This window comes from Rhodnius prolixus, unplaced genomic scaffold (genome assembly GCF_049639745.1).
Source record: "Rhodnius prolixus isolate KJV_2025 unplaced genomic scaffold, Rpr scaffold_1, whole genome shotgun sequence".
Lineage (NCBI taxonomy): Eukaryota > Metazoa > Arthropoda > Insecta > Hemiptera > Reduviidae > Rhodnius > Rhodnius prolixus.
Window position 1 is genome coordinate 40,086,662 of NW_027411581.1, and position 288,358 is coordinate 40,375,019.

A 288,358-nucleotide genomic window follows, 5' to 3' on the forward strand; every position below is an offset into this window, starting at 1 on the left:
AAATTATGAAAATGTAAAATCGAACCATTCAATTATAGGTTTTCTTCGCTGCTAGGCCCTCCTCTACCGCTGGCAATTGCTTTTGATTTCTTTTTTTAATGAAGTCACTTCACGTCATCTGAGGTTATTGGCGCTCAGACAAATTCAGTGTTCTTGATGACCTTTGGAAAGAAAGTGACGATTCAATAAAAAATCAGAATTTTGGTCTTGTCAGAAAATTAAGCTAAAACGGAAGTTACAGATGCTCACTAAGGAAATAGTAAAACAAGTTTGAAAAACTATCGTCAGAGCTGTTTTCGGAAAAGTTCGGAAAAACTGAAAAAATTGATTTAGTAAAGTGGTGCTTTGGTGAAACCAATTTTGAGTAAAGCCTAATTTTGGAATCCTCTTCTTAAATGCTCACTTACAGTCGTGTCTTTCATTCTGCGATGTTCCCGCAACCTACGAGTTTGGAGAATACTTTTTTTTTACCCTAATGCATACATTTCAAAGAGACTTGCTCATTTTTAAATCATTAGTTCAGAAATTTCAACTTGATCGGAATATTTGCGCTTAGCGTCAAGAGAAAAAAGCTCTGGCTCACTGAAGCAGTTTCAAGAGTGAAGTGTGCTTCTGAATGTTATGAACAGGTCAGCTACAAGTTAGCAGTTGGAAAACTCGACAGATCTAAAACAACAGATATAATTGAAGAGATTAGTAATTATTATCAGAGAACCATTTTATTACTTAGAAACACTGAAGTTTTTTATAAAGTACGAGTTTTTTATTGTCAGTCTGCGATGTATGTGTGTAGTCGCATACACTAAACTGACAACGTCAGTACAACATTGAGTGTTATCACACGACCAAAGTGGACAACATTGAAGGCGATATAGTTTTACCATTCTTGTAGATCAGGGGTCCCCAAACTTTTTACACAGGGGGCCAGTTCACTGTCTCTCAGACCGTTGGAGGGCCGGACTATAAAACAAACTATTTTAAAGTAAAAAAAAAAAAAAAAAAAAACGGGAACAAATAGAATATTTCAAATAAAGAACAAGTAAATTTAAATCAACAAACTGCCCAGTATTTCTGTGGGAATTATGGGCCTGCTTTTGGTTAATGAGATGGTCAATGTCCGGTTTAGTTATAGTGCTTTGTCTTTCTTCTGCTGTTATTTTACACTTTTTTCGGAGCCGTGACGCTTGCATACTGCGTCATCTGAAGTAGTATGTACATGAGCGACGCAGCGCTTTACGGCACCGCCACATATAGTGCTCCTCTCACTGACCACCAATGAAAGAGATGCCCCTTCCGGAAGTGCGGCGGGGGCTGGATAAATGTTCTTAGGGGGCCGCATGTGGCCCGCGGGATCCCTGTTGTAGATAGTGCTACTCACTAACGCTAGTTGTGTACACATTCTCTCCAGCAGCGAAACCTTCTCGCACTATAACTATATAACACAGGGATTATTAGGTAGTACAAGAAGCATGAATGTGTTCAACTCAAAAAGACCACATGCTCAAACACGAAATTATAATTTTATGACTGGTATAATGCATGCTTATCTAAGCATATACACCTTTTATACAAAACACGACACCTTTAACTGTTCTCTCACCTATAGTGTACGAGTGGAATTAAATATACATAGGTTAGGATATCATTTAAATCTTAACACAATATAAGTTTTATTTATGTGACAAATTATTTTTATAGTTAATAATTACCACAAGTTATTAGATTTCAGAACCACTATATAACTTGTTGATTCTTTATACCTGATTTTCTATATTAACTATGTTATCTATAAATCTTGTATTAATTATTTTTTATCTGGACAGTATACTGGGACTTGCGATCTACTATACCCTATACAAGCTCTTACTGCAATTAACAATACTTATTAATTCCTTATATTAATATTTATTGAGAAGGAAGAGTACTTTTCACACACTAGTTCAATTAATGCCTAGAGCGCAAAATTATAAGTTTTGCTGCATAAAAATCTGGTCTGCAATTTATGTTAATAAGTTAATTACAACTTATCTACCGTGATGTAGGTGCTACGGTAGCCAAACGGTTAGAGACGAAGCCCTCAAATTTAAGAAGTATCATGGTAGGTATCCTAATTTGTAGTTGGACGTAAAGCCCGCCTGAAAAACTACTAACTTTACTCTAATATGATGTGATCTTTGTAGGAAATTATATGCCTATTTACTTGGCTATTGATATGTCAAAAACTTACTTATCAAGTGTTCGGGTACACATTGTCTTCAGTAGCAGATCTCCAACAGTCACATTGTCGATATGGTTAATACCTTAGAATAAATCGCAGATTTCTTTGTAGCTCTGACTGGTTCCGGACTTTCGACATCATCGTACGTTTTACTGGTCAGTTTGGAGAAGAGAATTCGACTTCAACTATATTTCTGTCTCACACTGCAATTGCTGACTAAACAGTTAATATAATATCATGCAACAACAAACAATTCTGCCTGATTTTATTTAAAATAGTGTTAAGCTGGGTAAGAGTAGCTGTTCTTTTTAGCAAACTGTGATAGCAATATTGAACAGTGAAGATTAGAAAAATAAACTATCACATTAAGGCAAGAGTCAGTTCTTTTTTTAGTTACTTTTGCCGAAAGTTATATTCTGAAAAGGGTAAAGCACAACTCACGTCTAGGCTGCAAAGAAATATTAGTTATGGAAAGGAACTAGTGAAGAGATCGTGCGCGGACCGTCCCAGAGACCAGTTTTTGTAAGGAATGGCGTCTCCAATGGCTTATTAGTTTGGCTCGGGTATAATTACCATTAATATAACAAGTGGACTTGGGTTTCTCTTTTTAGCTAGCTGTACTCCTTAACTTCCCAGTATTTACTTAGTGAAATATATCGTCGCCGGTGGTATCACGTGAAGTAACTAGAAGATAAAAGGTTATAAGGCAGTGCAATATTTATCTTTCATATTAAGCCGTCAGATTGTAAAGGTAATGGATAAGCATTGGGCAATAAGAAGAAGGGATATGCATTTGTTTGACTTATGGAGGTATCTTGCACAAATAATACCATTCAAAGATGATACATTGCATACAGGCTCACATTAAATAGGAGAGAACTCCAGGGATTTAAATATCTTCTTTTACAAATAAAGATAGAGAGGGAGCTAACACAGTCATTCTGCACAAGCTGGATGGTTTAGTAAATAATCAACGATATTTTGTTTCGATTACTGATAACAGAAAGTAAATCATTCATTTAAGTTTGGCGCAGAACGGTCGACTCTACGCTATTGATCGTGGCAAGTTGGCCGATAAAGTTTATTTTATTTCATTTTTTTTACTCTATTTCCAGCACAATGTGAAAATATCCAACGGTCATTTTTACCTTGTCTCAGTAAACAACACAAAATACTGCCATCCCCAACATATCTACCATAGAGATGAAAAGAGGTAGATGATGTCTATCCTTGGTCCGAATCTGTTCACTTAATGCGCATCACAACTTCCACCAAGAACACACACCAAAGTTTGACTACGCAGACTGAATAGCCGTTCTCTTTACATTCTGACGCAGTATAATTATCTCATACCTTACAGCAACATTTCTGATCAAGATCATTCAAGATCTTTGAAGAACTGAGCTCCATTTAGAAGTTGTATCATACTGTGTAAAGCTTATAATGTGCTGGCACAAATTTAGTTTGTAAATTAAAACTGTCCGGTAGGACAGTTATATAAGGGTTGATCGTCAAAAACTGCACGAAAAAACGTAACATTGAAAAACACCCAAATTTGACAATTATTTTTCTCTTATTCTGTAAAATATAAAATTCCCAAATTTTCTTTATAATATAGGGTCAATCCTCCTTTATGACAGTAATTTTTTGCAACAACCCAGATAATAAATAAAACTTGACTATATTAATTATTTAGAATTTTTATAATAAAATTTTAACATTATTTCCCTTAAAATTATATTAATTAAACCTAAGTCATCTCTGATTTATATAAAACAAAATATCCTAATATCTGCATTAAGAGTAGGGTAAAGTCGGGTGAGATGGCCAATCGGGAGAGATGGCCAACAGCCGAAATTTAACCGAAATGTCGTCCGACGGCGCTGCGTGACCTCTCCAGTGATGAACATTCATGTCTCACTACAGTGAGTTCATTTTGGTTTGCGTCAAAGCGTTATTAATTAACTAAGAGAATAAAAACATTATCGTCTCAACAAAAAATTTTATGATAGTTGCATATTGCGTGCTGCAGCGAATGTATGTCGAAATTTTAGGTTGTTTTTTACATATTAGGAAAGTACAGCATACATTAATGAATCCTAACTTCTAAAACTGTCAAAAAGTACGCGTTGAGTTATGTTTATCATGTTGGCCATCTCTCTCTAGCATTCGGGACAGATGGCCATCAAAGAGTAGGGATAGATGGCCAATTATTTTTGCTTTTTTTCTGCTATAGTTTGGCTCAGTTTCCAATTCACTGCAGAAAAATGCCAACTCAGCATAAAAGACAGAACACTAACCGCGGAAATTATACTGAAGAAAATTTGAGATCGTATTAACCCTACACCCAAACTGTCGTCTCTGCAAGAAAACGAGCCAAGTCTGTTGTCACTTTATTAACTTCTCTCGAGCACATTGCTGTTGTGAAAAACAGAGTTGCAAAGAAATCCAAACCAACAAGAAATACCATCCCCAAAGAGACAATTCTGAAAGAAAGGATTGTCCGAAAAAGAAAATGCTCACCTTCCCCAAGTTCCGATGAAGAGGACGAAACAGGAATCGAATTTGAAGAGGAAAGTGATGCCATTTTAAAAATCGATGAAACTGAATATACAGGATATGGGGAAAGCTACAACAAGACCAGAAAAAAAAAAAGATTGGTTGGAATGCATAATATGCCGGAAGTCGTTCCACGAAAAATTGCTCTTCTTTTGCATACGCATGCCAAAATTGTAGTAAAAGCGCATTTAAAAAGAAGAATAATAAGTAAATATTAAGTAACCATTCATTTTTTTCTGTTATTTTTACGTTTTACTAATGCAATTTCATTTACCATAATATGTGACCATCTCTCCCAAGCTGCATTGGCCAACTCACCCAACCCAGAGGGGATAGATGGCCAATTGCTATTTTTCTTTTTGTAAGAATAAAAAAATGTTTCCCTTAGCATTTTTTCTGAAATTTTTACCTTATCTTATGTTTGTGAGCGTATGAGGTTTCCAAAAATAATAATAAAGTAAGCCTAGCCCTTACCAAAAATTTGCAGGCACCCTCCAAATAAAATGGTGGCCATCTCACCCTATAGCAATTTTAAAATGAAAGAAGTTAAGAGCGCATTTCTTGTTGTTTTAAAAATAAGTGATAATAAAATTAAAAATTTTGTGGACTTAATGCAGGCCATTCAGCAATTATGTATTTATCAAATTTAATTTTTTTAATAAATAAAAGAGAAGATCGTCGTTTTGTGCAAACCAACCCCAACTGCTGCCTCTATTAAGTCTTAGATAGGAGAATAAAGAAAAAAATTAAGGTGTATTAGACGTATGTCTCGAATAATAAGCAGTTCCGGCCTTTTGTATTCATTTTACACCCCTTAGGAAGATAGATGTTCATTCATCAGGTTAAACAAGCAGGGAATCTTTGTATTCAATGGTTAACCAAGAGCCCTTAAAATTGTCGGTTTTACACATCTTATTGCTCCACTTTCATTCTGCTGTTAGTGAAGTGTGATTATAATGCAAATTTTCCATTTTAAGAATTCACTGGAAATAACCGTCTTGAGGAATATTGAATAACGGAAAAGTGGTTTTTACAAATGTGAGTGTGAGTGTCCACAATAACTTAAGAACGAATAATCTCAGAAAGTGCCAAATTTGATGTTCTGTTTGGGGAAAAACAGAGAATGCCACCATTTGTTGAGGTTATGGTCCAAATCAGTCAACTCCGAAGTTCAATTTATAAAAGCATTTTTCAGTATTTTGAAAATCCCTCAAAGGCTCAGAAGGCCTTTTTTAATTGGTACACTAACTATAAGATTTATTGGTTACATTTTCCTATACAAATTTGTATATAAGCACTTCTGGGAGGGGGGAAGGGCTAGGTTTCCATTAAAGTGCCATTTTCGTAAATGTTACAGAATTATAATAAGAAGAATCAAATAAGGATCTAAATTTGAAGAAAATCGGCTGACCGAAAATGTCTCTTATTTAATCGATTTTCAGTATTTTGAGATTTTCTCGAAAACATTTATCTAAGATCTCTAACTTAATTTTCTAATTGTATGTACAAAGTCGTGTGATGGTTTAAGGGAACTGTCACTAATAAATGGGTTGTTACGACAATAAGCAGGCTGAGAGCGAACCACGCGGTGTGCGGATAGTATCTTCACAGAATCAACAAAAGGTCCTCTCCTCTTTGCGTAGATTGCAATGAGGTGGAGGATTTCAAACATGTAATAATGATATGTCCACGTTATGTAGTAGGAAACGAATGTTTGACGACTTATGCAGGTATTTAGATGCACCATTTCGCAATGAAGACATAATATTCTCCACCAACATCTATGTGCTTAAATCTGTAGCAGAACTAGCTAAGAAATATGAGTGTATTTAAAAGTTATAGCCGATTATAATGAATGGAAGAAAATGATTAGAGTAGGATTAGGTGATTTTAATTTCGATTAAGCTATACGGATGGTAGGAATATAGAGTACTGATCCATCCATTAGTTGCGTTTATGTAAATATTTGTATTATAGTAGAGGGATGAATGTATGAAGCGATGTATTTATAAGTAAGAATGGGGAGTGAGTGATATTCTAGTGATAAGCACCTAGACGATGTTGGCTGTATGGCGAAAGCCATTGCCAAAAAAAGGTCGTGAGAGTGTTCGATGATTCCATCGAATAACACGACAAAGTCAGATTTATTTAAAAAACATTTTTATTCATTTAACTAGCTTGGAAACGATAAGCCTTGATAGAAAAGCTAGATAAAGTAGCTTATAATAATAATTGTTCCCTGTTATCGTGAACACCAATTTATTGAATGTTTCAAGTTCTTAATAAAGGTGAGGTGAAGAAACTGAACATTTGGTTGGTTTTACTAGCTCATAGAATTCGTTGTTCGTGACATTTCATTAGTAGAATACAATCCGACTGTTTTATTTTTAGCTTTAATCACCTTAACATGAAATGAAATCCAAAGGTCCTCTGAACCTAAACAAGAAGGCTACTAAATATACTACTACACACTCCTTACCATTTAGTATTGTAAACTCGTGATGATAAATAGTTGTTAGTAAGATTATCTATTCTACCTGGATGATCTAATTAAGTTTAAAGTCAAGATAAACAGTGGAGTTAATATATATATTCAAGAAGTAAATAATTAAGTTAGGCAGGCCTTGTGTTGGTTTTACTGGAGAGCTAGTAATGGGTAAGGAGCAGGTGTTCACGTTCGGTGGAGAAGTGAAGAGTCCTAGAGCCGAACGCCACAGTTTGGCGGCAGCTGGAGCTACCAATATGCTCTCCAAGACACTATTAGGCATTTATAAGAACATACTTTGTTGGTTTACCTAATCTCTAGTTCTGATTGTTATAGCCATCGGCCATACTTGTATAAATCAAATTTATAGTGGTTACTTGAAAGAAAGAGGTATACCAGTCCCGCAATAAGTGTGGCTCAGACTTCTTCATGTATGTGTTGTGTGCAGTACACACCGCTGAAAATACATAATAATTTCCTCGTGCCTTTGTTCCTCCCAAGGGGAGCGGTGACACGTTGCTCCCTCAGGCAGTCCACACAGAACAAAGGAGAATGAATGTTAGATAGAAAACCTGGATATAACAATTGTTATAAATAATCTGATTAGGCTTTTAGTATACAATTTTGAGCATATTGTTATTTCTGCGAGAAGTTATTGGTTGAAATTTTCTTGCAAACAACTGGGGTAACCAATAAGAATAAAGGACTTACTTCGATCAATTACAAAACTATAAAAGATAAAAGTTTTATTTAGACAAACATAAATTAAAAAAAATAAATAAACAGCAGAGCACAGATTATGGAAGAACAAGGAGATGTTACTCTTCTTTTATAGAAACAGTCAACTGGCTGCTTAATAAAGCTATTAACGAACAAAAATATAACTTTCATTATTCAACAAAGTGGTACCTTGACTCCTGATTTTTGATTTCGTTAAAAAATAAAAACGTACTTGCGATATGAAAACATGAAGCAAACTATTTGTTATCAAATGTAGAAACACTCATCGCTGAGCTACCAGTGGCAGCGTCTACCTAGACACGACTAAGACAAATTAACAAAAAATCGGATGTCGTTGACAAGAATTATTTATTTGTGAACCTGCTCATTCAAAAATTCGAGCGTATGATGAATATTAAAACTGATTTTAGGTGCTAGGTAAATAGGTCTCCACACCAGTATTTATCCCTCTTGTCAAATACATAGGTTGCCAAGAGAAATTATTTAGAGAAAGGATTCTTCCTACACTCAGTGGCAGCGTGTCATTGAAGGACTACAAGGATACGGTCGTATTAATACTGTCCGGTAGGACAATTGTATAAGGGTTGATCGTCGAAAACTGCACGAAAAAGCGTAATGTTGAAAAACACCCAACTTTGACAATTTTTTTCTCTTTTTCTATAAAAGATAAAATTCCCAAATTTTCTTTATAATTAAAGGAAAATCTTCCTTTAAGACAGTAATTTTACTGTCATAAACATAGTTTAAATAGATTTCGAGAACATACGTTGCTGAAAATGAGCAAAAACGGCATTTTCAAAAATTGTTCATGCTCTTCTTGTGCTTATCTTTATTGTAAACAACGTATAGCACAAACGCGCACCGATTTTCATGAATGAGGTGTCATTCGATACAGAATTTTATGTAGATGTGCTTTTTGGGGGTCACGGTGGTGTACATGAAATGAGTGAGGAGTTAGCCCCATGTATGTGGGGCTCCTTAAAAATTAGGATGTATTAGTAGTAGTATTAGTATTATATAATATTAGTATTACTAATATTTCTATAATGTTTAGTCCGACTTTGATAAAATTTAGAACGAAGAAATGATAAAGCTTCCAAAAGTGGCTCCAAAGTGCCATAATGCTCTTACACAACTTCTCTTACTAAAGAGAAGTATTGCAATCGTGGTATTTGAAGTTTCTCATTGCCTTTTAGCGAGAAGTACTGTAATAGCAGTTTGATTTCGCTATTAATGTACAAATACTTTTGCAACTTATTCAACAGGTTTCTGAAGAAATTTTTTTTTGAGGATCCTTTGGGGACCGCAACAAAAAGCATTCTCTGGTTAAAATTAAACAACATAGATTAAATACAGAAATACGTTGCTGAAAATGAGTAAAAACGGCATTTTCAAAAATTGTTAATACTCTTCATGTGCTTATCTTTATTGTAAACAACGCAGAGCACAAACGCGCACCGATTTTCATGAATGAGGTTAAAAGCTCTCTCTAGTTAAAAGTATGAGGCTAATCAACACATACACATAATTTATTTAAATGCTATAAATTTAAATGTTTTTTATTTTTAATTGGTAATTAATTGGCCTACAGGGGCGAAAATGTAGTTTTACGCTTAATGCTGTTTTAGAGTGACAACTCTAAAACAAGAATCTACAGTATTAGATTAGATTTCTTTACTTAACCCTCAGAGCATCAAAAACTTAACCTTTCTTTACAACCAAATTTCGCTTTTCCTCTGGATTAATTTCACGACCTTCTAGGTATTTGTTTCCAAACACATGTTGTTTATAAAAATGAGAAGCATGATACAGTGCCTTTACACAAAAAAAGTAAAAATCTCACTTTGCAATTCATTGAAAATATTTTTTTATTTATTTATTATAATTTTTTTTTTTAAATAGATATACTTGAAATCCAAGCCTAGGCGCCAAATCCTACAATTTTTTGTGTCCGTAGTATAATCATAAAACCTGAATAGCTAAACATTCTGTACTTTAGATCTAAAATACTAATTAAGAATAACAAACCGTGATTTCCAGTTGTAGAATATTTTGTTTAGGAATTAAGTCGTAAGTTAACCGTACATCGCGCAAGAATAAAACGAGCGATGCAAGTGCTGAATGCAAATGCCGCAAACGGAAAGGTACTCCTGTACGGCCACTGATGCATAAGAGAAGATCCAAAAATTAAATTTAAAAAAGAAAGTTCATCCCCGCCGCGAATACTAAGATAATCTTCAGTTTGCTGAAAGCAAGAGTATGCCAATCTCTCGAAGGAACGAATTTGGATTTAAATAATGAAGCAAATTTATACGAGTAAGATACAAATTTATATTGTTGCTACATTGTAATTACAACCATTTTTACACAGTAAAGACACGTACTTAATTTGTGTATTCGCCCCGTCGTTGATGACTTAACTTTTCTATGACATTATCTAAATGTAGATTTTCGAGAATACCGCGTATCTTTGATTTTTTTTTTTTTTTTTTTTTTTTTTTTTTTTTTTTTTTTTCTGGCGCATCGACGTCTGTGGCCATTAGCGCCTGCTACACATTTTCTTTTCTTATTCAAAGGCCACTAGAGCTGGGAAGGTACCCTATTGTCCTATCAGGCTGCCACACACATATCTTGCTCAGCAAGGCAGGGTGGAGCCTAGGCAAACGGAAGCAGACCGCGCTCCCCTCTTACATCATCGGTCTAGCCGACGAGGGGGAATGCGGTTTAGCCGATGGTACCATCCCTTATGTTCACAAGTTGACATTTTCTAAAATTCATGCATTTAAAAGTACTTTGGGTTTTGCTTTAACAATTATAAACATGTGTGTAAGACTTATATAGTAGTATATGACATATGTAACAACGACTTAATCTAGTTCATGTATATAGTCTATCCTAAGGAGGCTATTTCGTAGAATCTAACTCAAGTGTGCAGTACTTTTAACAAATGTTCCTGCACACTCGAAAAGTGACCTAATCCTAAATGAATTTAAACCTAAGGGGGTTGAAATACTTTTATAAATTTCTTTCAACCCCGGATTAAAAGCCTAAATCTAACAGTCATACCAACATTCTCGCAATAAATACACGTACACTGATAAAATCATTCATGCTAATAAATACGTTCACGCTAATAAATACATTCACGCCTATAAATACATTTACATCAATAGCAATCTCGCAAATAAATACTTTCACGCCAATAAATACACTCACGCTATTAAAAACAATATACTACTCATTCACACAAGGGGAAAGTACTCGATATTCCTTTCCCCTTTAAAAGAACTAAACTATAAACTAACCTAATCTATATCTAAATTTTATCATAATAATTTATACTTTTTAAGAAATCAAATAGCCTCCTTACATAAGGAGAACCCTCTTGGAGAATTGCGCGCTGGTCATGTGGCAGGCCTGCTCTTTCTCTTTGGCTACGCAGTGCCTGACACCCTTCCAACACGTGCGACACTGTCAGCCTTTCTCGGCATCGTGGGCACCTCGGCCTTCTTTCGGCAATAAGGAGGTACCCATGTGTCACACGTGTATGCCCAATCCTTAGCCTCGTTAAAATTACTGATTCATGCCGCGGGTAGTTCTCGACTTTAGCATTTCGCACACATGGTTTAAATTCTTTAAGTTTTTCATCAATATTATCCCACTGACTTTGCCACTTTCTATTTATAATATTTTTCATATATATTTGTAAGTCAGTGGGCCGAACAAGGATGGTATGGTTAGTTTGTGTAGAGGCTGCTCGTTTTGCAGCCTCGTCCGCCCTTTCGTTTCCGGACACGCCAATGTGGCCCGGCACCCAGGCGAACACCACACTTCGACCATGTGTGCTTAGCTCGGACAATAAATAGTGAATTTTCATGACCATTGGGTCTGTCGAGAATCTATCCCGGAGAGCCATTATTGCACTTAAGGAGTCGGTAAGTATTAATGCTTTTGTGCAATAATTTCTTTTAATGAACTCTATGGCCTGGCAAATAGCATAAATCTCAGCCGTGTACACGGTCGCGTAATGCGGGAGTGTCCAACTGAGGGTGACTCCCTCCGTGTACAAGGCACTTCCAACTCCGTCGTTTACCTTCGAGCCGTCTGTAAAGATCGGTCGGAAGTCATAATAAAAGTTTAAAAGTTCTAGAAGTCTTTGTCTGTGAACGACGGGTGGTGTTTCTTCTTTTTTAAATATTGCCAGGTCCATGCGGACGCATGCGGAAGGTAATGTCCATGGTGGGGAAGGCGAGAAGCCCCAATCCATCACCGAACACAATTGCACTCCTTCCGTGTCTAAGAGCTCTTTGGCCCGAACCCCGAGTGGGCGCGTCCGCGAGCGTTGTCTTCTAAATTCATCTTCATGTGGGCTCTCAAATATGGTAGGAAACAAAGTATGAAAACGTTTTCCCCATATTCCGGCAATGTAGGTCAGGGTGAGCTGTTCTCTCCTCAGCTGAGGAGGATGCATCCCTGACTCCACATAGAGGCTTTGCAAAGGACTAGTCCGGAAGGCGCCTGTGAATAATCTAATTCCTTCGTTGTAAATTCTATCTAATAGTTTCAGGCGAGACTTGCGCGCAGAACTATACACTGGGGCTCCATATTCTAACTTGGAACGGGTTAAGGAAATAAAAATACTCTTCAAGATTTCCCGCTCCGTCCCCCATTTGTATCTTCCAAGGAACTTCAATAAATCGAGGGTTCTCCTTGCTTTAGTGCTAATGTAATCAATGTGATCCTGCCAGGTCAACCTACTATCAAATACGAGGCCCAGGAAACGGACACTTTCTTTACAGCGGATCGGTGTGCCATCTAGTACCAGTGTTGGAGGATTGCAGTTCCGTCTTAGGCGACAAAAATGAAGGCACACGGTCTTAGTTTTAGAAAATTTAAATCCGTTCCTAGATGCCTCTTCAGCCACTCTCTCTACAGCCTGCTGTAGGGTTTCCCCGACCTCATCGATATCACTACCTGATAAATAAATAGCGAGGTCGTCAACATATAAGGATACTTGTAATGGGTCACCTACAACTTCAGCAAGGCTGTTTACCGCTATCGTGAACAACGTAACGCTCAATACCGACCCCTGAGGTATGCCATTTTGTAGTTCGTGTGGGTCCGAAAGGACCGACCCCAGTCGCACTCGGAACCTTCGCAGTTCTAAGAAGCTACGAAGGAACCTCGGCAATCTCCCTCTCAGTCCCCACTCGTGACACTTCCGCAGAATCGCGTATCTCCACGTCGTATCATAGGCCTTCTCGAGATCGAAGAACACGGCCAGCACGTGTTCTCTACGCATAAAAGCGTTTTGCACATAGATCTCGAGGCGGCTCATCTGATCCAACGTGGAACGATATCTGCGAAATCCCGCCTGAAACTGGCTGTAAAGTCCTCTCGTTTCTAACAGATACACTAGTCTATAATTAATTATAGACTCAAGGACCTTACTTAAGCAGGTGGTCAACGAAATAGGTCTGTAACTGGAGGGGTTACTAGGGTCTTTTCCTTCCTTTGGGATCGGTATAATAATAGCGTCCCGCCAACCATCAGGGTATTGGCCGGTATCCCATATGCTGTTATACAATTGGAGAAGGCCTACCTTCCCATTTATGTCCATATTTCTGATCATTGCATATGGGATCCCATCCACTCCTGGGGCAGAGTCTTTACATTTCTGTAAGGCATTGTCTAATTCGTGAATGGTTAGCGGTTCATTGTATGTTTCATTGATAGCGGCATCAAAATCGAGTGGCTGTTGCTCCACGTCACCTTTTCGCCGGAGGAATTCCGCCGAATAGCTCCCCGAGCCAGACACTTGAGAAAAATGCCTGGCCAAGGCCTCAGCGACCTCTTCTGCCTCGGTGACGACGACATCATTTATTTTTAAGACTGGTATCGACGGGGTTTTATGTCCACCAGAGAGGGCTCTTATCTTACTCCACACCTCTTTCAACGTCGATGTTGAGGAGATTTTTGACAAGTAGGAGGTGAGGGTTTCCTTTTTTTCCTTTCTAATTATACGCCTCTCCCTGGCTCTTAATCTTTTGAAGTTTATAAGATTTTCCTCCGTCGGATGCCTTTTGAATCTGTTTAAGGCCCGCTTTTTTGCTGCATTAGCTGCCCGACATTCCGAAGTCCACCAGGGGACAGGGGGTCTAGTGACCTTCCCGCCCACCCTAGGAATAGTGGAGCCAGCTGCAAGAGTCAACCCTTTAGTAAACAAATTTGTATCAAGGTTGACATCCCCTGTAAGGGGTGGTATCAACACTTTGGCAGCATAAGCAGACCAATTTGCTCTTTTGATGTCGTATCTCCAGGGCATAACGTATTCTGACCTGGAGATGGAGCTTGCTACTAATATTGGAAAATGATCACTGTGGTATAATTCTTCTAGTGTGGTCCATTCAAGTCGAACTGCAATTGTGGGAGTTGCCACACTCAGGTCAATTGCACTGAATCCTCCTGAGTGTGCATTAAAATGAGTTGCTTCACCACTGTTGAGGAGCATCAGGTTAGCGTTGTCTATAATCTCCTCAAGAGCTCTACCTCGAGCGTCAGTTCTGACGGAACCCCACCAGGTGCTGTGACTATTAAAGTCACCCATTAGCAGCACCGGTGCAGGGAGTTGCGAGAGTAGATTCTCCAGGTCACCTCTTCGCCAATAGATATCTGGTAGGTAAATACTAACTAAAGTGACCTGCAGTGGTGTAGCTAGGCGCACGGCAACGGCTTGTAAATTAGTTTGAAGTGGTAGCCGCCTGCTGGAGATATTTTCCCTTACACAGACGGCGACTCCGCCATGCGCCCTCCCACCGGGGGCTGGTTGCACTTCTTTACTGTAAACAGTGTACCCAGGGATTCGTATGATTTGTCCTGGGCGAATCTTGGTCTCTTGGAGGCACAACCCGAATGGTTTGTGTTCTCCTACGATTCTGCGCAAACCTTCCATGTTGTTTATGAAACCCCGCATGTTCCATTGAAGAATGGACTCACACATTTAAATATTATTAGTAACCTGACCTGGCAGAAATATACTATTAACTAAGGATAGACTATATACAATAAAAGCAATACATTTGATAAAAATCTTAAGATAATACATGTTAAAATATTTTGTAGATAAATACCGAATTGGAAGAGCTATATACTTCATTTTGCCGACTCGTAGTCAGTGCCACAATCGTCCCCAGTTTTACCCCTGGGCAAACCCTTTTTCTTTCTTCTTGGAAGGAGGGAAGAAGTGCTTTCACCACCTTCCGATTCTGAAGCATCCATGTCTGTCCCTATTAATTCTCTTTGTTGTTTTAGAGAGCTAACAACAAGCTGAGAGGACGCTTGTTGCTCTAATGTTTTAGTTTTCCCCCTTGTCTTTAAAGGGGGTGGCAAAGAGGATTTTGATATTTTCTTTTTGGGGGATCGTTTTGGTGGATTTACCACCTTCCACTCCCCATCAGAGGGACTCATTTTTTCTGGTGGGAGCGATCCCACCTTTGCATCATTCCTGCTAGTAGCAGGAATGCTTTCTGGTGGTCTTTCGACCACCAGCACCCCTAACGGGGCGTTTTGGATTGGTGGTGGGATCGCTCCCACCTTTGAAGAGTCCCTCCCCACAAATGGGGAGGGCCTCTGAGGTGGTGGGATTTCTCCCACCTTGATAATAGAATCTTTTAAGGTCGAGGAAGGGCCATTTATTTGGACTCCTCGGGTCTTTGCAGGGGTTACAATTGAGTGTGGCACTGATACGGGTGCCCTCATCTTTTCTGCATAGGATATTTCTTTTGTCGCATACGATTTGCTTTCCACTAATGCCCTAGCTTCAAGGTAGGGTAAGTTTTGCAAAGTCTTTACTTTTTGTATTTCTTTTTCCTTTGCTAAAGTTGGGCACCCCGATGATCTGGCATTATGTTCTCCGCCACAGTTCACGCATGTAATTGGTGGTGTGCAATCTCCTTCGTGAATAGATTTACCACAAATGCACACCGGTTCTGCAGCCTTACATCTCATAGCAGTGTGACCAAACTTTTGGCATTTAAAGCACCTCATTGGCGAGGGTATGTATGGACGCACTTTTAATTTATAGAAGGCTGCATCTACCATCTGCGGCGGTTGAGGACGATCGAAAGTGAGGACCAGAGAGGCGGTATCCACTAGGGATCCTTCTTGCCTCCTCTTTATTCTCCTCACTTCTATAACTCCTTGGTCAGCTAGGCCTTCTTTTATGTCCTCTATACTACTATTGAGAAAGTCCCGGCAAGTTATCACACCTTGCGATGTATTTAAACGTTTATGGGGACCAGCTTCCAATTCGGTATCCATATATTTTTGTAGGTTCAAGATAGCTCTAACTTGGTTGCGGTTATCCGCTTCAATACATATTGAACCATCGTTAAGTTTTCTGATACTCTTAGTCTTACCCAAAGTACTTTTAATAAACTTGTGAAGCTTAAAGGAACATTCGTTTGAAAATGTTCCTTCCTTCTTTTTCAAAACAAAAAATCTTCCCCAGTTGTCTTCATCTAAATTAATAAATTTAAAAAATGATTCACTTACCTTCCTGTGGCCACCCTTGGCTTTCTTCCTTGACGGGGAAGAAGGGCTATAGGGTTGCAGTGTAATCTGCTCCCTAGAAGTCGATGTTCCTAAATCAGTGTCCATGTCCATGCCGAGTTTTCCGCCAGTTGTATCCATTGTAGGGAGTTGAGGGTTAAGGAGTTGGAGATTATTGGTAGTAGGAACGGTAAGGATTTGGGACGATGTAGGTAAGAGGAAAGGATTGGGATTCGTGGGGTGAAGGGAGGTAGTTGGTGGGCTAGGCCCGAAAAAGGTTGGTTGATTCTCCATAGCAATCAACGAAGATTCATCAGGGCGCGTGATCCCGCCTCCACGGACGCTCAATTGGATCCGGTTACTATCCGGATGGATCATCGCACCCCAACATAGACCGGTGCCGCGGAAGACAACGTTCCGGTACCAGGTACCGACCCGTGCCCCCGCGACCCCCTTCCTACCCCTAGGAACCTGTCTGAGACAGGTGTTCCCTAGCCGATTTCCTGAAGTAGGGGTATCCTCCAGGTGGAGCTCTTGGGTGAAGCCGAGGCCAAAGACATGTGTTGGGATAAGAAGCCCGCAGGTCAACGTCTCCCTCAATGCCCAGGATCCTCTTTTCCACCCTAGCCCCAAAGCCTCGCCACGGCACGCGAGGGAGAGATATTTATACTCTGACTCTCGACGAGTGCGTGTCCTTGTTCGTGCAGTGTGTGTAGTCGTCTGTATAGTGTGAATGTTAAGGTGTAAGTGATTGTGTGTGGTGGGGAGCTCGAGTTTACCTGTGGGTTCGCTAAGTCCCAAGTAGCTGCACACAGCAACTACCTCTGCAGGTCCTAGGTGTAGTGTGAAAGTGTGAAGGGGTGTCAGTGTGTGTGTTGAAGTGTTGTTAGACTGGGATAACCGCAGGGACGCCAAGCTCCCTGAAGAAGTGGCTAGTCCACTCCCCCCTACGGGGCGTATCTTTGATGTGAGTAATTTCTGTAGGGTTTTACCTTGATAATTATATTTTTATTTGTAATATTTCCTAGTATACCTGCATTAACTAGACAGTAAGATGGAAATGAAAAATAATAATTAATAAAAAAAAAAAAAAAAAAAAAAAAAAAAAAAAAAAAAAAAAAAAAAAAAAAAAAAATAAAATAATAATTAAAATATAGTGGGGTTATCAAGTAAAGGAAACACCCCTAATAGTGAAAGGAGATACTAAATGTTTTTCTCCCTATTACAATTTGAAATCTCACCATCCATACCGACTTGATAATTCCCTTCGTTTCCGCCAAAGTGAAACTCCGTCATCTAAAATTTCAATCCAAACTATCCCCACAATCAAATACACTTATCGCGCTCTTAACCTAAAATCTACCCACTAACCCTCCTAGATGTTTGACCTGAAAGCCTGACGCTGGCTGTCTAGAGAGTCCAGTAGTCCCTAACGCCTTAAAGGCCTATTACGGCTGTCGTCACCGGATGGTTGGCCACCGTTCAAGAAATCAAGCCAGTGTAAGGTGAGCTGACGCTAAGTCAACTTTTATACTTATTGTACATTCATCTTTTTTACTTGTACTTACCGTAGAGCTGAAAATCTTAAATAAAGATGAAAAAAAGTAGTTTGTGGTGGAAGGTTCAAAATGACTTCCACAACATGCTCCCCAAGTTTTTTTTTTACATTTTTTGTGTAGATCACCTGTTGTATAGCTCACCATAGGTGAGCTAATGAATAATAGACAAGCAGCATTACTTCAGAAACTGATATTGCATCTTCAAGTTTTCTAAAGTTTTATTCCTTTTTTATTTTTTTTGAAGTAAACATATCAATCTTCCGGAAGAAACCGATAGGTGGCAGATCCTGCATATGAGGAAGTCACATTTCTGAGTCAAAAATATGATACAAGAGAAAGTTTATAATTGGATGTCAATAACACAGCTTCATTCCCTTCCCTCTATAGTTTTGAAATGTTTACCAATATCCATATCAGCTGTTTACTCTTAAATACCACCAAAACTTCACCAACCTTGTCTAATCTACTTTCTGTCTGTCGCTTTGTCTCCAAATTCGAAGATTCCAACCGTTCAATGTGTAACACAACTCGTTAGAAGTTTTAGTAAAGAAAAAAATGTTTTTCAATTGCTTTACTCAATTGTATTTTTTTTTTTTTTTTTCTTGCATTCACTTCTTTGATTTGCTGAGAAAATAGTTTATACAGTAAAAGCTCTTTATTCGCGGGGTATATGTTTCATAAATATGCCGCGAATACAGAAACCGTGAATACGGAATGGTAATTTATAGGGGATTATAGGGGATACGTTCCTAGGTGACAAAATAAAAAAAAAAAAAACAAATATAAAAAAATCAATTTAATTGAAGTTTTTGAACATTTTGATTAATTATCTTAAGGCTTAGGCAATGGTTTAAAGAATTTTGTAATTTTCTCTTGCTTGGCAGTTTTTAAAAGCTTTTGTTTGCAGTCAAAGTTTAAACTTGCCACTACAACTACCATCAGGTTCTTTAAAATGAGCGTCAAGATACTTTGCCTTCACCCAGACCATTGGACCACTCAGGGGCACCCTTTTTTGATTGCGGTCTTCGATCCATAATGACAACGCCACTTCCATTTTTTCTATTGCTGGATCACGAACAATTGCTTTCATTCTGTGCGTTTACATTCTCAAAAACACCGATCGCGGCGAAGGCGGCTTATGTCAAAGTCCTCGGCGATATCATTTAACAACATACTTTAGGCAAAGTTGTAATAAGATCTATTTTACTTTTTTTATTAGTCCATTTGACGGCATTTACAAAGGATATTGGGTTGGATACCTATTGGAATCCTTTTATTATCATAGTGTACTTCCGCGAATATAGGAATTGGGTCGCATTTTTTTAATCCGCGAATAGTGAAAACGCGAATGAAGGAAGCGCGAATAAGGAGCTTTTACTGTATTATCTAAATTGTATTCAAAGTCAATGTGCTCAGTTAGTGAATAATTGTCAACGTGGATTATTGAAATACCATATAAGGATTATTTTGTAGACGACATCAAAGATATTCAGGAGAATCACAATCGGAAAAAGGGGATGAAAGTGTCGAAGAATTAATTAAGTTCCAATTTAAATATTAAAAAAAGGAAAAAAAAATGGAGTCGCATTCCGTTCAAAAAGATTCATGAACTAAAATACTATTTTGAAATGTTAGTCTGCTTTCTTTATGGATTTCAGTTGTTTTTATACCATGAATGTAATTTCAAAACAAAAAATAAATAATTGTGAACACTGAATTCTTGAGAGAGCTTCCCCAATGTACTTTGTGCTTTGCAATATCACTTAGTACAGTAAGTCCGGCTGAAGGTTAAAAGTCTAGTTTAAAGTTATTTGTTTTTTAGAACTTAATTTGGTTTACAAAGCACTTAACTTTGATATTACGTAATATTAGTATTTTAAAGGGACCAATTTCAATAAATTCCAATAAGAAATCTGTTTAATTAAGTGGCTCTTTCCATTAGCCCGGTGTTTCCCAACGTGGGGCACACGCCCCCCAGGGGGGCAATTTGATAGTTAAGGGGGCAATTCGAAAATGGACTCGACACGACTTTAACCCTTTCGCTCCGGGCCATTTAAATGCAATGCTAGATATCGGTGCCAAATTTAACAAAAAAAGCAAATTCTTAAATAATTGCGGTAAATAATTATTAGGTATAATTCCGTTTGACGACAAAATATCAACTGGGTGATTGGCGTCGTCAAGTAAACTTCGTCCGGGGTTCACCGCGGAGCGTGCAGTCTGCCGCGGGGAACCCCGGACGTTTTAAAAACTCGCTAAACAGCGCAGTTGTTGGCACTTATTTGGCCCATCGCTGCATATCAAATATGCAGTATCAAGAAGAACTCGCAGAATTGCAAAATGATGAGTCAGTTAAAACTTTATTTAATATAAAAGGAGCGATGGCATGGCTTTGTGAGGAAACAGAAATCAAATACCTAAATTCAACCAAATGTGCAAGAAAACTATTGCTACCGTTTCCATCTTCATTTTTAGCTGAATGTGGATTTAGTGCTGTAAATGATTTACTGGTAAAAAAAAGAAATCGGCTGGATATAACACAACGTGGTGACTTGAGACTGCAGCTAACCAAATTGGAACCTAATATAAAATCTCTGTGCAGCAAGCATCAAGCGCGAGGATCTCACTAAATTAAAATAATAAATTGATATTGAAAAATCTGTATTAAAATTATTTGGAATTTGAATTTCAGTTTTTCATTATATGTTTTGAAATTTTACTTACTGTGTTTTGTTAACAATTTCAGAGTGATTTCTTCCTAGAACGTATCATTTATGTTTCTTAAGTGAACGAATCAATTTTTTAATGTTAAAAATTATATATGTTACATAGGGGGGGCATGAAAATTTTATAAAGGTTAAGGTGGGGCATGACACAAAAAAGGTTGGGAAACACTGCATTAGCCCATTGCCTTCTTATTCTTGAATGCGTGTTGATTGCACTGGACGTCGTTATTTTGGAGGAAGTTCAAACACAGCTCTCTACCGGAAGTGCCATTAATTAAATTTTTCTCCGAAAAAGTTTCTAATATGAGTGGTTACTTTTTTGAAACTGCTAAGCAAAAAATAATTTACTGAAGAATTGATTCAGTAATCTAACACTTTCGATTGGCTAGTTTTGTCCAAAAAGTCATTGTTGTGTATGATAGAGACAACTAAACTATCCAGATATCCAATCAAAAAATTTTGTGACTCTTAAATTTTTGAGTAATTCAATTAATCCACAGACTGACTCACATCCGCAGCCATATCAGATTCATTTGATAAAACCACTTTGTTTTCAGATTCAAGGCCTCTTATAACGGATATAGCGGGTAGTTACGTTCTTAACCTAAAAGAAAACCAATAAAGAGATCCTCTCAATAAAATTATCGTTTCAAATAGATAGTTTAATGGAGTACAGTTTTCGCAAAGCATAAAACATGATTTGCAGTTATCAATCTTTATAGTTGCGCTGTTATGACTTGGTTCGCTAGTTTACTTTAAATTTATTCATCGACTTGCTATTTTCTGAAAGGTAGTTTTGGGATCGCATCAAATTGTCAATTTAAATTATTTAACGGAAGTATCCGCTTTTAGGTCCTCTGAGTCAAAAAAATTGTTTATTTAAATTGATCTGTATATGGTGAGTATTTATAAGTAAAACAAAAAAATTGCTAATTTGAATTGAGAGGCTTTTGGGCGAAGAGATTGAGGTCGACCTTTTTTTAGATTTGTGATATTTCAACGCTAATTCACTGATTTTTGAAGTTTTTAGACATTTTTTTCTAAAATGATACCTTCCAGCTGAACAAGTACAATGTTGAAGAGAACTTCTTCTCCGGGCAAAATGTGAGTTACAAGAAAATTTAATGACGTAAACCCTTTGTAAGTGAAATTCATGTGAATATTTTCATCAGATTTTTGAGGATAAACTGAACTTGATTTAATAGTTCTCTAATGTAATGATAGCTTATACTTAGCTATTATTTTCTACTTCTGAATTGCCCGGCAATTTATTTGAAACTCTATTTTCCTTTTAGTTTTTGTTAGAAAACTTTTTTATGTATTCCGCTTGAAGTAGCAAACAGCATTAGTTTACCTCAGCCCTCGACTAATGTGTGGTTTGTGCTCAGTAAGAAAACATTTGAAGCAAACAAGACCAATATACCACACATTCAGGTCAGTAGACAAAGTTGATTTGTACTTATTTAAGCAAAGCTAAACTTTGCTTAGATAAAGTTGCAGCAGCGTCTTTAACATAATATTCTATCCTCTGTAAAAACGCAGCACTTATTTTGCTCATAATTATTTGCTTACTAAATCTTAAGTTTTTGAAGCAAGAATTTTTTGTTATTAAATAAAATAATATTATATTTACTTGTTGCAGCAACAAACCAAAACCGTTTCAGCGGTTTTAAATTTCTGAAAAGTGATTTAAAAAAATATATAATAATAAATATACGATTACCATCTCCTTAACAGAGATCGTCAAATTTTTTTTCAAGTTTCAGGGTCGAATAAGAAGAAGTCAATTATTTTTTGCGTTAATAACAATTTTTTGCTTCAATGAGTACCTTTAAAATAGAAATTGGTAAATTTTTCCTGGAAATTTGGTACTCGAAGTTATCTGAGCAAGAAGCTACACATTTGGCCCTTCTGGCCAATTTGGGTGATTGTAAACACTTTGTACTTACGAGGGTCGTTTGAAAAGTCCGTGCAAAAATAAAAACTACTTAATTTTTTTGGGGTAAACCTTTTTTATTTTTCAACATAGTCTCCTTTTAAACTTATACACTTCGTCCAACGCTGCTCTAGTTTGTTGATCCCTTCCCAATAATAGGATTTGTCCAAGTCTGAAAAATAGCCATTCGTTTCTGCAATCACCTCCTCGTTTGAATAAAATCTTTTTCCCGCCAGCCATTTCTTCATATTGGGGAACAAATAGTAGTCCGAGGGAGCCAAGTCTGGAGAATAGGGGGGATGCGAAACGAGTTGGAACCCTATTTCCATTAATTTTGCGACCACAACTGCTGAAGTGTGAGCTGGTGCGTTGTCGTGATGGAAAAGGACTTTTTTGTGGGCCAATCGTGGGCGTTTTTCTTGCAGCTCGGTTTTCAAACGGTCCAATAACGATGAATAATATGCACCTGTAATAGTTTTACCCTTTTGCAGATAGTCGATGAGGATTATTCCTTGCGAATCCCAAAAGACAGTCGCCATAATCTTTCCGGCCGAAGGAACGGTCTTCGCCTTTTTTGGCGCAGATTCCCCCTTGGTAACCCATTGTTTAGATTGTTCTTTGGTCTCAGGAGTGTAGTGATGTATCCATGTTTCATCCACAGTGACGAAACGACGCTTAAAGTCCTGCGGATTCTTCTGGAACAGCTGCAAACCGTCCTTGCAACACTTTACACGATTTCGTTTTTGGTCAAGCGTGAGCAATCGCGGCACCCATCTTGCGGATAGCTTTGTCATGTCCAAATGTTGATGCAAAATATTATGTACCCGTTAATTCGAGATGCCCACAGCACTAGCAATCTCACGCACCTTCACTCTTTTGTCATCCATCACCATATCATGGATTTTATCAATGATTTCTGGAGTAGTAACCTCAACAGGGCGTCCAGAACGTTCAGCGTCACTTGTGCCCATATGGCCACTCCGAAAATTTTGAAACCACTTATAAACTGTTCTAATCGAAGGTGCAGAGTCACCATAATGTTTATCAAGCTTCTCTTTAGTCTCCTGAGGCGTTTTGTCTTTCATAAAGTAGTGTTTAATCAACACACGAAATTCTTTTTCGTCCATTTTTTGAAAATCACTCGACTTCCTCGATTCAAACGAATGCCAAACACAAAGAAATAGACCGATCTGGCTGAAACTTGGTGTGTGTTCTTCCAAGAGATGCTACTAACTAAACATAACCTCGATACGCGCCAGTGGTGCTATCTCTCTGACTTTGCACGGACTTTTCAAACGACCCTCGTAGTAAGAACCATTCCTTCCTCATTTTATTTTTTCGTAATGTCTGTTCCTTCCGAAATAACTTTAGTGACCACTAATTATTTAAGTATTAGCTGTTTACAATATCTGCGTATGCTCCAATGCTTCTGTCATTGGAGGCAACTGAAAATACTTCTAAAATGTTTAGATCTTTTAGATAATTTTTTTTGTTTTGTAAATTTGCTTCAAAATTCGTTCGTTTAAAGCAAAAAATAATTAAAAAGTATTTTCAAAACTTTTGAATACCACAAGAACAAAATTAATAAATGATTAATAATTGTGAATAACACTGCTTTATCAGGATCATTGACTTTATTTTGTACTTATTAGCGTCTGTATTAAAAAGTTAAAAAATTACTAATAAAAACCAATACGGACTCATCTAGAAAACGACTTTATATGAAATATTATGCAAAAATGGTTGCATTTGTCTGGAACATTGCTTAAAATTTCCTCTAATCAAGGATTACATTGAAATACATGTTCGCATTAACCCTTCAAATAGAGTTTAGGCCTTATTTTAATCTGCAAAGAGTAAAGTAATCGCCAATTTTACAGCTATAGCTTAACTATCAATTAGGTCTCATGGAAGGAGCCAGAAGCACATACTTTTCTTTTATTTATTTAGTTTTAATAAAAATTAGCTACAAGTGGAATCTGGGGAGTCTCTCACATACAAATCATATCATAGCTTTTGACAACGTCACTAATATCTCGCCCGTATACAGTAAATAAAACCTGATAAAATGGTAAACAATTCATGAGGAAATTTTTAGATATCGTGAGTTATATCACCACTATAATCAACCCTTTCAGTAAATCGAACACAACTATGAAAAATGCTAGACTAAAAAGGAAACAAACATACTATTATAAACTTCTCTTAAGACTACTGAGAACGATAATAATTATTCATACTAACAAAATTCTGATATACAATACTATCTGTCTGGACTTGGGGAATTGAGTTACGGATTTCATAAAGGTTCCAGTCTAGCCAGTCAATAATTCTCCGAAAAATCGTCCCAGCACCATTAAATCTTCCACACTGACCTCAAAGTTCTAGTCCTTCACTGTTACAAACATTTCCATAAATCAATGAATACTATAACCTTCCCTCACATCACAAAAAAGTGCTAGTGGTCGGCTGACGTGCAAGTAGTCTCAAGACATACTCAATAGCTGTTTATCAACTTATAGGCGAGCATCATCATTGGATGATTACTCCACGTTACACCTGACAATGATGTAGAATCATCACATGCACTAACTGTATTTATTGTATAATTGTACATTTCAAAATAAAGATAGAAGAAGAAAAAAAGTATAATTATTTACAGTTTAATAGTGTACCAATGACGCCATTGAACTGTTTTTCATAATTTTGGAGCTCTTGATTGGTTTAACAATATTGGTTAGTTTTTAAATACTCCTTTTTTTCCAATTACCCACTTTCGCCCATCATCTAAGTCAGTTTCGAAACGTATTTTAATGCTTTCTCACAAACATTGGTACTTACTTGACCCCAATTACTCGAAATATTGGGCAATCTATTTCTAGGTTTAAAGAAAAAACAACAAATTAGAATTTGAAAGTAGCAAATAATGTCATGAGAACGACTCATAGTTGCTTATTTCGCTGAAGAACATTTCTTCAGTTCACAGATATTTGTTTAGAGAATTGTCTTTGATGAGCGAGGATGAGTAGTTGGGTTCGAGAGATTCATCACGATCAAATTCGTGAGAAACTTTTTTTATTTATTTTAGCTTTCTATTTTATTTTCGTGGAGAATCTAAAGCTACATTAATTTTATAATTATCATTTTTAAGGAAAGTAAATTAGGTATATAAGTACCTGAAATACTTTTTTAATTAAGAAAATCTGTGATGTTGGAAGCAGAGGATGTTGGCGCACCCTACACAAGATCGTGTCCAAATTTAACGTTACACTTGATGATTAATAACAGCGAGTGAAGAACTACGAGAGGTGGCTGTCCGGGTGGTCTCTGCCCCCTCTCCTCACTGTAGCCTCCTCATCCCATCATCACCCTTCCTTTCTGCTGCCACTCTTCTCCAACTCACAACCAGCTCATCATCCCATCCATCCCATTAGCTTTCCCACATTTAATTCGTGCTCATTAGTCTGTATATTCTGTATACCTACCAAGCCTTGTTTGTTTGAGGGATATTCAAAGTAATTATATGCTAGCCAACTAAGTCTCTGTCATAACACATTATGATGCACTCACCATCCTTTAATACCAGTCATTAGCAATGTTAGCTATCCACTGGTGTACTTGTCTAACTAGACCAATGCCTCCTAATTCACTCTTTGTCATACACACATTCTGATTTCCGTTATCATGCCTCTTGTTTTTACTTTCTCTAACCCCTTCTTAGAGGAATATTGCATTCGATTATTCATATAGAGTTTCACTGAAACATCCGTTTGGAGGACCCATAATTACGAGTTTTGTTTGTTTGTTATACGTATGCATCTGTATGTGCGTTAGTCTGAGCATTGTGAGCTCAGCTATCTAAAAAAAAAAATTGCAGACAAATTCGATGTTTATTTAAGATGCCTCTTCGAGTTCGACAATAATATTTTGCACAAAATCAGCCTACAGAAATCAAAATTACTAAATCCATTTTACAATTTTATAGCAATAATATCAATTTTTAACATTTTTTCTTTTTTTTTTTTGTTATTATTCTATTAAGTTAGTGATGAGGTAATTTTTTACTTATATTTTACATTTTTCAGTATCGAGATATTTCTTTTATTTAAAAAAAAAAAAAAAAAAGGCTCCTACTATTTTATTGAAACACTATTTAGTGAAACAAACAAGTGATCCACTTTTATTTGAAACTTATTCCCAAAAAATTGAATTTGGGACTCTTCTACGACCTATCGTATTCCTAAATAATAGCTTTCCTTTAAATTGTCATTTTTGGTAACTTACGATCTTAGTGTACTGAGAAGGAGAGTTTTTTTTTTTTTAATGATTTAAGGCGCGTCAACATCTAAGGTTATTGGCGCCCGGAGCTTTTTTCAGTGCCCTGCCGGCCTCCGGACAGTGTTCTCTCGTTACAGACAACACTGTCCATCACCGGACAGTGAGCTGTAAGAAGCTCCCAGGAAGAGAAAATCTAAGGGGTCAGCTGCTGGATTCGAACCCGGAAAAGGAGAGTTATATTTGTCACTAAAAATCCTAGTTTGGAGAAACTGGTACATAGCTCTGTGGTTCGGAACTTTGGTCTTTAGGCTATTTAAACATTCCGGAGAAAACTGCAAGCCTCTTTTTAGGAGTTTAATTTAATTTAATTTAATTACCCTCAACCATTTTTTTATCAAATTGGAAACAAAATGCAATGATATCCATTTTGTAATTCTGGAGCTGCTCTAAATTGGTGCTTGAAAGTGCTTACGATGTCTACTGATGAACTGTCTAGAATTTGTTTATTTGAAATCTATAAGTATTCTAAAGTAATTAAGAAACATTAATTGGTTATCAGCTAAATCATGAGTACAATAAGATATGACCATTTGGCTGATTTTGCAATTGTAGAGCTACTGCGTCAACATAGTGAAGATATATTGGCAAGATGAGCAAATCATCTGAAATGTTTGGATTTTGAGAGGGCCCTCAATTCTGAATATAATCTTTGTTTTCGTCATTTAATGCTGATAGATAGCACTCCTTATTGTGTAACCAACTGATCCAAAATTAGACAACCAAGTCTAATTGCAAAACTTAGATGGTCAATTATAAACGTAACAAGAATCTATTTAGAAGAGGAAAAATATAGCATCGATACAAGCATCGATTGTAAAGTATGTAATTTAAATGAAGATGAAACATTAGTTCACATCATTTTGAATTGCACTCAATATGACAATTACAGAGAAACATTTATGCCTAAGTGTTTAGTTTGTAAAACAAATAATAAACAAGTTGATTTAGTATTAAATTCAGTAAATGTTAAAGATAATTTTCAAATATTGTGTATTTTTCGTTTTTCAGTTTCAGTTCTTAAATAGATAATGTATACAATTTTTTAAATTGTGCCAAACTTCTTGTAGCATGTATAATACAAACGTACAGTACAATTTTCTAAGACAAATAAAAAGATATCATTTGAATGTAGACCCAACATATGTTATCGCTTTTGTTCTAAAGTTTTTTCAAGGAGTACAGATTTTAATAAGGTTCTGAGGTAGCTGTGACATTTAAATGTGTATATATTTAAATACTATATATTTAAAAAAACAACAAAGTAATTGCCTATTTTTCACGCGGGGCTAAACGACCAACTATCAAGTAGGTGTCTTAGCCGGGGGCGGAAGCTCGTATAGTTTACTGTTAACATTTTTCCTAGCAAACAAAAAAAATAGCTACTCGTGGGATTCGAACTGAGATCTCCCACTTACACGCTTCTTAACCACTACACCACTTCCTGTATTTTATCTACATTTATATATATTTCAAATACTTTATTACTAAGAATGAACAAACATCCTACAGACCGCCCGGCCTGTAATGTTTCAATAAATTTCGGAGAGGAGCCGTAGATAAACTTTTTTGAGTTGTTCCCGTTATGGTAGTAATTTATGTTTCAAGTAAAATGATCTATTTATTTTTTTTCCTCAACTGATTTCATTAATCATTTCGGGTTCAATAAAGCCATCGCGAAATAGACCTTATTGCTAGATGAGCTTCTCTTGTCTAGGGAGTTTTCATCTACTGAAGAAGGTTTATGAATTCCTTCTGTTCTTTCTAATCCTGAGATGACATCTACTTCAAATTAAGGTTTCTTCTCTTTCATCCCCTTCTCATTCGAGAATTGTCGGCTCAAATCGTGCATTTCCTAATATCTTGGCTAAATATTTTCACGGTTTAAGTAACGGGTATACTTCAAACAATTCCTTCCAACTTGAATATTTATTCTTGTATTCTAATATAGTTTTTCTAATTTCTAATCTGTAGTGGCAAATTTTAATATGAACATTGTTTTAAAAAGTTCTTGATAGTAACTACTATCGTCTGCTTAATTAATTAAGAAATTACTAATCTTCTCTAAATTAGAGCAAATTCCATTTGTATTCTCAACTATTTCTAGTTTCAGAAGTGTTTGTCGACAACCCTCTTATATAGGACTTATGAACCAAAACTTAAATTAGAAAAGTCGAGATCTGCTGACAACCAGCATGCGTTTTGGCTAAAAGATATGTCAGTAAGAACCAGTAAGAACGGTAGTGCGATATACGCGTCATAAGTAAAGGACGAATTCCCTACTCAAACTTATTGAATTAATAATCTACGAAGGTACATGGCAATCCGAGACTATCAGAGTAAAGCAAGCCATGTTGAGACAAATGAAATCACAGGTAAAATCCCATATTGCGAACATATTTTGTTTCAAATAAATTCTTTTATTATAATTTCTCCTTCCTGGAGCAAGTGAACTAATTCCTTACATGTTTAAAGTTCATGCTCAATTCGTTTTTTCAAAACACTATCTTCCGGTTAAAAGCACCTTCCAAGTCCTATGATGACGAGAGAACTCATTGCACTAGAATATTAAGTGCAGTTCAGAATTATTTGTTCATTCTGATGGCTTGAAAAGATTGATAAGGATTGAAGACATACTTGAAAAAGAGGACAATCAACAAAGGATACAATTTGAAAGGCAGAGAATGCATGGATGTCGAAATGTTTACTTTTACTCTTTTTCTCCTACAAGTTGATTTTGAAATCGTGTTTGTAACAATCCACAAGAAAATATCTAATTTAGTTATTTATTCTTGTAATTTAAAAACAATAATTTGATCAACGTAATGACGAACGGGACCGCATCTGTAAATGTCAAAATAAATCATTTCCTCCACCATTGAGAACCTTGAAAATCGTTTGTTGAGTGAAGGAGGTATTATTATTTTTTTCTAAACAATTATACTGCAAACTACTTGCAGATTATTTCCAGGTTAAGCGCTGGAATTAAGGTTGCAAATTTTTAGCTTGTGGAGGCGTCGAGATTTATTATTTATTAAGCAGCAATTGCGTCGAGCTACTCCTGCAAGTCTGTGCCATCACTGCAGACTAAGAAAGTATGCGCATTTCATAGTCCTCGCAGCGGATAACTGTGCATTTTGAAACGAAGAGTGGTTACAGGCGCTCTACGTATCACCTCAGCGTGCTAAGCTTAACTGTGTTCAGTTAGGAATCAGCTCATTGGAGAAATAGCTCATAACTAAGGCTTAACGAAGGAGCTTTCCTCAGATACTAGTATAATTAAACGGAGTATAATGGATAATTAACTGTCTATTTGATACAAATCCTCCCTCGTCTCAAACTGTATCAGACGTGATAATAGTTCCTAGTTTAAACTAAGGTAATTACAAAAAGGGGCTCTTCAACTACATCGCGTTTAAGCAGGAAGTTACTCCTTAGTTACCAAGACGATCCACACACTGTCTAACTTCAAAAATTCCTCAAAATTTTAGATTCTGCGCTCATTGTTGAGTCTTGGAGACCATAATCAACTGTTATAAATTTAGTAAAATTGTTGCTCTTCTGTCTAATTATATTGCTATCACGGTCATTTATTTTTTTACGTCATTGGATTCGCACTGCATCGTGGAATCGATAATTTTCGCTTGCTGTCTGCTCTTTTCAAGTGCAACTATATCCGCATATTTTAACAGGACCATTGTCCTGATATCCTGACGACATTTGCTTCAAGTACTTGTTATTGATGTCTTTAAGGGTATTAATGAAGCTTTGCTCTATGATGCCTTCTTGTTGCAAGATTATTTGTAAATATGCATTTGCGATAGAGTCGTCCAATATCTTCTTTAGAACTATTGGCAATCCTCTATTGAAGCGTGGTTAGTGTTGAGGTTCAGGAATTTTACGCACTCAATTCCTGAAAGCATTGTTGCACATAAATTTATTGTGGAGAGGATTGGAAGGAAGAAGTGCCTTGAATAACTTGGAAGAAGCGGTCTGATAAAGAGAAGGCAGTAGATGCCAGAAAGAATAGATTTGAGCTTAACTAAAAAGCCTTGAAGTCACACTTCGTCGAACGCCTCGGAGACATCCAGAAAACTCCCGGACAATATTGCTTTAGTTCAAGACAGGTGGCATTCTTTTTATTATAATGGCTGAACCCTAATTACTCGTAAATAGACATATCAATTTCTCTTATACTTCTTTGGATCTAATCTAAATCTGGTTTCGACCTGCCTCATTACTGGACACAGCCTGATGATCTGTGAAAACTTCCTCAGCGATCCAATTTATAGCTTGTCGCTTCAGCGAGGGGAAGAATCGCCATTAAATAAAAATTAATGGCCATGTTAAATAGTGTTTGAGAGAAAGGAGCTCCTTAGAGTAAACCATTAAATATTTTAATTATTTTAGTTTCATGAAATACATATATTTCGTATCCGTTTGTGTTAACAGAAAAACAAAAAATAAAAAAGTATTTATGTCCACCAGCAACTAGTACACCGACCGGATTTCCTTCAGCACTGCAAAAAGTTGAACAAAAAAACCTGAAAAATATCTTGGCTTTTTCATCGCACACCAGCGTTGGCTTTATTCTTCAACAAACACCCGTTTATTTTGATCATAAAGTGTAACTTACACACTTTGGGGCCTAGCTCCGCATAAAGTTCACTAAAGCTAACAACATTTCTATTTTAATGAGCAATAATAATAATAGTTTCAATGTAAGTATGAAACTAGTGTTCTGTGTTGATGAGAGTCTGCTTAAATCGTTAGTGCCTCTTTCAACATTGTTTACTACAGCATTCAGTAATTTTGTTTTTATTTTTTCGTTTTTTTAGGTGTACACTTTTTTTATCCCTAATAACTAAGCGAGTTGAGTAAAATTCCGTTTATAACCACAGAAAATTGGTAGCTATAGATTATTAGGGGAACATACAATTTACCTCCCCTACTTGCTCACCCCCCAAAAAGGAACAGTTTTATTCTAATAATGAAGAATATCTCCTAAAAGGAAATGACCATTCAAGGAAATTATCTTGTAAGTTTTCCCATTAGGAACCTTGGTAGCGTAGCAACTGTTAAAGAGGGTCTGATATTGAAACATGTGCAGCACACATGTTACATCGCCGGACCACCCATAAAAAATAACAACGGACAGAAAATGAAAAAAAGAAATCAAAAAACCTGAGTCATCATTTTAAAAACGTATAAAATAAAAAGTGGAAATAATTACAAACGATATTGTCTGAGTAGATTTTGTGGACGCTTCAGCGAATTTAACTGTAACTAGGTCAAGATTAGTGTCATAGTAATTTCGTACATAGTTTAAATTAAAACTGTCCGATTACCAGACTGGCAATTTACCTGCTGCAAGCAGAACATTCTCAGGTGGAAATCCGTACAGGTGCTAGAGATCTGGAGCCTTATTGGGACTGCAGTGTGTTTGGTGGCAGGTCACCTTCAGGATGTCTGGAAGAAGCACTGCTGAAAATAAAATGCTCGATTTGGTCTTAGTATGAACAGCTTTACTACTCAAGTTGGATATTGGTATAGACCCGTGGTATTGTAAAAATACTTTTGCTGGATATTAAAACAAAATTTGAAATTCATAAAGAAATACAGAGTAATAAATAAATGAAGATTTAGATTAAAATAATAATAAGGTATATAATTTGACCTTGTGCAAAAAGAGGACTAAAGCCTTCTAATGGACCGATGGTGCCTCTCAAGGTATACCAAGGTATTTATTGTAGAATATTGTTCATAGTTTATGGTGACTATTCATTAATGCAAAAAGAAGAAAGAGTATTGCCAATTACTAACATGCTTTTTTATTATTTTTTGGCAAGTTTACGACCCAGGGATTAAATTAAAGCCGAGCACACTTATTACCCTAGACCAGTGCTTCCCAACCTATGCGCCACGGTACTCACGGTAGAAGTGTGCCGTGGCAAATAATAAAAAAATATTATAAAATTATAATGGCGTTGCATTAAAATATAATTATAAGTTAAAATAGTATAACCTCATATTCCTGTAATGAAATAAAACATAAAATGATGCGGAAATACCACTAGTTTCTAAACAAAACAAACCTCACTTCATCAGTTCTGCTTGGCGGTGGCGCTCCATAACAATTTCAATAGTGGGTGGTAGTGATGGGTAGATCGAATCCGCCTTTGGAGTCGTTAGATTTGAATCAGGTCCAGGGTTGGAATCGATTCCAACAACTCGTTCACTGATTCCAGTCTCTGTACTTACCCTATGCATTAGTACAAATGTCACACAATTTATTAAAATATATCATTAAAAGTTAGCTTTCCCAGTTAACAACAAAACTATACGAGGGTCGTTTGAAAAGTCCGTGCAAAAATAAAAACTACTTAATTTTTTGGGGTAAACCTTTTTTATTTTTCAACATAGTCTCCTTTTAGGCTTATACACTTCGTCCAACGCTGCTCTAGTTTGTTGATCCCTTCCGAATAATACGATTTGTCCAAGTCTGAAAAATAGCCGTTCGTTTCTGCAATCACCTCCTCGTTTCAATAAAATCTTTTTCCCGCCAGCCATTTCTTCATATTGGGGAACAAATAGTAGTCCGAGGGAGCCAAGTCTGGAGAATAGGGGGGATGTGAAACGAGTTGGAACCCTATTTCCATTAATTTTGCGACCACAACTGCTGAGGTGTGAGCTGGTGCGTTGTCGTGATGGAAAAGGACTTTTTTGTGGGCCAATCGTGGGCGTTTTTCTTGCAGCTCGGTTTTCAAACGGTCCAATAACGATGAATAATATGCACCTGTAATAGTTTTACCCTTTTCCAGATAGTCGATGAGGATTATTCCTTGCGAATCCCAAAAGACAGTCGCCATAATCTTTCCGGCCGAAGGAACGGTCTTCGCCTTTTTTGGCACAGATTCCCCCTTGGTAGTGTAGTGCTCAGGAGTGTAGTGATGTATCCATGTTTCATCCACAGTGACGATACGACGCTTAAAGTCCTGCGGATTCTTCTGGAACAGCTGCAAACCGTCCTTGCAACACTTCACACGATTTCGTTTTTGGTCAAGCGTGAGCAATCGCGGCACCCATTTTGCGGATAGCTTTGTCATGTCCAAATGTTGATGCAAAATATTATGTACCCGTTCATTCGAGATGCCCACGGCACTAGCAATCTCACGCACCTTCACTCTTCTGTCATCCATCACCATATCATGGATTTTATCAATGATTTCTGGAGTAGTAACCTCAACAGGGCGTCCAGAACGTTCAGCGTCACTTGTGCCCATACGGCCACTCCGAAAATTTTGAAACCACTTATAAACTGTTCTAATCAAAGGTGTCAGAGTCACCATAATGTTTATCAAGCTTCTCTTTAGTCTCCTGAGGCGTTTTGCCTTTCATAAAGTAGTGTTTAATCAACACACGAAATTCTTTTTCGTCCATTTTTTGAAAATCACTCGACTTCCTCGATTCAAACGAATGCCAAACACAAAGAAATAGACCGATCTGGCTGAAACTTGGTGTGTGTTCTTCCAAGAGATGCTACTAACTAAACATAACCTCGATACGCGCCAGTGGTGCTATCTCTCTGACTTTGCACGGACTTTTCAAACGACCCTCGTATCTCTTTAACACACATTAAGTACTATCCCTAATTTCCAATTGCTCTGATAAATATAAAATTAACAACGTAACACAAACATTAACACAAAAATAGGCAAGTCAAACATAGAAATTAAAGTAATGCAGTTTTGCCATTATCTAGCTTGACCACTGAAAGACTGGAGTTAACTTGCTTCATGAGGATTCAAGATAAAGAAACAGAAATGGATAGGAAATTATTCCCATAATAATACGTCATTTTAAAACGAAATGAGAGCATTTCAGTTCCAGTGTGCCGTTTACTGTTTGTTATCTGACTAATGTGCCATGACCAGAAAAAGGTTGGGAAGCACTGTCCTAAACAGTCAAGTAAGAAGACACACCAACCTTAGATGTGACAATGTAAAAAATACTATTATTGTCAATACCATAAGGTAAATAATTTTGGTGAATTATTTTCTATATCAAATCATAATTCTGTTACCGTAATAAGTATATTCCACAGCCTAAAAGATGACCTAATCACTAGGTCGAAAGCTTGGAAAAATCATAAAAAATCATGACTGAAATAGGCATAATTCTTTATTCTTTTTGGACATTTAATTATTAATTTACACGGCAATTATTTCCAACAGTTATGATTCAATTTTCTGCAAATGTTTAAACTTTTTGAAGTATTAAATATATTTTATACGTACATATGCATCATTGCGTGAAGTTATTCGCAACATCTTGGTGTTAGACCCAGTTGAAGAGGATTATCGAAGGTTACAGGGGAAGAAATTTGTGTATATTAGGTATTTAAATAGTATTTCTACCTTATAATTTGAAATTGTCTCTATTTAGTTATAATTTATTTAAGTGAAAATTCGTAACAGCAAGAACTTGATTAAGGTTGAATGTTTGAAAGATTTTCTATCACGTGTGTCTGAAGTACGAACTTTCTTCACTAAATTTAGTGAAATAATGGGCCCTTTATTTATCGATTGCAGAAATATAACTTCTTATTTATTAAGCTCTTAATCGATGACTAATTATTTTCTTTTGTGGGGAAATTATTCATTTGACTTACGAACCATTATTTTCATTCCTACCTCATAGCTCTCACGGTGCCCGAGAACTGAAGATGGATGGTAGCATCCATGATTGACTTATTCTCACGTTCGTCATCCCTAGATATAGAATAGAAGTACCATAATTACCACATAGAAGTTCTAAACAAAGAAAAATGCTTCATAATTATGGAATCGTAATTAATAAAGTTGCGAATTTCCTTAGTTCCATTAAATCTTTCACAGGTTCAATGCTTTTGCTCCAATTTAAACACATTCAGCGTCTAGTTTTAAGCATTCGTTTGTAGAGGTTACAAAAAAAAAAAATCAAGTTTGTGTAGTTCAGGCCATTATCGCTGTAGTAGTCAATTAAAAAAAAAAAAAAAAACACAATTTTGAAAGTAGAAATTAATGCAATAATATAAGGCAGGAGGAGGTTATACGACTAGATATTAGATGTTTTAATGCATTTATCAGGTATTTAGTTCATTTGGCTGTAAGTTGGGAGTTCGAGAGATAGCACGCTGTTTGTGGAACTCCCTTCCAGAAGTGTTTCTTCACCTCAATGTCCAGAAGTTGGCAGTTCACTAATAAAAAATAAAATTAATAAAATGCAGGTATTATTTTCTTGTTTAAAGGCCTTCATTATAAAAAAAAAATAACAATAAAAAATGTGTAAAGTCACTCCACTTTCTCTTACTAATATTCTCATCGTTTCAAACTCATGATTTAAACTCAAACTCACTGATTATCAGTTTAACAGGAATCTCCTCGCAGAAGTACCCTCAATCGGATTTTTAGAAAACAATTTTATTGCAAAGTTGTAGACGTAAAATAAGAAAACTTTGATTCATATTCTAAATGTTTGTCACTATACTGTTTAAATAAAATCATAGAGGCCTTTGCAAGGAATTCTTAAAAGGTGGAAATTCAGTAGAGTAGCAATTCCGGACAACCGATTTTCATAAAATTTAGAAATTCAGTTTTACATTTGATTCATTTCTAAAATTTGAAAACTCTAATCGATAATGAGATGCTTTCGATTATGCGCTTTTGGCCAAAACCTTACAACAACATCCTCTGTTGGCATCTAAGCTAAGTATTAAATTTGAATTTCCTGTGATTTTTCGCTCATATTTTACGTGAAAACTCAAAATTAAAAATCTTCACGATTACAATACTTCCTCTTCCTTAGAGTGAGAGAACGTAAAATAAGAAAACTTTGATTCATATTCTAAAAACGGAGAAAAGCTTGAGAGAAAAGATTTTTATCACCCACCTTATAAACGGAAATTCCTTTCCATTTAATGGAAACTTCAGTTAGCTAGAGAAGGTCCGCTGAAATACAAGTGGTTACCAAGTAATTTGTCCAGGCCCTTCATCAAGAAAGCAGTAATGTAACCTTCATTGCTGTTTCAGCGAATCAAACCATTTTAAAAGAGGTCATTAAAGGATAAAAGCAAAAATTAATTGCAGATGGCAAAGTGTGCAACACATAATTAGTTCTTAATATGGCCTCATATAACTTATTAATTCTTATTATTCTTAATTTTTTTTTTTTTATTAATTCGTAATTTTAGAGAAAAAAGTTTATTTGACCAGTATTTATACACTAAATTGTAAAGTGCTTCTGTCTTGGAGTTTAGCATGCAAATATCTAGTTAGCATGTTCTATAATAACAGTACGGGAGTACTCAACCGGCCATCCTTAACTGTCTTGTTTGCTCTTGAGAACTGGGATCGTGGGCTGGCTCATAGTTGCTACTAAAACATATTTTTATCGTCTGATCATACTGAATCCATCACGTTCGCCAACATGCTCCAATCATCTGTGGTTGGAAGAGAAGAGAAATCTTCTCTCTTCCTTGGACAGCATCCACTATTATCTACTGGCATTGCCTTTCTCTTCGGCTAAAACGTTCCACTTCAATATATAAAATTGCGTACATACATATTTGCGTAAAAAGGATTATTTTTTTATTTATTATTATTTAATATTTTACTTTTACGACTTTATTTAATTTGTTTAAAGTTGCTTCAATTTAGCCAAATATGAAGTGGTTGAAGCAAAGAGTATATTGTTGCAGATGTTGCCACTTTATGTTAGCACAGCGCCACTGTACGTTCAAGCGCCAAAGCTATGCAAAGCGGAGGGTTTTTCGCTGCAATTAAAGTGACTCATACATCTTACAAAATATTCTTTTTTATTGACTCATAAAAAGTATATAACATTCCACAATAATAATAATGCATTTCAATTACTAAAATAACTAATTTTCAATGTGTTTATTTGATGGATAGTTGGGAATGTACTTTAAATACTTCCCTCCTAAACTTAGATGATTAAATATTATTTCTCTCGTTTCATTCATCTATCAGCATGCAGTCATATCACTTTACCGAAATAATTAATGCTGTCTGAAAAAACAAGGTAAATTTTAAAAAGCTAATGTTTGAGTTTGAAGAAAAGGCATTGTACATATGTACTAGGAGTCTTGTGAGTAGGAAATTAATCCCAAAAGGTAAGTCTGCTGGAAAATTTGGAGTAATTTTGCAATTTGATTTTTGGGTGACGGTTATGTTTGTAATACAGAATTAGCATCCTATGGTTCTTTAGCTTTATTAGTAATAATTCTAATCTGGTCGTTGAAACTAGGATTAGTGAAGTGGACAAGTACGCCGAGGTCAGTATAGAATCTATCCTTTCCAGAATACTACCAATCAATGCGTAGTTGAAAATTGTATGTGAATTAAAATATGGCGAAATGAAGTTATTCTCTACTGACTTAAGCTGAGTAAACCATAATTTTCACTACCTACTTCCTTAATGATACTATTTTTCAAGTGGACAACGTCACTGAAATGGTTAAATAACAAAATATCTGAAGTGAGCATTCTAAGGAAGCGAAACAGAAACCACTGTCATTTAATTATTGAAAATTTGGTTAGCTCCGCGTGCTGAATAATATCTTTGAATTTATCCTTCTTGTAAAGATTAAAGATTAGAAATCTCTACACCAATGAGATTAATCTACCATATTGGATAGATGAAAGTGCTAATCCAGTCAGGGATACAATAAAACTCATTTAAATATAATTGAAAAAGTAGAATACCAGATAGAACTTTCAGCACTTCTGAGGATACACAGAGCTCTAATGATACAGCTGATGTCGATATGACAGTATGGTTGCTATCTGGTGGATAAAAAGAGTATCATTCAACAATCTCCCACAAGTACTAACCACACATTAACATTTTGTTTTAAACCATGGTTTCAAGAAGACATCGAAAAATTGTTGGGATAGTTAAGATCTAAAGAGGAAGATTCACCCGAAATCGCAAATTTGTTAATCTATTTTGAAAAAAAAAACAACTCATTCTATAGTCTAACCAAATATCTATTAACTAGAAGAATTACGATTTCACAGAATATCGTACAGCGCTATAAATACGCACATTTCTATCTTCTTGTTGTTCTTACGCAACCAACCTTAGATCAGTATCTTGGATGAACAGGATTTTTGTGTATCGTACCCATGAATATAATGTTAACATAGACTTGACTAATAAATATCCTCTGAAGAACAAACATCGATGGCTATCATAACTGTGAGTGTGTATAGAAGATAGACAGAGACGGAAGCTGGTTTTATTGCCCAGAGAAAGAGGAATTACTTTTTCTTCATCGGCTGGTCTTCACACGCTGATCTCCAGTCTCCGATATCTTCTTCACTTTAACTTAAATATTCCTTCTTTAGTAGTTTTTATCTCTATTTTTTTTGTAACAATATTTTATCCCAAGATTAATGGGAAATTTTTCATTCAATCCTGTATTATCATTATTTTTGCTCTGCCTGTATGTAATATCTACACTTCGTACTTCATAAATCGCATATTGTACGATTAGCTTAAAGAAAATCAAAGGAGCCATATTAGAGAAAGTTTAAATAAAGGCAATGTGGTAATTGCTCTTGACCGATTTTAATCAATAACTTACTATAGCGCCCTTTAAACCAAGTATCACGTTTTAACTTGATGTGATTTTACGTCGCTGAATTATGGTGCATAATGAAAAAAAAACAGTATATTTCATGGATGATGGAGTCCCAATTGATGCTACAGGGAGCATCAAAACATTAACCTCATTAAAGTAATTTAAACAGTAACGCTCAAAATTACGACTTAAAGAATTTACTCCTGAGGCAATCCATAAATAATACCTGAAGGACATGGAAACTTGTTTACACTGAAGGCACAGCGACAGAAAGCAGGTGTGGCGTTGCCCTCAACCCTTAATCAGATTCTCTTCTAACATTGATGGCAAGATTAGGACTGTTTTGTTAACCTTGAGACATGTTTAGAAGGAGAAAAGGTTTAATTAGTCATCTTCAGTTAATTATTTCTGTAATAATCTTGGTTGACTTTCAAGATGCGATCATCCTTCACAGCAAGAGGAAGAAGCGGATTTCAGAGCGATGCTGGAATATCGTATATTAATTAACCTAATGATGATCATTGTTCTACAGTTGAGAACGCATTAGAAGTGATGAGGAAGCTGATTGGTCGGAAGAGAACAACCGACTGACTTTGTCTTAAGCACACCCAACAAGTTCGAAGTGAAGTTGGAAATGATTTGAGGCGTACGGACTGGCCAAATTTATCATCACCTCATCAAATCATGAAGTGTGTTTAAGCACAGTTCACGTCTCTTAACTGACCAGTGCTCACGTATTAAATTTTATAAAAAATTTAGAATTTCCAAAAATAGTGAACTTACTTTTTCCTGAAGTGGCACTTTAGATAGATGACCACCACCTCTTTCTCTCCCAGATGTTTTTAATCGAATTTCTTGAGCCGTGCTAAAGAAATGGAGAATTGATATAAATGAACACAAATGAAATTGCAAAAGATTTTGCCTAAGGCGAACTATTGTTCCTCCCGATTACCTAAACCTCACTCCTCTTCCCACAACAGATTGTGTTAAGTACCTGGGACTCTCCAAGGACTTAACGCCTAACCTGGAATCCACATTCTAGACTTAAACCGAAAGAACTAAACAGACGAGTCAAAGTTCTGTCTAGACTTCTCGACAAACGATCGAAACTTTCATTAAGTAACAAATGACTTATCTACACCATGATACTAAAATCTGACTGAACTTAGGGAAATGGAAGTTTGGGACACTGCCAAAGCTTCCAATATCTACAAAATCCAATTCTTCCAATCAAAAACGCTCAGTTGAATCGCTAAAGCTCCCTACTTAGATTCAGACTGTACCTTGCACCGAGATCTCCTTGTTCACTATGTTTCTGAAGCTGCAAGATCCTGCTACGCCATTTCCACGCCTCAATTTTCTCATATCGTAACCATTTAGTTTCCCATGTTACTGCAATACCAGGAAATTCTCCAAGACCGTTGAAGTGCAGGTGGCAATGTGATCTTCTTAATGAAATAAGTGCTAGTGCAAAATAGTGAAATGTTCTTCTTTAGGAGTTTTATCATTGGATGAATTCACCCCTCATGCTACTCATATATTTATACGATGCATCATGTTTTAACAGCTTCACTAGTTGCAGAAATCTAATGCAGTTGTGATAAATAAGTACAGTATGACCCAAACTTTTACAAAAAACAATGAAAAAATAACAAATTAAAAAATTCCTAAAAAATGGCCAATAGTTCTTACTGGAAAGATTTTATAAAAATTATGCAAAATACTATTTGGAGAAGTAAGTAAGAAGGCGTGATAGACAGAAGAGGGTGCAGTAGTTGGTAGACAAGGTAAGCTTCACTGACAGGTGAACCATCGTTGTCGTGGTTGAAATGTAAAGAGAGATGAAGAGAGTAGAAAAAAAAGAAGTAGAAGGAACAAGGAATGATGGTTGGCGATGATGTGATGGGAGGTTACAGCAGTAAAGGTTTTGTTTGTTTAGCGCGCAGGTGGGTTTTCAAACTGCGGTCTAGAGACCTTACATTAGAGGTAATAACTGCCTGTCCAGCGCTGAACGTTTTCTTCTTTAACATCCCGGACGTCATGAGCAAAAAGTGCGCGCGCTTCTTTTCAAGTGGGAGAAGAAAAAAAAGCTGTCCCTAACCATGTTGGCCCCCTAGTCATCAACAGGCAGTGTAAACTACCCAACTTCCAATTAGTAGTAGGTCAACTGGAAAAACATGTCACTTAATGATTATTTACTATTTTTTCTTCGAGCCAAGAGGAGGAGAGAAAGGTACAGAATCTTAGAAATATTGTTGTTCCTACCAGTCTGAGTAATTAGTGATAACTATATGTAGAAATCTTACAATAGACAACGGTTCTAGCTCATTCTTTCGCTGAAAGAAATATACATTTTTAAGTAATAATGTTTCTTTAAGAGTATATAATGTTGTTAGCAGAGTGCTTGTAGGTTAGCGAAAATTTGGAAGCAGTCTTCTGCGGTGGTTATGTTCGGATGTACTCTCTTCAGTTTGGTGCAGAAAATTCCATTGCTCTAGAACGAATGAAAGAAAAATATGGAGTGACCACTTGTCCTTACCTCAGTTCACGAAATCAAATCAAAAACTAAAAAGTTAGTTTACTTTAAACATTATTTTCGGGGGAAAAAAATTGTGTAAACTGTAAAAATATATATTATGTGTAGTAAGGTGGCTCTTTCGCGGTCAATTTCCTTAAAATTTGGAAGCACTAGGTACTTCTATTCTTTCCCTTAAGTGGACTTCTGGAAACGTTTATTTGGAAATTTTATAAATAACATTGCAAAACTATTTATGCGCGATAAGTGTGCCCATTTTAAATAAAATAGAACGAGCCGTTTTTTGGCCAAATCTGAAAGGACTGGAAAATTTCGCTGATTCAGCAAAATGGCTCTTCCAGTAGGCTGATTCTGTCTAAAAGCTGATCCCATGGCCGCCGTGGCATCTGAACCAGACATCAAAGTCGAAACTCCAACGATTCTTTCGTTCATTGAGTTACCAACACCCCTCCTTCTCAGCCAGACTTATCGCACCATTTTTTTTAGATTCAGGGAACCAAAACGGATATTTCCAGCGGTAAAATTGACATCGAAAATTCTAAACCAGTGGTCGGAAACCTACGTCCCGCGGGTCAACTAGTGTTTAAGGTGTATTGGATTATCCCATTTGTATTATTATTATTTTTTTTTTTAATTTTCTGTGCTCTGAGATAATGTGTAATCTAAAATAGAAGTGATGTGACCCACCAGCAAACCTTTTTGTGCCAAAAATTGAAAAATGACCCACTTATTGCCAACCACTGTTCTAAACGATTGCAGTACTGCCTCTGGACTAGAATAATTAAAGAAAGTAAACAGTAGTTCAACTACAGTGACAGAAGTTTCCATTGTGAATAATAATTTAAAAAAAAAAAAACCTGGCGCGGTAACTCACAAGACTTTTTCTTACTGTCTTTTAAAGATGGCGGAAACTTGGTATTCGCACGAAAATTTAATGAAAAATCTATTCATAAAAGTGGCTCTTTCGGTCTCCAGATTTGTTCTTTCGGAACTCCACTCACTTATTGAATTTCTGTTTGCATTATGTACGTAATTAGAGAGTACCTTTTACAGTGATGCCATGTTTACGGAAGTTTAACATCACCTGTCCTTTAGAATTTACAAAAACCCTCCAATTTACCTCTTTCCCTCAATTATTTCTATTTTGTGAATGTCCTCTCAAAAGAAATTAAAATAACCAAGCAACTATTCAGAATATGATTTAAACAAACCATCCAAAATACATTTAACATGATTAATGCTAAAGTTTCATTTTTTTAACTTCCGAAATCAATACGAAATGCAAATTTTGATGGTGAATTTACCAGGTTTCTAAGTTTTCTTCACATTTAAAGAAATTATAGATAAATTTTAATTTAACCTTTAATTCTAAATGCATTTATTTTTTGAACTAATTTAGAAATAAATCAATTAGTATGTCATTATAGTTTAATTAAAGGAATTTTACGTCCCAATTAACATGGAAAGTAATTTATGTAAGAAGTCAAACCCTCTGACATCTTAGTTATAACAGTGAAAGTAAAATTAATGAGCCTTAGATAGAGGATAACAGAGATGAAGGCGTTATCACAGCTAGCTGGCTACAAAATTAGTAAACTCCGCCAGTACATAATACATTGTTCATATTTTGTAACACAGCCTCCGACATATTTCACCTAATTACCATGAAAAATTCAATAATTTTATGATAAATTGTAAAACATTTATTAACATTTAAAACATTTATTCTTTTTTTGGATTTCGTATACTCCATACTCTCAACTTCATTTTATAAAACACTAAATACGAGTATTCTTTCATTTCTTCTGCTTAAATTATTCATGAGCAGTATAAGTGAAGTACGATTATCTATAACAAAAAGTAATTTAGTAAAAAAAAATCTTTAATAGTTTTTCAAATAATGCAAAACAAAAAACTTACAAATACTTGAATAAATCAACGTTTAATATTAAATTATCTTTTTATTTCATTTGTAGTGTTGGCTAGAACGTAAAAATTCTTTAATGTACCGCCATTTGTTTTTGGATTCAATTGTCGTAACAGTGAAGTCTCTACTGTGTCAAGTTGGTTACACTGCCCCAATGTTCGTTCCGTAAACTGAAACACAGAACTCAAGAGCAGTAACAACAATTGGATGTCAGCCAAATTAGCTCTCACAAGATATATGCCTCTTTCCAATTTGATACCAACCAATGTATCCCCTGTTTACTCGGTCATAACAGTTTAGCCTAGTCAGGATATTAAAGTAAATTTGAACCATTAGGAGAATAACTATTTTACCCAAAATTGGTTATTAGCTCAATAAACTTGCAAATTAATCTGTTTTTTATTAAATAATAAAATAAAAATAAAAAGGTTCTTCAAAAAAATAGACAATATATTCAAAAATTAAGAATGAAAAATAATCAATTCTCTGCTAGTCTCCTATTTTATTATATTTATTCCATAATCATCTAGGACACAAGTGGGAATGGAGTGCCAATCATCAGATCTTCGAGTCGGACAGCTGTCTGTATAGAATTTGGAGAGGATAAATGTACTGCAGCCTTGGCTCTCGAACATATGAAAGACAGAAGGCCTCGCTCGATGGATACTCTTTTTGTTTATTAACATGCTGTCATTTATAGCGCACCATCAATGGCAATGACACTCATGATATTTGGCATTGAAGGGCAAAGTTCAGCGTTATAATATCTTTAGGCTTAAATATTTGTACTTCAGTGGATCTCTAGTAACATAGACTGACCGTCTGGCTAACAAAGATACAAAAAAAAAGAACAGCCGGATGCCGCCGAAGAATATGTTGCTGAAAAAGGGTCATGCGTGATAAAATAGGGAGGTGTTTAAAGAAAAGCACAGCCATTTTGCCCTTAACATGTAATGGTTGGTACTTCTAGTCAAAACTAATCAATGTTTTTAACCTAAATGGGAGAGTGTTCGAAGTTTGTTTTGGACTAGCCTCCAGTCATGACTTGTTGGAGACCCGCTTCTTTCCAATGGGCATCGTAAGATCTCCTTACTTAGAACCCATTACTGGTGCCCATCTTGAAGTGTGCCAAGAACTCTGAGCTAATAGACTAGTGTCGACGCTCATTTATTTTTGAATATAATGAGATTTAGTACAAGGCTGCCCGTGTTAACATGGCTAACAAGAGATAATTGACAAACTTCAATAATCACCAGTTTCTGAAGTAAATTACCGATTTTTAATCATTTTTTATCAAATCTTCTTCTTCGCTTTCGATATTAACGATCATATCGAAATCCTTCAATCAAAGTAAGTATAGCAGTGTAACAGCTACAATAAGTTTTCGCAATCTACCAAACAAGATTCGGAATCAGAATCCAGATAATCTTCAAAAATGCAAAAAATTTTTCTGTGAATTGGTCCTTAGGGATTCTGGCTTAGGAATTTTAAAAGCTATGAAACATTCAGGTTCCCTGGTGGGAGCCAGCCGAAATATGATGTTTCACTTTTTATGAAATATTTTGTTCCCTCATATCTTCCTTGGACACATGTGGGTCTTCCAGAAGGAAATTTCTGGTGAAAATCCAAAGACGAAAATTTGAGGTGATCGCAATACGTAGTATCTGACATGAGCGCTGGCCTTACGTAGTAAATAGTATTATGTAAGAACTTAGTATGTTCTCTCAGAAATAGCGATTTAATTTGGAAAACTCCAACCGATTAAATTGGTTAACGAGATTATCTGCAGAAGGCAGCCAGGCCTTCTAACGAATTCACATTGCATGACAATCGCTACTAAGTGGAGGCTTATTTAAGGATAAAACGCAGATCAAACAACTTACACTTAAAATCCAACTTTTTAAAATAACTTAAGCAAGGTTATATCCCAGCTGACACCGTAATTGAACCATTTCGATTGTTAGACAAGAGACCTCCCTCAGGGAAGAACCACATTATCACATGATATAGTTAGAAAAAGCAATTGTAAAAAGAGGAAACACAAGATAATGTGAGTAGAGTGGTTGGTAGACTGAGAGAAATAAAGCTATAGAATTAAGACGTTGACGTGTAGTCAGCCTAATGTCGATGGCATGTCCTCCAGATCCGAAGGAGCGGCGTAGGCCAGCCACCCACCAAGAACTCTCCGCCAGACAAGACGAACTAACATACTTACAAATTATCTCCTCCTCTGCTAGCCCCTCTACTTCATCTCTTTATGCACTACGTGATCCTCTAAAACACGAGACGTATAATTGTTTCAAAATGGCTAAATTAAGTTCATCTACCCCTTCCTTAGCTTGGCTGCCGTCCAATCACTCTAGCGCGCGCTCTCTCTCTCTCAGGAAACACCAATTATTGGGTAAGGTTTCTTGTCCTAACCACTTTAATTCGAAAGCCACTTAATCTCAAATAAATTTAAAGCAGATGATCTAATATTAAAAGAAAATTGATCCAATTTTTTAAATTTCATAAAGTAAATTTTTTTAAGTCACAATCTACCTACACATACGGTAAGTACGCATCTTTCAATATCTATTATATATTTTTTTCAATTATTGATGTTATCTTATAAATTAATTTAGTAAATAGAAGGTTTTTAGAATTTTATTTAAATTCTTTTCAGCCAGCATTCGTTATGTAGAAAGAGGATTTGGCTAGTTTTGCTAGAAGCAAATCCCTGTGAGGGAACTTAGGGTGGTGGTAAATGAATGAGTAACAATCGGTAAATCAGTAGTCGAAGTCCTTGATCATAATAAAAAATTAGAATCCCATTGATAATTTGTGGAAATCTGGGACAAGAAAAAAAAACGCCTTTTAACTTATTTTCTGCTCTAGAACTAATAATATCTTAAGGGGAACGTGCAGAATTCTTGATCCTGGGTTAATTATTAATAAGCCAGCTGCCAACCTAGCTATTCACTTCTTAGGAACTTCTGGCAACTCGTTGTCCGGAAATGGGCAGCGTTGTCTGCAATGTGGTAACACTGCCTGGAGTCTGGCAGTGCATTAATAAAATCTCTAGGCACCAATGATCTCAGATGTTGCCGCGCTTTAAATTAAACAAATAATAATAATAATAATAATAATAATAATAATAATAATAATAATAATATATAAGGGGAGGGATTAGCTATGCAGTTAGCATACTGGACTCCCACGCGGAGGTCCCGGGTTCGAATCCAGCTGCTGACCCTTAGATTTTCTCTTCATAGGAGCTTCTACATCTCACTGTCCGGTGATGGACAGTGTTGACTGTAACGAGAGAACACTGTCCGGAGGCCGGCAGTGCACTGAAAAAAGCTCCTTAGATGTTGACGCACCTTAAATCACAAAAAAAAAAAAATAATAAGGAGTACCTTTTCAGGCACAATAATGTGGCTAAAATTAACCATAAAGCACTTTGCTCAAAGTTTGGGCTGCTGAAGACAGAAGTGCCATATTATAAATATGACCCGCCGTCGCTGCTGCAGAATGTGCACACAAAAGTATATTGGGACACTCAGATAGTAACGGATAGGAGTGTTGCTAACAACAAGCCGGACATACTAGTTTTGGATAGGAAGGGTAGAGTGGCACATATCGTCGATATCGCCATACCCAATGATGATAACATGCAGAAAAGCAGGGGCGAAAAGATCCGAAAGTACCAGGACCGTTAGATTCCAACTAAGAGAAATGTACAACCTGGACAAAACGACGATTGCGTCTATAATACTTTCCACGAGTGGCCTCGTGCCCAGAACGACGGTGACTGCTGTCAATGAGTTGGGCCTATCCACTGATCTGGTTGTAGAGGCGCAGAAGGCAGTCCTCCTAGATACGGTCCGTATCGTCCGAAAGCTGCCCATTAAGCAGATCAATACAGCCAATTGCCGCGTGCAGCCCGTTATTATTTGGATCTAGTATTTAACTCCGAGAGATAGATAGTAATTTAGATAAGGGGTTGTGGCAGTCACACATGTGATTTCCCTAATAAGGAGTCAATAATAATAACAATAAGGGGTTTGAGCTCCTGATTGGTAATTAAGCACAAATTCTTCTTGAAAAATTTTGAATTTCTTTACTTTTCAGATCCATTTGAACACTGTCAAGGTCGCATATTTTCTGAAGAAGAGCTAGGCTAGGTAGCTAGTAGCTAGTCTCTAACTAGCACACTATCCTTGGGAAGGAGAAACGGAGTGTTTGGAGGGAAATCTAGGAAAGGAACACTTCTTAAGAGTGACAGAAAGGGAATCCCGTATTATCTGTCAATTAGAGTGCGTTGTCCAATCAATTCAAGTTGGCTAGCAGACAGGATAAAAATCTGATCTTTGGGTACAGTATCACTGCGAAAATGTTAATCAAGACTTTTGACTTTGATAATTGCAGAGACGCCAGTACAACCACCTAAAAAGTAAAAAGAACTCACTAGAGTTACACAAAATCTTTGTTATTATTTATTTATTGAGTTCTTTCAATTAGTTATTATAAAATCTTGATTTATTTTTTTTTTTTTTGTCACAAAAACTAAGTTGGCAATTTTAAAGGGAAAATTTATTATTTTGCTGTAAATGTTTATAATTATGACTTTATTTTTTTGCTTGGAGTTAGAAGTTTTAATAAGGTAATTAGGTTCATTTAGTTAGGCGAAGCAAAGCTTTTGATGAAAAAAGTTGGACAGGAGAACAGAAGAGAGAATGCAAGAGTAAAAAGAACGCTAACACATATTATCCTGCAAAACTTTTTCAACTAAATAAGTTAGAATGATTTAGGAAGGCTGGATCAGGATAAATTGTTTCTTTTTACGCTTTTTTTTTCTTTCTACTTTTGACATTATTACGTAACATTTTTTATTATATACATGAATATATATTACTTTACGCGATTTGATTTATTCCATTTTAAATTAAAAATTATTCCTTGAGTAATCAGGAGAATTAGTCCAGTACAGTACTAACCGTGCGATCACAAACATACCAGCTAATCAGCGGAGAAAGCGAAGAAATAAAGACAGGCTTTCCATACATACGTAGCTCACAATATGGCCAAGTAGTCTCTTTACCGCAGCAAGAGATCTCTCAGTCTGAAGGTTAGCTTTTATCCTGGAACAGCACAACTTTCTTGCTCTTCTAATGCACCACTTCATCACCACTTTTGAGATCGTTCGCTTTTTTCAAGAATATTGTCTGTTGTGATAAAAAAAAAAAAAATCCTCAGGGATTCTGCCTCAGATAGTCTTAAATTTATAATCTCCAGTAAATCAATATTTGATACAGAGGGCGCTGTAATACTTCAGTAACGTCTTAAACTCTCAAGCACAGCTTGCCAGGGAAAAAAAGCCGGTTCATTGAAATCAGAAATTATAATCTGTCAATTAGCACTTAAATGATTGCATTCAGAGTTATTCGTTTAAGTGAATCATACCATCATGACATCGGTGGCTTTCTGTTTTTCTCGCTTGAAAAATAAACAAAATGATTACATCTCAACGACATGCTTAAATAATAAAATTGTTGGACTAATTGATTTTTGTAAATATTACTTTAGAATTTCGGCATTGTTTCATCTGATAAACAAATAATTTATCTTCCTGCAGAGTAAATCTAACTGGATTAAATATATAATATTCTTTCTTGTTAAACGTTTGAAATTTAATACTTTAGCCGGCCGATACATTTCCTATAACAGCTACTGCTTTTGGAATCCACTTCAATGCAATCTTATTTCTTGCTGGACAACATTTCAACTTCCAAGCTGATCAGCGTTTTCACCTTTCTTAATCTTGAATCGTATTTCTCAACCATTGCCAACAATTCACACTTTATTTCTCAATCAAACGTTATAAAATATGACAGGCTTAAAAGATAAAAGTTGCTTTAACTTTCCAATAGCTGTAATTATCATATTATTGTGAAATTATAATTAAAGTGACTAGCGGAAAAAGGAGTGTTTACTGTCTTAATTATACAAATTTTTATCGATATTTAAGAAGGTTAAAATATCAATTAATTATTTAATATCTTGTGTAACTACATTAATTTTATAAATTTGTACACGTAACGACAGCGTGTTTATTAGCGCACCTTGGTTCTTGATGAGAATGAGGTGGCTCTCTTGGAAGTTCTATCTGCTGGCATCTGACACAGTGTCTTGATTGGTGGAGCGGCAGCAGCCCGAACAGGTTCCACATTTCTCTCTTAAAACATCGTACTCGACTGTGCCTCTCCTTACTGTACCAAAGTTAATTGGGCGCAAGTTTTCTCTGTATTTCTCTTTAGTGAAGGGATTTGTGACGTATTCTTGAGCTTGTAAACTCTTGAAGTCAAAAACGGGGAAGTATTAATTGGCTGGTCAGGCAATGCTCATGGTTGGGCTTAACAATAACCAAGAAAGCTTAAGAAGAAATAAAAAAAGAAAAGAAGAAAGATCGGAGTCTGAGCAGTAGAAGGTGGATTGAGAAAATGGCGACTCAAGAAATTACAGACTAAGCCAGGTCCCTGCAAGGGCCAGATTAAACAAGAAGAAGAAAAACCATTTTCTGTATACTAAAATAAAATATTTAAGTAAAATATAGCTCTTTATTTTTTAGAATTACTGAAATAAAAACATTTAAGAATCTGCTAGGTTATATTTATGTAAAAATTAGCTGTGAAGATGAACGCAGCTGAACGCTTGTCATTCCCGAAAGTTACCCCCTCAAAGACCATTAAGATTCCAAACTGATTTAAGAATGCGCTCCCTTCACTCTTGTATTAATTTCCCTTAAACGTTCTTAATCGAATTCCTTACTAGATTTGGCTTGTATTAAAAAGTATATTATGATTTTGTAGGGATAACTTAGTTGAAGTACATTTAATTGATGAACATCAAATATTGGTACTTTTATTGTTATTTTATTAATAAATTAATGTTCTAAGTAATCATGATCCAAAGTTTATTAACATTGATCTCAATTTATTTTTTATTGACATATTGAAATAAAATGGAATTTCTAAGGGGAAAAGGAAAAATATATGTGACAGGAAAGTCCATGGATCAATTTTAATATCCAGTCCACCCTGATTTCGATGTTTTTACATAAAATGAAACGTTTAGTAATCGATCAATTTCTAACAAAGGACTCAAAAACGATAAACGTAACTAATGAATATAAAAATTAATATCGAAGGAATAATTTGTGATCAGCGTGTTGGAAAAGAAAGGTTATTAGAGAAATGAGAGAAATCAAAAGCATCAGCTGAAATTGGCCAAGTTAGAAATTGTTTGCAATAATGCTACTCCTGAGGAAACTGTCGTGTTGTGGTATAACCAGCTGTCCTCAGCCAAGAGTGGGTGTAGGGATATCACTTTCAGTCACCTCCCCACCATTAAGCAAGAGAACTGGGAGACAAGTAGCCCAGAGATCCATAACTACTTCTCCAGTCGCTCTTCCCAAAGTAGCCACCGCTTAATAATAATATACATAATTATTTATAATTAAGAATTAGTCCCTAATATAATTGGCTCCGTAATTGTAAATTAATTCTAGAATATGGTTTCGTTACTTTATAGTTTTTATTAATAGACCTTTTCATATTAATTAACTCCCCTCATCCATTTCCGTTCACTAGTAAGGTCTGGTGCCTATCGAAAAGAACCCCAGTTAATACCCGAAAATTTGATTCAGAACTGGATGGAACTGGTAATGCTGAATGAGAATTTGGTCATCTTTCCTGAGGAATCCCTTCCTTTTCTTTTGCAAAGGGCATTCTTTATGTTACATTAGTGACCTCTGATAGAAATTCGCATCCTTATCTTTTATATTCTGTTGAAGTTTTTAATCTCATCAATCGGACTCCGATTAAATCCAATTGTAATTAGGATTTACGTTTAGTAAATCCTATAAATATTAACCTAAATTTGGTGGAATCTATGAATATTTTATTTATTTATTCAGCTTTTAAAAACCTTTGGTCATATGTCGAAATCACCCTCTGATAGGTCTCTTGCTGTCATTGCTTCCTCCACTCACTGCAACCAACTCTTTCTTGGGCGGCCTCTTCTCCGTCTCTCCGCCGGGACACAGTCAAAAAGCTTCTTCGGCCATCTCTTTCTTGCCCCATTCTTCTAAGATGGCTGTACCACTGCAGCTGTTTGGTCTCAATGGTGTGCGCTATACTTATGCCCAGCTTAACGATGTTTCGTATGGTCGAGTTTGTCACCCGCTGAGTCCTCGTAAAGCGACAACTTCTCCTAAAAAAAATCGAATAATATGGATATGAAATAATAAAAAAGAATAATATTTATAATAACTAAACGTCACTCACCGGTAGAGCGCCCTTGCCGGAGAGAAGGCCTGATTTCACCCTTAGTATAGCCTGGTTCTCAGTGGGGACGATCCAGGGGCTCGGTACCTCACGCTGGAATCTAGTGTTTTTTTTTGTGTCTGTATGTGTTTGTAGGTAGATTTATGTGGAGCATGTGTACTGTAGAGCAGGGGTGAGCAACCATTTTAATCAATGGGCCAATTTAAATTTAAATTTTTTTTGGCGGGACGCACATTGATTAACTTTTATTAATAATTTACGGAACTTCTTACGAAACGCATCGCGTCCGTATTGCATGTTTGAACAAGTTACCGACAAGTGTGTATCTCGTCACAAAAAAATCGCGCAGACGCGGCGCGTTCGTATTTAATGTTTAAAAACGTCGTCGACAAGTAACTCGCCATAAAAAAATATGTAGGTTTAGTATGTACGACCATTTTATTATAATTAATTTTATAACAATATATTGATGGGAGAAAGTCGATAAAATAAATTCAATTTTAGAAATGCTTGGAGGGCCGCGTGTTGCTCATCCTTGCTGTAGAGTATTAGTGAGCTAGGGTTCCGTGGGTTTGCTATACCCATATGGCTGCATACCAACCATCCCTACGTAGTCTTTTAGTCGCCTCTTACGACATCCTGGACGGGAGCAGGCCTATTCTGTCCCCGGACCTGCAGGGGCTTCTTAGTGTCATTAATTCACAATGTGTTCCTGCTGCAGATAATCAGTGGCAGAACTATCCGTGGTAATTATGAATTTAACAAATTTTTGACGAATGATATTCAATGTTTAACTGAATACTTATTATTGGGTGTAAATATTTAAAGAAAGCCGTTATGATGAAGAGATAAGTGGGCAATGAAATAATAGATGATATCGCAGTACAAATTAATCCTTGTAAACGTTCAAAATTTACAGACTATTAGCCTTGAAGTTTTTTTTAGTCCACAAAAAAAGCATTAATTCAATGTATGACACACTTTCAACATCAGGTCATCAAAAAAGTAATGTGACGGCCTGTATTTATCCAGCCTTCCTCTAATCTTATCTTTGGTAAACACTAGTGTGATAGTTGATTCTTTACATATCATGAACCGAGCTGGGAGATCCCCTCTCCATCTTTCTTCTGGACGGCCCCTCATTCATTTACGTTCGAACTCTCCCACATTAAATGTCTATCTCTCTCAAATAAACACAGAATCTTCGCTCAAACATCTTCTCATAACAATTACCAAAGGTTAAACACGAGATTGAGGTAATTGCCCACTGCAAGATTGGGAGTAATTCATGTAATGCTAGCCATCCATATCGCAGCATAGTCTTTAGCCATTCTACTCTAATATCATGTTATTACAAGGTCTAGAGGTTTCATGCAAAATTTTTTCTCATAAAGATGATACTATTCTTTCATATGTCTCTTCTCCACAGCCCCCTTCCGCAAATAAACTCACCGTTTCCAACTTCCTACTGCTGGTGGTTTACATAAACACTTTTTATTAGCATGCACGAACACTCACTTCCACAATATTTATAAAAGACGGTATAAAATGAAATATTTGCTATATTATACATACTACACAAGGATAGCAAGGGTAAATATTAAAAGAAGTTTAACAAAAAAAGAAGCAATGCTAATAATAATTTATATCCGTCAAATAATGGGAAAATTTTAATAAGGTTATCAACTGCGAACACATTTTGTCAGTGAATTATTCCTTAATATAGATTATCGAGTTACACTTCCTCCCTGTTCCATGTATTTCCATTACCCAAGTTTAGGTTTTGCGGCAAGAACTTCGTTATTAAATCATGGCTTAACTACTCGTATATTAACTTTTTTTTTCTTGTCTTAAAAAAACAATTTTATTTTCTTTGATAGGGAGCCAATGAAAACTTATAAAATTTGTATATTCCAGAATAATATTCTTGTTTGTCTCAGACAGAAGATAATTTTGATTGATTTATATGTTGATCACATGAAATGTGCTGTAAGCGTGCATTGTAAAATTAAGAGTCAACTAAATCCAAAAACGTTTGTCAAAATGAAATAATTAATCATTCAAAGCAAATTTGACCAAGTGAAAGTTTTGGATTGTTAAATAGAAGCTAATAATTTTGTACAATGATTATTAATTTTTAAAAAGTAATAGGTTTTGTCTAAGAACGATGCGATTGGTCGAATTCAGAGTTTTGAATTTCTCAGGGCGATATTTTGTTCTATTAAAACTTTCTCTCGGGGATAAAACTTAATTAATCATAAGGGAACAAATTTCAAACAATTTCTAGGAAATTCCGTTTTAATGTTTTATTTTGTGTTTTGCATTGTATTTTGGAATTTTAAGTGCTTATGCTTAAAGAGCTAACTGGGGCCCATGGCCATAGGAGTGTAGGAGAATACCGAAGAAATTGGTGAAACCTAAACGCATCAATACTGCAACTTAAGCTAGTCTATTCTTTTGATTCGGGTAGTGGCAGCTAGAAGAAATGCTAAAGAAATATATTCCCAACCATCCAAAATTTTTGAAAGCAAAGCAAGAAAAGGAGAATTTGGCTGTGCAAGGTTGCGGTAGGGCGAAGCTGTAAGATAGGCATCTGCACCACGACAGCCAGCTGTTCCATAAGGGACGCCAAAACGCCGCGCTCTCTTCAGTATTTAACCAGAAGCGTTCACGAATTTTCTGCTTTCAAACCTTTTAGTTTAGCGTTCCAATGAAGTATTAAATGTATGGCTAGTCTTCCCTAGTTTTAATTGTTATTTCTCTTGTATATTTTTAGATGCAATTCTAGCCAGTGAACTAAAATAGTAACGTTTACATTTTATTGGCTCAACCCTTCTAATTTCTAATTAACCGTCCATGCTTTTATAAAATAGTTAGATCTGCGAGTTGCTGTAAAAAGCAACCCCTTCACTATACTTGTTTCAATTTGTAATCACTAATCAATTTCAGGACGTTCGCAGCGTTATGTGCGTTGTTGCAACATATAATCACATGGGTTAATTTATTTTCATTGATTTCCCTTGTTTAACAAGAAGCCGGGAAAATGATGTAGAAATTTACTTTGTAGAACAATCCATTTCTTCATTACTTCTAGTTCTATTTCTTGACTAATATTTCACCAAATTATTTTTCTTTCAGGAGTTCATTTGTAGCCTCTGAGCAATATCTTTCTAGATAGACTTAGGATGGAAGATTTGCGAGGAATCGGTCAAATAAAACAACTCGTCTTTTTGCCAACGTTTCGACAAATATATTGTCCTCTTCATGGCGTGGCTATGCGGGTTGGTTGAGTTACAGAAACAGTTCGAAACGTTGGCAAAAAGACGAGTTGTTTTATTTGACCGATTCCTCGCAAATCTTCCATCCTAAGTTTAACAATTTGCGGTCACGAAAACTATATATTCATATTTCTAGATAGAAAAGAAGACATTTTTAAAAAAATGTTAATAAAATTAAATGAAATCAAATGTATTAAATTAATAACAATTAACCAAATAATAATTGACCAAATAATTCAGTGCTACAAAAACCTTTTCTTAAACTAAATAAGTAATGGGGTCATAAAATAAATAGAAATTATATGGAACAACAGTTTTAGCCACAAGCTTGACGGAATGGCTCATATTACATAAATATAGTTACATACCACTAGATAATTAATAAACTTTGACATAGAATGACACAGGTTATTAATTTGTACTGAAGTTTTAATTACTATGAAGTTGACTCCATTTAATCTATGTCAGTAGTTTGTGACACCGTCTCTGCAAGTATGCACGCACATTAAAACGCATAACTTTATAATAATATATGAACAATAGTTTTTTTTCTTATTACTAGTTGCACTCAGTTATCCCTTCATCACAAACATTCGTTCATAAATTATGCTTCAATGTAATAGTATTTAATTAATTATTAAATGTTACCACATGATAGAAAATACTCATCTCAATAGCTACACACTTTAAGATTTAACCAGAATTCATCTTCTTTCACAGCAGAATATCCTCAAAAATAGGGTAATCGCCAAAAGTAATGCCCCAAGAAAGACAAGTGTAAGACAAAAACCTTGAACGACAGTGTAACCAACTTCTTTGTCTCTTGGAGTAATTCACTAAATTCAAATCTACTTAAAAATCTGTATCCACTAATTAACCAGTTAAACGTGGAATTTAGTTAAAAAAAAAAAAAAAAACTCACAGTGTATGGAAATAAAATCAAACAATGACGTGTATACATGCCGAACGCAGGGAAAAACAACCAAAAGTTTACAACGTCATAATATCACTACAAGCACTTTTTCTGCAATCACTGGGGCTTGAGATTAAGAGCATTCTGTGCTCATTCAAATCTTTCACCGCTTCACTATGCATTGCCTAGTTAACTAGAGACGCAAGAGCTTTTACAAGGAAGAAAAGAGTTTTGAATTCTGTGCAAAATGAAATCATGCTCGCACTGAGGTCTGAATCTCTATCTAAGGTAAAAACGGCATTGCACAAGAGTTGAGAGCTTTTATTTGGGTACGTAATTCCCAATCTCCAATGAGGAGACCAAACATGTACCATCCACTTATCATTTGGCTGGCTCCCACCACCCACTCCGTATAAAATACTTGGCAGTTCTATTGGTAAGATAAAGAAAACATCCCACCAAATAATATTCTTATTGTATTTTATTAAAATTTCGAGTTTTTATAATTAATGGCAATTTTATATTTTTCACAACGAGTATACACGTTGAACGCACCGTAATAGAGATTTGGTTTGACGTGTATAAACACGCTTAACTGGTTAATATCCAATCGGTGCAAGAACTACACATCCTATGGAGTATTTAGATGCTATTTAATAGTGGGGAGGTTCCTTCAAGGTACACCATAAACCGCCTCTAGACTTTGTGAAAAAAAATTAGTGTATTGCATGAAGAGAAACCAGTTGGGTACGCCATGGCCTGTTAGTTTCGATGTCAGCTGTTGCGGAAGGAAAGACGCAAATGTATAGAAAAGTATTAAAATAGTTTTTTAGGATTAATTGAGCTACACGTATGTCTAAATCAAAATAATAGAATATGGTCTGATTTTGACATGTGAAGATAGATTTTTTTTTTAATTTTGGAAACAAAAAATGTTCTAAAATTTCTTAAAGTAATTTTAAAATAATTCAGGGCAATCACTAAAACTGTTCGTTTTTAAAATCATAGAGCCTCTATACTTCAGCAAATTACACAAATTAACCACACGCAGACTACCTTAGAAAGTAGTTGGTGGATTTAATCAACATTCCGATTTTTCATTAAAATTTTTCGTTAGTCACTTACTTTCCAAACGGATCTATTACTCCATAAATCAGATGTACAAATTAGATATCATTGTGAGGGAAAAATCTTAACTTTTTAAATTGTTGTTTATTATGTAATTGAGCAACATACCATGTTAACTCATGAGGGAAAACTAATTAAAAAAATATAAATTGTTTTTCCTACAGATAACTCGCTTTACAATAGTTGGGTATTATTAACAATAAATAATTTGAGTCGCGAAAATGTAGGCGATTTTCAGGCAGTGCATGGTGCCGACCATGGGCCACCGGGCCGCGCCCCATTACTCGAATTAGATAAAACAAAAAAAAAAAGAAGATTTTAATACAATGTTAGAATTAGAATTAGTTCAGTACTTCCTAATCTAAATTTATGTTGTATTTCTTGCGAAACACTTTCACCATATTCTTACTCACTTGATGACAAGTCTTTCTGAGCTATCAATTGAAAAAGTCACAGGAAAATATTTCCCACCGAAATGATAGTTTGTTAGAAAACTTTCTGTTATAAGAAATTGATAATAAAAAAGTTTGTGGAAATAAAATACCTTTGTAAACTTTATTCCTCCCTAGCAACTTCCTTCCTTTGACATACCATGGCCAAGCTGGCGGAAGTGATTTGAAGGATTCAATATGGAATCAATGGAAAGTCGGAAGTGGTAGCCGACCAATCACATTCGTAGAAAGACTGTAGTTACAATAAGGCTCTTTAGCTATAGATTACCTTAGAAATACGCCCTTCGCGAAGATCTTAAAAGAACTTTCAAGATCACGGTTATGCAGTATTTGTTAAAATAAAAAACGAAATTCATTTGTCAATCAATGAAATTGTAACCAGAATTATGAAGTTATCTTAATCAAACTCTTCTCCACTTCCAAAGGGTATAAAAACATTATTTCATTGTGGAGGATATTTTATTTAATTTATTTTATTTTTTTCAATTATTTACTTCCACTTTATGATATATTTTTACTTCTTTCTTAAAATAGACCGTAGCTCTTTTTGTTCTAACTCATCTTTCTTTTAAGAGTTTTTTAAAAGATAAAAGAGATTTCTCTTAACGCCTCATTTTGTAATAAAGTTGATCTAAAAGAAGGCGTTTTACTTGTACCAAATAATAAGGTCATAGACTTTTTAGGAAGATTTATTATGGAAAGTAGAAACACATAAAAAAAGTTTGTAATTCAACGAATCAGAAGTGTAGCTCGAAGTGTATTATACTTCATTGTTCAAAATAAACGAATTGAGATAGAAATTATAGCCATATAGATTTATTAACTTCAGATATCTACTTGAAGATTTGCGATATATCAATGGAATGGAAGGTGCCTTTGTACAATCTTTACAAAAGCGTTAGCCCGCAATAATTTCTCGGCCTGAAACGCGATAAACAGATAAAGTAATTACTTAACGAATAACAGATTAATTCATTAGTAAAGTAAAACTGTAGCTATTTTTTTCGAAGAGAAAGCATTTTGCACTTAAAATTAAACTATTTACGAAGGTCGTTTGAAAAGTCCGTGCAAAGTCAGAAAGATAGCACTACTGGCGCGTATCGAGGTTATGTTTAGTTAGTAGCATCTCTTGGAAGAACACACACCAAGTTTCAGCCAGATCGGTCTATTTCTTTGTGTTTGGCATTCGTTTGAATCGAGGAAGTCGAGTGATTTTCAAAAAATGGACGAAAAAGAATTTCGTGTGTTGATTAAACACTACTTTATGAAAGACAAAACGCCTCAGGAGACTAAAGAGAAGCTTGATAAACATTATGGTGACTCTGCACCTTCGATTAGAAAAGTTTATAAGTGGTTTCAAAATTTTCGGAGTGGCCATATGGGCACAAGTGACGCTGAACGTTCTGGACGCCCTGTTGAGGTTACTACTCCAGAAATCATTGATAAAATCCATGATATGGTGATGGATGACAGAAGAGTGAAGGTGCGTGAGATTGCTAGTGCTGTGGGCATCTCGAATGAACGGGTACATAATATTTTGCATCAACATTTGGACATGACAAAGCTATCCGCAAGATGGGTGCCGCGATTGCTCACGCTTGACCAAAAACGAAATCGTGTGAAGTGTTGCAAGGACGGTTTGCAGCTGTCCCAGAAGAATCCGCAGGACTTTAAGCGTCGTTTCGTCACTGTGGATGAAACATGGATACATCACTACACTCCTGAGACCAAAGAACAATCTAAACAATGGGTTACCAAGGGGGAATCTGCGCCAAAAAAGGCGAAGACCGTTCCTTCAGCCGGAAAGATTATGGCGACTGTCTTTTGGGTTTTGCAAGGAATAATCCTCATCGACTATCTGGAAAAGGGTAAAACTATTACAGGTGCATATTATTCATCGTTATTGGACCGTTTGAAAACCGAGCTGCAAGAAAAACGCCCACGATGGGCCCACAAAAAAGTCCTTTTCCATCACGACAACGCACCAGCTCACACCTCAGCAGTTGTGGCCGCAAAATTGATGGAAATAGGGTTCCAACTCGTTTCACATCCCCCCTATTCTCCAGACTTGGCTCCCTCGGACTACTATTTGTTCCCCAACATGAAGAAATGGCTGGCGGGAAAAAGATTTTATTCAAACGAGGAGGTGATTGCAGAAACGAATGGCTATTTTTCAGACTTGGACAAACCCTATTATTCGGAAGGGATCAACAAACTAGAGCACCGTTGGACGAAGTGTATAAGCCTAAAAGGAGACTTTGTTGAAAAATAAAAAAGGTTTACCCCAAAATATTAAGTAGTTTTTATTTTTGCACGGACTTTTCAAACGACCCTCGTAAGTTGTAAATTATTGCTTTTAGAAATTTGATTTCTATTGTTTGAGGGACTATCAATAATATACCGTAAGAAAACCATTTCTCAGCACTATGATTCTTGAGAAAAGTAAATGTTTAGTGTTTCAAGTTCTGAAATTGAAAAAGTGTGGGAATAGAAAGGTTATGAGAAAGAGACACTGTACCAAATTTTATTTTTACAAACTTTTGAGCCGAAGAATAAAACTCTAACACATCTTTTGAAGACTTATTCGAGATTTGAGGAGGTTAGGTTGAAAACAGGTTCAAATTAGTGGAAGAGCACAGACTGTTTTTCTTAGGGTTATTGAAAGGCGTGTTTGGGTATTGTCTTGATTAAGCTAACTGGAGGCTTCAGAAATGAATGTTTCTTGTTTGGGTTTAGGAGTTTAAGTTGTTTATTCTTTGATAGTAAGCTTTGTGCTGAGCAGGAACTGATACCTTGTTTGGGTTTAGGAGTTTAAGTTGTTTATTCTTTGATAGTAAGCTTTATGCTGAGCAGGAACTGATACCTTGCCAAAAACAATAGGAACATTCCTCCATCCTTAACTTTAAGATAGAACCAAGGAATCATACCATTGCTTTATTGAAAGAAACGTCGTTGACATTACTTTAAAAACATTTAATTAGTGTTATATCAGGAACTGTTTTTATTTTATGTGCAGTTGAAATTAAAAGCTAAATATGTGTGCATCATAAAATATCTCGTAATTTTACTGCTGAACATAAAACAAACTAAACAAAGTATGCAGAAACAACTAGACCATTTTATATATATGAATAAAGTTATAAATTAGTTCTTTGATTAAAAACAACTAACAAAACACATATGAAATGGTTTATTCTGTTTTGTTTTAATGAGTTAAAATGTATTTGGCAGTTATATGTGTTTATCCAGATGTCATTTATTACACGTGTCTCCTTAGTGTCATTTCCATTTAACTGTAACCTCGTGTAGTACAGCCAACGGAGGCTAACTCAACTTAGCCGACAACTCATCTCTCTATAGGACGTCCCATGTGAGTCTTAAGTTAGATTTTAGTCTCCCGCTGAGCTGATCTATGTAAAAATCTTGTATTATTTCTTTTTCGTCTTCTTCATTATAAAACAAGAGGATAAGAAGACATTACACCTGAATTAACATTCTTCTGCAATCGCTAAGCAATAAGTACATTGTTACACTAAATATAGTGAAGTTCAAATGACAATTACTGTTTTGTGCACTATTTCTTAGTATAGTTAATTAATAAGTTCTTATTTTTACATTAACCATACAAAAAAAACATACTAATTTATCAGATTTTTTATTTTTATTTTATGATTTAAGGCGCGTCAACATCTGAGGTTATTGGCGCCCGGAGGTTTTTTCAGTGCAGTTCTCTCGTTCCATCACCGGTCAGTTAGCTGTAAGAAGCTCCTAGGAAGAGAAAGTCTAAGGGCCAGCAGCTGGATTCGAACCTGGGACCACCGTGTGGGAATCCATCACGCTAACCGCGTAGCTAATCCCTTCGATTTTATCAGATTATTGTATTCAGAATTAATAAATAAAGTTTCAAACATAAAAATATAAGTTAAAAATACTTTTGATAAAGGAAGCGAATAGCTGACTTAGCGAATACTGGATTCCAACGCGGAGATCACAGGTTCGAATCCAGGTGTTGGTCCTTATATTTTCTGTTCTAAGGAGCTTCTCACCGCTCACTATCCGGTGATGTACAGTCATCTCCTGTAACAAGAGAACATGGTCCGGAGGCCAGCAGTACAGTGAAAAATGCTCCGGGCGACAAAAAATAAAAATAATAAGTTATACCACCTTACATACTGGTCTATTTTAATGTGCAGGTATGTTTTTAAATTGCGCCAAACTTCCTGTAACGTGTATAATACATAAATACACCGTATATCATTACATACAGGTGTATATCAATACGGTATTTATTATATACACGAACATCATTATACTGTGACTGATTTCCCTCGACAGTGTAGCAAACTTTTCTGAAAATTCTCCTAGAATACTGCTCCTAAAATTACATCATTTTAGAAAAGAAACTAACAGATAACACTCTACATAGAAGAAGGACTAATCAAGATCAGATTATTTACAAGCCAGATATAGTAACAATAGTAACCGTTTCACTCCCTTGTTTATCATTACTTGAACTCGGCAGGTGAAAAAGTATAATTCTCTTTATTGTAAAATACATACTTAAATAATTAAAGATTGTTCTATGATTAATTTTTAGTTCCAGTTTTACTTAAAGTGAGGTCTAAGGTCCTTCGCACCTGACAATGTTGCTGAATGACACTATCCTAGTTCATTCTAAACTAAAACAATCAGTCTAATAAAAATTCAGATTTAGTTCTCAGGAAAAAAAAAAGTTCCTCCATAAGTAGAGAATAATTATGAAACAATTTCAACATTAAAAGTTGAGTGCGAGGGAAGGGATTTGGAAACATAAGAAGGAAATATGACTCCAAGCAGTGGGGCTACAAATTGGCAGCATTATAGAAGGTTAGTAAAAAGTATAAATCAGAATATCCATCTACATGTAATAAGAGATAATAACTTTTGAGGGTAAAAACTATCTACAATTATCCATCTTGAAATCTAGGAAAATTGCTAGAAATTAATTCAAAACCTAAATATCCAGATATTACCTTTAAAAATGGAAAATAGGGTAGGACGAAACGAAAGATTAAGAATTAGGAACAAATCGTCAGAAAGAAGAGAGGAAACTGGTACGCGGAAGTGAGAAGATTAGGAAAGTTAAAAGCTTTTACTGGAATCCAATATATAAGTCTGCGTAGATCTGCACAAGAAGTGCCACCGTTTCCAGCTTAAACCGAGTAGTATAATGTGATAACGCTAGATATATTGACAGTGTCACCTCATCATATCCTTCTTGGATAAGTAGGGAAAGTATTTGGTAGATTTCCATGTATTTATTCCAAAGCAATTGGGGTAATATCTGCTATTTTGAATCTCCGTACGTTACATTCTCTCAAATAAGATAAATTTAGGAAGTTTCCCTTCGAAATTCTGCAGTTACTTCTGTGACTAATATATTCTATCATAGCATCAATTATCGATCATAAAGTTTTGATCATTCCGTACCGTGATTTAAGTGAGGGTAAAGGTTAAGTAATGGAATTCGGATTCGTAGAACTTTATTCTCCATTTGCAAAACCAGGATTGATGAATCGGATGACAACAATGGGATCTGAACTAAGATATAGGCTGGCTTGTGGTATCGTCGGCGCACAAATAAATTGAAGTTTAGGGAAGGAGAGGTTCAGTATATAGTGAAATCATCGTGCCCAGGGAGTTCAGAATGTAAGGGATAGAGTGAAATTACTTCCTTGATTAACTCCTGCGAGAATTGGATAATTAGGAGAGGAAGAAAAGCCTTGTATAACTTGGAAGGTAGGATTAAGGATAAGGTAGTAGATGCTGGGAATGATTTATTTGAACTTGACCTAGTTATATTATTGAACAGAAGGCCTTGATATTATCATTGGTGGAATACCTGAGAGACATCCATTAAAACATTCAGACAATAACGCATCAGCTCAAGAAGGTGGCAGTCTACCACACGGTGTGAATAGTAGAATGACTATTTAGGAATCCGAACTAGTTGTCTGAGTTGATAGGATGTTTTTACCGACGAATTAGAAGCAGGCTCTCAAATATTTTCCCAAGAGTAGGCTGGAGGCATTATGGGAACGTTTTTTTTTTGGTTTAAGAATCATGCGGATTAGAAGAAAATTTGCAGAGTTGGGAAAGTGTGAGGTTCACAGGATGGCGTATTTTTCTTGCGGAAAAGTGTTTTCTACAACTTGGTCTGAGTGTGTTTAAGTTTAGAGTTTAAGGAGCGAAACTAAAGGACAGAAAGTTCAAATTTGACATTTAGAATCGGCGCCTTCTTTGAACAATCTCATGGACCAAATCAGGCATTCGGAAAGACATAGATAGAACTAAGCGATTTTTGCGATTAACTAGCTTCCTTGGAGTAATAAAGCGCACTATAAAGTGTCACAGATAAATCAATAGATAGCACATTCACAGAAGTTTGAGTAGGAAGGGCCAGTGGCCAATACAAACTGGAGCTCCCACCATCTCGCAAAGTTTTAAGGCCCATGAATGCCCTTTCTTTCCTCAACTTTGTGTGCGTCCGATTATATCCATGTGTCATCGGTATTCCTTCTCACTGCTTACGTCACTTTTCTGGATCAATTTTTTTATTTTTATTTTTTTTAAAACGATTCTGTCGATTTTCTTTGAACTTTGAACAGTCACTGCACATATGCATATCTGTAACTTTTAACACTGCATTGCCTATGCTCCAACTTAGTCAGTTATTGCCAATGTGGACTCATATTGACTCCTTAATTTATTTTTTTATCTTTTTTTATATAGATTTAATTCAATAAAATTTGCATTAAAGGATGAGAAAGAATAGGAATTAAGAATGATAAAACAAATTTTGTCCACAAATCGGCTTTAACATTTCCCGCAGAAGGAATTAACTTCAACTTAGGATCGCAGTAATTTCAGTATTTTCTAAAACCCTGATTGACTGCCTTCTGATCAGGGACTTTTTCATTTTTTTTAATTACATTCACTATTTTCTCAATTACTGTACGGTGTTGTCACGCATCGGAAATTACCCAATTAGCTACAAGTTTTTGCTGCAATTCGGACAGAAAATCAATTCTAGAAAGGGGCTTTTTTTTGTGCCTTGATACTTTCTATGAAAATTATGTAAATTTATCAAATAAGAATTTAGGCAATAATCTGGAGTCAGGTTAATAACAGAAAATGTACTTTTATTACCAATCAGTAGTCGAAATGACTCCGATATATTTACGTGTAATGCCAATCTGGAGTCAAAATGACTCCTATGATTCAAGTAAACTAATCTGCAAAAAGAAACTAAGAATTCCATGTTCTTCAGCCCGTGACTATCAAATGGTGAGAGAGTGGGGATAGCATATCTAAGAACATTTTGGGATAGCTATGAGATGTGGGAAACCATTCCTATTTTTTTGGAGTCAAATTGACTCCAGATTGGCAATGCAGTGTTAATTGTAGCCTTACCTCAGAAAAATATTTCTTAAAATAGTTCTGGGCGTGACATCATTCTAAAGTTTTATTGATGTATAATGAGTGGCCTCTTTGCTGGGGTAACATTAACAAGAATTAAACATGTAAGTCAAATTACAAACTTGAATAAAATCGATTGTTTGAAAGTGCCACTTAACTTTTTGGATAAAGTAAATTATTGTAGTCGTTAGCGAGTTTTTATCGCTCAAAATAATGTTAATCGCGGTTGCGAAAAGAACGTCGTGTGAGACATTTTTTGAGTTGGCAATTTTTTTTAAATTAATTTTATAAAGACGTGAATCATACAAGAATACTGGACGCAAATTACTAAGTGAATATAATGACTACATTTTAAGCAAAATATACGAAGTGGAATAAGAAAAAAGTCCATGTAGTATTAAATAAAAGTAATAAATGAATCTAAACGGCTGCACACATTTAATGAACAAAATAATTATTTGTAGTTTTGAAATAAAGAGAAAAAATAAAGCAATAAACATTCAAAGATCAAATTACATGTTGAATCCGAACAATAGGAAAGTAATACGTTTTTAAAATTATGTAAACGATTGCCGACGAACTCGATGTGAAGACTACTAGTCAAATAAAAGTATATTGAACTTTTAGTAAGTAATTTTAAATTATTGAGAATTATATCACACACCGAAGGCTGTATTAAAAGAATATAAGAACATAAAAGAAATATCAAATTTGACCAAATTAATATTCGAAAAATAGCAGATCTATAGAATAGATAAATTGTATAAATAATAGATAAGACGGATGAAAAATTACTGGAGACTCTAAATAGAGGCAAGGCTTGGACTTCCGCTGCTGAAAAGCTCTCATTGGTCATGTGAGTGTTTCACTAAAAGCAAATAATTCTTTTGCAACGTGTCTTCTGAAACTGCTAGTTTAGGACTTTAATAAATCTATGACTAAATCTTGAATTAGAAGAATATCGAGTACTCTGTAAAACGGATATATAATTGAAATTAGATGATATAGAATGTGTAGGCGTGTGAGAATGTGTGTATGAGTATAATGCCATCAATTTGAATTAGTGGACAGAAGATGGTGCTAGAATGTCGGTGTCTGACTAAAGAAGTATATTCTTCACTCTAGCCTACACCCTGTTGTGAGAGGTGAAGGTAAGAAGCGACGGTGGGCTGTGAGTTATGTGCTTGGCACTGGAGACGAGACAACAAACTAACGAACCGCTCCAGAAGGTACATGTACTCGTATGTGTGTGACAGAATGAACAGCGGCCGGGGACTCTCAGCGAGAGCGAGAAAGATAGATGAAGGAACATAAAAAAAGTAGAGGAGATCATGAATTTTACTTTGTTTTTATTTATTTATGTAGAAGAGACAGAAAAGCGAGCAAAATTCTCAGGTAATTAGAATTCCTGTTGAATAGTTTGGCGCAAACAGTGCAGTCATGTTGTAAACGTTCAAAGGCAGTGATACTCGTATTTGTGGGTCACTAAACAATAGTAAGTAGTTACTGCAAATGAGCTTTAAAATAGAGACTTGGAGGACTTATGTCAGTATGAGTGTTGGTATCGCATGTGTGTATGTTTATTTTATTTTTTGTAAGAATCATGATTCAAAAAAAATCGGCTGCGAAAACTCACTCGACTTTCACGAATATTTTCAAAATTCTAACTCAAATTTTCTTCAAACTTCGAACATTTTAGTCACATTAAATTCTTTAAAGAATCAACTACCACCCACACCTGTAAAATGCTCATAAACAAATTTTTATTCAAAATAGTTGAAAGAATAACTTCTGAATCTAAGTTTGAAGAATACTTGATAACAAAAATTGTAACCGATTGAAGGCGCCACGGTAGCCGAGCGGGTTAAGAGGCGAGACCTGCAAAGCTAATATGCATTGTGGTACTGGGTTCGATTCCCGGTCTTGGCCTTGGATTTTATTTAATGGTTAAATTAGAAATAGTAAAGTACGTTTGCTAGTCGCCTCCGTCCACGACACCTAGTAAATGGTAGTTAGACGTTAAGCCCCGCCTGAAAAAATAGGCGATTACTTTACTTACTTTGTAACCGATTGCAACAGTTCTCGCTTAAGTAGTTAGAGAAAGTAGAAAATAAATAATAAATAAAAAAATATTATTTGTGCAGTAATAATAGTGAGGCCGGCAGTGCACTGAAAAAAGCTCCGGGCGCCAATAACCTTAGATGTTGACGCGCCTTAAATCATTAAATAATAATAATAATGCGAAAAAATAAAAATAAATCCCTATTTATGAAATATTCGAAGAGAAAATTGAAAATGACCGGCAAAAATTTAGTATAAAAAAAAGTAATTTAAGAAAATCGACTCATTCCTTTTATTATTAGGTTCCACTGAGTAAACAGCACATTGAATTTCTAAATTCTATAAATATTTTCTAGAGAGAGTAAAATAAAAATAAAGAGAGAGAGATTGGCTTTTCCAACAAATTATATGAGATTATTTGTTGATTAAAAATATTTCTCCTTCTCACTCCTCATTTCTGAAGCATTCACAATCTCACCCCACTCACCATTTCTGTTAAGATTATGTTGGTCAAAGAAGATTCCAGGCGGACCTTCTTAAGATAAATGAAGAATATTAAGAGGAGATTGTTACGACCGCGACCGAATTTTACATCAAAATAACTGACATGCCAGTCTTAAATCAATAAGAAGGGCCTCCTTAAGCCAGCCAGTAATAAAGGCTTTCCCTTCGGAATATAGGCTGTTCGACCCTTACTACCATTACAGCTGCTCGGCTTACCACCTCACTCCTCTCCTTTATCTTCATCCCTTCACTCTCTCCCAAATTCGCCCTTGGTCCTTCATCTTGGCCCTTCTTACTCACCCTCTCTCGTGTACAGTATGTTTCTCCTTCTCGTTAAATTCCAAACGTGCCCATCTTGAGCGGGATGGGAAAGTTGTTATTGGGAGAATAGCCAGATCTTAAGGAAGACATAAGAGCTAAAGATAGAACTGCAAGTATTGCTGACGTAGCAGTAACACTATTACACTGCACCACACTGAAACCGACAACATATAAGCCACCCATAAGGGTGTAAGTCTCATTTTAACAAACACAAACCAAACTAATACGTTGAATACGTTCAATCACACTAATGTAACAAGACTTTGAACATTAACCGCTAAAACATTAACTTCGCCGTGAAAACTACATGAATTACAGCAATTACATATTACAGCCATTTCCAGCACGAGTCAGCGTGCAATGTGGTAATGCGTGCAGAAGTTAGTTGGAGCTGACTGAGGAAGTAAAATAATATCCTCAAGTCTGATGTGACAATCCTGCAGACATGTTGGAACGTTTTCATGTCTAATCAAGCTGCAAGGGAAGTTACATTTAGAGATAGATATTGTAGTTATTAAGATCTGCTGCAAGATTGAAAACACTTGCTTAATTGTAACAAACAGATATTTGGTACTTGATATATCAAATGTTATATCTGGTAATTCTCTTAGAATAGCATTACGCCTATGACGTTATTATACTAAAATATGTATCAATAAAAACAGCAGTTTTTAAAGTCTGATGTGACAATCCTGCAGACATGTTGGAACATGTCCAAATAATAATATCCAAATAATACTGAAGCGAGAAATGAGCTAAGTGTTAGCTATTCTGGATTTCAACGCTGAGATCCAAGTTTCTAATCCAGGTGCTGGTTCTTAGATTTTCTCTTTCTAGGAGCTTCTTACAGCTCACTGACTGGTAATAAACTATGTGGTCGGTAACGAGAGAACACTCTTCGAAGGCAGACACTAAAGAAGCTATGGGAGCCAAAGACCTTAATGTTGACGCGCTTTAAAAATTTTTTTTTTTTTTAATTTATTTATTTATTTACAACCTGTATACATGTAACATACATCAAGTAAATGTGTTCATTTTGTTAGGCACAGATTGTAGGCTGAACCCGAGAATCCAGCGCCACAATCGGGAAGGCTAGGTGAGAGGGGCCAGCCAATGCTGGAACTCTCTAGGGGTTGGAAGGAAGTTTAGGAAATAGGTAAAAGGTCACGGGGCCAACGTCGTTTCAGGCGTCTTGGAGGACTGTCGGGATGGGTTGTTGCGGATAAGGCTTGTGCTGTGGGATTAGGATGTACGGTCAGGCTATTATGGAAATTAAGGAAGCGAGAATGGATTAGGTCATTGACAAAAGGGATATTGAGGTCTGTGTGGAGGGTTAAATTGGATACATAATAAGGAGCGTTGACGATATGCCGAAGGACTTTAGATTGAAAGGATTGGATTCTTTGGATGTTGGAAGGTTTCGCAGAGCCCCACAGCTCAGCTCCGTAGGTCCAGATGGGTCTTAGTAGTGTCTTGTATAGAGTCAGTTTGTTCTGTACGTTCATGGCTGATCTCCGCCCTAGCAGTCTTCGTAGTTGTCCGTATCGTCTATTGAGTTCTTGTCTTTTCAGTCTAGTGTGCGGGTTCCATGTAAGTCGACTGTCTAAATACAGTCCTAGGTAGCGTACTTGTGTGGAGGTCGGTAGTTCTCTGTTGTGTATGAGTAGTGGGGGGCAAGTTTGTCTACGTAAGGTGAATGTTATCTGTTGGCATTTGTCTTCGTTTAGTCTAATTCTCCATTTTTTGCACCAAGAGGAAATGAGATCAAGGTGTTCTTGGATATATGTGGAGGCTTCAGATGGGTTGGGATTTGAGGATAATATTGCGGTATCGTCTGCATAGGTTGTAATTAAGGTATGTGGGTGCGTGGGGATGTCAGCAGTGTACACTAAATATAGGACTGGGCCAAGGATGCTTCCTTGCGGGACGCCGGCTTGGATGCGCTTAGCATCAGAGAATTCAATGCCACATCTAACCTTGAAGTAGCGACCTGTCAAATAGGATTGAAGGATTTGGTAATAAGGAGTGGGAAGGAACTGCTTCAGCTTGTACAACAGTCCTGGGTGCCACACCCTGTCAAAAGCCTGTGCTTCGTCCAGGAAGGCACCTAGACAGAAATCTTTTTTTTCTAAAGCAGAGGATATTTTGTCCACTACTCGGAAACATTGTTGTATAGTGGAGTGTTGGGATCGGAAACCAAATTGGTGATTAGGGATAATTCTATGGGATTCTAAAATGGGAATTATGCGTTTAAGTAGGAGCTTTTCAAGGATTTTGGATAGCACTGGGAGGAGACTAATGGGTCTATGAGAGGACATTTCGCTAGGGTTTTTATGAGGTTTGGGAATGAGGGTTATAAGGGAATGTTTCCACTGAATGGGGAAGTGAGTGGTCCGTAAAACAGAATTATAGATGGTGGTTAGGAGTACTATGGCCTTTCGGGGAAGGTGGCGAATTATTTCGGAGGTGATAAGATCATGCCCTGGGGATTTTTTTAAAGGAGTATGGTCAATGAGATATTTCACTTCAGAAGGATGGAAAGCTTTGGGGGGAAGTTCCAGTGGATGAGGTATGTCTAAGTTTTGGTGGACATGTTGAATATGAAGTGGATCAGGTTGTTCGGAATGAGGAGTGAAGGTTTTCTCTAGGTAAGTGGCAAATAAGTTTGATTTCTCTCTGTCGCATCTGACCCACGAACCATCTTCTGAGCGAATGGGAGCTGGAATGGTGTGGTATTTTAGGATTTTTCTGGTGGCAGACCAGAGAGAATTGTCGTCGGTGGAAAGGGATTCCAGGTATTTGCTGTACTGAGAGGATCGCCAGGATATTAATTGCCCACGTAGCTGGTTGGTCAACTGATTGAAAATTCTTTTGTCGGACGGGTAACGAGTGCGCTGCCAGCGTCTCCTTGCCCGCCGTTTGGCTGAAATAAGGGAATGAATGTGAGTAGGAAGTTCTTGGTTGGGGAGAGGGGGACGTGCTTTTGGAGAAGAGGAGGCTTGCTGGATTGCATGTTGGATATTGTTTGTAAGGTTCTGTACTGCATCTTCTACTTGCTCAGCGGATTTTAGGGGGATATTTAGGTTTAGGGATTGATCAAGGATGGTTTTGAAATGATTCCAGTTGACGGGACCTTGTATCAGGGAGGGTCTTGAGGGCTTAGGAATAGGTGATATATTAAGGGTTAGGAGCACTGGGGAATGATCAGAAGATAGCTCGTTCAAGGACTGTGCTGTTGTGAAAACAGATCCTACACCAGAAGCGACAAAGAAATCAACTAAATCAGGAGCACGATTTGGATCTGAAGGCCAATAGGTGGGATGGTCGGGGGAGAAAAAGGAATATCCTTGGGAAAGGATTAAGTTGTTAAGGAGACGACCACGGGAATTGACAAGTCTACTACCCCAATGGGGATGTTTTGCATTGAAATCTGCTCCTGCAATAAATCGGCGACCGAAAGACTGGAAGAGGGAACTCATTTGGGGATAATAGATTGTGAAGGAAGGGGAACAATAAACTGCTGATATGGTGATAGGAAAAGGAAAAAATTGGAGCGATATTGAGGTGGATTGATAGGAGTCGGTGAATTGTGATAGGTGCAAATGGTGCTGTAAGGTATTAGAGGCTAGGATAGCGGTACCACCTTGAGCTCTCAGTGCTGTACTGTCGGTTCTGTAAGTAGTGTAACCGTTTATGTGAAAACGATGTCTGTCGGTCAAGTGAGTTTCTGTAATAAGTGCTACGTCAACGTTTTTGTCATTCAATAATATTTCGAGTTCATGTTTATGTGTCAGTAGTCCGTTTGAGTTCCAGAGAAGAACTGTGAGAGGCTTTGAAGATAAGGGATTCATGGGTTAGGATTTGGGAGAAGTCGGGATACTAAAGTGGTAAGGAGTGAAATAAGGGGGGTAATAAGGGATTTAAAATCGTTTAAAAAGGACGCTAGTTGATAGAAAAGATCAATAGTAGGTGGAGGTAAGGTTGAGGGAGTAAATAGGTGTGTAGGATTTGTTGGGATTGGAGTGTTGGGAATGGGTTTGGGTCTGACTGTGGCGCTGGCTACTTGGGCGTAGCTGGTAGTCGGCTTTACTAGTCCTAGGGTGTTCGAAGGTGTGAGTGCAGGGTTGAGACTCCCTCTAGTTGTTCTGATTTGAGGTAGATGTGTAGGTGTGTGAAGCGACTGCCTAGCATCAGTTGATGCTGTCCTCGTGATTACCTTATTTTCAGGGGAGAGCTGTTGCGCCGCCGTAATTTGCTTTATAGTTCTTTGCTTTTGAAGCTCGCGATGTGTGACACAGCCTTTATAATTCGCTGGATGCGCCCCTCCACATTGGGCACAGGTGGCTGGCATGTTTAGTGGTCTTGGACATTCCGCAGAAGGATGAGCTCCAGCACAACGCACACATTTATGAGGGTGGTTGCAATAGGTGCGGGTATGGCCGTATTCCTGACATCTCACACACTGGGGTATATTAGTTCTTCTTCGAAGCTCTTCCACGCTGATTTTTGTATATAGCACGTACTGCAATTTAAAAATATCAGAACTATTTTTATTTTTGGCCAAGTCGACGAAGAAGAGGGGAAGAGGTGCTTTGGTTCTGGGGTGCAAGACTGGGTGCACTCTTAATACCTGAAATTGCTTTTCTTGTAGCTCTTTTTTAAGCTCTCCAACCGGGGTTGAATGATGTAAACCTCTGATTACAACCCGGTAGCATTTATCTTCATTCAACTGATAACAGTGAAAATCAAAATGTCGTTCCTGTAGGTATTTCACTGCTTTTCTGTAGCTATCGCTATCATTTGCGTAGAGCAAGAGGTCGTTAATTCTCGCTCTACAATAGAAATGTTCATTTCCAATTAAGGAAGTTAAATGGTGGCAGAAATCAACGTAATTTTGAATATTATTTATCATAATTGGGGGAGGTTTCTGTGTATTACTATTGTTATTGTTGTTATTATTATTAGTTTTCGCAGATGAGGAAGGCACCCCAGCTGGGGTTATTGATGAGGTACTATCAGAGTCTGTGTTCTCTTGTGTGCCCTTTTTTATTTTATTCTTTGGTGAGATAGTTTGCGCGCTAGTTTTTTTGTAAACTCTCTTCCTTCTTACTGAAGGAGGCCTCATTGATACTTCTGAAGCATCAGATTCTAGAACAGTGTTGTATGCAGAAGTATCCATCAGAGCACCGCCCAATCCGACAGGAGCTGTCTGAAGGGCAGCGTCAGCACTACTCCGAGCGCTCATTGTAGCCCTATCAGGGCGGAACTAAAGTATAGCAGTTATCAGAACGGCAAGGGAGCTCCCCCACCACTCTGTACTTCAATAGATAACTAACTAGTAGTAATTATTGGCTCACCTTACCATAACATTCAAGAGTCCAATGATCCCCACTACTCTCTGCATCAATGTTCAGCACTACGATTTACTATTAATTGTTAAACTATTTACAGTATTTACAGAAGATAAAGAATTAATTAACAAAAACTATTTACACCATAAGAAAGAAAAACTCAAAACGAATCTGACTGTATAAAAATCAAAATAAAAAAATGAAAAAAACTCAAGTAAAAATGTAAAAAATTGCGGAGAAAAATGGTTGTACACTTCACTCGTCAAATGTCTCAAGGGCACTTTGCTTTAAAAAATAGGTAAATAATTAATAATATAAAATGTAATTTTAATAAAAACTATAAAATGCCAGAAATGGTTAAAACCTATCGATCTAAATTCCCATATTTATATTGTAAATGTAAAGAATTTGAAACTGATCTCCTGCGAGTATTTTGAGCACTTTTATTTAACTAACTTGTAATTCGTAAATCTTGGTTTTTTAGTAATTATTTTATTAGTATATTAATATTATACGAGTATGTAAATCATATAATGAACATAAAAATTGATTTACGTTAAGATTCCTCTTTTCCTTTTTTTTTTTAATGCAACATTTATTAATAATAATGTTTTAATAACTTACATCCTTTTATTAAAGGGCGAACTAAATAATTACATTGCGACAAACAGTAACCGGTTGCCTTCTATATCTGCCAAATGTTTTTTGTTGCTACTTGATTCCAAAGTTTCTATGACGATTTCTGAATCAGGCAAAAAGTTCGTTCAATAAAATAGAAGGTCACAAAGTAAATAGACTAAAGGATAACCTTCTGGAGGCTGTTTAGGCAGCAGAAAGCGTTTTAGATGGAAGTATCAGGAATAGAATAAATTAAGTTGGTACAACTGTCTGTATTTACAAAAAAAGATTACAAAATATAGCTACAAAGCTTGTGATGTTTTTGGTTTCTAAGACATGTTTCATGTAAAGGGTTGATATATTAAAGTATTGATATAACAGAGGGTGCTGGAGTGGGATTTCCGCTAAGTACAACACACATTACTCTCCACTATGGAAGTGGTATCGTCTTGCTTGCTCGTCCTCGTGTTTCAAATCGAATATGCAAATCCACTGAAGGCTGTGAGAGAAGAGACGGTACGCGTATTATAATACATTATCATTGTAGTAGACTGCCTTGATCGTGACATTATGTACATTAGAATTAGTATCCAATATTACACTCCAACTAACACTAACTGATATTCAAATATTAATTTACTTCATTACTAAATATTATGATAATGATAAACGACTTAGCAGTTTCATTCTACAGCTCATTAATCGCTAACTATTGAACAAATCTAAATTAAAAATAAACCTTAAAAAAATAAAGAAAAAAAATCCTTAATATTCCTACCGATATTTTAGACCTCCTTAAAACGGCAATGGAGAAAAACACTCACAGCACAACATTTAATATTCAATTTGGCAACATTGTGGCTAAGACTCTGCCAAAATCAGGAGTGCGATTTTATTCAAGCGTCTTTTTAGTTTTCTGCGGTTGTCTGGGGTACGACTCCGTTGATTAACTCGTTCTCACGAAAATGAAATGCACAATTTCATTCGTGAATGTTTCATTCGTCTGGTTCCGTTCATCCTTTGTCACGATACTTCATACCCGATGGATATTACGTCGTATTTAATGCAGGCAGATTACATGTAGTTCTATCTCAAGGCACCCGTGAAACCTTAAGATGGTAGATCGCAAAGAAACTGTGATCGCTAGCCAAAGAATTAAGTTGGCACTAACGAAAAATATGCTGACGTTTCCGTCACTACTGTCCAAAAAAGTACTTGTTCATTATTTCAAAAATTTCATCTGCAATGAACAGAAATAAAAATTGTATTAACTGAAAAGCCACCAGGGTGGAATTAATTTACCAACAGATCCTAATACTACACTTCTCACATACGCAGATGACACCGCCTTACTGTCCACCAACCATGATCCTGTTCTTGTTCACAGAAATCTACAATCACATCTCTTCTCATTAGAACAGTGGTTCATGAGATGGGCTATTAAGCTTAATGAAAGCAAGTCTCAAAATATCACCTTCACTCTTCAGCGCATTACTCTTCCTCCAGTCATCTATATCCTAACACCTTTACCACAAGCGTTGCCCGATACCTTGGGCTTTACTTAGACCGAAGACTTTCTTCCACACTAGACTAAAAAGAACAGAACTAAACAGACGCTATCTACTACTTAAAAGACTTTTAGACGAAAGATCAAAACTCTCTCTAGACATCTATTTTGAAACCCATCTGGGCCTATGGAATAGAGCTGTGGGGTTCAATCAAACTCACAAATCACTAAAGGAGTCAGTCCGTTCAATCTAAAATACTTCAAACTATTGTAAACGCTCCATTTTATGTCTCCAACGTGACTATACACTCTGGCCTTAACATTCCTTTTGTCACACAAGTTGCTAAAACAATATACAGAAACCTCCACTTAAACCTGCAATCTTATATAAATCCTCTAGCTAAAAATCTTTCTTCTAGAACTCTTTCTGACAACCCGACAAGACGCCTTAAGAGACAGTGGCCTCGTGATCTCCTCTCCAGTGAAGAGAGCGACTAATAGCGTAATATTTTGGAGTGTTACCACTGAGTAACTTCTCCACTCGTTACCTTATCATTTATTACTCTATTATATCAGTGTTACTTATAGCGCCAACGCGCTGATTGTACCACAATAAACGCCAAAAAAAAAGTGAAATTAAATATTTCTCCAAGTGCTTACTGGGTTATAATGATACATTTTGTTGGCTATTATTATTTTTGATTCTCATTATTTGAGATTTTTCTTCGATTTTGCTGCTTAGGATTACCATTGCACTGTTTGAAATAAAAATTGAATATTTAAATACAGAAAACCATTATAAAAAAACAAATTCCTTTTTGAAAGAAAACCTTTTCTTACACGAAAGGAAAACTCCTTTTTTCTCTTCAGTAATAAAAAGGACATAACTTCAACAGTCATTATCATATCATTATACTTAGGTCCAATATTTTCAGCTGGAGGCGTTTAAAGGAAGTGTATTATTCTTTTTAAAAGATGAGTCAACACATTTTATAATTGCCATATGAAATATTTAAAAAGTTCCATCTTTAGTTAAGGGAAGAAAAACTAAAAGATAAGTGTTACACATACATAGGACGAGCCATACACCACTGAGTGGATGTATATAGCACTCGAGAGTGTGACCTAGAAGTCAAGAGGGTACGACAGACTTTAAGGATGTCGCGCCTAGGCAACTGAACTCCTCCATAGTCTTAATTCTAATTCTTACTCAGCAGTTTTTATAGTCTTTAGTACATCATCGTTTCTTTAAAATTGATTACGTTTATTTTTTTAACGGGTAAGTATAATTTAATTATGCGTTAAAAGAAAGATTTATTTGTTATTTGTTGACCCTTTTACTCTTTGCACAAATATACAGAGATATCTCATTGAAATATACTCGTATAAATTTTTTAATTACTATTTAAATATCTAATATATAAATGTATATCATTTATTTATTTTACAGTAACAACTGCAGAGCAATGATGTCCACAGAAAATGAATATTAGAAGAGCGAAAGAACATACCCACTTAGTGAAAACTCTACAGAACTGTATTACCCTCCATCTCCGAAGAAATCGCGAGGCCTGCGCTGCCTCGAATGTCGAACAGATTTCGGGCCAAGTTTACGATGAAGACTAAGGTTTAACTAAGTAAGTAGGAAATTATTCCTTTTGTAAAAATTCCAGACATTAGGATTGCAAAGTAAGTGCGGCATGACTGCAGTTATGGACGAAAGATAGTTGCAGAATTCGACTTTTACTCAGTCAGCTGAAATTACAACTTTACTCATTCATGGTTTACCGAGAGTATTTTCATATGTGTAAGATGCATTTTGCTCTCACCTGCATTTTATTTTCCAGTATCAGTATTTCTTGCATATAATAGTATACATTTAATTTCATTTTACTTTAGTCTTTTTAAAAAACATATAAATATATTTATACAGAAATATATGCATTTTATTTAGTAATATTTTTTAATCACGGTTTATTAATCATTTTAAATTGTTTCTTATTTTTCATTTTATTTGTTTAAAAATAATCCAGCAGAGAAAAATGATCCACTGCTGAAGATGAACTTATATTTCGTTTATTGCAAACCAACTAAAGTAAAGTTTATCTCATCGATTTATGTGATTATGACTACTTTTTCATTATTTATTAATTTCTTTTTCGATTTAATGTCAGAATCTGAATAAATGAGCACCTTTAGCCTTTTCAGTGAACTAGCGGCCTCCAGACAGAGTGCTCTCTCGTTAGACCACACTGTGCTTTGCCGGAAAGTGAGAGCTGTAAGAGGCTCCTAGGTTACAGAAAATCTGAACCATTCCACAAGGAGATTCTAGTGCACTAACCAATGAGGTAATCCCTTCCCTATATTAATAGTATTTTGCCTTTCGTTTTGATAACTTAAACCTCACTTAAAACGGCAATAAACGCGTGCTCTATTTGAGTTATAATCTACAGACATATTTTCTGTACAATGGCTGACGACGCTCGTCATATCCTCAGCTGGTGGGAGTCTTGAAGCCTTGCATTCTGTGTACACATCTAATTGCAAAATGTTACACACTCAATAAGTAAAACATTTAACATATAAAGAAGGATTTAATAAATGAATGAAAAATCTAAAATATTCTGCTACTGTTGTTGGTATATTACAGATTATAGATAATTACAATAATTATCTAAAGGAAGTTTTATCCTTTTGGCATCCTGTTGAAAAAGAATCTTTTTTATCTCAATTCTTGCTCCTCTAGCATCGTTTTCGCTGCATCAAGTAGTTTATATTAGCTCAGGCTAGCTAAGATTTATTTCTATATCACGTTATTATTAAGGTGAAGTGTTTTAGTGAAATTAGATACTTACCTAAATACACAGAGGATAATTTGAATTTATCGCAAAGTACGTACTCCTTTATTAAAAAGTATTCCATAATTGTCATTATAAAGGAATAAATTAGAATAAAATATTCGATTGTAGGTACAGACAATATAATATGGTCTAATTGTTGGGCTGATGCTACATGAGCGCCAGCCGGAGGGTCTCCATTATTCTCCTGGTTAATAACACTAATTGTCTAAAACCTCCAATTGTATTTAATTAGGCGTGCTTATAATACAGAGGCAGTGGCCGCGCTATTTACAAGCCGGAGCGAGTATGATGGCTTCCAGTGGAGCGCGCGCCATTATTCCCGCACTTACCCACACCCGCGCGAACACAAACACCGCTCCTGCCACAGCCTTTTCATAAAGTTATTTTTTTGTTTTTACTGTTGATTCTCCGTCTCGCTCACACCAACTTCCAGTACTCCAGGCCATTGTCTCGAGTTTCAGCCAAGTAATTGAAAACCCAATTCAACGTATTCCCACGTAATTGTTTCCCCCCTTTGTCGATTTTCACTCCCCTACTCTCACAACCTGTCGGTACTTTTCCCTCTCACTTGCCAACACTTAAAAAAACTTTTCTCAGAAATGAAGATGTCTGATTGCTTCATTTTCACCCTTCTACGAAACTGCTGAAGGGATTCATTTTTATCAGAATAATATTCTTCTTTTAGAAATACTTTAATATTTCAACGCTGATAATATTTCAATTCCTACTAAAAAAAAAAAAATACCTCGCTTCCGTTTTTAGGCTTCTGGTTGGTTGTGTTAACACTAGGTTACACTATTGTGACACCACAGTCAGCCATTTATATATTGATCTCTATTTAGAAATGTATCAGAGAATTCATTTGCCAGGAAAGAACTTATCAGGTTCAGTTATACTACTGAATTAAAATATGCTCAAATTTGCCTCGTCTAATTTATGAGAGTTACTCATGAAGTGTTGAAAACTTCATCAACTTGCGATTGGACAACATCTTTCCATCACTTTCGTTTCTCATTTTATACCATGCCCTTGATACCAACGATCTCTCGCAAAAACATTGCCTATTTATTTTTCTAAGTACTTACTTTTGGCTTTGCTAATTGGGAAGCCTCGCAATCACGGTGTAGAAGACAGAACTGTGTCTCTTTTGAAAGTCTTATTCCGGGAAAATTTGATTACGCTTACCTCTGAGTGAGGGGCTGGTTTGATTCCCTTTAAAGAACCATTTTTCTGTGAGGTGCAGTCCTTACTTTTGTCACTTTAGAAGGGCATCAATTGTACTTTTAAAATCGAGTTTTTAAACAAAATTCCTCTACTGAAACTTTCCTTTTATTCTATGGATAGTTCTCTTTCACGAATATGGCTTTTCTGTAAACTTTGTGTTGGATATAGGGCTTCCCTGAAAGTTTACATTTCAGCGTATTGTACGGTTTTACAAACTATAATGTTGGTGAATAAATATAGGTCAAATATTCCAAATTTGAAGAATGTGTTGGTACCCTGAGAATAGAAGCAAGAGAATTTCGCTTGAGAGTACTGATTTTCATAAATATTGCATTCGAAACTGCTTTATTTGAACAGATAATGCAACGAGCAAATCCGATAAATGAATAAATTTGCAGCACAAATATCAATCAAAATTAAAAATAAACAGTTTACTGTACCTCAACCAACCCGCATAGCCATGCCCTGAAGAAGACAATATATTTGTCGAAACGTTGGCAAAAAGACGAGTTGTTTTTTTTTATTTGCACCGATTCCTCGCCAATCTTGAATCCTTAGTTTAATTAATTTACGGTCACGAAACCTAGATATTCATTAAAAATAATAGCAATATGAATTAAAAATTAGGCAAAATCACTTGCAGGGCTTGTAAGAAAGTCATCTAATGTTCACCTGATGGTGAACTCTTGATAGAGTCGTTTATTTCAAAGTATAGAATGAGTTGAATTCGAAGGATGTTCTTGGTTCGATCAGGTGGACGCGAAGTCAACGGCACTTCAGCCCACGAGGAAGGTTCGGAGATTTTTTCAGTGCACTGCTGGCTTCCGGATAGTGTTCTCTCGTTACAAACAACACTGCCTATCACCGGACAATGAGCTGTAAGAAGCTCTTAGGGATAGATACTCTAACGGTCAGAAGTTGAATTCGAACCCGGGACTTCCGCGTTAGAATCCAGTTTGCTAACCTATTTCACTATTTTTTGTATCTAAATTTACTATTGTTCTTTTAATTATTGCCACTTAAAAGTATGTAGGTGGTAGGTATGGAATTGGACGATCTATTCCGAAATAATTATGAGGTACAACAGTAAGTTGCATTGGGGGATCCCGAAAAGCTGCAGAAATTAAATCTTTTTCTTTGGCGATTGTATTAAATATCAATGTTTGGCCCTTATTTACGATAACCTTGCGGATTCAAAGGACCATTTTTGAATAAATCTTCAAACTTTCTGTGGAAACTTGTTTGAAAATTCGGGAACAAAATGGTTGATCACAATATTACATCAGGAACAAAAAGTGTAAATTCAAAAATCTTGTTAAACATGACGTGCGTGGGCTCTCTACGTAAGAATGAGTAGTTCTTACGTCACTAGCTTAACAAAAAAACGAGAACGGAAGTGCTGTCACAGGAACTAGCTCTAAGTAATATTCTTGTTAGCAAGTAATTTCTAATTATGCCCCCAAAAAATATGGTGAACTAAGAAATAAAAGTAAAAAAATACACTTTTGCCCACCCACAGAGCTCCTCCTTCTACATCTATTATCCCCTCTCATTTTGTTTTATTTCAGAATATTTAGAAATTGTATTTTAATAAGCGGCTACCATGTTCAGCGTAATAAAATTACAACCTGTCTTAAAACTGAAGATAAAGTGTGTATTTACTTAGCTACATTATGTTCATAACTGCTATTTTTAGATGATTTGGATTAATTTGTTTTATTCTCCCACGCTTTTATATATTCTGTAATAAATGTACATTTAAATTAACATTTTTATCTGGGGTTTTCTGTTTAGATCTAAAGAAAAATATTTCAGTTTTATCAAATAGTTTTCATCGGGAGAAAATACGCAGTCATCTCAATCTCCCTGAGGGTATCACTGACTAATAACATGAACACCGCTTCCATAAGATTCCGGTAATTACACTCCTGTAGTTATAGCAGCTACTGTAGTGCCGAATGTAGTAACAATAATAACTAGCCCACAAACGGTCAGAACTTCATGTCAGTAAAGCCTAATGTGACACGCTAGTCAAAGAGTTGAATTGTGCCTTCTCTTTGCACAATGAAATTTAAATGGTTTTGGGCATTACCAGATGAAGTTACATAATCTACCAGTGCGCGATTTGCCTGATTGCATTTCCATTCCTTACTAGCGCATCAATTAGAATGTTCATCGAACTGCAGTTCGGATCAGAGAAAGTTAAGAATTATAGTGTTATTAATGGCTAACTGGTCTGATGGTCTACTGTAGTTCACAGGACCCAGCTGGATGTTTTGATGCTGTATTTAAAGGACGCAAGTGCAATGATGAAGGATGGCTACCATCATCTTTCACTGGATTTCATTCTCTAACGACTGTTTCAACCCGGACTGGCTTCTCTCGCGATCTATCCGCAGTTTCTTTTCTTCATCTTAAATATCCCTTCAATTTTCTATAAGCGAAAGTGATGAACGCACTCACTTCCATAATGTTAAACTGTAATAATAGGGAAATGAGTTCAAAATTCAATTTTGTTTCGTTTATTTAATGATTAGTGTAATGGAAGATAAACATTAAAACTTAGTTGGCGACGCGTTTCACGAAAGTTATGGCTACCTAACCTGAATTAAAATTATGTTGTTTGAGTGCACCGTTATTGCGGCAAAATTTAGATTGTTTAATAATTTTAATAAACACATAATTAAACTCATCAAATATTGTTAATATTTAAAAATTTAATTATTTTAAATAAACTTATGGTTATAATTGTAAGTATTTAATATCCTTTGAAATTAATACACCATTCATGTCGTAGAAGTAACAATTTAATAAATATTACTTTATTTAAAATGTGTTTAATCAATTTAAAATTTTAGTCACTTTCAACAAGTGTGAGTTAAATAAATTTAAACCTTTTATAAAATTTTGCGTTGAAAAAGTTTATGACTAAAAAATATTAAATTTTGTTCACAGTGATATATGTTTTGTTTTTTTGTTTAATTCATTATTCAACAATTAAATTAGATTTCAAAAATGTTTTGTGTCTAATTAAAAAAAAAAGAAATTGTTTTAATTAAAAGGAGAACTTGAAAATTAATTTGGGCCGAATTAATTTAAATTGATTTGTTTGTGGTTGAAGTTTTATTATACATACATTTTAACATTAACATATAAAGCCTTAATAGGACTTTTGAATAAACATTAATTACTTAGTTTGAAATTGTAAACATAAGGTAGATTTTTCTTAATAAAAATGTATTATATATATTTATTTAATTGCATTGACTGCTCGTACATTTTGAAATTGGAGTTTAACCAGTAAGTTAGTCGTTCATAACGTCACACATTATTTCAATAAAATTTGAATTAAAACCTGAAGCGAGCATCAATTTCAACATTTTCCTTTTAACGACGAGTTATTTCTTAACAATAAAATATTATATATTTTTACCCAGGTAGCAGATTCACTTTCACTATTTAAGTGATAAAACACTCAGCGCGAGGGTTCTCAAATGAACACTTTCGCATGTCTTTAGCTGATGATATTGCGGTTACTAGACTCCAGATTTGATGAAAACTCAGGAATTAGAAACTCTAGATTTGATCACCAAACCTAGATTCGCAGCAATGTGTTTAGAGCCCAAGAAAGGTTTGCCAGAAGCTGACTCGTCCGCCTTCTCACTATCCACACGATCTGCGCGCCTTGTACCTAGAATAAAGCTGCCTAAGGACGATACAACATCAAACCAGCTTGGAGTTGACACGTTAGCCCTTAATAGTCGCCAGGAATTCGTAGAAGATCACACCACTCCAGTCTAGGAAGTTAAATATTTTTAATATGATCGAATTTGAAAGAAATACCAAAATAGGGGAGGAATTAGCTCTATGGGTAGCGTATTGGATTCCCACGCAGAGATTCCGGCTTCGATCCCAGCTGCTGGCCCTTAGATTTCCTCTTCTCAGGAGCTTCTTACAGCTCACTGTCCGCAGATCGGCAGTGCACTGAAAGAAGACAGTGACCTAAGATGATGACACCAGTGTTCCCTCTAAGCTGTGCGCGTTTGCGAGGCACATAAATTTTAAACATAGCGCACATGAAAAATATTTGCGCGCAAAAAAATTAAAACGAAACAAAGAAACCGATTGCAGGAACATATCAGCATATGCTGATGAGAGTAAAATCATATATGAATGACGGAAACAATGTAAATTTAAGTTAAGTTTATGCAGAATAGTTAAAACCAAAAGGCTGGAGAGAGAAGTTATAAAAAAAAAAGCCATTCATAAAAAATGTAAACCTTAATTCTAAAATTGTCCAATAAGTAATTGGAATGGTCGTTCTTGTTTGTTTGTTTTGACGGATGTGTTAATTTAAAAAATTAGAAGCAGACAACGTTATTACATTGAAATTATTTAAATTTTCTTATTTTCCATTTGAATGGAACAGTAATCAGCTAAATTCTGTCTTCACGATCTAATGATTTGACTTGATTTTAGGGTAGATTTTCATTGTGTTCCGTTGTAATGTGTGATATGCTGTAAGATCGAGTCAATGCGTATAAGTAGGAACAAAATTTGGCTGAATATTCACACTATTATTGTATTGTCTCTTTATTTTATTATTAAATGCGCTTTTTTAAATTGCCGCACAAAATTTATTTATTTTGGAAAAACTGCACACACTTAAAAAAGTGCGCTCACAGGTCACAAAAAATTAGAGGGAACACTGGTTGACACGCCTTACAAAACCTAAAAAACAAAAAAAGGACCAAGATAGATTGGAAGAACGTATTGCTTAGGCCTTCCTCAATGCGCCTTCTCAGACTCCGGCTATGAATATCGCTTCCAATCACTTCTTAGAAACCCAGCATAGACTTTCTCTTATTACTTATATTTTACTCTGAGGCAGTTATATGAGGTCAGAGGTCTCTGGATGTCTCTCCCCTTGGATGGATAATAAAGAAACTCCTCTTAGTACGTACGAAATGTTACCAGTAGTGAGAGAAAATAAAATAGTACTGTTTTATTCATTTACAAATACTTCTATTTTGTAAACCTGCCTATTAAAAAAAAATCTTGGAATTTAAAACCAATATATCAACGCCTTAACGATCTCGTGTGACTTTTTTTTGAGAAAAAAATAACCCATAATTTCTCATCTTTTAATTTGAAATTCGACGTGTATTGCTTATTAACGTTTTCCATATTCCAACAGACAGAGGCAAAGATATCATAGTAGTAGTGAGGCGCGTTTACAAGATGGGCAAAGAGGAGAAGTTATTTGTGATTGGATAAGCGGTCCGGCGGGGAATTAATTTCTCTACCCGCCCCCGCCACAGCGCCGTTCCTCAACAGGATACAGTGAGGCGCGTTGCTCTCGTGGTACACGCGTGAATAAATGGTGGTTTCCTCATTAAACATTTACACTCGGCATGTTAATGCAGGTCGACCTCCGAAAGTCATCGCACTTGATATTACTGTTTTATATGTATATCTATTGGCCGTATGTGTGGCGGAGGCTATGTTTGTTACTGTACTGGCCGACCAACGGATGTATCTCACAAATCATAACTGCTCTTTACATAGGTAGAGAGTGCTCGGACACTCCTAATGGACAAGAAAGTTGTAGAAGGAATCTATTAAGATGTTAATGCGCTGCGTGGAATACAACCAACTGCGTCACACTCCTGTTTGATTCTCTTTGCGCCGCCATTATCTTCAAGGTAATTCAGCATTTTCCGAAAAGTAGAAGAGGTTTTCAACTATTCTTCATACACTATCACAACCTCGTCTTGCATAAAAATTGCATTTATACCTCATTTTATATTTTTCTTTTCTGTAGACTTCTCAGTTAGTAATGTTCTTGAGTTTCCTTTTCCTTTCAAAGTTCAAGACATTCAAACTATTTCACAAATCTTGATTCAATAGAATCATTTCGCCCAGATCAAGATTAACATGATACGCTCTAAACCATTTATGAGTGGAGGATATACTGCAAAACTACTTAACCGCTGCCCCTACATCTTCTTCTCAATAAGTAATATTACTTCCATACTCTCTTTATTATTTCAGATATGAAATTTTATACTTCTCTTCCAGTTTTCATTTATGATAGATGCTCAAATTTTCTTTTTTTTTTTTTGAAACGACAGAAAATGCAAAAAAGTACTTTAAAGGAAATCCGCACTTCTTGACTACTGATTTCTTTCTTCAATTTGATCAACTTATTTATCCCACTTATTGTACTACCGAGCTAGAATCGAAATTATAAGCAAGGGTATTTCTTTTCTTCTCCAACAGAAATGCTTTAATACATTTTTTTGGAAAGCATTAATTAAAATTATAGATAGATATACGAGGTGTGTTCAAAAAGTAACGGGAATTTTCGTTTTTTGAAAAAAATATTTATTTATTCATCTACATTAATATTGTCGCCTTCAAAGTAGTCCCCTTCGCATACAATACACTTGTGCCAGCGCTTTTTCCAATCCTCGAAACACTTCTGAAACTCGATCTTTGTGATAGCTTTCAGCTCTTTCAGCGATTCGCTTTTAATGTCATCTATGCTTGTAAAACGACGGCCTTTTAATGTTCTCTTTATGTTTGGAAATAGAAAAAAGTCACATGGAGCCATGTCTGGCGAATATGGAGGCTGGGGCATCGTTAAAGTTTTGTTTTTGGCCAAAAATTCACGAACAAGCAATGAAGTGTGAGCAGGTGCATTATCGTGGTGCAAAATCCATGAATTGTTTTGCCACAAATCCGGGCGTTTTTTTCGGATTGCTTCACGCAAACGGCGTTGAACTTGTAGGTAGTACTCCTTATTGATTGTTTGACCTTGTGGCAAGAATTCATGATGCACTATGCCATTAAAATCGAAGAACACAGTGAGCATAACCTTCACATTCGACCGCACTTGTCGAGCCTTTTTCGGTCTTGGCGATCCAGAATGCCTCCACTGGGACGATTGAGCCTTAGTTTCGACATCATATCCGTAAACCCATGTTTCGTCACCTGTTATAACACGTTTCAGTAGATCCGCATCGTTGTCGACTTCATTGAGTGACTCTTGAGCAACTTCCATTCTCCGCTGTTTTTGTTCGAAATTCAACAATTTTGGAACAAATTTTGCTGCCACACGTTTCATACCCAAAACATCCGAAAAAATTTCATGGCATGAGCCAATTGATATGGCAACATCATCAGCGACTTCTCTGATTGTGATTCGGCGATCGTTCATAACCATTTCTTTCACTTTTTTCACGTTTTCATCGGTTGTTGATGTGCTTGGACGTCCAGGTCGTTCGTCATCTTCAACGTTTTCGCGGCCATCTTGGAAACGCTTATACCACTCGTAAATCCTTGTTTTACTCATAGCAGACTCACCATATGCCTTTATTAACATTTCACACACTTTATTACACTTTATCTCATTTTTTACGCAAAATTTAATACAAATTCTTTGATCCATTTTTTTTAACAAACAAAAATCGCCAAGCTCGAAAAACACGTCTAACCTTAACGGCTGCCACTTAAGAAGTAAACAATGAATATTACTGAAAATTTTATCGTACTTCAGGGGCATGTGTACCAACATAATAAAAAAAAAAAATTTTACAATCAGACTCTCCAAACCCGCGAAATTTAAAAATTCCCGTTACTTTTTGAACACACCTCGTACATGTTTGTAATTAATACTGTATTATAAGTTGAAAGCAAATCGATGTACAAACTTGATATACGAGTACGTACATTCATTACAAACATAGACCCAGAGCCCCTTAATTACTGACGTAACTTTTGTCTCACAAAAAAATCATCAAATTAAGTTAAGGAATATGATTGTAGTAGACAAGAGGAACCTAACGCAAGTATAATAATTAAATGCGACATATTAGTACTTGAATTCATTCAAATAAAAGCGTGAAAAATCTGAATACACAATTTTCTGTGCACACAGATTTTCTTCAGCTCAGTTAAAACAAAGCGAATAGAGATGACTATGTCTTCATGGTTGCATAACGACAGCTGTGTAAATCAAAAGTCCAAACAAACATTCATAGTAGAAACATATGCATCATTTGTTGGCCATTGTAAACCGTACTCAGTTCACTGTTTGAATCGTGTCGCTTCCAAGCACTCCATCTTCATCTTATTTTGACAAAGTGGCAACCAAATCAGGTGCGTTTATTATCAATCTAACTTTTCATTCAAAAATGGTTTGAAGCCACTTTTACTGACAAAATAATTGAACTTGTTATTTATTTTTTTAAATAAGTGCACATACAATGATGTATTAATTATGGAAATTAACTTATTAATAAGAGATGCTACTGGTTTTTAGGGTTTGATGTGAACAAACTGAAAAGCGAAATCAATTCTGTGCTGGTGGGTTTACTTATGAACTAGTTTACCACAGCAGTACCACGTACAGCGCCTTAAGAGTTAATAGGTTAAACCATTGAATTTTTGAAGATTTGGAGGAGTGAAAACCTCTCTTCAGAGTGCAGTTGCAGTTTCAGTGTATATTGCCCGCTGATTAAACTGAATATGATGAATAAAGCCTGATGATCTTTTACTATTTCGCATTTATCTCTAGATCCGGATTTCAGCGGATTTCGAAACATTTTTAGCCCAGAAATCAGTTTTAATAGGGTTTCGCGGGGCAAGGTAAATTTAGGTATTTCTCTAAAGTTTTATACCTTGGTTGCAATTTTTAAAACAACTTATAAAATGTAGTCAGAATTTTTCTTAATATATTAATGAAATTTAGAATTAAAAAAAAAAATCTGTTTTAAGTGTGATACTACTACAAAGAAAGAGCGAAGTGTGGGTATACACTGGGCCAAAAAAGTCTGTGAACACTAACCTAAATTTTATTACTTTTATTATTATCTTATTAGAAACTTCTTTTATTTTCAAATGAAATATACTATTCGATAGAGAGAAACCAGAGTTTTTCATTTTATATTCAATCTTTTATTTTTGTTCAGCAGGAATATCACAATTAAATGTTTAACAAAACAACACCCCAAACGAATGCAAAAAAAGTCTGTGAACACTTTGCAGAAATAAATCATTCTTACACATTGTACGTGAATTATAAATTTTAAAAACTTGTAGGACCTCCTATGTTCCTAATCACTTCCAACAAGCGAGCTTTCATCGATCCTAATAATTTTGTGGTCGTCAATGTTGGAATTTTATCCCACTCTTCTAAAATAGCGTTTTTTAGTTGTTCACGGTTTCTTATTCCTCGTTTATTTATTTGGCGGCTGATTTCATCCCACAAATGTTCTATTGGGTTAAGGTCTGGCAATTGTGGAGGGGTGTTTAGGCGCCAGAGTGTATTATTTAAAAGCCATTCCCGAGTTTTTAGTGCGGTATGTTTCGGGTCATTGTCTTGTTGGAAGACAAACGTTCCCTCCAACCCTAATTTTTTTGAATTTTTTTTTAAATTGCGTCTTAATATATCCACATACAATATTGGTCCATCATACCATTAATTAGATCTAACTTGCCCACTTCTTTAGCACTCATGCACCCCACACCAGAATGTTGCCTCCCCCATGCTTAAAAGTAGGCTTCATATTTTTCATTTTCATAGCTTCATTTCTTTTTCGCCACACTTTTTGTCGTCAATCAGACCCACATACATTGAATTTCGACTCATCTGAAAAGATTACGGTTTCCCAGAAACTAGAAGGCTTAGAAACATATTCTTTCGCGAAATCCAATCGGCGGTTACGATTTATTTTATTGATTAAAGGTTTTTTCCTCGGGACTCGACCGCAATAATCGTATTCATGTAATTTATTTCTAATTGTCTGCGGTGTTACGCTTACACATAACCATTTGATAATTCTTGACTGATTTTTTGAGCGCTTGTCCTGGGTTCTTCTCGAACAGACTTCAGAATTTGCCGTTTATGAAAGGAATTAAGTTTTGGTGGCCGTCCACTGCGTGGCCTACTAATCACATTTCCGTACTTTTTAATTATATTATGCACCGTTGAAGGGTTTTTTTGAACTATCTTCCCTATTTCTCGAATACTTTTTCTTTCATTTCGCAACGTCACAATAAGTTCTCGAATTGGTCTGGGAACTTCCATATTAGTGGTTAAATATGTACTAATTAGATTATTTATTCACAAAACTGACTGTAGTGGTTTCTACAATACAATAGAGAACTTTGAAACTTTATTCAATCGTTTTTCTGTTTGTTATCTTAATGTTTTTACATAGTTATACAGCTGTTCACAGACTTTTTTTGCATTCGTTTGGGGTGTTGTTTTGTTAAACATTTAATTGTGATATTCCTGTTGAACAAAAATAAAAGATTGAATATAAAATGAAAAACTCTGGTTTCTCTCTATCGAATAGTATATTTCATTTGAAAATAAAAGAAGTTTCTAATAAGATAATAATAAAAGTAATAAAATTTAGGTTAGTGTTCACAGACTTTTTTGGCCCAGTGTATATTTGGTCCATATTTAATCAGAATCCAGCTTTCAGCTCGGCCAGTACAGACCGTTGTCAAAATATGTTAATGTAATTATTAAAAAAAGAGGAATTATCCGTTAATCAGACATTATGAGAGAATATTATTATACTCATTGTTGTATTACATTAATTACATTATGTATGTGATGTATATTTTAGTCAAAAATGTCACGATGTTAAATTTAAAGTATTTCTATTTTTTGTCATGCAGCTAATGACTTGTTGCCAACAAGATATACTATCCTTTTATTTAGTTACAAAACAAATAAGTGGGAGAAATATTTTTAATAAGTACGTGAACAAAGGCTTCAAACATATGCATTTAAGCTCAAAGACCTTTCCTAAATACAATTTTCTTGTTCTCGTCTAGAAAAAGTTCGAAGAATACATATATGATAACTCTCTAAATCTAAACGAAGATGTGAAAAAGTGCTTCTGAATAACATAGAAGGGCATACATAATATACAATAGGGTGAACCAGTAAGTATTGTCCATAGGCCCACTGTGTGAAGTACATCTAAAGTGGAGTTCAATGACGTATTGGCCAACTTCATATTTTCCACTGTTCTTGAATGACTTTAAATTTTTTTTTTCTAAAATCATTAATTTTTCGCAATAAAAATGTTATTACTCAGAAAGTTTTAGTCCGAATTCGATTCTGATGACACGGTTAGACAGACAGATAAATTTTCTAAAAATTGATACCATTTCCAAGCATAAATTATTCTCCAAACAGCATCAATCTTCCACCAGAAATTGGGAAAATAAAAGTAATAGAAATTTTTAAGAAAACTCATTAGGCCCTTAAGTGATCATTATCAGACCTACGTGCTGGCACTTTTTACAAACATTTCCTTGTCTAATGGGCTTTCTAACAGTATATCATTTTCCAGGATTCTTTTTATCTTCGAATGAGAAATTACGTTTCTTTAACAAGAAAACGTGTTCACGAGCACTCAACAGTGTTAGTTTATCAAGTTGTCTGTAGCAGCATAATTCCAAAAACGAAAAACGCGTATATGTTCAAATCTGATACATATTCTGAATCGGTGCCACCATCTTAAGAACGGTCATATTACAGAATCAATTTTTCAGTTTCCTGAATTTGCTGAAGACAGCATTATCCATTTTCTTGGACTTCTAATGCTCACTGTACAGATTCACGTGTATCACATTTATTTGTAACATTTACTCGAAAGAATGCTACATAAGGCAGTTCTAGGGTCGTATTTAAGAAGATTGCGGTCTTACAGTAATATTAGCATAAATTCAAGAGACAAATAAAGTTCCGAACTTGTAGAAAATAGATTTAGCGGTCAGGGCACTTTGCTAAATATATTTGAGACATTTAACCATTTTTTTGTATACAATATTACAAGAGAATTTTATTTCTCTTATTGCTGTAGGCGACAGCCATGTGAGTGATTTAAATCATAATTATTATTAACTTAATTTGGGAAAAATTTAACAACCGTTTGACATGAAGGAATCACTGAAAGGTTTTCAGTTTTCATAAAATCCCACTATACCAACGCGCACATCACAGATTGCTTCATTGTAAGCACAAATCTTGATACTTAAGGTAGTCACTGAGGCTATTCCAGGCCCGATTGGATCTAACTTTGTGAATAGCTCTTCAAAAATCTAAATTTAATTAGAGAAGCTTAATATTTGCTTTACCCTAAAATGTCATTTGAATACAAGAATAATGGAAGATAATAATCGAAGCATCGCTTGTATTTCAAGTTTGAAAAAAAAAAATATTCAACTAGTAGATTTGGTTTTTAATTTACTAACTCAGAAAATGGGAAAAAAATGATAGTAGTTTAGTGCCGGAATTAAAGACACTGATCTATCTTACGATATTTGTTATACAATCTTATTATTAGTTGTGGAACCATTTGCTGCCATCACTTGAAGAAGGCTCTGACTTTTTAATCACTTCGTCAATGAAAAACGAGCTACCCACCAAAGTGTAATAAGAAGCACTGATTAGTTCTAATTTTAAACAATGGAAGCTGCAAAGAGGCCATCCAGTGTTAGTGAGTTCTCGTCCATAGCCAAGTACCTCTCCGCCGCCGCTGTTAGATATGAAGGAGCTAGACGGCTTGCTGAGTTATTGGTTACTAAATGGCTGTCAGCTACTTCGGTTCCGTTCTCCCCGTTGTGTAACAGTTGCCATTGACGTTCAACTATAATAATACCTCTAGAAAACGAAAATTTCTTTATAAAAAAAAAAATAAAGTTTTTTTGATTCAATTTAGTTTTATGTTTTGTGGTACACTAGCTTTTAGTTGTTCCATTTTCTATTATCTAGCGGTAATTTTCCAAACATTAATTCTTAATCACGGATGTAACATTAAGGAAAACCCATAGAAAACTTGAAAATAAAAGAAACTAATTAGTTAACATTTAATTAGAAGCAAAAAACAAATCAAATTGAGAAATGAAAATAAAATAGTTCTATATTCTGTGTTGCTATCTAAAATTAAGATATAATTCTAAACAATGTTGCAGGCAAACAGTATTGTTATCAAACTATTGTTAAGCCTTGTAAATCAGACCTTTCTGCGCCAATGAGTGACAAGAGCGAATTCAGCAGTCAATTGGCTCTGAGGTACCGTTGGTAGACTGAGTACACTTTTTGGAACTTCTCTTTATAACGGTTGGCTGGATTGTTGTATGCGATTTATCATTGCCAATCTTTCAACACTATTGATTCATGTCATGTTCCCTACGAAATTACTACAAAAGAAAACGTGTACCTTGATTAAAAAACAGGTGTAACACGTCGATGGTAACTACTTAGTAGAAATGCCAATTTCTAGAACACCAACTTTGAGAAAGTTCTGCTTACTGAAATGGTTTGAATTTTGGAATTTTTAATTTATCACTTTCTCTTGCTCTAGTAAGTGAAGGTATTCTAATCGCAGAGATTACCTTTTTTTCAGTTTTCACCAGAAATTTTGTGAAACCCTGAGTTCAAAAAAAGTGGTTTTCACAAATTGGTCTGCGGGAGGGGGGTGTGTTCGTATCTACCGTAACCCGTAACTCAAAATCAAAAAATCGTAGAAAGTTCAAATTTGACATTTAGCATGAAATTGCCGACTTCAAGGCAAAGAAACAAAGAATACACCTAGAGGGTCTAAAGTTTTAAAAGTTATAACGCTCAGAAATAAAGAATTACTCTAAACGTATTTATTACAGGAAATAGTCCATAGAGTATGAGTAATGAAAATAAGTCAAAGGTATCTCACTGCCGAGAATGCCAGAAACAAAACCGTAGTTCACTGACTTTCCAGAAAGTAGAAGGTTCTTTACAACTATGATCAGACTACGTTTTAACCATAATTTTTCAACCCACCGTCTCCGTCGTTATACATATACATAACGTGAAATATCTTTGACGTATTTTCATTAGTCATACTCTATGGACTATTTCCTGTAATAAACAACAACAACAACAACAACAAGAAGAAGAACAACAACAATTTTTGAAAAAGCCGTTTTTGCTCATTTTCGGCAACTTTTTTCTCGAAATCTATTAGATCTATGTTGTTGCGAAAAAATTTCAGTTATAAAGGAGGGTTTGGAGTAAGATTTAAAGAAAATTTGGGAATTTTATCTTTTATAGAAAAAGAGAAAAAAATTGTCAAAGTTGGGTGTTTTTCAACGTTACGCTTTTTCCTGCAGTTTTTGATGATCAACCCTTATACAACTGTCCTACCGGACAGTTTTAATACGTTTAGAGTAATTCTTTATTTCTGAGCGTTATAACTTTTAAAACTTTAGACCCTCTAGGTGTATTCTTTGCTTCTTTGCCTTGAAGTCGGCAATTTCATGCTAATTTCTTTCTAATGAGCTGATTGAAATCGCTTTAGCTTTAATAGTTTGAGAAATATAGGCAATTGTTTGCTAAAAAGTAGTAATACCTTGAAAAAAAAGTAAAATTAAAAATATCTATAAAACGGAGCCGAATCGAGCCATAGTTTATATGGAATTTTTTGTTGTGAATGATGCCCAAAATCGCCTCCCGAAGTTACCGTAGTCTTATGCTGAACACCCTGTATAGTAATCTCAAGGCAACCCAATCTGCTCATGTTCTGACGCTATCATCGACGCCAACCACCTGGTCTTAGAAAGTAATAGTCACCAGAATGATAGAAACAATTAATGAAATGCTGTCATAAAAGAGAAATGCACACTACCTGCCAATCTGCATACTATTCTCTCAAAACCAACATTCAAATTATATTCGGCTATTATCAACTTTATAACCAAAAATGAAATTAATAATTGAAAATAAAAATAATGTAATAATTGTAATTTAATAAAAAAATAACAATAGACTGCGTAATACATATCAATAACATAGACTGCGTAATACATATCAATAACATAGACTGCGTAATACATATCAATAACAATAGACTGCGTAATACATATCAATAACAATAGACTGCGTAATACATATCAATAACAATAGACTACGTAATAAATATCAATAACAATAGACTACGTAATACATATCAATAAATCAGATATTTGGCTTGAAGTACAAATAGGAAATGTCACTATAAGAAGTATCACTTTCTGCATGGATTATTTTTCTATCAATACTTTTTTTTTCTTTTTTTTAATTTTGAGAAAGAGAAATTCGATTAAAAGTACTTCTGAGGGGAGAGAAAAGTGCCTAGGCTTTCTAATTGCACTGGCTTGCTACGCATGCAATAATACTCGGAATCAAATTTGAGACAGAATTTCGAAATGCAAAGAAAATCGATTGATCCAATGATTTTTTGTTTTAAAAATTTTCTCTTATGTTAAATACGTTTAAGATTAAGATTTTAAGATTTTATTTAAACTTTAAATGGTGATTATCCACACATTAATCTACAACTTTTACTAGATATGTTTTATCCAGAAGTTCGATTAAAGTTACTTCTATGAGCCATTGTGGATAGATTCCTGCTAAAATGATAAGAATTAAATATCATTCAAACGTTTATAGTTTGCGAAAAATTCCTGAGTTAGAATTTTAAGAGTGAGTTAGTTTTTACACCACCCAATTGTTTTTTTTTTTTTTTTCTCGAAAAGAATACTTCCGTTTTTACAAATACTCCGTACGTTATGCACTCTCACCTGAGCGCATCTTTTATTGATGATGAAATTCTTGTAATGTATCCGTTAAAGAACGCGTTGATAATATAAGTTTTACATAGCACTTCACTAGCCACTTAAGGAATAACAAATTATTTGGTTGTAACTCTCAAAGTAGGTGGATGTACGTGCCTTTGGGCTCATAGTGGGGATTATGTTGTCCCTGTGCAAGCTGGCCCACACTTGGACTATTTTTCTTTTTGCTCCAACGTTCACTCCCGTTTTCATTCGTTTGTTTGTATGTTTTTGAAAAACACAATATTTACGATATAAGTATTATTTGGTGTATTCTCAGGAATATACTAAAACTGGAACTGAATTGTCAGTGGAACTATTTTCTGGACATTCTAATTATGTTACGTTGTATCTTTTAAGTAGCTTAAAGCGCATAACTTGTATTGCAGGAATCCAGAACACTACATTCCCTGAGTACGTTGGCGAGGAAAAATAGTTAATCAGAAACATAATGAAATCCAATAACCCTATAGAAGAAATGGGACATCAGGAAAGTAAAAGGTTTGTTTGAAGTGATGAATTAGTTAGATCTTCGGCTGTTGTTACAGTACAAACTTAAACAGGTTGGCAGGGGCCAAAAATAATAAATTTTCTTAAATGTTCGACATTTCGGACACCTCTGGTGTCCTTCGAGAACTGATTTGTGGAGATAGGGAAGCTGGAAAAAGGTAGAAGAAGTATTTGAGAAATCTTTCATCTCCCTATCTCCGCAAACCAGTTCCCGAAGGACACCAGAGGTGTCTGAAATGTCGAACATTTAAGAAAATTTATTATTTCTAGCCTCTTCCAACCGTTGAAGTTTGAAATGAATTTTTTAATTTGTTTGAAAATAGCTACAGGGTTAATGTCAGCATAGATGTTCATTCTATCACTTAAAATCATCACAGAATTCGATAACTACGGACAAAACATTAAAATAAATGTGACGCCGTTTATTACTTTATTGGCTAAGCCTACGCATTGTTGAATTTTTTCTTATTAACACTTTTCTTATTTTTTAATACAGAATAATTGAAATGGCAAGGTTGCATTTTGCATAAGCCATCATACGATAACTTGTTGCAACGTAACGCAAAAGAAAGTCGATCGTAATACCATCCTAACAACTCCCATCCCTTAAGATTATAACCTCACTTTAAGCGGTTTAATAACCGAAGAATTTAACCAGTCATAGAAGGAAGAAGACATCGTCACCTTTATAAAGAGAGGTCGCCTTCGCTGGTTAGATAAAGTGCAGAGAATGGATGAGAACAGTCCGCCAAAAAGGCTTCTCTATGGTTGTCCCGGTGAAGCTCGCCAGAGAGTGAGATCTCATTTGCTTTCGCTGAACGATTACCAAGAAGATCTCACCTCTGAGGGGTGTCGGACGGTGTAAAATGATGGCCAAAGACAGTGATCTCTGCTAGAAGCTTGAGGACTAGGCCCAGGAGTCTGTGCGGACTGTTTAGAAAGAAGAAGTTCAATCAAAGGAAAACCTTCTCTCTTCTAACAAAGAAATTCATAATGGAATACGTTATTATTAATTGTCAGCGATATAAATCTAGTTCTACAACGTTTACTTGCCGTCTAATGATATGTTAGAACATTATCAATCATTAGAAAGGCAAGAAAATCTAAAACCGGACGTAGATAGGATGCAGTTTCGCGCTTGCAACGCAAGTGAACATTATTCGTGGATAGTATTTAAATCCAGATAACAGTACAGAGTATTGAGTGCAGATAATTTTTTAATAAAGAAAACTATCTACAACATAACTGTAATACAGGAGAATGCTACGATATTAAATTTTCTAGTAGTAATTCATACTCTAGTTTCTATGTACATGTACAAATTGGGTTGCTTAAGATATAATTTTGTTCTACAACAGATTTGCTAGTTTCTACACCATAATTTCGAAGCTGTATAATTTTATTTAAATGTTTAGATGTGCAAGTTGAAGTAATTGAAAATATTGTTCATATCTTATTTAATTATAATATTATTCCCTTCCAACAGTTGTTACTGACAGCTTCGTAAATTTTATAATTATTTACCTTTGCATTTTCATTTGTCAGAAATTAAATTTATCAAACAATGTTAAAGATTAAATATTGTAATCAGATTAAAATGTATCTATTTACGTCAGGTGAAAAGCAATCATGATGCATTTATTTTATGATTTACAGTTGAAAAAAAAAGTGTTTTTTTTTACAAAATATTTGCAGATAAAGTCTAGAAACAATGTTGTTCTGTGAAAATAAATAGGCAAATGACCAAATAACTAAAATACCGCTAAATATAATAGGATTAGTGTTTAGGTTAATTTGGATTCCTTTAGGTATGTAGAAGATTCCATCGGGAATCAGATTACTCAATAGCCACCATTAACGAGATTAAAGTAATAGCAAAAGAAATAACATAGTTTTTAGAGACAGTTCTTCTTCCGAGAAACAACTCCATTTAAAGAAATAAAAAATAACATCAATCACCAAATTATTCTTCCAGCAATAAATGGATTAAAATTTATAATGCGTATTTAACAAGACCTCAGGAACGACTGAATGTATATTATCGCTCTATGAATGCCGAAAGACTTTCTCTCTGGGTTTCTGGACTTCGGTAATTACTTGTTCTTGCAAGAAGAGAGGTTGGGGTCTTAGGCTGGTGAGTTGCCCATGAGTGCAATTTCCGTTTTTACGGATAGTTCGCTGTTAGAAAGAGTGCTGTCAGCTTGGGTTCAGGACCATTATATAACTCAGACGGAATAGGCTGCCATTGAAAACAGCAGGTATACAGTTGTACGGTTTTTCAAGGTTAGCTAGGCAAACATCAAGGTCCTGAACTGTACTAAATAGGACCCGTTTTACTTACTTAATTAATTAAGTTCTTAATTTCTTCTGGGCATTCCGGAATCCTGCAGAATGAATATGCTGAGGAGGTAGCACGGGACTAACTTCATTGATCACTACGATTTATCAGTCTTATACCCCAGTATCCTTCGCCTTAGTAGAGTAGAAGTGGGTCCTAAAAGATTGTAGGAAGATGTAGAGATAGCACACCAATTGTGAAGCTCTTGGCCTGGCTAGGGCGCCTCTGGTTCCTATTAACGGATTCCGGAACCACCAGTTAGTCCAGGTTTTGGTGGGCATCCTGCCTTAGAGAACTGCAGCCTTTCCCAGTCGTCAATTCGCGCTGCTCGTAATCAATCAAATGAAACTGTGCCCTCTTTATAATGTTTGTTCAATGGTTTTAAGCTTCATCGCTCTCCCATTGATATACTTTACTGGTTAGTGTATGTGAATATTAAAGTTTCAAGCCTTTAACTTTAGTTTTTCTGAGTGGTACAACTTTATTGGCACGAAATTTATACATCCTCAGTATACTTATACTCGTTATTCATGAAATTTATTAAATTAAAGAATTTAAAAGAAAACGAGTTAAAAATGGCTGCCGGAAGCTGGCCAGGTAGATCACCTGGTAAGTGAAGGTTATCTAAGTAAATAAGTGTAACCAATTACTTTTTTTTTTATTCATGAATGTAATAAAATTCCTAATTCGCTAATTATATTTTATTTTTTAGATTATGAATAAAATTAAACGAATAAAAAAATTGTCACTTTGCATAGATCACCCTTATTTACCAGCTGATCTGAATATTGTGCAACTAAGGAGCAACGATGAAAAATGTTGAATTCTGGAGGTTCAAGGTAGACATTGACTCGTGGTGTTGTAGATTCTAGACGTAATTTGTGCGCGTTGAATTACCTTTAATGGGAATTTAATAACTGGCTGCTGATGTCTCATGTTTAGGCTCATATTTGTCTATTATAGTTTTAAATCACAAGTAATAGTCACTCTTAATGGCTTAGCTTAGAACAAACAAAGTAAAGGTTGTTTTCTTCTTCTATAATTTCCTGATTGTCTTCTGTTATCTACATCCCTTCTTACAATCAGGTCTTATTCTCGTTGTTTAGGAAGTGTTGTTACCCCTCTTTCTTTTAAATCATTCTAAAATTTTACTTGTTTTCAACAATGGTTTTAAAAACAAAAGTAGAAAAAGTACCTTACCGAATAATAAGTATAGTTCATAATTCATAGTTATCATTCATAATTAAGACTCATTCGTTAGAACTGTTTCTAAATTTTAGTTTAGGGTAAAAAAAAATAGCAGTACGGTTAGAACTCTATTTTAAGAAATATCTTAACAAAAGTTAATCTTGATTGACACCCACCTAGATACTTTTAAGGTAGTTTTGGTTTTGGTAATTGAAAGGGTGTGTTGACGAGGAACAGTAGAAATACTATCGATTTCGCCACAAGAGAAAGTGGAGTAGCCACTTCTCCATAGATCTTGGCATTCCTACATGGAACGGCAGCTATCAATAGTAACATCCCGAGCACATTTCACAGTACGGGTAGCGCCAAAGATAATTGACGCAACTATTAAGTTTTAGCAAATCAAAAGTCAACTTTAGCTCATCACCCCTCATGCACGCATAGAGAACATGTACGCATTTATCATTTTAAAAACTCCCACATTCCAGGCAGTAAGGCTATTCCTACTAACTTCGCAATGACTAGGATTTGCTATTCAACATGAATATCGAAGTGATCATTTCGTCATTCAATTATCAACTCTTTCTAAACATGTTTACTTTTCCTTACTAGATAAGGAAGGTATTTAATGAGTAGATCCAGACAATTGTTTTGAGTTTGTACAAGATCTGAGCATGTGAAGTAGAGGAGTTACTCTGCAATGCTGAAGCATAAAAGAATGATTATCTACTTGGCGATGTAGAAGATAATAGTGTTCCACTTCTCACCACGTCAGTGTATATAAACACTCTGCACTTACAGGAGGCTGCACCTATTCCTTACTTATACAACGTGTTTACAAGAACTCAGATGTGGGCTGCAACGTCCTTATACTACCGTACATAGCAGCTAGCAGCTTAGTCTGCGACGCTACTTAACTCACTTCGCAAAAGCAACACGCATCTTAAATTACACAATGTTATTGCTCTACTAGTTAAGTGGCCTAGCAAGCTTTAGATTTTATTTATAATAAGTATAGACTTGTAACGAGCTTCTTTAATGTAAAGCTCTGTTTTTATAAGGAATTACCAGCGATAGCAATGTTAATCCTGGACGGTGAACTGTGAGGTTATTTGTTTGAAAAATGGGAACTTTATATAAAGAAAATCGAAGTTAAGTTTTACTAAAATCGTTGTCGCTTTAACTGGTACCATTTACCCACCTATGAATTATGTTGTTCACATTCTTAGATAATCCTGAAAAAAAATTGTCTATTATTAATTGTGTTTTTAGATAACTAACCCAAAAAAAGGTATTATACATATTCTTCATAAAATTATTCCTATAAAATGTTCTCTATATTAACTATTAATTTGTGATATTTTTTTAAAGCTTGTCTGTTTTATTATTAATGTTATTGACGTTCTTCGTTACAATCTTTTGGCACGAAATAGCATTGCAGTTCATGAGTAACGCAATAATAAATTAAAGCTGTTCTTGTAGCAAGCACTTGATATAGTCTTAAGTATATAATTAAATTTTGAGATACATTTCCATATCAAACTAGCTCTCTAATTTAATACTAATTAATTTTGGTTTTTATTTAATTTTTAATCTAGAGCAGTTTTAAATTTCCGTAAAGATTAGAAAAATAAAAAATATTATAGGTTTTTTTTAACTTTCGGTTACAGGAAATGGATATAAGTATTTTAGATGATATTTTAGATGAGTGAAATAGTTGTCAACTTAAACGATTATGTTTGATTGACTGAATCCTTGAAAAAAAGTCACAGAATTAAAGTACTGGATCATCTAAGCCTTTCTGTAAAATGCTAACAGCAATGAAATATTAAGGTTTAATATTTTTTTTTTATTATTTGTTTATTTATTTTGCAACTGTAATAGATACAACAAGCAAAAGAGATGAATGATAAGGATAGCAGAAATACACATTCACGCATATATACAATCCATACATATACGCGCACATGCATGTGCGCCAAGGGCTTGAGTGGAGTAACGACGACCATCCAGGGATGGAAGCCGTTAGTTCGCCAGATTGGCAAGCTTACGTAGCTTATATAATACTTTAATTCAGTGACATCCTAGGAGGTCGGCGTTGTGTTGAGATGGTCGCGTGGCTACCGCGGCTTTAGTCTGCGTTGAGGATTAGAAGGAAGTGTTGTGGTAGACATGTTGTGGATCAGAGGGTTTGTAATGACCGTGTAGATTTGAGTGGAGTTTTGTGTAACGAGATTGTGCTATTTCAGAGACGAGAGGAATATTGAGATCAGAGTGTACAGTATCATTGGAGACGTAGAAGGGAGCGTTAACTATTGTTCTTAGAATTTTTGATTGTAAGGTCTGAAGTCGGTTGATGTTCGATTTTTTAGCGCTTCCGTAGAGTTGTATTCCGTTCGTCCATATTGGGGCAAGTAGTGCGGTATATAGTGTTCGTTTGTTCATGAGGGTCAGTTTTGATCGTTTGTCGAGTAGTCTTTTCAACATTTTATACCTCAGATTGAGATCAGTTGGTTTGAGTCTCGTGTGGGGATTCCAAGTTAGTCGTTTGTTCCAAGTTGTAGTCCGAGATATCGTACTTGGTTAGTCGTTGGTATAGAAGTATTGTGGAAGGAGAGAGGAGGGAGAGTTTTCTTGTTTAAGGTGAATACTGCGTATTTGATTCTCCACTTTTGCAGCCAAGGCTCGAGAAGATTTAGGTGTGATTGGAGTGCACGGCTTGCTATTACAGGATCTAGATGAGGAGAAAGAATTGCAGTGTCGTCGTCGGCGAAAGTGAAAGTAATTGTAGTCGGGTGAGTTGGTAAGTCGGCAGTATAGAGAATATAAAGTAAAGGAGCTAGAACGCTTCCTTGAGGAACTCCAGCGAGTATTGGAAGGATAAGAGAAGAAGAAGAGCCTTGTTTGATTTGGAAGAAATGGTCGGAGAGATAAGACTTAAGAATGAGGTAAAAGGTAGAAGACAGTAGGCATTTGAGTTTATAAAGCAGTCCCGTGTGCCATACCCTGTCAAATGCCTGAGATATGTCAAGGAAGACACCCGGGCAATACTGCTTTAATTCAAGCGAAGTAGCGATTACAAGTTTAATATTTAAATTTAAATATAATGAAAATCGGTTGATCGGTAGTGCCACGTTTCTGGCGAATTTTCCCTGCTAATTCTAACTTTCATTGTGCGGCAAGAGAAGACGCGTCGGGTGTTTGAATTTTTCACGAATACCATCATCATTCCTCACACAGTCAACTTGATATATTGTTTTTGGTAACTTTTTTACCTTGATTTTATTATTTGCCTACTGAACTGGCTTTACAACTTCTCCACTGGCCAAAGTGTACCTAGGACAATTCCTCTCCAAGTATCTCTTGTCTTGAGCTTTTCGTCTCCATTTGGTCAGTCTGATTTTAGACAGATCATCTTCTAAGTCTTTACTCCAGCATTTCCTTGGGCGTCCTCTTTTTCTCTCTCCTAGAGAATACCTCTCTGTTATTCTCTCGACCACCTTCTCATCTTGTAGCCTCTTTACAGATCCAAGCCAGCATTATTCTTCTTGATATACTCGTACATACTATATCTTCATGACATATCACGTTGTGACTTTATTAACAGTCACTAAATAACTTACCGCAAAACGGATACCACAAACTCAAAGTCACTTGATAGATTTGTAATTTTTTTTAAATTATATTTTTTGTCTTTTGAAAAGATTTTTTACTTTAAAAAATTTTTTTTAAACGCCTTGTAATTTCATTTTTTACTAAAAGATTTTAGGAGGTAATTTTATATAACAACCGACTAAATGTATAATTAAAAATTATAATTTAATAGATGTTTTGTCGTAGTTAAAATTGCTCAAGAATGTTTGTCTAAGAATTGCTAGAAAATAAACATAGAATTTAAGTTTACATGTCACAATATACAATTATTTGAGGTGACAATTTCCAAAATTTGTACTTCTTGGCCCGGAGATTTGAAGAATTTCCACTTAGGAGTTCATCTTAGAAACATTGTCAAAACAATTTTTTATTAAGTTTTTAATTCCTTAAACTAAACCTTCTTCGTTTTGGAAATGGTCGCCTCAAAATTTGTGAACGGTAGGATGATAATTCAAGTCCCTTGTTTATTTTCTAGCCATTCTTAAATACACATACTTCGATGCGCACAAGCAGAAAGATTTGTTGTACTTCTTTTACACTCTGCGCTTCTTTTTCTTTAAGCATACAGACCCATTTGGACAGCCTTTCATCAATATTTGATATTGTTCACTTTCGGAACCAGCAGTTAACGTTACACCTTACTGTTTAATTTACGTTCACTTACTTTATTTTCTTATGTAATTGTTTTCTTTTGCGTTGCGTATATCGATTTAGTTTCTCTTGAAGCATTGCAAGCAAACATCGATGCACAATTAATATGTATTTATTTTTTGAGCCAAGAAAGAGGCGTTCGCAGTAAGCCACTAAAATCAACCGCTCTCGACTAAAGGTAAACAATTGATTACTATTGGCTACTTTTTGTAAGCAGGTTTTTGTCTAACTGATTAACATAACAGGATTAACATAAATTGTCCTTATGATCTTACTTATAAGTTTACTTAATACATAAGTTTACTTATGAATGAATCAATAATCATGTGTTTTTAAAGTTTAAATAATTTATTTAAAGTACAATTGTTACAAATAGGTGGTGACCTAGAATACTGTTATCCTGAAACCCATAAAACCAGTTTGCTGCAGAGGAAAGCGTAAAACACGAACTCGAGCCTTGTTACGAGTGGAGGGACTGAAGAGACAATGAGGCCCAAAGACTATTTTACTTTTCTAGATTGCTTTGTGTTAAAGTGGTCAACGAGTCTCGGGGTGGCGTATATAAGCAGGACTTGATTGGTGGAGAGGTGCTACGTAGCGGACAGTCCTCTTCGTCTTTACTGGTCACCCTCCGGTCACGTCGTTCCGACCGCGTCATTACCGACAGTTGGACGTGGTCCGGCCGGTCCCAGATTTACCACACATTCTCTGATACTCACACAATAACAATGCTAACAACGCTTACAAATCACCTTCTTTTATATAATACATAAACCAGCACTGGGTAGACTCATAACCAGTAAATTCTCTTTACATGAGCCTGTCAAGTTCGAATTTTAGGTATATTTGCTTTAAAACATCACAATCAAAATTAGAAAAGAATATAATGGTATTATCATAGTAAGCTTTGAAAGGAATTTTTCTTGCAGAAAATCGATCTTTCCACATGGTTTCGGAGAGTAATATCTTTGCGTCATGAACTTACTTTCCGCACGAATATCAATTTGCTAGCTGAATAATCGCAGCAATCATTTTACGCAGACATATTATCACATTCAGTACTAGAAAGGATATGTAACATGTGTAATACATGTTACATTTTGCACAGATCTATTAAGCTCTATTCGGTTTATTTATTTTTACTGAAATCAACACAAAAAATAGGGTTTGAATTAATTTATTTCAAACAAAATGATTTTAATCTACCAATCGGCCACTTCCATTTTTAAAATGCCCCTCCAAATTTGTTCAAATCAAGCCAAAGAATAATAAATGACAAGAATCATGCGACAGTTTGGAAAGATTCATGAGAGAATTAAGGTCACCGTCCGACAGGTGATTGGCAGATTGTCAGTTTTATCCTTTCAATTTTTTAGGCCCTAATCTCTAACTGAAATTAGAGATTTTTTTAAAAAAATTTTAAACTCTGGTGTATTGTAAGTTTTTAATTTGCAAACATTTCGGCACGGAAGTGTGCTATTTTATCAGTGGCGGATATGAGACGGTGGTGAGAGAAGGATGCAAAGCTTGGACAATAAGAGAAAAAAGATTTATGAAAATAATCGGCAAGAACCGACATACAGCAGTTCTCAACATAAAGAAGATAAAGAGAAAGGTAACAAGTGAGCAAAACGAAACGAAACTGTAACTAGAATACCGTAAGGAATTAAAGTGTAAAGTCAGAAAAGATTTGTGTATTTAGTATTTAGCCGCTAATAAATAATTTCTCTTTCTTTCGAGCTCTATAAAACACAGCTTTCAAAGAGCCACAGTGTTCATTGCAAGTATTTAAAAATAGATAAACAATAATTTGATATAGTCTCCGGAGTTTGTCATAAGATAAGAGATATTATGAGTGGATATGAAATGATGCTAGCGGTGGTAATGATATTTTTTTTTTTAATTTAAGGCGCGGTAACCTCGGTTATTAGCGCCTGGAGCTTTTTCCAGTGTAAAGCCGATTTCTGAACAGTTTCTTCTCGTTCAGACAATTCTGCCCATTATCAGACAGTGAACTGTAAGTAGTTCCTGAGAAGAGAAAATTTGAGGAACAGCAGCTGGGTTCGAACCCGGGATCTCCGTGTCAGAATCCAGAATACGCTATGCAAGAGCCACTCGAGCCAAGATAGCATGTGATAATTAAGTGACTTTGCAATGAGCGGGAATGAATGAAATGACGAGGAATGAAATGTGTTGATGAATATGAAACAAACACAAGGTATCGATTCTAGTTTACATTTGACCGAATAAATACAACAACCGCGCTAAATTTGTTTTTGTTCGCATAATTAACTAACGATAAAATATGAATTATCTAATTTTAAGGAAGAAATAGAAGTCGCGCAAATGATAGAATTGGTCGCGAAATGATGGTTAAACTGGTGAAAAACTTTGGTGCTACGATACTCCTGCAATGGGTCAGTTTAATAGCAGAAAGTGCGGATGCACTTTTTACATCTCTCTAGTCTGTGCATTTGTCTCTCGCATCCGCCAAAATTGTCTTATTGTGTTAGAAGCTGCTCTACCGCTACAGAAAGTATTAATACTATATAAACATCTTTTATAGTCTCTTTCAGTCGACAGAAAATTTAGAAGATAATGTTGAGTAGTCTCTTACAGACAAGCCGAAGTGTAGAAGATTTTAAAGCTAATTTTGTAAAATTTCTATCAGTAAATGGTTTCAATCTCTGTTTTTTTAGCAACTTCATAGTGGGCTTTTGCCGCACTCTAAGAACCGAAAAAAAAAAAAATTTTTTTGAAGAAAAAATTGGGTAATTTTTTTAGAAAATCATGAAAACGTATAATTTCGCCCTTACAGCTGAAGCATTTTTTTTATAACGCGCTAGTGATTTCTAAACTGAGTACAGCACGAGATTCATTTAATTGTTCAGTATTTAGGCATTTAATCTCGCGAAATAATTTTCATAAAATTTTATTTATTCGTTAGATTATAGAAAGCAACACAATTCCTATTTTTTGGAATTCATGTCCATAGTTATTACTTAAAGACTAAGAAAATGAAATAATTATAATCATTCGTAAAGCTCTGGGTGATTTATCAAACTAGATTGCGGTAAAGCGAAAGAGAAGTATGTTGTTAGTTGGCAGATCTCTTTATAGAGAGAAGTCTATGTACTAGCTCTGACTTCATTACCTTAACGCCGTAATACCCTTGTTTCAAAGCAGGTAAAATACTAATCGTCTTCGCAACTCGACAAAGACAATACGTACACCTCAACTCTTTCGTTTAGAACACAAAACAAAGTTAATCTTTATGCCTTCAGTGGTGAATATGAGTACATTTCAGCTTGTTTTCATCTTCCTGATTATTTCTATTCCCCTCTATGGCTGCATGAAAATGACTTACACGAAACCATCATTTCACTTCCTCTTTCTGCTTGCTTGAAATTTCAACTTAACATTTAGTTGTTTTCGTAAGAATCCTTGAAGTGAAAGTAGCCCAGTTAGTCGGACGCACTCATCATAACTGGAATCCGTAGAATGGCCATTGCTTCAAATATAATTTAAATTAAGTATCTTTGAGACGATCTTATATTTGAAAGTCGCGCTACCTTAGTTAAGGAATTAAAACTTAGATTTTTGAATAATCATTATTTATAAAACTGAACTTTTTTTAATAAAACAAATTTTATAAAATATTAAACAAAGCGTATAAAAAAGTAAATATTTTTTCTACCGTATTTTCCATGTAGTGAAAAACAGAGGCAGAATAGTGGCATTATTCGCCGTAAATACTGCTGTAGGGTCTTTCGTCATCTTACCTTACTATAGCTACACCTCCCTTCCGTACTAGCCGACCCAATTCCAACATCAAAATTGATTCCAGCAACCTCAAAGGGCTTGGTATTAAGCGTGGTAAAACCCCTTTTGCCAGGTAATTCAGTCAAACCAAGTGGATTTCCGGGCAAACAATCTCAGCCAATGTCCATCTTTGTAGTAAGAACTTCAACCATTTTACGGTCAGCTGAGGATCAAGAAATATATCAGATAACCTTTGCCTTTTGATGAGTTCCTCGTGTTTACAGCTTTTTGTTCTGTTTTTGTTTTATACTCTAAATAAATAAATATTTTGTTAAGCTAAATTTTATTACATTTTTCTTGTCAGACGTTCTAAGATCGGTCATTTACTGAATTATTAATAGTAAATTTATTATAATATGTATTAAAATTTGTATATTAAGGCGTCAACATCTGAGGTCAGGGGGCACCCGAAACTTTTTTCAGTACCCAACCGGCCTCCAAAAAGCTTCTCTCACTGCAGACTGTCTACCACCGGGCTGTGAGCTAGAAAGGGCTCCTAATTTTATACGGTAAATTTTAAGAGCAGCCAGTTAGATTCGAACTTGCTTTGGTAAGACAAACTAGTGCGAATGTTCTCACAATATTTTTTATAGAATTTTTTCTAGGCTGATTGTCGGTTTTGTAGTTTGTTATAGTTATCTTAAGATCCCTGTCCAATACATTCTTGTTTAACCAGATCAGACAGAGCGCAAGTTTCTTCGAAATTTGTTTTGAAAAAAAAAAAAAATGGTGTAAATATTAAATAGTTTAAGCGGAAGTGACGTTGTAGTTTTTAATAGAAAATAAGTGATTTTTTTTTCGTTTGAGAAGCGATCACGTAGTTGGGGACTCTAAGTTGATTCGAGCGTTCGTCATGGGCCATCGTCGCTGTTCGTTTGAACACTTCTTGCTCTCCTTATCCAATTCTTTTTCCCACTCACTCCTTCCGGGGAAATTGATTATTGATCTAGTCACGGCACGTTTAAACTCTGCATCATCACGCAAAAACAACAATCTACCTACAGACTCTATCCACTAAATACTAATCACAAATGCCATTGTTCTGAACTACTTTTCTCATCCACAACTCTCTTTCATTCTACAATAAGCTAAACTACCTATTTTTCTTATTTCAATTTGAACCACAATCTCTAATATATAAAATTAAATTTTCGAAAGAAAGATTTGTAAATTGGTCTGCTAAATTAGAATAGTTATTTATTGTTTAAGTAAGATCAGGAGTGGCCCAAATGAGTTTAGCAAGTAATCATCTGTTCGAAGGAGCAGAAATTTTGAAGATTAGGTTTTAGCACAGTGGAATAACTTTTGAAAAGTGCAATTATGAAGATACAAATAAGATATATAGAGGGTCCGATATGTTCACGTACACATTTATATTGATGTCCTAAATGGACGGATCTTTGAAACGTTGGTATTCATATGTACTTCGTATGAAGCAAAAACTTCGAGACCTGCGACGCTAATATGTATTGTGGTACTGGGTTCGATTCCCGGTCTTAGGCCTTGGATTTTATTTAATGGTTAATAAAAGAAATTTACAGTAAAGTATGTTTGCTAGTCGCCTCCGTCCACGACACCTAATTGGTAGTTGGACGTTAAGCCCCGCCTGAAAAAATAGGCGATTACTTTACTACTTACTACTTAAGATATATTTTTGAGCTGGAAATAGGTAGTTGCTCCAAGATGGAGTTCTCTCTTCATTGATGTAACCGGAACTACTATTCAGTGGTTGTAGGTTTCTAGTCTGGAATGCTTGTTGCCTCATTCTGGATTGGTGAGTGGTCTGTTGGTAGGCGAGCAACCTGAATTAAACGAGGACGTGCACTCGGCCCAGCAGTTAAGATGTCGATGTTTTGAGGGCCGACTACTCTTCCACCAGTAGGCCTGTAACCTTTGAGCTGGAAAGCGCCAGAATGCGTCACATAAGCTCGACTTGCTAGCCTCTGCTGCCACATACCCAAGCGTTTATGCTAGTAATTATCAGTAAATAATAGCGAATGTTTAATTAAAGTAAACTTTCCTAAATCTGCTGCAGTTCATCCATCCATTCAACTATGATTATTTTTTGTTTTACTTTCATTAAGGTAGATGAAGTGGACTAGCCACTACAAAATTACTACCAACGCAGCTGGAGTCTCAATTTGCAGATTTTAAGAGTGGCATCAACTTTTAAATATAGATTACCAGATAAATTAAGTTTTCAGATTCTAATAGGTTTGGGAAACTACCAGGTGAAAAGAGCTTCACAACGCTTAATTATTCAGGTAACAGATAATATTTCTCTGCATTCTGATGCTAAACAGTTCACCCGCATCTTGCAACTGCACTTTTTCTAATCGTTCATCAATTGTTTACTCTAAGAGTACCATCAGCAATGCAGAATGCCTTCATCATACTCCACTTCCATGCTCAGATATTTAACGATAATTCGGCCTCTAAATTAACAATCGACTATGTAGAATTTGATCAGTACATGCAAAAGACGATTATTATTTATTAGCACAACCTTTAGGTATTTGATCAAAATTGACTTTAAATATTAAGGTTCTAATTTATAATCTCTGAAATCAACAATGTCTGAACTTACGGATTGAAAGTGTGAGGGCCATCTAAACTTTCCTATATTATATTGCATTCAACATTTTTAGTCTGAAATCCATTGTCGGATTCCTCTTCTTTATCCCTTCCAAACTAACTTATCATATCGATACAACGCTGGTCATCTGATTTTCTCGGTGATGGAAATCAGAAAAATAACTCTATTGGAAAATCACCACTGGGGAGAAAATGTAATCCTCTCACGCCATTCGCTATCGATCCATTTACTTTTATGTAAGGACAAGTGCTCCTGAGTTTAAAAATTGAAATAAATAACAAATAGAGATCTTTTCTAATATCTGGCTAACTAAGTTGGGAAGAAGTTGAAACCAATAATTTGCTTAAAGCCAATTTTAAGTTTATTATCAAAGTAAGTGTTGCACTTTTTACCGCAGGATCCACATCTTAGTCCGATATAAAACAAAATTCAACATTTTCTAGTTTCCATCATATTATTTATACTTCTTTATTAAATAAAATTCTAAAAACTTCTTTTTTTACAGTGAAAAATTAAACAAGGGAGAATTTATTTCTTCATTCTAAAAAGATAAAGTTATTGCCGAAGGGCTAAGAACTAAAAAGTTTGTAAACACGATAAGAATTAATGGTAAGTTGAATATTTCGTTTAAAGCTTTCATAAAAATAATAAAAGTGGTCAAAAAACTCCTCTTCTATTTTATAATATAAAGTTTATTTTTTTGTTTTTGTTTTTACTTTGTTTTTTATTTAGTTAGCAAAATTCTGGGCCTCGAACTTACAGACCGTGGAAATCAGGAAGGAACCAGGAACTTTTTTAATCGGAAGAAACTGTCAGATGCCTTCCATCTTACTTTTTCTTTTTTTTTTTTGCTGGTCTACTCTTTTGGGGAGTAGATCCGTGGTATTTTAATTTACAAGATAAAGGGTTAAGGTAGGATAGCAGCTGTTGGGGTGCAGGTGCGTTTCAACTACGTAAACAGTTGAAAGAAGCATCATTCGCCCTTTTGTCATCACCAGCTTCACTATGAATGTGAATGTCCTTAAATCCTCAGATGAACCTTAAGCACTACTACATTGAAGGCTCTGGTGTACTGTCACAGGAAGTCCAAACGAATGTAAATTAACAATTAATCTAATAATAATTTACTGACAGTTGAATTGCGTTCACTTACTAACCGATGTCTAATAACGAGGTGCTCTTTTTTCATCACTCTCTAACTACACGCACACAAAGGAGAATCGGTTGAAAGCGAAAGAAAATAAATTTTCTCTTATTACCATTGTTTTTGTAGTACTTTCCAAATTTTCATGAAATGTTTGGTATATTTAGGAATTTAGCGATATATTTTTGGATTACAACGAACTGTTAGTTGTATGGAAGTTGACTAGGTGCGAGTAGAAGTAAACTCTAACTTAATAATATCACTTTCGTTTCACCTAAATTAAAAATCATTATAAAAAAAAAAAAAAACTCTTCGATCTGAGTTGTAGGAACAAATTTACAGTTATAAAGGAAGTTTTGCCCTATATTTTAGAGAAAATTTGGGAATTTTATCTTTTAAAGAAAATGAGAAAAACATTGTCAAATTTGGGTGTTTTTCAACGTTACGCTTTTTCATGCACCGTCCTGTCGTACGGGACAGTTTTAATACATTATGTTTTTGGCCTTCATTTAGTTCAGGAAATCAGAACATAAAAAATAATAAACAATTAAATATCTGACGTACTCGTACGACTTTCCTTTATTGTTATTCTCAGAGTACTAACTGCTTAATATTCCTTTAAACTCGGAATATTAGAGTTATATTAATTCTCTCCAACACTATAGTTTGTAAAACCGTACATCATGCTGAAATGTAACTTTGCAGAGAGGACGACCCCCCAACCAAAACGAAATTTACAGAATAGCCTTGGAGCCATTTTTGAGAATGTGAACTATCCATTGAATAAAGAGATTCTTCCGGTCAAAGAAATGTCTTCAAATTTATTTATTAATGATACATTTAACTCGCTCCCTTAGCAGTACGTACACAATAGAAAGGAATGAACTTCACAGAACTTTGGGATTGAATCAATCCACATTGTTCCCTAAAATTACCCTCAATCGCGTTTTCCTGAAACATTGTTTCAAATTAGTGCTGCACGAGAAACGAGACAATTCTCGGTCTCGGTCTCGGTCTCGGTACTTGAGCAACCGAGACCGAGACCGAGATCGAGACATTATATATATATCGTCGAGAAATCTCGGTCTCGTCTTGGTTTTTCAAATATTAATTTTTAGAGACCTGCGACTTACTGACTGGGAAAACACACACCGTGCCCACTCCAACTAGGGTCGCTTCCTTGGTTTTTATACAGCGGACCGTTATAGGGTTCGATCACTAAACTCCCAGAACAATCTAGCCCTTTCTTCTCCGGCTCAGGTAAAGCCAGGGCCTTCTGGTTTATACAACAAAAACCCTTATGAACCCTTATATAGATACAGAATTAGTAGTCAACATAATTGCCCAAAAAATGGAACACTATAAAACAATACACACAGATACCGCCACAGAAGTTTGGTTTTTCCGATGTTTTGTGTTTAACGTTTTTGTTAATTGTTAATTTTGTTAACTGATTTTCTACATTACTCATTCTCTAAATTGTTTGTATTTTTGTATATGGAATATCCAGGCCCTGAAGAAGGCAATATATTTGTCGAAACGTTGGCGAAAAAGACGAGTTCTTGTTTTTATTTGACCGATTCCTCGCCAATTCTAAATCCTTAATTTAGTAATTTACGGTCACGAAACCAATATATTCAAAAAAATAAAAATAAAAAAAGTAAAAATAATTGGCCATCTATCCCTACTGTTGGTCTGGCCATCTGTCCCGAATGCTAGAGAGAGATGGCCAATATGATAAACATAACTCAACGCGTACTTTTTGACAGTTTTAGAAGTTAGGATTCATTAATGTATATTGTACTTTCCTAATATGTAAAAAACGACACTAACATTTCGAAATACATTCGCTGCAGCACGCAATATGCAACTATCATAAAAATTTTCGTTGAGACGATTAATGTTTTTATTCTTTGAGTTAATATAACTCACTTTAGTCAAACATGACGAGTTCATCACTTGAGAGGTCACGCAGCGCCGTCGGACGACATTTCGGTTAAATTTCGGCTGTTGGCCATCTCTCCCGATTGGCCGTCTCACCCGACTTTACCCTATAGAAAAAGAGAAAATAAATTGTCAAAGTTGGGTGTTTTTCAACATTACGCTTTTTCGTGCAGTTTTTGACGATCAACCCTTATACGACTGTCCTACCGGACAGTTTTAATGATAACAATTTTTGAAAATATTAATAACAAACCATGTTTTTATTCATTTTGATTGCCTCTGATATTGGGTTCATTTTTTTTCTCATTTTTAATACTTTAACAAAAATTAAAAAAAAACGAGATATCTCGACGACTCAGAGACCGAGATTAGAGCGACCGAGACCGAGACGAGCACTTGTCATACGAGACCGAGGCGAGATCTGCATAAAGTCTCGCCTCGTCTCGGTCTCGTGCAGCACTATTTCAAATATCAATTGTAAGGATATTATGTACAAAGTTTAAATGGAATCAAGGAAATCTTAAAGTACTGAAAAATCTTTTGAGATTTTAAGATGATTTTCTTCATCGCTTCAAAAATTCTAACTCTAAAGACAGACGAAAAGGCTGCCCGCTGAAGGTAAGTTATTGAATTTAGATTATTGGATTAACTTGATTCAAACACATCACAATCCACTTGTACAACATCTATCTTCAAGAACATTTCCAGACAACACTTCCAGACGTCTTAAAAGACAGTGGCCTCGCGGTCTCCTCTCTGATGAAGAGAGTCAGTAGAATTTAGAATGTTTTTGGAGTGTTACCGCTGGGTAACTTCTCCACTCTGATATGAGTATGTTATTTATTTTTATCATTGTTGCTTATAACGCAAAATGCGTTGATTGTAACTAAATAAATGATTTAAAAATAGTTATTTATTTAACAAGTGTTTTTCCTCACGCGAGGCAGGGTTTGCACGCACGTGCGAGCGAAGCGATGGTGCAAATTGCCGAGTGTGAGGAAAATACTTTACACTAGAGTTAAATATTATATTTTTTCTGCAATCATTTATTAACTAATAAAATTAAAAATTTCATTTTTACAGTCTACAAAAAGTAATTTATTTATTATAAACATTTATTGTTGTATTACAATTATTTACATTACTTACGTATTCACATTACTTATTACATTTTCTGCTGTTTCTTTTATTGATGGAGGAGTGTTTTCTAAACAGGAATCACTAGAATCCATTTTAAATTTCTATAAGGTAACACTATAACCTTTTTAACTGTTATAATTAAAAATATCTTATTATTTATTAAAGTATTATTTTTATTTCTATATTCCTTTCAATTTTTATTTTATTTTTTAATATTCGTTTTTTAATTATTTAAATAAAATAAATTTAAATAAGCTTATTAGAGTTTTACAGAAAATATTTATGTTAATAACAAAACTTCTTATATCAAGGAAGCACAATAAAGTTTTTCCACTCACTTGTGCGGAAAGTGACACTAATGGGAATTTCCCCCCACTAGTGTGGGAAGTTGGGCATTACACAGCTGATTTTAATTGAGTAATGAGAACTTCCCTACATGGTTGTTGAAAAACAAAGTTTTGGCAAAAAAATAGTCAAGCATCAGTGGCATGAATGAATATTTCAGATTTGTTAAAGTTTTTCAACTTTTTGTAATGATTTGCATTTGCATTAGATCTATAAATTTAAACGTTTTTTCAGAAAAATTTGGAAAAGGTAATTTTTAAGAGAAGTACCATTAATGTTTACAGTACAGTCTGGCCAACTACGTAATACATATATTAATAAGAATCAAATGAGGGCTGAAATCTTAAATTTGAAGTAAATTGGCCACTTTTCCGTATTTTGAAAGTTTCTCGCAAATAGCTCCAAACGATTTCATTCAAATTTTGTATTTTGATTACTAACAGTGTAATCAACAAGTTTTACTTGAAACGTATTCCCGAAAATCTGATTCAGGGCAGCTTAGAGGAAAGATGATTAGAAGATTCCTTTTAAGATAATAAAAATTAAATATGACTCAAATGCTGAAAGAAGTGAACTTGTGGGTCAGAACCTTGAGAACAGCAGCAAGGGAAAGTCAGGTGAGTCTTCACAAGTGATTTTAACTTCCCAGTAAGAAATGCATTCAAGGAAAATTAGTGAATTTATACACAACTCTGTTATTTTAATTCGTACCTGCCTCCGAGATTTTTGTGTCACTTAATAACTCTATTATTTTAATGTTCGTAATATTTAGTTTAACGAATCGGCCTAACTTATAAAATTTGAATATTTAAATGAAAAGAAAGGAAATAAAATAAATAAATTATTAAAAAATAAGCGAACTAATTTTGCCCTTCAATCTGTAATAGTCACTTACGTCTACAAAAAGCAAAAAATAAAATATGTTGACAAGATCAGTAGTGAATCTATTCAATTTAGATTACAAACTTGTACGTCCAGCGTGCAGCAGACCGACGGCAATCAAGTTGTTTGTTCGCTACCATGTTATTATAACGGCCATGTTAATTGGATTTTTTTTAAGTTGAGTAAATCATTGACAATAATTTCGTGGATAATTAAAATGCTCGCTTATAATAGTGATTAGTTTTATATCTATGGGCTGGTTGTTTATTCTATAACGAACTAAACCATCAATTTCAGTCAAATGGGACTGTAAGGAATATATAGAATATCGTGTACCAAAAAAAAACGGCAATTGTTCATAACAATTCTCTGGAAACTGTGATGAGATCAGTTCTCATGTATTTTATAATTTGACGTGATATAGCAGCGAGCAATGTCGTATGTGCAGAACGACAACTATCTGGCCCACAGTTATTACTTTTGAAGATCATTGTACAAAATGTCGTGTCCTTTCTACAGAAACTAACGAGTGCACGATTTGTGACCAGATTGATGGAGATGATATCTCATTTGCCGAGATAATAATAATTTTAAGGAATTTTACAATTGCCTAGTTCTAAATTGCTTGACCTTTATACTCACAAACAAAAATTCGTGTACAGCATCTACAAGACTTCCTCTCGCTGCAGTTACCATAATTCTGATTGAGCATAAATAAATTGTGCATAAATTTTCTTCAAATTTGGTATTCCTATTTGTATGACGTTGATAAAGCAACCTTACCTTACACTTAAAATGGCAATTTTAAGAGACATTTTAAAGCAACCTTAAAAGTCATTTTTCTGAGGAAAAACTACTTTCTCAAGAGCGCAATGAGGTTTAAAGGAAATCCTTAGAATTTGAGAATATCTCTCTCTCTGACGTAAGCTAGGAGGAAAAGCAGGAAAACGAGGGATTCTGCCCTAATTGCAATAGTACCATTCTACGTTTAAGATCAGGTTTCTCGATTGTTACCGTATGCCATTACTAGACCATCAAAAGTATTACTCATGAGAAACCCATGGTTTTCGATCCAGGAAAAGCTACAAATAGCAAAGATTGTGATTCCACTGTGGATGCCGAGACATGGCGCATTATCCCGAGAAGGGAGCTTTATTGTTACGGCCAATGAAGACTATTCTGTTAAAGGATGCGCTTGCAAGCTTATTATTGGTAAACTGGGTGGAAGTGGAAGAACGACTATGAAACAAAAGAACGAGAAGAAAAAAATAATAAGAACCAATTTTCAATTAAAAAAAATAGCATAATTTCCTTGGACTTCCATTATTCATTCTATTAGGCAGGTAAAGGTGATGACTGGCCAGATTTCCGAAGTGCTTTACCCAACATGAAGTAGCTGAGTCTTCGAACTGTCCACTTGGTAGCGTGGCTGAGATAGCAGACAGCATATTATTCTCTGCTGAGCTATGACTAATGTTTTTAGTTCATTACCCAATCACTTGAACAAAATAATTGAAATAATTTTGTTGTTAGAGTAACTTTCTTGAAATTTATGTAAGGATTTTGCTGATATAATTCATCTTCCAAATTGTTGCTTGTGGTGTACGTTCAGTCTCCTATCTCTGTGTTTAATTGAAGAAATAAATATGATTGAAAATTTGGTTAGGTCAGTAGTGCTAGTTAATAACCAAGCAACTTTATCGTATTCCTGACTGGTTTGGACGAGTAACCTGTGAGACGGACCCTAGTCGGTCACACAAATGAAGTCGAATTCTCTACAACAAACTGATTAACTGGATGTAATGGATGAAAGACCAAAATATATCAGGAATACAAAAACACAAGAGTGCTACAACGGTGGTTAAAATCAAAGAGCCAGCACTGCGGACAATGATACGAAGACTTTTAAGTATCTAGGAGGCGTTTCCTTCAATTTTTGGCAGTATGTTGGTTCTAAACAATATAGCAACATTGACTGAACCAAAGTTTTCAGCTAAGTAATTATAGTTTCTGAAGAGTCTGAATAAGGCCACCAATATTTTCTTGTCTTAAAAATTGCTCACTGAGCCACAGTTAATGAAAATAGCCAGAAGTAAATAAAGAACTTTTTTTTAAATTATTTAATAATTAATTAATTTTTTTTTAATTTAAAACCTGTATAAACTACAACATGTAAAGTGGTATATCTCGAGTAATCACAGATTGTTTGGTGAATTCTGAAGGATCCAGCGCCACAATCGAGGAGGCATGTTGAGAGGGGCCAGCCAATGCTGGAACTCTCTGGAGGGTGTATTGGTAATTTCTAGGACAACCATTCTTCCCAAGCGCTGTATTTGGTATTAGTGCTGTACAAACGCTGTATTAGGGAGCGTTGGTTTTCATCCATTAAGAGGTCCTTAGATAATATCTAATAATCGTAAAAATTACATAAAATCATTTTTAAGAATAATTTTTCTCGCCAGACTACTTGACAAACGTTCGAAACTTAACCTACATAACAAAAGACTCTTATATCTACAGTTACTGCGGCCTATTTGGTCATACGGCACGAAGTATGGGGATCTACTAAGCGTTCCTACTCACTCACTACGCCTTCAGGCATTACAGTCAAAAATACTTCGAAAACTTCTTAACGCTCCGTTCTATGTATTTAACCTCACTATCCATAATGACCTAAAAATCCCTTTTATTTACAGATCTTGCTAACACTCCAATTTCTTCAAATTTCATTCCTCTACAGCAGCTCATCCTAACCCACTCATAGAATACCTATCTTCCTCTACATTACCAGGCAATCCTCTAAGGAGATTGAAGAGAAGTTGGCCTCGTGATCTTCTCTTATCGTGAAAGCAAAGCATGTTACTGAAATGGCACCACTGGGTGCCTTCTCCACTCATGATTTCCCGTTATTTCTTTTCTCTTTTACCATATTTGCTTGTTGCAACAACCATTGCAGTGGTAAATTCCAATAATTAAAAGATTAAAAAAAAAAAGAAGAAGAAGAATAATTTTATCATTTTTCAATTTGTGCGGTTGTAAAAGTTTGGATAATGGCCAGTGGAGCGACTGGCTAACTACAAGGGTCCATGGCTGTAAAGTTTGGCTCTTTGTACCCAGTTTAGGGAGACAGCCTTTGGCGGCTGGTTTGGAAACACTTTGACTCGATTACAGAATACTGGCTATGTTCAGTGGGCGCAGAAGGGTTAAAACCATGGACTAGGGAAACATTGGAGCAGAGTAGAACGGAAGATGGGTATTCTAGTGAATAGGGCAATACTGCGCACTAATTGAATTCCAGCGGTCAGCTGTGGAGCTATCCAACGGTGAAGCACAGGATCATGCTTCAGGGTCTTATGTGTGAATCACATAAGCACACTCATGTACAAACACAATATCTCCTTTAAACACAGACTCACATACAAACACACTGAAAGATTCAGTGAGTGAGCTACCTATGTAATGACTTCCTACATAATATATACAAGTAGGCCTGCAAGCTGCACGCGCAAACTACGTAGCTTAACGTCATAAATTGCGCTAATAGAGATGATTCACCCTTATGCACTGCTACCCAAACTAACTTGATTAAATGCATTATTTATTTTGATTTATGTTTACAAGGAAAACTGATAATGTTAACTTTAATAAAGAATCGTACCTTATAATTAAGACGGCCTTAAAGCAAAATACGTATCACGCTGAAAATTTCAAAGATTGATTCCGTAATAATTCTTCAATTCTCATTAAGAAGTGATCTGCCAATTTGACAAAATATATTTTACGTGAACTGAATGAAGACAATAGCGAAAACTAGTAAGCAAAACTACAGTTAATCCGTTTAATTTTTGTCTAGTTATAGATCAAAGCAAAGCACATTGCGTTTGCAGAATTCACGAAAAGGTTTCTTTTGGAAAATTCCAAAAATTGCATTTATTCTAGACTGAGGTGGTAACAGCCAATAAATGGTGCTAATAAAGTCCGGTGGCGTTAGAGCCAAAGGAAATCAATACAAACGCTTACCCACCTATTAATACTTAAATTATTATTAGCATTCTCCGAAAATGAACCGCAACCCATCAGTGCGGTCACAGCAAGTCGTATTTCACTTTTCTAAATTTCTGATTTTATTTCTTTCAATCAATGAGATCAATTTAAACAAGAGGCTTCTTCTAGTGCGACCAAAGTACAAAAATACTGAACACTAAGCTCAAAGTGCAAAAATACTGAACACTAAGTTGCAAAAAGGTATATACTTTGAGAACAACATCTCTTTCATTCTACATTTTATGTAATTTAATAATGTTAACGAAAACGTTTTTATGGTAATAATAGCATCAAAATTATGATCATGAATTCCTCAATACAAGATTTTTTACCTGCCATTTTAAGGTTGTGGGATTTATAAAATTAGGTAAGCCATTTTAAATTTTGGAAAACAAAGGTCTTAAGAACAATCTTTTCATATCATTTGAAATTCTGTTTAGGGTTTTGAATTTCTGCATGGAAAACACTGCATAACTAAAAAAAAAAATTAGGATTTTCTTTGGTGAAGTTTAAAAGTGGGCAACTTGGAGAATAAGTAAGCATGCGAAAGGGGTAAAGCCCCCATTCGTACTTCTACACACAGACATACATAGCAAGCTAGTAAGGCTGATTTGTCGTGGTGTAGCTATGTCGGCGGCCACTTTTATGAATGGACCGAAGATTTATATTCCAGAGGCTCGATAGAGAAAGGAAAGAGGGCAATTTATCAGGATTTAGCCACAACACAAGGGCTTTCTAAAGTAAGGGCGACTTGGAACACCAACAGGGATGGGATCATGTTTGAAGTGCGAGAAGAGCCCTGCCTAGTAAGGGTCTTTACTGATGGATAACCAACCCTATCATCATAATCACTTTAGTTATACATGAACCCTTCTAAACTTATTTTGTGTACAAAGGAATCTCAGTAGGCGGCTGTATAAATAGAGGTATCCTGAGCAGAGCCAAAATAAAAGGAAGAAGGGAGATGGAAAAGAAATAAAAACCCTGTAAATCCTTCAAGAAATGTTACATTAGAGTAACCAATGAGCAGCTCTCTCCCCTGTCCACTTCCACCACTCACTTCTATAAGATCATCTTCTGCTTAGACTAATAAGCCTAACATCAGCATAGTCTTAAAAAGAAAAGGGAGGCTGTGATAAAACAAGCTTTAAAGGGGAAATCAGGCAAACTCGCCGCTTTCATTAGTTCTGGAATTCCGTGTCCAAGGTTAAAATTGAAAAGAAGACAAGAAAATAACGATTGTGATAAGGATTTTGAACTGAAGTGATGGACATGTTATGTTCTAAGTCAGAATTGTTTGCTATATGTTACATTAAAGGTAGAACTAGTGAATTATTATTATTTTTTCGTCTTAAAACCTGTAGTAGTATGTCGCAGTGTAACTAAATCAAGTATGTTAACAGGCACGGCGGAAGTATAACTTATTAATGGAAATAAAACGTATAGAAGAGCAACGGCTTGATTACTGAGGCAGTGCTTCCAAGGGTCGCGATGAGTAATTCACTGCATTGGAAAAGCCCATGGTGTGAAGTCACAGCAGAGATAAGGCCTCGCCTGTTTACAGTGTCTTATCTACTAAACGAGAATGTACACCAACTATGCTAATTTTTATTTGCTATATTTAGGGTGGGTAGGAGAAGTGAAAATATTTGCTGATAGATCGCAAAGTAAAGCAAGACCAACACGTATTTAAATATTATTTACACAGAGGGGGTAAATATAGCCCAGGCTTGGCCATTTGTTCTTTGTGTCATCCTTATCTGTTACAGTCGTTAACATTAGCTGCATATTCTTTTCCTACCTCGTCTATCCACCCCGTATACCAAAAACACTGATTATCATAATTTCATTTATTTGCTGAAATTGCGCTGGTTACTGAGTTTCGGACAACGCTTTTTGGCGGTTTATTTTCAAAGCATTTTTTCTGAGTAACGTTTTCTACTATAATAATAAAAAAAAGAGAAGTCGTTTTATCATTTATTTGCCAGAAAAAAATTTTATTTTACAAAATAAATGTTTTGGCAATTGTGTGATTGCAAGGTGGATCAAAATTTATGCAACTGCCTTATTTAGAGATATGCCTTCAGTGTTAGTGCGCAACACATGGGTTGCTATTTTAGAATAAGTATCGAACATATGGGTTCTGTTTTAGAATAATTATCATGTAATTGGTGTTAAGAATATTATTAGTATTCAGTTTTGAAGTTAATTTGGTATTTGGTTTTGGGTTTTGGATCCGGAGAAGCAGACAAATGTGGTAAATGTCATATTTATTGTTAATTTGTTTGCATTTATCATTCATATGTAAAAAAATGTTTATTGTTTATAGAAACGAGTTGCGAGTTCTGAGTTGCGAATTACGAGTTCTGAGTTGTTTGGTTGAATAAACTCCGTTGCACAGAATCCTGTTGTTTTGATTTGGATCCAATACATTCAGTGCTACCAAAATTATGATTTTTAAAAAAGGGGGTGGTAGAAACAAGGCTAATGAGAGATGGATGCATGGTTGCGAACAAATTGAAGTAATTAAGCAGTATAAGTACCTGGGTGTGAGCCTGACCCCTAACTTGAATTTCAAACCGCATATTAAGGAGAAATTGGTTATAGGAAAACGTAGTTTGGGAAGTATATGGAATAACTTCATTTCAAATAATTCTATTGATCTTACGGTGAAATATAAAATCTTTGATGCAGTTTTGCGATCTATTGCTTGTTACGGTAGTCAAATGTGGGGTTCTGTCGCCTTCGAGGATTTGGAAAAACTTCAGAAATACTTCATCAAAAAAATGTTTTGTCTTCCGATTAATACCCCTAATTATGCCATTTATTTGGAAACCGGTAAATGTTCACTGTTCACCTACACATTGAGTACACACTTCTCATATATTCTTAAGATTTTTGCTGAGCATCCAGATAGTAGATTAACTCACATGTTGGCGAAGGAGGTTGTTAGAAAGCAATGTTTCTGGTTTCAAGATTGGGTTCATTTGTCTGAGTTACATGGTGTTGAACTAGAACGAGCGTATAGTCCTAAGTGGAAGCAGCAAATGATAACCATTATTGATAAGATAAAATCAGCTGAGAGGTCTGAATTTGAATTTCTTGCTAGAAATGCCAGTTTTCATGAACTATATAAATGCCTAAATTATGACCTAAATTACATGGAACTGAATATTGATCACTTTTCTAAACAAATAATATTTAGAGTGCGAACGGAAGGCCTAAATTTAAATTATAAACCCTGGATCACTCGCAATTATTTGTGTTCAATGTGCAACCTCAGGTCTATTGAATCTACTTTTCATTTCTTGGCTGAATGCCCCATTATGAGAGAGTTCAGGATCCGATATTTTAATAAGCGCGTGCTTAATAAAAAAGAAGTTCTGTGCTTACTAAATGGTAGTAATTGGAGAGCTCTGATTAATTTTGTAAAATGTGCGATGCGTTATAGGAGGTATTTAGTTAATGAATTTAACTATTAATTTATATATTGTATATAGTTCTCCTACTTTAATTATTATTATCAAATACTACAGTAACACTTTAAACTAGTATTCTTATGTAAATATAGTTTTCTTTTCCTCACTTTTCTTTTCGTTAAATATGTATTTATCATTAAGTTAATAATTTTTGTTTCAAATGAGACTCTGACAGACGGTAATGTACCATGTCATTGATGTTTATAAAAAGAATATGTATATTTTGTTTTCCCTATTCAAATAAAACATTATTATTATTATTATTATTATTATTATTATTACATTCAGTGCTACCACTCTAACAATGAGTAAGGTGGATATAAGATGAAATTAGTACTAAGACAAACTAGTTTTAGTTATTAGAATAAGAATGAAGAGATGAATCTTCATACACAAACCAAACATTAAGAAATGTGAAGTTAATATTTATTGGTGTAATCGTCAGGTTCAACTGGATTTCCGCTCCATTGAACCAAAAGTAACAAAGTGGAAGAAATATTTCACAATATTTTCATACTAGTTCACAGTATTTCCTTTTTTACTACCTTATATTTCCTGTTAGACTTCTTTAATTGATACACTGAGCAACATTTTTTTTTTCCATTTTCTGTTGCCTGAGGTTTTAGAACTTTTTCTATATATTTCTGCATCGCTGATTCCAAATCTGAATCCGTTTTTTGTTGCATTCTCTAGATTTCATGCAATTTTGATTTTTTTCGTTACAGTTAATTGTCCGCATTGGTTTTTAAATTGAAGTTAAAGGCAGCGACTATTGGATTGAACTTAACAACAAGGCAATTAATGTTACACAAATATCTCTTTTTCATAATTGCAGTTGTTTTTAAATGTAAAAAATTTTATCTGTTCAAAACACCCTCTCATTTTGTTTTTATATTGAATCATGGCTTGTTCGAGTAGGCGTAATTGTCCTGACACACTGAAATCTAATAAGAACAAGTGTGTTTTTGGATGAGACAAAAATCTTGTTCCTCAATGTTATCTGATATCTATATTTCTCTTCCTACAACCAGAGAACATTTTGCATATTTACAAATATGTTCGTCCACATATTAAGCAGTGTTTATCAGAGGAGATAATACTGGAAATTGACTGCTTGATAAAGGAATTAGGTCTAAAAGGAGGAAAGGTTATTGCCATTTTCAGGACTGTGGAACATATCGCGGTCACTGAGGACGTATGAATTGTTGTTCCATAGCCGTGAAGATGACCAGTACCTAGCTCGGGAAAAAAAATGTAAGAAAAATACTGCAAGGAGCAGATAAGTAGGAGATAAGTTGGGTGAGCCAAACATATTATTCATTAGGAAGTGTCTTTTGGTCACTTGCGCCGGAAGGAGCGGTTTAAAGGTCCCAAAAATGCTTTATTACAATGTGGTCTCATTGATCGTGGACAAGTAAGTGACAAACGCAACGAACTACGGTCCCAGTCATCCTGACACTACTTTAGAGATTCTATTGGACAAATTTAGTAACTCATTTCAAACACAAACCCAAAATAAAGCATTAAACTTTTATTAATTTTGTTCTTTTGTGTACAGCTTTCTGTTTTTTGTTTCGTTTTGGCCCATCGACGTCTATGATCATTAGCGCCTACTGTCCATTCTTTCTAAGGATTATTTTTTTAAAATGAAAAAAGTGATAGATACGCGACGTTCATAGTGGTAACTTCTTAAAATAACCAATCCTATAGTATATTCTTAAGAGCTAAGTCAATTTATTAAATTTTCAAATCACCAAAAAAAATTGTGTTAAAGTAAACTGCTTTATAAAAATCTTTTAACAAGAAAAAATTTTACGATCGTAATGTTTAATAAAAGTTTTATTTTCAGATCTTTCTTAATTGAATTTGCACGAACTTCCCAACCTGACTATATTTCATTGCTGTTTATTTGCAACATAAAATAACGGACGAATATTTATCTTGGGAACGCAGACAAGAAAGCTTTTTTTTAAAGCATTTTATTGAAATTATTCTCATTAAAAATTAAATAGTAATTAATTTAAGTTTACAAATAAATTAAGAAAAAAGTTAATGAATCACTAAAATAAATTAATTTGCGATAATTTTGATTTTAAAACAATTTTAATTTGCGGAATTCGCATCGCAGATTTATTTGTTGAGGTTTACAGCTAGGGCTGCAGTTTCATGGCTAGAAATTTTGGAATTTAAAAAATAAAATAGAAATATATATTCGCCCAAAGTGGTACTTTTAACCAAAACCTTGTTTAATCGCATCCTAAATCAAGTATCGATTTTGAACTTTCTAGATTATTTCTTTCGCTTATGGTTGACAAACTTATGCGGACCGATTTGTAAAATCCTCTTTCCCTAAATCAGGAAAAATGTGAATTTTATGCCGTGTGAATATCAAAAATACCATCGCTTTACATTTTTTTACGAGAGGTGAAAATAAAAAATGAATTTTTTTTTCAAATTTTATATTTAAAATGGACAATCTAAACCTCATCTTAATATTTCACCCACTCTATTGTTATCGGATCATGTGCTCAAATGAAGAGTGGATCTTTTCAAAACAGTTCTAAAGAAATGATTCTATATTTGATAAAACAAGGCAAGATTCTTGGTTTTTGTAATATATTTGCATTCCAATAAGTTTAGTACCAGAGAGATGTATGACATATTATGTGTATGCATTATCCATTGTAGAATACACACTTGATCATATATCGCTGACATTCTACAAAAATATATTTTTTAAATAAAGAAAAAAAGAAACATACTGCCGCTTATTTAATAATTTGAATAAAAATATTCCGCATGAATACATAATTTATTTTTGTACATTACATCTACATTATATATTATTCAATATTTAGAAAAGAATTACTATTATTATGTAAATTAAAACTGTAATAGTTAGACATAAACATTATTCTAAGTAACAATAGGGATAAAACATCTCTCTATTGTTAGCCATGTTTTCTTGAAACTATCTCGTGGAAATCATGTGTTCATTGCTCCATGAATGAGGTAGAGAATATTGTAACGTAGTCATCTTTTTATGGATATTGGCTATTGGTTTATATTTAATATTGTAATATGTTAGTTTAAAGTTAAAGATAATTAGTTAATGAAACAATCGGGTTTAGAGTAGTGGAAGGGGAAAAGGAGCAAGGATGAAGTGAAGGAAGCAAGTGACAACACAGGGACTTTTAATTAGTTTACAATTAATTACTGAGAATGAACAGGAAGAGAGGCGCCCTCAGGAGAAACAAAAGAAGCCGCTTGTCAGGAGGTGCCGCTCTCATAGAGTACTGTCTTAAACGACACCACCCCTCTAGACCCTTCTTCCAGGTGCACTCCTATAATTTTATCCCTTGTGGTATGCCACTAATTAAAATCAAACAGTCAATTAAGAAACCTGTTGTGATATATGACTGTGAATGGAACACAGATAGGGTGCTGTCCATGCCGTGTATGGACATGGTGTTATGTGGCAGTCCTGACTGGGATTTGAGCGGTGACCGGCTACCAATTACATCGACTTAAATACCTGCAGAACAAGGCGCTTAGTGTGTGTTAGTTAATTGTTCATTAACTGGTCATTATTTCTAGAAGACTAATTGCTCACGTTAAACCATTTAAGAAATCATAATAAAGCGAATGTTAGGTTATTTATAATAATAATATGACGAGTTTGGATTTATTTTTTAATGCATCTTTATAAAAAATGCTTTCCGAAAAGAGTGTTCATGGTAAGGGCTAAAACACAGGCCAAATATATTAATACAAATTACAAATACAAACAGCATTGGTTTTCGATGCTCAAAATTTCACTCCCGCTTCCCATAACGGCTATAAGATCGGTTAGCAGGTGTAGGTTTGAGTAAATTTTGCTCAAAAGATATAAGAGTTATCTACATGATAATCCAAAGATCATTCTATAAGCCTTTCAAGTCAAACAGGTTTTATTGAAGAAGATAGTTATAAAACTAAAATAAGGAAACGAATTCACCTACTTTAGTACCACTTTTGTAACTAGAAACGGGTGTTGTGTAATTGGAAGATCACAAGTTCGAATCCCGTGCGTGGCGTTTTTTATTTTTTAGTAAAAATGTTTAGTAATAGTCGATGTATTTCCCTGTTCCTAGCTTCAAGGGCTACTCATCTCTTCTTCTTTCTGAATTCAACCATTTTCACATTCATAGTATTGGTACTGAAATGCTCGCAGCAAGAAGTTACTTCTACCTCACTTATGAAAACTGATTGAGACAGAAAATCTTCAAATAAGCTGGACTTATTTCAAGAAAATCTCTAAACTTCACACTCCAAATAACTAATTACTCTCTCATTAACCACCTCTGATAAACACTTACGCTGCTCTTTAAAAAAATTAAACAAAAATGAAAACAATATTTCTTTTTCAAAGGGAGAAATTATTAATGAATAAATTCCTACATAAAAAATATTAGCCGAGGCTGGAAATGTAGCTTCAATACTTATTTTTAAACTTAACTAATAAACATACATATTTGCCATAGCTACTACAAGTAACTTGGTCGTTTTAAGCCAAATTTACCAGCCCACTTTGAGATTCACAACCAACTTGCAAGCCCTATACTTCTTCGACTTTATCCACTAGTTTGTTCAATTTTTGTTTGCAATTTTAATTTACGTTCACTATAGAATTTTTATGATTATTCGCAATTTTATTTTACATAATAATTTCAATCACACAATCTGTATACTCATTGTCGTCTCGTAGTGAAATAATTTGGGTCAGGCCGTTAGAAACACGAAGGGTTTTCTTTTGTACTAAGATGAGATGCATTGGAGAAGTCTTACCCAGCTGAGATGGCTGTTATTACTTCTACCTTTTTAAGTAAAACACAATATATATTTTTTAAAAAATGCCTTAAATAATTAAAAATTAAAAAAAAAAACAATTTTATATTATCAACTTTCATTGAATTGTCGCGACATCAAATATGATAAATCAGTAGAAGATTTCAATAAACTTTTTGACAATTCAGTTTATCAATGTGCTTTTCTCATTATCTGTTCAACTAAATAGAGTCGTGTAACAAAGTTCAACACTCATGACTGTCAGAAACACATATCGTTTTATAAGTGCATAATAGATGCACTGAAGCGAGTGGTATACTAGCGTACGTACTCAGGGTTGACAAAGTAACCACCAGCTCATTGCTATGACTACTAAATGTGTCCTGTTGGAAATACAATTGCTAGGTTCACTCTTGCATAATATACCTTCATCAAATGGATGTACCACATCACAATCATCTTTACAGCAATATTCTGTACAATCTCTTGTTCACTTTTACTTTCATTCTACAGTTCTACTTTTTGTTATTACTTAGATGATATTCTGTCATCATTGAAATTATTGTTTGTTCTTTTTCCAATGAAAGGGTGTCCAATGAAATTAGATAATCCCATTTGTAGAATGCTCTTACTTCTAGTTGAGCGAACAGTTGGAAATTAGTAACTGCTTTATGATCATAGAATCAACAAAAACGATAATCAAATGTGTAGAAAACTCATTAAAAGAAAACTTAAAATACCCTTTAGTAACGTTGCTAAATATGAGACATGAAACAATTTTTCTTCCCACTGTAAAGGAAATATATCTGTTGTAGGGCCAACAACCAAGTTTTCCTATAGAGACTAGGGGGCGTGGATAAAAATAAATAAATAAATAAAAATATCTGCAGCGCTAAACGCCCCTATAGCTTTTTTCACAATCATGGACCTTCGCCAATAGAGTGACAAGTAAAATGGTATCACCCAACTGACGCACGTTTAAAGGATAACAAAAACGTTGATTAATGACAAAATTTTGCAGCAAACTCGAATGAAGCAATGACAATGTTAGACCAATCGAAAGCCAAAGTTTCAAAATAATGTTGGCTAGAAAAATTCACACCAAAACTCACACTAGTCTCTGAGAGACTCTTCTTCAGGGATCTTGGCATCTCTGAGGACATCCCACTCTTCTGGTGTTGGACAACTTCAAAAAACACTTTCGCAGCAAACCGCCTCACATGAAGCTTGTAGAGATAGTTTACAACAATTGGAGGGTTCAGCGAACCAACAGGTACTAATTCATCATTCACACATATATGCACCCTTCAACGAACCCACAAGCGTTCACAAATACTGCCATACAGCAGAAGCTACATGGGCAACTGTAACTTGGGGTTGCGTAGAGCATCGTCACTTCCCAATATACATTAATTCTATCCTAACGGGCAGTTTTAATAATTGAGTAGGAGACCAATGCTTTTATGACCACTGAAGGAAGTTTCTTCTGGTCAGGGTGCTAGGTCGAATGGGTGTATCCGGAAATGAAGTGGTCCGAAATGGTTGACGAAATTGGGATCATCTCTTCCCCGTTTTGGTCTCGAACCTGCTGACGGCGGGTGTTTTATTGCACATATATTTCTCATATCTCATTGGTATGGATTTATGTATTAAAGAATTCCTGTGTTTATAGGTAAGAATCGTGGTTCGAATGTTAAATTGAGTCTTTTAGTTCAGTATTGAAAGAAATTTATAAAAGTACTTCAACCTCTCTCTAGGTTAAAATTAATTTAAGGATTAGGTCATTTTTGATAATGCAGGAACGTTTGTTAAAAGTACCTCACACTTAAGTTAGCTTCTACAGTAAACAACCTCCTTAGGATAATCTTGTAGGAGCACAGCGACAGAAATCACTCAATAATACAAAAAAAGCTTCAAGGCAGTGCAGTTTGGGATAAAAAAATAATAAGAAAAGTCAATTCTTTCTTATTTATTTACATTGTTAGTAGTGTTACAAGACAGCACGTAACAACTAGTGACACAGACTTACAGCGTGCAATATACTGCATATATCATATGTAGATAAAGACAATATGATAACATTGACATAAATATCTACAGATAAAGCAAAACCCAATGTAGTTTTAATGGTATAAAGATGGGTAAATTACTGGTTTTAAAGTAAGGGATGGTACAATGAACAAATCCTCGACTAAATCGATGATGTAAGAGCGTGTTAGTGTACATAGATAATCTAGCATCCTCTCTGCCTTTGTATGTGAGAACCAACCTAGTTATTAGATGCAACTGCAGCTGCAGTGGTCCTTGCATGAGAAAAAAAAAAGTGGAAAGGGCATTCGTCGCGAAAAAAACAAAAAACAAATATAATACATGAATGACTAGACTTAAGATATTTAAATGCGAGCTTTAGCGCAAAGCTATTTGAAGCTGTCTGGAAGTTGATCTGACTAGTTCATGCGCATGACTGTCATTAAGAATAATATATCGAACTATTGTATGTTGAATTATGGCGAACTAGTTGTCACTCTGTGAAAGTATAAGGAACTATAAAAATCTACATTTAAGCCCTAACAGTCTTGAACTTCTAAGACAGTGAATTTTTTTTTTATATTTTCCCAATCCTTCTCTTTTGAGCCCAAATGTGATAAAGAGTTGGCCTGTGATAGCCTACAGGCTGAGCACAAAATGTCTATATTGAGAGTAGTAAGACTAGGATATCCGCCGAGACCCCAAGAACAATTAAAGAAGTGGTTTTTCTTTTGCACCATAGCATATAAAGTTACTAAACTTCATCATTTAGCCAAAACCAATTAATCTTCATGGGAATGCTTATTATTTCTTTAGCACTAGAACATCATAGTCAGCTTGCAGTTTATATATGCAGCATGTCCGTCACACCATTCACACCTACGTTAGAAACGTTACAACGTTCTTTTCATATGCAAAAATAGTCGTGCTTTCAAAATGATGACAAAATAATCTTTTTGTTATGTCTTGTTTATAGGCAGTCTCTATCCAAGTAGAATAAATATGTGTCAAATCATCCTAACTGGATGACACAATATTAAAAAAAGAGTTCAGTTAAATTCCTATAAAGAATTCTATCTAAAAATTCTTTTCAGTAACTAAATATACAAAAATAACCAGTTAGTTTTTTGAAATATCTTATTTTATTATGAAAATTATACATAGAAGTGAATTTCTACTTGATTCTAATATTGGTTACGCCAAATGAGAGACTTGCCTTCAACACTCGCCCCTTCATTGCTGTGTCCTTCTAAATAAGGAGAGTTTTGGAATCTTGTAGAATTATAAATTTCGCATTTTTACCAGAAATAAACCGCATTGAGAGCTTTTGAGTAAACCTAAAAACCTAAAAAAGGTTTTTAGACAGTGCGTGTGCGGTTTCTAAAAAAAGTTCTTAATCCTCTAATCCTGGAAATAATGGGTGTGGTGCCTTATAGATTATAATGGAGATTTAAATGTGTTGTTAGAACAGTGCAGAATTCAAAGAAAATTTTACTAAAAGAAGGAGCCCCTTTACTAAATGGATTTTTCACTTTTCTGATCTGTTTTCTAAAATGGATCCTACCATACATATTGCATTCATGTGCAACTTTATATTTTTGGAAAACTTTGTTTTAGAGTATTCTTAGGAGAAAGGAAGTAGTTTTAAAATTTGTTTAGATGTTAGAATAGAATAGAATATTTTTTAAAATTATGTGTTTAAAACGATGTAAAATTTAAGATCTCGGGAATTGAAATAAGAGAAAGCCGACAAAAATAACCTTGATTTTTCTGGTTAAAGAAATAGCGCTTTTGTTTGTTAAATGTACTTAGTGTAGGTTACACATGTAATGGACCTTTTTGCAAAAACTCTCTGGGGCTGAAGTTTACATAACCAAATTCTAGAAGAATGTATGGTTTAAAAAAAAAAACTTAGTTTTTTGTTTTGTTTAAGGTGCACTTTCATCTAAAGTTATTGGTGCCCAGAACCTTTTTTCAGTGCACTGCTAGTCTCTGTACAATGTTTTCTCATTACAATGTGAGAAGCTCCTAGGAAGAAATCATCTAAAGCCCAGCAGCAGCTAGATTCGTACCAGCGATCTGCACGTTGGAATACAGTACTGCTTATTTTATTGAATTTTTTTATTTTTATTAAAATTGAGATGTTCACAATAATTAATATTGAAACAATGCAAGTAAAAGAGTTTTCTAGTAAAATGTTCTTTGCGTATTCTTTCATATCTTCAAATAAGAATCTACTTTGAAGTTTTCTGAATGAGTGTGTCACAGACTTTGATATGTTCTGTCTAGTGGGATCTTTCTTTGATTGATTCTCTAGAGGGGAGCCAACTCCTATGGTTTCGTCACAAGATTCCGTCAGATTAGTCTTCAGTCAAACTTCCACCACCCTAATAGCATAGTTTTAATACTTTTTTTAAAAAAAGAGAATGTAAACTCTGCGCTGACATTACATTCTAATAAGACAGGAAGGGAAATTGAATTGCGATTACAAAACATTCCCTTAAAAGGGGTAAAGAAACTTAAACTGAATTTAATAGAGCTATTAAACTGAGTTATCGTATTTTTGATTGCTAAGCAATGTACTCAAGCTCATAATTACATATCTGAGTACTGAGTATTGTACTTGGTAATCCAATATGTACAAAGCAAAGTACTCGATACCAACTGCACAGTGTAGAGAACAATTTTCTCAACCTTGATCGTTCTCAGCAATTTTTAATTTTTAAAGTAATGTAACCACAAAAACAATGCATAGGTATTCCTTAGAAATAAAATCCACTAATATGAACTTAGGGATCTAAAAGACCTCCTTCTAACTTAAGAGAAGGAACAAGACTGCACCTTGACTTAAGTATTCTTTTTATGAATATTACCCTTCAAGATCCTTATCGTTAGCCTACAACGGCCACTTCGAAGAGCCTCGAAAAGCTAACCCACCTCCGAGCATAACCCATTTATGCACTATTTTTTTTAAACCCAATGAATGATTTTCGAAGGGAACCTTGAAATAAGCAGCAGGAAAGGAAATTTTTAATTGTCCAAAACCCTAATATACCTTCTCTAAACTTCTCAAATAATATTAGGTGTTAGTAAAACTTAAATCTGGTTACAAGTGCAACTCTATAAACATCATTTCTCACTGTTTTAATTAAATACATCAAACTGATTACCACTTTTTTTGGGGTCGTAAATTAAAATAAATTTTCATATTCAGTAAAAAAAAATCAATTAGTGAAATTCATAAAAGAAAACAAAAAATTATTACAACTTGGTTAAAACTAAGGAACGTTGTAATAATAATACTAATAAATATTAATAAATTCAGTCACTTTAACTTTACACATAAATCAACTAGTTAGTAGGAGTGTCCGAGCTGAAGGGTAGTTACCTTTGAGCCCTTGTTCAAGGAGGATACATGATGACAAGTTAAGTGGGAATTGAGACGGTCTAGTAACGACTATAACTACCTTCTTGATACGTACGTACCTTGTCTGTATTTTATTTTTATTTATTTTTTCCACAAACGTCCATTTTAATTTGATATCTAAATAATACGTAATTATTTTTCTGATAAATAAATATTTCTTTTATATAATATTTATTACAAACAATCACGACTGACAGCATTCTCATTGTCAGTTTTTGAACTGACAACCTTTTTTGAAGATTAAGTTTGTTACTTCTTTTTACAAAAAAAAAGTTTTAATTTTAAGCTAAATAGTCGCAATATCCGGCCCAATTGTTAGATTTAAATTGAGTACATATTTATGCGAGAGGTGTTGCATTTTGTTGCTTTCATTCTATTAATTCAGCAATTAAACTTCAAGTACTCCACGAAAATACAGTAAATTGACCGACTTGAATTCTATTTACCTAACTTATATAATTTTGAAATTTTGTGTCTATTCTAAAGGATACCAAATAAAATAAAAATGCATTGCTTACACATTGAGAAGAATAAGTGTATATTCAACGGAAATACGTAAGCTTGAGCTAAATGTAACATCCTGTTTAAACTATGAGTTTCAATCAGATCTCTTTACTTTTCGAACCAACCATCTCAATACTGAATTGATTCTTGTTATCCTCCGAACTTCGTAAAAGGGATGAGGTCCCAAAGAACAGCAATAGCTCCACAAATTCTCTTAAGGATCAGCTAGTTGGAACAATTAAGGTTCATTATAATGTCCTTGCTAAATTTACTACTTTTTTTCTGTTCGAAATACAATTTTGGACAGTAGCAACTTTCCAATTTGATAATTCAAGGTAATCAGAAAGAGCCGTCAGATTGATATTACCCCGTCATTCATCACAAAAACCAAATCAGCAGTAATTTGTTGAGATAGTAAAAGATATACTTTAAAAAAATATTTTGAGAATTGAATGAAAATTTATTTGTCAAATAAACGTTCAAGTAAAGTTGAAAAAACTTGTCAACCGGCGCAATGAAGATATTTTAAAAACAAAGAAAACTAAGCGTTTAGTTTTAAACGTTGGTTTTCAAACTATTTTTATCTTCACCGTCCTTTTTCATTATAAATTGTCCCTTGAACTTTTTAGCACTTATTTTCATAATTACAAATAATTTAAGTTTTAAAAAAGCAATGGTCATCAATGTCAGAGAGTAGACTTATAGTCAGACTGTTGTTTCCATCTTAATAGACGGTGAACACTGAATATTACAAATTAGGCACCATAGTGAGTATTCTTTTTTAAGCAATGCTAACTTACGCAAGACAATTTGGAGTTTTTCGAAGACATTTCAAAATACATTTCTGAGGATAGTAATTGAAGCACCAATGCCTTTCTTCATGAGGTTACAAATACTCAAACGCTATGCAAGGTGTTGCGCACGGACTTCAGGAGGTTGCACGTGACATCATAGCTGGAGTGGCCGTGGGAAGAGAAAAGAGAAAATGGTAGAGAGCCAAACAAACAACAAAAATTCTATGTTTAGAACAAATCACAAAAGAAAATAGTTAAGATAAAAAGTTTAAGTAAAACGAAAGACTTTTAATAGTATCCAAAAATTTACGAAGTTTAACGAATATTTATCGAGAAGTGTGCAAGTTGAAGATAAATTTCTGGCACTCTCGATTGGGTATATTGGAAATGCTGATCTAAGACAAAACAAATTTGTAATTGTAATTTTTTGGTGCTCCAAAAAAGATATTTCTGATAACAGTTGTGCGCCCTAAAGTTTCGTAAATAACTTATGTGATGAATGCTTCAGTGAATTTTGGTGTTCTATTATTTAGGTAAATTAACCTACTTTAAAAACATATTTCACTAAATACCTTACGATTTATGTGCTAACTTCGTGATAACTTGATCAAAAAATGAATCAGACCTCAGAGTGCATATTAAAGGCCATGGATAACTGCAGGCAGATATATATATTTTTTTAACAATTCATACGGGATAGTTTTTCACTGTCGGCCGGAAAGGTTAATGTTTAACATAACAAAGCTAAAATAGGATGTTAGGTAATAAAATAAATCAATCAATGTGCGAACGATTGTTGATATAAAGATAAAATTGGTAAACCCAAAGGTAAAGTAATGGACCATAAGTCAAACAGTACTAGGCATAAAAGTAATGTAAATAAATTATCTGAAAAATCAAACATTGGCTGGGATCAGTTAAAAGAAAGTAAGGTAAAGTTAATTAATAGTTCAGTAAACTTATAGCCTGGGCTTGGCTAGTACATCAGGCACTTCGACTAACATCTGGCCTCTTCGTCTTTATATACTCACGAATGTTTCAGATTTAGACTTTATGTATGCTATTTAAAAAAAAAGAGAATTAAATAACCATTCATAGTTTACTATCATTGCAGTAACAACGTACCATAGAGTGTAAAGATGTAAATGCAGTCGAGTTTATGTAAGAGAAAATATATTAGAACTGCCCTACTTGTGTTTCAAAACGCTTCTGGATCTACGTTACCTTTGAGCGTAGCGTGTGTTTTTAAGTTAGTTTGCCTGGTGGATGGCTAAATCCAAGTTGTTGCACACGCCAACTGAATCTGCACGGAGTTTAGGTTTCGTAAAAGTTAGATTAATAGTAGCTTGCGTTGTGAGGTTGGTAATGCCATATCTTTGAAAATATGGCCAGTTCACATCCCCTGATTGGGGGAGGATCTATTACTACCCAAATTATTATTTTGGGCGAACCTATGGACTGAGTCTGTGGAATCAGGCGGAAAGAGTGCTGGTTTGAAGTTAGAGGATAGTAATTCATGAAAGTCACAGAATCGGATGCAGATCTCATCTTTCGTGCTGTGAAAAACCAATTTCAACAATTAGACTCAATCAAATAGGGGAGAAGGGGGCACATTTGAACAGAATTTCCATTTTCTGTTACAGAGTGCGCAGAATCGTATTATTGAACCTTTTTATTTTGTTTTCTACAACTTTCAAGTCTCCTTAACTGATCTAAATCAATAAACAGTTGGTACTTTACATATATGTTAATATTTTTTTAATTTAAAAATTTTGTGCCAAATGTTAATATCTGCCCCACTGGTGGGTCAGCTATGGACACAATATAAAATAGAAAGAAATGATATTACTTTACTCTGAATTTACCTTCTATCTGTTATTTCTCTCACTACTATATTACTTTCTCTTTTAAACCACTGAAATCTAGTTCAAAAATCAAGAATGACTCAGTTCGGGATGTTGTACCCGAAGTGATGGGTGTAGGGAGTTTGAACAAAATATTCGGCTTGTTGCGCTTCTTAATGTAGGTTCGGACCACTTTTCCCTTCTCTGCGATTAATAAAGAAAAATTCACAAACTTGCAGGTCGGTAGGGCACATTTTAACTGAGATTTTGAAATGTAGGGGGCACTTTCCATAAAAGAAAATATAATATCCAATACTTTTTGCAAGCAATTTGACTTTTGTTAATAATAGATTTAAAAATACGAATTCAAAATGTTAATATGGACTAACAATTCTTACACTTGTCCACTACAATCTTCACATTACACTTCCAAAGCTGCAACCAAAATTTTACTTCCACCTTACAAAGTATAACATTCCTCAATTCTTACTTTACAAACAATGAAAACGAAGGGAAACTCTGTCAATTATACAATAGGTCTTCCACAAAATATGGAGAAAATTGCCAATCATAAATGTTTTAAATGTTTGGCGAGAAATTAAAACTGTTTAAAGGTGCATTCCTCTGTCCTACTTCTTTGCTTGGAATTAGAGAGAGTAAAAATGTTTATGCTCTTGCAGCGGATGGACCAGTGATGGTTTGGTGCAGAAGTTGGCGTCTGAACGTCCTGTTGTAACTTTATTGAAATAATCCTAAAATTACTTTATTAAAGGTAAGAAGACAATATAACCATTTTTGTTGACTTTCAGGTAGTGATTAAAAAAAAGCAATCTCCAAAGATGGCTCCATAGAGATTATTAACTTTGCAAGGGTCATTTGTTTCTCTCAAAAAACACGCTGCATTGATGCTCTTGGAAAATACCAGAAATAAAGCGAATTGGAAATCTGCAAAAAACAAAACAAAAAAGAATAATATTAAAGAAACTCCGCCTAAGTCTTTAGAACATAATCCGATTTGAATGTATAAATCATTTGCGCTGTAATTTGACGCCACATTTTACGTAGAAATGTGGGGTACTGAATTTATTTAGTAACAAAGTGGTGCATATGCTAAAACACTTAACAATTTTGTCGCGTCTAATGTTAATAGAGTTTTGCTGTTGTTAAACAAAGGCATTCACCCAGTCGTGCATTGTGTCAGTGTGAAGGTAAATTATTTAGGCGTACTTGCGCTGCCAGAATGCTGATGAACTTGAGAAACAACGCTGTTGTTGGTTCGCAGCAGAATGGATGACCACTTAATCTGTAATTCTCTCAAAATGAACTTTATTTCATTGCTGTGGTTCTGCAATTTGATGCAATCATTCAAGTGATTCTCAAAATGAATTATTATAACAGTAATCAAGAAATACGAGTATAATATTATTTTATCGTATATGAGGTTATCCTCACTAGATAAAAGTTTTACATTGTAGAGAGATGGCTAGATAAACCTAGCCTTCCGGAACCTTCCCCAGGCATAGCCTTAATCAAGTTTTTTTTTTCATGAAAAATGTTTTAATTCAAAATTAAGTTGTAAATTTGTAAGTCCGCAATCACCAGCCAAGGTTTATACAAAAGTGTAGGAGCCATTTTAGGGAAAATCTTAAAATACTGAAAAATTAATTTAGTTAAATGGTTCGTTTGCTTGGCTGATTTGGGACAAAATCATTTTCTTCCGTTAAAAAAAAAAAATGCAATTTTTCGATTTTTTGAATTCAAACACGCGCGCGCACTCACCAAAAATCCATTCAAACGTTTTTAAAACATTTGTTTAGAACATGTTTAGTTGTTGGAGCTTATATTTCTTATAACTTTTGAGATCTCTTTTGAAGAATAGAGTTTTATTGCCATAGAGCCTCTTTGGAGCTTTAATTCTGCTATAAATCATCGATTATATGACAGCATCATCTATTCTTTTTTGAATTTATGGGGAGGAGAAGCGGACAAGTGGCTTTATGTCTTTACTTCTTTGCCGCGTTTTAGCGATTTTCATAAATATTATAATTATTTATTATTTTGTAAAAATTCTATTTTAATCTATATCTATATTTTCCTGCGCTTAGTAATAAATATACTCTTAAGTAAGAGAAATGACGGTCTGTGCTCAATTTTCGAATAATACTAATCAGCTGGCGCTGTTAGGTTATAATACGACTAGTATCACCTTTCCTTCTTAAGGACACATTTAAACACGATGGATCAATTAATTATACCAACATCCTTTGCTTTTGGTAAGTTTGAAAAACTCATATTGGCTTTGATCTCATAATGCGATATGAAATTATTGATCTGATGTTAAGGATTTCAATCGCCAGGAGAAGGATACCTGTACAGAAAGTATTATTTTTCCTGGAGAGAAGTTCAAGGAGTAGAATGGCAAAAGAAAATTCTCCGTTCGGCTCAGTGTCCGGTAGAAAATCAAAACTTTTCTTGACAATACACGTAAAATGATAACCTAATAGCATCAAATATTATGGTCTAACTAGGAATATTAAACAATATTTACGGTCTCAGAATAATGAGTAACTTTCTTTGCTAATATATTTTTAGATTAACATAATTCATTTGAAGATAGGTTTGTGGATACTTCCAATGTTCTTAGTTAATTATATTGTATTGTATGAATCCAAATCTCGACAACATTGTGTAGCCACGTTTCTCATTTTCTAAATGACAATTTTATTCTTCGGGAGCTTCAATAAATAAACAAATGGTTTTAAATTTGTCTAATGTAAGTACAAAGTTACAAGGATGTCTGTCTTCAATCGACTAAACATTTTCCAGAAAGTCATCGCCATATAGTCTTTTTACAAAGAGAATCTACTCATCTATCTAAACAGGGAAGCATCCACAGATTCAGAAATGAAATTGTGTGTGATTTCTCACAAGCTTTTTTGTGTTTGTGAAGGCTGAAGGACAACTCTGATTTTTGTGTTAACTTTTCGACAGTAAAAAAGATTTGTTTAAAACCTTCAGAGTACATCAAGGAGCGGTAATTAATAAATGCACTTTATTACAGTCCTAATTCTAGATTATGGTTGGATTATTTCCCATAGATGTCAAAGAAGATTACTGAGAATGGCGCAGACACATAATTATCTTGAAACTAATGGGAACCTCAGAAATTGCAGAAATATAATTTGCTCAAAGCAGGTCAGATTCCACTTGATTTGTGCTCGCCTTTCAAGGAAGTATGGGTATTATACATTATTGGCTACAAAAACAAAGTAATAATTTACGGATCTTGTCTCGGAATTAATTTTTTACTAAACCTTAATTACCACATCACGTAATTTCAAGCTCGGACTCACCAGCTATATCATTATTATTCTAAAATATCTTTGAGCGCTCCGCATATTTGTGTATTATCATTAACGTTCCCAGATCTCCGAGTGGCTCCTGAAAATAACAATACAAAACAAATTAGAACCTACTGCCACTTCAAATTTTTAAGTTAAAACTGTGAGACCACAAGATAGACTAACTTACAAAGAGACTAATTTCTAAAAACTACTTTTTCTTAGCAAGAGTAATGCAGTTGAGAAATGTTACAAAAAGTAAAAGAAAGTAGAACTGTAGCTCTTTTTCAAAAATTAAAAATGACCTTTGTTTTCTCGCAATATTATTTAGTAATAATTAAATACTTTCGAACGAGCGGGATTTTCTGAAAGTGTATTAGAAACTAAAGACAAAGGAAATTAGAAGTTAAAGACTCTTTGAAATAATTATTAATAAATAATCTCCATATCCGTTTCTTACAGGAAAACCACTCTGTTTATTTAATAACATTTTATTGAAAATAAAATAAAAAAATAATATTTCAATGATTTCATTCTTCACACGTTTCTTTTATTTTGTCTTGCTCGGAATTTCAACAATTTTGCCTTAATATTGAAGGCTTGTTTATCGAAATGGGTAATGAACTTTTAAATCTTCAGCCATTCCATCATACTAGAACGAACCAGATAAAGTAATAGTAGTGACAAAGTAATAGAAAAAAAATAAACCAGTGTTTGACGATTTATTAGCTTTTTACAAACAGAAAATACAAAGAAAACCATTTAAAAGATAATCCTATTTATTTAAAGAATCGTAAATCCGGAAAGTTAAGATTCATCTCAATATATTGTATTAAGGAAACACTGCAGCAATTGCTGTTAAGAAAACAGTGGACAATAATTTTCACGAGTAGCGAGTAGAGTATAAATTTACCGTCCGAGAACTACGCTTACATTTACCCCAGCAGCACATTTAAACTGAGCGTGAACGCTTGAGAAAGAAGACCATTCTCCTTTGTTTACAGGATATGCAAAGACAGAAAGGAAACTTTAGTTTGTAAAAGGCCCAAGTGGAGGAGTTAGATTATAAAGTTAATGTTGCGTGCTTTAAGACTGAAATAGGTTTGGTCATCTTATTGTGGCTTTATAATTAATGTGCACTCTCCTTTTCTACTCTCTTTCTCTTTTTTATAAAAAATTATTATTATCAAGAGCGTCAGTATAATACACATGTACAATATATTATCCATATTGTTCACAACATTAATCATCACTTTGCGATGAAATATAGAATCCATTGGGTTTAGTTTATCTCTCCATCTACTCTAAACAAAAACAAAACAAAATATTTAATACGAATCGTCCAGCTTCTTATCTTTGTAGTTATGTTTATTTAAGGATATAAGAGCATGAATAATAGCCGGCGCAGCGATCCCTGTAATTAGGGTGTATATATCAGCATCTTGGCCACAGAATCTTTGTGCCCACTCTTCTCAATTTACTCACTGGCCCTCTTGCTTATGGCCTTGTAGAATCTGTCAAATATTATCCATTTATTGAAAATCTTTTCTTTCATTCAAATCTATAATATAGCAAGAAAATATTTTAAAAATACTGTTCCTATACACATTTATTTTAAAAATTGATGTTCAAAACAACCCTAATTTTTTTTTTTTAAATGTCAATTTTATGTTCATTACACACCTTTATTTTCCCTTATTCCGTTAGTAAATACGAAGTATTCCTTTTGATTTTCGATCCTCCGGTAAATGCCCATTTTAAGCTCTCCAGATTCCGGAAAAGTGGTTTTTACAAATTAATCTGTGTTCGTAGGTGTGTAGGAGATCGAGTCACCAAATTCAAAAACTGAAAGTTACAGAAAGTTCAAATTGGTACCACAATAGGACCATTTAGGCAACTTTTGGACAAAATCAGAAGACCATTTCCAAAATGACTCCAACGATTATCAATTAAACATCGATTACCCATTGCACACATATACATATATAACATTCATTTAGAATATTTCTCCCAGGAAAATGCTTCTTAAAGCAGTTCCGGGAGAAAGAAGATGTAAGCTCTCTTGACTAATGTACCATTTACGGTCGTTTGAAAAGTCCGTGCAAAGTCAGAGAGATAGCACCACTGGCGCGTATCGAGGTTATGTTTAGTTAGTAGCATCTCTTGGAAGAACACACACCAAGTTTCAGCCAGATCGGTCTATTTCTTTGTGTTTGGCATTCGTTTGAATCGAGGAAGTCGAGTGATTTTCAAAAAAATGGACGAAAAAGAATTTCGTGTGTTGATTAAACACTACTTTATGAAAGGCAAAACGCCTCAGGAGACTAAAGAGAAGCTTGATAAACATTATGGTGACTCTGCACCTTCGATTAGAACAGTTTATAAGTGGTTTCAAAATTTTCGGAGTGGCCATATGGGCACAAGTGACGCTGAACGTTCTGGACGCCCTGTTGAGGTTACTACTCCAGAAATCATTGATAAAATCCATGATATGGTGATGGATGACAGAAGAGTGAAGGTGCGTGAGATTGCTAGTGCTGTGGGCATCTCGAATGAACGGGTGCATAATATTTTGCATCAACATTTGGACATGACAAAGCTATCCGCAAGATGGGTGCCGCGATTGCTCACGCTTGACCAAAAACGAAATCGTGTGAAGTGTTGCAAGGACGGTTTGCAGCTGTTCCAGAAGAATCCGCAGGACTTTAAGCGTCGTTTCGTCACTGTGGATGAAATATGGATACATCACTACACTCCTGAGACCAAAGAACAATCTAAACAATGGGTTACCAAAAAAGGCGAAGACCGTTCCTTCGGCCGGAAAGATTATGGCGACTGTCTTTTGGGATTCGCAAGGAATAATCCTCATCGACTATCTGGAAAAGGGTAAAACTATTACAGGTGCATATTATTCATCGTTATTGGACCGTTTGAAAACCGAGCTGCAAGAAAAACGCCCACGATTGGCCCACAAAAAAGACCTTTTCCATCACGACAACGCACCAGCTCACACCTCAGCAGTTGTGGTCGTAAAATTAATGGAAATAGGGTTCCAACTCGTTTCACATCCCCCCTATTCTCCAGACTTGGCTCCCTCGGACTACTATTTGTTCCCCAATATGAAGAAATGGCTGGCGGAAAAAAGATTTTTTTCAAACGAGGAGGTGATTGCAGAAACGAATGGCTATTTTTCAGACTTGGACAAATCCTATTATTCGGAAGGGATCAACAAACTAGAGCAGCGTTGGACGAAGTGTATAAGCCTAAAAGGAGACTATGTTGAAAAATAAAAAAGGTTTACCCCAAAAAATTAAGTAGTTTTTATTTTTGCACGGACTTTTCAAACGACCCTCGTAGATAACATGAAAGGCCTCATCATCTGCGTAACATTAATACAAATTAAATAGGTAAAACAAAAAACCCCAAATTTTAAGAAAATCGGTCGAAAATGAAGTGCCGCCACATTACTAAGTTTTGTGGATTTATTGTTTTTTGATTTTATTATTATTATTATTATTATTACTCAAAGTATTGTAAAAAATCTTTTATTACGTTAATTTCGATTAGAAAATTAGAAATTATTTATTTTTCGAGATTTTTCTAATAATTTAATGCTTTGACTTTTGTCAAGAAGTTTCATTTATTTTCATAAATTTAATGAAGAAATGAAGCAGGTTTCTATCAGATGGAATTCGGTTAGCCTGTTTTTGATTCAACGATTATACGAGTTCAAAAAGAAATACTGGACTGGACTTTTCGTTTTTACAGACAAACTGTAAGAGTTTGGTGTATTGTACGAGTAGAAAGTAAATTGCAGTAAGAGGACGTTGTATGATTTATTACTTCCGTTTTTCTCCCCAATTAGGGAGGAAGGTGCAACTTGAACCTCCCCATTGCTGCTCTATGATAAGTAGCTAAATACCATCTCTTCGCAGTGCACTGGAAATGAATAACAATAAACTATTAAATGGTAATTCGGCATTGTTATTGACAACTTCCGTTGGAATTTTTTGTAATTGCAATTGGAATCCATCGAGAATCTAAGCTCTTAGTAATTATCTATCTCAGCATAGCGTGTATAATCGATTGACACGCTTCATTTAATATTAATACGATGGACGACTATAAAAAAGGTTAATTTCCTTTTTGACCAATGATGTAAAAAGACTATCAAAGCTTAAAACGGAAGGAAGTAAATATAAGAAAAGAGATTTTTATTTAACAAAAAAAATCTGAAAATTGGACATGAATTGATGAACGGAAATAAAATAATATTCTCCTGAGAAAGGGGGCAAGCTGCTTGTTTAATTTTTTTCTCTTTCTAATTCTCGTGCTTTCTCAATCTCGTGAAATTTAAGATGCAGCAAGTGGCCGACCGTTTGAACTTACAAGAGTACAGATTTATGATATTTCCAGTAAAACACTATTTGAAATAACTCCGCAATTTAAAAATAATTACCAAATTCAATTTTGTTGAAACTTGATAATTAGGCAGATTTAGCAGAATAAAAGAGAATAGTCAAATGAGGAAAAAAATTTCGAAGCAAAATAAATATATCTCCTTAACAAAAACTTACAGTTTAAAAAGTTAAGTATAAGGGTTGATTAAACGCCAAAAGGTACACAAATCAGCAAGTACCCATCATTTCATTTATACTTCATTGATATGATTTAAGTAATTTTACTGCATTAACTTTTCCTTCACATTTTTAGAATTCATTAGATGTCACAGACCCTTATGCTGGCCAGTTCGTTCATAATATTATTTGGTTATAATTATGATAAAATGTATATTATATCTTCGTTTTTAAATAGGTACTTTATTTTAACTCTATTCCAAATTATTCTTCTGATTTATCCTTAATATGCCTTTTATTCTGAAGTTGTCACATCTTATACATGCATGTTAAAGTAGAAAAAGACAAAGTTAGAGTCGGCTACTGTTTAAATTTGAATCACGGAGGATTTAAAACAATATTTCAGACTTGAATTCGTCTTACCGAAATATTCGTGAGCACAAATAACACACAGTTAATAACAAGTAGATTATTCAACAACAATTATTCATTTCTCAATTGTAATTTAATTTTACTTACAGTAAAATACTGGAATAATTAGCTGTCCTAAAAGTATGCAATACTTATTTATTTTATATTACATAACATATATATAACATTGTGAGAAGAACAGCTACATTGAGAGTGTGATTGAAGAAAACTATATTATTTGCGATAAAGCCAGATAATTATTACCTATTATTATAAACGTTTGACTACTACATAAAATAACAATTACTTTAATCGAAGAATAAACTTAAACAGACGATTTTTATTAAAAATAAAATAATCGAATTCATTGATGTATGTTGGTGTAAGCATTTTTTTTAAAAAAGTTTTTAAATTTTGCAGCCTCGTAATTTTTTTTATTTTTTATAACGTTTTCTTTTTAACCTGTAATTAATAGCTTGATTATTATAGATTAATAGATATTACAGTCAATCTACAGTGCTACTTGAACAAATTTTTTGTAGATGAAAATGGCCAGCATAAGGGTCTGTGACATCTAATGAATTCTAAAAATGTGAAGGAAAAGTTAATGCAGTAAAATTACTTAAATCATATCAATGAAGTATAAATGAAATGATGGGTACTTGCTGATTTGTGTACCTTTTGGCGTTTAATCAACCCTTATACTTAACTTTTTAAACTGTAAGTTTTTGTTAAGGAGATTTTTATACCTTTTGGATAGATTTTTCTTTTTGTCTATTTTGCAAAGTTACATATCTGCTTTACTGTTTTTTTTTAAATTTGGAATAAGCAATTCTATCATTATAACCTGATAAGGTGTTAAGTAGGAACCGTAACTACCACTGGAGAGATCTTTTTAAAGAATGATTATAGTTGCGGTCCCCAAACCATCCTCAATAACAATTTTTTTGAGAAAGCCTTTTTATATAAAATAGGAAGGTATTTGTACGTAAAAAGCAAATTTAAACTGCGATTTCAGACCTTCCTTTTAAGAGGAGTAAGAAAAATAAACGGGCGATTACAGTACTTCTCCCTAAAAGGCAAAGAGGCAAAGATTTTGAATCGAACGACAATTCATTAATGTAAATAGGTTCACCCATTGATAATTTTAACGATTTCAGTACTTCCTCTTAGTAGGTGTAAGAGCATGATGGCACTTCACAGCCATGTAGAGGAGCTTTAATCACTTCTTCGTGCTAAATTTTATCAAAATCGGACAAAGCGTTATAGAAATATTGGTAATAATAGTTTTAGAAACGGCCTTACTTGGGTGGGGCAAACTCCCCTCCATATGAGGCATAGCGACGAGACTTTTAAAGTGCAAATCTGTACAAAATTTCGATTCGAATGACACTTCATTCATAAAAATCAGTTCACTTGTCGATAATTTGAAACGATTGCTATACTTCCCCTTAACTAGTGTAAGAGCAGATCGCCGCTTTAATGTTACGTAGGGGAGCCCTAACTCTATCATCCTACCAAATTTTATCAAAATCGGGCTAAGATTTACAGAGTAATTAGTAATAATAATTTTTAAGGGGGCCTTACATAAAAGGGGCTAACTCCTCTCCCATTCGGTGTACAGCGTCGAGACCCCCAAAAGGCACATCTACATAAAAGTCCGAATCGAATAACACCTCATTCATGAAAATCGGTTCGTGCGTTTAGGCGCTACGCAGTTTACAAAAAAGGTAACAACAAGAAGAAGAAGAAGAAGAAGAAGAACAACAACAACAACAACAACAACATCAATTTCTGAAAATGCCGTTTTTGCTCATTTTCGGCAACTTTTTTCTCGAAATCTATTAGGTCTGGGGGGTTGCAAAAAAATTACAGTTATAAAGGAGGGTTTGCCCTATATTTTAAAGAAAATTTGGGAATTTTATCTTTTATTGAAAAAGAGAAAAAAATTGTCAAAGTTGGGTGTTTTTCAACGTTACGCTTTTTCGTGCACTTTTTGACGATCAATCCTTATACAACTGTCCTACCGGACAGTTTTAATTTATTATTGTGGAAAATTGAGCACGGCGAAGCCGGGAAATCTGTTATTTATATCCGCCCTTTTGGGCAGAATAAACGGTAAGAAAGGGATTAGCGCAGAGTTAGGCGGGTAAGAGTGAACTATGTTTCCTCTCCGTCCGCGACACTTCACATAAAGGCGCCTGAACGAAAATGGCAATGATGTACTTATTACCTACCTCACTTAAAAGTTTTAAGTGCAGATCCGTAACATTTAGGTGAAGCAAACTCATTTAGAGCGGTTTTGAGTAATGGGTGGAGTCACAGGTAAAATCCAATTAGGTCAGGTAAAATACTTGTACATCATTGTATCTGTATGTATTGTGGAAAACTAAGAGAGTTGCTAAAACTGCGTTTTCGGACAAAACTGCGACCAGAATTTCGAATTTCCTAAAACATTTTTTTAAGTTTCTTCGATCTCTTGAGCCATTCCAGTTCTTTCGCAGGAGTACCGAACTAGTTATATGAAAGGATTCTTTTTACGGCTGCCCACAGAGAATTGTCTTCAGTTGAAAAGATGAAGTTTACCTTCAAAACGTTCTTCTTTTAGTTGTCTAATGATTCCTTAGTCTATTGAATTCTTGTTTGTCAGAAGGATGGCGAGTGCGTTGTCATTTGTACGCCTCTTAACCGTGGTAGGTGTCCGAATTTATATTGGTGAATACGTTAGCTTATAGAATGAGGATGGGATTCCCAAATAGAAATGTTTAAATGTAATACAGCATTGTAAAATTCTTCGTCGTTTAAGTGAAATTTGTAAGTTCAACTTGTCTTCAAGTTTTATTAGCATTGCTCCCATTCTATTTATCCACATATAGGAGACGGTTTAGGAATGGTATTAAGTCATGTGTAAGTAGAACAGGACTGTGGTTTGTGGAGAGTTCGTAAGTGTAGAGAAGGTCAAAATGGTGAGATATATGAGAAAATAAGAAGAAATCGAGAATATCAGGAAGTTTGGATAAGGAAGTCGGCCAATATGTAGGTTGATCAGCTGCAGTTTCTTACGTAATAGGGTGTTGAAGAGGATCTGACCTCTTGGGTTCGTAGTACGACTGCCCCACTGCTGGTGTTTGCATTGAAATCTCCCAATGAGAGGAACGTTGGACATCTGCGTTATTGATTTGTTGGCGGGCAGTTTACAGCTGCGAGACTGGAATGGAAGAGCAGTTAAGGAAATACCGAGGGTTGGAGGTAGTTATTGGGTGTTGAAGAAAGACCGTAGTGTGCGAGGCTGTTACGAATTAGCCACAACTCGGTGGCCTTGTCGTCCGGGTGGTCAGCCCTGATAGTATTCAGTGATGCCAAAGTAAAATCGGTTGGTAAAGAGTTTAAAAAAAGAAGAAGCAAATTTCAGAAATTGTAAAAGATTTCTAACTAGTTTTAGTTTGAGAAATCTAAGTACGCTCGCTGCCTTGGACTGTTCCTAGACAAACGATTGACATGGAATACTAGACTGAAAAGACAACAAACTAACCATCGCTACAAACTTCTTGCCAGATTACTGGACAAACTATCTAGACTCAACCTAGATAACAAAAGACTACTGCTACCTATTTGGTCATACGGCATCGAAATATGGGGATCGACTAAGCGTTCCAACTCTCTACGCATCCAGCCATTACAGTCAAAAATTCTTTGAAAACTTCTTAACCTCTATGTATCTAACCTCACTATCCATAATGACCTCAAAATCCCTTTCGTTAAAGATGTCGCTAAAACTCGTTTTTTCAAATTTCACTCCGCTACAGAAGCTCATCCTAACCCTCTAATCGAAAAACTATCTTCTTCTGCAATACCAGGTGATCCTCCAAGAAGATTGAAGAGAAGATGGCCTCGCCTGAGCGATCTACTGTCATTAAAAGAGCATACATATGTCCAAGATAATGGAGTGACACTGCTGGGTGCCTTCTCCAATCGTATATTTTCATCGATATTTTTTTAATCATGTTCCACATTTACTTGTTGCAACAATCTTGTTGCAGTTGTAAATTTAACAAAAGATTAAAAAAAAAAAAAAAAAAAGAAGATATATCTTCAAAATTAAGTATGAGATAGAACTGTAATAATTTGTCGTTGACTAGCCATTACAATAGAAGACATGTGAACATCTTCCGGTCGCTAGCCACCTGTCAGCAGAGATCATGTACAAGTGGACTTTGTTCGTGGTCAAAATCTTTATTTTACTGACAACTTCCTCATTTTAACATCTCTATAAGAGTGTTGATATACTAAGACATAACTATGGTAATTTTACTTTCCGGGTGCATGCAGTAGATAATCACACATAACTAGGGACTCATTATTACAGTTACTGTTCCATAACCTAGATCTTCTAATGTCAACTTGTTACCTAACGTGACAACTTTACTCTTCCAAAATAACACTAACAGTTTTAAATTTTTGTTTAAGTAGAACCTTTATTATCAACATTTATTGCCCCATTGTACTTATGAAGAAAAATTAATAATTTCAATTTCGCGATTGGAAAATAAGTCATTTGACTGTTTACAGATTTTTTTTTCTCTGCTGCAACTGTTTTGAATCAAGCAGATTTTCTGGTAAGAAATCAGAATTCACATTTATTTTCCTGTTTCATCTTAATTAATTATTTTATTTTGCTTTTCGTTACAAAGTTTTTGAAATCTCAATAAAAAAGCTAAAGAAATAAAGAGTATTAAAACACTCAGCGATGTTTAAACCAAATAAGAAGCATTAAAACAAACATTTTAACCCAAAGTATAATAAAGTTTTTTATTACAAAAGCTTCTTAGCGTCAGTGAAAATTGCAAGAAAAAAAAAATAAAAATAAGTAGAGTTGGTCTGGAATGCAGGTTACCTCATCCAAAACCTTGGCTTTGTCTTGTGCACCCCCTACAAAGAGTTAATGAAATTAGCTTTAATTAACTTGGAATAATTTCTTTTGTTTTCTATTTGTATTACTTTTTTGTATTTTTCTTTCTACATTTTCTTTACAACCGCCATTATACTTATCGTCTTGCGTTGGTGGAATGAAAATCAATTAAATGTTAACAATGGTGCTTTTCAGTTCAAGTAAATTTACAGATTATTTATTTACAGATTTCAAAAAGGTATGTGACTTTTAGACATTTGAAATTGCAGCAGCTAAACCAAAATTGTCTTTTTCTTTTAACAACTCTCTTTGGAAATGTGGAACCCATTGGCAGTGAAAATGAAAATACTAAAGACCAGCCACATTTCCATTCCACAGCTCAGAAGAACATGTAATAAAATGGCTTAGCCATAAACGCTTGTTGCTATGCGTAAACAGCGTTCTTTTTAGAATACTTCAAAATATCTGAAAAGCGTCCTGCTTTCTAGCCCAGTGGATTATAAGTCTGGAAGTGCGTCCTGTTGTTCTTGCGCAAAAACAAAGCGTTAGTAAAAATAATTTCAAGTCATTTAAGGTTGTAAGTAGCAGAACCTAATACTAACGGAAAACCTTGCATAATGATTCCAACTTTTATGGATTATAAATAGTTCTTAAAACATGTTTTCACACATACATGGCAAACATTCTGAAAATTTTGTTAATATGGTCACACTACCTCTCGCCCTACCTTTGTTTGTAAGTTTTCTAAATAATCTCTATTTGTTGAAGCAATAATTGTATTTTCTCAACAATTTTCCACTTATATTTCGTGGTGATTTCTCGTTGATTCGAACCTCGGCCAACTCAAAAAGTAAGCAATCCAAGAGGAGCTCGGACTTTAAACTCATATTCATAAATCAGTTTTGAGTCAAAATCTATAAACTTTTATTGATAGATTTTTCAATTTCTTGAGGCAATGATTGACTTTTTTTAAACATTATTATTATTTTGCCTTTCTCTAAAATTGTAAATCATATTTTGACCGTAGTTTTCTAACTAAGAAAGATTACTTTAACGAAATCTAAATTCTAATTAATCTTAAGTTGGATATAGATTTTGCTTGAAGAAACTGATCTGATTCACGTGGAAATATTAACTTCCTCCGATGTATCGGAAAGTATCTAAAGACAACTTTTCATTTTATTCTTTTTTATTTAAAATTCACTTTATATCTTGATGTATATCTTTTAAAAATTAATATTCTTCTATTTACTCTGAGAATATTAAATCTGAATCTTTTTTTATTTTTATTTTTGGAACAGACAAACAAAAGTAAGGCCTTTTAGAAAAAGAAGAGGTACTTTTACTTCCAATAAGTACATAGCCAATCTTATTGTGAAAGTTTTGGTCGTTTGAGTTGAGTTGGTTTGATTTGGCCGTTCCCTTGGATATTTGCCACTTGGAGTTTGCTATGCAATCGAAGTGAGAAGGAAGTATGGTCAGACTTAGGAAGTTTTACCATTAGTAGGCGACTGAGTAAATATATTTTCAATGACCTCTAAGGATTTCATTTTTTCTATATTGTATTTTTGGATTTATATGTAATTTAGTTGAAGAAATCTTCCATCAATAACTTCCTTCCATGTTTTTCTCGACGGAGTCTGCTGAAGCAAGATGAGGGAATGTTTAAACGAAACGTGCCACCCAGTAGAAGGAAGGGGATGCTATAAGCTATATAGCACTAAAGAGCTAATTCTTATGTAATAGGGCTAGCCAGTGAGCGTGCTTTGCTCCCGTTTAGAATACCCCTCGCCCAGACGTCCCGCCACTAAACATCCTACATCCCGGCTTGCTTTAAACAAATGAGCGTACAACAGCTGAATAAGAAACAGCCCCATGTTCCCAACTGGTAATAGTGTCTCCTCCACGTCGTCTCTCAACGCCAGACCTACCATTATCACCTATTAAATGCCTTTGGCAAACAACCACCTCTACCCACCAGCTTCTAGGAGCTAGATAATTAGTTTCCAAGGTTTAAACACGAAATGAATCTGCTATTTTACCATTAATTAGATTTTATATAGAAATCTTTAAGAAAATGGATACCAAATTTTCTTTATGAATAATTTAATAGACAAACTTTTATTGTTAAGCAAAACTTTTCCAAGTTGAAAAGTTTCGGCAACAAGTTGTTAATATGAGGGTTGTATTAATAAAGTGCCGAATATTTGGCTGCTTGGGCGGTTGAAAATGTAAAAATAAAATATGTTGAAAAATAAACCAACTCAATGGCTTCTACGAGTAATATTTAAAAAACTGGGAAGTTACTGCCGATAAAACAGAATTAAGTATTTACACTTCTATCTCTAACATTGAGTCAATATTAGTAAGGTGAGGGTTTAAGACCCAATTGGACTTTTACAACGAAAATTCTTCAAGATGAAATATCTTCCTGTAGATAGCCTTAGAATTCTCAGTATCAAGCTGGGATAGAAATCACTATCCAAGCTTGATACTTATCGAAACCTGGTCAACAAATATATTATATTTATTTAAATTTATTTAAAGCGCGTCAACATCTGAGGTCATAGTCATAGAGCATTTTCCGGGCACTTCCGAACAGTTTTCTCTTGTTTCAGTCAACCGTGCTCATCAGCAAACTCAAGTGCGTTTGCCCAAATTTAAAACTCAAGCATTTCAATATTTCACTTCTTATTCAATTCTTTATAAACTGCTAAAGTAAAACAAAACATTGTGCAAGTATTAGTTGGTTTCATTCTCAGTTTGATGCTATCAAGACTACCCAAATACTGGGATGAAAAAATCAAAACTTAACGGATAATTAGTAAGTTTCAAAGATATTGGTGTAGAAGAGAGAGTAGACTCTTGAAGAAATTCTGCTTTTATTTAGAGAAAGCTGCAGTTTTAAATTTAAAGAAGCGTAAAACCTTGAAAGATATAAAATGAAAGCATTGGCATTTAGTTGCTTTATTTATTTATTTTTTAAATTGTCACTTCTGAAAGTACTGAATACATTACAAAATAATTCTGACTGGTGTTATGGACAATTTTCTTTCATGCTGGAAATTATGTTTAAAATGTACGTGGCGTGGCTATTAAATAACGAGACTATTGCTCTAAAACATTTTATTTTAAATTTAAACATATTTAGTTATTATCACCTTCAATATACACCCCTCCCCTATCTCTATAACGCTCCATGTGAATTTACCATTGTTCGAAACAGTGCTGGAAGTCTTTTTCTGTGAGCTCCTGCACGACGCGTGCCGCATTTTCTTCCACAGCTTCAACGGACTGAAATCGTGTTCCTTTTAATGCAGATTTGATTTTGGAGACAATTAAAAGTCACATGGGGCCAGGTCAGGTGAATAAGGCGGATGGCCTAAAACTGGGATGTTGTACTTGGCTAGAAACGTCTTGACAAACAGCGCAGTGTGAGCCGGGCGCGTTGTCTTGATGGAGAACCCATGACTTGTTCATCCACAAATCGGGTCGTTTTTTCCTTACTCTTTCACGGAGTTAAGCAAGTACCTCACGGTAGTAATGTTGATTAATTATAATCGATATTTTCATCCGTTTTGGATGTGGAAGGGCGACCGGGGCTGTCATCATATCCGACGTCTTCTCAGCAATCTTGGAAACGCTTGAACCATTCAAAAACTCGCGCACGTGATTAACCCATTCACCGCCATAAACTTCTTTTAATAAAAGATAAGTTTCAGTAGCGGTTTTATCAAGTTTTGAAATTTCACGACAATTCGTTGCTCTACTACATTTGTAGTATCATGTTTTCGGCAAAACGAAACTAACACCTCTTACACAAACGACGGTTTCGGTAAGACAGATTTCTCTACAAACACGTGAGACGCTGTAATCGAAAGAGAAGGCTTTTCGCTGCACAGCTGTCGGTCGTTAAGATTTGGCGCATGCATAGTTTTTCTGTAGCAGCATCAGTCTCGTTATTTAATAGCCACATCTCGTATTGGATGAAATCTCATAGTTGAGGCTGATTCACTCCTAATATGTTCTCCTAAAGAATAAAAGAAGTTTTGATTTTTATTGTGAAGTAAGATAGAAAGTAAAAAAGGTAACTTGCTAGGCAGGAAATTTATAATTATTGTTACACCAGACTTGTTGCGCTACCATATAGCGTAGATCATACCGCTATCACTTGAGAACCATGTTTTATAAAATGTTAATTAAAAAAAAACCGAAGTGAAAAATAATTTGTTTAAAGAAAATTTTTCGCTTGTTTTTAACAAATTTAAATTTATTTTTATTTAAGAAAAACAAAAAATTAGGTCTGAGAGAGAGCTTTGGTATAATTTTGAGGGAAAATTTATGTGAGTAGGAGCTGTTTATTTTCATATCTTCTTATTAATAAAGATTTTTCTTATTTTATTTGTAATAAATACATTTTCTGGGGATGAAAAAGTCCGTTTATAACTTGTCCTAAATAATTCTATACCTCGTAATCCTGAACAGTTTATGTTCGTACCTTATGAAAGTTTCGCTTTCTAAGGCCTACTAACAGTTTATACAAATTTTTGTATAAAAAATTAAATTAAATTTAATACAAAGTTTATTTAATTATGTTTGAACGTTCAATATTATTTTTTTAATAAAATTTCTGTTTTATGTTTGGGTATATATATGTACATGTACACTCACTGGGAATTTAAGACTTATTCGTCTTGTTTTTCATTTATTTTTAAACTTATCTTCGTAGAGGAAAAATTAAGCGCGCGAAATGTCTTTTAATCAAGTAAAATTTTTTTTTTTTAAGGACATCATACTCTTTTTAGATGTTTATCTTTGATGGAAGGCAGCATTTTAATAGCTTGACTGCTGGCAAACTCTGCCAACATAATAATTAGATAACTCACCCCATTTTTGTGATTTTATTTTATTTTTTTCTTAGAGACCCTTCCAACCCTAAATAGAGCCTCATCCCTTGCGTCCTACAAGATCTGCAAGCCAGGCTTGCTGCACTGCTTTGACAAATGTTATATGGTCTTTTATGTTTAAATGAAACACCATTCCGATGATGTATTTGTATAAAATGCTTTTTTATATCCTTTGCGATAGCTACAACACCAGCCAGACTCTAGTGAATCTTGTACACATTTGGCACAAGACCAAACGATTACTAGCAGTTTCTCGCTTCACCCAAATCGCTATTTCTTACTAATAACCAGACCAAAACATGGCTTATCTACTAAAATATAATCTTGGTTTTATTTACAACGCTGTACTTTTTTATTTCATTCTTTTTTCTTTATTTGGATGATTTTATTTCACGATAATAAAAATCTTTTTTTCCTTTTATGAGACTTCACTACAGATATAATGAAATTTTATTTCTTTTAGATATTTATGCAATAAATAAAAGAATTTTAAGTTACGTCTATTTTATACAATTGTTAATACAAGCATGTAATAAATAAGTATATCATATTTAATTTGAATATCCCACATGTTCAGTCAAAATATGTTGATTCAATCATTGCAAATGGCCGAACATCAGAAAGCGATCAGTAAAACAAAGCAAGCGTGTTGTGATGCGATAAAATAAAACAAGTTCACTGCCCGCATTGCAGATCTAACCATGAATTGTTCAACATTTCTCAGATACTGCAATTGCGGCCAGTAGAATTGGCGACTGGGGAAAAATATTGTAGTTTGATTCTTTCCTCTATGTATAGGTCGCTTTCCTACTAAAGAACCCTGGTTGTCATAACGAATTCCAGTCGTAAAGAAAAGCCATGGATTAGAGGTGAAGAAACGTCCGAAGGGGAGAGTTGTCTGGCCTTCAGCCGCCAATTCCATTGCTAAAGCCATGGAATTGCAGTATTCTAGGAAAACTTCTAATGGTTTGTTCTTTAGTCCTAGGTACTAGTCGATTAATCAAAGTCATTTTTACCCGTTCTTGAGATTTCCTATAACATTAACACTTGGTAAACTGAAATAGTCTAATACTATTGTGGGCTGCTCCAATAATTTTTCTAGATGGAGGTTAGCTTTTTTAAAAAAATTTAATCTTTACCCAGTGAGTTTTTAACGTTGAATTTCCTTGAAAAACAGCTCTTCATGTGGTTTTTCCGGTCCATCCGTTACAGTTGTAGGAATGTTCTAGTGTGTCAAGAAAATGTTGTCTTTTTCCTGGCGTGCTCTACCTTCTAATCGCCGACTAGATTTATAGCGCAACATTTCAGTTTTAACATCTAAATAACGGAGCTACATAAGTGACAATACCATTTGAGGTGAACGCAAATTTTACCAATAAATCAAAGGTACCATATCTAAGTTGTCGGTCTATAGTAATAGTAATTGCCTATTTTTTCAGGCGGGCTTTACGTCCAAGTTCCCAATTAGGTGTCGTGGACGGAGGCGACTAGCCAACATACTTTACTGTAAACTTCTTTTATTAACCATTAAATAAAATCCAAGGCCTAAGACCGGGAATCGAACCCAATACCACCATACAAATTAGCTTTAAAAGTCTTGTCTCTAACCGCTCGGCTACCTTGGCGCCTGAGTTGTCGGTCTGCAGTTTGTCAGTTAATAGTAGTCTGCCTCAGCGACTTGGGGAGCGACGTTCTGGAAATCATGATGAGTTCTCACTTGTGATTCTCACAAATGTTTCTAATTATATAGCAACATCATCTTCATCTAGAAATTTTAGTTCTAAAGGCTGTGCTAACCTCAGTTGGGTAGGCTTGTAATTATTGACACTAATATTAAAAAAATTTAACTGGAAGTTAGGATTGGAGTTCTAATTGGTATTTATTTTACTTTATTTAAAGATGCATCGATTCCACATTGTTACGGGTTTGGAAAGTACTTCTTTGCGTCAGGGACTTCTGCACTGATATCAATATGGGTTTGGGCAGTGACTGCTTGATTAGTAACGCGATTAACATTCGAATATTATGCCATACTAAAAATTAGAATCCAGGACGGGACCTATAACCCCACGGCACCGCAGCCACAAGAGGCTTATTGTGCCTTACGCCATATTTACACTCATCTACTATTAAGTCCTATTCATCTTACACATTTTTAAACAAATACATACAATACATAAATAAGGTTTTAATTAATTCATTTGAATGAAAACACTAAAGAAACTTAATCTTCTAACAGGGGCGCTGGTGAATTTTATTCACAATCCCGCCAATTTCGGAGTGTTCTGTGATGGAAGGTTAAATGTTTCTTCAAATGCTTTTCCTTAAATTGCTGTTTTTTCATTACTCATCGTATGGTTAAAGTGATTCTAAGTGTCCAAGCAAGTGTTGTAAATAGTGAAATCTCATTTTAAATCAGACAGGTTTGGAAACTAATTCACTATTGCTTCTAGTCATGTAAGTTTTTCTTATTTATCTCTTTACTATATGTGATATTACATTTATAGTGAATTATTTTATTTATTAAGACACTTATAAAAACCTTATATAATGCTAAAATACGTATTAAGTGAGTTAGTTATGATCTGAAAAAAGCATTATACCAATTAATGCTTACTTTTTTTCAAAATGTTTACGTAAGAATTAAATTAGGTAGTCTAACAAAACGTTCGTACACGGCAAAAGTTGATGTTCATATAAAAAAGTTTATGGTAATATTTGGTACTTAATTGTTTTCTGACATTAAATGTATTAGGGAGATTTTCTTCCTAATCAAGTATTTGGGATAATTCCAATGGAATTTTATTCGAAAATATCGCTTTGTTATTGGGAATAGTTTACGGTAACTATAGTAACCGTAGTTGACTTTTTTTGTAGTCTAAGTACGAACCGTCGACAAAAAAGAAAAAAGAAATACACACATACATATGTATATTTATGTATGGAAATAGAAAACTTGATTTCCTATATCCAAGATCACTTGGATATGTTGATTAAAGCCAGTTTGATTTGAAATTTTTGTGAATTATGACCTTCACATTTCTAAAATATAATTTATATTTAAAAATTCATATTAAAAAAAAAAGTTTTCTAGAAAATTAATGAAAACTCATACACCAGAGTTCTTGTTTTTGATTGCAGTTAAAACATAATTAAATTGTTGAAATGGATATGATATAGAAAAGAATTTTAGCTAAAAAAGTATCTTGCAGCTATAGATTTCATCACATACTCGGAATTGTAAATTTTTTTTTCTAACTTAAGTGCCAAATTTACTTGAAAATTCACTCGTTGAACATGATTGAATTCACATAAATTTCACAGTATTTCTACAATAGTAATCAAAGTTAATTCAGTTGTTTGAAAATATTTTGTTTATTTATACAGCGTTTGAACTGATAGAAGGTTACAAACTTGTAAATTATGTTATCTTTCAATTTCTCTAAGAATGTTATTTCTCTCGCTAGTGAATTTAGAAGGGAAAAGAGAATGAAAAGGAAGGGTAAAATGTGTTTTCTTCTCATCTGGTTTGGGCTGAGGATAGATGTGCTAACCTCCTTCGATATTTCCTCTTATTTCTGAAGGAGAGTCTAAGATCAAAGAGCTTTCGCTAAAGCCTTGTATTGTTTCAAAATAAAAAAAAAAAAAAAACCTTTACCCTCACACATGTGTGTTAGACGACAGTGTTCGTGCATGTAGACCTCCTGTTCGTCCCTTGCTCGGCACCAGAAATATGTTCTTCTCTCTGTTTCTCCAACTTACTTCTTTCTATTGAGACCATCCGCTTCACAAGGGCCAAGAGGAACCAAGTCTAAGCTATTGACATTTCTGTTTTGTTGTCAATATCGGCCGTCGCCCTTTTCTCATAGTACTTTATCCCCTTGCTATTCACTGTCTACTCCACGCAAATAGAAATACGCGAGAAGAAGACACTGAGAAGCGTGTATACAAAGAATTGCATTACATTTTTTTGTAAGCACTATCCTGTTTCTAATTAGAATGTAAAATGTTACAGTTGATTAAATTAAAGTGAGCTGTTTTATTTGATTAACTCGTTTCAGTACAATTTCGTTTTATGTAAATAATTGCTCCAAAATAGTATCCATGTCTTGAGAGCGCGCATTGACGAGAATGTCCTTACCCAGTAACAAGGTGAGGCAGCTGCAGTTCGATCTCTAGTCAGTTGTAAATAACTACAGAAGCAGTTACCGAATTCCCTTCTTCTTTAATTTCAATACAACTTTTAATGCAGACATTAAATTTTCCTCTGCAATATAAAATTTAGTTTTTTTACTGATGAAGTACCATATTGGTAACCTGGCAAAAAAATACCTTCTTTTCTGCAGAAGTTGGTTACTATTTCTGCCAATAATAAGTCCATTTCAGTATTCGCCTTAGTCCTTCTAGACTTAAAATGTCTTCGGTCAAGGAATTCTCCTTATTATTCCAACTTTCTTCTATTTGACGACTTATAAACAACCAAGCCAAAAAGCTAATTTGTAATTCATATTCCTCACAAAACATTAATAAAATAAGTATTTAATATCCCATATTAACTTGTTATGAATTAAACTAAATTAGCGAAACGAACTCAAATAACAATAGTTATTTCTTTCCCCGGGACTCATTGTGCGACTAAACTGAACTTCTCAAATTGCAGTGAAATCAAGACAGAACTACTCAATTCTCAGATAATTCTATCCTCTAATCAACCGATAAACCTCTCTGAGTTTACCCTTTTTTGTCTTCTTTCCTTTTCTTTAAGGCGCGTAAGATCTGATGGCTGTATTCTCTCATCACTCTGTCTACCACCGGACAGTTAGTTACCTGTAAGAAGATCGTAGGAACAGATACTGGATTCGAACCAGGGATCTCCAAGGGAATCCGAAACGCTAACCGCTCAGCTAATTCCTTTACTGCTTACATTATTATTTACATCTTTACTCAGACCTTTACTGATATACACTTATGCCGAATAGATGGGGGCCAGAGAGCTTGCAATGTACAAGCTCCTGGTTTTCAAATTAAAATCCTAGCCGTCACCTTTATAGAAAGGAATCCCCTAATAATGTACTATTACAGGTGCATATTATTCATCGTTATTGGACCGTTTGAAAACCGAGCTGCAAGAAAAACGCCCACGATTGGCCCACAAAAAAGTCCTTTTCCATCACGACAACGCACCAGCTCACACCTCAGCAGTTGTGGTCGCAAAATTAATGGAAATAGGGTTCCAACTCGTTTCACATCTCCCCTATTCTCCAGACTTGGCTCCCTCGGACTACTATTTGTTCCCCAATATGAAGAAATGGCTGGCGGGAAAAAGATTTTATTCAAACGAGGAGGTGATTGCAGAAACGAATGGCTATTTTTCAGACTTGGACAAATCCTATTATTCGGAAGGGATCAACAAACTAGAGCAGCGTTGGACGAAGTGTATAAGCCTAAAAGGAGACTATGTTGAAAAATAAAAAAGGTTTACCCCAAAAAATTAAGTAGTTTTTATTTTTGCACGGACTTTTCAAACGACCCTCGTAGGCCTCATCATCTGCGTAACATTAATACAAATTAAATAGGTAAAACAAAAAACCCCAAATTTTAAGAAAATCGGTCGAAAATGAAGTGCCGCCACATTACTAAGTTTTGTGGTTTTATTGTTTTTTGATTTTATTATTATTACTCAAAGTATTGTAAAAAATCTTTTATTACGTTAATTTCGATTAGAAAATTAGAAATTATTTATTTTTCGAGATTTTTCTAATAATTTAATGGTTAAACTTTTGTCAAGAAGTTTCATTTATTTTCATAAATTTAATGAAGAAATGAAGCAGGTTTCTATCAGATGGAATTCTGTTAGCCTGTTTTTGATTCAACGATTATACGAGTTCAAAAAGAAATACTGGACTGGACTTTTCGTTTTTACAGACAAACTGTAAGAGTTTGGTGTATTGTACGAGTAGAAAGTAAATTGCAGTAAGAGGACGTTGTATGATTTATTACTTCCGTTTTTCTCCCCAATTAGGGAGGAAGGTGCAACTTGAACCTCCCCATTGCTGCTTTACGATAAGTAGCTAAATACCATCTCTTCGCAGTGCACTGGAAATGAATAACAATAAACTATTAAATGGTAATTCGGCATTGTTATTGACAACTTCCGTTGGAATTTTTTCTAATTGCAATTGGAATCCATCGAGAATCTAAGCTCTTAGTAATTATCTATCTCAGCATAGCGTGTATAATCGATTGAGCAGTTGTGGTCGCAAAATTAATGGAAATAGGGTTCCAACTCGTTTCACATCTCCCCTATTCTCCAGACTTGGCTCCCTCGGACTACTATTTGTTCCCCAATATGAAGAAATGGCTGGCGGGAAAAAGATTTTATTCAAACGAGGAGGTGATTGCAGAAACGAATGGCTATTTTTCAGACTTGGACAAATCCTATTATTCGGAAGGGATCAACAAACTAGAGCAGCGTTGGACGAAGTGTATAAGCCTAAAAAGAGACTATGTTGAAAAATAAGGGGGTTTACTGTAGTTGTTTGTACAGGTAACATCGCTCTGTGTTTCATCTTTAAAATAAGTGGTTTAAAATTAGCGTACCTCAGTGATTTTTGGCAGGAATATAGTTTAATGAGCGTTCTAGTATATGTTAAAATTTCACTGAAATCCATCGAGTGGTTCGTGAGATATCGTTTATTAAAACTTCAGTGTTTTAAAGAGTGTGCCAATTGGTGGGGGAACTGAGTTGGACTTCTCTCATGTAAGATCCCCTCTCTTACTTATATATATCATCTATTATAGACAGACTTTAGTTGATATTTATTAAACTGCCACACAGCTCAGTTTATTTGTAAACAATTCTCTTTATTATAAACATTTGTTTACTCTTGTTGCTTCTGTATATTTCGTTGATAATAATTTCTTTTCTTTCGTACTATTTTCACTTTACGTATATTGAGTGAAATTCATTACAAGTAAAATTTGAATTAATTATTGACATATCAGTTCTTTTTCTCTTCATTATATGTCTGAAGGCTCGCCTTGTTTTAATAAGCGCCTAAGAAGTTCTCCGGAAGATTCTGTGAAGGCATCTAAGAAATTTGTTTTATCTAAAGAAGTAACTATGGAGAAGAGCGATTTAGTTGTTATGATGAAGGAGGTGATGTCCGGCCTGTTAGACGATAAACTGGCCCCGCTTGCTACTAGGGAAGACATCGTTTCTCTCAAAAAGGAAATAATTGCTTTAAAACAAGAAAATACTTCTCTTAAGTTGGAAATTGATTCTCTAAAAAAATTACATATTAAAGCTGAGGCTAGAATAGAAGAATTAGAATTGTTATCTCGCCGTAATAATTTATTATTTAAAGGTTTGAATTATGCCTCCTCTGGTGACCCAAATGAATCTGTCAGTGCTTTTTGTCGTGAACTTTTAAAAGTTGATATTCCTCCTGATCACCTGAATGCAGTTCCACTAGGTAGACATGGAGGAAATGTTAATCGATCCTTACTGGTTTCGTTTTCTAATCAACAAGTTAGAAATAAAGTTCTAAGTGCTGCGAAGATTCTCAGAGGTTCGGGTTTTGTTGTTCACCAGGATCTCCCCGAGGCCTTAAGAAAGAAACGATCTAAATTTCTGTTACTAAAGAAAGAAATTTCAAGAGTAAACAACAGAGTCAGCTTGAAGATCCGCCCAAATTATTTACTTGTGGAGGGCTCTAAGTTCACTTGGTCCAACTGTGAAGGATTATGCTTTTCTGGTGAAGATGGCTCCGAAAAGCTCAACGCCCTAGTGGGAAATGATCTCTCTGGTTTTGTTATGGCGCTGAGAACCGACTCTCTTCCTATGGATTATTTCTCCAAGGTTAATTCACAAACCCCTCGCCAGCTGTCGGCCGTCACATCCTCTGCCAAGTCCGCTGTATGAGATCAACTTGCCGTCTGCGAGAAGGATTCTATTTCTGTTGTCTGTTATAACATTTCCGGTTTGAAATCAAAAATTGATAATTATCCTGTTTCTTTCTTGACTTTCATTAAAAAGTTTGATATCTTTATTTTAATTGAAACGTTTGTTTTGGAAGATTCTTTTACGTATTTCAATAATTATTTTTCAGAATTTAGGTTAGTGTGGGAGCCGGCTGCCAGGTATTCTAGTCATGGTCGAGCGAGCGGCGGTAAGTTGTGTGGAGTGAGGCGATCTATTAATAATGTAGATTTGTTTTCTTCAATGGGACACCCTGTCATTGGTATGCGATATAACGAGATTAGTTGTTCCTTATTTCCGGTTTATTTACATGGCAGCCGTTGGAATGATGACTTCATATCTCTTTGTGAATTTTTGGGATCAGGTACTATTGGGAAAGTAATTCTGTTAGGAGATTTTAATGCCAGGATTGGCTGTTCACAGGATCTCCCCGAGGAAATAGCTCCCAGTAATCCCAATTGTTTACCAGTCAGAAAGTCTAAAGATGTTATTATAAACGCGAATGGTTCTAAATTTTTAGATTGGTGCAATGAGAATGACCTGATAATTTTAAATGGGCGTTTTTATCCTGAGGATGTAGAAGGAGAGTTCACTTTTGTAGGTCCCATGGGGAGCTCGGTGATTGACTTCTGCTGTGTTCCATATGATTGGTTGCCATTCATTGAGCGTTTTGCTGTTTTGAATGAAACTTACTCTGATCACCTGCCTGTCTCCTTTTCTATTAAATTTCACAAGGATATCACTAATAACTGTATCCCTCTTCTACCTCGTTTACTTTGGAAAGATAGTAGAAAGGATGTTTTCAGAGGAAATCTTGAAAAAGAAGTTGACTCCATCGCGCAGTTTCCATCTAATCCTCAAGAATACGCTGACGTACTGGTCGGTTGCATTAAAAAAGCTTGCCCCTCTTCATCCCTTCCTTCTTCGTCTACTTACATCGGTCGTTATCAAAAGAATGCGTGGTTTAATTACCGCTGTTTGAGAGCCAGGATTAAATCTTTTAGGTTGCTTAATTTGTTTCGAAAATCCAATTCGAAGATTGCTAAGGAAGCCTATCTTCAAGCTAAACAAGATTACGTGGAGATCTGTAATATTCAAAAAAAAGAATATTTTTCCTCTCTGTACGAAAAGTTTAAAGTTGTTTCTGATTCCAAAGAGTTCTGGTGTGCAGTTAACCTATTCCGAAGTAAGGTCTTTGTTCTTGGGAATGAAATAAACCTGACTGAGTTGGTGTCCCACTTCAGATCTCTCCTCAACCCACCTTTGCTCTCCTCTTTTTCTTACTGTGATCCTTACACCTATTCACCTATTCTGGACTCCCCTTTTTCCTTAGATGAACTCGCTCTGGTTATTTCGAACCTAAAATGTAATAAAGCCCCTGGCCCGGACCGCGTGGTCTATGAATTTTATAAGTATGCTCCTCCATCTTTTGTAGATATACTTTTATCCTTTTACAATTACATTTTTGAATTTGGCGATCTCCCTCCGTCTTTTGGAAGATCTCTGATTTTTCCCCTTTATAAGAAAGGAAATATAAACGATGTTTCCAATTATAGGGGTATTTCCTGCCTTGACACCATAGCAAAAATATTTACGTCTCTGTTGCTTCGTCGGTTAGATAATTTTGTGACCCAAAACAATTTGCTGAGTGAATTCCAATCTGGATTCAGACGTGGCCGCTCTGCGATAGATAACATATTTGTTTTGTTAAATTTAGTCCGCTTGAGGCTGTCGGAGAAAGGGCAGAAATTATTCTGCTTTTTCGTCGACTTTAAGTCGGCTTTTGACTCCATAGATCATTCTTCTCTATTTTTGAAATTATTTAACGTCGGTGTTTCTTCAAAATTTATGAAAATTCTCAAAAAACTTTACTCTTATTCATTATCATCGGTCCGAGGTCACGAGGGGAATTCAGATTATTTTCAAGTCGGTTCGGGAGTAAGGCAGGGCTGCCTCCTAAGCCCGATTCTGTTTTCTTTATTTGTGGATGATCTTCCAGATATCCTGGAAAGTGGGGTTTTGGTGGGTGACACAAAAATTAAGATCCTACTCTATGCCGATGACATTGTGTTATTGACGGATAATCCTTTAGCCCTGCAAAGAAATATTAAAATTTTGGAGGGTTATTGTGATCAGTGGAATCTCTCTGTGAACTTGGCCAAATCAAAAATAATGATCTTTCGGAACGGTGGAAGGTTGGCTTCTTCGGAGAAATGGTATTATCGGGGTCAAAGAATCGAGGTGGTGAACAGATACAAATACCTCGGCGTCATCCTAACTCCTCGCCTATCCTTTTCTGCCCACCTAGAAGAGAGAATCTCGGTAGCCAAACTTGGTTTAAATAGAGTGTGGCATAAGTTCATTTTGAATAAAAATGTCCCATTGGACGCTAAACTCCAAGTTTATAAAAGTGTTTCGCGTGTTGTGGTTTGCTATGGTGCCCAGGTCTGGGGTTTTCAGTGTTATGATTTATTAGAGAAATTTCAGAGATTCTTCATTAAGAAGTTATTTTCTCTTCCTTCTTCTACGCCAAATTACATGCTTACAATAGAATCAGGTCTGGAACCTTTTGAGACTTACACTTTATCTTTGCACTTTAAATATGTTCTTAAAACTCTTTCTTTTCCTGATAATAGACTTACTAAAAAAATAGCTCTCCAAATTATCAATAAAAAACTTTTTTGGTTCAAGCATTGGCTCTCTTTGGCAAGGTTGTACTCTCATGGCTTTGAGGGTTGCCTCGCTGATCTTCCGAACTGGCGCAGTCAGCTTTTCTCTCTTGTTTCTGCGATCAGGGAATCTCTTTCCGAGCAGTCATTAAACAGAGCGGTTATGTCCGAACGTTTTCCTTTATATAGTATCTTAGTTCGTGAACATAAAGATTGCGTAACGGCCTCTTTTCATGACAAACTAAACATCCTTGACCTGCGTTGGTTTTTCAAGCTCCGAGGAGAGCTTCTGTATTTGAACCATAGGCCTTGGTTAGATAGAGACTTTGACGAAGAAAAGTGTTCTCTGTGTAATTATAATGTTCGCGAGGAGATTTACCACTTTCTGGGGGAATGTCCTCTACTATCTGAGTTTCGTCAAATTTATTTCAAAAAGGCTACTCTCTCCAGGGAGGAGATCATTGGGTTCTTGTCTGGCCAGGTCCAGCCTTGCCCGCTGCTACGCTATGCTCGCCATGCCTGGAGGGTCAGGTATCACTGGCTTTCTGACATTATTTAGAATAGACATAGGATAATTCTAGAATTTTTGAATTGTAATTTCTTTATTTATGTATTTATTTTATTTTTCCCTTCCTTATTTTTCTTTTTGAACAAACGTGTTTTTCTTTTTTGATTTTTCTTCTCAATAAGTTTAATGGTAGTAGATAATTTATTATTGTTTAAATTTATATTGTTTATTTGTTCTCTTTATTCACTTATTTTACTTATTATTTACTTATTTTTTCTTTAATTGTTCATGCTGTAAACTCTGGCAGACGGCATTTGCCATTGCCTATATATTATGTTTTTTTTTCATAATTGTATTGTACAAGTCTTAAATAAAAATATATATATAAAAAAAAAAAAAAATAAATAAAAAAGGTTTACCCCAAAAAATTAAGTAGTTTTTATTTTTGCACGGACTTTCCAAACGACCCTCGTACGTACAAACTATAGAAACAAGGCAACTCCGCCGACTCGGACTCAATAAGAAGTCTTATCTAATAAAACAGTCTGCCACAGGACATACAACAAAAATTAATATCAGTCCGTTAGAATTAAATGCAGCACAATTTGCGTTTTCACCATTTCTTTACAGCACTTAACGAGACAATATAAACTTTTGGGAAATAAATAATTTTTTTTTTCACAATAAAAATAAACTGAATTAGCTAGCTTATACTGCATGTCTGATAACGAGGTAATAGACTGAAAGCATGTTTTTAATGTATGTTTTCTTTATGCATGAATCTACCAAATAATTTCTATAGTGTATTTTATTTAAATAGTTCCAACGATCGCTAGAGACCTGGATCAAAGTTAGGTTTTATTGAAGTTCTGCTATCTGTTCTCCACTGTTCTATGAGAAATGAAAAGTGAGTTTAACATCTGCCTTCGCTCAGGACACCAGAACAGTATTTATTGTGTGGAAAGTTCACTTGAAGATGTAGGTTTAACTGCCTTACCTTACGGAAATACCCTTTTTTTCATGGGTAAATCAGATTTTTCAATCGTCAGTAGTCCTCAGAATCTCTTGGTTGAATAACATGTACCCCTCATGCTTGGAATACCAACCTGATATACAGATTGTACACGGAGGAAAGGTCGAAACTTCCTTTAACGTTAACGTTTTGACGTTTTGAGGCTCAGAGTTAAGCAGATTTATAGGAAATTTAATGCTCTTTCGTTTAGAATAAGCAGATTTGTTGTAGCATATAGGATGAAAAAGTAACGGCCGTTTTTATGGTGAAAAACGCGAATAGTGACGGAAAAGTTAAAAATATAAATATGTTATCTTGGACAATATTGAGAATTTGGATAGTGTAAATAGACTATTTTTTGTTACATTTGAGCTGCTGAATCACCTCCCGAAGTTTCGACCTCTCCTCCGTGTACGCCCTTTATATTAAACAGTGTAGCCATCAACTTCTTAAGACTGCAAGTTAATACTGAAGAATAACTTTAAGTTCAAAGTTAAGACTTAAACTCCAACCGATATTTGGAAAAAAGATTTATGTATTTTTCAATGTTATTTCATCTGAAATTTTGTATTGGCGAAATATTCTAGTAACAGAAATCTCCATGAACCTAATAACATTAAATACAAAGCTCCACAATTCTCTGTGAAGGTACCTCCAGAAGTAATTATAATTTTAATTTCGCATAGCCTCCAGTGTCAAGATTATAATTAATATTATGAGTTTATTAGTTAATGATAGTTTCAATGTTTACTTTGAAGCCTCTTTTAGCAGCTGTGGCTGTAGTTAAGGATTCTCTCCATATCCGAATCTATTTCATCTTTCATCTAATGTAAATTAGGTTATCTAAATATGAAACCTGCTTTAGTTCAAATTCAATAATATATTTCTAAATATTATTAATTTTATCCTGCATAGATTTGTGTTTAAGAGATAGTTGGAACTATCAAATAGGAGTCCAATTGCCGTCCGCTGGATCAGTTAACATGACATAGGATCCAGCAGGTGAATAGGATTTCTTTAAACAGTAATTTAACAGTAGTTTTTAATTCCATCTGGTTTAAATGGGAGGTCACACAAAGTTCAAGCGGCTACTTTCCGATCCCTTACCGGTGGAGATAGTGCCAAGGATCTTTCCTAAGTTAGATTTCACAATCTCACAAGAAGGGCAGTGAGATATTATCAAATTTTTGGAAAAATGTTTTCAAATGGACTTGATTGTTGTTTGATAGCCCTAAAGGAAGAGCGAAATTCGACAAAAACCGGAGTTAAAGGGCGTATAGAACGAAGGTTATTATCTAAATAATCGAGATGGTCCTTGTTAGAAACTGAGAGATCGAGGAGCGATGAAATAAGTAAATTTCTACCTTATTTAAAAAAAAACAAAGAAGGGATAAAAGTCTGCTTTAAAGCATTCAGGCATTCAGGAAGAATCATGGTTCAGATGACCTCCAGAACTTAGCAGTAAACTATCGGAAAATAAAAACAAAACTGTACTGAAGGTTTTGTAAAACTGGAAACAGAGACAGTGAAACCAATTTGACGGATACTAGGCCTGAAAGAAAATACTGACTGTGACGAAGGAAGCCGCACAAACAGAAAAGATGTTCCATATATTACAAATGCCCGTTTATATTAATGCACTTATAAAATCTTGTTTGGTAGAATTAGTTATGAATAAAAAATTATTATTATTATTATTTTTAAATTTATTTTGTAATTTACAATCTGTATAAATATATACAATAAGTAAATAGGAGGTGAATGAGAGCAGGAGGAGAGAAGCTACCCAGTGGTAGCAGCACTCTCTAGAGGAAAGAGGAGAAACGTGAGGAGGAGAATATGAGTGGGAGAGACGAGAAACGTGAGGAGGAGAATATGAGTTGGAGAGAGGAGAGATTTAGTTCTTCAGACCTCAAAGAAGTCGCGGGGCCACTGGCGATTCAGTCGTCGAGGAGTATTAGGGATGTCAGAGGAGGCGAGGGACTGTACAAGAGGATTTGAGCAAGTAGAGAGAGCAGTATGGAATTTTTGTTATTTAGTCTTGGCGTGTGGGTCTATGAAGGGAATGTTGAGGTCGGTGTGAAGGGTGAGATTAGTCACGTAGAAAGGAGCGTCAGCTATCTGTCGAAGTAGTTTTGACTGAAATGTTTGTACTGTCCGTATGTTTGTAGGTTTGGCTGAACCCCACAGCTCTAGTCCGTAAGTCCACATAGGTTTGAGAATAGTACTGTATATTAAGCGTTTGAGTTCTATGGGTAAATCCAAGTAGTCTGTAAAGTAGTTTCGCACGTTTTGTCATTGCTTGTCTTTTAAGTCTAGTGTGTGGGTTCCACGTGAGTCGCTTGTCTATGTAGAGCCCAAGGTAGCTTCCTGTATAAGGAAGAGGATTGCTGTTGAAGAGGACAGGTGGACAGGAGCCCCGCCGGAGAGTAAACGTGGCATGTTGGTATTTCTGTGGGTTCATTTTAATCCGCCACTTCTTGGCTATAAAGAATTATTAAGTATAATTAACGTTAATTTTTTTAAACAATTAGTATCTATGGATACTAGTAACTAAATAAAGAACAGCACAATAGGTAGCATCAATCTACATAAGTGGAAACATAATAACTGGACTTGCCATAAATAAAGAGATTACTTTTAACCCAGGATACCACTAAGGGAGCAAGACGAATGGCCAGCCGGCCTGAAAGAGCTCAACTTGATGTACATGCTCCTGTAAGAAGTGTAAAAGCTCTAGTATCTCTACCCTTAGTGAAGAAGGGTGCAGGAAAAAGGAGCGGGTCGAAAATTCGGAAAACTACTTGTAAAAAAAAAATGACACCATTCCTTTAATGAAAAACCTACGAGTGGAAAAAATTTCAAAATTCAAATATACTTTTAACCAACATGACAACAATCTAGTCCACATGATTTAGTTAATTCTTAAATAAACTTCGCCTTATGTTGGGCAACCCTTCATGAGTATTTGATAAAGGGCCTCATTCGAAAGGTTGTATACTATGGCATGCTTAAGGAGCGATACTACTGCTTCTTCAACACAAGAAGATTAGTGTGAAGTAAATTCCTAAAAAGTGAGGATTTATAGGGGTGGAAAAATTGTTAATGTAGGCATAAGCTGCTTTATAAATCTGGTTCCATTCCAATTTTACTATATGTATAAGAGTTAGTATATGTAACAACTACAGTCTAACTCAGTACAACAGTTAAGTATGATAACTGCACAAGGAAAAGTACTCTTTATGGAGGACAATATCTAAAACATTAATAGAGCTCCCCACTTAATACTTACTAATAGCCAACAGACCGTCTATCAACTTTAGTAAAGCTGTTCGTCCTGCGGGGAGTTCAATATGAGAACTAGTTACAAAGTCAATATTTGCACCAAATAGAGCCAACAAGGTCTTTATGCTTTATGGTCAGTATATAGAGGGTATAGAGAAAGGGAATTATTAAAATCGTCCAGTAAACAGTAGAATACAATATTTAGTTGAGTTCAAGTTAGTTAATAATTGATTAAACTCTATTGTCAATTTAATATTTATTAAAATTTTATTAACCAAAGATACAGAGATCAGGAGATATAGTTACGTTTAACAATGCCCATAATATATTTATACAGCTAGGTAATTCAATCTACTCATTAGATTCTAAGACAAAGCTCTTACTAAATGGCGTATCGAGGTCTAATAGCTTCAATCTTTTCTCTATGCGTAGCAGTCCGCGCTGTTATCTCTAATCGTGCGTTGAGTTAGATTATGGTTGTGTGGAAAATTAAAAGCTTATCCGAACATCACTGAGTTCAAAAAGGTACATCCCTTATTACTTTTCAAGCAAAGGCGATAACAATTATTTACATTTATTAGCTAATATAAAATTTAAATTGTTTTCTAGGCAAAATGCAGTAGTTTTTTAAAAAACGTCCTTAACATTGTAAAAAATCGTAAGGCATTGTAAACTTAACTGTATTTTTTGTTTTTTGTAATCCTTGTTCTCGTAACGCTTTGATTTTTTTCGCATCTCCAAAATCTAAGTTATTCTTCGTAGTTTTCAAGTATCTTCAAGTGATTCTATAAACATTGTAAAGTATATGTTTTGAATGTCTTCTAATATCTCATCTATTTCTAAAGGGTTATTCTATTTATCTATTAACACACATTTTCTCCTTACACTCAGTGAGAGAAGCCACAAATTTAGGGTAAACAGGGCTCCTTCAGGGCAAAAATTGGACACTGCAGTTTAATGACTCTGACTGTATGTATCCCCTAAACAATTTTCCAAAGGTTTTCTTTGCCATTGGCTTTTCTTGAACACAGCACTATATTGTATAGTACTGCAAAGAAAAAAGCCAACAAAAATACATTTTTCGGAAAAATTTAGGATTTTTAATTAATTTAATTTTATTAGAGGTAAAATTGGTACTACAGATTCAGAAAAATGAAGATACTTCAGAATAAATGTTTTTTTTAGAAACTGCTACTAACCCAAGAAATTGCTAACAGCTCATTATAATACATGTTGTTCCCATTTTCTTTTTTACGAACATTTGTTCATTGAAAGGTACAATTAGAACCATCGATACAAACTTTTTTCATTTTCCGCGTGCCTCAAAACCAATATTAGAAATTAATGTAATCAAAATGTTATAAATAATAAACATTAAATTCAAATTTCTGTTTAATTTAAGTTATTCGCATCATTTAATTTTCATAAGTTCACATTTACCGTACATAATTTATTTATATATACAGCTGGGTTCGAAACCACGTTCTCCGCGTTGGAATCCAATATACACTAACCACTTAGCTAATCACTTCCTTTTATTTTATTATTACTATTTTTATTATTGAATTTAAAGTGGTAGAAGTGTTTATCAGGTGGAGGAAATTAAGAAAATTAAGGGATTGTCGATTCTTTTTGATTGAAAGCTATTTATTGAGTATGTAAAGGTAGTCACCATGAAATTACCATAGAAGTTAAAGAATATATTTGGATAGATGGGCAGGTTGAGAGAGCTGTCCACACACTTCTTTGCTCTTACTGTAACTCAATTTATCGGCCATGCTCCTCTCTTTCGATACACTTTATTTTCCTTCTTTTTCTCTTTTTAGTGCCTCTCTAATACCCTAGCCTTTGCTTTTATACCAGAACGTTGATCCAAAATCCTCTACTCTTTACCATCACGTTGCCGTCCAAAGCGTTCCTCCACTACTACCTCAAAATCCATTCACTTTTATTCACATTTTTCCAAACGTATAGAAGAGGTTTCTCCCTTTGAGTGCGCCATATTGATACATTTATGGCTGTTACAATCTTGTACTTCACTGCACCGCCGTCTACCTTCCGTACTTTTATTCGAATAAAAAGTCTATGTTTTCATAAACTAGAGACTGCAACTTCGCATTACTGATTCTCCTTTAAACGAGTTCAATAGAGTGAAACTGGTGGTCTTTCGAATATGTTTAAGTTAACCTCACCAACACAACTCTGTGCAAATGCTAAAGTTAGAGCCGTGAGGAGTGTATACGTTAAAAGCAGTTTAGAATTCATTCTAATTTCCAGGTAGAAAAGTAAAAGTCAAGTAATGCCAATTTTAATAGGCGGGCTTTACGTCCAACTACAAAATTTTGTGTCGGACGGAGGCGAACTAACATGCATACTTTACTATTAAATTCTCGCATTAACCATTAAATAAAATCCAAGGCCTAGACTGGGAATCGAATCCAGTACCACAATACTTTACAGCTTTGCGAGCCTGGCCATGTATTTAAATTGTATAAGTAGAGCAAGAGAAGTTCCCGTCAGTTGCAAGTAAAGATTTTCGACCGTAAGGATTGGATAAGCTGTAGATTAGAACGTTTCCATGAACTCGACATTCAGAGTCAGAATGTCTTTATGGTTTGAGAATTTAAATGTGTATAGTAGTCTTTTAACAAATCGATATCGTTTGTTATTTCTTGTCCTAAAAAAAATATAAAATTAGGGGGTATTGTAGGCGATTATTGTATTTAAAGAGTAAACAACTCACGAAATTATTTGGCTGTACACATTCTGATAAGTCTACATTAACTTAACTTAACTTAATCGTTAGAACGTCTCTTTCTTTTATCTTATCTGCATTTTGTCCTTAACTATAAACCAATGATGTCACTTGCCGACACCAAAAAGAAAAATTGACATTTTATTAGTAAGACTCTAGTAAGATTGTATTAGGAAGATTCTATAGAATATTATCAATTATCTTTTAATTAGATATTATTACAAAAGCTTTATGTGACACAAGCTCATTTAGTAGAGTACACTATAGTGAGTTTATTAATTACTAAACTAGAAATGAAGGCCTGGAAAATTGAGTCTTTGAATTTTTAATAAAAAGAAAATGAATTTTCTTTTCAAAGAATTTACTCGAAAAATTATAAAAAGAAGCTGTATTAAATTATGGAGAGAAAATATATTACAAAAATAATAAAACCCTAAAACAGTGCTATTGGGCGCCCAGAAGGCATCGATCGTGGCTTCAAGTCTATTGTAATAAATATTTAATACGATGGAAATAATAGCTGCAAATTTGCCAGAGAATCAATGATTATTTTGATTAGATGATTTAGAAAATCCAATAATGTATGATTGTATTGAGCGATAGCCAAGTGAAGGATCAGCGAAGGTTGTTTTAATTTATTTATTTGCTTAAATAAATCTTACGAAAAGTCTTAAGTTTACATTTTTTATTCTCACAACATTGTCGTTAGAATTGCGAACATGTCAAATGTTTGTCGTACCACCTCCACGGAAATTACAACTTTTGCGTTACGTTCACATTAATTATAAATTGATTAGCAAAAATAGTATACATAACTTTTTATTTATTTAATTTAGTTCTGTCTCCATTAAGTAGCTCCTAAATAAAGATTATTCCGCTCATATCACAACAGTAATTACACTTTGTTGCTTACACGTGCGGCAATTATTACTATTATTATTATTAATAATAAATAATAATAGTAATTAAAGAAATAAATAACACAAAAAAAACATGGGGAATTCCGTCTGTAAAGCTGTAAATTTTGCAATATGTTAGGTAAACGTGGAAAAAAAAAAAAAAAAATTTAAATGTAAATGTGTTACATGTACCAACAGCACTGGATAGTGTAAGTTTACTATGTCAATAATACGCACTATACGTACTTTAACTGGCGAATGTGTTCATACACACAGCATCTTGGGAATAGTGAGTTTGCTTGGCTACATTTGCCTTAAATTCTTATCTTTCTTTTGTAATTTATGACTGTACTTCTCTTTTAAATAAATGATTATAATATGCAAAAAGTAACATTTCCCGGTAACTGATCATATCTATAATCATGTTAGCTTGTATCGCCGCCATTAATATTTGTTCAAGTGTAAGATTTATACAAATAAACATTCCTTACATTTGTATTCGCTAGATTCTGGTTTCACTGCTAAATTCTTCTGGTTTACTTATGTTTTGAATCTATGCAAAATTTATTTTAAAAAATTATGCAAAAACGTTTCGACTTTAATGAAATCCGATCATTTACATAAAATAAAATAATTATTGATAAGAAGGATGGAGGACTAGTTGAGTGGTTAGCGAATACTCTCCTCTGGGTGCAGTTAACGTCTTACCCAGGACGCAAGAAATGCGAATAAAAAAGAGGACTTTGGAAATGAGAAAGTTAGAGGCACTACAAACGGAATATGAGGTAAAGCCAACTAAAGAGTTTTATAAAGGAACAAGAGAATTTAAAATGGGGTTTCAGGCAAGAACCAGCTTTTGCCGAGACAAATAAGGAATTTTGAAACTGACCAGTCATTCACCAAAGGGATTATTTTGACGTTAGGCCTAACATTTTGGGGTTTAAACTCCTTCAGAAGAATATTTACTGAAATAGTTCTAGCATGGTTCTCTGCAAACTTCGCTTTCTTCTTACTCTGGTAGGAGTCTCCATGTCAACGTCTGAGGAAGATATGTTATAAAATGGTCGTGTCTCTTAAGAATGGAATGCTTAGGTAGATCAGTGTGTAAAGTTTTTTATGTGTCTTAAGCAAGTACATTGCCTGATGGTGCTTTTGTTTGTTCAGCATGGCCAGTGTTCATTTACTGTGTTTCGGATGTAACCCTTAAGTCTCAATCAATATTATTACGGCTTTGTAAAAGACGTAGATTGCTTTTTATTTCCACTTAAGATGGTTGGGCGATTAAACGTTTGACGTGAAAGTATCTCGCTTTCAACGAATGATGAATTTTCATCACTTGCGTGTTCCATATTAGTCGTCTGCCTGAGTAGAATCCAAATATGTATCTTCACGATGAGAAGGCGGTGTATGGTTGTAGAAACGGTCGTACAGATCGAAGGTCAACGGCAAAATGTTACTTGTGGGTATTTTAGTTCATTGATTTATATTTTCCAAAGTTTGAAATCTTCTTGTATGAGATTTAGATGGTCCTGTATCTGTGAGGATGCTGTAGAAGCGTTAGGTGATAAAATTCTAATAGGGTGACCCCTTTGGATCTATTGTGGCTCCCCTACTCTAGAGCTCGCCCTTCAGTCCCGTCCGTTTAATCAGACTCTTAATTCTGGAGAGCGACTGTTGGGTAAAACTCACAGACCTTGGTTTTTCCTCCCTGAGAAGTAATATCCTTAGCCAAACAAGCCCCTCACACTGACACAACACGTGCAGTGCCGTTTCCTCCTCTTCTTGACAGAACCTACAAAGACTCATGCGATGCGTGGGTGTTCTCTGAGCCTGCAGTGGCCGGTTAATAGGCCTACAATTATCCTTATAGCCTCACGGCCTTGACGGATTAATTCTGCAGCCAGCCTTGGCGAATAGCCCGTTATGAACTCCTTCGCCTGTCTCTGCCCTGTGGAGCGTTAGGTATTGTATTATTATTATTATTATTATTATTATTATTATTATTATTATTATTATCTGTATTTAAGTTTGTACAAACCGTTACAGAGGAGTTCACAGAATACATGATTAAATTTTAAATCAAAAATACATTTCTTAAAATATAGTATTGTAATATAGGTATTGTATTAAAACTGTCCGGTAGGACATTAAAACTGTCCGGTAGGACAGTTGTATAAGGGTTGATCGTCAAAAACTGCACGAAAAAGCGTAATGTTGAAAAACACCCAACTTTGACAATTTTTTTCTCTTTTTCTATAAAAGATAAAATTCCCAAATTTTCTTTAAATTATAGGGCAAACCCTCCTTTATAGCTGCAATTTTTTTGCAACAACCCAGATCTAATAGGTTTCGAGAAAAAAGTTGCCGAAAATGAGCAAAAACGGCTTTTTCAAAAATTGTTGTTCTTGTTCTTGTTCTTCTTCTTCTTCTTCTTCTTCTTCTTCTTCTTCTTCTTCTTCTTCTTCTTCTTCTTCTTCTTCTTCTTCTTGTTGTTGTTGTTACCTTTTTTGTAAACTACGTAGCGCCTAAACGCGGGAACCGATTTTCATGAATGAGGTGTCATTCGATTCGGAATTTTATGTAGATGTGCCTTTTGGGGGTCTCGACGCTGTACATCGCATAGGAGAGGAGTTAGCCCCCTTTATGTAAGGCCCCCTCCAAAATTATTATTACTAATTATTCTGTAAATCTTAGCCCGATTTTGAAATAATTTGGTAGGATGATAGAGTTAGGGCTCCCCTACGTAACATTAAAGCGGCGATCAGCTCTTACACTTGTTAAGGGAAAGTATAGCAATCGTTTCAAATTATCGACACGAGAACCGATTGTCATGAATGAAGTGTCATTCGAATTGAAATTTTTTACAGATTTGCACTTTAAAAGTCTGAACGCTGTGCCTCATAAAGAGGGGAGTTTGCCCCACTCAAGTAAGGCCCTTTCTAAAACTATTATTACCAATATTTCTGTAACGCTTTGTCCGATTTTGATAAAATTTAGCACGAATAAGTGGTTAAAGCTCCTCTACGTTGCTGATGCTCTTGCACCTACTAAGAGGAAGTACTGCAATCGTTAAAATTATCAATGGGTGAACCTATTTACATTAATGAATAGTCGTTCGATTCAAAATCTTTGCCTTTTAGGGAGAAGTACTGTAATCGCAGTTTATTTTTCTTACTCCTCTTAAGAGGAAGTACTGAAATCGCAGTTTAATTTTGCTTTTTACGTACAAATACGTTCCTATTTTATTCAAAACGCTTTCTCAAAAAAATTGTTATTGAGGATGGCAACTATAATCATTCTTTAAAAAGATCTCTCCAATGGTAGTTACGGTTCCGACTTAACACCTTATCAGGTTATAATGATAGAATTGCTTATTCTAAATTTTAAAAAAATCTGTGAAGCAGATAAGTAACTTTGTAAAATAGACAAAAATGAAAATCTATCCAAAAGGTACAAAAATCTCTTTAACAAAAACTTACTGTTTAAATTGTTAAGTATAAGGGTTGATTAAACGCCAAAAGGTACACAAATCAGCTAGTACCCAACATTTCATTCATGCTTAGCTGATATAATTTAAGTAATTTTGCTGCATTAACTTTTTCTTCACATTTTTTTAGAAATTATTAGATGTCACAGACCCTTATGCTGGCCAGATCATAATATTATTTTGTTATAATTATGATAAAATGTATATTATATCTTCGTTTTTAAATAGGTACTTTATTTTAACTCCATTTCAAATTATTCTTCAAATTTCTCTTTAATATGCCCTTTATTCTTAGTAGTCACATATACATTCATGTTAAAGTAGAGAAAAACAAAGTTAGAGTCAGCTACTGTTTAAATTTGAATCACGGATTTAACAGAATATTTCAGTCTTGAATTCGTCTTACCAAAATATTCGTGAGCACAAATAACACACAGTTAATAACAAGTAGATTATTCAACAATAATTATTCATTTCTCAATTGTAATTTAATTTAGGCCCCCTAATTTTACTTATAGTAAAATACTGGAATAATTAGCTGTCCTAAAAATATGCATATCTTATTTATTATATATTACATATATTCAACATTGTGAGAAGAACAGCTACATTGAGAGTGTAATTGAAGAAAACTATATTATTTGCGATAAAGCCAGATAATTATTACCTATTATTATAAACGTTTGACTCCTACATAAAATAACAATTACTTTAATCGAAGAATGAACTTAAACCGACGATTTAAAAAAATAAATAAAATAAAATAAATAAAATAAAATAAACAAAATCATTGATGTATGTTGACATAAGCATTTTTTAAAAAAAAGTTTTGAATTTTTTAGCCTCATAATTTTTTTTTATTTTTTATAACGTTTTTCTTTTTCACCTGTAATTAATAGTTTGATTATTATAAATAACTAGATATAACAGTCAATCTACAGTGCTACTTGAACAAATATTTTGTAGATGAAAAGGGCCAGCATAAGGGTCTGTGACATCTAATAATTTCTAAAAAAATGTGAAGAAAAAGTTAATGCAGCAAAATTACTTAAATTATATCAGCTAAGCATGAATGAAATGTTGGGTACTAGCTGATTTGTGTACCTTTTGGCGTTTAATCAACCCTTATACTTAACAATTTAAACTGTAAGTTTTTGTTAAAGTTATAAGATAGTATTGCTATGTCATCTGCTACCTAGCCAGCAGTATACCGGTTGAAGTAAGTACATTGTACTAATGGAATGCAGTGACAGTCATTGAATGCTTCCCGGAAGTGCTCTTGCGATAATGGAGAGGTCTGCAGAATATTCTTATAACCTCCAATGAAGAATCTATTCGTTAAGGATCTAATGTGCTATTTTTAAAAGTTGATGTGTCTCAGTATTATAATCAATCATCAGGCAGGTTATGTGTATTTTGAATTTATGGCACATCATGCGGTAATAGATTGAATTACATTAATTTTACCCTTTTATCATGTAACACGACCGGTTTAGAAAAAATAATATTTGCAAGCGTAGAAATGAGTGACGGATTGATCTATTTCCATAGTTCCCCAATCAGCCGTGTGCGGACTCTTTCTGCTAGTCTTTATTCCAGTTAATGTAAGACGAGTACTGTAATTTTCCCCAAATAATACGATCACAGAATTAAGTTTGCTTATTTTTTTTTTTTTTTTTTTTTTTTTTTTTTTTTTGGCGCATCAACAGCTGAGGTCATTAGCGCCCGGAGCTTTTTCCAGTGCACTGCCGGCCTCCGGACAGTGTTCTCTCGTTACAGACAACACTGTCCATCACCGGACAGTGAGCTGTAAGAAGCTCCTAGGAAGAGAAAATCTAAGGGTCAGCTGCTGGATTCGAACCCGGGACCTCCGCGTGGGAGTCCAGTATGCTAACCTCATGGCTAATCCCTTCCCTAAAAGTTTGCTTATTAATTTTAGTTAAATTAAAAGGTGACAAGTGCAGCAAATTAGTTAATTTAATAAGTCAAGTAATTTAGACATCCTACCTACTGTGCACAAAATTAATCAGAAGTGAAACGAGATTTTAATCTATACATAATAATTGGAGTACAATTTGAACCATCGAATTAGTTCTCTTAAATATTAACTTGGATTACTCTTTCTTCTATCAATTCTTAATTTTGTACGTTATTCATTTTCAGCAAATTCTACATTCTTTTCCTCTATTTAAGTAAATAATACAATGCCTAACGTCTCGCTATGCCTTCGATTTGTTGCTGTTTGCGTGATAGAAATTTGTTAAAAAAATAAAGCAACGAACAATAGTGAAAATTGAAAGTAACACAAAACACATATTTTGTTAGCAAATTGTCCTACCGCTTTTTTTCATTATTACCTAGAATGTAGTACTCTATATTATCTATTCACATAAACAAAATATATATTTGTAATGAAAATATGTACATTTAAAACAAATACTGAAGGACAGCATTTCTGGCTGTAACCTGATTTATAATATAAAACTTAAAGCAATATAAAACTTAATTTCAAAGGTTGTAGTAAAGAATCATTAAACCGTATATTGTAGTAATTCTCATCTTTCTAACGATACAGAATCTTGAGTTTTGTGATTCAAGTTTTCATCCGTTGAAACATGGATCTGCAGTAAGTGCTAAGTTCTGTTCGATTAATTTCCTGTATCCTTCTTCATAAAAGTCATTATCTTTCTGGATTTCACTTGAAGTTTGCTAGTTGGCGTGAGAGTATCCACTTCAATAGTAATTTAAATCATATCTCGGATTTGTGCGTTTTGCGATTTTCTGTTTTGTTGACCCCCCTCTAAAAAAAAAAAAAATCGTACGGTTGGGAAGACAGACGGATACGTACAAACCAATTCGTAACAACCATTCTTTTTGTACTCAAGTGGCCCCTGAAAATCATTTCCGGAAGGACAATTATTGTACAATGTTTAGACCTCGCTTGGGCAAGACCCTGAGAAACCAATATGGTGCTGAAGTTAGAAACTTAACACACGTAGAGCATCTTATAAAATCAATTTACTGGAAAACAGTAGATTTTTCAAATCGCATGCTGAAGTTTTACTAAAAAGTTCACGAAACTAGCACATTGATCAAATAAAATACAGAGATAATTTTTGAAAGGCTGAAAAAAACAATGAGGCTAAATAATTTATTTAACTTTTAATATTATCTGCTTAAACTGATTTAGTAATTTGGATAAAAGTATTGCCAGATTTATTTAATGCAAATTAGATTTCAGTGATTCCGCACGAAGAATTGAAAGTTTGCATATAAATTCCCAACTCCATTACTGGTTCCATAGCTAAAAGTTTCTAGAGTTGGATGAAGGTAATAAAAATAAGCGGATTGTTTGTTTATAACTTTGTTTTATTATTTTCATTTTTTTAGTAAAGATAAATAAATTTACTTTAAAGATCTGTCTTAAGAAGGAAGTATAAGAAGTAGTGGGAGAAGAAGATAACCGCTGAATTAAACCCTTTAAGTTCTTGGTATTAAATTCTTGGCTTCTGAGGAATTTGTGTTCGCTCAGTTTAATTTCATTTAAGCACTTCTGGGTTGGCGGCTTCATCTCATCCCCCTGGCCTGCTGCTGCCCCCTTGCACTCTATCGTATCCATTTCTCAACCCTGAGTTCTGCGCTTAAGTTTTATAATAACGAGCTAAACCAATATATAAAAGCGCACGGAGTGTTCACTCTATCCAATATGAGCATTCGCAATGGGTAAGGCTAAACCGTTTGATGGAATTTAATAAACTTCTTTATTATTGATATTTTTCATCAAAAATTATTGTTGGTCAATATAACATCGTGATTTCAAAATTTTGGTTATTTACCAAATATTATTTATCGTCTTGTCTTGTATAACTTGCATTCTTTACAAGAGCCATACTTGAGATAACATTGTTTTATTGGAAAATAGCTTGAAGATATGTACAATGGAAGAATTAATATTTATTTAATATTTTATTTAATCTAAGAGAGAAAATATTAACTTAAGTCTTACAATCATCGACTTCTGAGAGTATGGAAACTTTTCAGAACACTTCACGCCTGGGGAGCTCCCTGCTAACATACTGGACTGACCATTGCCGAGGATGAACTTGTACTTCTAGCAAGAGAGGAATTAAAATTACACTTAAAGCCTTTACTAGGCTTAAAGAAATGGATTTTTTCTTCTTATTCGTCTTCTTTAGTGAGAATCAATCTTTGCAGGAATCAGCCTCCGCAATAACATTTGCCTTATTTCGGCTTAGTTTCCTTCTTTCTTTCAAATCTTCCAACTCTCGGCACATCTTTTGACCATGGATCATTCCTCTGAACCCTTTTTCTTCATTGCATTCCAAATGCCATATAAGACTTTATATTTCACAACTCCAATTGTAATGGCCAATTTCAACCTTCTGGATCTAGTAGAATGCAACCAGATGTTAGTTTCTATAAAAAAAAACAATTTTTGGCTTTCTTCATCTCCAGACCGGTCCATCACTGTCTGGTCGGAATATCATTCTTACAATTATTCCCTGTGTACAAACAGGGTTTTTAACCTTTTATACGATACCCAGTTCCTCTTCGTAGCGGTAAAACATGTTTCTTCAGTTTTCGATGACCAAAATTAGTTTTAAAAGTTAGGAAGCTATTACGGCAGAACTTACCAGTGTGAGAAAAATTCTGCCCTTACAATAATTCAGCTTCCCTCATTATCTAAGGCTTAAGGGCAACCCTACATAGCGCTTGCTGATGAGCTGGTGATGAGAACCACTGGCAGGAAGGCTGGCGGTGAAGAATTTAGAAGAAAGGGTGATTTATGCAGATCTACTGCTCGAAACCTTTGCTCTATTCGCTATCATCTACACATCATTCAGTCAGATGATTTAGCTATGAATATTAGTCTAGTGATGTTTTCTGTGATTCGCCTTACCTTAACACAGAGCCAAAGAGCTTCTGTAGATCACTTACCGAAGAAGACCAATAATATCCGCAATGAGGGAACATAGACTGGTGGCCTTGGTGTGCCGAAAAGCGTCCAAACGTTGTAGACTATTGGCGTAAATTTAATAGAATCGACTTATCTTTTTAGATACTAGTTCTCTCAAGCGCCCGCTAGTTGATTTGTAACACAATTAAAATTATTTTAATTTTATCGGATCTCAAAAAATGAAAGCAGAACCTCATGAATTTAAAAAATTCAGTTCGTATATTCAATTTAATTCGCCGAAGGTTTGGTCACTAATCGAATTATATCTTAGCTAAACGTCAATTTTGATTTCCTAATATTTTTTTTCTTGGATATACTGTAAGATATATTGAGATAGCTATATCACACTTACGCAGATTAAAGCTATTTATTTGCATTGTTTAACAAATCTAATGGCACAGAATTAAAAGTTGACTCATATAAATTAACCAAAGATTATTATAATTAATTAAATGAAAGCGTGAATAGTGTGCAATTGAAATAATAATTAAAAAAAGTTTAAAAAGTTCTTTGTACCACTTTATTCAATACAATGATTGAAATTATCCATTAACAAAGTGATTAATTAATACAAGAGAATAGTCAATAGGAAATCGGTTCATTTGAATGCACACTGACCGCGCACCGTTCTAATTCGTTAGATAACAGAATGATTAGTTACTGTATCCATTCGCATTTAGTTTATACACAGAAATAATGCGTAAAGTTCACAGTAATTACTCAAATGATTTCTCTTTCCGCCAGGTAGAATAACTCTACATTTCAATGGTTTTTGGACTTAAATAACAAAATGATTTCTTCTAATAGTAATCGGGAGATATCTTATTTTGAAGTTTGATTAGAATTTACAGCTAAATATTTGTATTTAGTCGTAGAGATCGCTACCAATAAGATTTAGACTCTGATATTTTGATTTGATCCCATCTAGGATCCGACTTTAACTTAGCGAACAAAATCCTTAACTGGAAAGTACTTAACTGATGCATTTTTGTTTTTTAATTGCCTTGAAAACCACTTCCGAGATTTTCATTAACTTAGGTGGTCTGCAACTTGTTCTGTACTTAATTTTCTCGGCGAAATTCTCTGAACCGCACTTTGGCGAAAAGGAACATCGCTCGATCCTGTTACTTCATATTATAAATTATAATCCAATATGGCGCCAAAATTCAGAGTTTGGAGAAAATGCTACTATCGATTGGATCGCATCACTTAACATACTTTTTGATTTTTAAGATTTTATTGATGACAGCACTAACAATTTCCTTTTAACTTAAATAAAAATTTATAGTTCTGATGTTAATAAATAAATATTGGTTTCGTGACCGTAAATTATTAAATTAAGTATTCAAAATTAGCGAGGAATCGGTCAAATAGAAAACAACAATTCTTCTTTTTGCCAACGTTTCGACAAATATATTGTCTTCTTCAGGGCGTGGCTATGCGTTAAGGATTCAAAATTGGCGAGGAATCGGTCAAATAAAAACAACAACTCTTCTTTTTGCTAACGTTTCGACAAATATATTGTCTTCTTCAGGGCGTGGCTATGCGTTAAGGATTCAAAATTGGCGAGGAATCGGTCAAATAAAAACAACAACTCTTCTTTTTGCCAACGTTTCGACAAATATATTGTCTTCTTCAGGGCGTGGCTATGCGTTAAGGATTCAAAATTGGCGAGGAATCGGTCAAATAAAAACAACAACTCTTCTTTTTGCCAACGTTTCGACAAATATATTGTCTTCTTCAGGGCGTGGCTATGCGTTAAGGATTCAAAATTGGCGAGGAATCGGTCCAAATAAAAACAACAACTCGTCTTTTTGCTTGCGTTTCGACAAATATATTGTCTTTTTCGGGGCGTGGCTATGATGTTTTCTGTAACTCAACCAACCCGTATAGCCAATATACAAGAAGACAATATATTTGTCGAAACGTTGGCAATGAGACGAGTTGTTGTTTTTATTTAACCGATTCTTCGCAAATTTTGAATACTCATGTTAATCTAAAAATTTTTATTTAACGTTTTTCTAGGAAAATAAATTCAAGGGCACTTTTTGGAGGGAGTGTTTGGTCGGTTTCGTCTAAAGTTCCATTTTAGTAATATGTCTATTCAGCTCTTAATAAAAAGGAAGTATATGTATTCTCTAGAAATTTCATACACTTGAGTACAGTATTTGCTTTCGGTCTTATATGAATATTTCTTGCAAAATTCTGAGAGCTTTCTGAGCGCAAAAGGGAGTGGGTTCCCTTTCAAATATCGTTTCTGTATAATCTTCAGTTTAATAATAATGAAATTACTTTAGAAATAACTATGATTTATGATTCGAGGTTTAAAAGAAAGAATAATTTAGAATCTTGAAAGTCTGGAGTGAGAGCAAGTCATATTTCCTTTGAAAATCATTACCATGAGAAAGATACGTCCTGCGTTTTGTATGTTTGCAGAAACGGTAGCAAATTCATTGCCGTCTACTGTGCACCATTAGGAACAATAAACCGAACAATATTGGATTGTTTGCACTCAAACTCTCTCAGAAACGGATAGAGAGAATATATGAGCCTGAGAGCGAGAGAAAACGCCTTACTCATCGAAGCCAATACCCCGCAGAATACCTTAATGAAATCAATGCCAGTTAATTAAATCCATTGGAGTGAGATGGCGAGATACACTGTCTGTTTCTGCCTTCCAACACCAAATAAACTTTCCTTTAATAATCTACCAATATTAACTAATTGATTATTTATCTAATAAATTAGGTATTGTTTAATTATTTCATTCATACTAAGTATTTGCATAAAGAGCAACTTAAAGGACTTAATTAACACGGGATCTAGAGGACTGGTTCCACAGCTGTGATAGAAGTTTTTTCTTAAATTTATATCTCTCCATTTGTTCGAGAGGTGGGTGAAGGAAACCATCCACAAATATTCTAGAAAGGAAATTCGAAAGGATGTGTGCATCAGCATTAGGGAATGATTATCCTAGCTGCAGGCTGAAGAACTTTCCTAAATATAATTGAGTAAAAAGTACAGCTTTGTAGAGAAATTTGCCTTCAAACTAAGACTCTTGTAGTATTCGCTAAGTATCCACCATGGATCGAACCATGACTTTCGAAGGAATAGGGGCTAGGATATTTGACTCAAGGATCATGACTGAGAACTCATGGGGATCTTTGCCATCACCTTTAAGGCGGAAATAGGAAGAGGTTTTAAGTTTAAGGGAATGTCGAGACTACATATTTGGATGTCCTGACAGCTGCGGTACTAATGTCAGATGTTCAGGTGTTAGCAGTTCTCAAAATAATTCAGGAGTGTCCTAGCTAACTCAATGTCTTAACAAAATAATAAATTTTTCCTAGTTTGAGTGCCAAGAAATGTTGAGCGTTAGGAGAATGATAGAAGGGACACCCTGGCAAGGCCAGGCGCTGAAACACTCCGAACCCAATAGCATTAGCGACAAGATGGGAGGCGCTCCAGAGTTAGTAGGAAGCTAGCAGAGATATTCTGTCGATTATCCTTCCAGTACTGAGGCAAATCGACCTCGGTTTGAGCATTATCGACTCGACTGGGACAGGCAGGTTTAAGACCTCACGAGCTCTTAATGAATCTGTGGATACCTGAAGAAGCTGGGTCCGGAACGTAGATTTCGTAGGAAGATGGTGGAGATTTAATTTACCTTATTATGAACTGCGAACCTATAATTCAAAGGATAATGAATTACTAGGTTTTGAAGGAGGAACCTGGGATTCTGGGATTTCTCAGAAGTCTTATCTCGGTGAGAATGCTATAGCGTGCTTATTTCGCCGGCGCAGCAATAGATCTAAGAAGCTCGTCACGCGATATTCACCAACACATCCACATATATAAAGTTACAAATATACAATAAACCATAGCAAACTAGGATCTACGAAATTGAATTTTGCTTGTTCATAGATAAAAATAGAGGTTCAAAGTTCTATTACCACAGCATAATAATAAGTATGCTGAGTTTTGGCCCAATTTGCAAATTGTGGGCCATTTTTTTTTCAATTATTCCGTTATTTGTTTAGTAAGGAAGTTGTTCCTAATTAGAAGCAATGTTTCATTACGCTCAAGGAAGGGTTCAAAACTGCCCGAAAGCTGAACCTAATGGTTAGGTTTATTTAAAAAAGTGCTTTTTAAGGCAATTCAGCGGATGAAGTGTGATAAAGTCTTACCTCTAAAGTGCCATTCAGTGAAACGTGCGTCTTCCCAATATCATTATAATAGGAATTTAAAAGATTAGCTATGTGGTAAGCTAATTGGATACCCTCGTTGAGATCCCGGATTTGAATCCAGCGAGGGCCCTTACATTTCTCTAGGAGCTTCTCACAGCTCACTATCCTTCCTTCCTTGCTCTTCGGCGCTACAGTCCTAAAAGGACCAGGGACTCCTCAACCAAGGCTTTCCACTGAGCTCTATCAAGAGCCTTTAGTCTCCACCTTCGCACATCCATTTTCCTCAAATCCCCCTCGACGTCATCAAGCCATCTCATTCTTGGCCTACCTCTTATTCTGACGCCTCCGGGCCTTCCATATAAAAGACGTTTAGGGATGCGGTTATCCACCATCCTCTCCACATGTCCTAACCAACTTAATCTCCTTTTTTTAATATATTGAACGATGTCTGCTTCTCCATAAAGGGTAAGCAGTTCTAAGTTGGTGCGGATTCTCCATCCTCCTCCCTCGTTCACAGGACCGTATATTTTCCTCAACACTTTCCTTTCCCACGCTCTCAAGGCTGTCTGGCTCAGCCTTCGCCAGAACCCAGCATTCGCTCCCATAAAGCATTACCTGCCTTATCTGGGTCTTATAACATATATGAGAAGCTTTGCTTTTCTAGAAAGAGATCAGGTGCGAACAGGCACCTGTTTTCTGCCGCAAGTCTCGTTCGCTATCCGGCGATGGAAATTGTTGTTTGTAACGAGAGAACATTGAAACAAGCTTCGAGCGCTAATAACCTTAGATATTGACGCATCTTAAATAAAAAAATAATAATTCAACATTTAAGAAAATTCCCATCATAAATTTAAGGATTTCCTTTTTGCATGACTACTACGAGTTAAACGTCTTCATGAATTGCGAGAATGCTTAAAATATTATTACATTCAACTATAGGAACTGGATTTAATAACGTGTGAATGTGGACTCTAGGTGTTTTATGTTGAAATAATCGTGTACGCAATCCAAGCGACCATTTCATTTAACTTGAAAAATTGGCTTGTCAAAGACCATTGCCGAATGAATTCTACTGCAATAAAGGCTAACTGTGGTATGTGGCAACTAATTACATCACTTCTGAGGATAAGCCGCTTATTTAATGGTAAGAATGTAAATTAAATGGTTGCTAAATATAAAATGCTGCGCGCTTTCAAAGTTGATAGAATAGGCAATTCATTCTATGTGACAATAATTCTCAATGTTTTACTAAACTCCCACTTTAATACAAAAAAGATTTAATTTCAAGAATGCTAAAAAATAAATTAAAACTTTGGGTTGCAGTAAACAATTGGCTGGAAAGTGTAGGAAATGTTATGGTACGGAAAAGAGGATTTTAGTACACGTGAAGTTTGCAGAGAACATGGAATAACACGTGTGATCCATGGGATGGTAACATACCATAATGTCAACATTCTTCTATCGAGAGTCTCGTCATGTCTTCTGGGTTGGAGAAGAGACGAGAAGAAGAAGAAGAAGAAGAAGAAGTGCGGAGATTGCGTGAGAAATAGCCAAGTTGTGGGTAAGAAAGTTTTGACAGGGTGTGCTGTAAGTTGAGGTCGGAGGAAAAGGGAACTTTAAGATGACTGGTGGGTGGATGATGAGACAATTTGTCTCCACGGCCAGCCACCGCCCAACTGCTCGCTTTAGAGTTCGGACTGACGCGGGTACCCGTTCGGAGACGCATAATTCATATTTAACCACACCAACTTATAATATTAGCTTCATCAGTGCTTATATTAACTTGCCTCCACTAACATTATTTACGTATATAACTTTATGTAATAAATGTCTTTAGTTACCAACACTTCTTTTGATCCTCCATTTTTTTTTTCTCTCTCTTATTTACCAATAATTTTGAGAGAAAATAATTCAATTCTCAAAAACTTCAAAACCTTTGAATTTTTTTTTTTTTTACAAAGTACCGTTTCAGTATAATTGACGATTTTAGATCTTATATTTTATATTACAAATGGAAGGATACATGTGTGGCTGAAATTTCAAACTTGATGGAAATTCCTTAACGGAAGGAACCATCTTTCTAAATGAACTGTCCATTTTTTTTGATAATTTCTAGAAAGATCGATATTTCAGAGTCAACTGTGGAGCAGCAGACTCTGATATCCATCTAGCCTGAGCTGGTGTTCCTCAGGGCAGTGTCCTAGGTCCTCTTCTTTACTCCTTATATACAGCAGATGTACCTCAACACCTAAATACCATCCTCTCCACCTTTGCTGATGATACTGCTATCTTATCTCCTCATTCCGATACTCTTACTGCTACTCGGGCTCTTCAAACGCACATCAACCACTTAAAGGACTGGCTTTTCAAATGGAGAATCAAAATCAACGTTACGAAGTCAAAGTTTATAGTATTTACTCTCAAACGAAAAATCCTACCTCCCATCATCTTGAACCAAACTTCTATACCAACTGTAGACAAAGTACGCTACCTTGGACTGCACCTAGACACACGGTTGACATGGAATCTCCATACTAGACTGAAAAGACAAGAAACTAACCAACGCTACAAAGACTACTCGCCAGACTACTTGACAAACGATCTAAACTCAACCTACAAAACAAAAGACTCCTACACCTTTGTTACTGCGACCTATTTGGTCATACGGCATTGAAGTATGGAAATCGACTAAACGTTCCAATTCGTTACGCATTCAGACTTTACAATCAAAAATACTAAGAAAACTACATAACGCTCCATTATATATTTCTAACCTCAAAATCCCTTTCATTAACGACCTTACTAAAACTCGTTTCTTAAAATTTCATTCCTTTACAGCAGCTCATCCTAATCCTTTAATTGAACACTTATCTTCGTCCACATTACCAGGTAATCCTCCAAGGAGATTGAAGAGAAGATGTCTCCGCGAACTACTCTCCTCATAAGAGCAGTATAGTGCATCTATTCACGTTAATGGAGTGTCGCCACTGGGTGCCTTCTCCAATCTTCATTCACAACATTATATTATATCACATTTGCTTGTTGCAACAACGTTGCAGACGCAAATTTCAATAAAAGATTAAAAAAAAAAAAATCTAGAAATTGACGCTGAAAGTAACCTCTGATCCCTATTTCCAGGTTAGCTACTCTTAGATATGTAACTTTCATTTTCATCGTTATTCTGAGAAAAACTTTTAAGGGCATTTCTGAAGAGAAAGGTGGGGTTTGCTTTTCTCTAATTTTCCGTTTCAATGTGGAGTACGTTACCACAAACTGTATAATGTAGAAAAGGTATATATTTTCCGTAGTTAGAAACAGAAATGTGTTCTTTAGAACCTCGCCGGTTTTTACAGTAAGAGGAGTCCATCTTTTTCATGTAAACTTATTTAAATAAATGGTATAGGACTAAATATTATTTATTCATTTATTCGGTTATAGCGACATCCTCCCACACAGAAAGAGTTGAGTTCGCATTAAACGAAGTCAACACAATCATATGCTCGCACTACAATAACAAAACCATAGTTCACTTATCTACTATTATAAATAACGTAGTCTTACTCTCAAATAAAGCCAAAATCTACTTCATATAAATTTTAAATAATTTTTTCCCCGCAGGTATTTTTCGAATTGTCAGAACACTCAATAAGAAATATTCATGTAATATGCTAAAAAAAAAAAACGAATTTTTGCTCGCTTAATATTTTCTGTTTTGTGTTACTAATTTAAGTGGAATTAACAAATTTAGGAAATATTAAGCTTAAGATGCATTATGGTACTTGGGTTCGATTCCCTGTATAGACCTTGGATTTTATTTAATGGTTAATATGAGATGTTTATAGTAAAGTATGTTCCACTATTCGCCTCCGTCCACGACACCTAATACGTTGGTATTTCCCGCCTGAAAAAATAGGTAATTACTTTACTTTTACATAGGGCTCAAGCCATTACAAAATCAAGAGACCACTTTATACCAAAATATATTTTTGTTTATTATACAGGGTGACCAGAGTTATATGCTCCACCCACTTTTTTTTTTAAACGGCGGGAAATTTCGAAAAAATAAAAAACACGTATTCAATCATTTTTAGTCTAGTTTATTTTCAGTGATTGACCAATTTTTTTAAACCCTTGTATCTCGAGATACAGCATCCAACTTTGTTTTTTCAAATGGAACGTTATATTTTTTGTTGCATATTTTTATAGTATTTGAGCTCCTGAAAAAATAAAAAATTTTTTTTTTTGAAATCGGTTAGGTTTTTCAAAAGTTATGATAATTTAAAATATGGAAAACAAATTTCAGTTTATTGTCAAAATTACGTTATTTTTTTTTAAAGAATCTGTTCAAACTGGGCACTATCAATGGATAGGCAAGCCAAAACTCTGGACTCCCACGCTTTGCTTGTAGCAGCACTTATGGTGGCTAAGTCAAGATCTAGGCAGGCTAGAGTTATTAGGCAGGTTGTTTATTCAACAAACGTTTGGTGTGGAGTTTAAGGAAATCAACTAATCGGCCCATATTTCTACAGAAAGAACTTAACTGGTAAAAGGTATCTAACTTTTTTTTAAGAGACATTTTGCCAGTTCTGCTTGAAGATGTTCTTCTGCAACGTCGGCTAGATATGTATTTTCAACAAGATGGTTGCCCAGCACATAATGCGAGAGTGGTTCAAGGTTACCTGGACAGAAATTTCCATGAAAAGTGCTTAGGGACGCATTGCCCCATCCAATGGCCACCTCGCTCTCCGGACTTAACCCCAATGGACTATTTTTTGTGGGGATACCTAAAAAATAAAGTGTACAGTATCCTTAATCCCGTGGCTTCAGTCGATGATCTGATACGTCGAAAAACTCTAGCCTGCCTAGATCTTGACTTCGCCACCATAAGTGCTGCTACAAGCAAAGCGTGGGAGTCCAGAGTTTTGGCTTGCCTATCCATTGATTGTGCCCAGTTTGAATAGATTCTTTAAAAAAAAATAACGTAATTTTCACAGTAAACTGAAAGTTTTCCATTTTTTAAATTATCATAACTTTTGAAAAACCTAAACGATTTCAAAAAATTTTTTTTTGTTTTTTTTAGGAGCTCAAATACTATAAAAATATGAAAAAAAATATAACGTTCTATTTGAAAAACAAAAGTTGGATGGTGTATCTCGAGATACAGGGGTTTAAAAAAATGGGTCAATCACTGAAAATAAACTAGACTAAAAGTGCTTAAATACGTGTTTTTTATTTTTTCGAAATTTCCCGCCTTAAAAAAAAAAAAGTGGGTGGAGCATATAACTCTGGTCACCCTGTACATTCAGCCAGATATTTTTTGAGAACAGATGATAAATTCAAAATTCTATTAGCAAAACTAGTATTTAATATTAGTGAGTAAAGAACATCCTTCCGCTCATCTCTAAATATAGAATAAAGTAATCGCCTATTTTTTCAGGCGGGGCTTAACTTCCAACTACCAATTAGGTGTCGTGGACGTGAGCCGAAGCTCATACTTCACTATAAACAATTTTTTCTACAAACTAAAATGTAGTCATACGCTGGAAAATATAGAATATAACCAGAGCAATTTATTGGAATTGATAGTTTTTACACTAAATTATTATTAAATTAGTAAGTGTTTTTCGCTTAACTAGGAAATCTATTAATAGAAATTTCTTTTTACGAGTAAGATAAAAATTAGTTTTGGAGATATAAGTTTTCTGCGTTTGAAAATGGTCGAACAATCGGAAGATTGAAGTGGTTCTATTTTTATGATTGTTCAATTTGTTATAGACTGATGTGAGGCGGATGTACAGCACGATATTTTCATTCCTTCTGTTGGTTAAAATATATATATATATATATATATATATATATATATATATATATTATAAATAAGGAGCTACCAACGAAGTAAAGCTGTACGAGATGTCAGCTGGTATTTCTTACATCTCTTGACAAATGGTTCTCATATTTTAATGACTTCCCAAGCTTCCAGCCCCAGAAGAGCTCACCTCGAACACACACATTTGGTCTAATACAATATTCCCGGACGTTAATCTCTCTATTTGTACCCTCTTAAATTTCTTCCCCTTTTCCCTTAACACCATACTAAAGTCTTCAACTTGGTAGACATTAACTGTTTTCTTGCGACGCCCGACGCACAGACCACATTCGGTCACACACTTACACACATAGACCTGTATACACATAACAAGACACACCTTAACAAACTAGACATGTCAAAACTTCATCAAGTTACAGTCCAATAGTACGGAATACCACCAGCTAGAATCTCTTAAAATAAATACGTCAGACGTGTAGGAAACCATTTGTCAGCGTTCATTTATTTTTAGAATCTATGATGTGTGGATAACTAATGTAGATTATAATAATCTTTATATAGATATTGATCTGTAATTATTGTTTCTGTGACAAATTGTAGTCACTTGCGTCTCCAAACAGGTGCCTGTATCATCCTTAAAGAAGTATTATTGCACTTGTTCGATAATGACAAAAATAGTTGAGCGAACGGGAATATTTAAAATATATAAAAATACAGAATTGAGTGCCTTATAAAAGTTACGGATAGCAAAAGTAATCGTTCCCAAGGGATGTAATACTGAAGAATATTTACTTACAGCACAAGGGAATGAAGTGCACTTTTCTCTCACCGAGTTTAAGAAATGCCACTCGAGACCAGCGACATTGCTACATTATATTTTAATTTGCATTGATTTTGACATTTTTCGCACTTTCGCGCAGTGGAGGCAATCTTGATGTTGATTAGTTCTACTATAGAAGTATATAAAATGTTATGCATTATAAGAGCCGTTCACTTCACAACTCTTTTGACTCCATAAAACAAAAAATGGAGAAATGCGATGAATTATAGTACTTTTTTTTTAATTCCGCTAATAATATAAACTTAAATAAATTTACCATTACCATTCAGCGCCTGCACTGAATTTGAGTTGAACTATGGCAACGATTTACATTTGAGCATGGAGTTAATCAAAATGGCTTCTAAAATAATTTATTTATTATCCAATGGGCACAAAATTTTTGGTCGTTTAATGGTGTTAATCTTTATTATTTAGGACATTTATTATAAATATAAGAAGCTATGATTGAACCAAGTAAATTTTGGATATTTGAAAAAGTGGTGTTAATCGATTTGTACAGTGAACGGCTCATATAATATATGCACCAGTCTTCTTGCATAATACTTGTATACCTATCCAAACAGCTGACCATTTACGTAGACTTTCTTGTAATTCCCAAACCAGACTTTAACGTATTGAACTGTACATGTGATTCCAACTTCTAGCAAGACTACTTGACAAACGTTCTAAACTTACGTAACCCAATAAACGATGCAGTCACTTGTATCCAACACCTGAATGAACTTATCGATCTGTACGGCACAACTAGAAGTTCTAGCGGAAATGATTACAAACGGCACATCAGAAAATCCTTGTCGAATTACGAAATGCTTGTTTCTATGTGCGTAACTACTTCTACAGTTTTCATGTCATGTTTCATACTTGAACTTTCCAAATATTGCCACACCGAATCCCACCCACACTCCAATACTATTGTGGCTAATCTTATTAACAACTTACTTAACTCAAAAATCTCTTTTAAAAAAGTCAGTTTTGAAGACTTCAGTTGTCATTGACAACTGAAGACAAACCTGCCTGGATCGTTACAAGAAGAATCCTCTTCTACACATCCCCCCTTCGTCAACATGCTGATCTTGGGCGTTTTCCTTCGAACATAAAGCTTCCCTATCTGCCTTTTTTCTGTCGCTTCATATTCTGACATGATTGATTACCAATTCAAAGAATCATTCCATCAAGACATTGATACTCATCTTCCACTTAAACCAGCTTTGCCTTCCGTCGAGTGTACTCATAAATTCTCTCTAAAAGCTCTGATTCGATCTCACAATCTCATCCATTTTCTGGAATCTTCCTATAAGGCTCAGTATGTAACGCGATTCTCCGGACAACTTATTTCTTTACATTATGGAAGTTTCGTTCGTTCAATTCCTAAATGTAAATCTTCGCGCAATATGCTTCGACTTCCCTTTCTGCAAGTTTGTTTACAGCTCTGAATAAAATTTTCTGAATTGACTATCCAGAATAAAACCAGTTTGCAAATAAAAAATCTAGAGGTTAAATAAACTGACTGCGAACAGCATTGAAACTAGACACCAGTCTTCTCTGTGGATTAGATGCACTTTTTTTTTGTTGCATTCGTTGTGTGATTTGTTTACAGAGAAAACCTAAGGTTACCTAAGATTGCATAAGTCAACCAGATCACTATTCTACATACTAAGTTCCAATCTCCAATTAATTTAAAATTTACTATTTATAAATTATTTTCAATATCTGAAATCCTATATTTTAAGAAACTCTTGCGGCCGTTTCACAATATTTTCCTTACCTTCAGAGAAAATAAAGTATCGTATTGTTCCAAACCAAGTCGTTGTTCAATACATTAGCTTTTGGCTCTATAAGAGAAAGCACAAGAAAAACTCAATTTCCCGGACATATTGCCCAATTATTTATTCTAAAGCTGGCTACATTCTAACATTTTATCTTCTGATGAAAATGTTTGAAAGGCTAAGGTCAGTTTTATCCACAATCCTCTTAAACAATGACGGATGGATGAAGATCCGAAACCGCTGGATACATCAATAAGCAGCACCGAATTACTAATCTCGGATTATAAAGTTGTGTTTTTAAATATTTTTAGTGCTAATGAGAAAGTAGAATTCTTTTATTTTAATGACTTAATTATTAATCAAATACATCAATATTTTAAAAATAACGTATCTTTTAGTGGTTTTGTTCTCACATAACCGACAGAAGTTCATTACGGTAAGTTTAATAGACAATAATTTAATAAATCAGTATTTGTGATCTATTTATTATAGAGGAGATGGCAAACAACGCAAAACCCATAAGTTGTGTCGAGTCACAACATCCTAACCCGGCCGGCTCCCTAAATAATAGTAGAAGAGAAAGCTCCCCACTTCAATATCTGACTTTCAGAGGGGAGCAGGGATAGTATGAGTCTGTGTCCCCTTGTGGAAGATGTTATTAATCCATAGAAGGGCGTGAAATAATAACGTTGAGGGGGGGGTGAAGCTACATGTAGGAGGTAGCAGAAGTGGCAGCAGCAGCAGCAGCACATGGGCTGGTAGAAGTCAGCAACCCTATGTGCATGATGCACACACCCACACATGTCCACACGCAGCGTACTGGTAAAGATGTGCTGCTGTTATGATGAAGGGTGTAAGGATATGAGTGATGAGGGAATACAACTTCCTGGCCTAATACTCAAAGAGATCCGCCTCATAAATACCCGGCTAATTTCACACTAAAACATGCTAAATCAGCCGTTAAAATTGACCGGCTTCTGGCTTTGTCACAATTCTTCGCTTTTTGATCTCAACAAGGGGCTGATTTTTTCCCATAAAATATTTTACTTTTGTTATTTATTGTTCACAGTATATTTATTGAATCGCTATCATTACATTTATTATCAAATAAATATTAAAATAAGTAGTTGTGCGTAAAACTTCCTTTCTCGACAGGGCTTACTTTAATTGACTAATATTTAAATTAAGTACAATTATAACAATAATTCAGATGTATTCTAAAAGGATTAAATCAAAATATTAGCAAAAATATGTTTTAACTGCTTGCTTCTTTAGTATTGAGCGGAAAGGAGCGAGGAATGAAGTCTCCACTGTAAGAGAGATATGAATATTGTAACGAAGTTGACCTGGGCATAGAAGAAAGGCCTAGATTGTTCTAGGGGTTGAGCGATCAAAGTCAGTAACAGGCCGCCACTGCATAAACAAAAGGGCGGTATCTACCTGTGGCAAAGAAGAAAGGCCTAGATTGTTCTAGGGGTTAAGCGACCAAAGTCGGTATCAGGCCACCACTGTGTAGACAAAAGGGCCGGTCTATACCTGAACTAGAAAGGAAAGGGCTAGATTGTTCAAGGAGTTAGTGACCTGTGTAAAAGCCAGCTAAGAGAAAGGCCTCAGTTGGGGTGGTGGCGTATGTGTTTCCCAGCCAGTGATTGACAGGTGAGAGTGAGACAGACGGAGTTGGAGAGAGACGGAGAATGGTAGGAGGCGGCTCACAGCTGAGGTGGTGGCAGTATGTTTTCTCCAGCCAATGAACGTCAGGAGGGCGTGGAAACTTATGCTCAGAGAGTTGGAGGAGGGCAGTCCCAGTTGGAGGGAGGCACGCAGTTAAAAGGAGGCAGACCCAGCTGGAGAAGTCAGTTTCAATCAAGTTTTAATCGAGTTTTAAGGAGTTCTAAGAGTTTTACAGTCTTGTAGTTTTGAGTGAGTCTTGGAGAGACGTTAGTTTGGAGAGACACTTTGGAAGTGATAGTTTTTGAGAGAATCAGTGTTGCGGAGTGCTTCAGTGGTAGCTAGTTGGGCAAGTAGTCAGTTAGTGAGTAGAGCTTTGTTTGTGTAGCAGGGACTAGTGCAATTCGGTGCAGTGCGGACCAGTGGTCAGTCGGGGAACAGTTTTGTGGCGTTACGTAGTAAGTAACAGTAAACTGTTGTGACTGTTGTAAATGGTGACTGTAATGAAAAGCGTTAGTTGCTAGTAAATGTTAGTGTGAGTAAAGGTAATGTGTTAATAAATCAGGTTATTACTTACAACTTTAGCGAGTTTTATTATTTAATCAAACCCACATATTTAATATAACTAGTGGCAGGCACTAGTTGTGAAAGTAAAGTTTTTGGAAAAACTTTACAATATGAAGGAACATCATAAACTAACATAAGGTAACCACCCACTAGACCATGTTCTAGTGTACACCGAGCTGTCTAAATTTATACATGAATTAATGATTGTAATGCAAGAGTTACAAGAATTCTTGCTGCAGATACTCGCTAAGAAATGGCTAAATCTTTGAAAGATTCTCGCGCTATGTGGACGAATTAGTAAGCTGAACTGCTGGCGCGTACAATTAGCGTTAATTCATTCCATCTTTTGACCGTTGGAAATAGCATGCTCTCTCTACTTGCACCCTAAACTGTAAACTTGTGTTTCTTGTGCCTTGTAACTGTTTCTTAAGCGGTAAAAACTCCTGTTCTATCAGCCAATTTCTGATGAATCAGTAATTTTTAAGGCATGATGAAAATGACTGAGTTAAAGCTGGACAGGTTTTTAAATGGTAACAAATGAAATAGTGACTGGTAGAAATAACTATTATACACTAAAAGTTATAATTATTTAAGTTTTCGCAGCTACATTTTTTTTTTTTTTAATGAATATGTTGCAAGAGAACTTGCCGTAAAAAAGTTGTATATCAATTTCAAAAATTTTATTAAAATTTACATTAATCACTGATTTTTCCAAAAAAACTTTAGTTTTCCCATGAAGGAATGTAAAAGAAAGATACTTTGGTAAAGATAATGGCCACTGGCTGTTTGAAAAGATGACTCTGGCAATTATTAACTCCTTTCCGATTATTTCAACAGCCCACGTTTGCTACAACCATGTTTGTCTGGAGCTGCAGGCATTCACCTTTTTTCTATCTTGAAGCCATGAGATTCTGGTTGAGTCCCATACATTAGCGGCCGCGCTTTCAACCCTCTTTCACTATAATGGGTTAGAGCTGAATACTGTAGCAGTAATCTTCAGTGACAGATCCAAACCGCTCCAACTATGTCGACAGAGATATTTTTAATGAACATATTTTACTAAAAATTTTCCTAATTAATTTATTCACAAACTGAATAAAACTTGGACGAGAACTGAAAATTTATTTTGTGTTAATGAGGTGAAAAAAGATTAGTTTAACATAAAATGTCCTGGATAAAAAAAAAAACAAAAAACGGAAATTCAGAACATAGCTTGGGATTTAATGGGTACCTATGAGAATGGAACAGATTGTGGCATAGGAAGATTTTAATGTATAATCCCTAAAGTCAAAGAACTCATTCGGTGAACAGGCCCAAGGGATTTGGCTTTAGGAAAAAAAATAAAATAAAAAAATATATACATACATATAAAAGGGTCAAAATTTCTCTCTCTCTCTCTCAAAAAAAAAAAAAAAGAAAAAAGTTCTGGAAGAGAAAAGGTCGCTAATTATAAGAGATGGACTAGACTTTATAAAGGCAACAGGACCACGGATTTAGAGGGCGATAGGGCGAGGGTGTAGCCTGCCCTACAGGATGAGCCCTTTACTTATTCCGCTAATTAACGCACTCATCTCAAAGGATTAAAGCTGAATTTTCACAGGACGTCCAGTCAGCAAACGTTTTTTTTCTTTCTCTATCTCTCTCTTTCCAGGACATTTCCCAAAGGACAGGAGGTTAAAACCCTCCCACAGTCCTAGCATACCTAATTACGTCATCCTATACACTACTTGTGATGAAGAACGTAGAACAAATGCAAACCAAAAAACACAAAAGGTAATTTTAAAGTAGGTTTCATGTATATTATTCTACTTTCATTAGAAATATTTGGACAATGCCATAATTGTAGCACATTTAATTTTTATTTTGTGTGAAATTAAAAGCGAAGTGAAAAGATTTAGACGAAAACCTAAACCATTATTTTATCTACTCTCACAAGTCAGTACCCATTAATACTTGCGAAATAAACGCCATCTTTCAGGCACCTTTTTTCCCACTTTATTCAAGAATTTTACAACTGTGCAGCAAGTACAAGTAAAGTTGATGAATGTATATTAAGTGTACGCGTTGATTTAGCGACAGAATAAAATCTTTGTTAGATTATGAGCTAAGGTGCTCAAGACTTCGTCGAATCTCTTCTAGGTCGTCATTCATTACTTTTTATGACTTTTGGTTCATCCAAACGTGTATGATTTTTTCTTTTCTTTTGGACTTAGCAAACAGCCAAGAGTTATTTTGCTTTTGATTAGATTAGATTAAATTAGGGTGGCCTCAAGGCCTGCGCCACCGCGACCCCTATGGATCTATTGTGGCTCCCCGGCTTTAGAGCTCAACCTCCAGACCCGTCCGTTTAATCAGACTCTTAATTCTGGAGAGTGGCTCCTGGGTAAAGCTCTCAGGCCTTGGTTTTTCCTCTCCGAGAAGTAACATCCTTAGCCATACGAGCCCCTCACACTGACACAACACGTGCAGTGCCGTTTCCTCCTCTTCCTGACAGAACCTACAAAGGCTATCATCTGCCAGGCCCATGCGATGCATGTGCTTTCTGAGCCTGCAGTGGCCCGTTAATAGGCCTACAATTATCCTTATGGCCCCACGGCCTTGACGGATTAATTCTGCGGTCAGTCTCGGCGAATAGCCTCTGATGAACTCCTTCGCCTGTCTCAGCCCAGTGGTGGCATATTTTGCTTTAAAGGATTAATTATTTAAGTTATGGGGCTGCTATGGTGGGGTAACATTATATAGTGGCTTACTGTTGTTAAGGTTTTGTTATTATTTTTAATTTGTTTTTATTGTTGGACATACGGAGCAGAAGTGAGGGCTCAACCAAACCCTCTAACTCCAAACGCCTGCAGACACTACAATCTAAAATCCTAAGGAAAATCCTGAATGCTCCATATTACATTTCTAACTTTACAATACACACTGACCTTCACATCCCTTTTGTAACCGACCTAATGAAGTCTCGCTACCGCAACTTTCACAGCCTCCTAGCTCTCCATCCTAATCCTCTTGTCCAAAAACTCTCCTCTCCTCACCTTCCAGACAATCCTCCTCTTCGCTTGGAGCGGAGGTGGCCTAGGGACCTACTGTTGTGAGTGCAATCCACTAAGAGTTCCATCAATGGCTGGCGACTCTTACATGTCTTTCATGTGAAAATTTAACCAGTTTCATCAAATTTACTTGATGCAACATTTGTTGTAGGTGTAAATATGACAAATAAAGTGAAAAAAAAAATCGGTGTTCGGCTTTTATTGTTAGTATTGTATAATTTGTATCGGGTTTATGTAGAAAATAGTTTGTCTATAATTTAATATTATTGGTTTTTATAAAATTGAGTGTACTTTATCGGTTTGGTTGGCTAGTATCGTCAGTAATTTGGCAGGTAGTGGGCATTTTGAGTCAGTATCAGCGTTCCAAAGCTGTTCTCTGCCTTTCTTAAATTTATCGCAGTCTAGGATTATGTGGTTTGCATCGAGAAGGCAATCCAAAACACATGAGCATTGTGGATTTATACTTATTCCTATTCTAGCCATGTGATGGTGTGAATAGTTATGGTTAAATCTTTACCTGCTCATGGTTTTTTGTATTTTTTTTAATGATTTAAGGCGCGTCAACATCTAAGGTTATTGGCGCCCGGAGCTTCTTTCAGTGCAACGCCGGCCTCCGGGACAGTGTTCTCTAGTTACAGACAACACAGTGAGCTGTGAGAAGCTCCTAGGAAGAGAAAATCTAAGGGTCAACAGCTGGGGATTCGAACCCGGGACCTCCGCGAGGGAGTCCAGTACGCTAACCGCACAGCTAATCCCTTCCCTCATGCTCATGGTATTGTAAAAAGTTCTATTTTCGCTATAATTATGGAACCAAGGCTTTTTGGGTATGAATGGCTGGATGGATGTGTAGAATGTGCCTTTATTGTTGTTCGTCGTTAAGTCCATTTTTTCCCATTCTGCATAGAGGAATTATTTACTGTGATTTTTTATATTGGAAGGAAGTATTAAGTGGAAGTGGGATGAATTAACTTGATTGCCTCTTTAGCTAGTGAATCCGCTATTTCGTTACCCGGCAATCCGGTATGCGCCTTAACCCAGATTAGTTTACCCGAGTTTAGAATGTTATTCATTAAAGCAATAGTGTCAAAGACTGTAGTCGGAGCGCTGTTTCCGGGATCTTGGAGTTCGTATTATTTATTTCTTAATAAGAACCCAATGGTAGTAAATTGAAGGGCAAGGTTTTACCAGTAGTTGTTACCTTCGTTAGATTCATTTTTCTTCATTTGGAAATTTTCATTCAAGCATTTCAAAATTGGAAACGACTATTATTAACCCTTTTTTTTCTACATATTTGCTTGTTAGACATCCAGAGTGTACTTTATAAATGGTGCTCCCTAAATAGCGTAACGGTAGTAATGTTTTTGCTTTTGCAAAAGATGCTTGCGGAAACAAACTTTGAACAATGCTCTTGGATTGAATTAGTTACAATTTTATTTGATTAGAACTGCCAAATCGACCGGCCAAGCTGGTTCCAATTTGCTATTTCCTTACTTTACAGGTGTATATGTATAGTTTTTCTAAATTTCTGTTGATGAGAAGAACACACGAATTGATACATTGAATTTCTCACCGTCAAATATTTTCACACCTGCAATCATTAAAATTTGAATATGTAAATTAGAATTGCTTTTTCTTTTTAGAAGTGGTAAAGGTTCATAACGTATCAGCATTAGAAAGCATAAAAGATATAAAATACAAAATTTTATGAGATTATTTCATGTCCAATATATAAATACTTTATATTAGATATTTTATTACGGAGTGAACGTTATTGTGTAGCTGTGGTATATTTTTATGCATGAATGAAAACAAAATAAAGACCATTTTATTTCATTTTCTTTTGCTAAGCAAATTTTTTAATTTCATTTTATAAATAAAACGCTGTTATTCTACTGTGTTCGCATTTTTGTGTTTACATAGTTCTATGCGTTATAGTTTTATTGTTTTCATGTAATTGTTTAGGTATGGAATGGAAATATTTTTTGTTTGTTTTTTCTTCATTTTCCGGAATTTTCCAATATTAGTGGATCAGCTCTGTTTAAGCCAGTACGTTTTTGATAATTGATCCTTCTATGTAAATATTGGTAAAATTCTGTTAAATTATATTTATTTATTCATTAAATAAATTTGTGCTTATTTAATTTTTATTTAATGCTTTATTTTATTTACTTATTTTGATTCAAAGATTTTAATAGGCTAAAAATTTCAAAAACTTTTAAAAAAAATGCTTTTAAATAAAAATCGTCTGTTTAAGTTCATTCTTTGATTAAACTGATTGTTATTTTATGTAGTAATTTATGAAGCTAACTTTTCTCTACAATTCGAAAAAGAATTCATTGAAATCTGAACAATACGAAATGAGATACAAAGGTTTGAAAATTGATCGAATTTGAAAACCTCCCAAATTCTTTATTCCTTCTTTATCTTATTACCTATTATCACTAAAACATTGAGCTAACTTTTCTCTATAATTCGAAAAAGAATTCATTGAAATCTGAACAATACGAAATGAGATACAAAGGTTTGAAAATTTGATTGAATTTGAAAATCTCCAAAATTTAAATTTCTATATCTCATTCACTATCTTCTTAACAAGGACTTACAGTTTAAATAGTTAAGTATAAGGGTTGATTGACCCTTACACCCTTAACTTGAGAGATCTTTTTATAGAGAATGCTTTTAGTTGCGGTTCCCAAAGAATCCTCAAAAACAAGCTCAATTTTGGGTTAGTTCTTATTTAGTGAAAGTTTTAATTGCCTTACAAGGACTGATACAATATAGTATTGGCATCATGGAAATGTAAAGTAAAATAACCTCTTTTTTCAGACGGGTCTTAACTTATGTTATGTGAGTGTAGTGTGCATGTTTATACTCCATTACATCGCACAAGAACTCATCAAAATCTCTCAACTGGGATTACTGAATAGACTTTTTTAGTTTAAGATTTATTCGAGAATGGAACTTCCGAGTTACTTTTAACAAATGAACATACTTGATACTCACATATCAACCGGAGAATAGGAGAGTCGTTTCATCCATTTAATTTCTGTTCAACAGTCAAAGTTATCTAATGTGATGTCGTAAACCAAAGGGTGATGTTATTTTCATAACAAGTTCAACTATCCTCCAGGCATTATCGTCCCTATAAGGGGTGAACAAATGTCTGCCAACAAATTGAGTATAAGGCATGCAATAATTGCCCCCATTGGACATTCAAGACCCTTCAATCAAATCCTTGTGGATCAGTACTTCAAATATTGCAGTTCATCCCCTTTCTAAACTCTGTTAGAACGTACATCAAGTCTGTTGATACTTAGATTGGTCCTTAAGCTGCTTTTCTTTTTGTTTTGTTTTATCTTGGATTTTCCGACTTAAAGATATTTGTAATATTTTTTGTAATATTTGCAACGTTCTTCGAATTTTTCTCATTGAAATCATCGCAAATTTCATTTGAGATTAGAGAGAGTTAAAACTACTTCAAACAGCAAATAAGAAAACGGGTACAATACATTAACCTACTACTTCTTATTCTTAAGACGGAAGGAAGTTTGTGTCCTTCGAGCTTAAGTTCTCCCTTCACTTCCTTCAACGGTTTCGAAGAGGTTGGGAATAGTATTTAGGGTTAGGTTTCTGGTCCATGACGCTTACCATTTAAATTTGGGTCGATTTGGGAGGTACCAGCATTAGATAGGACATATACTGGGTCCCAGCTACTCTTTCGCGGTCTCACTTACTTACTTAGAACTTAGAGCTTTGGAGTTAGGGAGGTGAGTCATGTAGTGTCAGCAAGAGCTTACTTAGCCTCTGTTGATCGTGGCAATTGAATCACTAGATTAGGATGCGAGTTCTTCGGCCGGCCAAAGGAGGTCATAGCGGAAAAACAACTATTGGTAAATCTCTGAACCTTGCAACATTTGAAGGGTTTTATTATTAGACATTTACGGAGATAGTATGGGGAAGGTGCAATAATCCTCTTTGGGAACTGGATCTCCCCGGATTCTCATTTAATCTAATCTATTCTAAAAGTCTCATTTTCACAAGGGCTACCTACGGTTTCAGGTCTAATCCATCTGAATTGAACGGGAACGGGTTCAAATGACCGAATTTCTCCGAATATATCGAACGCCTAAATCCGCCTAATAACATTCCTATTATTAGGTAATCAAAAAAATTATTCCTAGAGTTTTTTTTATTTAATGGAAAATAAAAAATTATTGGATTACAAGATTTGAGGAGGAAGTTCAGTGGTCTGTTCACCCGTTGTGGTTATTACTAATGAATATGAGAATAGTTAAATCGGGGTATCCAGATGGGATGAACGAGACGAGATGCTGTGTAAGCAAGAATATTGGGTGAGGTCTTGCGGAACTAGAAAGTTGGAGTATTTCCTGTGTTTTGCAAAAGTATAGACCGTGTAGCTGTAAGCAGCAAGTGCGTAGACGCAAGTAGAAGATGTGTTAGATTTGAGATTACAGTATTCATTAGCGTAACTTAGATAATCCTATATAGATTATTTGAAATTCTTTTCCCAAGAGATCAAATTTAAATTTCAGGTGCCACGTTAGCCGAGCTTCAGAGGCGAGATCCGCAAAGCTAATGTGTATTGTGTTACTGGGTTCGATTCAGGTCTAGGAATTGGATTTTATTTTAAGAGTTAATATAACAATTTAACAGTGAAGTATGTTTACTAGTCTCTTCCGTCCACGACACTTACTTGGTAGTTGGAGGTAAAGCCCGTCTGAAAAAATAGGCATTACTTTGCTTTACATTTACTTTACAAACTCATATTTCAAGAAACTGATGTCACACCTTAGAAGTAAACTCAAAATTTAACTAACATACGAGGTCTGTAAATTAAGTAATGAGACTGGCAACGCCAGTTATTGTTCTAGCAACACTGGAGGCGCTGGGCTTGGAGGGGCGGCAGAAAAACACCCGCCTTCAGTACGAGTTTGACTTCGAGTCATCTGGTTGTGCGTAGCGATTGTTTTTGTGAAACAGTTTTTTCTATTGTGTTCTAAAAATGCGTGAGATCAATTTCGAGCAACGGTATGCTATCAGGTTTTGCTTCAGACTTGGGCACAGTGCAACGGAAACTCTTGCTAGGAAAGTCTTGGGTGTTTGGGCAGAAACCAAGCGCCAGAGCATGGAGTGGCACACTCCAACCTCTCCAAGGCCCAAAAAAGCAAGGATGGCGAAGTCGAAGATCAAATGCATGTTGATTTGTTTTTTCGATATCCACGGAATCGTCCACAAAGAGTTTCTACCTCAAGGTCAAACGGTCAATCAACACTTTTACCGAGAGGTTCTTGAAAAACTTCGAAAAAGGGTCATTCGTGTGAGATCAAACATCAAGAACAAGTGGGTGTTGCATAACGATAATGCTCCTTGTCACACAGCAATTTCAATAAACGAGTTTTTGGCCAGTAAAAACATTCTTGTGGCTCCTCAGCCTCCTTATTCGCCTGACTTGAGTCCTTGTGACTTTTTTCTCTTCCTGAAGTTGAAAAATCACCTCAAGGGAACTCATTTTGGGACCGTCGAAAACATTCAAACGGCTGTAACCGACCAGCTGAAGGCTATTTCAGTATCGGAGTTCGAGCACTGCTATGAGGAGTGGAAGAAACATCTCCAGCGCTGTGTGGCTTCAGAAGGAAGTTATTTTGAAGGTGACAATGTAGAATTGTAATTCTTTTTGAATAAAAAAAATTAAAAAAATCAGTCTCATTACTTAATTTACAGACCTCGTACATTATAATGTGAGTTTTCTAACGTAATAAATTCGATTATTTCAAAATGAGGAATGTTCTGTAATCTGTAACAATATTTTAGAAAATAAGTTCGAATACTGTAGACAGAGAGAGATTGGAGAAGTTGATTGTTACATTAGTATGTATTGAGAGCGAGTAGGTACGAGCGCATCCGCTGGTCACCAGAGATGGACTTGTCACAGAGCGAATTTATTGACTCGTGATGTCATCACTGATTCACAGGGCGGAAGTATTTCACGCTTCGCTAAACTCTCTCATATTACGAACACACGATCACCACATACGTGCACACATCTACTCGAATATGATCTACCATTTCCACTCTCAGTCACTGATAAAATATTCAATTATTATTATTATTATTTTTTTTAGAAAATAATAAATATAAATAATAAATGAAAAAACATTTCAGAAAATTAATTTCCACATTTTTGAGGAGTGGACCCAAAGTTTTATAACCGTTGAATAAATTATAGACGACTGGTGATATGAATTTTTCATTGTATTTTTGTAATTTCATTAATGATATCCAGCTTTAGTCCAATGCAATTATTTTTTGTTTGTCCTAATTTTAAACATTTTTTTTTTTTTTTCTACTTAGAAGAGGACATTTAAGCATCAACAGACAAGGGAAATATCAGAAATTAAATTAGGTTGGAGGTCTGTCACTGCATTCCATTAGTACAATGTACTTACTTCAACTGGTATACTGCTGGCTAGATGTGCAGATGACATAGTAATACTATCATCTAACGCTGCACAGGGCAGAGACAGGCGAAGGAGTTCATAACGGGCTATTCGCCAAGGCTGGCTGCAGAATTCATCCGTCAAGGCCGTGGATCTAAAAGGATAATTGTAGGCCTATTAACCGGCCACTGCAGGCTCAGAAAACACATGCATTGCATGGGCCAGGCAGATGATAGCCTTTGTAGGTTCTGTCAGGAAGATGAGGAAACGGCACTGCACGTGTTGTGTCAGTGTAGAGGGCTTGTCTGGCTAAGGATATTACTTCTCGGGGAGAGCTTTACCCAAGAGTCGCTCTCCAGAATTAGGAGTCTGATTAAACGGACGTGTCTGTAGGGCGAGCTCTAAAGTTAGGGAGCCACAATAGACCCAAAGGGATCGCAGTGGCGTAGGCCTTGAGGCCGCCCTAATCTAATATAATATTTACAGGTTCTACGAACATCGGAATGTATAAAAAATTTTTCAGTTAAAAACATATGCGAATTAGGGAAAGTTGTCTGAATGTTTCATTCGTCTGATTCCGTTCATCCTCTGTCACGATGCTTCATACACAATGGATATTACGTCGTATTTAATGCAGGCAGAGTACATGTATGCGTTCTATCTCAAGGCACCCGTGAAGCCTTATGATGGGATCGCTAGCCAAAGAATTAAGCAGGTACTAACGCAAAATATGCCGACGTTTCCGTCACTACTGTCCAAAAAAGTACGTCTTCATTATTTCAAAAATGTGCAGTGGCGTAGGCCTTGAGGCCGCCCTACTTTAATCTATTCTATTTTAGGTTTGAGGTCTTTGCGTTTTCCTAAAAATGCAATTTAGTCCGTTTGTTTCAGTAGAATGTGCTCAGTAGAATAAGCCGATTAAATGGGATTTTGTATGCAGCTAGCGTGCAAATTTGACATCACACTTCAAAAAATTACATTAACGTCAGATCGTTTGCTTTTCTGTTGAATAAAAATTCTTTAAAAATGTTACAATCAAGAGTACGAGTATAGTGCGCTTGTAGGTACATCTAGTCAAGTGTACACTGAGTGTTCTCAAGCGGTTAGGGAGTTCTGACGTATTCGTTTCAAATTGTAAAGAAAAGTGTCACAAATCATTCCGAAAAAATTGCAAAAAAAGGGGAAATCTGTTTTAAAAAGTTTCTCCATAGATAGGTATATATTCTTATAAGTTACAATGAAATCGAAGAGAAGCTGAATGTAGAGTCTCCGAGAGCCAGACAACAATAAATTTGTCTTGAACATTACAATTAAAAGTTACTAATCTGAATGATGAAGATGTTTATTAAACAATATATATATATATATATATATATATATATATATTCAACGCGCTTTACGTCAGAGGTAATTGGCACCCGTAGCTTTTTTCAGCGCACCGCCGTCTTCTAGTCTTCTCGATGCAGAAGAACACTGTCCATCTCCCTACCATGAACTGTAAGAAGCTCAGAGAAAATCTGAGTGTGGACAGCTGGAGTTTATAGAAAGTAATTATATTTATATAAACTGCTCCACAAAAAAAGTGGCGCACTTTGAAAAAAGCGTTTATATTTTGTTTTATCACATTTTGGGCAAAGATTATTAGTTTTAATTATTTTCATAAACTGTCAGGGAACAATTAATCGAATCAAGGTCCAAAGTTTCTTGTAAATAGAGAAGCAATTCCTCGTTTAATCCCCTTAGGTCTTTTTGTGTAAACAACAACATGAACTTTACCTCAACAGTAAATAAATTTATTGACCTCTACAGTTGCGTTTCGGCATTTTCAAATTCTCAGAAAATGGTGATTACTGCAGAGCAAGTGGCCCGTTTTATTGCATTAGTCAGCGGTACGCAGCACGAACGTTAGGGTTGTCAGACCACCGTCCGTAGAGCCATCCATCGTTACCGGGAGACAGGCCTCTGCACTCGCAGACAAGGTTCGGGTCGACCAAGAGCCACAGAAGCACTTGATGACTGATTTATTAGAATTCACACTCTGAGAAATCGTACATCAACTGCTTCTGAAACAGCTCAAACACTGCTTACTGTTCGTGGAGTTTCAGTCAGTGCCGAAACTGTACGAAGAAGGCTCGCTAAAATGAATTTACGCCCTAGGAAGCAAGCCACAGGACCATTGCTCACTGTAGACCATCGAAGAGCCCGTCTAGAGTTCGCTAGGGAACACCGCAACTGGTCTGAGAACGATTGGAGAAACGTTCTCTTTTCAGACGAGTCCCGTTTTGCTCTTTACGCACCTGATGGGAGGCGACGAGTTTACCGAAGGCCTGGGAAGCGCTACGCTCCGTGCAATATTTCTGGTATACTACCATTCGGAGGTGGTTCAGTGATGGTGTGGGCTGGGATTTCTTTGGGGGCTTAAACTGAGCTCCACGTGTTCAACAGGGCAATCTTGAATGCAGATTTGTATGTGAGGGAAGATTTGCAGCAATATGTGATACCCTATGCACCATTTATTGGGGAAAAATTTATTTTTATGCGAGATAATGCCGACCACACACTGCCGCCTGTGTTGTTCAATATCCCCACAATCTTGGCATTCGTGTTCTGAGATGACCAGCACGCAGCCCGGATTTAAATCCAATTGAATATCTTTGGGATGAGCTGGGTAGGCGATTAAGATGGAGAAATAATCCTCCCAGGTGCTTAGAAGAATTGCGAGGCGCTCTGGTGGAGATATGGCAGGAATTAACACAAGATTTCGTGAGAAATTTAGTAAGATGCCGAGGAGATTGGAAGCAGTAATACGAGCAATACACGTTACTAAAATTCTTTTTCTCATTTTTTAATCGGAAGAAATACTTTTTTTTCAAATTCATTTTTTGCCGAGAAGTACTTTTTTGTTAAATTAAAGGTTTTTATTTCTTTTAGATCATTTTTTATTTTATTTTAGCCCTCCCGTAACTTTATACTTCTTATAATTGGTAACTAAAATAAAATGTAGAACAAAAAAGTTACATAGAAGAAAAAATAACCCATTTTTAAAGTGCGCCACTTTTTTTGTGGAGCAGTGTATGTATATACCTAATACAGAAAATCTCAAAAACTGGAAAAACTTGACTGAAAAGTCTTACTACAACCACGACCAAGAGTCAGATGCCATACACTACTTCAAGTAGCTGCTATGTTGTGTTTTATTTGTTAAATTCGCTAAAAGCATATTCAAATTCTAGTTCATAACTGAAAATACTACTAAAAATGGATCAAGAAAAACAATTCTTCTTTCGAGCAGAAAAATAAATTAAAAATGCCAAGATATAAAACAAAAAATCCAAATTCTGATTCAGTGGAATAATCAATAAAATCAATACAAATAAATTAAGCTTTTTAATAAAATTTTGGAAAATTTAGGCAGATGTCTAGCTCATTAGAAGGTTATATTGACTTTTTATGAATTTATTTAAGCATATATATATATATATTTATATATATATAGTCATCACCCTGCATTGCAAATGTAAAAAAATTCTTATTTGACTTTCATCAGTTATTCAGTGAGAACTTACCGAACAGACTAAGTTCCTTTTATTAATGAGGGCGCACCTTCAAAGAGGACTTTAGAAAGAAGTTTTTAGTTTAAAACTGCAGCCAGGAAAAGGAATGTTAATTATACTTAGTGAAATCTGAAGTTGCTGTAAATAGAATCATTACAACTTTACTTTCATGATTTCGTTTCATTTAGTCGCTAGTAAAATGAACATGCTATTTCCATTTTGCATAATTTAGTTGCCGGGACGTCGAAGTATTAGTACAAAGTAGAATCAGAAGGATCTTCAGTTGTCTTCTTCATTTTTCATACAACCTTTATCTTCTGGGCGAAAAGTAAACAACAGTATTTCATTTTTTTTTGGCATCACTTAAGTTCATCTAACAAAGAAATGGTCTATAGAAGAGCAGAATAGAAAAGTACAGTAAAACGTTGATACGGAATAGGCGAAGTGGAGTCGGGTTGGCGGTGAATACTAGGTACTGTTTGTACCTTTTATCCCTTGTGTTTACATTGTGGCCTGGCCCTTGGTAAACACAAGAGGAGACAAACCTCTTATTGGGGACAAAGACACAAACACAGTAGCCGCTAAAGAAGCTGTACTCCAGCCCTGCTCATATTTCAGCCCAGTACTCTATAAAGTATCCAACGTTATTGCAAACTAAATGTCTACAACCTATAATGATAAGTCTCTTATTTCAACTCTTATTTCTCTCAACTTGTACACTTATTATTAACCACTTTTATAAAGTTAATTTAAAGCAATCTCTTTCAACCATCTCATTAATTAATTAATCTTACAAAATTTTATAGTTCAAAGTTTGTTGAAAGTATTTGAATATATTTCTTTATTCTTTGTAAGAGATCTAAAGAATAAAGAGATTGTTGGAACTGTCCCACAAAACTCTATCAAAGTAAAGAATCGGAGATTACTTTTCTAAATCATTTTCTTTGCAGCTGAAAGGAATCAATAAAAAACAAGAATCTTCTGAGTATTATAACGCTATTTTATAAAGATATTGATATAAATGGTATTTTCACTAAAAAAAATAAAAATTTCTTATTTCCTATCCATCTAAAGAAAACTGTTAGAGGAGATATTGAAAAACAAAAATTAGGATCGTGGATAATAGAAGTGCGCAACAGAAACATTTTTCACGGTTCCTGAGTGAAACATCTCAAATGGTTGGAAACATTTGATTCGTCAATGAAGAGAACAATATGGGAACGGGAAAAAGAAGGAAATGTGAGTAAGAATGGCGATAAGCGCTCCCTCTACTACAGGCTGTTCGGTCGGCCGAGTGGTTGAACTTCATAAGGGCTGTGACATCGATTTCACCCCGACTAAATAGATTGGTTAGAACAGATATATTTACTCAATCGTAGTATTAAATTGGTAGACTTAAAAATAATAATAACACAAAAAGTAACAATATGTTCTGGACACTGGTGTACCGGACTTTTGCTACTATTAGAGCCCAAGACTCTATGTCAATGGGAGGTACCCACATTTTCAAATGCTAGAAAAATTAATGCACTACATCCCATGTGGTTAGATTTCTTTAAAAAGTAACTAAAACGACGTATTTAAAATCTGTGATGAATTGGATACATATTTTTCTTAAACAATATTTAAAATGTGTTCAGCTGTACTGGATATTATCTTAACAAGTCTCGTGCGAAATGGTAACGTAAGTGAAATCCGTACACCAAACTTGATGAGAAATGAATGTCCGAAACCGATCAGGGATGCGATTAATATGCGTCCTATAACGGATAAAATCAAAGACAAAAAACTGTATTTCTACGTCTATGAAACGAACAGAGGAAGAAGGTGATACAACTAAATCTGCGGCAGTTTCTACGATATGTGACCTGTGACCTTTAATTTTGACCTGGAATGATTGTTGTGCGAATTCGTAGAAGTAACACAAAAGGAATTGGTCATCTTTTTTTTTTTGATAGTTTTTCGGACACATTGAATCTGTAGGAAATCTTTCAAATTAACTAACTGTCGGTAGATTAAGAAGTCTGTAGGGCCGACTCCACTAAGACTTAGACGGAAAGAGAATGAGATGGATCTTCTTTAGATCGCTACTTTAGAACTGGAAGCGAAGAAAAAAGGAACAGTACTGCTTTACATCACCTCTATAAAATGTTGCTGCTCCTGTCCCATAACCTAAACGGATTTCCTTAGAAACTTGACATTGACTTGCTTGAAGATTATTATTTTTAGGGCTATGTTATGCTGCACATTAATCTAGTTGACGTATTTTCGAAATTCGTTGGTGTATCCAGAAAATGTGCTGTCTTTGATCAGATATAATGTTGGTTCGCAATGATCGACATGAGGCTTAATTTCTTGTATCCTCCTTGGTGTAAAGTTTCTTTCTGTATCGTTTTTTATTTGTTTTTAAGTTTTCAATTCCCTTCTTAATTCCTTGATTTTAAAATGATGTTCAGAAATGACCAAATCTTATGAATACTAACTAACATATACGACAGCTTTTAGTTAAGTTTCCGAGATAGTACGTCGGCTGACTATAACCATAAAATAAAACAAGCACAAAACGATATTTCGAAACTGAAACTAATTTCCTTTCCCAAAAATATCCTTTCAAACACTGCTTAGAATTAGCAAATATAATCGTAATTATCGCAATAAAATTGTACAGAAATCGATTCTCCACGATTTCATTCGCTATATTCCTCGCATTCCTCATCATATATTTGTATATGTATTTATATAATCTGTTTTAGTCTTCAGCATCATATGTCCTTCGTTTATCTTCCTACATTCCTTTTAAACCAAATATTCTTGTCTTCCTAACTGAATTGATTCTCGTATTTTCACCGGCTAAATTAGATGTAATGCAAAATTTAAATCAATTAGCGTTCTATTCATAAGCTTGCAAATGTCCACGACTTGCTATGAAGAAATATTGAAGGGCTGTCAAGAATTGATATTAGTTTTCTGCTCTGGAAATATTACTTTCAAAACAGAAGATTTTTTGTGCTTGTAAGTAAATAAATCTCCTGTCTTTTACTCTGTTTCTTTTGGTCTTGTATTTGTCTGTTAAAATATAGACCTTTTTTCTAAGTAATGCATTTGGTGAACTTAATAGAATAAAAAGGTAGTTAATATTGTTTGAAAACTACACTTAATGAAATGAAGAGTATGAATGAAAGAAGTGTCATCAACATTCTGACAATGAGGTCATATGAAATTAGATTTATCCTTAAATGTGAGAGATACAGATAAGCAAGGCGTAAGAAGTGGCAAAGCCGTCGGAAGTTAATTTTCAAGATTGAAGGCTCCTCCGTTGAAATCAATCTTTCTCAGCCGCTCTCTTAGTCTCTCAATGTCTCAGTCTCCTAGACTCTCTACAACTTGTCAATTTGATAGAAATTGAAGCCACCCCTAAAGCTAAGTACTACGATATCTTACATTTCTTTTGCTCATGGATATCCAGAAACTAAACATTCATTTTCAACCAACCCAAAAATGTACCTACTTCAGAAAGCTATTAAATAATCAATAAAAAAAATAAATAATTCGAAGAGTTCGTAATCATTGAAGAGGCTTCTTTTTTTTTTTATCTGTGTTTCATTATTATTAAACATGTTACAAATGAAGCAGCGAAGAAACATTAATATCCAAGTTGGGAAGATAACTAAACTTGTGGCCAACAATTGCTCCGCATGACAAATTACATGAGTTTAATATTCATTAAGAATAAAATAAAGATAGTAATCGTACAGAGCGAGATAATGGACAGAGTGCACCTGGGCTAGTTAATGGAGCATCATTGATCATATACCACTATTATAGATTATTTTTAGATAATCAGTCAAATCATTGTTTGGTACAGTTAGTACAGTCTAACTGTATGATGATAGTGCATTCCCAATTACATTAACGATAATCACTAATACAGTTTTACTTTAAAAAATAAACCAATCGTAGTTAATACTTTGAAATAGATTGCGTCAGTATAATTCAAAAATTTAAAAATTCTCGTGTTTTATAAAATTATTTTTCCTATTACCAAGCAGAAAAGCGGTCTTTACCAAATGGTTACGGATTTGAAAAGTGTCTTTTATTCCTTCTGTCATGCAGGGAATCGGAACTCGGAATGTTTGATTCCTATTCAATTCATAACTTGAAAAAGAATCTACTACTCAGAGGTATTCCTAATCAAATTTTCGGCATAATTATTTAAAGTAAAATTGTGGATAAAAAAGTTTTAATTAAATCTTAAGAACTGTTTTCGAGGAAATTTCAAAACACCTGAAAATCTACTCGGGAAAGAGAATTCTTTAAATTCAGAAATTTAGTACGAACAGTTGATTCTTTTCAAAATTATGTAGGTGGGGTAAGTGTTGCAGGTTAGCATCTAGTCGGCCTAACAAAATTTGAATTTACCGCGATTTTTTTTGCTTTAACGGCGAGAATGCTGACTGAGAGAGGCCTTACTTCCCAGAGGCTCTGTAAAAATCAAAATCCATTATCAGCACTACTTATAGCAGTGCTTATTCTTTCTCTTACTTAATAGAGAAGGTAATAAATCAGAATAAGATTTAGTAAGGCAGCGAACAATTCAGTTCTAAATATTAACGAACGAAATTACACTTATTATTATGTTAAATATTAATTTGCGTAAAATGTAATGATTAGGTTAACAATCAACAGCCAGTACTACAGTGACATGCTGGAAAACAAGATAAGACCTGCAATTCGAACGAAACGCCGTGGGCTCTTGACTGAAGGCGTGATTTTGCTTCATGACAACGCCCGTCCACATACGGCACAGCTGACGAAAGAAAAACTTCAGAAACTGAGATGGGAGATCCTTCAACATCCCCCCTACAGCCCCGACCACGCCCCATCAGACTTCCATCTGTTTGGACTACTTAAAGATGGTCTTGGAGGGATACATTTTCGATCCAATGAAGAGGTAAAAAATCAGGTGCAAAAGTGGCTTCGAGATCAACCCAAAGAATTTTATGCCAAGGGCATTTACAAATTAGCAGAAAGATGGGACAAGTGTATAAGTGTTGCTGGGGACTATGTTGAAAAGTAACCAAAGTTTTGTACTGATTCAATAAACCGTTTTTGAGCAATAATAATTTGTCTCGTTACTTATTGAATGACCCTCGTAAAATATCTTTGCTTACATTGTCAAACTGAATTAATTAAAACTCCCTTTATAAAAAAAACAACAAATAAATGAGGGGCGCTAATGACCTCAGCAGTCGATGCGCCCAAAAAATAAATAAATAAATAAAAAATAAAAATAAATAAATAAGAAGAATGGTTCTTATTCAGTTGAACTTAAAATATAACTTGGATATCTATTTATAAACGCTCTTAAAGTAACTTTTTTCAGCACGTATGTTTATCTGTTAGCTGGATGTTGAGTAATCATAGAAGAACTAAATTGTTGATTTAATTAACAGATAAGATGCCTGAATAATTGCAAATTATAGAGCGATGTTACCCCAGATGGATAAAAAAATGAAAGTTCCTACAGGTGCAGACCGTACAATATTGCAGAGGGGAATGTTAATGGTATTGAAGTAGATTGTATTAGTTTAAACAAGTACCCACATCGGAGGGAATGGTACGCTGCATCGGAACGGAAGGCAGGTGTAGATAAGTTAGCTGCCTGCAACTTGTATCTGGCACCAGCTACTGTTTGTTGAAGACCTAATTGAAAACATCTTGGCACACAAACATCTTGTAAAACAGAGACTATGTAGGACTGAGACACTGGGGGTTAGAGGATCTTCAGTTCTGTATATGTGTTTGTAGTTAGGCAGTGAACATAGAGGTTTGTTCGGCTTGGGATCTCTTCTAATAAGCGTTCTATCAAAGCAAATATTGGAATGAACTTCTACATGCCCCCATACTTACCACAGCCCTTAACACCTGGCATTCGGGCAGATTGGAAGAGAAACCCTATACCATAAACTTTTGGTTTTATTTTAAATAAACAAAACATTTTTTTGGAAACATAAGTGTAAGTTTATTAACAGTTATTTCCGTTTCTTGTCTGCAAATACTCTTTATCTGTAAAACCAGATTTCCACGTAAACTACTGACGAAGAACTGAAAGTTGTTTATAGTCAAATTGCCCCTTCTATCTTTGTTTGTTTGGCGTAACCAGAAAACTTCTTCGTCCTCCCTTACTCAACAAGAATTTAGAAGATGGGTTTTCATTTTCAATTGGTTACCTCAACTTATATCTGACGATCACCAAATTCAAAATTGAGCCTGCGCAAGAGTTTCGCCTGTAATGATTTACGGCTTAATTTTGAGCGTATATAAATGTAAGTACTTAGCTTACTTTAAAAATACTCCTGATGTACTAATATTGACAAATTTACGCCATATAATTTTATATAGGTTTGTATACTAGTTACAAACTTATGATTTTACTACTTATAATCTATAAAATTTTAATCGGGAATTCCTGGTAAAGGTGATTCGCTTTAAAGTAATTTTATATATACAATATAATGTTCGCTCCTGTCGGTTGTGTTCTTTTAAGAGGGTTAAACGTGTTGACGAAATTCCGTGTTTGATGAAGAATCACAATCTCTTTACACAATTAATTTTCCACTTTTTTTGAAGTTTCCACGAACTTGACTCTGGAGTTTACCCGTAAACTTTGTATTTTAGATCTGTAAATGTGGCTTTAAAAATTTTCTTAAGTGCAGTTGTTAAAGCAAGAGTTGGGAAGGTTCTTTTGTAAGTAGTCACTAAAATGTAACTTACGGCGAATGCGTTTACTCCTAGCTGCAGAGAAGTGGACATAACTTTGCCCCTCGAATCATTGAGTCTTTTACGTGCAATGCAACAAAATTCATGTAGTCAAAGGAGACAGCTGCAGACAATAGGAAATTTTAGAGAGGCTTAGTCTCTAGTGACCTTAGTTTACAAGCCCCACCACCTCGTCCAGGTTAGACACAAGAGGAGTTAAAGACGGAAGGGCCAGTGCCGTAAAGAGGTACCGTAAATGATGAATATTTAAAATATAAAGGGATGCGGTTGTTGTTTCTTCTTTTCGGCATAAAGAACTGCGAACAAGAAGCATAGCCTGGAAACGAAAGATGAGAAACACAATAAAGGTTATAGACGTTTGGCGGGAACACTAAATGAAGTAAAACCGCACGAAAATGCGTAATAGCGGCCGCGGGAAAGATAAAAGAACCGCCAAAAGAAAGGCTGTGTACGACTGAACATTAAAAAAAATGAAATATTGAAAAATTCCTGGTTGAATGAAAATTAGGGAGACGGAAGCTGATGAATAGAAAGAGAAATATTTTTTTTTTATTAAGATATTAAATTTTATTAAGCGTTATTTAAAGTCCTAAAATATCAAAATTACTGGTTAACTGGCTGAAATATTATAAAAACGCCATGTTTTTTTAATACCTTTAAAAATAATGGAAAATCAAAATATTTAGCAAAGCAAAAGTTTAAAAGTTTAAAAACTTTTTGAGCTACAAAGTAAAGAAGGACTGAAAAGCTTTCTGAAGCTTTACATTAATCTCTCGTTTACTTCAAGTGATCCAATGAATCTGGTATATTTGCTTAAAAGTAATGCTGAAAGGGCTGCAAACTAAAGGGCAAGTAACTTGCTCTCCAATACAGCCTCGTTTCTAAATCAAAGTGACGCGGCTCTTTCAAAAAGGAGCGATCGTGCCCGCTCCATTAAGCAGATTTAATTTGCTTCATTTTTTAGTAAAATGAAAATAAACATTAAAATAAATTATGCGTATATTATGTTATATTAAATTTTCGTTTTTTAATGGAGGGGGAGTTCAACATAAGTTTTGTGCTTACTTTATTTTATTTGAACGTAACTGAACTAATAAATATAATGGTTTTTTAATTTTAATTTATTCTAGAAAATAAATACCAATTGTATATAAATAAAAGCGTTTAATTTAATTTATGATAAACTCTCCGTTTGCAAATTTCTGCAAATCAATATTTGAATAATACAATATAAATTCACTTTTGTGCTGCAAAAAGATGTGTATAATTGTGAAGAACATTGTGTACTTTACTGGGAAGTGGATTAGCCACTTCTTCAGAGATCTTGGCTTAACTGTGGCTATCCCAGACTAAAAACCAAACATTTCAATGTGTACATTGGGCCAGCAGAAGTAGCTGATGTGTGTGTTTAGCTAACTTAGCTCCTTATCACAAACACACAATATAGACTACACATTGTAGTCTAGAGACGTCTAAGAACCATTTACAAACACTTCAGTGTCAATATAGGGCCAAGAAACAGTTTTGAGAAAGCCAAGGAGGATGGCTTTGCAGTTACTCTCAATTCAATTCTAATATCTTGTTATATTGGCGTAATCTCGCACACCTTGCTCGGACTTGAAAGTGAACTTAATTCAATTGAATGTCATCTAATTGGATAAAATATGGATGAACAATTTTGTAATAATTCTTGACTTTTAATATTTTTCTATCATGTTTTTAATGAATATTTTAAGAATCAATAACAAATTAATATGTACATAATCTCCTTAACAAAAACTTACAGTTTTAAATTTTAGTATTTGTACCGCCGAAGCGAGTAAGCAATAAGCCTCTAGTGGCTGCGGTACCGTGGGGCGTAGGTCCCGTCCCGTTTTCTAATCTTACTTTCAGTTTAAAATGTTAAGTATAAGGGTTGATTAAACGCCAGAAGGTACACAAATCAGCAAGTACCCAACATTTCATTCATATTTTAGCTCGTAATTTCAGTCATTTAGAAAAATTCGAAAAAAAACATTTATTTAATGGAATTATAATAACGATTGATATAATTTAAGTAATTTTACTGCATTAACTTTTCATCAATATTTTTTAGAATTTATTAGATGTCACATACCCTTATGCTGGTAAGTTTATTCATAATAATTTTTTTGTTAAAATTATGATAAAATATGCAGTACATCTTCATAATAAATAGGCACATTATATAATTCATTTTATTCCAAACTATTTTTCAAATTGAACATTATTATCCCTTTATTCTGTCATACACATGCACCTTAAAATAGAAGAAGACAAAGTTAGTGTTGCTTACTGTGGATTTTTTGTTTTGTTTTGTAAGGTGCGCAACATCAAGGGTCCTTTGCACCTAGACTATACTGGAGAATAGACACTTTACTACACGGCCTAATCTACACCTAGTCAATCTGATCGAAACTAACCTAGCGGTTGGCCTAACTCGTGTTTCCTTCTAACCTACCTAACTAATTTTGGGGTGGAGTACGCGATATTCCTCGCACCCCATAGAGATCTAACCTAAATTTTATAAAACCTATTTACACAAAATTTATATATACACTCATACACTCATCCTAATAAGTACATTCACCCCAATAAATACGTACATCCCTAATATTTACATTCATGCTAATAATTACATTCATCCTAATAAATACATACATCCTAATAGATACAATCCTATATATACACTGAGTGGAGTACTCTATATTCCTCTCACTCATTTACAATCCTAAACCTATTTGCATTCACGCAGCCCATTCATACGCGGGCCAGGGTGCCAATCCCGACACAGACCCACCCGTCCTAGAAAGCAGTGGCTCCCGAGAAAGTGCAGGAAGACGTCCTGCGAGACAAGAAGACAACTGTTTGCCACCCCTGCCTCGGCATTGGCCCCCCTACACCTCTTTCACACACACATTCACACTGCCTAACCTACTCCTTCCTAAATTGTTACTATTATCAAATACTACTGTTATTTTTACTACTACCAAACTTTTGTAAGATACTGATTTCTATAAGTTTGTTTGTTAAAAGTGACCTCGCGTAGTAAAGTGTCTATTGTTACATTGAATTAAAAACATTAACATCTTTCAGAAATCGCAGAGTGTTTTGTACGCTGTTTTCATCGTCCTTCAATACTTCTTCCAGTTGTGAGGAAATGTTACACTTTTGCCTAGCTCTGTGGAAATTTAATCACAGAGTTAACTTAAGTAACTTTTATTTAGAATGGAGTGCAGCTTAATCGTTGACCTTTTCTTTTTCATTTCGAAAAATTAGTTTTTTTATAAAATATTGCTAGATTTGCCAATTGTAATTAAATCACCCATCAATAACTTTCGGGAGCTAATGATCTGAGATGCTTAGTGCGCCTTAAAAGGAAAACAAAACTTGAGGTCCGCATCTTTTCCGAGTTCTTTATTGAATACAAAATTACATTAAGAAAATATTTGGATTATTTGTTTTCAATATATTATATAAAATTCGTTATAGAAGAAGTAAATAAAATTTAACTTTCTAAGGAGCATGCATGTGGGTCGCTTATCAATGTCAAAACTTTTATAATATATTCATAACCGTCACTGTTTGGAAGTTATTGTTCCAACAGGTATAACTTAATGTACAAGTTACGTAAACAAATATTGCTGGTGAATTTCTTTTTTACCTTTAAGAGGAAAAAAAAAAAAACTTAAATAAATGGGACAGGAAATAAATTAATTTATTTAATTAAAATAACTGCTGCCACTTAAGTTTAAATAATTTTTGGAGGAGGATAAAACCATGAGGGATCGCCACAATAAAATACGAGCATTTAGGTATTATCCTAAAGGACGTTACCATCCCCCTAACCATGCCTTTTGAATGAACCAAAAGAGCTCTTGTAGGTTCAAATTTCATTTTTTGTTTTTTGCTTTTTGTTTAATAAACGGAATCTGAAGTTTCAGTTATAATTTTCATTCCGTCCTTTCCTACTCATCTCTAAGTTTTGTGCTTAGCACAGATTCATCTAACGAATGATAGCCTATTCCATGCCTTATTTAGGATATAGGGTCCTTAATCTGTTGGCATTTTTAATAGCTGAACGCTCCGTCTATGTCTAGGAATACCAATATCTAGTGTTCTCATCATTTCCATTTCTTCTTCGTTTTGGCGGCCTCAAATTCCTCAAGCTTGATTATTTTACAAGAAAGTAATATTCTTTTCCTGCTCCAGTATCGTTACTACCATTTAAAAGATCGCTATTACAAAAAAATTGCATCCAAAGAAGAGGCAGACAATCGAACCGTTTCTGCACCATGAACTTAGCTTTACGAGCAGCACCCTTCTAACCCTTCGGCGCCTTTAGTGATTGCTCTAAGTATTGTTATTAACTTCAGAGTAATCATCTGCCCTTCCTTTGGAGGTCCTCCGTCGTGAAGCAGGTCTCTACTGCTCTTCCCCCACCAGTCATTGTCACTTGTTCTTCCAAGTGTTCAATTTGTTGCTGTTAATTTAGGTAACCACTTTCACTATTTAGTTAAAAACTATTGGTAACCAGAGGAAATTATGCCAAAAATATAACGCTTTTTTTCTACGGTGGCGCCGAAAATCCGAGTTTTACCACATATTTAAGATGGCGGAAGGACGTTCTTTGGGAACTTACTTTTTGAGGTCACTTGTCCCCAACACATTGAAATCTTGTTTTCAATTTTATTATCATGGTTATTTTAAACAAATCTTTTTCGGACTATTCGGCTCATTTATTTCTGAAGAAATACTCAAGTATATCGGGTTTTAATTGGTTTATTTAACAAAAAGTGCAAAGAAACTTAAACTAATCTTTGCAATTGAAAAATAATAATGATTAATAGCATTTGACCACTTTTATCTGTTAATATTTAGTACTGAATTGTTGCCTGCCTCATTAAAGCTTATCTGATTTCCTTGTTAAGTTGAAGAAGGTTTTAATTTGACGGTAGCAGTTTGTTGATTGCAATCGTTTATCAGTGTTGCCATGGCGGCGTTGTTTAATCTCTTCGTGGGGGGGGGGGAATTAATTATTTTGTTTTTATTTATTTATTTTTTACCTCAAAGAAAATGAGCGAATGAAAAATTAAATTATTTATTATTAAATTATTATTAATTATTTATTAAATAATTATTTTTTCTTTAATTTTTTTTTAGGTGTATTCCTTGAAAGGAATTAGAATTTAAAGAAATGTGTTGGTGAAGTATTCCTTCGGACACTTCTTTATGCAAAAAATAAACAAACGCAAAGCCGACAATACAGTTTCCTAATGTTCCAAACTATGTGTGAAGAAGGTTTTATATAGGCAAAAGAAAAAGTGTGGAGAGTAAAAATCTGCAGAGTTGCCATGTTGGCTGGTTAAAAGGAATGCAAAAAGGGTTCCCATAGTAACACCAACATAGCGATCACTTGCGTCCAAATCTTTTACTCTTGGAAAGAAAGAAAACAATCAATAAAATTATATAAATATAACGAGTTTATACGTGATATGACTGAGAGATTGAACATAATAGATGTCAATGTGGACATCTTTAAAAAAAAAAAGAAAAAGGTTTATAGTGAAAGAGAGTAAATGGGCAGGAGACTTCTAAGAAGTAGCGTCCATTTCTTTACCGTGTTATTCCTGCTATGTGAGAATGGAGTCTGGAATGGCATTGCTCACAGAGCGCACAAGGTAAAACAGAGAATCGACTGGATGGAGGGCGTTTTTTAAGTGTTCAGCACAACGCTCTTTCTTGCTGCGAGACCACTTTACGCCACAAAGTATTCGGTGAAGGAAGAAAGCAAAATACAAGAAGCGACCGTCTTCTACTCATTCATTTATTTGATCATAAGTCTTCTTCTTACTAAGATTGGAGTGTTAGCGAAAAACTTTTAACTGGCCATTTTGATAACATTACTATATATGGTGCTCAGCCAGCCATCATATAACTCATCCAACTTGAATGTAGGCTGTGAAAATTTGCAACATAACAAACGTTGGTATTTTAAAGAAGTGTAATTAAATTCTAATGAGAAATTTTTTCTTTTCATTAATTAACTGAGGTTAATTAAGGTTGATGGTATCTGAAGCACCTGCGCCGTTGAATGCCGCACGTTTGTGTGCTTAAATGTCACTATTCTTTTTCGTATTACCTTACCTTAAAGCACCTCCATTCTTTCCTCTGTTTTAAATTAAAGGGAGGAAAATAGAAAACCGCTGGTCAAAGATTCAAACCTCTGCAACCATTCCAGCTTATTTATTTGTTTATTTTTACTTCATTTTATTTTTTTATAATAACAACGGATTGAAAAGGATTTACTTTTACTACAATATACGTGGTGTGTTCAAAAAGTAACGGGAATTTTTAAATTTCGCGGGTTTGGAGAGTCTGATTGTAAAATTTTTTTTTTTATTATGTTGGTACACATGCCCCTGAAGTACGATAAAATTTTCAGTAATATTCATTGTTTACTTCTTAAGTGGCAGCCGTTAAGGTTAGACGTGCTTTTCGAGCTTGGCGATTTTTGTTTGTTAAAAAAAATGGATCAAAGAATTTGTATTAAATTTTGCGTAAAAAATGAAATAAAGTGTGTGAAATGTTAATAAAGGCATATGGTGAGTCTGCTATGAGTAAAACAAGGATTTACGAGTGGTATAAGCGTTTCCAAGATGGCCGCGAAAACGTTGAAGATGACGAACGACCTGGACGTCCAAGCACATCAACAACCGATGAAAACGTGAAAAAAGTGAAAGAAATGGTTATGAACGATCGCCGAATCACAATCAGAGAAGTCGCTGATGATGTTGCCATATCAATTGGCTCATGCCATGAAATTTTTTCGGATGTTTTGGGTATGAAACGTGTGGCAGCAAAATTTGTTCCAAAATTGTTGAATTTCGAACAAAAACAGCGGAGAATGGAAGTTGCTCAAGAGTCACTCAATGAAGTCGACAACGATGCGGATCTACTGAAACGTGTTATAACAGGTGACGAAACATGGGTTTACGGATATGATGTCGAAACTAAGGCTCAATCGTCCCAGTGGAGGCATTCTGGATCGCCAAGACCGAAAAAGGCTCGACAAGTGCGGTCGAATGTGAAGGTTATGCTCACTGTGTTCTTCGATTTTAATGGCATAGTGCATCATGAATTCTTGCCACAAAGTCAAACAATCAATAAGGAGTACTACCTACAAGTTCAACGCCGTTTGCGTGAAGCAATCCGAAAAAAACGCCCGGATTTGTGGCAAAACAATTCATGGATTTTGCACCACGATAATGCACCTGCTCACACTTCATTGCTTGTTCGTGAATTTTTGGCCAAAAACAAAACTTTAACGATGCCCCAGCCTCCATATTCGCCAGACATGGCTCCATGTGACTTTTTTCTATTTTCAAACATAAAGAGAACATTAAAAGGCCGTCGTTTTACAAGCATAGATGACATTAAAAGCGAATCGCTGAAAGAGCTGAAAGCTATCACAAAGATCGAGTTTCAGAAGTGTTTCGAGGATTGGAAAAAGCGCTGGCACAAGTGTATTGTATGCGAAGGGGACTACTTTGAAGGCGACAATATTAATGTAGATGAATAAATAAATATTTTTTTCAAAAAACGAAAATGCCTGTTACTTTTTGAACACACATCGTACATTAGCTAGAAGCAGTTGAGTAGCCGCCATGTTCTTTTCATTCCAATTGTAACGCTGTAGTAGACGCGGAAGAACTGGACTCTAAAGAAAGGATTTAAATAATCCTGGAAAAAAACTTTTTCTATGACTTACCATGGTTTCTATTGAGATAAGGATAAAAGGTATGGCTAAGTGATTAGTAAACTTCCGCGGAAATCACGGGTTTGTGTCTTCCTTAAGAGCCTCTTTCGCCTAACTGTTCAGAGTCGTCTAAAGCGAGAGAACACTGTTCGAACAGATGGAGTATTGTCCTCAATTAGTTTATTTAATCTAACAATCATACTACCTATACTTTACTTTTGCTAATGTAATTCTTCATCTTTGTCATTACTACGACTTCCAGTATTCTTTCGTCTGAGATGTGTTTTCTTTTAATCTCCTTTATTTTACCTTCTGTACTTGTTAAAAAGGCGCTAATACTGATTTATTAAATTCGTAAAAACATGAGTTAATAGGGTTAAAAAGCATTCGTAATTAATTCCTGATCAGTTTCATAATGCGTTTCTTATCTTTTCAATCCTCTTAAAAATTAATTTTGCTTTAAGAAATTATGTCGTTTAATTACTGATAAAATAGTGACCTAGCGATGTTGGTGCACTGAGTTACCAAATGATTTTACTATGCTTAATTGTCAATTGATTTTTTTCACCGTTCACCAACAGTGCCAATCTAATAACATGTTATGCCCAGTAAATTTTTCTTTAATTTATTTAATTTTTCCGGCAGTTTGTTTTTGCCTAATCAAGTACAATATGATGCACATACAAAGTGTACATTAAAAATTATTTATAGGTGCTTTTGAATTTTGGAAGTCCTTAGTTTGCCTCTTCTACGTCGTTGACCTATTTTCTCCCCTAGTGGTGGACTTGTTGTTAATATGTACTGAATGTATGGTTAATCTTTGTACGAGATTAGTTTTAGTAATAATTTTCATTCTGTCCTTTCCTACTCATCTCTAAGGTTTGGGCTTAGCACAGGTTCATCTACCGAATGATACTCTATTCCGTGCCTGTTTAGGATATAAGGTCCTTAATCTGTTGGCATTTTTAATAGCTGAACTCTCCGTCTAAGTCTAGGAATATCAATATCTATTGTTTCCATTTCTTCTTCATTTCGGCGGCCTCAAATTCTTCAAGCTTGATTATTTTACAAGAAAGCAATATTGCTATTACAAAAAAAATCGCATCCAAAGACGAGGTAGGCAATCGAACCCAGTCTGCACCATGAACTTAGCTTTACGAGCAGGGCCCTTTTAGCCCTTCGGCGCCTTTAGTGATTGCTCTAAATATTGTTATTATCTTCAGAGTAATCATCTGCTTCGTTAATCTCGTACTTCCGCTACTTTGACAACTCAATTCGTTCTTCCTCTACGAACAAAAAAGCACTTTATTTTTGAACACATGCAGCTTACTTATTGCATACAAGCACCGCGTTCACGCTGGATAAGTGAAAGTTAGAAAGTTAGTATTATTATAAATAGGAGTCTAAAGCGACGTGGTTTCAGAGTTAGTTTAACTATAACAGCATGGAGCTTTCTGAGAGTTTGGTAGACTTACCTTAATTTCATGTTAAGTGTTGAGTCCAAATTAGCCTCAAATCGAATTAAAGAGTAACTAAAAATTATTTCTACAAAATGGTTGCTTTTAGGGAAGTGGACCGATATTTGTCCAATTTCAATTAAAGGTAATTAGCGTACTTTCGTTTTTAGTCACTTTCTGTTTTCAACCAATTCTAGAAACTTCCCTGGAATATAAAAGTAATAATATAGTAACTCTAAGTTTAAATGCAAAAGATTAATTATGTACGAAATAGAGCTTAAATAGAGTTGACTAACGTTACTTTAATTAGTGGGCTTCAGCTAATTGGTGCCTCTGAATTTGATATAAATTTAAGAATTTTCACTCTCCAAAAATAAAGTTCTTTTGAATTTAGTTGAGAATAGTTAAGATTAAAAGCCCTTTGTATAATTTTATTGTAATAAAACTTATAGTGTTGTCCTTTTTCTTTATTCCATACGTAGCTGGCTGGCACTCTGTTAGTAACCTCAGAGTTTCTTGTGATCAACTCTACAAAGTTGGAAGGGTACCACTTCTGCCATTTCAAGTAATTGGTTTTTTCTCCTTCTTCTTACAAAAGGTTTAAGAGAAACCTCTTTTTTTTTTCCTTCTGCAGGAGCAGAAATGGGCTGATAGTACTCTAAAGGTTTGGAGAGGGATGCTTTTTCACCAACTCCTACTCACTTGCTCTTCAGTCTACTTACCGGGTACGTTTCTTTTCAACTGGATTGCAAGTATACTGGTGTGTGCAAGAAGTACACAAAGCTTCTTCTTTGAACGTACAGCACTTTTCTTTGAATCAATGTCTGGGTGTAAGTAAACTGAGGTATGATTTGCCAGGATCTTGTATACGCGCGGAGACCGTATTGTGCGCCATTTTTGCGATAACCTCCAGCTTCTTTAGTCTAGCTCTTCTTTCAAGAAGCGTCACAAACATCTTGACCTTGTAGGACTAAATCAAGTTCCGTACGAATTGCAAGCTATTGCATATTTTGCAGGGACCTTAGTCTTTGAAAGTGAAACCTTCCAAATTATTAATAATATATTTACGAGTTGAATTCTAAAAGCAACCATTTTATTTTAATTTTACTCTAGTTCGTAATTTATATTTCTAAAACTCTGCATTCTCTGGCTGATAACCCATTTGGCATTCTATGCCTAGAGCAGAGATGAGACTTGGGATATCCCATTAGTTATGCTGTTAACATTATCCTCACGCTTTATTTTAATTTAACGTTTAGATTGATAGGGGGAGTTCAGGAGGACGGTGAGAGAGGACAGTCTTAGTAGAAGTAGTTCAAAGTGGGCAGTGTGGAATTATGGAATTTTCTGAAGCAATTCTGAATTATTAGCCGTTGGGATGGGGTTATATAAAAATCGAAGAAGGATACATTGGTCACTTTATGAAGGACTTTCGACTGGGCTGGTTGGTTGCGGTCAAGTATCGGAGATAATGGGATGAACCCGAGACCTCTCCTTCTTAACTCTATGTTAAGAATGTTGTGATCACTAGTCTTTTGCTTTCCGTTGTAAAATTAGAACTTCGTTCAAGTAGTTTACGGCCTGATTAGTTCCTCTCTCTTCCGTCTTGTTTGGGTTCCAGTTGAGTCGCTTTTTTGGGTAAAGACCAAGATAGCGAACTTCAGCAACAGTTGGGGTACGATGGAGGAAGTTGGGGAGGATAGTTATTTGTCCAAGTGAGAAGGTTATGCATTTGCATTTAGCGGAATTGACTTTGATCTTCAATCTCTTGAGGCGATGCACCAACAACGTTAGAACTTGCAGATAAACAAATTTGGATTTGGACATTTTGAAAAAAAATTTTAAAAGGTGCTTTTACTTTTTGATCATGTTATTCCGCCCCCTCGTTTTACGATTAGGTTGGGAAAACCACAACAGTCAATCTCTCTCATTGGCTTTGCTTGCCTCAGGCGTTTCTTTTAATTTACATATTGGGTACCTGACTTTTTCTTTCCAAGTGAACTCCATTGCCACTTTCTCTGAAGCATAGCTCCGATTTACCATCTTCCACCAAAAAAAGGTGTATTTTCCGGCTGCCAGGGAGATGAGTTGCCCCTTGATCACCCTTTATTTTTAAAAAAAATGTGGCTGTGTCATGGACACGGCCGTGTGTTGTACGTGAATACGTTTACGTAACGGGTTATATTTTTTATATAAAATATTTTTATTTATGTATTTAAGATGAAACAATTAGTCTTCATAATCGACGATCGAACACAATCTATGCTTATACAGTCCGTTGTCGATGTAGAAGCGATTTCATCATCCACTTGCATAATTTCAACCGCCCCAGCTGCAGATGTACTGACCGCTCGGCCGAATTCATTCTTTTACGTTCCCAGCACAGCTTGACTCGGTCATATGGTGTTTTATTATTACCATTCGATTGTTCTTGGGAAGCCCTTTCCAACCATATACGATCTCTGTATTTGGTTTTGGCTTTTCGACGCGTAAAGGCCGACTTTATATATGTTTGATATTTTTATATTCTAACACCTTATTATATTCACTGTCACTATTTTACACTAATGTTTTATATACAATCGAAAGATTGTGACGACGGCTGACGATTAAAACTTAAACGAACGTCGTACCTTCTCAGAGTCAAAAGTTATACTAATTGCAAATCTCGATACACAGCAAAATGATCTCAAAATGGCGGCGCTTCCCCCTCCACCGTGCGCGATGCGTCACAGTCCTCGCTTGTCGTAATTCTTTGATCCTTTAACTATCCAGTGGTCTAATTTAATTTTGGATGTAGACGATAGATTCGAAACTATAATGCCAAACAGTATCCCCCGATTTTGTTATCATTAGGTTTTTTGGATTGCCTCCATACGATAGGAAATTTAAAGACGTATTCACGTCAAAAACTTTATTAACTGCTTTGTTAATATACCATCATAAAATTCGTTCATCAATTCTAGGCTAGAGTATCGCTGCCCTCTTACAACCTTAGTTTATAGGAAACTAATTAAATTTAATTCATACTGAATTATTATACTATTGGTACATAACAAAGATCATGGCTTAATTGAGAACGAAAATTTAACGGATGCTTTAAATTGAAAAATTTGTTTTGTTCATTCTCTATAAAATTAAAACTAAGAGATCTGTTCGAAATCTTTCTTTGTAGATGCTATAAGTGAAATTTACACCTTATTTCTTAAAACAGTATCTGTTAGTAATTTGTTTAATGGCTTCTAGGTTTCTCCTCTAGTTTTAAATTAATACAGTGAATATTACAGTTTCTATACTACAGTGATGCATTTCATGAACTGTATTTTAAGAAAAATGTAACAAATAAAATTAGAGATTCACCCCGTGGATAGGCTATCCACATAAAATAACCACTCTACACTCCTGGGTATTTTTATTTAGACGTTGGTGTTATCAATAGTAAGTTCTTAATTATGCAGGGTTTTTCTTTGAGGAAACGTTTTACACTGAATGGTTAGACTATCTGCAGTAAATGGAATATTTGTTAGGAAACAACGAACTATAATTCAAATAATATTTGAAAGGGCAGAACTAAGTTGGTTGTGCCAATTAAACCTTTAAGCAATTATGTTTAGAAAGGTTCATGCATGGCTACTTTTTACACCGGATCATGTTCTCAAACTTTTACTTGTCCAGTCAGAATTTGAAGTCAATATGTTAGTAACTTATAGACAGTGGAAACATGATATATTATAACAGAAACTTTTAAAATCCAAAAATATCAATTGCCATATGGAATTAGCTATAAATTTTAATGAATATTAATGAGTAAAGGAAAGAATATATGGGCTTATATCGGGCTGAAGACAGATTTCTAGTCTTGTAAAAATAAATAAAATGGAGAAGAAGCGTGTGAGAAAGCACTTGAAGCGCTCATTTGAAATTCAAGAGAAAAAATAAATAAAATCAAGTGTGGGAAGGGGCAAATGGTAAAGGTACTGAGGAAAGTGGAATCTAATTGAAACCAATTTATAAAGACTCTGGTTGATGTTTCTTCTTTTGGTACATCTGAGCGCTGCGTTAAATACTTATACCAAAGACCATGGGGGACCCTCACCAGTGATACTAATCCACACGGTTATGCTCTCAGATTTTTCACTAGTAACTTAATAATATTAATGAGATCATTTGTCACTTAGCCAAGGTTCCTTCTAGAAGGTGTTTAAAATTTTTCTTTTGATATTATTCCGCTAAATAAAAAATAAACTAAGTTTTGGTTAATTCTAGTAATTATTATTTTTTATTTTTAATTGTGCTTAAAAAGGTGATGGAGTTAATTTATTTTGTTGGTAGGAATGTATTGTACTGACCAACTATGAGTGAGAACTCAACATTATTCGCCCAATTGCCACAAATAACATACTACCAACATTATTAATAAATTACTAAGTACAAACAAACATTGACAAAATGAAGGCTAAAAAACAATAACCCACCCAACATATTCGTCACTTTTACTTACATCGGAAACGAGACCTACAAACTATTTACCTTTTCCAAGAAACTAGGCCTCAAAACCGCGCCTAGGACTAACAACAAACTAGAAAAAAGTACACTAATCGAAACTAACAACCCTTACGATAACAGCGGTATTTACAAAATAGTTTGTTCTTGACGATGATTGTACTTTCGCGGGAGTGAAATCCAAGACAGGTACAAAGAACTTCCGCAAGATCAAATACAGCATACGCTAATCTTCTTATCAAACGCAATCACCAACTGGACAGTAACAGAACACAATGACTCTGTTAAATTAAGGAAAAAAGGAAGACTTACGGACATCTTAGAAAGAGTAAAAATATACAATCAGAAAGCAATTTACAAAAACAATATGAAAGATCAAATTGACTACAACTCTGATACACTCTTTAAAGTCATTCCGTACCAAACTCACCGACACAGCTGAGCAAACCTCACAAAAAATGCATGAATATAACGAGTATGTAGCATGTTCAATACTATTACACATCTTTTGTTAAACAATTAGAATAACGTATTCATCAATATTTAATTTTTTCAATTATTTCTTAATACAAATAAACAAGGTATGATTCAGTTTTTCCAGCTTACTTTCTCACAATTTCCATTTTACAACTCCAAAACATTACCTATGCACAAAACATCCTATACTCCTTAAATATCTACTAGGATTATTTAATTTTATTTCAGCATTTTAGAAAAAAAAAAGACGTTTGCGTTGAGTTTGTAAGTACTTCCATCATGTTCAAGAACCAGGAATTATTTATTTCTGGCATATTGAAAATCTACACGATTTTACTTTCACAAAGGAAGGGGAAGAGAAAGTAAAAAAAACTTGAAAACGTTAGAGTAATGTATCTGGCATAAAGTGCTTCTGTCGACAACCACTTGTGACTCAAGCATTGGATATTTATGTATTAATTTTAATAATTACGGTTGGACAAATTTATCTGCTAACAACTAATGCGAGTACATGACTCACTCAGAGTACCATCTCATCAATTTGGGTTCGAAGCATTTATCAATAAGATCAAGTTAAGCAAGTAACTGAACATAACGTGAATAAAGTAGAAAACAGAAAGTACACAGCAGCTATATTTCATAATTTAGCTGATATATTTGACAATTTTGACCCGCTGGACTGTTTTACAAAATTAGGTAGACTTACGCTCTTAATTACATTGTTCAAATCATACGATCCTTTTCGCAAGATCCAACTTTCTGGGTAAGATTCAATAAGACTTACAGTACTCGACGACAATCCTCGCGAGCCTGTTTCAGGGATAAAAAGTCGTATGCGCTTCAAAATCTATTTTGTGGACAGACCTAAGCCTAGTATAACCATATTAGCCACTCACTACTCAAAATCATAAACAAAAACGACCACTGAGGCATTAGCTTTATAAAAACACGAACAATAACGAACAAGTCACTACTAAAACCTATATATGACAAATTTGGATAACTACAAGTAAACGATTGTCCAAACAGCTAGTAGACCTTACAAAAAATAATTCATTAAACGTCTGCTTCGTTCACCAGAAACACCCAAATTTATGCTGTGGCTTTCGTGTTATATTTAATAAAAATCCAGCCTTCTAACAATATACTTGTTGAATTTTTACAACCGTTACATTTGAAAGAAACTGATATAATTTGGTAACTTGGTTAGCAGAGATTAATTTCGATTAACTTGTCAATAGTTACTTGTTCTTGTGAACTGGAAAGATAGAAATTTCTGATTTAGTAAATTATTAACTACGTCACCGGTGGCATGTACAGACAGGGTGCTCCGAATTTGAAGTTATGGTTGTAAAATTAAAGGAACTAAAATGGTTTAGAAATCATTTCCAAAAAATTACTTGTGGAAACAATAATTACAATTTAAAACTAGGATACTATTAAAAATATAATAATAAAAAACACATTTAAAAGAAATTGAATAATATAGTAGGACTTAGGATTCACTCCCTGAGGCTGTTATTGCATCTTACCCAGAAAGTTAGGACGTATATGTAAGGTGGTGAACAATTTCATATTCATAATTTTCTGATTCATCGTGGCGGCTCAACTGGATATTAAAGGAATGTGGGGGCTTTCTCTGGGGATACCCGGATATGAAGGACAAAAACACCACTTCTCTTGGCCTGGGCACCCTCCTATTTGTTCACGGCAAAGGAAAATACCTAAGTTGTGCAGCCAACAGAGCTTTAAAATAAGACAAACAGAATGATTGTTATTAATTATAAGGAGTTTATCAATGGACATTTAAGCAATATTTGTAACGAAGTATGTTTACAAAGAGTATCATGCTTGATGATGATGGGCATCCCTGATGTAATACACATTATAACTAAACTTAAACAATAGAAATGCGATATTGGGTTGCACAGTTAATAATATCTCTGTGTAGAATGGCAAAGTGCGAGGAGGAGAAATTAGTGCCACCCGTAAATTAGATGTAACGTTCAATAAACTGATTAATTTATTCGTGTACTGACCATAAAATTAACATCAAGTACATAGAATGGCGGGTGACAATGTAATATATTTTCATCATGAACTGAATATCTCAGTGGATTAGCAAAATGGGCAGGGGATTTCAGTGTAGCCGGGCTTGTTTCACGGGGGTTAAATGGAATGACGTTCTATTTGAGGGGAAGCGATATGAACTGAATGGGTTGAGAGGGGAGTTTAGACAGAGAGTATAATTTGAGTATACACAAATTTAGTGGAAACGTACAGGATGTTATAGTGAAGCTAGGCATTTCACCACGGGCTGGTTTCCTTGTTCACACATTATCAACCTTCAAACTGGTTCATTAAATACAACTATTAATTTACAGCTATGTTTCTGCGTTAGCAAAACTGAAGAATTGCACTTTATCTCATAGAAAACTTTATCGCTAATTAGAGACTGATTTTCTGTCAAGTCAAATGCTTTGAAATGAGAGCCAAATAGTACCCCTACTCCTTCTGGGCCATTTTAACGACAGTTTCAAACATTGAAGAGTTGGAGTCTCAATCAAACGAGATGGACTTAATAACTAAGAGAGATTTTTTTAGTATTTGTAAGGAATGTGCTACGATCATGGCACATTTTCTGCAACTTAATTTTTTACCGAAAATATCCTATTCGATGACTGAATTGATTTCGACAATAGTTTTTACGAAATATTCTCTGAGTGATTCTGCGCGTGTGAATCGTATATTTTAAAAACTAAATTACCGCAGAAAGCTGAAACTTTATTTTTCGTTTGGGTTAGAGAGGATAAATTTTATTTGGGAGACCCAATTAACATAAACATCATTTCTAGGATGTGAATCTTCAACTCTCAAACGTAGCTGATAATCGTTAGGTATAAAGATTAAATTGTCTATGGAAATAGTGCAATTCTTCAGAAACATAGCTGTAAATTAATAGTTGCATTTAATGAACCAGGATTTGAAGGTTAGTAATTTGTGAACAAGGATTCCAGCCCGTGGTAAAATGCCTAAGCTTCACTATAACATCCTGTATGTTTATACTAAATTTGTGTATACTCAAATTATACTCTCTGTCGTTTTTTAAAAGAAGTAGTAGAATGGAGAATTTTTGAACTAGTCGAGAGAGAAATGGCTAAGAAATCTGACGTTATAGGGATAAAATTAAACATGACACCTAAAAGAAACCAGGAAGATTTGCCTAAAAAGATAATGCCGACTAATATGGCAGTATGGTGAGCAATCTACAATATTTTACTACAATCTGTAACATTACTACAGTATAACATAGATGGCTTCATAATTTTGATTAGATACAAAGGAGCATGAATAAAAGATTGCCGTTCTTGGAGCAAAATAGAGATTAATCGCAAAGATTCTCTTTGAAGGTCAGTCGATGTGGGTTATACTGCAAATCAATATGCCTTCTTCAACATCTTATTCGTAAGGAACTGAATGTTCATAAATTTATGGTATCCTACGAAATAGGAGCTTGTAAAGAAAACGTTATTGATAAAGGCTTTGAATTCTAATAGGTTAAATATGAACTGTTCTGGTTCTTTATAGATCATATTTTTCATTGAGTAAAACCGCCATCACGAATTACCCAAAGATATTTACAATAATGACAAATTCAGTAGAAAGAGCAGCTTAACTTTTAGCTAAATGTTTTAGCATGGTACACATCCTCTCTCGCAGCTGGAACGCTTAAGTGTGACTGGCCATGAACGTACTTATTCAACCGATAGCCATAAGATTCGGCCAAATCTCAAAGGCGCTGCTTTTTGAATAATTTGAGGAACCCAAACTTAACCGGGGGAAAACATACGAAATCCCAAACGGGTCTAGTTCACTCTGTTTGCTCGGGAGAAAGAGATATCCATTACTCTACGATAATTTTTTGTTGACATTCTTTACGCATTTACTTTTTCTTTTACAATGCTTCTTGTTGTAGCACCTTATTGTTGTGGGGAAAGATATGGTAAAGCAAGCTGAGTGCTTTCTGTGAATAAGACGATATCATCCATCATTCACCTACATTATTCAAGCCAAGGAACTGTAGATTTTAGGACATCCATTTTTCATACTAGTAGGTCGTCTAAATGGGAGAGTAAAATAAATTAGAAAATAGAAAACTATTCAGTACTATAGCTTTTGAAGAATATGCCAACTTAAGCATGCGCAGTCAATGTAAATCGACACTTCCTGAACAACATTAACATCTTAATGATAGTCAGAATCTAGATTCCAGCCAAAAGAAGCCTATTTCTATCCATTTGTGCAGTAAAAAGTCAGGTTATTTTTTTTTCGATTTTGTGTATTTAGAACAGCTCCATCACCATTGGTTTAATGATAAAAGTACTTCCACAAATGACGCAATTTAAGCAGATAGCTCCAATATTTAATTACCAACGTTCCTACTTTGCTACATTGTTCCTGTTTTATAGACAACAGAAATTTTATTGTTCGAATTTCGCTTCTTACAACGGTAGAAGAAAAAGTAAACTTCAGACTGACGACTTCCTATTCAATGTTTGAAATTACAATTTTAATGATAACCATAAAAGTTGGTTTATAGGAAATGTTGAAGGGGACAAGTTAGTAGTAAATGATGCACGAACTGGGATGTGATTGTTTTTTTAAGCTTAAAGTGTTGGTAAGGTTTGCTTAGAGATAAACGGTAAACGATGAGTGAGACGTGGATAGAACGCTGTTGGTAGAACTGGTGTGTGAGGGAGTCCTTGTAGAAGATATAACCGATAAGTAGGATAACCTGCCCCTGTAAGGGATAACCAGCCACGAGCTTTAGTCCACAACAGCAATAAACATGTGTGGTTTACGGGAGTTGTATTTGTAGGCGTGTTGTTGCTTGCTGCCCAGAACACCAGCCCAACTTAACTATTCCCCCCTACCTCTAACCACTTTTAGTAACACGCCGTAAACTTAAATTAAAATGTTAGGAATGAATGTAGAAAAACTTTTACAGTGAAAACAATCTTTGCGGTCGGTTTGTCGAAGTGGTTGGTTACTGCAGCCAGGTAATCTTACCCGCATGGTTTAGACATCAAAAGGATGGCTGTCCAAGGATGGATGTGGGGACATTCGGGTAGCAGACATTGTACTATAAATAATGCTTTGATGACTATACACTACATTAAATAATAAAATACAATAGAAAGATAACTTAAAGAAGATGTCAACTTGTGATTCCTTTTTTTAAGCGTTTCTTCTTTAGTGTTATAATTAAAGTGTTTATGCGGGCCTAAAATACATTAATAGGTGCAGTCTTGATAAAAATAGTGTTCAAAACAGAAGGCAGTAATGTAGCTTATTAAAACTCCTCATATTCTATACACCTTATTCGAAATCCTTGAGCGACACAATGCCAGAAAGTTAATCCAGTTCTTTCTAGACGAATGGACCTGAAGAAACATTAGCTTTATGAAGCGTATCGTCACGCTAGTTGTCCAACTAGGTTGAAGACTTTTATTTTGGATCTAGGCGTCCATGGGCTCTCGGTATACCAGCTTTTTTGAGCCATGAGAGGATGGGTCAAAATCCTTCAGAGTCATTTTGCTTGGGACTACAATTCGTATTATACAATCAAACCTTCTCACAACGTAATCTTTTTCCCTTAGATTTTGACACAATTTCGTCTAATCTCCGATAGTAAGAACAGAATCCCAAAAAGGTACTGACTTCATTCCCGAAAGAATGGCTCTGAACTAACGACTTCCTTCTACTTCTTTAAACATGGACTCAGTTATAGCTTTTTACGAGAAAGTATTGCAAAATCATAATTTATTGGTGAATAACGATTTTCTGCACAAAAATAAAAATCTTTAACTTGTTTTAAAAAGTAAAAGAAAAATCCAGGGAAGGTATTAGCTCAGTTGGTTAGAGAATTAGATTCTCACGCATGGATTTCGGGATCGAATCCAGCTGCTGGTCCTTAGATTAGACAGGGATCGACTAGATATGTAGCGCAAATATAAGGATTCGTACCTTTTTAAAAGGGCTTTAAGACATGAACGATGAACCCTGAAAAGCATTAAAGCTCGGCTTATTTTCCTACTTATCGAAATGGCTCTTATTAAAACAATAGACGAACTATTCTTGCTTCTATTGAAAAAAGTGCAGTATGCTTTTTTACTTGTCACGGATGTTCTGTACGAGTTTTCAGTTATAACCTACTATTATAACCTAATACTCGAAATCCAATTGTTTCTAATAACACATAATTCATTCGGATGTAAAATTTGAAATCATAAACTTTCAGTAATGAATGGGGCTTAAATGAGTGGTTATAATTAGTCTATGAAGTTTTTGATCACAGTTTAAATGAAACTCCCAATTACAGTCTTCCTTCTCATATTCTGTCCATGTTGGAGCACTTAAATCTGAAATTCGCTTTACAATCTGATAGCTGAAAGGAATTCCAGCTGAAATTCGTGGTAATGTCTGAAAATATATCATTAAAGGTAGTTTTAGGTTTGTTACCATCATTATCATAATCAATAGCACAAAATAGACTTCTATGACGTGTCATTGATGTAAGAAATTATTTAAACAAAATCTAATAAGGTAAGAAGAGTATTATAAGTCGTAAAGAAGAGATAACAAGCTGCTGTTGAGGTCAAGAAGTAACTTTAAAGTCTTACGTCTGAACACAGCCAGGGACATCAGAACATGAAATAGTTTTGATAACACAATCTACAAAAATAGTTCCAACTATCAATTCTCAAGTCCACTACTTTTACATTTACAGATCTACGATTATTGTGCCTGTTTCCGGCTATTATCATCTCTTCTTTTCTGATCAGAGAATTTTTTATTAAACTTCATTCTTCGCACAAAAATCTGGTATTTTTTTTTTTAACTTTGGTCATTAAAAAGAAATGTTTCGGTTATCACTTCATTACTGTTTACCAACGTTTGGTTATACTTTATTACATTAGGTTACTTTCGCACTGAGTAGATAAACGTGCCAACCTTTATCGACAGCACTGACTGTCGTTCAACTTCTAACCCTCACACAAGACCTTGAAAGTTAAGAACATAACGGACGTTCCGGACTTCTCAGGTAATTTCTTAGACCTAAATCTATCATGAAATTACATAACAGACAGTTATAGATAATCAGAAATTAAGGATCCGATGAAAACTTTAATATAAACCCCACATAGTCCTTCCAATAAAATGGCCTTCAACAAAATAGTCAATGCACCCTATAATGTTTTCAACGCACCCTTGATCAACCTCAGTGTTCCATTCGACACTCAATCCATTCTCGTTGCCAAAATTTCCATACTAATCTACAGGATTATGCTCTCTCAAAATCTCGCACCCCGACAACCCATCGCGACGCTTGAAATGTTGTTGGTCACGCCAACTCCTTTCTTTTCCCATCCCTTCAATGCAGCCTCAGGGAGTTTCAGTGCTGACTAAAATCCCCCATCGTGAGTCTCAATATGGCGCGGAGCACAGCTCAGCTCATATGATACATATTACACATCATTTGCTATTGTACAGATGCAAACGATTAGAAAAATATTAAATAATTTTAATAAATTAATAAATAAAATAAAACTTTGTAATTGTTATTGTACATTAACGAATGGTTGAAAGGAAATGTGTTGTGAACTCCTACTGCAAATCTCAAGGTTTTCTTACAATTTCAATTTTACCAAAAGTATTTTGCTTCAGAATAAGTATACTAAGTATAATTGAAGAGCTTTCGAGGAAAATTGTCTGAAAAAAAGAATTATAACGGGAAGAATTTCAACTAAAAGTGCTTGATATCGATCTGAAACTCTGTAAAGAAAAACTAAATTAAAAAATAAATAATAAATAATTCGCATATTCGGTCAAAGAAATTTTCTTCAATTTCGGAATTTCAACTCATTTTTTGACTTCGGAACGTTGAAAATTTTGGTTTAATACAAAATACATGGTTCTCAGTGTAAAGTAAAACTGAAACGTCTTATTTCGTAATTTGTATTTTATTTATTTTCATTGTTGATTTTTTTTTTTTCTTTGCCAAATTTCAGTAAAATGGTACAGTTAATTTTTTCTCCTACAAGAATTCCGAACCCACTACGTTGTCATTAATAAAATGTGCATAATTTATTGCCGCATAAAATTGGTTTAAATATAACTGTAAATTTGTGTTCTACAGCGGATATATTTTTTTTCTAATCATAAAAACAAGCTACAGCCTATTATATATAACTAAATTCAAATTAAATAAAATTAATGCCTGAAAAGAACTGATATTAGATGTCTAATTAAATTCTATACATGTAAATATAAATTTTTCTTAAATTGATTATTAACAAAAAAGAATAAATGAATGACAGGGACATGTCAGTTAAATGGAAAACACGCCTACTTTAGACTCTATTGAAGACAACATGGAATGGGCGAGAGGAGTGGGTGAAATGTGACCCTTATGTGTTGGGACTACCAGGGTGATAAACTGAAACATGGATAATAAAGACACAGAGGCTTTTAATGAACGTCTTAGCTGACAGGTACAGTTCTTGTGTTCCAATCTCGCCGCATCCTCATAAATGTGCCGTTTACATAGAAGTACTTTCCGCCCTGAAATTTATATATCGTATGTACATGTTTCTCTTATTTTTAAATATGTGCCATTGGAAATTTATATCTCTGAACACTATAATAAATTTATTTAGGTTTAATAATACAATAGTACAATAAAATTAACACAGTTTCTGGTTAGTTAATTATTTTTTCTTTTTTTTTAGTTATTGAAATAATTGTTAGCTATCTGAGAAGCCATTAAGATCCAGCGTTGCTGTTTCCTGTCAGGAAGTTCATAAATCAATAGTTCTTCAACAATCTTTGGTAAACTCAAAATGCACCTGCAGAGATTGCTGCTAGATAGCGGCTGAAAGCAGTCAGGTTCAATAAGCATATCTCTCATTGTCAACCCGCTTGATTCACTCGTTCAACATGTAGCCTCTTTTCTACTTATCTCGATGAAACAATTCAATTCGTAAAGTAACACTTTCGGTTATTTGGTTTTAAGCAAAAGCCGGTTGTTAGGTCCAATCTAAACTAAATTCGAATTTATGTATAGTTTTTTGGATTTTTCGTTTTTGAGTTGGGGAAAAAGACAAACTTTACGCACTATAGTAAACAACGCCAATCAGTAAGAGAAAGTAGGTTTAAACATCAGGGACGAATAGGTGGAAGTTGCAGTAAGGGTGTTGCTCTCGAAGAGAAAGATGTTCGAACTGAATTTCAAAATCTACTTTGCATGAGTCTCAAAATGCTTCTTGCAGAAACACCAGTATAAATTTTAGTAACATGAGGGTGTAGGAGCTGTTTCATGAAAATGATTTTTGATAATTAATCGTCATAAACAATTTTTGGCGGGTTCTAATAGCTGTACAGGCGAACGGCCGAATACCACTCTAATAATTTTCGACTTAGAATAACCAGTAAGAATTTAAACCATATTAAAGTGGGACTTACAGTACCCTTTCCTTGTGAGTTAAAACGGCAGAAATTTTCGCTAAATTTACCAACATTACAAGAGGTTCTGCTTTTGCAATAAGTTTTCTCAAAAGCCGAGACTTATAGGTCATTGCTCTACCCTACCAAAGAGATAGCAGAGAAGCTGTGGAGGAGATAACCGTCAGGAAGGCTGAAAAAAAGGTTATTTAGGCAGTTCCTCTCTCGCATCTCAAAACTTTTCCTGTACTCGATACTATCTTCTTAAATTACCATCATTCATTTTTTAACATAATTAATTAGCTCGGTACTTTTATTTAATGTAAATTTAAGTTTAAAGTAAATTCTAACAGGAAGCAAGAATAATTTCAATTTCAGACATGATTTTCTTATTTTTATTTCACCGAGCTTTCGACCTAAGGACTATGTTATAGTCATTTTCAGGTCTTAATGACTATATAATATTTTTACCCTGTTATTCTAAAGTTAGTGGGTCTTATGTCCTGTCTGCCCTCATTAATCACCAAAAGCACTGAACAATATTTGCTAATTCTAGCATTTTCTTTAATTTACTTATTATATATTTAATTCCTATCAAATCTTTCTCTAAATTTAGAAAGTAAAATCTAAATTCTTGATTATTTTTCCCATCATTGATATTTCTCTTTCTATTTTCCCCTTTCAATGAGCAATAATGTGTTATTGCTGAAAATTGGTTTGAAAAATGTAATAATTGAGGAAAATCCTTCAGTTTATGCAAATCATTAGGATACTAAATTATTCATCGGGACTTAGGAAGGATATATCCTTGATTGGAAAAAGGAGTTACAGCAACGGATAAAGAATTGAGTCTGTGTTCAGATTATACTACCAAAGTAGCCAGTAATAAGTTCAATTTAAACAAATTAAATAATGAACCAATTAGAGTTATTCGAAAGCGTCACAACAGAGTTATGAATGGCTCTTACTTATTTTATGCAAAAAAAATGCGTCATTTTCCAGAAACATTTCTGACATTTTAAAAAAATAAAAAATAAGCTAATTTTTATACTAAATGAGTTTGGTAGGAATAGGAATGTTATGCGATAATGTGTCCGAATTCATGAGCCATAACCGATTCGGTGCGTTAGTTATGTAAATGAGATATATACGAGTATGTTGTACCTTGGCTGGTTTTTCTTTGTCACCATGAAAAGTATGTTGCTCTCGACTTTCTACTGAATTATGATAGGAAGTCTATTTAAGTTATTACACTTGTCCTCTTACATTACTATAAATTTAGGCCCTTTTTAGAAGAAACATTCATCGACCTAGAAGGTCCTGTGAGGGGGTTGGGTTTTCAGGATTAATAAGGATTAAAACTACATACATCGTGTCCGGACTTGAGAGCCCATCGGTTTTGGTATTCATTTAACATGGCTCTCCATTCAATCACCTATCTGCAAAAGGCGATGGAAGAATTTTGGCTAGAATAAGTGTTTTTAAGGAGTAAACTGTTACCTGAGGAGTCACCTCATTTCCACATCCACTGAAAGCCTGCTATATAAAGCACTGATTCGTCCAGTGTTGTTTTACAGCCCCGAGACCTGTGCCACCTAAAACCGATTAAAAAAATATAGTGATCTTTTAAAATTGAATATTAAGCCAGATTAAAAATAAACATGAACGATCAAAAGGAACGTGATTACCATTGTTAAACTAGGACTGCTCAGTAAGGCATTGTAAGACAGTAGGGCATTGGCTAGAATGGGCGAATCCGAAATGGGCTAAAAGGACTGTTTGTAGTACTTCCGTAGTTAAAATTGTCAATTTGCCTAAATATCAGCAATTGGATGTTGCAGCTACCAATAAGAGAAGTTTGATGGAAGTTGTGGGTGAAGGCTAAGTCCTGAGAGCCTGCTCTTCCTGATTTGAGGAAGAAACAGTGTCTTCTTACGGATGGTAATTTTGACGAAAGAATATTAATTAACGAATCTGATAATTATGATCATTAGTTTTATTTTGTTTAGATTTCTTACTTAGTAATAAGTGTTCGTACAGTCACTAACAGAATATTGAAAGCTTAAATTGAACAGCAGTTAACCTTCAATCCCCCCCCTCCAAAATATCAACCGGATGAAGTTGTTAATTTGCCGAAACGTTGGTAAAAAGAAAAATCTGCTTTCTGGCCAATCCTTCGCACCCACTTTATGCATAATTAGTACGTAAAAGGAACTATAAGCAGTTCCAAGCAAGAAAATGAAAGGACAGACAGCCGGATCTAGGATCGCTTCCCTTCATATAGTTAGTCTCAAGCCATATATTTCCTTATTATTTAAATTCACTTACTTTTATGTGCTTTATGTGAAGTAATTTACTTAAATTTGCAACTAAACTAATTAATGTAAAAATGAATGGTGCACACGATGTTTATAGCCCTGAAGGTGACTGAACAAACGAAACGATAGCAAAATAAAGGAGAATTTTTATTCTTTCCTGACAAATCTTCCAGAATCAAAAAATCTACATTGATATGTATTGAATTGCTATTGATGAGTAAAATATGTAACTTAAGACTTGCTTGGGTATGATGTTTATGCAAAATATGCTCCCAAATATATTAGTGCATTGTTTGGATCTCTGAAAGCTCATAAAGTATTTCCAAATGTAATTTAAGGTCTGTAATCTCATTGTCTTACAGGAGGAAGATACCGCGACGAGCATAGTGATCACGTAGACACGAGATTAACATTCGCCCACGACATTGTATGTATTATGTGTAATACACTAATCCATTAGGCAAATGAGGTTGTAAATTAAAAATGAATAATAAAATAATATGCGCACCTCCCAGTAGGATCATTCAAACTTGCTTATTTATCTTTACACTCGTGACATTTCAATAAGAACATTTGTGTATGATGCTGTATAATATTAATATTAATTACATATTATCCAGGCGGGCTCCCTTAGATTTCCTCTTACTAAAGGAGCATTTACAGCTCACGGCCCGATGATGGACTGTGTTATCTGTAGCGAGAAAACTCTACCAGAAAGCCGGTAGAGTATACACAAGTTTCTGGCCGCCAATCAGAATTTACAATAAAAATAAATAAATAAAAATTTACAGATTTTCGATAAAACCTTATGTTTTGAAGTGGATAGATAGTTGAAACCACTTTCTGCAACAAGAAAACCCAATAATAGAAATATGCAAACTGAAATTTTATTTAAGTAAAGTAAGTAAGTAAGTAAAGTAAAGTAATCGCCTATTTTTTCAGGCGGGGCTTAACGTCCAACTACCATTTTAGGTGTCGTGGACGGAGGCGACTAGCAAACGTACTTTATTACTATTTCTCATTTACCATTAAATAAAATCCAAGGCCCAGACCGGGAATCGAACCCAGTACCACAATGCATAAGCTTTGCAGGTCTCGCCTCTTAACCCACTCGGCTACCGTGGCGCCTGAAATTTTATTTAAGTTTCATGATTTTGGCGTAAAAGTTTCTTTCTTTTCACAATCACCATCAATTACACTCACTTGTAAAATGTGAAATGTGAAAATATTCGTTCAGTCATCGTAATTTCAGAGTTATTTCTACATCGTACCTCAGATATAAAATCTTGGTTCAAGTAAATGTATATCTTTTATTGAAACAATGAATTCTTTTAATGTTTATAGTTTTTTCCCTCTCAAGTTTGTAATTACATACTGGATCTTCGCTCTATTTTTTATTCAGCAAATCACTTTCCAAATGATCGCGCGAATGGAAGTTAGACAGTGCGAATGCACTAAGCATCGCCCATTCTTACTTTGCAAAGAACCGTAGATCGCCATTGCTCTGAAACACTTAAGAACTTTTTCATTTGTTACCACTACACGTAATTAGGTATCTGAATGTTAAGATCCACCATATAGAGAGATACGGAAGCCGGTATAAGGAAATTCATTGTAATTAAACTGAAATTAATGATACCTTGTACGCATATAACACAGTTCTGGTACGGGAGGAACTTAAGTTCCTCGCAGTGTAATTCTGGGGGCTCAACGAATTGTCAAAGCACTAATAGAAACAAAAAAAACGTTCGGAGGACCAATAAACACTAGTCATGTATACATAAGAGGACGTCCTCTTACTGAAATTTTATTTACAAAATGAAGAAGAATACGATACGGAAATAGTTGTGTCTAGGTAAACCTCATTTCAATAATCAAACTAAAATCAATCGTATACCAATAATAATATCAGTTAAAATAGCGGCATTTTTGTTCAAATATTATTTTAAAGAATAGAGTTATCGACCCAGGGCAGAATTCTTTATCTGATTTACACTTCAGACATACCAACTGATCCTAACACTCACTTCTCACAAAGCCAGATGATCCACCTACCATCCATTCATGTCCTCCTGTAAGTCATTCCTTACAGTTGTTGGGAAAAAAGATATTTTTCTGCAAATTTTATTGAACGCACCTAAAAAATTCCCCGGGGTAATCTATCATCAATGGTCAAAATCCAAAACCATGATTGCAAAATTTTTGACAAGCCGGAGCTTGTTTCAGTGATTAAGAAAATCGCAATTTTAACTAGAATTATAACGACAGTTAAGATTTAAGGCGAATTTTTTTTAGAATGTCGACATTTTCAAGCAAATTAGTTAATAAGCAAATCTAGAATCTATAAATTTTGCGAGACAACTGTACACTTGAATCTTCTGAAATAAAAAATCCTAAATCAACGACACATCATTATTTTTTTCGGCAATTCAACCAAATTTGTTTCTATTTCATATCACGTAATAGCAGGTATTAACCGAGTCACCACATCTCAATTAGTTGTTTTCTTCAGCTAAATTCTCCCTTCTAGATCTCCTTTACCATCTCTTCCGCTCGATCTTTCTCTCTCGCATACCCATAGTCATATAAACTCGAACACTTTTCACAGGCATAATTATACTTATCTCAGATCCTTCTTGGTAAACATTAATCTACATTTTATTTTATTTTTGATAAACCATTTTTTTTTTTTAAAAAAAAAGAAGCATTTTTATAGGCGTACGTGTTCGGAAATATTAGTTGTGCGTGAATTTATAATAAATATATTTATTATCATTTTCGTAATAAAATTAGCAATAAAAAAATCTTTATTATACGATTTATAAACAAAAAATTACATAGAATTTCCTAAATCATTTAGAAAACAATGTAAACACGGCTAGAATGTAGGTACAAGTTGATAAGGAATGATGATTGTAAAAAACTAAGGTTTATAGTTGTTAGGATCAATATCCTTAACAGAAGACAACCTGTTGAGAGGTCGTGCAAACGATATGCGAATTTTTATGCCAATAGGTTGTGGATAGACCAAATGTATACAGAGCGAGAGGGAGAGGGGGAAGTTGTAACATGTAATTTACATTGTAGATAGAGATCTCAGAATTACAGGGGATCTATCTTAATCTAGTATACCGTCTGTAATAGACCCAGGGACCACGGCGGAGAAGAAAACTAAGGGCGTTTCCTTTTCTCATTTGGCTTTCTTACAAAGACTGGCTTAATGTTGCTGCTCCAGATATAGATAATATCAGCACACACTCGGTAATAGATAAAACCAGTTACCAAGTATTCCTTCTCTACCATAACCACTGGCTGGAAATTGATATATTTGTAAATGGTATTCGGAGTGGTTTATACTTTTCTTACCAACAAGATCATTCTTCTCAGGATACAAAAATTTAGTAAAATAATAAAAAGTTAAGTAATCGCCTATTTGGCCCCATTACCAAATTAGGTAAAGTTTTTGATGATGTTAACAAATATTCCGCTTTGAATGGGAATCATAAACATAATAAAATATAAATCAACATCATCAATACCTTTTCTATAAGCAATTATTTATTAGCTTTTTTGAACACGCTGTTCTTGAGAACTCTGGCGAAATAAACCTTGAGTATGGCTTGCAATGTGGATATTCTCTGATCCCATATATGGTTGAATGCTGCACAGGATGAATCATGTTGCTTTGAAGATATGGAACTACTTAAGCGTGTTTTAATTTATGCCAATTGAATTATACAAAATAAAGAGGTATTGAGTAATATTACGTTACTAATAGCATACTAATCATTTAACGAACAATATTTGTCTAGGAAAAGAATTCTATTTAAGTGGTTAAAGCCTTGGTTATGTGGCAAAATAATTTCCATACGTTAATTTGGCTCGTAAAATATTTCTTTTTGGATTTATTGTTGAAAAACTTGCTCTACTTCTCTAGAAGAAATTCCTAGCCAACTGTCCTGACTCAAAGTTATTGTTGGCTAAGTTATTTGTTCAATAGAAACATCAAAAATACCTTTCAAAACATTAGTATTATTTAATCATTAACTGATGTTTAAAACTCATTATCACCCATCACGAAAGGCATCAATATATTATTTATTTATAAGTACCGCACCTTACATTATTAAAGTAAAGTAAAGAGTAAAGTAATACCTGTTTCTTCAGGCGAGCTTTACGTCCAAATTAGTTGTTGTGAACGGAGGCGACTAGCTAACATAATTTACGAAAAAGTCCTCATATTAAATAATAAATAATATCCAAAGCCTAATACCGGGAATCGAACCCAGTACTAAAACATCAGCTTTGCGGGCCTCGCCTCAAACCGCTCGGCTACGTGGCGCCTAACTTTACATTATTATATTGTATTTCTAAAGTTAACAATACCAATAGACTTAAAAAAATAATAAAATCATTGTACAGTTTAATCTAGCAGCCACTTTTCTACAGGTTATTTAGAATATGTCCAGTAGACAATTTGTATTGTGAAATAGCAAGGGAGATGTTCTTTAAAAACTCACATTCGCTCTTACTACGCCTGTCTATTGGTTGATCATCTGTACATACAGAACTGAGCAACACTGCTCACTACACTGGGGTTACTGGTCGTCAACAACCCTCAGCGGATAGTGGGGGTGCACTAGCGTGATTGGGTTGCCTCAAAAATATTGTGTGGAGTTTAAAACATTTTCTTCCCTTGCAATGTCTGTATTGTGTATGAGTAATCGATGTTTAAAATGGGTGATAAGTAGAGCAAGAGATTACTTTAGAATGCATGATTTTTATAATTAATTGAGCCTTGATTAATTTATTATTTCTTCCAAAATAGTAACTCCATGAATTTGGTCAAATCAGAAAAGAATTTTGTTCTTAACAGCCTTTGAAAGAACTTAGTTGGCATTTTTGCGTGTTAAATTTGATTCGCCAAATTTTTGGCCCATGGTTATAGTTTGTGTAAGCGAGTCTGCAGATGTGATGAAGCTGTTGTGACGTCCATGCTAGAAGAGAGAACAGCAATATCATGAGAGCAGAGCGTTTTCACCCTTGTATTTTGGCCTCTTGTACTTAGCAAATCAGCCATTTAAATGTTGGGTGTTCGAAGAAATACCTTTGAGTGTTAATATATCCAAAATAAAATCAATGATTATATTCTTATAAATGTTTACGATGTTGTCTTCTTTACATCCATTGTTATTTTGAGTTTTGGCTTTAGATTCCTTAATTGCCTAGTCTATAAACCCATACAGGACGAGCGTCTTTCGTATTTTGATTAATTACAGCGTTATCCTGTTGTTTTTTTTTATGAATTCAAAGAGTTCTGTGTAAATGTTACCATCATCAGATGCAAGTTTTGATTGGCAGGTAAGGGCCATTCAGATCGTTAGAACAGCCCTCCAAAATCGTTCTTTTACTTTAGTGTTGTTAGCGCATTCCAGAATTAGGTGGTTGGCGTCTGCTATTATTCCAGAAGTACTCGAACACTTGTGCGTTGTTTCTACACCAATCCTGGCTAGATGGTGCGGCGAATAATTGTGATTAAAAAGTAAAGTAATCGCCTATTTTTTCAGGCGGGGCTTAACGTCCAACTACCAATTAGGTGTCGTGGACGGAGGCGACTAGCAAACATACTTTACTGTGAATTTCTTTTATTAAATATTAAATAAAATCCAAGGCCAAGACCGGGAATCGAACCCACTACCCCAATGCATATTAGCTTTGCAGGTCTCGCCTCTTAACCCGCTCGGCTACCGTGGCGCTTTAATTGTGATTAAATCGCATTCTAATAAATGTGCTAATAAACTTCCTATTGTTGTTATTATGTCTCAAAAACCATGGTCTTTTGGGGACACTAAATTGGATGGATTTGTGAAGCAGAGCGTTTAATAAGTAATAAATATTTCATAATCTTTTAGCAGTAAAATAATTTTAATTAATTCTTTGTTTGAAAGATAAACAAATAATGATAATAATAATTTCAGAAATGTGAGCTGGCCCCAAATTCAAATATCCTTCCGATTTATTATGCACCCTCTTACATTTGATGATTATCCTTCCAGGATTTTGATTTGTTCAAAAGGATAACAGGATTAAAATCTTGAACAAGATCAGCAAGATAAAATTCAATTTGAATAAACAGTTTTCCTTGTCTAGACAATAATTCTTAGAGCCATGAATGCGAGAGGAGTGTCGGGTGGCTGTAGCCAACTGGTGAAGACGTCATCTCATCGCGTGTGAATGTTTGTTTGTGTCTGTGTATGTACCACTCCAACTAGCTCCACCACACGCGCTATAACAATTCATAGTGTTATATGACTAATGGATTTGAATATATTTATGCATGTATGTGTTTTATGCAAATTTCATCTTTCTTATTATACATAAAATAATAAATACTTATGCAGTAATGGTTTTCCTTTGTAAGAGGAATAATAATTTCTAAAATTTTACGATTGTGTAATAACTAACACTTTTTTTTAATCCGATGATAGCTGGAATAAACAGAAATTAACTGCTGCTTGATATACACATTGGGAGAAAAATAATTTACGTTTTAACCGTTGGTTATTAAATTGTAGAAAACATGATATACGGTTAAAAATAAAATGAAATTGCCGTACCAACCAATTAAATACCTTTATAATGTAATAATAAGGATTACATAATTTACAATTTACTTTTAAATTATTAATTCTTAAGTTTGTAACTATACTTGCTGTTACTTTCGCGTAAAAGCCACTTTTTGGTTATATTTCAAAGAAAATGCCTTTCTGAGATGATGATTCACTCTTAACAAAACATGAGAATAACAACCACCACTTTAGCTCTTGTTTGACTGGCGTGGACTCTTCACATGTCGATATGAATATGACTTTGCCTTGCTGCCTATTAGTGGTGTCTTCAACGCCTAAAGCACCTTTCTGTTAGGTCGATCAGTTCTAGAGGCGGAATTTCCTTTTCCTAAGGTTATGGTGGTGGCGTTCTTTTGGAATGCAATTAATTTAACTCTCATAGAGAATTTGGTATTTCTGGTTAGAATTATTTCCCTCGTAAGGTCCCTAGGGGATAATCAAACAAAATATAATTTTGAAAATGTGGTTAAACTCACAGTGCTGGATATTATCACATAGTTTAACCGTGTAGAGACGCATTTATATTGTATTCCTGACCAGTTTTTTACTTTCATTCATCACCAGAGCTAGAATTGTAAATAATAGGAGAAATAATAGTTTAAATAATAATGAAATTAAAAAAAAAAAAAACGGATATCTCCAGTGAAAACCTCGATATCGAAAATTGAACATTAACTCAGAACTTCTTCCTTTAGAAAAAGAAAAGGTCTGTAAATTAAGGAATGAGACTGATTTTTTTAAATTTTGTTATTCAAAAAGAATTACAATTCTATCTTAACACCTTCAAAATAACTTCCTTCTGAAGCCACACAGCGCTGGAGACGTTCCTTCCACTCCTCATAGCAGTGCTCGAACTCCGATACTGGAATACCCTTCAGCTGGTCGGTTACAGCCGTTTGAGAGTTTTCGACTGTCCCAAAATGAGTTCCCTTGAGGTGATTTTTCAACTTCGGGAAGAGAAAAAAGTCACAAGGACTCAAGTCAGGCGAATAAGGAGGCTGAGAAGCCACAGAAATGTTTTTACTGGCCAAAAACTCGTTTATTGAAATTTCAAGGATGGCGAAGTCGAAGATCAAATGCATGCTGATTTGTTTTTTCGATATCCACGGAATCGTCCACAAAGAGTTTCTACCTCAAGGTCAAACGGTCAGTAAACACTTTTACCGAGAGGTTCTTGAAAAACTTCGAAAAAGTGTCATTCATGTGAGACCAAACATCAAGAACAAGTGGGTGTTGCATCACGATAATGCTCCTTGTCACACAGCAATTTCAATAAACGATATATATCGTTATTTGTATATCATTAAATATGATCTTTTCCCCAGCGCCTATATCAGGAGTTCTGATATTCCCTCGAATTATTAGACAATGTTGTCAGCAAGTTCTCTTCAGACTAGACACCCAACAGAAGACTTTATTTACATTGTTTATTTCTTAGAAACCTTGATGAACAAAAACAAACAAAAAATCGTCAATGAGGCATTCCTTCAGCTCACTAGTAGCTGGAAGACCGGTTTTGAAGAGTGCGGCAAATTGTTGAAATAAATGACAAAACCGCAGATCGTAAACAATTTATCCTGGAACGTTTATACGCATGGTTGATCGTGTGGTTACATCTGCTATAACAGAGTGTCCATTTACTGGACTTGTACAACACGTGAAGCTGCCAAAAAGTAACTATACATTTGGCACAATTCCGCTAAAACATCTTTTACCCCTTTTATATTACTTAGAAAGCGACATAGTGGGTGAGATGCTCACGATACTCAGTTTGGAAGTAGATGTGTGATATAAGAAGTTGTTCTCATTTGCACCATTTATCAAGTTTTTAATGTTTTTCTTACCGCAGTTAGTTCCGCAACAAATAATGAATAGAAAGATCGTACTATTAAATTTACGAACAAGTATTTTTCTTCCAATTTTGGACGAAAAAATGAAAAATTATCAACATTTTCACAATGAAATGAAAAAATAAAATCTAAAACGAATGATATCTCTGTTTTTAACCATCACAGGTTTGTGGTTTCTTTTCCTGGTCGGTTTCTTCGTTTTATCCTTCATCTTAGGTTGATAAATCAGTTTAGTGTAGAGAATTGTGGCCTCTATAGCGTAGCGTAGTAATTTATTCTGGATAGGCTCTAGTCGGGCTGAATATTTAATATTATATCTGTAAAACTTCTAAAAACACTTTCAAATATTGATTGATCAAACATCATAAAAAAGATGCCTCACTCTATAGGAACTTTCTTTCTGAATTTAAATTTAGTTAGCAGGAAAAAAAAGAGTTGACATTTATTCGATTGGTTGGCAGAAAAACTAAAAAATTGTTCAAACCAACTCTTTTTTTTTTGGAAATGTCGTGTAAATTATCTATCATGCGTCCTTAAAAAAAAGATCACTAGTAGATTTATTAATGATAAATTTTAAATGATTACTAATTTAAGTTAAAATTTCACCATTAAAAATTTACCTTGAGGACTATGTTCTTTTTGACAGTTTTTTACGTTCAACATTAAGAAAGACTTTCGTTATTTCATAATTATTAAACTTTTTTCTGAACAGCAAAATGAACTAATCAAATATATGGACCGTTTATTTTGAAAGTGGTGTAAGTCCATTTTCTCTTATTTCGAGAAAATTAAAGGTTAACATATCTGTTAATTATAAAATTTAGACAAATTATTTTAATATGAAGTGTGGCAATGTTTCTACTGTTTTATCAATATTTGGTAATTTGCTTATATAAATTTGTTTTAGGCGTATTTTACTAAACTGATGTATACTTACGGGCTGCAAATGGACTTACACCACTTTCAAAATTAGCCAATTGTAAAAATCGTTTAATTTCAATTTTGAAAAATCAAATAATATATATTTTCATATAATAATTTACTAATATATAATAATATTTCATGTTAATAAATAATAATATACTTCATATTAATCCAATTTTGTTTACAAATAATACGAGTAGAAGTAATATTTTTAATTTTAGATCAGTGGTTCTCAAAGTGGTCCCTACGGACCCCCAAGGGGTTCCTGGTATCATTCAGGGGGTCCGTGGAATTTTTTTTTTTTTTTTTTTTTTTTTTTTTTTTTTTTTTTTTTTTTTTTTTTTTTTTTTTTATTATTATTATTTGCAACTGTACAAAAATATACATTTAGCAAAAGTGCAAAAATACTAGTAACATTCGATTGTGCCACTGAGCTGGCTCAGTACCACAACCAGGATGACAGGATGAGAGAAACCAACCAGCGCTGGAACTCTCTAGGAACTTATTGGGGGTTTAGGAGGCAATGAGGTCACGTGGCCAACGCCGTTTTAGACGACGTGGAGGATTGTCAGGATGGGACGATGTGGATAGTGATTGAGCCAGAGGATTTGGGTGATCAGAGAGTTTGCTGTGGAAATTTAGGAATCGGGTGTGGATTAACTCATTTACGTAGGGAATATTGAGATCATGATGGAGGGTGCGGTTGGAGACATAGAATGGTGCGTTAACGATTCGGCGGAGGACTTTAGACTGGAAAGATTGGATAGGTTGGATGTTGGATGGTTTGGCGGAGCCCCACAATTCTGCTCCATATGTCCATATTGGTCGTAATAGTGTTTTGTAAAGTGTAAGTTTGTTTTGTACGTTCATGGAGGATTTCGGTCCAAGGAGTCTCCTTAGTAGTCCGTAGCGTCTGTTCAGTTCTTGTCTTTTAAGTCTTGTGTGAGGATTCCAGGTTAGACGGCTATCTAGGTAGAGCCCCAGATAACGAACCTGTGTGGAAGTCGGTAGGTCAGTATTGTTAATAGTTAGTGGAGGGCAGGTCTGTCTTCGTAATGTGAATGTCACCTGTATACATTTGGTAGTGTTAAGTTTAATTCTCCATGTTCGGCACCAAGCTTCTATGAGCTCAAGGTGTTCTTGGACAATGTTAGAGACTTGAAGAGGATCAGGGTGGGAAGATAGTATGGCGGTGTCATCGGCATAGGTTGTGATTAGGGTTTGGGGATGGGTAGGGATGTCAGCAGTATAGATGGTGTATAGGATTGGTCCAAGTATGCTGCCCTGTGGCACGCCAGCGTGTATTGCATGAAGATCAGAGACCTCTCCACCGCATCTCACTCTGAAACAGCGATCGGTAAGGTAGGATTGCAGGAGTTGGTAAAAAGGAGTGGGGAGGAATTTTTTAAGTTTAAATAGTAGTCCTGGGTGCCAAACTCTGTCAAAAGCCTGGGCCACGTCGAGGAAGACACCCAGGCAGTACTTCTTTTGTTCTAGAGCCGAGGAAATAGTGTCGACGACTCTGAATGACTGTTGGATAGTGGAGTGACGGGTGCGAAAACCAAACTGATGGGTAGGAATGATATTTTGGACTTCTAGGATGGGGATAAGTCTCTTAAGGAGTAATTTTTCCAAGACTTTGGATAGAGTAGGAAGAAGGCTAATAGGTCTATAAGAAGATACCTCGCTAGGAGGTTTATATGGTTTAGGGATAAGAGTTATTAAGGAATATTTCCATTGAGCCGGAAAGTGGGTTGTGCGTAGGATAGAATTGAAAATGGTTGTAAGGAAAATAATGGCCTTCCGTGGAAGTTGGCGAAGTATGATAGGAGTAATGAGATCATGTCCAGGGGTTTTTTTTCGAGGTAGATGGTCAATAAGGAATTTAACCTCGGAAGGATGAATTGGTTTGGAAGGAAGGTGGAGTGGAAGGGGAATGTCAAGATTTTGAAGGACATGACTCACATGGGGAGGATCAACTACATCAGGATGTGGAGTGAAGGTTTGCTGTAAATAGTTGGCAAACACATCAGCCCTTTCCTTATCGCCCCTGGCCCAGGAGCCATTAGGAGAGCGGATAGGGGAAATAGCAGTGTGATATTTTAATATTTTTTTAGTGGCAAACCAGAGGGAGTTATCGTCCGTGGATAGGGATTCAAGATACTTTTGGTGTTGAGAAAATCGGAAGTCTGAGAGCTGGGATCTAAGGAGGTTTGTAAGCTGGTTAAAAGTTCTTTTGTCGGAAGGATAACGGGTGTGCTGCCATTTTCTTCTGGCACGGCGCTTGGCGTTAAGTAGGAGTCGGATATGGTTAGGGAGGCTTTGGTTGGGTGAAGGTGGGGGTGTCCGTAGGTAGGAAGAAGATTGTTGAGCTGCGTATTGGATGGAGTTGGTGAAGAGGTCAACGGCCTCTTCTACCTCATTAGGCGTTTTGAGGGAAATATTCAGGTTAAGGGAATCATTAATTATCTGTTGGAATAGGTCCCAATTAACCGGACCTTGAGTCAAGGATGGCCTGGGAGGTTTGGTAATGGGGATTATATTGAGGTTAAGGAGTACGGGAGAGTGGTCTGAGGATAATTCATTTAGTGTCTGTATAGATGAAAAAATGGCTCCTACTCCAGAGGCGACAAAGAAGTCCACTATATCGGCATTACGGTTAGGATCAGAAGGCCAGTATGTAGGGTAATCAGGAGACAAAATGGAAAAATTGTGTGAAAGGGTAAGGTTGTGCAGAAGGCGACCACGGGAATTGGCTACCCTACTGCCCCATTGTGGATGCTTAGCGTTGAAGTCTCCGCCTGCAATAAAACGGGGACCAAGGGATTGGAAGAGGGACCTTAGTTGAGGATAATATATGGTGGAGGAAGGGGAGCAGTACACTGCTGACAAAATTAAAGGAAAAGGAAAGAATGAGAGAGATATTGCAGTGAGTTGATAGGACTCGGTTGATGTAAGGATGTGCTCGTGATGGGATAGGGAGTTGGCAGCGAGAATTGCAGAGCCACCTTGAGCTCTCTGTCCAGTATAGTTAGTCCTGTAAGTGCGATATCCAGGTATGTAGAAGTGATGTCTGTCAGTCAAGTGGGTTTCGGTAATAAGTGCTATGTCAACTTCTCTGTCAGTCAGTAGAATTTCTAGTTCTTGTCGGTGAGCTGATACTCCGTTTGCATTCCAGAGCAGTATTGTGAGGGGTTTGGGAGAGGTTGGGTTTATCGGAAGAGCTTGGGAAGGAGTTCAGAAACAAGAGTGGTGAGAAGGGTAATTAAGGGGGTAATTAAGGATCTGAAATCATTAAGGAAAGAGGTAAGGTGAGAAGTGATATCCATGTAAGGAGAAGGTACAGGTCCGGGTGCCGGGATAGAAGGATGTTGAGCGGGAGAAGGAGTAGGCTTGAATGAGACTGGAGTGGGTTTGGACGGTATAGGAGTGGGAGCGTGTCTGGTTGTGGTACTGGCTATTTGGGCGTAACTGGCTGTCTGTCTTCTATGAAATGTTCGGCTTGTTGAGGGTTGAAGATTGAGATGAACGGCTGGTGCAGGCTGGGTCACTGGAATAGCTTCTTTATAGGTTTCCTGTCTTTGATTAGAAAGTGAGCGCAATTCTCTTTGTCGGTTAAGTTCCTTGTGTGTTTCACAACCCTTGAAGGTGGCAGAGTGGGGGCCGCCACATAGTGCACATGTGGGGGGAATGTCAAGTGGCTTGGTGCAATAGGCTGAAGAGTGCGGACCTGCACATTTGGCACACCTGATGGGATGATTGCAGTAGGTTCTTGTGTGGCCCAGTTCTTGGCACCTTGCACATTGAACTACATGAGTCCTCTTTCGGGGCTCCTCTATGTTGATCTTGGTATAGAGAAGGTAGCGCAATTTGAAAATGTCCTTGCTGGCCTTTGCGTTGACGAGGTCTACGAAAAATAAAGGAAGCGGTGCTTTGGTTACCGTGTGCAACACTTGGTGCACCCTGATCACCTGAAAATTTTGGCTTATCAGCTCTTTTTTGATTTCGTCTGGTGCTGTAGTCTGATGGAGGCCTCTGATGACTATTCTGTAACACTTGTCCTCATTTAGTTGGTAGCAATGGAAATCTTTATTTTTTTGATGTAGATATTTTACTACCTTTCGGTAGCTGTCGCTGTCATGAGTATAAATAAGCATGTCGTTTAGTCGAGAACGACAGTAGAATTTATCCTGGCCAGTGATATTTGTTAACTGCTGGCATAGAGTAGAAAAATTGTTAATATTTTTCACTGCAATCGGTGGGGGTTTGGGGGAACTTTTCTCGTTATTTACCGGTGCTGTCACCTTTGGGGTGGTGAATGAAGATGTGCTCGCGTCACTATCCGTTGTAGTGCCCTTTATTTGTTTTGTTTTCGGCGAGCTAGGTGCACTAGATGTTTTTTTGAGCTGCCTTTTCCTTCTTGGTCTCACAAATGCCTCTGAAGCATCCGATTCTAGTACCGTGTTCACCGGACTAGGATTACTATTAAAATTTGCATTACTAGTGTGAGGCATGGTTTGAGAAATAGCGTCAGCAACGTCACCCATACTCATGATAGCCCTAGTTAGGGCAGTGCTGAGGCGATGGCAAGATAATGATAGTGGCAGGGGAGAACCCCCTCCACAATTATTAGGCTACTTAACTAAACTGATAACAAAAGTTCTATTACCTGTAGTCCGTGCTATATTATATTACAGCTCTCCGCTGTCTCCACGCACACTATTTACACTATTTACAGAAACTATGTACAATGAAATTTAAAAAAATAAATAAATAAATAAAAAAAATAAATAAATAAAAAAAAAAAAAAACTGGGTGAACTTAAAGAAAAAGAAAAATATAGTCAAATAAATAAATTTAAATAAAATAGTCTTTGCAATAATAAGAACAAAACTATTAAAGAAAAAGGCAATAAAAGTAGTAAAATTTGAAGAATACGTAGCACAGAGTTCTCTAACGATGTTAACTGGTCAAGCGACCAAAGGGCACTCCCGTGGAAAATTAAAATTGATTTGGGGGTCCCTGAACAACGTGAGGGGGTCCGCGTAAGGTTCAATATAAAATAATAAAACTGTGATCCATTTTAATTATTATGGAAATTAGTGACTAACAAGGTGACCAATTAAATTTAATCAAAACTAAAAGCGCAATATCTGCGTTTGTTGCAAAACGTTTTCTGTAAATACAAAACTTGGGAAGAGGAGAACGTTCTCAGTTTCCAGATCTTTCGAAATTGCAAAATAGAGATGAAGATTTGCTTGCTCACAGTCGAACACTTAAAGGCTCTTCATGCAGACCTGAACCAAAGATTACTCGTGGGGATTTGCGGTTGCTACTCGCAAACATTGAGCCGGATATAAATACACTCATAACATCTCATCACGTTCATCCAAATTATTAATTTTTTTAAATTTTATTTTAAACAAAAGTTATAATTTCAATAAAATTTTCTTCAACAAAATGCTTTTTAAAATTTGTAATTTTTGGACTATGCATTTATGTAGCTTTTTCACTTGGGGGTCCATGGGCAAGTTTTGACTATAAAAAGGGGTCCATGGGTCAAAAAAGTTTGGGAACCACTGGTTTAGACGCTAATTACATTGTTAAAATTACAAGATATTGATAGTATTTAATATAAAACAAATGTAAAATAACAGGCTACTGATCGGCAACCATCTGCTAAGCCGTCTACCTCTGTCAATTGGACTTACACCACTTTCATAATCAATGATTATGCAATTTTATTTACCGACCAATTTTAAATTCAACAAAACATGGGAATTTTTTAAGAAATTAAACACGGACTAGTTATACATAAAAAATTAACATAAAATTAAGCATGAATTACGTGATATCTCATTTTTTTTCAAAAATGGACTTACACCACTTTCAAAATAAACGGTCCATATTATTATTGGGTAGTAAGGGCCATAAAATTATTTTATTCTTTTATTACTAAAATCTGAAGTGATATAATTTAAGCAGTACCATTAGGAATAACAAAGCATTACAGGGAAGCCATTGAATGGCTCAGGTTCATTTTAGTAGATAATAAGATCGGGTGGAATATTTTACAATTTACACCTTTGTCATCCTCTAGGATAACACGTGTAAAAGCAATTGAAAGATTTCATTTGATGTTTTGTTAAATTTAGGAACGAAAAAGTTGTATTTTTTATAAATCACGAAAATATCTGTTGAAACTTATTGAAACTCATTTTCAAGCCACCAATATAAAGTCTTTCATTCACTAGCTGTTACAGAAGCTAAGAGAATTTTTAAAATATTTTACATTATAATTTAAAATGTAATATAATATTTCTCCAGAGATTTTCTAGTGGCTAATAAAAAAAGTTTTAATCAGTTTTTATCCTTTCTGAAACAATAAGATAACTTAATTTGCATAACTTGGCATAGATTTTTTTTTTTTTTTTTGAAGTTATTATAGAAAAACAAATTTTCACTCAGTAAGAAGGTTCTGTTTTCTTTTTAAACATCTTTGCATTTTTTCATTGTAAAAAATTAAAACGTACTTTTATAAACAAATCATAATCTTTGCAAAGTTTATATTTTGAAATTACTTAAAAAAAGAAATGCAATTATAAAATTTTTGCAACATCTATTTAGCTCTGGCTATTAGAACAATTTAATAAGCATTCTTCGACTTGTAAGTAGCACTTACCCAAAATCTTCATTCATTGCTAATGTGATAAAAGTTTTTTTATCTATTATTTTTAAAAAAGTGGAATCTTTAATATCGTAACGCTGGATACTTTGTGGTAAAATGTAAGTTAATAATAATAATAATAATAATGACGTAAACTGCGGCAACAGAAATGTCGAGGGAATTTTTACGTAAGATTTTGCTTACTCTTCTTTTGTGAAGAACGAGGTATTGTAAATTTTTACTATTTGTACTGTTTTAAATTCATTCGTTCAATTTTTATTTTTGCTTTTACTTTTGTTTACATTAATCTATTTTATCTTAAAGTGTTTTAACCCTCACTCGCTTTCCTATAATAAAATCAAAACGTAAATTTAAAAAAAAAAGCTTCTTTAACGTTAAATACATATTTTATTGATCCCGACAGTGGCAATACTATAAATTATCAAGATAACATGACATAACTACATAATTCACGATATTGTGTCTCTCTCTTACCACGTAATCCCAAATGTGTAACTTCATTCCGACTATATCACTCTTCCGGACCTTTGTCGCCAATATCTAGGCATTCCCACCTAAATTACATCTGTTTATAGATATACCTTAATAACAGAGTGACATTTTATTGTCACATGTATGTGTGTGAAAAGAATACCGTCGGCTCACAGGATTGGTATGTCCTCTTTTAGGTGGGGTTTTTCTAGTGAATGATACGTCATATCTAACTTTCTATACTTTATCTGGTTTAATATTAGCCTGCAAGGTATCTCTGTCTTTAGGTATCCTGCTGTAATAAATTGTATTTATTTGCTAGTTGCACGATTTCACTTGCCAGAACCAGAATATAACATTTGGAATGTTTTGAGAGTCACTGATATTGTAACGATTTGTGTATCATAAAATTGTTTACTTCTTTTAAGAAAAATAAATACCTTCAAGTCTAATCTAAATTTTGGATATTTTATAAAATTTACCCAAAATAATTGTTAATATTTAGCCAAATCAATAAATTAATTCAATGCAATCAAAAATATTAACAAATTTGAAAATAAAAGTACATAGTTTCGTTTTCTCCTCTCCGTTGAAACTAAAAATTCAATGCAGCCTTCTCCAAAATATTTTTTTTATTAATTTTTTCAAATATTTTTTAGCACATCCGCATATAAATTTGAATCGCGTGGCCCTTAAGAATTTGTAGGGCATGCAAATTATTATTATTTAAATTTAAAGTACGTCAACATCTGAATTTATTGGCGCCCGGAACTTATTTTAGTGTACGGCCTCCTTGGATCTTGTTCTCTTCCCCTGAATACACTGTCCGACTGTAAGAAGTTCCAAGAAAGAGGAAACATGAAAGCCGGAAACTGGACTAGAAATTGGGATCTCGTATTATTGTTATTGAATTATTTTTCTTTATATGTGGCTAAATAAAAGTGTAAATTTAACGAATATTTTATTAGAATATACGTTTTCTAACAGTCAATAAATCTCAAGGAAAGAGAATATCAAAACCAAAAATATTCTTCAAAGAAGCTAGACAGGATGTCCTCCAAAGCAGTTACCAACGGGAAATTAGAATTTATACTTTGATGTGTTCTCTATTCAGAAGTGCCTATTAGATTAAGTTTTTCCTTTAAACATACGTAGTCACCCCAGCCCAGACAGTCAAAATAAAATAATGACACATCGCTTCGGGTTCCTAAAGCAATAGAGCGGCAGTGACAAAATTAAGATTTAAAAAGCTCTACTGTGGCTGTGTCATGGACACGGCCCGGCCGTGTGTTGTACTTGAATACGTTTACGTAACGGGTTATATTTTTTAATATAAAATATTTTTATTTATGTATTTAGGATGAAATCAAGGAAACAAATAATTACTGTGTTACAATATAACTTTATTAATTATAGGTCTGTGATACGAAAAGTACGACACAAATGGCATACAAGATACATCGAGATTTCTGGTAAACGTTAAATCAATATAGGTATTACCTAACGTAGTTGGAGAAGTTTCAATATAAGACAAATTGAACTCGCTGAGCATGAAGTCGGACAATGAGCGGTTTTGTAAGACATCAACATTAAAGTCTCCAACTATCATAATTGGTGTAGTAAGATCAGGCTCGTAATCGGGTATAATTTTAGAGATGTTTTTAGAATATTTTAACAACGATCGTAACATAAAGAGTTTAATTTCTGCTAACGCTGTGCCCGGAAGGATATACATACACCCGAGTACGAATTTGAAGATGCTATTGGCCTTTTTCGTTTACTAGACAGACATCACCAGCTTTTGCATCTTTCATTTCCAAATAAATTTCCGAAATGTCCAATGTTAACTCTATTACAATCAGTGAAGCTATTGATGTTGCGATATATGGCGACTCCACCGGCTTTGCGACTTTTACCATTCGATTGTTCTTGAAAAGCCCTTTCCAACCGTTTACGATCTCTGTATTTGGTTTTGGCTTTTCGACGCGTAAAGGCCGACATTATATATTTTTGATAATATTTTTTTATTCTAACACCTTAATTTTATTCACTGTCACTATTTTACACTAATGTTTTATACACAATCGACAGATTGTGACGACAGCTGACGATTAAAACTTAAACGAACGTCGTAGCTTCTCCGAGTTAAAAGTTATACTAATTGCAAATCTCGATATGCAGCAAAATTATCTCGAAATGGCGGCGCTTAACCCTCCACCACGCGCGATGTGTCACAGTCCTCGCTTATCGTAATGAATTCTTTGATCCTTTAGCTATACATGGTCTAATTTAATTTTGGATGTAGACGATAGATTCGAAACTATAAAGCCAAACTGTATCCCCCGATTTTGTTATCATTAGATTTTTTGGATTGCCACCATATGATTCAAATTTTAAGACGTATTCACGTCAAAAAAAAAAAAAAAAATGGCATCTTATTTTGTCTTAAGAATATTTAATGATGCCTAAGTAAACAAAATTATTTTTCAATTTTTAATCTAAAATAGATTTATAATATAGCAAAGAAATTGCAATCTACTTTTGCAACTGTAATTACAAAGATAAGGGTAAATGTAGAAGTAAATATTATTAGAATTGCTCAATAATAGCAATAAACTTTTAAATTGATTGCTTCCTTTACTTCCCTCGAGAATCATATTGTAATGGCAGATCCGTTTGTTTTGTAGTTCGTCGATAACAGAAGGCTACTCCCCTAGAACATATCATGAATTTCAAATAAATAAAGAATTTATTATTTGATTTACAATATAAACAACAAGAACTAACCATCAAATGTTCAAATATCAGAGGTTAGATACTTATTGTACATTAAATAAAAAATAAAAATGAAACCTTTCAAATAATGTACTCATCATTTATGTAGATGATGATGACATTGTTTGAAGGACCTGCGTGAGTGGGTGTTAGTCGTGACAGAATATCGTGTCCGGAAGCGAGCTGATCGCTGATTCACTTTGGATTTGAATACAAGGGAACAGATCTATTCGTTTTTTTATCTCAACATCTGTTGAGATTCGAGACTTTATGTAATACCATCAGTGTGAAAACTCACTCAAAATTGAAATTTATTACTTGAAAAATACATTTTATAATATAATAATATAAGTAAGGTAATCGCCTATTTTTTCAGGCGGGGCTTAACGTCCAACTACCAATTAGGTGTCGTGGACGGAGGCGACTTGCAAACATACTTTACTGTAAATTTCTTTAAATTACCATTAAATAAAATCCAAGGCCTAAGACCGGGAATCGAACCCAGTACCACAATACATATTAGCTTCGCAGGTCTCGCCTCAGACCGCTCGGCTACCCTGGCGCCCTTATAATATAATATATATTATATACATATATGTAAATATATTATGAACATATATAAACGTTTATTGCTATTTTTTTGTTTATTTTGCATCTGTAATTGATATATAACTGCTATAATATAACTAAATAATTTAATAAACTTATAAAATTACGTATCTATTCAATTGAACAAACATGTAGTTAAGTGGCGCTTTTCAGTTGGCTAATTTTGTTCAAAAAATGCTTATTTACGTAGTGGCACAAAATGGATGTAAACAATATAAAAATATCAAATTTGAACTTTCCACAATATTCAATGTTTAAGATATGCTGACCACACTAAGACAGACACTTGCCAGGACAGTTCTAAAAAACATTTTTCAAAATCAGATATTCTTGAAACGGTTCATGCCTTTGAAAAATCAAAATCGAATAATACAATAGTAATACGTTCATTCTCATAAATAGTGGGCTAACTCAAAATATATTAATGTTTCTACAATTTAGAATCAAATCACAACATTTGGAAGCGTATCAACATTTTGTGTTTTCGTGACCTCTAACGTAATTTCTTTCATTAATATTGATTTTAAAAGGACCACACTTTCCCAGAAGTAATGTATGTTAGATAATTTAGCTGGTTGCCAACTAATGTTGGGTACAAACTTTGAGTAGAACCTTGATAATTGCAGTAGGAGATAGTCGTGTAAACATTCATACCCGACATTTTGATTTTGGAGATTTGAAGAGATTTTTGCTCCTTCTACAAGTCATGTAAGATGAAATCTGATGTAAGATTACGTAGCAGAGGATGTAAGGACGTAGGTGGTTATTTGGGCAGGATGAAGTCCCGGGAGGCAAACCGACTCCCACTTGGTTCAGCATCTCCACATCCTCCATAATTCACAATCTGACTAGATTATTTATTACTTAGCTGCTAGCCATAACTTAACTCCGAACTGTTCGCTACTGGAAGATAAAAAAAGAACTAAGTACTGAGTAAATGAGAGATCTACGAAGTTCAACATATAATTAGTATTCTAGAGTTATAGCTCCCCTTTTGTTATCCACTTTATTAACAAAATACCCGTCAGTTCCTTATTAAAATCATCCCGTTCTTGCTTCCCCATCTATTGTGCAAGATCCGGTCTTAATTAGGACTTAACTGGCTGTAAAGATCTCCTCCCTTTTTCACAACTCTCTATCTGATACCGAGTCTTTTGAAGCTGTCTCTGGTTTGTCTCATTGTAAGCAGAAAGAACGCAGAGTTTCAATTAACCTCTGACCTCCGCTTCTTTTTACTTTTTGCTGATGGAGTTTCGCCGTTCTTTCACTATCCGCGTCTTCCATTGATAAATACTACACCTTTCTTTCTCCTATACACAAACAATTTATTTCAGCAAATTATTAGAATTATAAATTATCTATGTATGAACTTAAATTGATTTAATATTTGATTCGCCTCTTAGACTTGAGTTATAATTGATTTATAATTAACCTTGCAATTAGAAATTTAGAAGGTAAATTTTTATATAAGATAAAAAAATTCAGCCATCTCAATTATATTAATGTTAAAGTTACCATAAACTGCGCTAGAATGGGCGCTCAAGCACGTTTCAGACTGCTGAAGGAGTCGGCAAGTATAGAGTGAGATGGGAACATAAAGGGAATCGAATTTTATACATCAAATGGTTAATCTACATCCGATGATGGATTAAAGTCCAAATCCGATCCAAAATACAATAAACTTTCGTTCTAATATGGATAAAATCCACGATATAATCCAACATTATGGACAAAACCACATTTTCAAAATTTTCGAACAGTTTACGATGAATCACAGATAACAACAATAAAATGGTTGGAATTGATCATCCTTTCCTGGCTGTTTGAAGCCAGAATAACAAACTTGCTTTGTATACCTAGATGTTTAATTCCTGCTTCAGATTAAGTACTCAGGATCACAATATTTCTGTTCTATTTCTATCAAGCTAGAGGATATCCAGGATGTCAAGTGTATTAACTCTAAATACGACATATACAACTGTCCATTAGAATAAACAGACCTACACCAACTACTTTCAAAATCAGCCTAATTTATGAACTTGGCGTAGCACACATAAACGAACGGGTAATTATTGAAAGTTATAGTCCTATGAGGTGAAAGAAATTCAAATTATGAAAAGGGTTTGTACTAAATGAAGTTTCAACGTTAACTAAAAATAAAGGAGGCAAGGTTAACAGTTCCGCAATTATGGTTTAACCTCCTTTTGGTTATAGAGCAAATGAAAAAAAATATTGTTTAAGCATCTGAATGGCTGTCTTGATTCATTTAAAGAATAAAGTAATTACCTGATAGTTTCGGTTTTCGATTTCGATTTGAAATTCGATTTCTTTTGCGACCCAAAGAAATATACATATATTATATTTTTAAAAAAGTGGATCTTATGGACTGCAGTAGACTTACCATTATTGACAGGCACTGTGTGCTAATATCAAAACTATAACACTAACCAAATACGTTAATATAACAAATAATTTCTAGTATTACCAAAAATCTTTAGAGTTGTTCATTGAAGATAACAATTATTTCATGATTTTCGAAATTGATTCGTGGGTACTGCCATAATTTAGTCATTAATAATAATGTGGTGTGTAGATTTAATCTGCATAAAATGAAAATTGATTTTACATTAAACATTTTCCATTGGGTTTTGAAAATTAGTGTTGTCAAAGTCAGCAATGGAAAAGCACCAATAAGAAAGGATTATTGGCTCTAATGTTCATTTTATCAATATTGGGCTGGTCTTGTCCCCAAATTGATATTCCGGTCTTTTTTTTATTTATTTTATAAACACATTTACTATAAAAATATATTTCAGCGTCTGAAAAGAAAATATCATTACGGTGCCTCAACAGTATGTTTAAAAGGTTTAACATGTTAGCAAGTGTATGAACACTTAAAGTGACAATTTGTGTATCATTGTTTCCGACATCTTCTTAATATTGACACATCACTTCCTTCACATACTTGAAATATATGTATGTGACCCATTTCTAAAGTACACAAACAAATATTATATTTGAAGCACATAAATTGTATAAAAAAATGTTTTCTTAACGTATTTATGCCAAATGTACTGTTTTCTCCTCTATAATTCTCTCTACGATAGCAGAACAAAAGTTATTTGGTTATGTTATATCTTAGAATTGAGTACAACAAAATGTCCAGAAGCTGGAAAGATAATTATGGTCTTAAGAATGAATGTCCTCCGCCATCGCACATTCACACTTAAATAGTTCATGCCTACGCGTGTTTGTACTTGTTGGGTGTTGGTATGTGAATGTTTTGTAATTATTAATAACTTATAATTATATTGTAAATGATTAACAGAAAATTCTAAGGATTTTTCCGATAAGGAAAAATTATAATGTTCCAAGCGTGTCACCAGTTTCCAGCCAGCGGATACAGCTTAAACTTTATAAATGGGTAAGAAGCGACTGGGTACTATGATGAAAGAATTGTATTGATGAATAATAACTGATAATATTTATTTAAAAAGTACGTTTAGGTTCAGTTAGTCATGAGACGTTTATTCAGTATACCAATAACCGAAGGCCGGAACCTCTTCAGTGATCAGGTTTTCATTGAATTCTTTCTAAGAGCATCCACTTCTAGGATAACAAGAGTTAAACCCAGGATCTCAATCTCGAAGCAAGCCAGAATGGTTTCGTCCTAAATGAAGTGCGATTTCGTGTAAGGCGATACCAGCTTCCCCTTTGAAGTCGATTAACGCCGAGTAACTTTGGACGTTTATTAACATAGTACAGGGGTCGGCAACCCGCGGCTCTTTTATTCCAATTGTGTGGCTCTTCAGCCTGCCCAAAATATATTGTATAGTTATTGAAACAAATGAAAATTCCGTTTATTAAAGATATTTTTTCAAAAATAATTTTAAATGTGATAGGTTCGAAATTGAATAGAATTATACAATATCAAAATAAAGTACTTGATTTATATTGTAAGACTACCGCCTTTTCATTCGTTATTATTTATTTGTTTATTTACTTTGCAATATGTGAAAATAAATATATAAAACATTTACATGTTTCTGAATATCATAAAATAATAATTTGTGAATACAAATGATCTGCAGAGTTTCTTTACACTATCATCCTTGCGGCTCTTGGTAAGATTTATTAAAATTATTTAAGGAGAAATGGCTCTCTACTTAAAATAGGTTGCCCACCCCTGACATTGTACAATACAATATACGTTCTGTTCTATAATTTTTCTTAGACTTTTAGACGAATGCACATTGATTATTTTATTGAATAAATATTTACAAAAACCTTATTGGTTTTTACACCTATATGACCTTTGCACCATAAACTAATTTTTGTTTCAAGTCTATACCTTCAATTCATTTCAATTTGTTTGGCAAGTAGTTCAGATGTGTTATCGCAAATCGTCGTATGAGTATTTGTGAATTTAATCTCATATTTCACGATTTCAGCACTGTTTCCTTCCTTTAGTACAAAAAGTGATTTATAGTTTCGCCAGTGGTGCATAAAGATATATTTCTTTCTTAAATGTTAAAGATATGTTTCTTTTAATTTATTTATTCATTATTAATCTAGAGCTCTATATCAAATCCATTTAAATCTTCTCGAAACCTGGTTCCGAAAATGGAAAATGAAAATTAATGAACAAAAATCCGCGCACATTACGTTTACTTTACGAAAATCTGCAAGTCCACCAGTTCAACTGAAAGGGTGTAACGATTCCTCCAGCTGACGTAGTACGATACCTAGGACTGTACATTGACAAGAGACTCACCTGGAACCCACATACTCGACTGAAACGACAAGACGTGAACAGACGCTACAAGCTACTTACTAGACTACTTGACCACAGATCCAAACTCGACTTGAATCACAAACTGACAATTTACAAGAAGCTGTTAAGACCCTTATGGACATACGGAGCAGAAGTGTGGAGCTCAACCAAACCTTCTAACTCCAAACGTCTGCAGACACTACAGTATAAAATCCTACGGAAAGTCCTGAATGCTCCATTCTACATCTCTAACCTTACAATACACACTGACCTTCTCATCCCTTTCGTCACTGACCTAATAAAGTCTCGCTACCGCAAATTTCACAGCCTCCTAGCTCTCCATCCTAATCCTCTTATGCAACAACTCTCCTCTCCTCACCTTCCCGACAATCCTCCTCGTCGCTTGAAGCGAAAATGGCCTAGAGATCTGTTTTGATTAAATCATTATGAAAGAGTTTCACCAGTGGGTGATTGCTCTAACCATGTCATTACTCGTACAAGTGAACTGAACCAATAAGATCAAATTTACTTGATGCAACAATTGTTGCAGTTGTTAATATACAAATAAAGTAAAAAAAAAAAAAAAGAGCTCTATGAGGAAGGGCTGCGCAAATCTGTTTATTTATTTATTTTTTTATATCAATTTAAATCAATGTAATTTAATAAATTGAACATACGAAGTGGTTTATTCCGGTAGAATTGTGACCTAACTGCAAACTAAATCGGAAGTACGCCTACTAGGACGACAACTTACTGTATTATTAGTCTATTTTGTTTGTTCAGTTTGCACATGTTAAACTTATTTGAGGTTAACGTATGATTCATAGTGAATGCTGACTACCGGAAAATGTATCAGAGGAAGTTGAACTGAGGTCGTTGCCTTCGATATGCATGAACAACTTCACGGTACGGAAGCAAATACTGTACTTAACCAGATGGTTTTTTTTGTTTTAATATGCAATGTAATAATTGGCGTATTTTTTTTATTTTTTGAATTAATATTTCCTTTTTATGTAGTCTCTGCAACCAGCTGCCATTATCATGAGCAATTGAATCCCCCAATAATATTTCTGTTCCTATGAAAAACAATAACTTTGTAACATTCTATGATAATAAATTATTGGGATTCTTTTTTGGCGAAAACGTTCAATTAGTATTTATTACTTTAGGGGAATGAGTTGACTATGTAGCGTTAGTGCATTTGTACGAGGGTCGTTTGAAAAGTCCGTGCAAAAATAAAAATTACTTAATTTTTTGGGGTAAACCTTTTTTATTTTTCAACATAGTCTCCTTTTAGGCTTATACACTTCGTCCAACGCTGCTCTAGTTTGTTGATCCCTTCCGAATAATAGGATTTGTCCAAGTCTGAAAAATAGCCATTCGTTTCTGCAATCACCTCCTCGTTTGAATAAAATCTTTTTCCCGCCAGCCATTTCTTCATATTGGGGAACAAATAGTAGTCCAAGGGAGCCAAGTCTGGAGAATAGGGGGGATGTGAAACGAGTTGGAACCCTATTTCCATTAATTTTGCGACCACAACTGCTGAGGTATGAGCTGGTGCGTTGTCGTGATGGAAAAGGACTTTTTTGTGGGCCAATCGTGGGCGTTTTTCTTGCAGCTCGGTTTTCAAACGGTCCAATAACGATGAATAATATGCACGTGTAATAGTTTTACCCTTTTCCAGATAGTCGATGAGGATTATTCCTTGCGAATCCCAAAAGACAGTCGCCATAATCTTTCCGGCCGAAGGAACGGTCTCCGCCTTTTTTGGCGCAGATTCCCCCTTGGTAACCCATTGTTTAGATTGTTCTTTGGTCTCAGGAGTGTAGTGATGTATCCATGTTTCATCCACAGTGACGAAACGACGCTTAAAGTCCAGCGGATTCTTCTGGAACAGCTGCAAACCGTCCTTGCAACACTTCACACGATTTCGTTTTTGGTCAAGCGTGAGCAATCGCGGCACCCATCTTGCGGATAGCTTTGTCATGTCCAAATGTTGATGCAAAATATTATGTACCCGTTCATTCGTAAATGCATTATTACCACGTTATTATTATCTTACTTGTATTTTTAGCAGTAAATGTCGCCATAATTAATATATAATATTTATTTACATTAGCAAACAGCTACTAAGCCAAAATTATCGAAGCCTTACAAACAGATAAATCTGGGAACAAGTACCCACAAATTAAAATCCCAAATGATAACAACGTACTATAAGTTTTGTTTTGCCTTTTTTACAAAAAAAGAAAAATGCTAATCTTCTTATCTGATGCAAACATGTCCAGCTCTTCGGCCATTAGATTGTTCCAACTTCAGCCTAATGAAAGTAGGTAATTGTCGCACATTTCTTAATGTATGGATATTTTTTGTTTTGGCCACCGCTCTGGTGACTCAGATCTTTTCGTAAAATCTGATTGTCCTGTAATGACATTATTCTCAGAAAAAGTTTCGAATCGGCTAAAAAGAGATCTGGCGTTTACGCAAGCCCTTTATAAAAGCCAGTAACAACTAAGAACTCCCGGTGGAACGTATCCCAATGGAAGTAATAGCTCCATTTCCATTCGATTTTATGGGTTGCATTTTTAGTTAACGGGCTAAAAAAATTAAGAATTTCTATCCGTACTAAACACTCAAAAAAATAAATAAATAAATAAATAAACCCAATCGTGGATTTCTCATAGACAATTCATTTCTTCGCTATAATTTCATAAGTATAATTAATTATTTTTCTTAAATCTAATTTCTGCGATATATCTTCGCTTATTTTTAAAACAGTTTAATAAACGAGGTAATTATTTGTTAGTTCCCATTGGTTCGTAGCTAATAAATAAACCAGTTTCTGAATGTTATTGTTTGCATAAAGTTTAAATAAACTTATAATTGTTTACAAAAGGAAAAATTCTACCGTAATGGGGAAAGCCTTCTAGTGTTTTAGTAAGCTTTTGTTTCTAATAAACTGGACGAAGTTGATTTTGAATAAATTGAATAAAGCTGAATATTTAAATGAATATTCGATTGTTAAAGTAAAATTTACTATAGACTTTGTTTTATTTGTGTTGAGTGGAATGAATGTTGTTTTTGGTGAGGAAGTTCCTACCCTGTCAGATACATTGGTCAAAGTTCAGAAATACAAGTCCCTACAATTTCGTATATATTGTATATATGTATTTTCGAAACCCGAGGAATGTTGGTTTAATGTTTAAAGTAATATTAAGCATAAATTACGTGCATCAAGAAATTTGTAAAAGCGTACATTTCATCTGAACTAATTTTACTTTACGTAAAAGAATATAGGATTGGAGCGCCTGCATTAATTCCAGTGATTTAAAGCTCTGTTAATAGCGATGAATAGAAGTGATGAGTAAAAGATTACTTTCCACTTTTTTAGCTTTGCCAAAGTTTCTATTTTTAATTACTCAATGTTCATAATAATAAATATGGGTACTTTTCCGTTAGCCGGGCGCAAGCGAAAAACAGTATTGGGTAAAACTGTTTTCTTTACAATTCATTAATATCTGTTTATAGTTGAACTTGTTTTGCTTACTATTAATTAATATTTGTTTATAGTTGAACTTGTTTTGCTTACTATTAATTAATATTTGTTTATAGTTGAACGTTTTCGACTTTTTTCCGTTGACTTGGCTCGCGTTTGGTTCACAATTGGCGACATTTGCGCCCGGCTAACGGAAAAGTACCTAAATATGATAATATAGAAACTTGGATCAACTCAAATTGTTTTTTTTTTTGCAAAAAAATAATCAAGAGGTGAATATTATTTTCATTTTTCTGGAGAAACAAAGTTCAGTCTTTTTAAAGAAAAAATTCAGTTTAGGCGTTACAACATTTTCAGAAATGTCTGAAATATCGATTAGTAATATCGATTAAATGTTGAAAAGAGAATCCATTCTGGTTCCAACCTGTTTTGGAATCAAAAATATCAATCAGTTAAAGCACGTTGATTTAAGAGTTACGGTGATTTTGTTATGGCAATTTGTTCAGACCTACTCATGAGTTAAATTTATTATTTGAGTAAAAGGAAACTTTTTTTTTTTTTTTTTTTTAAAGGTGCGCAACATCAAAGGTCCTTTGCACCTGAACTATACCGGAGAATAGACACTTTACTATTTTACTTGATTTACTTTAACATCTAATCTAGTCGAAACTAACCCATTGGTTGCCCTAATTCACTCTCCATTCTTACCTTATAAATACATTCCGCTTCACACATTCATCCCTCTACTATATCCAACTATTTACACATACTACAACTAATGGATGGATCAGTACTCTATATTCCTGCCATCCTTATAGCTTAACCGAGTAAACCTTCTGTAATCATTTTCTTGCATTCAGTCTATAACTTTTAAATACATTCATATTTCATTGCTAGCTTTGCTATAGATTTAAGCACATATATGTTGGTGGAGAATATTATGTCTTCGTAGCGAAATGTTGCATCTAAATACCTGTATAAGTCGTTAAACGTTCGTTTCCTTTCTACCACATAACGTGGACATATCATTATTACATGTTTGAAATCCTCCTCCTCATTGCAATCTACGCAAAGAGGAGAGGACCTTTACTCTTTCCTCTTTTCTTCTAATCTAATTAACTAATGTTGGGGGTGGTGTACTCGATATTGAATTGGCTTATTTGGGATTATTCGAGTTAAATGGGATACAAAAACTACATAAAAGGAAATAAAATTCTAATCTTGCTGTTTTTGCTCATATTCAAAACCAAAAGAGAGTGCATTCATAACGAGGGGAAACAAAGATCTGACCTAAATCGTCAAGCGAAACAAGTTTTATTTTCAACCGTGTCCTAAATTATCATTGTCAAAATCGTTGGCCCCATAGCTTTCCGAAAAATGTACACTATTTGGATGAAAGTAAACACCTAATAAATGAAACTTTTGAAGAAGAAATTATTCCTCATAAATTTAATAATTATAGTAAGGTCATGTGAGTTGTGATGACAGATTTTTAGCAATTAGTTTTTAATAATTAATAAAGTAATACGTTATCTTACTGTTACAAATATTCCCAATAAATCTTTAGCTTATTGACACTAAACTGAATACATAGTTACATGCGATTGTCATTCATTTCTCTAACTTTATTTCTAAACACTTTATGAAAGCGTAATATAGACTTGTGTATGTGTAAAAGAGCGTATTCATGTGTTTATTTGAGTGGGCCAACTAATATGCATTTCGTAAGTTTAGTCTTAAAGTATTTTTCGATTAAAATGAACTGGGGCGGTGTTTGTCAACCTGTCATTTTGCTGTCATCGCTGCCACAGCGCCACAAAGGCGGTGCCCAGGGTGGACGATCTACGGCCTATGATGAATGGTACGCCCATATTTTAAATTACTTACCCGTTGTTTCTTTCCATAGTTACATTCTTTTTTTATTTATTAGAGAATCAACTCTTTTTTCAATATCACTTTTATTAATACTAAGCGATTCAAATTCGCCAGTAAGATTTTTTTTTTTTTTATGAATTGTTACTTAGTTACAAATAATATCCGCAAAATTAAATATTTCTTTTTAATTTTAACGTTCAATTAAATTATAATCGAAATGACGTATTGGGCAACTTCATATTTTCACTGTTCTTGAGTGACATCACTTAAACATTACTTTTTTGCAATAAAAATGTTATTACTCAGTAAGTTTTAGCCCGAATCCGATTCTAATGACACGGTTAGAAAGACAGATACATTTTCTAAAAATTGACACCATTTTGAAGCATAAATTATTCTCCAAACATCCTCAATCTTCCTCCTGAATACTGGAAAAATAAAAGTAATCGAAATTTTTAAGAAAACTCATTAGGCCCTTACGTGATCATTATCAGGCCTAGGTGCTGGCACATTTTATAAAAGTTTCCTTGCCTAATGGGCTTTCAAACGGTATATCATTTTCCAGGATTCCTTTTATCTTCGTATGAGAAATTACGTTTGTTTTTACAAGAAAAAAACGTGTTCACGAGCACTCAACAGTGTTAGTTTATCTAATTGTTTAATTCATTGAAAACTCTTTTAGATGGACCAGTAATCAATTTTAAAGTAGACTGTCTTAAAATAAGGAAGTTAAAGGTCACAAATTGCACTTTAAACATTTACTTCTGATTTCTCTGAAATATTTGAGAAAATGTTAGGAAATATTTGAAATCAAGTCTAAGAGATAAATGAAGTTTATTTGTAAGACACCTAGTTGTATTGGTTAATACCTAATTCAAATATAAGGATTATCTGTACTTCACACAGTAGGCCTACGGACATTCCCCACTGGTTCACCCTGTAGATTATATTTTTATAGAATTTCCCATAAAAACTAAAATTATTTAATAAATTCATTGTTGAGGTTGATGAAAAACCCAATTTAAAGAATTAGCCGCAATTCTTTGAGATTTTCTCCTAAATGACTTCTTGAAACACTAATAAATCTTGCATGGCCGTGGAATAATGGAGGTATCATGGAACGTAGTCGATTTTCTTCCCTTACCGTTATGTACCCTTGATAATTTTAAGGATAGGCATTGGTTACACTCATCTCCTTTTGAATATTTTCAAATTCATCGGGCGTCTTAGGGATGTGGTGTAGAGATGTGGAATGGGAGGAACCCATAAACGGGTTTTTATGGATTCTCAGATAATATTTTGAAGTTCAACTGGGCTGTTAATTTCTGATTAAGTCTCCACCTAATACAGGGGAATAATATTATTGCCCGCGAGATTCATTTTAATTTTACAATATTTTTATTAGTAATGTAGTGTTTCGTAACAAATAAATCTAATACTGTTTTTGTTTCATTACGTTGCTTCTGTTTTTATACTTAAATATAATTTTATAAGCGGCCCGCAGGCTTGCAATGAATTTCCAAAGTGGCCAACAGGATCGTTTGGATTTGCCACTCCTGCCTTTAATAGGTGCTAATAATATTTAGTCGGCACAAGGTGGAGTATTTCAAAGCCGAATATATTTCAAAAGTTAGATTTGACTAGATTGTGCCAGAGTTTATTTTAATTAACAATAATTGTTAATTATTAATAATTGAAACAATAATTGTTTTCATTTTGAGAAATATATTTTAATACAGTTTCTTTTAAACTGGGTCTCGACTTTATTCAACAGAAAGACTTATTTATGAAAATATTGAAAAAACAATGACACCAATGAGAATAAATTAGTCTTATGGAAATTACATCTATTCAGCATCTTGTTGATGTCTATTTATTGTAAATAGACTGAATTGACAGCACCATATGAATTCTATTTCAGTTATGAAAACTATTCCCATTTTCTAAAACATTTATTCGTTATTTCATCCTTAGTTTCGCTTTTCTATTTTCCCTGGTGGTAATTTGATTATTTTCTGTTTTTATATTTAAGTTAAATACCAGTTATGCTTAAGTATATTTTAACCTGATTTCGTATTTAATTTATGCAAGCCTACTTAAGATGTTTTAATATTTATATTTTAAATTAATGAATTTATATGAGTTGTACGGTGAGTATAAAAGCCAACTCCCTTAAGTAAGTTTAAATGGAGTATCCAATAAATAAATAAATAATTCCAAGAAAGTGAATGTAGTCCCAGAATTATATAGGCGATTCTAACTTAAGAATCCTCTGTTCAACAATTTATTGCCTACCATTTTTATCATGATTAACTTTTTTAACATCATTTATGGATCCGAAGAATCGTAAGCTGTAGTCGTAAAAAATTAATCCGGGAGAAATAAAAAATAATAAATAATAATAACGTTTCAAAATATGACATTGCCAAGTTGGTGAACCGGAAGTGACTGGCATATTTTTCCAATCGGAAATTCCCAGCACTGCTATATGAATCAGAAGGTCGGCGATACTTAGAACTACATTTTATGGGTTTCTTAATGTGGAAAAATCGGTTTTGGGAGGCACCTCGGAAGCTTTTCTTTTAGTTTTCTTCTCTAGACATCGTATCTAAGTGTGTGCATTAAGAATTACTTTATTTCTTTCAGCTACATATACATATATTGCAACATTCATTTTATGTCTCTTCGGATTAGATTCTGGTCTTGTTTATATCATCAACGGTAATAAGTGCTTTTATGCCTCTTCTTTAAGATTACAATTTTACGAGGGTAAACAACCCGTTCGAATTCCTACATTATATCGTCCAGCAGCAGATTTGAGGAAAGGCCTAGTTAACTATCAAGTTCTGTTTTAATTTCCTTTTTTGATTTGTTATTCTAATAACAATAACAATAATAATAGCAAATAAGAATAACTGTAGTAATAGAGATTATTAGTAGCGATTAGACTTTTGGCTACATTGAAATCTTCAGTGGTCCCAAAATGAGAAATTCGAAAATTGATTGAATCATGTCGAGAGTTCCATTCATAGAACTTTGTTACATTAGAAATAATTCAAATTGTTCTGCTTCTTCGAATTGACCGAGACTTGGCCAGCTGAATCCGCAAAGACCACTGAGTCCGGCTAAACGGGAGTATTTTTCTCAAATCTATTCTCGTACTATCCAGTTATTTAGCGGTGTCTGCGTGTTGCTCAACGTTTACAAAATGTTATTTACAATATGTTATTGGCAAATTACAACACTTGTTCACATTGTTATTGTAAGTTTGGTGGGTCTTCTGTCCAATCAGCTTATGAACAAAGTGTGATTGAGTTTATATACTTGGTATATGTAGAGGTCAGTGTTGCCAATTGTCAAAACACTGTTTTTAAGTGTTTTGTAATAAGTTGGCGTATAGGTTGTTTAGATTGTACGTGTAATTAATAGAAATATTATTCATTTTGTTTAACGAGTGATTTTAGAATTCCATCTTAAGAGAATTACTTCTTCTCATTCTATTCACTACTTAATGTCAGCAAATTAAACATCTGGTTTAAATTCCAATCTCTAATATAATCCATTGTTCTACGAGTGTGTTCAAGTGGTTTTTCCACAATTTTGTCAGTCACAATTGAAGGTCTTCCGTTCCTCTGATCATCATGCACAGACGTACGATCGTTTTTAAACTCGCGACACCACTTGAACACACTCGTAAGATTCATAGCTTTATCACCAAATGCAGTTTTTACCTCATTATAAACCTCAACCGGAGTTTTTCTCTAACAAACGAGATAACGGATGACGCCGCGTATAACGCACTTGGTGGGAGATTGGATTGACATTTTTCACGAAACCTATTGTCGCATCGACAGTTCTCAACGTACTGACCTCGAACCGGTCTCGTTGCTGAGGGGAGGAGTCAGGCTACACGGCAGTGTATCCAACATGTCGAAAAAAAAAGTCGTGAGTGCCTTAGTACACTTACTTTCTGGACATGCCTCGTACGAAACATTAATTTCGTAGCGAAACAGGCGCCGGGACTTCAAAAATCTTGGAGGGTTTTTCTTATTTTTGCTATTTAATTAATGGAGACACCAGTTGGTTTCCTTAAATATTGTCCAACTTCATTGTGTTAAAGATCTTTTATTCGATAATTGATTTCAAGAACATTGATTATCTGCGACGATTCATTGCATTTAAATCTTTAACGTAACCAAATCATAGCTATGAGAAGAATAAATATTCTCTTGAAATGAACGGAATTTCCTCTGTAGGATGCGAGGAGTCTTGATTATCCTTACACGCTTTGAAGGAATCCATTAAATACAGGAGTTCTTAAGTATTGGAATCATAATAATTTTCAAATTAATGTTACATTTTTTACACTAAATAATTCTGGGTAATAAAAAAGTTGTATTTTTCAATAAAATTTCGGAAATCCTCGTGAACTGTACTAAATCTTAGATCTTGGGAGAACTTTCCATTTCAGTAGAAATACCTTTTATCTATAAATATTAAATAGAACGGGTTACCCGGAACTTAATGAATATACATCCCTCTGGTTTGAAGGAATTCAGTACGGTTAATCGCTGTTTGAACATCTATTCAAATGCATATTAGGAGCCGACTGCTTTCTATTTATCACACGCTTGAATAAATTAGAGTATTGGAAGGAAAAATGACTGGAATTTACAGCGTTCATTGTACAGCAAATTGTAGTTCACTTCCTCTTAAAAAAATGTTTTTTCTTGTAAGTTTTGTAATTTCAAAAAATATTAACAATTTCGGAAAGGGATTAGATCAATGTTTAGCGAGCTCCACACAGTTATCCGGGATCGAATACTGCTGCTTGCTCTCAGATTTTGCCATCCTAGGAGATTCTTTTCAGCTCAATGTCTGGTTTTTGAACGTTTCAGAGAAAAATCTCTGTTCGGAGGCCGGCAGTGAACTGGAAAAAGTCTTAGATGTTGACACACTGAATTCTAATAAAAAGGGGAATTGGAATTGATTAATAAATATGAGCGAAGAATCAAATTTGCAGTATGTTCCAAAAAGATTTACTAAATACTATTCTGTCAAAAGGGTTTGAGGAACCCTAGAGCCAGATCCACCTAGAAATTGTTCAAAACCCCCAGCAGACCATGAAAATCATCCACAAGAGTGAACCATGAGCCACTTTATTTATTTACTTTCCAGGTGATATTTGCTTAGTATACGGAGCATTTAATTTTTGACTCTCCCATTGGCTAACTAATCTCAAACTTTTTGTTTTTCTTTTGATAAATGCTGGCATCAAAAATAATGTGAAAGAAAACTACGTAAGTAAAAATAAAGTAATGCCTATTTTTTACTGGCGGGCTTTACGTCTAACTACCAAATTAGGTGTCGTGGACGGAGGCGACTACTTCATGACAAAGATCCCATATTAAATATGAGGCGTAGACCGGGAATCGAACAGCTTTGCGAGCCTCACCTCTAACTGCTCAACTACCGTGGCGCCTTGAAGGAAAGTAACTATACAGTGGAGTCTCGGTTATCCGTCATGACCGGGACCGGACACGTGACGGATAGTCGAATAGACGGATAATGGAAAAAAACAGGAAAATTTCCAGATTCTTTTTGTTTAACGTGTATAAAACTTTGTATTAACTGGTATACATATTTTATACGTTTATACGCTTAAGCCTTAAAGGTCAGGTATCTTTCATTATTCAATTCATTCTATTGTGTATTAAAATTAATGAATACAATGTCCGCGACATCTAATCGGTTTTGTGGGCGGTTTTATTTGTGGTTGATCTTTTTAGGAAAAAACTCACAAACTGTCGAATGGTGGACACGAGTAATGTACCTAAAAGACAAAGGAAAAAATCTCAAAAGAAAGTTTCCGTTTTAAAATATATATATATATATATATATTTTTTTTAATTTTGTAAATACTGAGGACAGTGACGGTTAATTGGAATAGACGGTTAAAAGGGTGACGGATAACCGAGACTCCACTGTATTAATAAAAATAATGCACCATTCCAGCTTTTTCATTAGGGGTAGAAGACTTGTAGGGCGATAATATGTTCGAATTAGATAGATGTCCGTCTGGTTTTGAGATCATTTACTGAGTAAAACATTATTTCTGGTTTACAAAACATCATTTTAAACATTTTTCACGTTCACATTTCTTCCTATTTGAGGCAATAATAGAAAGAAAGAATAAAGGTGCAATATAAGCTTGAAAAAGGAGGACTAAATAGTGGTTAACTCAATCCAACATACTGAAATTATGATAAATTAATCGAGAATTTATGGACTTTTCCTTTAGGGTTTTGTTTGTTTTTTATTATAGGTATTTGTTTCACTGAATTATATTTTCAGCCAAGTTATAAGTTATTCCCAGCGAGTGGGATTACATAAAGCAGATGTTTATACTCACACTTCTCTAGCGTATATCCTCAGTTCTCTCGACAATGGAAGAGGAGACGGCCAGGAAGTTAAACTGTATGAGAGAGCTGTTGGTATAGTAAATATTTATATCTTTTAAATTCCATGTTAAATGAAGTGTGTAGATTTTTGGCTGGTATATTTACTTTGTACCAAATAAAGAGAACTTCGACAGCCAGCTGAGAACTTGTGTTTAGTAGATCTAGTAGCGCCACACTAATACTGTATTCATAACTAAACCCACATGTACAAAATAATATAAGACGTATGACTGGTAATGTATTACCTAGAATCTTCGTAGGTGGTTCTTCGCCAACGTAATAAACAAAACTAAAAGTGACGTATAGCGTTTTGGTTTTAATTTTATAAATAGTAATAACTTAGTTTTGAAAATAGAGCCAAGATCTGTCTGTGTGGTCAGACCCATCTGCTTTAGCATCAAGTGCTATGTATATTTCTAATATGTCAACATGTAAACTATCGTTAACGTAATGTCATACTTAATACATATTTTAATTAAATATTCTAACTGCTGCTCTATGCGCAACTTATTTTTACATTTAAAAATAACTTTTTATTCACATGAATTCGTCTTTTTATTTCAGCGACTTCGTTCAATGGTGCCCACTTTGTAATATAATCGTCGACAAGCTTCAGCGCTTGTCCACCATCACGTGGGCAAACTCATTGATTTTCAAGACTTTCCTCAATCACTAAGTGGCGAACACAAAGAAAAGAAGTATCGGAAAAACTGGCGCTCAAACCACATAAATAACATTTTACGTTCAATTACTTTTTTCTACGATGGAGAAGAGTTGGAAGTTGCGGGGTATTGGATTTTGTTAAGTTTATACTAAAAATAGAAGACTTCAAAGTGTTCTGTGTATGAACAGTACATGTTGATACGCCATTGATATGACAACGTCAACATAAAACAACGAAAAACTAAAGGAATGCATACCTGATATTCTGGCTTAAAAACGTACCAGAGTTTCTATAGAAATTGTACTAGAAGAATCACTTTAGCCGAGTAAATTTTATTAATTTATTAATTTCAATCTAGTAAGAAGAACTGCAATCGTGTAAACTTTTTAAAATTGATTATTTATTAGAAATGTTTGTACCGAAGTTTCATTGAATACGAAAAAAAGGTTTTTAAAAAAATGGCCAGCGTGTTTGTGTATTATGCATTATTGCAGTATGGGCCGTTTGCAGGTATTTCATTAAAGTGCATAGTAAATATTTATTTCCTACAGTCGTGTAGAAAGTGGACTACTTGATTGACATCACGATTAATATTAGATTAGTTTGTTGTCCAAGATAATGGAGTGACACTGTTGGGTGTCTTCTCCAATCGTATATTTTCATCGTTTAATCATGTACCACATTTACTTGTTGCAACAAGATTGTTGCAGTTGTAACTTCAATAAAAGATTTTTTTTAAAAAACACAAACATCGAGTTTTAAGTCATATATTTTAATAATAAAAAATTAGAGACTAAAAAACCACACTTTTACTTTCTGATTGTGTAAATTAAACAATTGTTTTGTGGGATGTTTAATATTGACTCATTTTCTGACTCATTGTAAGGATATTATTATTATTATTATTATTTATTTATTTTGGCGCATCAACAGCTGAGGTTATTAGCGCCCGGAGCTTTTTCCAGTGCACTGCCGGCCTCCGGACAGTGTTCTCTCGTTACAGACAACACTGTCCATTATCGGACAGTGAGCTGTAAGAAGCTCCTAGGAAGAGAAAATCTAAGGGTCAGCTGCTGGATTCGAACCCGGGACCTCCGCGTGGGAGTCCAGTATGCTAACCTCATAGCTAATCCCTTCCCTTATTATTATTATTTTTTTTATTTTTTTTTTTTCCCCGGCGCATCGACGTCTGTGGCCATTAGCGCCTACTACACAGTTTCATTTCTCACATAAAGGCCACTAGAGCTGGGATGGTACCCTATTTTCCTATCGGGCTGCCACACACATATCTTGCTCAGCAAGGCAGGGTAGCCGACGAGGGGGAATGCGGTTTCGCTGATGGTACCATCCCTTATTTTCATAAGCTGACGTTTTTCCAAAATTCAGGCAATTAAAAGTACTTTGAGTTTTGCTTTAACTATTAATAAACAAGTTTGTAACGATTTATGTAATAATACATAATAATATACAAATACATTATATATGACATATGTAATAACGCTTAATCTAGATTATGTATATAGTTTATATTTATATATTTATATTTATTTATTTATATATATATATTTATATTTATATTATTATTATTATTATGATTATTATTATTATCATTATTTTATTTAAGACACGTCAACAGATTATTGGCGCCTGGAGCTTTTTCCAGTGCACCGCCGCCCTCCAAACAGTGTTTTCTCATTAGAGACTTTCCATCACCGGATAGTGAGCTGTAAGAAGCTCCTAGCAAGAGAATCTAAGTTCCAGCAGTTGACTGACTGTTTAGCACGTTGAAGTGAAATTAGAGAAAACTGGTAAAAAAAAACTCGAAATAAGTTGAAAAATAACTACGATACTGAAATATTTGCAAGTAAGTTACCTTAAGCTGGAGTGTAATTCAAAAGGACTCTGTTGGTAAGCCAATATTTCATTTTTCCAATTCACTCAACTTAACTTTTCCGTAGACAAAAGGTTCAAGTAGTGTAGAATATGGCCCCGAAGCCTGGAAGTTAGTGGTAACAATCGCAAAGCTAAAATTTCTTTCTGGGTTTCCAAACTAGCTCTTATTTTTTTTTTTAATTTAATTAAAAAAAGGTAATTTATAGAACTTAGTAACTGGACGTAAAGCACGTATAAAAAACAAAAAATAGGCACTCATTTCCTGGAGTTCTTTGAAAATCCATTTTGATGCGGTTAAAAGAAAAAATATTACATTTTCCACTTAAGACTATTTCCTTACCTTAGTCCAATTCTATAAAATAACCAAATATCTAGTTGATTCTACGATATTCTGTTTGATATACTGAGCCAGTCAGAGGGACTAAATATCAGTTTTTAAAAACTTTTAATATGTTCACAGGGGATTTTCAAATATGCATTTATGATAAAAACTTCATTGCAAAAATATAACTTCATTAGCTTAATTACTACTATACAACGCGATCCAGTACTTTCTCCTAGAGTAGTAAGAAAATATTCAGTTTTCTTCTCGTGGAGGCCAGCAATCGGCGAGAAGAAGTCCATCAACTCATGAAAATGTTCTTTTTCTTTAGATTTCTACTTAATACTAAGGCTTTATGCTTGAAGAGCTGTGAGTAGAACTGAAAACGACGCTAAGCATCATTTTGCCTTTCCCATTGTCTACGTAAAATATATGCGACTGTTAGGGACTTTAAACATTTAAGATATTCCTTCGTGTTACTGTCAATTACATTGTCCAAACAATGGCAGCGCGTTCAAGTTTCTACACTCTTCCGCTGCCTACTCCTGCTAGACACTGTGAACAAGGTTTTAAGCATGAAGTAACTTTGTCCGACAGACTTGTTCAATTGGCGCGGGGACTAAAGTGCAGCATGAAGAACAAGAGGAATGAAAGAAACAAAAATAAAGAATTATAAAAGAAGAAGATAAAAGAAATAGAAAAAGTAAGAAAGAAAGGACATCTCTGGCATACCCCCGTCTCTAGCCGTTCTTATGGATGCTGCTGGCGGCCACTTCTGGAAGACAATGAGCAATGAAGAATGTGAACACTATTAGGGGAGACAAACATTCCTGTCTGTATGTTTTAAGGGTGGGACAGCAGACTATGCTAATAGGAGAGGTTGCGGCTCAAGTCTATACAAACTTGTCTGCGAGTTGCAGTTGTGAGAAAACGCACGTAAAAGGCTTAATGGCTAATGTTCCATCAAAAAGGTTAGATAAATAAAATAGGAGAGTTAAGAATTACCGCACAGATATTTCCCGGGTGTTCACCTGTAATGCCTTATTTATTTTACTACGGTTCGGCGTGGTTCTAAACTTTTCATATGAGGTATTTTAATAACTCTGCTGGCAATAAGTTCAGCTTTCCTTGGTCTAGTAAAATAAATTTTCCGCTCTACATGAAATAGCCGCAAGGGTCTTGTGAAAAGTAGGCAGGATGTTGTACTGGCTGCGGATAGCCAACATTAATAATTATATTATAAAATTCAAGCCAAGATCGGTTTGAACCATCTACTCGAAAACTCAATATACCTTTTAGCTTTGCGATACTTAGCTGAGTACAACGCCAGCGAAACTTAAAGATTAACAAAAAATAATATTAAAAATCTTTTTTGGACGCTCTTAATGTTGTAGTTCACGTAAATAATTAATTTTTCTTGTAACTAATTTTTTAGGAAAAATGGATAAATCCAAAAAAATTGTCGAGTAAAGTCTCTTTCAATTCTCTTCCAATTTCTAATTTTAATCAAGTATTGAATCGTTATTAGAATTACGCAGATTATGAGGCCTGACTCATGACATTCGAGAGAGATTCTTCTCCATTAAACTCTGCATTGAATTGAAAATGTTTCATATTAAAAGTTATTGAAATATATGTGTGGCATGAACTTCCTAATGAGAAAATAAAAAGTTAAATTAAATAATCAATTCTGACCCACAACATTCCTGGCTGACTAATTTTGTCCTGTGGATCCTGTGGATTGAATTTACTGCAACTATCCTTATTTGACCTACATACACATACGCACAAAAACACAAAGTAATTTGTAAAAACCAATTTTTCGGGTCTAGAGGCCTCAATTCGAAATTCAGCGTGCATTTCAGTTGATAATCATTTCGGATCATGATTCAATTATTCAGTTAATGATTGATTATCATTAACTTGGAACGAAAGCAGGTAATATATTTTTATAAAAACAATAAACTAATACAATAAAATAAATATTTATATATAAAGTAAGAATAAACAATAACGATATTCACGTAGAAGCATTGGACTCGCCATTAGTTAATTGTTCGCTTGACATCTGAAGGGTGGAGCTGCGATTGACCTGCATTCACCGGCCTAATTTAGAATAGAAACTCGAGCAAAAACAGATTAAAGAGCCGGGAAAAATGATTTTATTTATGAGTTACAAGTACCTACTGCTTATTTGTGATTTTCCTGTTTAAAATGAATTAATTGTGTAATTTTTTCAAAATGTTAGGTCTAGAGATTTACACCCGCTATTTAGGATGGTCACTAGTTCTCGAACAGTGATGATAGCTAAAGCAAGATGCAAGCAAAGCATAAAAGATAAATTTTCAGGAATCTATTTACCATTGTCATCCAAATTGGAGTAAAGATTTAATAACAATTACAATGGAGAAAATAAACATTAATAACTTTGGTTTTATCCGTCGGAGTAGGTTTGTTTGTTGTATCTCCGACCGGTTTCAGACTTTTATCTATTATCAGAGGTATCAGTTTATCATCAGTTTTGTGTAGAGATTTCGACTTCACTTACGATACCGTCTCGCACTACACTTGTTGAGTGAGGGAGGTTGCTTGGTGCGCACGTTTATTGTTATTGAATCGTACAACATTTAGTAAAAATAATGAAATAAAAATCTACACTAAACTGGTTAATTTACCTCTAAAGATGGACGAAAGTCCGACACTCGCTGGGGATACAATAAAAATGCGTACTCCCTCAGATAAAATCAGAAATCATCCTAAACCGCGGGCCTAAGTGGTAGAAAATGTGGATTTTCTACGTCATAAACATGTTTAAATTAATTATCAAACGCATATTTGCATCCATAATAATTCTGGCCACTTAATAATAATTTTGTACGTTGGAATCCAGGGGAATGTAAACTAGTCATTTCTTCAAAGCTTAAGCGTCCCACCGGTTTAACGAGAAGAAAAAAAACTTAAACTGACTTCTAAACTCGCACAGCATGCACTCGGACTGCCGCATAGTTATGGGTGCAACTATTTGGGTTCAGCTTTAACCAAAGGCTAAGTCTTGTCTTCAATATTTTTCACATTGACACGTGTATAACACTTTTTAGATGCCTCTCATTCATGCGCAAATGTTGGTACATTAGCGAGTCACAATAAATCATTTATTTCATAATTAATTTGACTTATAGTCACTCCAATCTACCATCTACTATAAGGAAACATTATTACATACTTTCAAGTAGAAAGATGTTCGGCAATGGCCGGGAAAACTTCTTTAATATAGCTCGATGTTTCTGGTAACAATGGTGGTGGCCTAGGAGCTTCTCGAGAGTTGAAAGTTTTATAATTTGTAACAATAGGTACCAGAAACAGCAACAATATTTATTTTGGTACAGGCTAATTTTCCTGATTAATGTCAAACCATTCTTCCTCTTGTAATTTAAGGCGTAACAAATTATGAAACACATTCTTAATTTTCAACCATACAAAGCTTCAAACCCCATCAGAGATTGATTGCAAAGAATGCCCATATAATTTAGATTATTTCATTAAACACCTAAAAAAGGAAAAAAATATTTAATTCTGCCTATGAAATGGATTATTAAAATAATACTCGTATGTGAAGAAAATAAGGACTTTGTAATACTCTAACAATCATTCAATTATAGGTTTATACGTACATATAATGATGCAGAATAATTTATTTACTGATAATGTTTTTAAAAGCAAAAACAATTAGCAAAAAGGCAGTGCAGAGAGACCGATAGATTGATTGCTTATTAAAAAAAAAAGATCAGCATCAATTTATCTCCAAAAGCTTAACCAAGAATTTAAGGTGCGGAAAATATTCTTAAGTAAATTAATTTTGACTGTTAGGGAGGCAGTGGAAGCAGGTTTATTCATTATCCTTCCTTTTATTTTATTCTTTCAGATTTTATTTGCCCTTGCTTACAGTCACCCAGCCTCTTGATATTCCCTCTTTTCTCTCGTTCTTCAAGGTGCTAGACTTTTTTATTGCATCACAATTCCTATGGACGTTCTTCTTCAATGGTATTACCACTATTTTCCTATAAATACGAGAGAAAGACAGCCTTACGAATAAAGAATAAAAAACAGAAAATACCATTTAACCCAGTTAAATTACTTTTTCTAAAACGATAGCATAACAGGAAATGTTGCTTTGAACCTTTTTAGCGGTGAAATATTTGACGTAAAAAAAAGATTGCTTGAAACTCCCAATTTTTTTCAACATTGAGGCACCTTTGAGTACCAGGTGTAGCCTAATTACAAACAAACATAGCTGAAGTGGAGCTTAACGATTCAACACTTGGCAATCGTTGAGGTTCTCTTATCAGCGAGTACAATCAAGTCGACCACTCTATGAGAATTTCAAGAGATTAAAGTGATAGGAAGAAATGAAATAGTATTCGCAATGGGTGCGTTCCACTAAGCGCTCACAACGATCCAAATATACCTTCAGCCGTTCCACATGACAACCGCGGTCGTAGTGGTCATGGCGAAAACGTCACTAATGACGTCATTATTTTCACAACGCCCCACCTTAAGAGCTGGGTCAAAGTGGGCGTTCAGAAATTTGGCGCAATTTTTAAAAGAAAAGATGGCAACCGAAAAAATTATATCATGTAAATAATTGAATGTGTTTCTAGAAAGTCTAAAAAAAAAATAATAAAATGAAAAATTACTTATTCCCTAACATACTAAATCTCTGAATAACGATTAAATACACTTTGATAGTTAATAATATGTGGCCTAAGTTTTCTCTTTTCACTATTGCGATTTTGTAAAATTGCATTCCACTTTTCATCGGAACTAGATGAAGAACTTTCTAAAGCATTATTAAGTTGCATTAATAAATATCCTACTGTTGCCATAAAAGACATTTTAATTTTATTTAAACGTAAATTTTATAAATACTCCACTAAAATGTAATATAAAAAATTGAATTACATATATTTTTAATATAAGTCAACTATACCAATAATTATAAAGTTTATTATAACTGCATTTAAACGGGGTTAAAATTAAAAAATAACCTCTCCAAGATTCTGACTTATTTTCGAGGTCGCCATTTGTAACGTATACATGAATGGTTAAAGCGCCCATAGTCCATTCCACTTGAGTTTTCGATTGTAACACTCGCAAGCAAGTGGAACGGGCAAAGCCGCGGTCGTGAGCGTGATCGTTGTAAACGCTTAGTGGAACGCACCAAATATCGAAATCTTAACAAGAAAAGTGAAGAATCGGGAAACGATGGGCTAAAAAGCAGCCAATATGGCTGAGGGATTCACAGGCGGATTGTAAGGTGGCGAAGTCCTTTAAACAAACCCAAACTACTTTTTCCGCTAGGGATATTCCGCTTCAATGCCCTACGAGATTGTGCCTATTTATTTTTGTATCTAATTTGCAAAACATTTATTACA